Source organism: Stenella coeruleoalba (assembly GCF_951394435.1).
Source record: "Stenella coeruleoalba genome assembly, chromosome: 10".
Taxonomy (NCBI): Eukaryota; Metazoa; Chordata; class Mammalia; order Artiodactyla; family Delphinidae; genus Stenella; species Stenella coeruleoalba.
In genome coordinates this window covers 26273893-26517685 of record NC_137156.1, presented here as the reverse complement: position 1 = coordinate 26517685, position 243793 = coordinate 26273893, and the positions used below count along the sequence as shown (strand labels likewise).

At 43.4% G+C, this 243793-nt stretch overlaps 7 protein-coding genes, 1 long non-coding RNA gene and 1 pseudogene across 19 annotated transcripts in view; 2 read left to right on the top strand and 7 right to left on the bottom strand.

Annotated features, from left to right (window-relative positions):
• Nucleotides 1-510: 510 nt before the first annotated feature.
• On the bottom strand, nucleotides 511-64979 carry LOC307193028. The gene is made up of 3 exons (XR_013830207.1): nucleotides 62246-64979; nucleotides 3563-3625; nucleotides 511-2284 (listed from the first exon to the last, which is right to left on the bottom strand). It is a non-coding gene; the product is annotated as an uncharacterized lncRNA (long non-coding RNA).
• A 925-nt stretch (nucleotides 64980-65904) lies between these two features.
• On the top strand, nucleotides 65905-77166 carry TMEM14A (transmembrane protein 14A). Of its 6 annotated transcripts, none has more exons than XM_079932904.1 (6): nucleotides 65905-66978; nucleotides 69887-69973; nucleotides 71368-71452; nucleotides 73317-73418; nucleotides 74963-75050; nucleotides 76551-77166. In XM_079932904.1, exons 3-6 carry the CDS (start codon nucleotides 71383-71385, stop codon nucleotides 76588-76590), a joined length of 300 nt encoding a protein of 99 aa, XP_079789030.1. In that variant the 5' UTR covers nucleotides 65905-66978; nucleotides 69887-69973; nucleotides 71368-71382; the 3' UTR covers nucleotides 76591-77166. The 6 variants fall into 6 exon arrangements, with proteins under 6 accessions (XP_079789030.1, XP_079789031.1, XP_079789029.1 ...); XM_079932903.1 differs by lacking the exon at nucleotides 69887-69973 and adding an exon at nucleotides 69237-69381 and having other exon boundaries at nucleotides 65906-66978; XM_079932905.1 differs by lacking the exon at nucleotides 69887-69973 and having other exon boundaries at nucleotides 65905-66908.
• A 6717-nt stretch (nucleotides 77167-83883) lies between these two features.
• On the bottom strand, nucleotides 83884-95245 carry LOC307193145 (glutathione S-transferase A2). 2 transcript variants are annotated; one of them, XM_079934686.1, is made up of 7 exons: nucleotides 95118-95245; nucleotides 92528-92641; nucleotides 90394-90445; nucleotides 89270-89402; nucleotides 87462-87603; nucleotides 85142-85273; nucleotides 83884-84279 (listed from the first exon to the last, which is right to left on the bottom strand). In XM_079934686.1, the coding sequence occupies exons 2-7, from the start codon at nucleotides 92612-92614 to the stop codon at nucleotides 84154-84156; spliced, it is 672 nt and encodes a 223-aa protein (XP_079790812.1). In that variant the 5' UTR covers nucleotides 92615-92641; nucleotides 95118-95245; the 3' UTR covers nucleotides 83884-84153. The 2 variants fall into 2 exon arrangements, with proteins under 2 accessions (XP_079790812.1, XP_079790813.1); XM_079934687.1 differs by lacking the exons at nucleotides 90394-90445; nucleotides 95118-95245.
• Nucleotides 95246-96523: 1278 nt separating this feature from the next.
• On the bottom strand, nucleotides 96524-104356 carry LOC307192402 (glutathione S-transferase A2-like; annotated as a pseudogene). The gene is made up of 5 exons: nucleotides 104276-104356; nucleotides 101918-101969; nucleotides 100950-101082; nucleotides 98604-98745; nucleotides 96524-96577 (listed from the first exon to the last, which is right to left on the bottom strand). The product of its transcript is annotated as a glutathione S-transferase A2-like (transcript).
• Nucleotides 104357-115679: 11323 nt separating this feature from the next.
• Nucleotides 115680-146305, bottom strand: GSTA4 (glutathione S-transferase alpha 4). 3 transcript variants are annotated; one of them, XM_079934690.1, is made up of 8 exons: nucleotides 146224-146305; nucleotides 145152-145256; nucleotides 137995-138046; nucleotides 136386-136518; nucleotides 135362-135503; nucleotides 133405-133536; nucleotides 130142-130279; nucleotides 115680-115757 (listed from the first exon to the last, which is right to left on the bottom strand). In XM_079934690.1, exons 2-7 carry the CDS (start codon nucleotides 145239-145241, stop codon nucleotides 130157-130159), a joined length of 672 nt encoding a protein of 223 aa, XP_079790816.1. In that variant the 5' UTR covers nucleotides 145242-145256; nucleotides 146224-146305; the 3' UTR covers nucleotides 115680-115757; nucleotides 130142-130156. The 3 variants fall into 3 exon arrangements, with proteins under 3 accessions (XP_079790816.1, XP_079790815.1, XP_079790814.1); XM_079934689.1 differs by lacking the exon at nucleotides 115680-115757 and adding an exon at nucleotides 128116-128380; XM_079934688.1 differs by lacking the exon at nucleotides 115680-115757 and having other exon boundaries at nucleotides 128395-130279.
• Nucleotides 146306-149875: 3570 nt separating this feature from the next.
• CILK1 (ciliogenesis associated kinase 1) lies at nucleotides 149876-182955 on the bottom strand. Its single transcript, XM_079934897.1, has 13 exons — nucleotides 182821-182955; nucleotides 179416-179470; nucleotides 174849-174970; nucleotides 173782-173861; nucleotides 167263-167395; nucleotides 165613-165784; nucleotides 164352-164519; nucleotides 161793-162104; nucleotides 160229-160419; nucleotides 159967-160115; nucleotides 157770-157898; nucleotides 154376-154498; nucleotides 149876-153409 (listed from the first exon to the last, which is right to left on the bottom strand). The coding sequence occupies exons 1-13, from the start codon at nucleotides 182919-182921 to the stop codon at nucleotides 153255-153257; spliced, it is 1890 nt and encodes a 629-aa protein (XP_079791023.1). The 5' UTR covers nucleotides 182922-182955; the 3' UTR covers nucleotides 149876-153254.
• On the bottom strand, nucleotides 182951-200986 carry LOC307193250 (uncharacterized protein; the record flags this gene model as incomplete). Of its 2 annotated transcripts, none has more annotated exons than XM_079934898.1 (2): nucleotides 200679-200986; nucleotides 182951-183092 (listed from the first exon to the last, which is right to left on the bottom strand). In XM_079934898.1, exon 2 carries the CDS (start codon nucleotides 183068-183070, stop codon nucleotides 182951-182953), a length of 120 nt encoding a protein of 39 aa, XP_079791024.1. In that variant the 5' UTR covers nucleotides 183071-183092; nucleotides 200679-200986. The 2 variants fall into 2 exon arrangements, with proteins under 2 accessions (XP_079791024.1, XP_079791025.1); XM_079934899.1 differs by having other exon boundaries at nucleotides 182951-183089.
• Nucleotides 200987-203496: 2510 nt separating this feature from the next.
• On the top strand, nucleotides 203497-225456 carry FBXO9 (F-box protein 9). 2 transcript variants are annotated; one of them, XM_079935703.1, is made up of 13 exons: nucleotides 203497-204246; nucleotides 207234-207320; nucleotides 209724-209879; nucleotides 212040-212097; nucleotides 213527-213626; nucleotides 215862-215992; nucleotides 217013-217127; nucleotides 219655-219773; nucleotides 219971-220061; nucleotides 220677-220772; nucleotides 221225-221318; nucleotides 222878-223029; nucleotides 224877-225456. In XM_079935703.1, the coding sequence occupies exons 1-13, from the start codon at nucleotides 204244-204246 to the stop codon at nucleotides 224983-224985; spliced, it is 1311 nt and encodes a 436-aa protein (XP_079791829.1). In that variant the 5' UTR covers nucleotides 203497-204243; the 3' UTR covers nucleotides 224986-225456. The 2 variants fall into 2 exon arrangements, with proteins under 2 accessions (XP_079791829.1, XP_079791830.1); XM_079935704.1 differs by lacking the exons at nucleotides 203497-204246; nucleotides 207234-207320; nucleotides 209724-209879 and adding an exon at nucleotides 210037-211345.
• Nucleotides 225457-238311: 12855 nt separating this feature from the next.
• The window catches only part of GCM1 (glial cells missing transcription factor 1), a gene marked incomplete at both ends in the record, with an annotated part of 14173 nt that continues 8691 nt past the window's right edge, over nucleotides 238312-243793 (bottom strand). The window contains 4 exons of the mRNA XM_079934000.1: nucleotides 238312-239046; nucleotides 240450-240578; nucleotides 242210-242322; nucleotides 243358-243610. Of these exons, the coding sequence (XP_079790126.1) occupies nucleotides 238312-239046; nucleotides 240450-240578; nucleotides 242210-242322; nucleotides 243358-243610 (1230 nt within the window). The remainder of the gene's footprint in view (nucleotides 239047-240449; nucleotides 240579-242209; nucleotides 242323-243357; nucleotides 243611-243793) is intronic.

Sequence of the window (243793 nt, the reverse complement as noted above, 5' to 3'; positions counted from 1 at the left end):
AGCTCGAAAACAGGCAAATCCATCTGTGTTGCTAGAACTCGGGATAGTGGTTCCGCTGTTGGCGTTAGTGCCTGGGAGGGGCAGGAGGGCTTCGGGGTGCGAGTGATATACTCATTCTTTGTCTGGGTGCTGCTTACACAGATGGAGACACACTGAGATGTCCACTTAGGATCTATGACATGTCTGTATGTCTGTAATATTTCATTCAAAAGTTTCATTAAAAAACCCACAAAAACCAGGTCTTCCAAGATGGCCCACACTGTCTATGGAGTGTGTATCTCCCTAAATAAACCTTCGTTTGCTTTAAACACACACACACACACACACACACACACACACACACACACACACGCACGCACAAACCAGAATGTAATCTTATGAAGTAACTTGTAACAGCAAAACAGTGAATTCCTCTGTGCCAACCAAAAATAAGCCCTGAGGGTCAGTGCAGCACAACGCGCAGAGCGACACTGGCTCTGACCCCACTGCTGCTGTTCACCGCTGAAAGGGTCTTGGGAACCCAGCTCCCCACTTCTCACATCCTCCACTGCAGAACAAAGGGGTGGGATTCGATGAAATGCTCTCCCAGAGAAGACTCCTCTTCCTACCTGCTTCAGTGGAGATGGAATAGATTTAATGTTTGCTTTGCCTCACCTGTGATCTTGTAGAGGAAAGTTCTGCAGGCTTGGTGAGCCCACAGATCAGATTTCACAGTCAAGGCGTACACACGCCTGTGCTCACACACACACAGGCACACGTGGGAGTGTCGAGCCCCTCTCAGCAGCCTCTCGTCACCCATCGTCAGCCTTGACTTTCCCATTCGTCTCCATTCTCGCCTCACCTCCTCCCCCTTGATCTTAGTGTTATTTGTCTCCTAGGGCTGCCATACAAAGTACCACAGACCGGATGGTTTAGAACAACAGAAAATTGTCACTTCACAATTCTGGAGGCTAGGAGTTTAAGATCAAGGTGCTGGCAGGGCCACGCTCCCTCTGCAGCCACCGAAGGATCTTTTCTATGCCTCTCTCCTAGCTTCTGGTGGCCTCAGTGATCCTTGACTTGGGGATAATCACTCCGGTCCTCCATCTGCACGTGGCGTTCTCCCGTGACCTCACGTGGCCGTCCCTCTGTGCACGTCTGTGCTCAAATTTTCCCTTCTTATAAGGACACCAGGCATATTGATTAGGGCTCATCCTAATCAACTCATTTTAACTTGATGACCTCTGTCAAGACTCTATTTGCAAACATGGTCATATTCTGACGTACTAGGGGCTAGAACTTCCATACATATATTTTTTGAGAAGGACATAATTCAACTCATAACATCCAGTGATTAAAAGGCTTCAGGAAAACCTCAAGTAGCCCCCAACTCTATGCCCTGCCAGGAAAGAGTAAGGATTCCAGATGAAGACCAAACACCGAGAGACTTGAATTAATCTCGTGTTTGTATCATACTTCCCACGCCCAAAGCACTTCCATAATCAATATATCATTTGATTCCCCACAGTAAGAAAGGTAGAAATGCAGGCTCTGGGGCCAGACCGCCTGGGTTGGAATCTCAGCTCCATTTGTTACCAGCTGCTTGACCCTGGGCACGGGACCTCTTTGCCGTGGTCTCCTCGTCTGTCAAAGAGGGATGTGCCGAGAATCAAAAGAATTAACACGAGAAGCACTTACAACAGCGCCTGGCACACAATTCGCATGGATAAGCCTTAGCTACAGCAAGATCAGAACACCAGACTGCGTCATCCCCATCTTACAGATGAGGAAACTGAGGCACACAAGAGTGATTCTAGGCAGATCCAGAATGGAAACCCAGGCCTTGTGGGTTACAGCACAGACTCATTGGGTTATCTGGCCTGACTTGCTGTCCCTTTTAGGTAATAGTAACAACAACAACGACAGCTACCTTTCACTGAGCACTCAGTAATTGCCAGGCACTGTGCTAAGTGCTTTCCATCCAGCATCTTATTTAATCCTCGTGTGAGGTCTTGGGATCCCCATTTTAGAGCTGAATCACCCAGCTAGTGATGGAAAGCCAGGATTTGAGTGCAGGCCTCTGCAGCATCAGGGCCTGAGTTTTCGACCCTTTACGTACCATAACCTCTGGAAAGAAGATGACCACTGTAGTTGCTTGCTTTATAAACCAGGTGTTGCCAGGATGGATCAGGTGATATTTGTAAGCTCAGGAAGAAGCCATTCCTAACCATCCTTCATCCTAAGTGTCCCATGTGCTCCCACGGAAGGATTTGCAGATCTGACACCAGAGCTTAGGAAGCCAACCCTGGGAGAGGAGAGACGCCAGATGAGAGCGTTATAGCCAAGGCCAGGCCCGGGTGCCAGCGAGATTGTCTGATGCTGCTGAACAGGTAGAGGAGAACCCGATGCCAGAACCCAGAGGGAACTGCAGTGCCCGGGCACAAAGGCTTCGTGACACCTTTCATGTCTGTGAGGAGAGAGAAGAATGACACTTCACTTGGGTGCAGGTAGTCCTGGGGCAGCGGGGATGCTGCTCAGACGGCCACCTGGGAACACCTTCCTGGTTGGGGATGTCAGGCAGAGACCTAATGGAAGCAGCCCCATGGGGGCTTTGCCCAGGCTGGGCTGACACAATCCTGATGCACACACGTGGTTGTGTCTGGTGACGCAGACAGACACGACTGTTTGGGCTTTTGTCGTTTCTTCTTCTCCCTCTATCAGCAGCATTGCACTCAAAGTCCTTGATCCCAGTCGGCCTGATTAGGGTCGTCACGATCCCTGGGCCCTGCCTGTGCCTCCTGGGGCCCCCTGGTGGATGCACCAAGGTTAAAGGAACCAGTGGAGGCCGAAAATAGGGCAGCTGTGGTGTGCAGAGGGGAAGGCGGGGTCCAGTGGATTTTTTTCCAACAGAATTTACAGAGCGCTGGCCTGAATCTCTCTTGCCCCCCTGGGTGAATGAGTTACCGTGACAGCTCTGACCCTGGAATGGACTTTGAGGGGAGGGCAAAATAAAAGGTTGGCCGCCTCCTTCGATTTCCATTTGGAGCACTCCGCAACTCTCCAGGGCATTGAGAAGGCAACACACTTGGAGTTTTCCCAGAAGAATGTGGGCTGTGGCCTTAGCAAAAGGTGTTTACTCCCTTGGAGGTGGGATTTTTATTGCTAGTTTCAACATCAAGGAGGTGTGAACGTTACATACAAATCCTGACAATCAATACCATCTGAGGAAGGCCAGAAAGGGGTTGCACAGGTCACTGCTTCTCAAAGTTCAGAGGCACAGTTTGGAAACAGCTGGGACTCTCGTGAAAATGCAGATTCTCAACCAGTAGTTCTGGGGTGGGGCCCGGGAGTCTGTGTTTCTGACGTGTCCCTGAGGCTTGTCCTCTGGATTAAGAAATACTCCTGTACCGTCCTGGCATTCTCCTCCACACACACCACCCCCGCCAAAAACCTAAAATAAAACCGGGGAATTGCATTTCCTGGAAGTGTCTTACATGACCCCAAATAACTGGGAAAGGACTGCCGTACGGTATTTAGGGTTTTAACTGTCCCCTCTGCTCCCGCCCACCAAGAATGGTCTTACACTAGAGCAGGCCAGAGGGTAGCGCAAAGGATGAAGACGATTTCACGGACAGTCTCCGGCAATCTTAAAGAAAAAACAGAAACAACAGTATTAAAGCTACCAGATTTTGCTCTACAAATACATTTGCTCTACAAATACACTCTTAAAGGTGGCTTGGACTGATATATAAGCATAACAACAACTAGAAAACATGGTTAAAGGCAAATTTTATTCTCTGTGCTTTTCTGTATTTCCCAAATCTTCTACAAATGAACGTATGTTGCTTTCTTTTTTTTTTTTAAAGGCTACGCTTGAAACATTCTGGACTGTGGAAGTGCACAGGCCTTTTCCCTGGTACTGGGAACTAGAATGGAATCTTTAACATTCAAGAGCTGATACTGTCTAGACAGGTACATTCTGCAGATAACTGAACCTTTGGGGATGGAGGGAGGGCTAGGATCTTCTGGCGTTGAGGAGATCAAGCTGGCAAGGCAGGTGGGCGTTGAGCCACCATTTGGCATTGAAGGAGGGAGGGAGACAGCGCGTGGGGAGCACCCAGCCTCTGCCTCCTGAGGTCATGCTGACTGCTTGTGGCCCAAGGTCTGATTTATTTTAGTTTCTATGTCTGTGAGCAAGGCCAGTTTGCATAAATGATGGTCTGGCATTTTGATCCATGTTTACAAATCAATGAGCAGACTACCAAAATCAATGAACTGTGATCGTGCGCATTTTATAGATGAGAAAAGGCAGGTTGGGGTAGGGAGGTTGGAGAGGGTAGAATTAATCACGGAAATGGAAACTTCATAACTCAGTTTCCCTTCCAAGGCATTTCCTTTCCTTCAGGGATTCCCAATCTTTGGAAGAGATAGCGCACGTAACTGGATAAACACAGTCCTCTCCTTATCAGCAGGGTGCTTTGTACACAGTAGATACTCATTTTTAAAAAATACCCTAATGTTTCTTTCATAATGGTCTGAGCATAAAGCACAGAGCAATTTTAGGAAATTGCCATCTTTTCCCACTGGTAGCAACAAGCTTTGCAGAGAGGTTTGCATACGCAGTCACCAATACCTATTTGTTAAACAGAATAAAAGAATATTGAAGAGACAAGATTTAGGAGGTCTGAAAAAACAAAATGGATTGCTACGAAATGGGAAAAGAGCTGGCTCTAAAATGTAGCAATGTTCTCTTATGTTTACACATATAAGACGGCTTTATAGGTTTCACACATGTAATTTCTAATGTTTGAGAAAATAAAATTATAGGAGGGCTGCCTTCTCAGGTCCCTCAACCCTCTGTTCAGGAATGAAGACTGGCCTTCTGTTACCAACTTGGCCGATCTCTCTGCTGCTTTCTTGCCAGGCCTACTCAGATTTGAATACCCTTCATCCTGCAAAGGTCAATGTAAGTGACATTTGCTCTTTTGTCTCCAGAGGTCAATATAAGTGACATTTGCTCTTTTGTCTCCAGTCTTCATTCCTCTGGGTCCTTTGTTGACCTAGACCCACGACCCTGCCAATCAGTTGTCCCTTATTTTCATGGCTTCCTCTAGAAAAAGGAAAAACTCCTTTATAGGCAGGTATGAACAACTGGTAAGTTTAGAGTAGCCCAGAGAGGTTGCATTCCAGGCCAAACTCTGAGCAGACCAATTTGTCTCCTAAGGCTCTCCTTGACTATTTTTGATCCTCTGTTTTTAGTGTCAGGGTGTCTCTGGCCTCCAGAGCACATCTCTGAGGCTCTCTATTACCTCAGGGAAGGCTCCCGACCTGCTGACTCACCCTGACCCCCATACCTTTCCCCCTCTCACCATCCTATCTGAACTTACCCAACCTTGCCCCAGCCTTCAGCATCTTTGTCATAAGTTGACCAAATGTACCAACAGGCCCCTTAATAGTGAGAATTAAAGACAAGTGCATTTTTGAGATGATAGACCTTCAAATCACCCAATGTAAGCAACCCTGCCATTGGGTCCATGGGCCCCATAAAGATTGATGACAGATAAGTGAAGCTGGGGTCTACGTGATCTTCCCTCAATTGCACAGCACTTTCCTCTGGCCCTACGGACATCGGTGACTCACCAGGAGCGTCAGAGGACCAAATTGCTCCCTAAGCAAAGCAGATAAGAAGAAACACAAGGTGGTATTTGCTGGGGTGAATCATTGCCCTTTCAGCATGTTTGAACTGTCTACTTCTGATCCAAGGTCCCTGGATGAGCAAATTGATATATGACCAGTTAGATTCTCCCTGCAGTGGTTTCAGCACATGCCCAAAGCCTCTGTCATAATGCTGTGCACTCCCTGACCGCCTTGCTAATGGTAACTGGGCTCTGCACCATACGTACCAGGCTGGGAGAACCAGAAGACCAGATGTGGGCCCAGGTGCCCCTTTCCCCTGGCAAGAACCAGCCCCGAGTTCCCACAGTTTGCCATATCTTACCACTATCCTACATCAAGCTCCATAATTTATTATGGAAAGCACTCTGCAGTAGAGAAAAGCAGATGGGAAGACGCTCAGAAATCCCACTGCACCAGCAGCTAATGAGAACAGTTACTGTCATTTGCTGTCAGAGGCAGCATGAGCTGGAGTTCTCAGACCCAAGTCAAGCAAATAAGAACTTGAGAAGGAAACTCTTATAAGCAGAGGAGAAGTCTGCCACTGTTGTTACACCAGGCTGCGGTGGTATCTGGGTTGGAACTGCAAGACCCCCAGTTGAGAGTATAGGCTGGAGGCCTGGTCAGGAGTCTGAGCTATGGTGGGCCACACAGACCCTGGAACTTTCCAGGGGATCTTCCTCACCAACAGTCCCCCAGTGTGACACATTCTTTCTTTTCTTTTTTAATTAATTAATTTATGGCTGCATTGGGTCTTTGTTGCAGTCGCAGGCTTCTCATTGCGGTGGCTTCTCTCGTTGCGGAACACAGGCTCTAGGCATGCAGGCTTCAGTAGTTGTGGCACATGGGCTCAGTAGTTGTGGCTCGCGGGCTCTAGAGCGCAGGCTTAGTAGTTGTGGCACACGGGCTTAGTTGCTCCGCGGCATGTGGGATCTTCCCAGACCAGGGCTCGAACCCGTGTCCCCTGCATTGGCAGGCAGATTCTTAACCACTGCAGCACCAGGGAAGCCCCTGACACATTCTTAGCTCACTGTCAGTAATGGGTCTCTCACTAACTGAGGATGTTGGATTGGGGCAACTGGAGAAATATCAATACATTCCTGGTGTGTGTGTGTGTGTGTGTGTGTGTGTGTGTGTGTGTGTGTGTGTGTGTGTGTGTGTGTGTGTGTGTGTGTGTGTGTGTGTCTGTGTGTGTCTGTGTGTGTCTGTGTGTGTGTGTGTGTTGGGGATGGGGCTTACCACTTACTTTCTGATCGGAGAGCAAATGTGATTGAACCGAAAAAGGCTCTAGGTAAGGCAAGTTACAGGCAAACATAAACATTACCAGTTTACTTCTTAAATATTTATCAGCCTAAACTTTTTTTTAAATATTTATTTATTTATTTGGCTGTGCTGGGTCTTAGTTGCCTCATGTGGGATCTTTTAGTTGCGGCGTGTGGGCTCTTAGCTGCAGCACGTGGGATCTAGTTCCCTGACCAGGCATCACACCTGGGCCCCCTGCATCAGGAGCTCGGAGTCTCAACCACGGGACCACCAGAGAAGTCCCCAAACTTGCTTATCTGGAGAGGCCGTATATAACATAGCGGTGAAACTGACAGGCTCTGGCATCAGACAGATCTGAATGTGAATCCAGCTATACTCACTGTGTGGTCTTGGGCAAGTTACTTAACTTTTCTAGGTCTCAGTTCCCTTATCAGTAAGATGGAGATGATGATAACAAGGGTACCCTCCAAATAGAGTTATTCTGAGGGCTGAATGAGCTAATGCAGTCAAAGTGGTAGAACGGTACACTATTTAATAAATGTTCAATACATGTCAACTATAATCCTGGGAATGTGAAAGCTCATCATTTTTGGTAAAAGCCAAGTTTATTTAAGTCTAATTTATGTTCGATAATTGCCCCATTTGGTGTACATTTCTATGCGTTTTAACAAGCACATACAATCATGTAACCACCACCACAATCAAGATGCATCACCCCCAAAGTTCCTCTGTGCCCCTTTGCCATCACCTCCTCTCCCCACCCCTAACCCCAGGCAACCACTGATCTGTTTTCTGTCCCTATAGTTTTGCCTTTTCCTGAATGTCATATAAATGGAACCATACAGTATGTAGGAGAAAACTCATCATGTTTAAAGGTTGGCATATACTTGACATCCAATACATTTCTAAGTAGATTTAAAGAACCAAGATACAATTTTCATTCCAAATCAGATGATATGTTTCCCATTGACTTATAGAAGAGGTACAATTTTCTCAAATGCCTCCCGAGTAGTTCCTTTATGGGTAAGTGGGTTTTTCTCATACACTGTCTGTCAGTCATTAAGTCTGAGTCTTGAGTCTGGGGTTGGCAAGGAGATCTCAGGTATTCAGAAAGGGGAAGTACAAGTTCCCCTTCTTACCTGAATGGATAAAGGGAGGAGGAGAGAGTCATGTGAGGCAGGAAGTGAGTCACATGGCTCTCCATCTCTCCATTTTAGGGGAGGTTTGGGGAGCTGTGGAGAGGAATGCCAAGGGCAGGGGCATTTCATTTATTTGCTTCAATTCATGGCTTGGACACTGGGATGAGGTTGCCTTGCAACCTCCCTGCCCCAAACCTTGGAGGTAACCACTCCTCAGTAAGCCTGGTAGCACCACAACTATTTCAGTTCCCATGTGGCATGGAGGGGCCCCAGAAGTCCCCTTGTGGAGGGGAAGGAGAAGAAGCAGCTGAGTTAAGAGTGGCCCACTGTGACCAGGGGAGGTGACCCTAGAGCAGGGATCATGGGCTAATCCCCTGATCAGGGGCTGGACAGAGGACATGGCTTGGAGGATTTAACACCGACAAGAGGCTGCAGAAGCCAGGCATCCAGGAATCAGCCCCAAACCCTGGCCAAGAGGCCATATGTTGAGTGCATCTGCAGTCCACTTGGCTGTATGCAAAGGTCAGCAGGGAGGGGCGATGGGCAATGGTGGGGATCGAGCACCAGGGACACTTCTGGATTGTAGACCCCCTCTACCCTAGTCCCATGATGACTCAGTCAGCACATCCCTCCCTGCAATCCCATCTCGGGGAAACAAAGGTGAGGGCAACAAAATCGGAAAGCCTAAGCATTTTCCTTCAATTATTGTTTGAATTATTGCAGCAGACTAAGGTGAGTCAGTAGGCGAGAGCTTGAGAGGAAGTCAAAAGTTGTTTTCTCAGCTAACTTGAGCATAATGTGTATAAATCTCCAGCCCCGGTGCACTCCCATTACAACTTCACAGCCACTTTATCTTAATTTCTGATCTATTACCTCTTGACAGTAGCCTCTAAAACTGCAGCTTTAAGAATCATGGTCTCGCAACCATAGTCCAATAGTGCAACTCATTTCTCTGCAAATAATGATTTTTAAAAGTTTGTTACTCAGGGCTTCCCTGGTGGTGCAGTGGTTAAGAATCCACCTGCCAATGCAGGGGACATGGGTTCGAGCCCTGGTCCGGGAAGATCCCACATGCAGTGCAGCAACTAAGCCCGTGTGCCACAACTACTGAGCCTGCGCTCTAGAGCCCGCGAGCTACAACTACTGAAGCCCGCGGGCCTAGAGCCTGTGCTCTACAAGAGAAGCCACCGCAATGAGAAGCCCGCGCACCGCAACGAAGACTAGCCCCTGCTCGCCGCAACTAGAGAAAGCCCGCACGCAGCGACGCAGACCCAATGCAACCAAAAATAAATAAATAAATAAATAAAAAGTTTGTTACTCAAATAGGCAGTCTGTAACCTGTCTTTAAGTTCAGGATTTCACCATCCATATTTCTTCAATGAGCCCTCTCCTTTTCTCTCTGGATACACACAAAGGTACATCATGCCTTTAGATGCATTTCGGCATTTCACAAAGCAATATGAGTTTTTCATAATGAGCAACTGAAATGGGATTTGGCTGCTAGGAGATTAAGAAAATGATTATAAATAACGGGAAAAAAATGTCCTTTACTTGAGAGCAAATAAACTTCACTTTTTAAAGTTATTTATTTAATTTTATTTATTTTTGGCTGCATTCGGTCTTCGTCACCGCACGTGGGCTTTCTCTAGTTGCGGCGAGCAGGGGCTACTCTTCGTTGCGGTGCATGGGCTTATTGCTGTGGCTTCTCTTGTTGTGGAGCATGGGCTCTAGGCGCACGGGCTTCACTAGTTGCGGCATGCGGGCTCAGCAGTTGTGGTGCATGGGCTTAGTTGCTCCACAGTATGTGGGATCTTCCCAGACCAGGGCTCGAACCCATGTCCCCTGCATTGGCAGGTGGATTCTTTTTTGTTGTTTTAAAAAAAAATTTATTATTATTTTTTTTACATCTTTATTGGAGTATAATTGCTTTACAATGGTGTGGTAGTTTCTGCTTTATAACAAAGTGAATCAGTTATACATATACATATGTCCCCATATCTCTTCCCTCTTGCGTCTCCCTCCCTCCCACCCTCCCTATCCCACCCCTCTAGGTGGTCACAAAGCACCGAGCTGATCTCCCTGTGCTATGCGGCTGCTTCCCACTAGCTATCTACCTTACGTTTGGTAGTGTATATATGTCCATGCCACTCTCTTGCTTTGTCACAGCTTACCCTTCCCCCTCCCCATATCCTCAAGTCCATTCTCTACTAGGTCTGTGTCTTTATTCCTGTCTTATCCCTAGGTTCTTCATGACAGTTTTTCTTTTCTTAGATTCCATATATATGTGTTAGCATACGGTATTTGTCTTTCTCTTTCTGACTTACTTCACTCTGTATGACAGGCTCTAGGTCCATCCACCTCATTACAAATAGCTCAATTTCATTTCTTTTTATGGCTGAGTAATATTCCATTGTATAAATGTGCCACATCTTCTTTATCCATTCATCCGATGATGGACACTTAGGTTGTTTCCATCTCCGGTCTATTGTAAATAGAGCTGCAATGAACATTTTGGTACATGACTCTTTTTGAATTAGGTTTTCTCAGGGTATATGCCCAGTAGTGGGATTGCTGGGTCATATGGTAGTTCTATTTGTAGTTTTATAAGGAACCTCCATACTGTTCTCCATAGCGGCTGTACCAATTCACATTCCCACCAGCAGCGCAAGAGTGTTCCTTTTCTCCACACCCTCTCCAGCATTTATTGTTTGTAGATTTTTTGATGATGGCCATTCTGACTGGTGTGAGATGATATCTCATTGTAGTTTTGATTTGCATTTCTCTAATGATTAATGATGTTGAGCATTCTTTCATGTGTTTGTTGGCAGTCTGTATATCTTCTTTGGAGAAATGTCTATTTAGGTCTTCTGCCCATTTTTGGATTGGGTTGTTTGTTTTTTTGTTATTGAGCTGCATGAGCTGCTTATAAATTTTGGAGATTAATCCTTTGTCAGTTGCTTCATTTGCAAATATTTTCTCCCGTTCTGAGGGTTGTCTTTTGGTCTTGTTTATGGTTTCCTTTGCTGTGCAAAAGCTTTTAAGTTTCATTAGGTCTCATTTGTTTATTTTGGGTTTATTTCCATTTCTCTAGGAGGTGGGTCAAAAAGGATCTTGCTGTGATTTATGTCATAGAGTGTTCTGCCTATGTTTTCCTCTAAGAGTTTGATAGTGTCTGGCCTTACATTTAGGTCTTTAATCCATTTTGAGCTTATTTTTGTGTATGGTGTTAGGGAGTGATCTAATCTCATACTTTTACATGTAGCTGTCCAGTTTTCCCAGCACCACTTATTGAAGAGGCTGTCCTTTCTCCACTGTACATTCCTGCCTCCTTTATCAAAGATAAGGTGACCATATGTGCGTGGGTTTATCTCTGGGCTTTCTATCCTGTTCCATTGATCTATATTTCTGGCAGGTGGATTCTTAACCACTGTGCCACCACGGAAGCCCAAGGGCAAAGAAACTTTAAATGTTGCATGTTACAGTGCCACGGTGATCAAGTAATTAGTAGTTCCTATTGAAATAAGCTTAACCCAGGGAAACTCAATAGGCAATTATACTTTCCATGTGAAACTGAGCAGGAAAAAATATGAGATTTAAGAAGGTGGAAAAGGAACTTCTTTGTACACCTCTATTAAAATCAGATGTTGGAACCCAAATGCACTTTAAAGTATATCATTATTTTATTATTATTATTTATTTTTGCATCCTTTTATTACTTTGAAGCAAGGAAATCAATCTAGGGAAAAGGTGAGAGTTGGCATCTTGAAATGCAGTGGGAAATTATAAACTATGAGAGCTATTGATAAAGCTGGTGTTTATAGCTCCATCAAGGATTTTATATTATTTACATCTAGACTATATACACAATCAACGCCCACTAATCCATTCCAGGTAATTAGTGCTGTTTCCATTTTCAAAGTCACACAAGACTCTTCTTGCAGCCAAATACACATGAGACAGAGATGCTTTGAGAGGGTCACTTGGATCAAGATTTAAAATACAACCATTTACAATAAAGGCCTTCCAAGCCAGACTGTTCATTTTGACATAAATTGGATCCAAACTGGCATCACTGAGGATGTATTTCTGGTATTCATCTACAAACACAAATTCTCGTGAGTGATGTCAGATAGGATCTGGGCATATAAGATGTCCATTGACCTGGTGAATTTCTGATCATGAAAACTCTGGAAGAGTTTTCCCCCAAATCCCACCTTCAGATTCTGTAGCCGGGAGAAACAAACAGGAAACATTAGCAAACAAACAGGAAGAATTAGCAATTGTCTTTGACTTAGCACCTCAGTTCATTCCCCCAAGTCTGAAGTTCCCCTTTTTTTGGTGAGGTCTTCAGTTTCATACATTCATGTACTGATTTATTCATTTATTTGTCTTATTAGTTATTTACTGCTGTGTAACAAATTACGCCCCGAGACTTAGTAGCTTAAAACTACATGCATTTATGACCTCTTTATTTCTGAGGGTCAAGAGTCTGGCGTGGCTTAGCTGGGTCCTCTGCTTCAAGGTCTCCCCACAAGGCTGTAATCAAGGCGTCGGCCAGGGCTGGGAGTCTCCAGTCAGGAAGCATCCACTTCCAAGCTCATGTGGTTGTGGGGAGGATTCAGTTCCTTGCAGGATGTTGGACTGGACCTCAGCTCCTCCTGAGGCCTCCCTCAGTTCCTTGCGACATGACCATTTCCAACATGGCAGCTTGCTTCATCAAAGCATGTAAGCTGAGGAGGTAACTAGCAAGATGGAAGTTACACTCTTTTATGTCTCACTTTTATAATGGAAGTGAGATACCCTCAACATTGCCATATCCCATGGTCTAGAAGCAAGTTTCTCAAGGTAAGGAGAATACACAAGGCTGTGAGTACTAGCAGGTGGGGATATTTGGGGGCCATCTCGGAGGTTGCCAATCACATGTGTTAAGAATTTGTTGAGCCCCTCTTAGCTTCATGACCCTGTGCCAGGTGCCGGGGATATAGTGACGACCACCCTTCTCTCATCACAACTCACAACCTATCTGGGGGAAAGGGAACAGACATTCAATAGATTATTGCAATTGGTGATAAACACACTAAGTTAGAAATACAGGGAATAAAAGCTCCAATCCGGTCTAGGTTGAGGGAGGTAGGATGTCAGGCAGGGACATTTCAATGGAGACCTAAAGAAGGACTGGCCCAGGACAGAGAAGGGAGGAAGTTTACCAGGCAGAGGAAACAGCCTGTGCAAAGATCCTGAGGCAGGAAAGACTGTGTTGTATTTGAGGGAAGAGTGGCTGCAGTGTCGAGAGAACAGGAACAGCAAGAGAAGGAAGTGAGGCCTTGTCTGCTGTCTTAAGGATTCTGGCCCATGGCCAGTGACCTTCTCAAGGAGGCCCTTGAGAAGTGACCTGGAGACCCCTTTGGCCACTTTTCTCTTCCTGAGGTCTTCTCTCTACTGGCCTGCAGTCAGTCTTGAGGCTGTGACCATGCTCAGATGCACCTGAGTGCCTCATTCCTCTTTATCTTGTGATGATATCCTGCTGATATCATACCATATAGACCCAAAAGCTCTTCCTCCTCCCACCTATAGGATTTTTCTAGAGGTTTTGAAGCAAAACCAGATGTAGACCCCTAATATGTAAAACAGACAAAAGCAGAACCACTCAGATCACAGACAGTTACAGGAGGAGAAGGTGCCCTTGGGAACACCTTTCCCCACATTCCCACGAGGGTTCCCAAGACACCTCTCTGGGGCTCTAGGACTCTGACAATCCTAGCTGGAGAAACATGTCCCTCAGCCACAACTTTGCCAAATATTATTCCCAAGGACTCATTCTTTCAATAAACCTTTACTGAACCCTTACAGTGTATCAGGCATGAGGGAGGCACTGAGCATATGAAGGAAGGTGATTAAGACAGTCTCCTCCCTCCGTGAACTCACTAAGGAGGGATTCACGTGGGTGAATGACTCATCGCATTGCATTACATGTGATGTGCAATTACAGAGGGTAAGGCAGGGAACCACGGTGGCTCAAAGGGGACACACGCAGAAAAGACTTCAGGAGTAGATGAAGCTTGAGTGAAGAGGAGTTTGCAGGTGAACAAGAGGCCTGGCGATACCTGTCTCTGAGGATTTGCCCTTGAAATCACTCCCTTCCCCCTGTACCTCTCAGATCTCACCATCTAGATGGGGTATCCCCTCTCACTAGGCTAAAAGAAAAGCCCTAGGCTTGCAGTAGAAAGGCCTTGAGGGAGCTCCTATAACAACCATAGTGTAAGTTCATATTGGGTTTTAATTTTGCACAGCTCCTGGATTGAGATAGAAGTTGAGCAACTTTACATAGTTGAAGACCCCAAACTGTCTTTCCAAACTTCTCAGTAGAGGGACTGAGCAGGGAACACTGGGTATCCCACCTTAGAGCATTTCTTCCCAAACAAGGCCCTTTCAGAAGGGGCAGTGGACCTCCTGTCTGCTGTCAGAGTCTTAGACTGGGGTCACTCATCAGGTCGAGCATGTTCTGTTGGCTTCTGGGGTTCTCCCTGATGGGCCTTGACAGTCCAGAATTCTAGGGAGAGCTGCCTTCCATTTGCTAAGTAACTATGCAGAGATTTGACTAATAATTCCTAACAACAACTAAAAGCTCGTACCAGTCCTAAAACAGTAAATTCAGTAAATTTAAAGTCTTAAAATAGTAAAGGATGCGATATGCATTGCATATTGCATAGCCTCAGTATGCTGAGGCTATGTGATATCAGAACAACTGGTCATTCAAAGGAAGAGCCTTCAGGACCGGATGCTGGGCTGTGCAAGCCAGGCAGTCTGTTGTTTAATTGTTTTATCTCTGGTGACTCATACATCTTTAGCTTAGCCTCAGGCCAGGTTTGGGTAATAACAGCAAAAGAGTCCAGCTCAACTCTCTCCTCCTCCCAAGATCTTCCTTCCAACAGAAAAATAAGCTCTGTCTTTGTCCTACAAACTCAAACTACCTTTGGATTTTTCCACACATTGTAAGGTCCTAGCATATTCTCTTGGGCCACCTACACCTCTTATCTTGTTTTTATAATGTTGATTACAATTTTATACTGTTTTTCTTCTCAGGGGATGCCTTTGACTACCAGAGTAGATGGTAAGCTCCTTTCAGGCTCAGGGAATGCTTTCCCCATATTGGAAGTTATGGCTCTTTGCCATTTCCACTAGACTTAGCACAGTGTCAGGCAAGTAGGCACTCTATAAATATTTGTGTGTGAATGAATAACCATGGCCTGCCCTGTGTATTACGCAGCCAGTTTCCCTGACACGAGGGGACCCAGCTGGGGCATTTGTGAGAAAAGGAGGCAGTCTGGGAGGGCTGCAGGTGGTTCACAGCTGGCAGGCAACGCCCACAGACCCCTGGTCAAATACATGTGAAAATTAACATCTTTATGCCTCAAAAAAAAAAAAGAAAGAAAGAAAGAAAGAAAAAGAAACGCCCCTAATTGAACCTATATCGAGGGTGATTCCCATTTACTTAATCCCAGTTTGGACTACACATCACCAGGCTTCACTTGCACCCTTTCCTTTAGTTATAAGTTAGCTATTTTTACCACATTTCACTTCTTTACCCTAGAAAGCATTTCCTGAAAACAGCCCACCGGAGGATTCTGCTAAGAGCAGTGAGTGGTTTTATTTCCTTTTCCTTCCAACTTTTGCCATTTACTAAGATGGCAGGCAGTTAGAGTTTCATCTCCTTGAACCTTGGTGAAAAATTGAAGAGCAGGTAACACAACCAGAGTATGACGATGTGCTTATTTAAAGACGGAATTTGCTTTTTAGTGCAAGCAAGGAGACGGCATGGTCTCCACCCTGGATAACGTGCTTCTGTTCTGAGGACAGCCTCTCCTGGCTTTATGATTGTGGGTGACTCACTCAACCATCTGGCAACTTTCTTCCTGCCATTAAAGGTGAGAAGGAGAGTGAGGATATTACGAATGGCTTCTCAGGCCTAAGGATATTATGAGAATGTAGTGCTTTATGTCCATGCCTTCTAGAAAAAAGATCCACAAAAAGTGTGCATTTCTGGACTCACTTTTTCCATAAACTGGATCCTCTTCCCGTCTCCTCTATTTCTAGCAAAGGGACCATTTTCTACTTGACACCTTTCCAGAGGCAATCAGTCAAGTCTTATCAAGTCTTCCTTTCCAAAGCCTGTGCATTTGTCCTTTTTTATACACCTCATTCATTTACTTAGTGACAATTACTAAGCATCAGTGAAATCCAAACCATTGTATTGGTTGCAGTGGATAAAAATAAGACTAAGAAGTGGATAGAAATAAGAATTGGTTCTCGCCATTAAGAAGTTTACAAAGCTTCTGAAGCGTCACAGTTATTAAATATTTCTCAGGTATTTTCCTCACATGTGAGAAACTAAAGGTCCAATTTGAATCTCCTGCCTGAAATCTCATCTACTTTCTCTATCAAGCATTCCACTGGCCAAAATAAGATTCCTAAATAAACATTTTAATCATGTCATTTCATGGAGTTAAAACTTTCCCATAGCTCTTCACTGCTTACAGGATAAAGATCAAACTCTTAATTTAACTCAAGATCAAGAGCTTCTAAATTTGGAATTAACTTATTTTCTGATCTTTCTTCCCACAACTCCTCATTATAAATTTTCTGCTCAGACAAATTGGTCAGATTATTATGCTAAAATTCTATGTCCAGTCTATTTATTCATCTAGTCAAGAATGAATTGGATATCTTCTGTGTGGCAGTACTATGATAAAGGATGGTGTACAGTTTCTGCACTCAAAGAGCTTATTCTTTAGACAAGGATACAGCCAAATGAATTGACCATGACAATGACAGAAGGAACACTGGATGGAATTAAGCACTGGGTGTGACGGGAGCACAGAACCACGGCTAATCCAGCATTGCTGAAGTCAAGGAACATCACTCAGAGAAAATGACATCTAAAGTGAGCAGTTAGGCAAGAAGTTGAAGAAAGTGTGTACCAGACAGAAAACGCAGTGTGTTCAATGGCCTGGTGATGAGAACAGGTTGGGTTTGAGTAACTTAGAGAATGTGAATCAGAATGGAATATGAAACAAGTGTGTGGTGTGTGTGGTGTGTGTAGGGAAATTGCAAGAGAGGCTGAAGAGGGAAGCAAGCCCAGATCACTGGAGATCTCATCAATGAGGCTAACAGGTTTAGGCTGGATGGGTTTGAAGCAGCAGATTCATCTAGAGAATGCTGTACCCGAGTCCCACAAATCCGAAGTGGAGTGCTTGGGAGCGTTAAGTAAGGTCTTCCTTTCTAGGATTATTGTTCATGATCTTGTTAAGATGTTTGATCAATTTCCCTGCATTAGTCCTAAAAGTATGAGAAATCCAACTGAGTCAGTCTTTGAGAATCCAAGCTCTTATAGGGCCTTAAGAGAATAATATAGGAGATTTGCCTAAATGAATACAGAGACTAGTCTATCACCTGGTGGTATTTCCTATCAAACTCTTGCCATAAAGATAATAGCTATCGCTGGTTGAGTGCTCACTACAAACTCATACACTCACATGACATTGAGTGAGATACCTACTACTACATCCATTTTAGTGATGAGAAAAGTGACTCTGTTTAAGCAACTGGCTCGAGGTCTTAGGGTTGCTTGTAAATATTTGTTTATTATGAACAAAGAAAGCTGGAATTTGAACCCAGAACTAGAACAGGTAATTTTAAGGTCTGTTTAGTTGAAATTTACTCTGTATTAATCAAAGGTGTTTTAGGATATTTCCTCTCTGTCACCCTTCCTCATATGTCCAGGTGTATAGGCTGCTCTATGCTTTGCCTAGATTGGTAGGTATATAACAGATACACATGGCGTTGGATGAAGAAACAAGTAAAGGAAGGATGTACAGGGAAGAGGGTGAGGGGTGTTTTGGGGTGATTTGTACTGATGAGATACGGGTGAGTGGAATTTAAACCATGCAAAATGAGGAGGACTAATGCTTCCCCCACTGACTTCAACTCAGGCCCACACCTTATAGTAATAACCAGTTGGTTGGAGGGAAATTGCTTCTCTCCTATGGCCCATTTGGGAGGCGTGATGAATGGCTCCTTACATAAGGCTCCCTTGTATGGAAGAACACAAGTACACAGAACGGAGTCCTCCAAACACAGAGGCCCATGTCCAGGTTTTAAAAACCACCAACCAACCTGTACCCAGAAACAGCCGTTCATTTAGATGTGCAGGAACTGAACAACTTCAGAAATGTTCCAAGTCAAACCGCCCAGGGTAAAAAGCAAACAGCAGCAGCTTGCTTGCAGAGGTTTCCAGGAATCACCCTGCCCAATAAACAACGGCCCAGTCTGCTTGTTAACCAATTCCAGTCTGAGAAGATAACTCTGGGCCTCAACACTGTTTAACTATTTAACAATGGAAAAAACAATGAAAATGATCCAAGACCTTGAAAATAGGTTAGCAACTCAATGAGAAGTCAATATTTCAGTTGATATCCCGCTACTTACTATCTGCCCTAGGAAGCAAGTGCACAGATGCTTACCACAACATTGCTTGTGATTGGAAAAAACCCAGAAAACAACCTAAATATCCATTAATGGGAGAAGACCCTTTAATCATGGGTCATGATTAATGACCCATGTGTAGTCATGTTGTGGAATATCGTACAAAGAGGAAAAGGAAGTACTAATGGGTACTAATAAGTACTCAGGCGGCTAAGTCTCCTTGTCAGTTGAGTGGAAAAAGTAAATTGCAGGATAATATGGACAGTTTGACAACCTTTAAGTATTAAAAAAGAGAAGGTAAAACTAACTTTGAGTAATGCTATATCTTTTCTGAGAGTAAATGTATTGGAAAAAGTTCTGGAAAGATACATAGCAAATGGATGAGTGATCACTTCTGGAGAGGAGAACAGGATAGGGGGTGAGGGCAAAGTGGGGTCTTCAGTTTTATTTATAATTTTTTTTTTTTTTTTTTTTTTTTGTGGTACGCGGGCCTCTCACTGTTGTGGCCTCTCCCGTTGTGGAGCACAGGCTCCGGAGCGCAGGCTCAGCTGCCATGGCGCACGGGCCCAACCGCTCCGCGGCACGCGGGATCCTCCCAGACCGGGGCACGAACCCGTGTCCCCCGCATCGGCAGGCGGACTCTCAACCACTGCGCCAACAGGGAAGCCCTATAATGTTTTTATAAGCAGATATATTCATGCATTTGTTGTATAATTATAAATTAGTATTAATTATAAAATATAAGTTCACTTGAAAGACAACAGGCTTTAGGGTTACTGAGGATCTCACTTAGCTATCTGCCAAATTCATGTAGGAAAAAGAAAACAAAAAATTCTTAAGGAAATTTAGACTTCTCAAGGAAGAATTTCCACTGGTGTTATTGAGACTAAGAAACCATGTTTTCCACTAGTTGGTGTTTTGAGACTACAAAACAGATAACCAAATGAAACTGTTAAGACTTTCTTTCTGAAAACCTTTATTACTGGGACATACTTAATGAGTAAACTTAGAAGTAAGTAAGAACCAACCCCCCATAGAATAAAGTGAAATTGAGTAAATTATCCAGAGCTATGCTTAGTTTTCCAATATACGATTAATTATTGATTGGAGGACACTAATGCAAAAAATTATGTTCATAATAGCAGCAGCAGAGCATAAAGCATCCTAGAATACACAGGCATGATATGACCAAAACTTTATTAAGAAATATGTAAATGGAGAGGTAGATTATGTTGCTGGGTAAAAAAAAAAAAACAAACTGTTGGAAAGGATGAACAAATCCTTCTCAAATTAACTTACAAGATTAAGCCAATCCCATCAAAAAATCCCAATGGAATTTTGTTTTGTTGTTGGAATTTGAGGACATGGTTCTAAAATTCACTTGAAAGAACAGAATGATGAGAAAAATTAAGATTTTTCTTGTTCCACTACATATTAAAGTATAACACAGAATGTCAGTTTTTTAAATGTTGTGGTATTGTTGTAAGAAAAGAAGAATTAATACAACAGAATAGAACTTCTGTCCTGAAACAGTTCTATCAATATATGTATGTGAGATAAACATCACAATCCAATGACAAAAGGAAAGATTATTCAACAGATGATATATATTTTTAATTGGCTATATGAAAAGAATGATAAAGCCAAGCCTAATTCCAGAAATTTTGGCCTCAAAATTTCCATATAACCATAAGACATACAATTTTTATTTGAAAATGTAGATTAAGATATAATTGATATTTAGAGAGAAGGACATTCTAAACATAAACAAAAAAGAGGTCATAAGAGGAAAGATTATGTTTTGAGCATAGAAAAAAGTAAAACTCTTTTACGGGGCTTCTGAGTTACAATGATTAAGGAGGAATGGTGACTGCTGGAGCTTGCCCAGCCCCACAGCCTTGCTTCTGCATATCAAACCACCACCATCCAAATGAAATGAAGGCAGAACTGAAAAGCACTTCTTCAACATACGTGACAAAGAGATTCAGATGGAGTGATCTTTTTACAGCATAGGAGACCACCTCCCTCTTTTCAATCCTTCCAAGAACTCCATCTCATTCCAAGCAGAGACCAAAGTCTTCCAGCGGCCTCAAGGCTGTGCCACCTCTGTCTTCATCTCCTCCCACTCTTTCCCTCTATTTCTCACTCCAACCATACTGACCATCTTGTACCCTGAACCCACCAAGCACAGTCCCACTCCCTGGCCTTTGCTCTTGCTGTTCCCTTTGTCTAAGCCTCTCTCCCTCATTTTTTTCAGACCCCTATGTCACTTTAAAAATGGTTACCCCTCCTTGGGGGCTTGCTTTATTTTCTTCCATGGCACCAGTCCTCACTGACATTCCACATATTTACTTGTTCTTCTGTTTTCTGTCTACATGCCTCTTGAACATACCCTCTGTGAGGGCAGGTGTTGTGTCTACTTTGATCACGTCTCTATTTCCAGCATCTCGAACAGTATCTGCATATAGTACTCAGAATAAATATACTTATTAATTAGTACTTTTATTACAATCAACAGAGAACCATTTGAGCTACCTTAAGTTAAAATTGACTACGGGTGGGAAGGCAGCTAGACCTCAGTTACTAGAACCAGCATGAGAACATTTTCAGAATCTGAGACTGCTCTCTTTCTCTCTCTTCTGCTTCATACTTATGTTTCCCTGCAGGTCTCCATCTCTGTTTCCCAGAGCACATTGTGGTCAAAGAGCCCCCAGAAGCACCCAAGTTTTACCATAACTTGTCCAGCTACTTGGGGAGAAGATGACCTGACTCTCTTGGTTCTATTCCAACTCCCTGGGGAAGGCTGTGATTAACTTGGTTGGATTGATGTCTATCCCAGGACCAACTGACTGTGGCCAGGTGACCAACTGACTGAGGTGGGTCAGAAGTTCACGTGAAATCATGGCTTCCCTGTTGCAACCGTATGGGCAGAGGAGAGGGCAATTACTAACGAGATGTGTTATGCAGACAAGCTAACAGGTGTCTGCTACAATATAAAATTAACTCTTTCAGATCAATTATTTAAAATGCCACCCCCTAACTTAAAAATGAAAATGATACAAACATAATTTGCAAAAAAGGAAATACCACTGTCCAATACATTTTAAAGAGGATTTGACCTCATTTATAGCCCAAATTTAGTCTAAATTAGTATACTGCTGGGCAAAATATTTGTCACAATATGACAAAAGGTTAATGTTCTGAATATATAAAGAGTTCAATAACATTGAAAAATGAAAGATATTAACACTGCCTGGAAAAGGCAGGGGATATGAAAAAAACTATTCTTAAAAGGGAGAAAGCCTGGAAAGATACCCACATTCATGGATTGGAAGACTTAATAGTGTTAATGTGTTAGTACTATCCAAAAGCGATATATACATTTAATGCAATTCTATTAAAATTTCAATGGTGTGTTTTACAGAAATAGAAAAATCCATCCTAAAATTCATAGGGAATCTCAAGGGACCCCTAATAGCCAAAAAAATCTTGAAAAAAACAACAAAGTTGGAGGTCTTATATTTCATGAATTTAAAACTTATTACAAAGTTACAGTAATCAAAACAATATGGGAATGACATAAAGACAGATATGAAGACCAATGTAATAGAACAGAGAGCCCAGAAATAAACCCTCACATATATGGTCAAGGAATTTTTCACAAGGATGCCAAGACCCTTCGAAGAGGAAAGGACTGTCCTTTCAACATGGCTTTGGGAAAATTGGGAATCCACAGGCAAAATAATAAAGTTGGATGCTTACTTTACCCCATATACAAAAATCAACCCAAATGGATAAAAAACTTAAGTGTAAGACCTAAAACTATAAAACTCCTAGAAGAAAACAGGGGAAAACCTTCATGACTTTAGATATAGCAATGATTTCTTGGATATGACACTGAAAGCATAGGCAATAAGAGCAAAAATAGACAAATGGGATTACATCAAACTTAAAAACTTCCGCACATCAAAGGAAACAATTCTCATAACGAAAAAGCAACATACAAAATGGGAGAAGATATTTGCAAATTATGTATCTGATAAGGAGTTGATACCCAGTATATATAAAGAACTTCTACAACTCGACAACAAAAAAACAAATAACCCAATTAAAAAATAGCCAAAGGACTTGAATATACATTTCTTCAAAGATATACAAACAACCAACAAGCATATGAAAAGATGTTCAGCATCACTAATCAAAGAAATGCAAATCAAAACCATACCTCACACCCATTAGGATGGACACTATCAAAAAACCAGAAAATAACAAGTGTTAGTGAGAATGTGGAGAAATTGGAACATTTGTGCACTGTTGGTGGGAATGCGAAATGGTGGAGCTACTATGGACAGTAGTATGGAGGTACCTCAAAAAATTAAAAATAGAATTACTTTATGATCCAGCAATCCCATTACTGATAATATATCCAAAAGAATTACTTGCACACCAATGTTCATTACAGTATTATTCACAATAGCCAAGAGATGGAAGCAACCAAAGTGTTCATCAACAGGTGAATGGATAAACAAAATGTGGTATATACACACAATAGAATATTATTCAGCCAAAATAAAAAGGAAATCCTGTCACATGATAAAACATGGGTGAACCTTGAGGACATTATGCTAAATGAAATAAGCCTGCCACAAAAAAGACAAATACAGTATTATTCTATTTATATGAGGTATCTAAAATAGTCAAACTCACGGAATCAGAAAGTAGAATGGTGGTTGCCAGGAGCTAGGGGGAGGGGGAAATGGGAAGTTATTGTTCAATGGGTTTAGAGTTTCAGTTTCACAAGATTAAAAATTATAGAGATTTGCTGTCCAATAAGAATATATTTAACACTACTGAACTGTACACTTAAAAATGGTTAAGATGGTAAATTTTCTATGTCTTTTATGAAAAACAAAAACAGAAAACAAAAACCCAGGTGGATTTGTACATGCATTCAAGTTTGAGTTGCATTCTTCTACATTCTAAAAACCCTGAAATTGTACCTAGAGTTTCAAAGCTTTGATACCCTTAAAAATTATTTTATAGATGTGGTCTGGAGAATATAACAAAACAATGTTTGAACAAAGCAATGAATAAGATGGAAAGAGACAATGAATTACAACGTTCAAAAGTAGCATCCACCAAGAAGATTTAATGTTGATCTGCAGATACAATACAAATAAGACTTTCACTAATTGGCCAGAGTGGGAAATTATAATTGTTAAAAAAAATGTATTGATAATCAAAGAAATTTGTGATTCCTCTTTCAGGCATAATGACTCACTTAGTAAGATCAAACAAACAAACAAACATACTATTCCCATCAAGTTGTCAAATTTAAAACATAAATACAATGTAAAAAAACCATATTGAGAAATAATATACATACAGGAAAGGGCAAAATCTTGAATGTAATAGTCAATGAATTTTGACCCCTATGTGCAACACACACACACACACACACACACACACAGTGAAACCACACAAATCAAGATACAGACCACTTCCAAAACCGTGGCAGACTCTCTCATGCTCCCTTCCCACTCAATCCCTCTTGAGAATGTTTTGGAGCTGATACTCGGTACTTGTAATTATGTTGTGTGACACGCACTTCTGTACATCATTAATAGGAGTGTAATTAGTGGATGCTTTCTATAAGGCAATTTTATAATATTATCCAAAGTATTCATAATTCTTAAATTTCTTTACTAAGGAAGGAATTGAATTTCCTGGAGTCTATCCTAAGCAAATAATATGAGATTTAATAAAACATATACATATAAGGATGCTCATTACTGCAAAAATGTTTTCAATAAATTAGAAATTACAAAGATATAAGTCAAAGAGTACAAATTTTCAGCTAAAGAAGAATAAGTTCTGAGGATCTAATGTACAGCATAGTGACTACAGTTATTCATACAGTACTGTATACTTAAGATTGTTGAGAGTGGATCTTAAAGAAAACATTCTCCCTAAAAAAAAAATTTTAAAAGTTAACTATGTGAGGTGATGGATGTGTTAATTATTTTGATCTTGGTAATCATTCCAAGATGTAAATGTATATCAAAGCATCATGTTGTATAATTTAAATATATACAATTACATTTGTCAATTATTTCTCAATAAAGCCAGAGAAAAAATAAAGCACACACAAAAAACTAGAAATAGCCTAAGTAATCATCACAAGGGAATGGTTAGATATTAACATATATACTTGATGAAATAGTTTGCAATCATTAAAAATTAGGTTTTTAACAAATTTATTACATGAAAAAATACTCATAATCATTAGGTATTAATTAATAAGGATGAAATAAAATGGGAAATTCAACATGATACTAATTTTGAAAATAATAAAAAAAACTAGCTTGGTATTATCTCTAGCTGATAAACATATAGGAAATTTTTATTTTGTTCTTTTACTTCTTATATTTTCCAAATTTTTTATAATCACGATTATATACGTAGAGAATATATATAAAAAGATATATGTAGATATATAGATATATCTTATGATATCTATAATCAGAAAAAGTAAGTTAGGAAAGAAATATCATTGGTTCGGTTCCTTTGAGGATGAAATAACTGCAATTCCCATATAATTTACACTGGAGACATAAATAACAAAAACAACAAAGTACAGATAGATCAAAGTCAAATGCAGACATCTATGAAGAATCCCATGACACACCTTGTGTTACAGACAATTGACAAAGGCTCATCATTCCAATGTTTTGTCAAAAGGAAAAGACTGTGAAAGCTACATAAAATTCTGTGCTATTCCTACAATGGAAAGAAAGGCGGAAATAAAAGAAAAATCCCAAGTCTCTATAATGACTCATTTTCATCTTCTTTCCAGAGTTCACAAGAGATGTCAAAACCAATCCAATCTGGAAGCTTCTGGATGGGACCCAAAGTCCTCCTGACACCCACAGAACACAGATGACACAGAAGAAACAAACATCTGACCTGCTCTTTAGTAGTTTGGAAGTTCTTTACCAAAGAGCAAAATTTAAGGCCTGTATTCCCTGGTGGATCTGTAAATAACTCTCTCTCTCTGCTTTATTTTTACTGAAAGTTGGAGGGAAAATAAACTTGCCAAGGTTTGTGCAACACAATCCATATAGATGGAGCAAGAACATATTAGAGTTTTGATTTGTATTTACTTTCATGTCACCTTTTAAAAATTTCTATTCCCCCTGTGTACAGGCTACATCAGCACAGTGGTACATGAATGTACTTTTAAAATAAATATACATACACATATGGGATGCTCATGCTCACATTTTTAATGGTAGGGGTATGTGCAAAAAAAAGTTGGATTGGGATTTTTAAAAATCAGAGCAGATTCAGTTTATCACTCTCAGTTCTTATACAGGTAGTGTGCTTTATTTTTTTTTTTAATTTTAAAGACTTTATTTTTTAAAGCAGGTTTAAGTTCACAGCAAAATTAAGAGAAAAGTACAGAGATTTCTCACATACCTCTGTTCCCACACATGCACAGCCTCCCCATTATCAGCATCCCCCACCAGAGTGGCACATTTGTTATAACTGATGAACCTCTACTGACGCATCATTATCACCCAAAGTCCATAGTTTACACTAGGGTTCATTCTTGGTGTTGCACATTCTATGAGTTTGGACAAATGTCTAACCATATGTATCCAACATTATAGTATCATACAGAGAATTTTCACTACCCTAAAAATCTTCTATGCTCTGCCTATTCAGCCCTCCCTCCACCCTCCAACCCTGGCAACCACTTATCTTTTTACTGTCTCCATAGTTTTGCCTTTTCCAGAATGTCTTATAGTTGGAATCATACAGTATGTAGCCTTTGCAGATTTTCTTCTTTCACTTAGCAACATGCATTTAAGCTTTCTCCATGTTTTTTCATAGCTTGATAGTTTCTTTCTTTTTAATGATGAATAATATTTCATTGCCTGTATGTACCACAGTTTACAAATCCATTCATCTACTGAAGGACATCTTGGTTGCTTCCAAGTTTTGGCAATTATGAATAAAGCTGCCAAAAACATCTGTGTGCAGAATTTTGTTGAACAGAAGTTTTCAACTCCTTTGGGTAAATACCAAGGAGCATGATTGCTAGCTCATATGGTACAAGTATGTTTAGTTTTCTCAGAAACTGCCAATTGCCTTCCCAAGTGGCTGTATCATTTTACATTCCCACCAGCAGTGAATGAGAGTTCCTGATGCTCCACATCCTCACCAGCATTTGGTGGTGTCAGTGTTTTGAATCTGGCCATTCTGATAGATGTGAAGTGGTATCTCACTGTTATTTTAATTTACACTTCCCTGATGACATATGATGTGGAATATCTTTTTTTTTTTTTTTTTTTTTTTTTTTGCGGTACGCGGGCCTCTCACTGTGGCGGCCTCTCCCGCTGCGGAGCAGAGGCTCCGGATGCGCAGGCTCAGTGGCTATGGCTCACGGGCCCAGCCGCTCCGCGGCATGTGGGATCCTCCCGGACCAGGGCACGAACCCACGTCCCCTGCATCGGCAGGCAGACTCCCAACCACTGCGCCACCAGGGAAGCCCTGGAATATCTATTTATTTGCTTACTTGCCATTTGTGTATGTCCTTTGGTGAGGTGTCTGTTAAGGTCTTTGGTCCATTTTTTTATTTAAAAAATTTTTTAAATAAATAAATTTATTTTTATTTTTGGCTGTGTTAGGTCTTCGTTGCTGTGTGAGGGCTTTCTCTAGTTGCGGCAAGCAGGGGCTACTCTTCTTTGTGGTGTGCAGGCTTCTCATTGCGGTGGCTTCTCTTGTTGTGGCTCATGGGCTCTAGAGTGCAGGCTCAGTAGAGCTTAGTTGCTCTACTAAGGGCTTAGTTGCTCCACGGCATGTGGGATTTTCCTGGACCAGGGCTCGAACCCGTGTCCCCTGCATTGGCAGGCAGATTCTCAACCACTGTGCCACCAGGGAAGTCCCTCATGTTATTTATATTAATGCTAATTTTTTAAAAAAATCAACATATGGCATATTAAGATAAGTTTTATCTAAGCTTATTCTTCAGTTGTATTATTTCCTTGCCATTGTAATATACATGTAAAGAAATGAGCTGAAAAACAACTCACCTTGCATTGTAAATAAAGTTTAAAAATTAGACAAACGCTGTGGTTTTCTATGTTGTATTATAATTTTTAAAAATCCAAATGACTGATTTATCAGATGGATAAAATTGTATTAATGTCAAATCAAGAAGAAAAAGTCGGTAGTACTACTTTCTTATTTTTTTTCTGTAAAATATTTTCAGATATTTTTCAATATCTGGATAGATCATGAAAGAGCGGCATGGTTGTGAACATCACCCATCATTCATGTTGCAGTAGGAAAAAGACGAGAACCTTGGGCCTATATTTCAGTCCCATCTGAAGAGATCATCTCTACATCGGTATCCCAGAAATCCAGAGTGATCCTCAATCTCCAGGCAGTTCACGTGGACTGGACTTTCGGAAGTGCAGATGGTGTCAGGACCTGGAGGGACCCTGAGGCTGAGTGATGGGAAGGAGAGAGGTGTGGAGTCAGGAATAGATGACAGTCACAAGTAAGTCGATGTGTTGACTTGTTCCAGTTTCCCCAGAGATAGACTGACCATTTGTCAGGAAAGCATTTTAAGTCAACACCTCCAGCTATACACAGCTTAACTCAGCCACTGATGGGATCATAAGATGTAGGATTAAAGTGAGAGGTCACTTCATTCCCTTTAGATCTCATGGTGATTTTGTCAAGCCTAGAAGGCAGTGTGTGTCAGAAGGGTGACAATCAAGAGCCAAAAGGAAAAAACCAAAACTAAACCAAACAAACAAACCAACAACACAAAAACAAGCAACAAAGTCCTTCTAGTCTTTGTACTAGAGACGGTGAACAGATTGTTCCTCAGATCACTGAGAAATGGCCTTAAGTTTTAACAATCAGAATTTAGACATACCATAATTTTGGTACAGATGCGACAGAGAGCCCAGGGGATTAAAAATCTAGTGATAAATAGGGAAGTGGGTAAGATTTTCAGAGGAGAGAGTTAGTTAACATTGGAATGGGTTATATTGATGAAGATTGTTCAAAGGACATTTGTTCTCAGCAGACATTAAAACAGGATAGAATCTCACCCCACTTGGCCAATACAAATTAATTCTCAGGCCTCTTAAGATTTTGCAACTCTATCATTCTCTATAGGGTGTAATAAAAGTTTACTACCACATTTTTCCTATGGAATGTCATGAAACGGACATCCCTCAGAAGTGGATCATCCTGGTCAAAGTAAACCCCACTTCCTTATGCCTAACACAGCCACACATGGACATATAACATAAGACTTGTGATTTGGGGGGATAATCTTCAGGACATTAAACAATGATCCTTAACACTGGCTGCATATTATAACTATCTGAAGAGCTTTAAAAAAATTGATGCTGCAAAACTTTCAGTACACTGAAAACTATAAAACACCATTGAAAGAAATTACAGAAGAAGTAAATAAATGGAAACATTTCATGTTAATGGTTTTGATGGCTTAACACTGTTAAGATGGTAATACTCTTCAAATTTATATACAGAGTCAATGCAATTCCTATCAAAATCCAGTCTATTTTACAGCAAGTGGTAAGCTTATCCTAAAATTCATATGGAAATTCAGGGGACCCAAAATAGTCAAAACAATCTTGAAAAGGAACGATAAAGTTGTAGGACTCACACTTCTCAATTTCAAACTTACTACAAAGCTACAGAAATCAAGACTGTTGGGTACTGGCATAAGGTTAGACATATAAATCAATGGGATAGAACTGAGAGTCCAGAAATAAACCCACGTGTCTATAGTCGGCTGACAAGACTGCCAAGACATTCAGTGGGCAAAGAATAGTCTTTTCAACAAATGGTGATAGGACGTGTGATACTGTGATTCACATTAAGATATGTTTGGTCTTCATCCCCATTTCTGGCACAAAACTTGTGGATTGGTTATGATTTCAAATCCACTTGTTTATGACTCTAGTGAAGTCGTTTGATCTAAGGGTGACTTTGTTTATCTTGAGGAAGCTGTGCCAAGGTGATGTCATTGACGTCTGCTGTGGATCAGCATGCAGTAGTTCAGCTACTGAGAGGTGTCACTGAGGGGTCATGGATCAGAACATGTGGAAGAGTGGCTAACACGTGATGGACATTTACACTTTAAATACCGAGTATCTGTGAAGGTTTACCGAGAGGATTCAGTCTGTGCAAGGCTATTCTTTGCTGAACAAAATAGCTCTCCGAAGAGCTTAAGACACTGGCTCCTGCCATGGCCACTCCTGGTCAGCAGTGGTGTTAAACCATGCAGCAGTCTCAGGAAAAGAAGGGACATCTGTTCCTGCCTTGGCAAGGCTACTCCTCAGAGGACTGGTGCAAGTCGTGTAAGGGTCCCCGGAGCAGCCCACCTTACTGGCCAACACTGGCACCTTCACTCCACTAGCATTGAGCTCTAGCAACAAAAGGGACTTTCTGTTTGCGCTGGCAGCTGGATATCTGCTCTTGGGTGACTAAGCTGACTCTACTGAGCACCAGCTTGTAGAAAGGTACACCTCAACTAAATTTGGACTTACTTCTTTCACCTCCCCTCTGCCTGGAGCAGTACTGTAATTCATCTATCATTGGTTTGAAGTACGAAATCTCTTTATTGGCTTATTGAGACATTATCCTATATGCTATTGGCTTGTGAAATATTACTATTATAAATTATATTACTGCCTTGAACCTGTGTTAAACAAATTATTGGCAAAGACAATCTCAGTCTCTGAGAATAATTTGCTGGACAAAACAGAACTCCCAAAACACTGGGAATTTCCTAAGTGATGAGAGCCATAAAGGTTTTTTGTTATGTTAATGAGGAGACTTTTGGAAAGCACCTAAGGATGGTGGCTGTTGCCAGGAGAATCAACCCTGTGATTTGAATGTTGGAACTTTCAGTCCCACTCCCCTGAACTCCAGGGAGGTTGAATCGATTGTCCATAGCCAGTGATTTAATCCATCATGTCTAAGCAATGAAGCCTCCATAAAACCCCAAAAGGACAGGATTCAGAGAGTAGAGAAAAGATGGGGCCAAGATGGAGGAGTAGACAGACCATGAGCTCACCTGTTCTCACGAGCGCACCACAATCGCAACTATTTGCAGAACAACCATCAATGAAAATGACCAGAACCTACCAGAAAAGATCTTCTACAGCTAAAGACATAAAGAAGGAACCAAAACGAGATGGGTAGGAGAGGCATACTCATGGTATAATCAAGTCTTATACTCCCAGGTGGGTGACCCACAAACTGGAGAATAATTATATTACAGAGGCTGTCCCCCAGGAATGAGAGTTCTGAGCCCCATGTCGGGTTCCCCAGCCTGAAGGTCCTGCACTTGGAAGATGAGCCCCCAGTGTATTTGGCTTTAAAGGCCAGTGGGGCTTAATTTTGGGAGTCCCAAAGGACTGGGGGAAACAGAGACTTCATTCTTAAAGGGCACACACAAAATTTCACACTCTCCAGGACCCAGGGCAAAAGCAGTAATGTGATAGGAGCCTGGGCCAGACCTACCTGCTGGTATTGGAGAGTCTTCGGAGAGGCAGTAGGCGGCTGTGGCTCACCCTGGGGACATGGACACTGGCAGCAGCCATCTTGGGAGCTTCTTTTACAGCATGGACACTGGTGCTGGCAGGCGCCACTGTGAAATACTCATTAGCACCAAGACCTGGCCCCACCCAACTGCATGCAGGCATCAGTGCTGGGATGCCTCAGGCCAAACAACTAACTGGGAGGGGACACAGCCCACCCCACATCAGCATCCAGGCTGCCAAAGGCTTCTTGAGCCCACAGCAACCACTAGATATGCCTCTAGACATGGCCCTACCCACCAGGAAGCCTGCCCTAGCCCCTGGACCAGCTTCGCCCACCAGGAGGTAGACACAAGCCACAAGAAAACCACAGTCCCACAGCCTGCTGACCCAGACTGCCCATAGCAGGCCAGACCCTGCCCTGCCACCAGCTGGGCCATGGCCTCGAGCTTTGGGACACCCTGGACTCCACACCCAACTGTGTCAGGAATCAGCCCCCCACACCAGAGATCTGACACCAGCTCTGGGATCCCTGGGCCCTGCAGCCAGACTCCAGGACCTGGCTCTGCCTGCTAGTAGTCTGGCACTAATCCCAGGACCTGGCTTCACCCACCAGTGGGTGGGAAACTGTCCTGGAGTCTTCTAGACCCTGAATCCACCCACCAGTGAGCCAGCACTAGCCCCAGAGGTTCTGCAGTCAGCCACCTCATGACCTGGTCCCGCCACCCAGCAGCCAGCAGCATCTGCACAAGGCAGGGCCTAGTAACCAACCAGACTAGGGGCCAACCAAGCCTACCAGACCGCCCACATAGTCAGCCTGCCACAACAGACGGACCCACGCAGCCCTCCTAGGGGGAACGCTGAGAGCATATATCTTGGGAGACGAGAGAGGAATGCACTGCTAGGACACATAGGATGTCTCCTACAGAGGGCCACTTCTCCAAGGTTGGGAAACGTAACTAACCTACCAGATACATAAAAATGCAAACAGCAGCTTAGGCAAAACGAGGTGGCAGAGGAACATGTTCCAGACAAAGGAACAAGATAAAGCCTCAGAAGAACTAAGTGAAGTGGAGATAGGCAATCTACCAGAGAAACTGTTCGGGGTAATGATCATAAAGATGATCAAAGAACTTGGGAGGAGAATGGATGCACAAGCAAGAATTTAGAAGTTTTTAACAAAGAGTTAGAAAATATAAGAAAAGCCAGAGATGAAGAATACAATAACTGAAATGAAAAAACACACTAGAAGGAATCAGTAGTAGACTAAATGACACAGAGGAACAGATAAGTGAGTTGGAAGACAGAGTAGTGGAAATCACTGCCACTGAACAGAAAAAAGAAAAGAGAATGAAAAGAAACGAGGACAGTTTAAGAGACCTCTGGGACAACATCAAGGGCAGTAATATTTGCATTATAGGGGTCCCAGAAGGAGAAGAGAGAGAGGAAGGGACTGAGAACATATCTGAAGACATAATAGCTGAAAACTCCCCTAATCTGGGAAAGGAAACAGTCACCCAAGTCCAGGAAGCACAGAGAGTCCCATACAGGATTAACCCAAAGAGGAATACACCACAACACACTGTAATCAAAATGACAAAAATTAAAGATAAAGAGAGACTATCAAAAGCAGCAAGGGAAAAGCAACAAATAACATACAAGAGAACTCCCATAAGACTATCAGCTGATTTTTCAGCAGAAACTCTGCAGGCCAGAAGGGAATGGCACGATATATTTAAAGTGATGAAAGGGAAAAACCTACAATCAAGAATCTCTACTCAGCAAGGCTCTTGTTCAGATTTGATGGAGAGATCAAAAGCCTTACAGACAAGCAAAAACTAAAAGAATTCTCTAAACCAGCTTTACAACAAATGTTAAGAAACTTCTCTAGGCAAAAAAGAAGGCCACAACTAAATACAAGGAAATTATGAAATGGAAGAGCTCACTGGTAAAGGCAAACATGCAGACGGGGTAGGAAATAATCCATGCACAAAGCTAGTAGGAAGGTTAAAGGACAAAAGTAGTAAAATCATCTATATTCACAATAAGCAGGTAAGGGATAAAACAATTAGATGAAAAATATGATTATCAAACAGTAATTGTGAGGGGAGGAGAGTACAAATCAAATGCAGGGTTTTAAAAATGCATTTGAAATTAAAACAATCACCTATATATAGATAGATAGATAGATAGATAGATAGATAGATTACTCTATAAAAACTTCATGGTAACCACAAACCAAAAATCTATTAATAGATGTACACAAAAAAGAAAAAAAGAAATCCAAACATAACACTAAAGATAGTCATCAAATTACAAGAGAAGAGAACAAATGAAGAAGAAAGGAAAAAATATAGGTCTACAAAAACAACCCCCAAACAATTAACAAAATGGCAGTAAGAACATAGATACCAATAATCACCTAAATGTAAGTGAACTAAATGCTCCAATCGAAAGACACAGAGTGGCTGAATGGATACAAAAACAAGACCCGTATATATGCTGCCTACAGGGTACTCACTTCAGATCTAAAGACACACAGACTGAAAGTAAGGGGATGGAAAAAGGTATTCCATGAAAATGGAAATCAAAAGAAAGCCAGAGTAGCAATACTTATACCAGACAAAATGGAATTAAAAATAAAGACTGTTACAAGAGACCAAGAAGGACACTACATGATGATCAAGGGATCAATCCAGAGAGCAGGGAGGGTGGCACGCCTGGAGGGCACAGAATTTCCATGCCCTTTTCCACTTGTATCCTGCCCTAGGCATCTCTTCCATCTGGCTATTCCTGAATTATATCTGTTGACTGAAAAAAGAGTGCACAACTCAAGAGCTGTGAGTTCAGTTTTATTTGGGGCAAAATGAGGACTACAGCCGTGGAGACAGCTTCTCAGATGCCTCTGAGGAACTGCTCCAAAGAGGTAGGGATGGAGGTCAGTATATTCATGATTTGGTGAAGGGGGTACATGCCATCAAGCACAGATCTCGGTGAAAGGCTGCTGCTAGTAACAAGGAGCAGATGTCTCTGTTAGTGATTTTAGTGCTTTTCTTGATATGAGAAGATGCAAAAATTGGGTTCATAAAACTTTCTTCTGAAAATATCTAACTATCTAAAGGCCCGTTCTGCCAGTTTTTCCAGAGCAAAGAGTGCCTCATTTCTGATCTCCATCCTGAACTCCTTTCAGGGTGTGTTAAAGGTCAGTGACTACAGTGGCTAGTGATTTAATTCTTGTAGAACCAGATGGAGAGGACTTTTTTTTTCATTATCATATTCTTTTACAATAAACCAGTAACCTAGTAAGCAAATGTCCTCCTGAGTTCTGTGACCTTCTCCAGCAATTACTAGAACTCAAGCAGGCGTTGTGGGAATCTCTGATGTATAGCCAGAGCCCAGGTGATAATCCGGACATGCTATTAGCATCTGAAATTAGGGAGGGGGCGGTCTTAGGGGACTGAGCCCTTAACTTGTGGGTCTGATATTGAGTTGAATTGTAGGACACCCAGTTGGTGTCAGAGAATTGCTTGGTGACATAGGGGGAAAACTCACACACTGGAATTAGGTGCAGAATTGTAGTTGGTAATCAAAAGTAAGACCAGATTCAGAATTTTAAGATGATTGGACATCCACACACAGAAGAATGAAGTTGGACTCCTACCTCATTCCATATACAAAAATTAACCCCAGGACTTCCCTGGTGGCCCAGTGGTTAAGAATCCGCCTGCCAGTGCAGGGGACATGGGTTCAAGCCCTGGTCTGGGCAGATCCCCCATGCTGCGGAGCAACTAAGCCCCTGCACCACAACTACTGAGCCTGCGCTCTAGAGCCCACGAGCCACAACTACTGAAGCCCGCGCCTAGAGCCCATGCTCTGCAACAAGAGAAGCCACCGCAATGAGAAGCCCGCGCACCACAACGAAGAGTAGCCTCCGCTTGCCGCAACTAGAGAAAGCCCGTGCGCAGCAACGAAGACCCAACGCAGCCAAAAATAAATAAATAAAATAAATAAATAAATAAAAAATTAACCCGCAATACATCAGAGACATAAATGTAAGAGGTAAAACTATAAAAGAAAACATAGGTGTAAATCTTCATGATTTTGAACTGGGTAATGGTTTCTTAGATTTGATACCAAAAGCACAACCAATAAGGAAAAAGCAGATAAATTGGACTTCATCAAAATTAAAACTTTTGGGACTTCCCTGGCGGTCCAGTGGTTAAGACCCTGTGCTTCCAATGTAGGAGGCACGGTTTGATTCTTAGTCAGGGAACTAAGATCTCACATGCCGTGCAGCGCGGCCAGAAAATAAATAAATAAAAATAAAAACTTTTGTGCCTCAAAGAGCACTATAAAATGAAAAGCCAACCCACCTAAAACTGAGAGAAAATATTTGTATATCATATATCTGCAAATCATATATTAGACATTATATATCAATAAATCTATACTCTGGTATCAAGAATATATAAAGACTCTTACAACTCAACAATAAAAAGACATATAACTCAATAGAAAAGTGAATGAGAAATCTGGATAGACATTTCTCAGAAGAAGATATACAAATGCACAATAAACACATGAAAAGAAGTTTGACATTATTAGTCACAAGGGAAATGCAAATCAAAACCACAATAAGATACTACTTCTTCATACCCACTAGGAAACTATAATTGAAAACACAGATAATATCAAGTGTTACTGAGGAGAAAGTGGGGAAACGATTACCCTCATACACTGCTAGTGGGAATGTAAAATAATGCAGCCACTTTAGAAAACAGTTTGGCAGTTCTTCAAAAAGCTAAACATACTGTAACTATCTGACCCAGTAATTTGACTCCTAAATGTATACCCAAGAGAACTGAAAACATATATCCACACAAAAACTTGTACACGAATGCTCATAGCAGCAGTATTCATAATAGCCAAAATGGAAACAATCCAAATGTCCATCAACTGATGAATGGATAAACAAAAGGTGGTATAGCTATACAATAGAATATTATTCTGTCATAAAAAGGAATGATGTAGGGATTCATGCTACAGTTAAGTATGACCTTGAAAATATGATGCTAGGTGAAAAAAGTCAGTCACCAAAGGCCACATACTGTATGATTCTATTTTTATGAAATGTCCAGAATAGGCAAATCCACAGAGACAGAAAGTAAAGTAGTGGTTGCCAGGATTTAGGAGGAAGGAATGGGGAGTCAATAGGTACAAGTTTCTTCTGGGGGAGATGAAAATGTTCTGGAATTAGGGAGTAGTGATTGTTGCACAACTCTGTGAAGACATTAAGAACCACTCAGTTGCATACTTTGAGAGTGTGAATTTTATGGTATGTAAATTATATCTCAAAAAATTCTATGAAAAAATACTGATGACTAGTCTCTAGTCAGATCAATTAAATCCAAATATCTGGGCATGAGACCAGGGCATTTAAATTTTTAAAGGCACCCTGGTGATTCTGAAGCACCAGCGGTTTGTAATCCACTGCATTAAATAAACCATCAGTCTTTTTTTTTTTTTATTGTGAATTTGTTGGCAGAGATTAACAAGACTCTTTGAACTCATGGCTCTAGTGGTAATTTTGATGGGGACAGATGGTAGGAAAAGGTCTAGAGTAATCGTAGCTAAAATTTACCAGTGTCGGAATTCACCAGTGCTATCAACAAAGGGATATATTGTTTCAATTCATTATAATGTGTTTTTTAAAAAACAGTTTTCCCCAGTGCTAATCAGTTGGCTGTTCTTACATGTTCTCCCTGTTGCAATATCATAGATTTTTCAAAGGATGTAACATTACCCTTAATTACAGTGTCACTATAACAATATGTACAATCTGTAATGTCAGGGTTTTATTTTTTTAATCTACTCCTGCTTCTAAGTTCCCACTGGAATAGCTATGGTGACCCCTAGTTCTGAGGATTTCCCTTTGGACCCACTTTGGGATGCAGACTTCAGACCCTGGGGCTGTCCAAAGGGTGGGGTGCTTCAAGCAAGCACAGGCTGAACTATTTCACCTATCCTAACTGAAGGCAAGAACCACAATTGCCAAGTAGTTTTTAATTGTACTTTATCATTTGTTTAATATTGCCACTTAATTCCAAAAAGGAAGATGAAGTAATTTGATTGTCTAAGAAGGTAGATTTAGGCCCAAAATAGGCCTCATAAGCAAAGTATTCATTTTCCAGCATGGTTCCTTATGCAGAGAGATATGAGCCTAAAAAATCCACTTAACCTAAATATTATGTATCATTTTGTAAAATGTTTTCTACATAGTCTAATCCCGTGATGAGAAGCAGCAGGAACAAAGCCACGCAGAAGATGTAATGGCAAAGTTCTCTACTGGGAAACACCTTGTTTCTGCTAAGGTGCCAGAATTATACACACTTTTTTATTAGAAAAGTTTAGCACATTTAAGCAATAACCTGTCTGAAACATGTAAGTCTCTAAATAATGGCTTTCAAACTTTTAATCTCCTATTAATAAGCATAATAGATGGAATGCAAAACACTCTCCTGAAGCATATCAGAGTTATACAAAATAATTGTACCTATAACTTTGCTACTTTGCACTCCTTACAAGAAAGCATATCAATATTGAAGTAAGTAAAAGCAATGTTATTAATATTGAATCTAGACTTCTGTTCATTGTACTAGTCTTTGCTAATATTGAATTATACTAATTACATTAATATTTAATTTGGGGATAGATTCAATAGAAATGCAATTACGACAATCTATTGCGGGAGGTTTAATACTGGGGCAATATACTGAATCTACTGAATTTAGAATTTCCCTAATAATAACATCAATTTAGACAAGCTTCTTACTAGATACCTCTGACCTAGCCATGATGGAGAAACTGGTACCACACAGCCCTCTTACTATAAACAACCACAAAACTAGGTACAGTATATAAAATAGACACTGGACAATAGTCTGGGAGGACTGTAATTCCTGAAAGAAGGGAAACAAACAAGGTAAGTTACATATACACACAAAAAACTTGACTGATGAATTATCTCAAACATTTAAAGAGAAAATAATACTAATCCTACACAATCCTTTTTAGAAAATAGAGGAGGGGGGAACACTTACAAACTTGTTTTATGAGATCAGAGTTACTCTTATATCAAAACCAAAAAAGGACATTACAAAAAAACCCCCAAAAACTGCTGACCAATATTATCAAGAACATAGATTTAAAAGTCCTTAACAAAATTTTAGCAAATTGAGCCCAGTAACATGGAAAAAGAATAATTATCATGATCAAATGGGGTTTATTCTGGGAATGCAACACTAGTTTAACATTTGAATACAAATTGATGCAATAACAGAATAAAGAAGAAAAATCATGTGATCATCTCCATGGACGCAGGAAAAGTATTTGACAAAATATAACACTCATTCATGATAAAACCTCTCAGCAAACACAGAATAATAGGAAACTTTCTTAACCCAATAGAGGACATCTACAACTAGCAACATACTAGTGAAAGATTAAAACTTTTTCCCCTAAGATTAAGATCAGGACAAGTATTCTACTCTCACCACTCCTAGTAGAGGTCTTCAACAGTGTAATAAGACAAGAAAAAAAAGGCATAAAAGTATAAAGAAGCAGTAAAACTATCTTTGCAGATGACATCATCCTATACATAGAAAACCTTAGACAACTTAACAAAAGCTACTAGAACTATTAAGTGAATTTAGGAAAGTTTCAGAATACAAGATCAATATACAAAACTCGGTTGTATTTCTATATATTAGCTAATAAACATTTGAAAAATTAAGCTTAAAATAATGCCATTTAGAATAACATAAAAACCCCAAAGTCAGATATGTACTTAATAAAACATATGTAAGATATATACCATGAAAACTACAAAATATTGCTAAGAGAATCAAAGAAGACAAAAACAAATGGAGAGAAATATTTACTGTCTCTTGTTAAGATGTCAATTCCCCAAAAGTGACCTGAAGATTTGACACAACTGTAATCAGAATCCCAGAGGACTTTTTTCTGTAGAAATTAACAAATAGACTATAAAAATTTTATGGAAATTTTAAGGGTCTGAAAGAGATGAAGCAATTCTGAAAAAAAAAAGTTGGAGGATATACACTATTTCAAGATAGCTAAAATTCTATGGTAATCAGGACAGTGTGGTATTAGCATAAAGGCAGACAAACAGATCACTGGATCAGAACATTGTATAAGAGTAGAACCATATGTATTAATTTTTGACTAAGGTACTAAAGAAGCTCAATAAGGGAAAAAACTACTTCTATCAAATGGTGCTGAAACAACTGGCTATCTAGGGAAAAAAAAAATCAATTGCAACTCATACCTCACACCAAACACAAAAAATACATTGAGATGGATCATAGCTTTTAATATAAAAGCAGAAACCATAAAGCTTCTAGAAAAAAAACACAGGGGGTTATCTTTGCAAATATTTCTTTGTCAGGACCCGCAAAGCACTAATCATAAAAGAAACAAATTGAGAAAATTGACTTAATCGAAATTTAAAACTTCTGTTCATCAAAAGACCCTGTTAAGACACTGACGAGAGTTCCTTGGTGGCCTAGTGGTTAGGATTCTGGGCTTTCACTGCCATGGCCCGGGTTCAGTCCCTGGTCAGGGAACTGAAATCCCACAAGCCGTGCAGCGAGGCCAAAAAAAAAAAAAAAAAAAAAAAGGGCATTGGATAAGCAAACTATATGTGGGAGAAAATATTCACAACATACATATCTGACAAAGGACTTGTATCCAGGATATATGAACAACTCTTATGACTCAATGATTAAAAGATGAACAAACCAATTTTTTAAAAGTAGTCAAGAAGATTTCTACTTTCAGAAAGATGGAGTAGACATACTTTTCCCATACTCCTCCTGCTAAGTACAGCTAAAAATTCTGGACATTCTATATAAAGCAAAGATAAGAATACTCCGAAAGGTGGGGGAAAAGGCAGACCAGCTATAGACCTCAGGAACTGAGGAACAAGGTGGTAAGTTCCCTGGGTTTTCCTTTTGCCTCATATATCCCAGACTGGGTGCTGGAGAAGCCAGCAATCTGGAAATGCCAATGGCTGCGCACATGCACACACACAGATATACACACACACACACACACACACACACACACACACGCTCTAGAAAAGCCTGCTGGCTCTAGCCAAAGGACCAAAAGGGACAGCCTTGGGTCTGGTTCCAGCTGTTCAATCTTTTTTTGTATGCTGTGAGGAATAAATGACCCTTCTAGCCTAAACTTTAATGGGGTTTAACGAAGAGCCCTAATTCAACTTAAAACTATTTTTTTTCTGAGATCAAAACTCTACTTTCTTATCTCACGTTAATTCTGCTCCTTTCTTTAACTGTGTCAGTCATGCTTACCCCACTTTCTTCAATGCTTAGCCTGTATCCTATATTGCATCTCCTCAACATCAATTTTATTGAGCCATAATTTGCTTCAATATGCACCCATTTTAAATGCATAATCTGATAAGTTGTGATGCATGCATCTACCAAAGAAATTATAACTGCAATCAATATATAGAACATTTTCATCACCCTCAAAAGTTTCATCTTCCTTCTTGGCAGTCCATCTCTCAGCCCCAAGTGTTTTTTGGTCACTAAATTTGCATTTTCACTATAGTTTGTATTTATACTTTTGGGTCTGGCTTTTTTCACTCAGCATATGGTTTTGCATGTGTGTCGTATTTACCTGTAGTTTGTTCCTTTTTATTGTTGAGTAGTATTCTACTGTACAGATATACACCACATTTTGTTTATCCACTCACCAGATGAAAGACATTTGGGTTGTATCCTATTTGGGCCATTAGCGTGAATAAAATTGCAATGATCATTCATGGAAAAAGAAATGACATAGAAGTGTATTTATTGATAGGGAAAAATGTTCATGACCAATTGCTAAATGAAAAAAAAATAGGTTACAGAACAGTTTATATAATACGGACCCAATTTTGTAAAGAATATATTTGTGTAAATAAATAAATGTATAGAAAAAAGCCTCAAATATTAATGATGGTTATCTCTGGGTGTTGAGATTACATGATTTTTAAGTTAAAAAACCAATAAAGTGGGCAAAAGACTGTAACAGACACTTCACAAAGGAGGATCGGCCAATTAGCACATGAAAACCAATGCTTAGTCATCAAGGAAATGCAAATTACAGTCACCAGGTGATGCCACGACTGACAGCACCAAGTGTGGGCCAAGATGTAGAGCAACAGAAACTCATATGTTACTGGCGGGAAAGTAAAACTGTACAACCACTTTGAAAACTGGTCTGGCCGTTTCTCGTAAAGTTAAACATGCACCTACCCTATGACCCAGAAAATACACCTCTAGGTATTTACTCAGGAGAAATGAAAACATTGGATACAGAAAAGACTTGTGCATGAACATTCATAGCAGTTTTATTCCTAACACAGAATGTTCCAGTAAGAAAATTAGATTTCAAAAAATTTTACCTTTCTCTCTTTTCTTTTCCTAGCCCTGGCTTCAAAACTAGAATAGCACAAACTAGAAACAACTCAAATGTCCATTGGTAGGAGCATGAATAAACAAAACACGTCCTTCCATACAAACAAATACTATTCAGCAATAAAAAAAAAAAATAACAAAAGAAAATCATTTCTGATACACACAACATATGGATGGGCCTCAATATCGTTATGCTGAGTGAAAGAAGCCAGGTACAAAAAGATACATACTGATTCCATTTATATGAAGTTCTGAAATAGGCAAAACCAACCTGTGGCAAAAGAAATCAGGGGAGTGGTTGCCTGTGGAGTGTGGTGGGCTGGGAGGGGTTGACAGGGATGGGGCCTGAGGGGTATCTGGGGGGTTATGGCAGTATTCTGTATCGTGACGGGTATGGGTTACACAGACAGATGTGACTGCTGAAACTCAGAACTGTACACTTAAGACCTGTCATTTCCGGCTTCCCTGGTGGCGCAGTGGTTAAGAATCCACCTGCCAATGCAGGAGACACGGGTTCCAGCCCTGATCCAGGAAAATCCCACATGCCGTGGAGCAACTAAGCCCATGTGCCACAACTACTGAGCCTGAGCTCTAGAGCCCGTGAGCCACAACTACTGAGCCTGTGCGCCACAGCCACTGAAGCCCGCGCGCCTAGAGCCCGTGCTCCGCAACAAGAGAAGCCACCGCAATGAGAACCCCGCGCACCACAACGAAGAGTAGCCCTCGCTCACCGCAACTAGAGAAAGCCCGCGTGCAACAATGAAGACCAGATGCAGCCAAAAATAAGTAAATAAAATAAATAAATTTATAAAAAACAAAAAGAGCGGTCCTTTTTACTGTACATGAGTTATACTTCAATAAAAATGGGGAAAATTAAAAACAAAATAAATCTTTTTGTTAATGTAAATTTCAAACATACAAAACAGTAGAAAGTATACTTTTATGAGTACTCCATTATAATTGAGTAATGATTTGCTAACTTCTGTTACTGGCAATAAATTGCTTAGACACACACCACAACTAATTCCCCACTTGTTCATGAGCCAGGAATGACTGTGTGTTGACTTTCTAATAAAAGGCTTTTTCCTCCCTTGTCAGGTCTCACGGTTTGAGAAATTTTTAGAATTTTAGAAAGGTAGAATTTTCTAGCCTTCTCAGGGATTTCAATGGAATGTCAGAATTTGACCCATTGACACCTATTGAAAAAATGTGGTCATTTTCAAATACCAGAGAGGTTTCATTTTTTAGGTTTTTTTTTTTTAACTGGTCAAGATTGCCTTTAGGAGGAAACAACCAGGATTGATTGATTGATTTTAAAATAAGGTCAATATTTTTTCTATTTCACCAACTGAAGAACTACAATGGTAATTTATGCCGTACTTCTCTCCTTTCATATTTTAGAAGATGAATTAATGAAAGGAATGAGGTAGACTGGGGTTAGAAAGCTGTTTTTACCAATTAACAATATTTGTTATGTGATCTTGAATAAATTTCTTCATCTTTCTGACCCTCAGTCTCCTCAACAATAGGCCTAAGAATATGTACCTCAAAGTGTCATAATGAAGATTAAATATCATCTGAGAAAATGCCTGGACATCGGCCAGGAGCTCAGTAAATATTACTGCCTTCCCTTAACTCCTTAGCAGAGGACAACAGTGAAGAATGTTCCTTCCTCCATATTTCAGAGGTAGGTACACTCTGAAATCTGGACCTTCTTTGGGGAATTTATACAAGCCCAGTTTGAACTGTTTTACAGGTGAGGTGGCTATAGGTGGATCGAGGCAGGTGGGAGTGGGAGGGCTGTGCGATCCTCGCCTTTTATCTCCCTAGAACATCATAAACATTTTACAATAACTAATGATGAAAATATTGTCTGCAGTTTCTATTCTTCTCGATGAAAGTGTACTTGGAAAGCCATTTCTTCTTGTTGTTCTCCCTAGAAAGCATTGATCTGGGACCCAGCTGGTGTGTGGGAGGCCAGCTTTCCCATGAACTGGTGGTGGGGACACGTCAGCACAGGCTGCAGAGATGAGTCTCAGACCCTGAACGATGCTCCCCAGTGTGTGTCAGGGAGGGCAGGCGTGTAGAGGTCTCTCTACCCTTCCTTCCTTTTTGTTTAAAGACAAGATCCATTTCTGCCTTTGTCACCCCCTGCAGAACCACCAGATCTCTGAAGCCAAACCAGATCTCTGTAATAAATTACCTGAGAAAAGGGAAAAGGACAAAGTAACGTGTTTAGAAATCTGACTTTCTTCCTGGTGCATTCAGGGTTACCTGTTCCAAAAGGGCAGGGTTGCACTAAGGTGTGTGCTGGGGAGTTTGCAGCCTAACGTTCGTAGAAAAAGTTCAGTTGGTTCATTTAGGTCGTCATTTATAAATTTTTCATATTAAGGGTGAAATGTTTCCAAACCTGGGAAAATAGTGTTACAAAACAGCACTGGACATTTGTACTGCATGTACAAATAAGTCTATAGTTGACTAAACCTTAACAACAATTCTGCGAGGTTGGTAATGTATCACTCATTTTCTAAACAAGGAAACACAGGCTCAAAGAAGTTGTGTGTTTGCTTGGTGTCATACACGTGGTAAGGAAGAAAACGAGGCCTAGAACCCTGGCCTCCTGGCTCCAAATCTTTTCCCACTAGATGGTCCATGAATACTAGATGACAGTTTGAATTCTTTTGAGAGTAGTTATTATTGACTGGCCAGCAGAAAATTAGCCCAGACTAGACTATGAATCTGGGGATCCAGAGAGTGAGGGGAAAGTTGGAGACATAGGCAGCAGATGTGAGATGCTGCACACAAACACCACAGCAAGGGCTTCAGCGCTAGATGAGAGGAGCTTCTGATGGACTCTCTTGAATTGGATCCCCTTTCATATATTTATTTCCCTTCTGAGATTATACCTCTTTTCTGGGCTGAGAACAACCAATGCAGAGTGAAGAACAAAGAAAACAGAAACACATATCATTTCCAGAGAGTGTCAAAAGTATCATCAAAATGAGGGAGAAATTCATAAATGTACATATAATTTTTTTCGATTAAAAACAGTGTCCCACCAAGTAAAAGCTTGTTTGATTTTTTTTTTTTTTGGTCAGCCCAATGTATTTTTGTTAGCAATGTTGACCACTGAAATTATTTTTTTAGCACAGAATTTTCCAGTAAACCTCCCACATCAGTGTAAACTTCCTGTTCCTCTTCTTAGGCCCCTCATTACAGGCAGCAGGAGAGCTGATATTCAGCAGAAAATTAACTTGGCAGGGTGTGTGCTTAAAGGCATCAAGTTCTAAGGAAAGGAAGTTTTTCTTTTGTTTTGTTTTGCTTTGTTTTACAAAGCATTGCTTTTTACTTGTGGTGGGCCTTTTGAAGTTATGGATTTTATTTTTTGAAGATAGAGGCTTTTGGTTTAGCACAATTCTCAGTACCTGGAAAATATTCAGTGTGAGTTGTTGAACTGAGTGTTTAACATGTACTTCCCCTTGACCAAAGAGAAACTTTTAGGGGGTCTTTTTTTTTTTTTTTTTTTTTGCAGTACGCAGGCCTCTCACCGGGATGGCTCATGGGCCCAGCCGCTTCGCGGCATGCGGGATCCTCCCCGACCGGGGCACGAACCCATGTCCCCTGCATCGTTAGGTGGACTCTCAACCACTGCGCCACCAGGGAAGCCCAGGGGTCATTTTTTTTTTTATTGTAGACAAGCTTATAGGAACAGGCGATCTTTGGAAATTGGGGAAATTGATTCGTGAGGACTATGGTCCAAGAGCACACTTTTTAAAAAGAGGCCTTTGGGGCTTCCCTGGTGGCACAGTGGTTGAGAGTCCGCCTGCCGATGCAGGGGAGACGGGTTCGTGCCCCGGTCCGGGGAGATCCCACATGCTGCGGAGCAGCTGGGCCCGTGAGCCATGGCCGCTGAGCCTGCGCGTCCAGAGCCTGTGCTCCGCAGCGGGAGAGGCCACGGCAGTGAGAGGCCCGCGTACCGCAAAAAAAAAAAAAAAAAAAAAAAAAAGAGGGCTTTGACCCTTTATTAAGCACACAACAATCACAAACCTAAGGTCAACCTCCTCTTAAATTCGTGGTTATCAGGCTTGGCTGTATATTATAATTACCTGGGGTAGAATGAGTGCTAGGATTTTTAAAAACATACTGCTGCCAGGTCTCAGACCCAGTCTTATCCACTGTATAATGGGTCTAATCTACTGCCTGGGCTTCAGGCTTTAAAAAGCTTCCCAGGAGATTCTAATGGGCAGCCAAAGCTGAGCATCATTCTCTTACATGAAAACACATTTTTACTCAGTACCAATTAAGTACCAGGCACTGTGTGGGGCACTTGTTATCTTTTATTTTACTAACATGGAAATTGAGACTCACAGAGGTTGATTTGCTTACCATGATAGAGCAGTTAAGTGTTAAAGTTGGAAAGGAAAGAATAAAAGATCCTATGACCTTACACTCTTTTTTCCATTTACATCATAGTAGCTAAAAAATATGCTAGTGACTGCAGAAGCCAATGTCTGACCTTTGAAAATGTAGACATGAGTAAATGAAGACTAACTCATTGAAGATCAGGACAGTCCTCGGGATGCTATGTGAAGCCAGTTTTTAAATGTATATGGAAATAAAATCTGGGTGCCAAGCCTATTGGATAGATATTTCCTTCTAATGTTTGAAAAACATTCTATTTTTCAAAACCCAGCAATGTCTCCTACTGAATTGGAAATTGCAGATTGTTAGAAGGGCCCAATGTCAGCCCTTGCTGAGTTGGGCATCAGAGGTGTATTTAGCCATTGAGGAGCAGGACCTGGGTGGCCACCACAAAGAAAATCAGGGCTGAGCTGTCTACAGGATGGGACTCACAAAGGTGCCCTATAGCAGAGTCAGGCCACATTCATTGCCCCTGTTGTAAACTAGCTGGCTGTAGGCTGAGACTGTGTATCAGTTATGGACATCCAGACCGCTTAGAGACCCAGGGAGCAACTATTCCGTTAAGAAAAAGTAAACTAAGAAAAACAAGACTTCAACCAAACTCAACTCTAACTGTGGTGGAGAAGCTCAATGCCTGCCTGAAGGTGGCTTGTGGCTTTAATGTGTGTGTGTGCTATGTATTTTTTGGCTTGAATAACCTCTTATTCACAGTGCTATGCCTCAGGTGCCCCATTAATGCTTCCTTTTTCTTTCTAAATTTCCCTCCCTTCACGGTCTTTGCTCCATCCTTATAAACTCTTTGTCTGTTGGCTAAGAAACATTTGGAGTAAGCATGGATTGTGAACATTTTAGAGTCATGTCTAGAGCAGTGGGAACTATTTCAGAAAGAAAGAAAAATGTGAGACAAAGGCAGATGAGAAAAGGAAGTAGACACAAAGAATGAAACGGGCAGGTAGAGAAAGTGACAGGAAGGTACTTAAATAGACAGAGATAGAGAAGAACAGACAGTATAAGAAAGAATGAATGAGACAGAGACAGTCAGAATCCCAGCAAGAGAGGATGGAGAGAAACAGAGACAGGAGCTCAGAGAGAGCTAGACATATATATATAGAGAGAGAGGGAGACAGACAGATAGATAGACAGAGGCAGCCAGTCAGCAATAGAGAGAGAGAAACAGAGACAGGCAGCAGAGAAGGCCAAACAGGAGACAGAGGGGGTCAGGGGTGAAGGGAGAAAGAAAGAGAGACACATGTGCCGAGAGAGGAGGCTGGAGGACGGAGGGAGGCTGACGGGGAGAAGGCAGTGAACAGAGGGGTGGGGCCAGCAGATGTGTGGTGTGGATGGCACTCTCACAGAGAAACGAGAAGTTGGGCTGCTGTGCCAGGAGGGACAGCCTTTCCATCAGAGCTGTTGAAGGGGATGAGTTTAGTCATCCTAAATAGAAGAAGGATTCCTTCCTCCCCAAGCCCAACCCAGGCTCCATCTGGAGGGCGGTCTGATGAATGTGGCTTCTGACACCAGCACCCTGGGCCGTGGGAGGACCTCACAGAATACAGATGTGGGAACCGAGATCCTCGTGGTGGACGTGTGTGGCTTCCTGGCCAGCCCTTCTCCATTCACTCCGTTTTCAGTAACAACCTCCCATGTTCATGGGGAACCACCCCGCCCCACCTCCATCCCCTGTGGTTTTGTGGCATTGGCAGTGCCTCCCACCACCCCCACCCCAGGGATAGTGTACAACTCAGGCTTGGTGTCTGATCCAGAGCGTCAGCTTCCCCTGTGGTCAGTGACTGGCTCAGGGGTAGGCACATAACTCAAGGGAGGCGTATCAGAGCCAATCAGTCTCTTTTGGGGGTTTGTTTGGGCTCCAGGGTTTGCCCTCAGATCCAGACTTGAACCCTCGAGACGTGTTGGCTGCAGCTGGGGCTGCCATCCTGCCAACTTGCATAGTCTGAAGACGAAGCCAACACACAGAGCAGCAGAGAGTAAAATGAAGAACCACTGCATTCTTGTGGCCTCTTCTGAACACTGTCCAAGCTGTTTCTGAAGTCTGAACTATCTCTAGAGTTTTTATTTACAAAAGCCAATAGATAACCTTCTCTGACAGCATAAACCAGTTCGAGTTGGAGTTTCTGTCACTTGCAACCAAATCCTAATTGATATAATGTTTTGGGTTATATCACCACATTCTATAGACATGGAGTTTAAGTAACTTACCTAAGATTTTAGCTAGTTGCTGCCAGCACGTGAACTGAGGTTTCACCTACCTCTACACCCTTGAACTCACTCTTTCCTTCTCTCCCCCTCATTTGATTTTACAGTTAAGATATCAGGCCCATTTCAAACAAATGATTTTACTCTAGCGGCTGCACAAGTTCTGGAAATGCCGACCCTAGGCAAAATTGCCAAGCCCAGGCAATGCTTATCTTGGCTCAGCTATTTCCTTATTCTGTGATGTACTCCTCTCCCTTCCAGCCATGGTAAGCAGAATATGACAGGTATCACAGATACTTTTATATGAACTTACCCAGTAGAAGCTTTACCTTTTAAAAGAGACCCTGAAGGAATAAACTTCTAATGCAGGAATTCCAAATATTGTAGCATATGGTTAGAGGACATACTTGGAGTTGCTGAACCGTCTTAGAATTCTCTGAACTGTCAGTGAGCACTAGGTCCAACAGTCATTTCATAAGATTGTAAATGAAACCTTACTGAAGAATCCTGAAAACATCCCCCACGTAACACATTTAGAGCGGTGGCACTCAAGCTTCACTGCGCATTGGACTCACTGGAGAGCTTGTTAAAACAGACTGCTGGCCCCATCCCCAGAGCCTCAGCTACAGTGGGTCTGGGGCAGGGCCTGAGAATTTGCATTTCTAAAAAGTTCCCAACTGATGCCGATGCTGCAGTTCTGTCTGGGTGGCACCCCACTTTGAAGATCAGGTTTAGATTTAAAAATACACCTCTGAGAGAGCTTGGCCGGCTGACATGAAACCTCCACACTGCGCTGCCCTAGTCCTAGATTCTAGTAGACTAGGAGTAGATTACTTCCTTCCACCTCCCACCTCAACCCCCAGCAGAGATGCCGGCCAGAGCTGGAGGTGCAGCTTGGGCAATGGTGGAAGGGCCCCTGGTGCCCCACAGATGAGCCCACTTGTGAATCAGATGCAGGACTACAGCCAGGGGTCCAGGAGGGCTAGGATCTGTTGATGCTTGTGTGGTGGGAAAACATTTTTAAAATATGAATTCAGGGGTTTTTTTTCTTTCTGATAATTCCTATTACTCTAGGAACGTCCCCTACATACACCTCTCCCCCCACGCTAGAACACTTTTATTCTCACTGCACCAAGCAAGGGCTGAGGTAGTACAAGAAACAAGAAGCCTATTTCCAGCTTTTGTGTGTCTAATCACACAGGCCTGCCTGTTTGGCTGTGTGGCCAGTACCGCGCACAGGGCACCGCTCCCAAAAGGCCCTCGCACTTGGGTCTGATGCTCTGCGGTGGCTACCTTGAAATTCTTAATAGTTTTAGCTTTGAACCTGACTTGTAAAGCAGACCACAGGACACTGGAGCTTGTACCGGGGGCCTGGAGCCTCAGCTCTTGTGCATCCTGCCTCCACTGTGTCTGGCTTGGGATCCCTGAGGTACGCCCCCCCTACCCCCCGTACCCTGGTGCCACAGGCCCTGCCAGCCTCCCTTTGCCTGGGCCGTGCTCCGCTAGCTCTCTCCACAACTGGCGCGGGCCTGGGCGCGGTTGTGGGCACTGGGGGTGTCAGGGCCTGGTGCACCCACCCCATGGCATCTGGGGGTGGGATTCAAGGAATCTGCCTTTTGGCCTCAGGCTGAGGGTACCACAGACATCGTGGGGTGTGCAACTTGGTGAGGTCTCTTGCCCACCCATCCAGGACCAAGTATGTACATGTGTACCGGCGTGAAGGTGGCCATCCCTTGAGGATTGGCTGTCCGCTGTGGGCTGGCACTGTGGGCCCTTGGGAAGGGGATGTTGACTTCCCCAGCCCCAACCCAGCTCTGTGTTTTCATTTTGCATGGAGTCTGGCAAACGATGTAGCTGCCCCAAACACAGGCTTGAAATAGCCCACAGAGACCTCTACACCCCAGAATAGCAGAGATGAAAGGAAGTGCAAAGCTAGCCCCACGGAGGTTTTTGCTTTTCCCAGCACCACGTGGGAAAAGAAGACCCATCCTTTGCACTCAAAGTAGTAAGAAGTTGAGCTGACAGCAAGCTGGAACTGGGGGGGCCTTGGGTCAGGGATCACTTAGCAGTGACCAGAACAGTCCAAAGGCCAGGTAGGAGCAGGCATAATAGGGGGGAGGCCAGCATGGATAGATGGTGGCCCAGACTAGGTGGATATGTGCGTGTGTATAAAGCCCACTTTGACAGACTAAACTCCTGCCATCAGAGGAAATGGAGGTTTGAAGTAGAAAATAAGTTGGTTTACAGAAAAAAGAATATTAAATATCTACTTTCCTGAATTTATAAGTTGAGGTTCATACCTGATACACTTGCCCCCAAAAATGGGAAAAGGAGTTTATAGAGACGTGGGGTTAAGAATATACAAGAAGGGGAGGGATAAACTGGGAGATTGGGATTGACATATACACACTACTATATATAAAATAGATAACTAATAAGAACCTACTGTATAGCACAGGGAACTCTACTCAATACTCTGTAATGGCCTATATGGAAAAGAATCTAAAAAAAGAGTGGACATATGTATATGTATAACTGATTCACTTTGCTGTACATCTGAAACTAACATAACATTGTAAATCAACTATACTCCAATAAAAATTTTTATAAAAAATAATTTATTTTGAATATAAATAAATTTATTTAAGCTCATTAAAAAAAAAAAAAAGAAGAATGTGCAAGGAAAGGCATCCTCTTACAGACTGGGAGCTGAGAGCCCGGTCAGCCTGGCAAGGAACCACCATTCAGAGGGTCTAAGAAGGGAACTCTGGACACTACCCTCAAGAGACAAATCACCCAGGGTCAAGAAATATCAGGACCAAGGCTGGTCAGAGGAAGCCAACCTAAGAAGCAGTGTCGTGGCACACTTCGAAGCTTCCTTATAAGAGAGCTGTTTAAACTGTTCATTAAAATATTTTGTTCTGTCATGGATACATGTTCCTTTTGTACTTAATGTGGGAGAACACTTTCCTTAAAGCACCTTTGCTACAGTGGTTTAGGAATAAAACAATGTTGGTTGCTAGGGGCGCCATCCCCAGGTAAGGCAAGATCAGTACTCGATGAAAGTGAGCAGGAGATAAGTCAGAAAGACTGGAAGGAGGGAAGTGACCTCAGCCTGATATTTTAATGAAAAAAAAAATGGGATGTTTCTTTTTTCTTTTTGTTTCTAATTTTTCTGCAACAAACATGCTTTACTTGTGCAGTTTTTACAAGAGGGGAAAAATCTCTAAAACAAAAGAAAATTGGAGGGACACACAATACCTGCGGTGAAGACGTATTTATGATGCTAATCTGCCCTTCTCTGCATTCGGGAGGAGAGGAGAAATGAAGGAAGAAAAATCCTAAACATAGACTATCTGTCACATTCTCTTTCCATTAGCCAGATCCATATACAAATGAAAGAACAAACATTCCCAGGGAGCAACCGGAAAGTTGTGGCAGCGGGGAGGTCCCCCTAAGGGGGCCGGGTCTTCAGAGGAAGAAAGTCCACCTGCAGGAGCCCTCCTCAAGGAGTCAGCTTAGACTAAATGGCAGCCCATCTGGAGGATGCACCCCAGCAGGCTGCTGGGCTTTTGAGACTGCAGGGTGGGGGCAGGGAGTGGATTCTGTGGCCAGACCAGCCCCATGTCGATAAAAATTCTTATATAATCAAGTACGTTCCAGGTTGCAGCAAATTATACAAAACTCAGATAAAACCAAAACCACTGCATCCAAAGTGCACGGATAGTTCCCTGGAGCTCCCGGGAAGTGGATTTGACTTAGGAAGGGTTTTAACTTCTCCATTTGGTGCCAAACCTGCCATAAGAGAGAACTCCTGATATGGATGCAATTCATACCTGTGATAAATCAGGACAGAAAAAGCCATTCAAAAACCCAAAGCAGCCACACAGAACAAAAAGGAAGCAGAGAAAAGCAGACTCGGAGAGAAATGGCATTTGATCACTCAGAGCAGATTACTGATTTGTTCTTATGGAATCAGACGGAGTGAAAAAAGGGACTTCAGAAGGGGGTCAAGTCCTCAACTCACTTGAAAGAGTGTGCACCCTACTTGGCTGGGTGCCCTTCTCCACCGGTGTGGCCTCTATGTAAAGAGAACTGGGTCCTGGTTCTCAGAAGCTTGTGTTTCCTCTCTGTCAGGGATCCTGTTTAGCTCATGATGGGAATTTTGTCTTCAGCAGCATCAGTTTTCAAAATTCCTCACACGGGCACAAAATTAAAAGGGAAGCGGAGTCCCTTTGGGATGCTTTATCTCATGAATCATCCGTCCCTTCCTGACTCTCCTGGGAATCCCATCCACGGACAGAGGTCCCATTGACTCCTGTGGTCCCTGTCAAAGCCAACTTCAAGAATGGAAAAGATGAACCCTAGTCGATTTCATGTTGAACTCACCAGCTAAATTCTGTTGCCGGCAAGGGTCAGAGCAGCCTAGGATTAAAGAGACAGAAATAAAAGAGCCTGCTATTCAAGAACCTGGGGGTTTCTTGCATTGTGATTGTAAATGGATTCCAATAATTTATATGCAGATAGATGAATGGGCCATAGAGCTCTGCAGAGTTTTTTTAAACTTACCCTTCAGCCTGTTTAGGTGGTAATTAGACTGTAAACACGTGCAACTAAAGGAAGTACCTCATCAATTTCATTTTATTTTCTTTTAATCCTAGAACAGGTAAAAGAGTTTAAGAAAGTTCATTGAAACCTATGCAACCCAAACCCTTTCCAAAGAGGTAGCAACTTTGGTTTTTGAAATACTTATCTGATTTAAAGATTCAACAAGAAAAATTATTTTTTAAATAAACTCAGGCTAGATCTGTTCTGTATGCTTCACTCTCCCAGGAAGAGAAGAGAGAAGAATTGACCATGGAATGGTCATCAGAAATTTGTTCTTTGGAAACATGAGTATTTCTGTGTTATTTGTAAATAAATCATATGACTGATTTGTTCACTCGTTCATTCATCCGTTCACTTTGTTCATTCAATGAAAATCTGTTAAGTCTCTTCCATATGCCAGGCCCTGTGGTAGGCCCAGGTGAGTAAAATGAAATTAGATAGATTCTGGTTCTATGTCAGATGGGGTAGGCAGCCCTGTGTCTTCCACTGAATGCAGCTATAAAACCTGGACGGAATACACGGAGCAGGTATTTACAATGAAAAGTAAATAGTAGCAGGTGGATTGGAGACAAGACCAGAATTTGAAGTACCACTGTACTGGTGGTGAGTCTGACACTTTTTTCCCCTCTGGTATCCCCTGGCCTGGCCTCGCCTCAGGGCAGCCCCAGACCCAGAGGTGAACCTTGGCAAGGATGGAGAATGAAGGCTCCAGGAGACGCCGTCTAGTTCTGACACGAGGAGTGAGAAAGAGGTCTCCTGACATTCAGAGAGAATGGGGAAAATTCCCCATTTTTCTTTTTCCTTCTTTTTCTTTTCCTTAATCTCTCACACGACCTAGACTGTGATGGCCCACAGGTACCTAAAAACTCTGAGGGAGAGGAATCTTCCTCTCCAATCAGAAGAACTGGCCCAAGAGAATAGCACAAACGCCTGCTGCTTTTTTCTGTCTTCCCGCCATTTGGCCCTTGTAACGATGGATCTGATTCTCTTCTTGATGTTCAATTGCTCATAGCTCTCAAGCCTTACCACTCCCCCTTCCCTTTCTGCCACACATCTGGGCAGAACTGATAGAAAGCTCAGATACTCCCTTGTAACTAGCAGGCGGCTCAAACCATGGAGCTCCAGCTCCAGGAACTCACCCCAGCCTCACCCCCCAGCATCACGAACACCAAGCCGGCCTTCTTTCCTGGCTCTCTCAAGCCATTTTCAGACCAGCTTGGGAGCTCTCCCTGCTCTCTCCAGAATGTGAATAATAAACCTTTTCATGCCTTATTGTTGTATGTGTGGCATTATTGATCTTAATATCCAAACTAAAAAAAACCTGGGGATGGGGGTCTATCTCACTCTCACTGAGTGACCCCAACAGCTCCAGACATGGGCACAGTTAAGGGAAATGCATAGCAGATGAGGGTCAAAAAGGGACACTTCGGGGAACCAGAGAGCACCAGGGAGATCTCAAAAGATCTCAGAGAGGAGGCAGCTTGGGGTGCTGCTCAAGTTGTTTAAGAATTTGGGCTTATTCCCAAGCTGTGTATGTGTGAATCTGACTATGAAAAGTCTATGGGAGACTGAGAAATAAACCACTGGGAGAGATCACCGCCCACCGTCAGACTGGCCACTAGGTGGTGTACACACCAGATAGATCAGAAGAGCCCTGCAAAGGCTTTGAAAACAGAACTGATATTGCAAACACCTCCCACAGCAAGTTGGTCAGACTTTGAAGCCTGAAACCAATTAGGTTGATTGCCTGCTAAAACAGAAATGTCAACATTTTATAGGATTCAGACAAGACTCAGAGTCTCATACATAATTTCAAAGTGTCCAGGATTCAATCCAAAATTATTCAGCATACTAAGAACCAGGAAAATCTCAACTCTAATAAATACATACAATTGTTAAACTTCATAAACTGTACACAAAAAGTCAGATTTGCTGTATGTCAAAAAATTTTAAATTATTACAATTTTAATAATGTCCTTCACTTACAAGAAGCACACAACCTAGGGCAGGAAATAGAATAAAAAATTGATAATGACATAACCGTTAGTAACTGTGATGTTAGAGGTGGACAGGATACTGTAGATGCACAGAAGGATACCTAACCCAGTCTGGAGAGCAGGGCATCAGAAGATTGAGATCAGCTTCCTGGAAGCACAGATGCTTAAGTCTTAAAGAATAAGTAGGCAAAGAGGAGGTAGGTGAAGAAGTAGAAGGTATTCACACACAAGTAAGGGGCTACAGGAGCAAAGCAGGCACTGGGAACTATAAACAGTTCTGTTTTGTTGAGGTTCTAGCTGCCAAGTGGGAAGGGGCAGAAAAGAATCTTGGAATGACCAGGATCCAGCCATAGAAGGCTTCATCATATACTACATTTAACCCTCTAGGTCATCCTATCTAGAATCTGATCTTAGTTCTGTCAACATTAACACAATGGTCATAATGAAATCATGGCATCCCTCTAGGTTTTGGCTTCCTGTGGCAGAAACTATAGGTGTGCCACTGATACCTGTGTGGTCCTCTGTTTCCCAGCCTGCTTTGCAGTTGGGTTGGCTGTGGGATGGATGCATTCTGCCTAACGGATGCGAGTGGAAGTGATGAATGGAATACTCAGGGCTTGGATGTCTAAAGTAGCCAGGTGCCTTTCCTCAATCCTCTTCCCTTTTCCCATGGACCTTAGAGGCCATGTGTTGAAAGGACATGCAAGAAGATGGAAGGAACCTGGATCACTGAGTCATCACTTGAAGGAGATGCCTGACCAGGAGTTTGCACAAGGGAGCAATAAAGTTTTCTTATGTTAAGCCACTGAGATTTCATGGTTTATTAGTGCATCATAGTCTAGCCTATCTGACTAATACAGTTTCTCCCTCCATCTCTTTATCAAGAGCAAGATAGCTGCCTGCCAAAGTCTTTTCCAGCTCCATAAATCCAACTTTTAGATAAGTCTCTCCTCCAGTTATCTGGCTTCTTCCTGGTGCTTTGCCTATATTTCTTGGGATCAGTCCTACCTATACTCTTCCTTTCCAGGATATTCTGAATCTTGCGCTGGAGAAAGGTCATGATGCCAGAGACACTAGATTTAGATAGGTTCTCAAAGCTCACCTTGTATACCTTACTTTCTAGTGTCTGACTCGCCTCTCCAACACCCCTGCTATGTGGTGGTCCAGGGTCTTCTTGAAAATCTCTAGTAACTGGAAACACTCCTCCGACTATACAAAAGTTCTTCCTCCCCAAACATTCTAAATAAAGGGACACACTGACCATAATTCATAATCCCCATGGCCTGTGCTTAAATCCCCCTATTTTATTTTTCAAATGAATGAGTAGTAATTCCATTCAAATGAATGAGTTTTAATTCTGTTTGGGACATCTGAGCCTTTTCCTGACCTCTTCCCATCATGACAACAGTTCTTTTCTTCTTTATACAATGAACTATTTATTTGGTGGGAGTTGTATTGCCTCTGTGTGACAGTCCAGAAATTTCTCTTTTATCCATCAACTCCCTTATCCCCATGAGTAAAGAGCTTTCTTTGAAAGAAGCCTGTCTAGAATGTCAAGGACAAGATCTGATAAGCAATAGTAGTCTTGAAGTTCACATCTTTGGAAGTTTTAAGTTTATCTGTATGTCCATGGGGTTTCTCTGAAACCACATATATCTTTTAAAAGTCAACACACCTAAACAAGACAACAGAAGGAAACATCTTCATCTGGATGGAAAGTTTTAACATGAAAGCTTTTTGTAGTGAGGGACTCTGATGATTTGACCAAATGTCTGTTTAGTGCATAATGCTAGATAGTCCTTGAATAATGTCAAGCGCAACCCATAAAACAATGATAAATTAGACTGCATCAAAATTTAAAACTTTTGCTCTATGGAAAGACTCCACCAGAAGCATGAAAAGACAAGTTACAGATGGGAGAAAACATTTGCAAACCACAAATGTGACCAAGGACTAGCATCTAGAATATATAGAGAACTCTCAAACTCAAGAGTAAAAAATAAATACTCCAGCTAGAAAATGGGCAAAAGACATGAATAGACATTTCATCAAATGGTGGCAAATAAGCACATGAAAAGGTGTTTCATTAGCCCTTAGGGAAATATAAGTTAAAACCACAACGTGCTATCACTACACTAAAATATAAAAGACCGACAACACCAAATGCTGGCGAAGATGCAGAGAAATGGAATCACTCATACATTGCTGTTAGGAATGTAAAAATGGTTCAGCCCCTCTGGAAAAATAGTTCAGCACTTCCTTGAAAAACTAAACATGCACTAACCATATAACCCAACAATTCCACTCCTGGACATTTATCCCAGAGAAATGACAGTGCATGTTTACACAAAAGTATGTACATATTAATGTTTATAGCAGTTTATTCCTAATAGTCAAAACCTGAAAACAATCCAGATGGTTAAACAAACTGTGGTACATCCACACCCTGAAGCACTACTCAGCAATAAAAAGGAACTAAATATTGATACCTGCAACAGCCTGGCTGAATCTCCAGAGAATTATGCTGAGTGGAAAAAAAAGCTAATCCCCAAAGGTTACATATTGTATGATCACATGTATATCATATCCTTGAAATGACAAAATTATTGAAATAGAGAATAGATTAGTGGTTGCCAAGAGGTTAAGGAGGGGGCTGGAGTGGGTGGGGAGGTAGGTGTGGTTATAAAAGGCCAACAAGAGGGAAGGATCCTGGTAGTGATGGAAATGTTCCAGATCTTGCATGTATCAATGTCAATAAGGTGGTTGTGATATTGTATAACCGTTTTGGAAGATGTTACCATGGGGTAACATAAAGAGTATAAGGAATCTCTCTGTATGATTTCTTACAACCCATGTATATATAAAAAGCTTAACAAAACCATGCCTGGGTTGCAGCCCATACCTGGTAAATTACAATATCGGGAGATGGGAGCCAGGCATCAGTAGTTTTCAAAGATGCCCAGGTGATTCCAATGGGCAGTAAATTTGGGGACCACTGAATTAAGCATTTCAGAAGCCTCCAAGGAGACAATTTAAGATGAATGAAATAGAGTTTTCCTGAAGTTCTGTCTGTAGCGACATCTTTGCAAAAGGGAATGACACAGAAGCATCCTATTACATTTTGACCACAGCCCCAGTCAATTTCAGGGAGAAGCCCTGACCGTTTCTTATTCACCTGGCAGTCTCCTAGCCTTGAAGCTTCACAAATTGAAAAATTCAGCCTAAAAGCCAGCATTATTAACCACTTTGCTAATTGGAATAATTTACCAATTTTAAAAAATGTATTTCATAAATAGTTCAATTTCTTCCTAACCGTCTTCATCCCCCAAATCTTTATTAAATCCAGCCTGAAAAGATGAGTTATACAAATGCTGCTAGATGTTCCAGAACCTGCCCAAGGTGTTACAGGTGTGTGGTTGTTTTTAAATTAACTCTCCATCCACATCTGGTTTGAATTTCAGAAACTTTTAATATTCATTGCCTTTCTTTCCATGAAATTTGTTAGATATACCACTTAAACTTGCTCTAACAATTAGCCCCTTAGAATGAACTATAAGAAGAAAGGAGAGGGGCTTCCCTGGTGGCGCAGTGGTTGAGAGTCTGCCTGCCGATGCAGGGGACACGGGTTCGTGCCCCAGTCCGGGAAGATCCCGCATGCCGCGGAGTGGCTAGGCCTGTGAGCCATGGCCGCTGGGGCTGCGCGTCCGGAGCCTGTGCTCCGCAACAGGAGAGGCCACGCCACAGCAGTGAGGCCCGCGTACCGCAAAAAAAAAAAAAAAAGAAGAAAGGAGAGAGAAAGGGGCTGAATCTTTCTTTTCTTTAAATTTGGTCCCAATTTCACCTTTACAGTGAGTCCTGCTGCACTGCTGAGTGGATTTTCAGAATGTTTCTCCATTGCATGTTTCCAAGTATTATTATGCCCTGTCTCTTGGGACCTTTTCTTTTAAATTAAAAACATTGCTTAAACGCATGATCAGAGCAACATTAACGTAATGAGAAAAGGCAGCCTTATCACACAAGATAATCTGCTTTTCCTCAAAGATGCCAGTTTTATTGCATTAAGGGTCGTTTGCTCAAAGAGATCTGAAGAAGACACATGGATTAACTCTGTACATCAAGTCCTCTTTCTCACGTTTGATTTTTACACTACAAGTACAGTAGTGGCTCCATGGAGGCCGTCAGAATAGGAAAGATTGAGCTTTTTTTTTTTTTTTTTTAACACTGACAACACCAAATGCTGATGAGGATGTAGAGGAACAGGATTTTTTTTTTTTTGGCTGCACCAGGTCTTAATTGCAGCAGGCGGGTTCCTTACTTGTGGCATGCGAACTCTTAGTTGTGACATGAATGTGGGATCTAGTTCCCTGATCAGGGATCGAACTTGGGTCCCCTGCATTGGAAGGCGGATTCTTAACCACTACGCCACTAGGGAAGTCCCAAAATTGAGCTATCTTTAATTTTTTTTTTTTTTCCCGGTATGCGGGCCTCTCACTGTTGTGGCCTCTCCCGTTGCGGAGCACAGGCTCCGGACACGCAGGCTCAGCGGCCATGGCTCACGGGCCCAGCCGCTCCGCGGCATGTGGGATCCTCCTGAACCGGGGCACGAACCTGTGTCCCCTGCATCGGCAGGCGGACTCTCAACCACTGCGCCACCAGGGAAGCCCTAATATTTGGTTTTATTTTTTATTCTAAGAAATCTTTTGGGGAAGATGAAGTTAGACAAGTATGCTAGTGAATGAATGTAAATCCACTTTACCATTCTTTTCCTGCTAAGCAAAAGAGAAGAGTCAGGAGTCATCCTCATCCAAAACAGAGGCTCTTCTGGGTTCAAGCACACACAGACACAGAGCGTTAAACTCAGTTAAGGACAACCAATGGAAAGCAAGATGCACACAAAGATTACTCCTCACCCCATGATGGGAAGTTTCCCCGCAGCAACATCTGGCGACTGCACAGTCCAGATTTAAATAGAAGACTCAGAAGCAGGAAACCATACTCAGCCCAGCTCTTTATGAACACAGCTTGTTGCTAAACCAATTTATTCTGCTTCTAATTCACAAGTCTCTAGCCCCAACCAAACACCCTCCTTTGGTTCTCAGAAGGCATGGAGCCCTTTCCCCACCGAAGGGCCTTTGCTCAGGCCATTCCTGCTACCCACAATGCGGTTCCCCTGACTTCTTGCCTCTCAGACTTCAGGTTTCAATTATAATACCTCTTGCCATCCCCCTCGAGAGTCAGTCTCTAACTCTCAGAGTCCTATTCTAACTCAGACTCCTTTTCCATGGCTTGACATCTGTTGGGCTGTATCCCACAGGCCTGCAAGTCTTGTAGTTGTCCAGCCTCGGGACGGCAGAGCCCATTGACAGTGACAGAGACATCAATGGTTTATTGGACATGGGGAATCCTACAAAGGGTCCTGGAGAAACTCCCCACTGCGTCCAGAGGACAGGACATGGCAACAGTCTTTGCTACTCAGGGGAGAAGGAGGCTACCATTTACAGGGGGGATTGACATCAGGTGGGCTCAGTTACCAGGGACTAATTCAGCCCTATAATTAAGAGGATTGAATAGTTATGTGAGGGAAGCAGGGCCTGGTCAAGCAGGGGATGCACAGAGAGCAGGAGAACAGCCATCTTGAAGGGCCTGACCATATAACATGCAACAGTTTTGTGAAATTAATAAATGCTTTCTCTGAAAAATTAATAAATTAATAAATGCTTCCTCTAGCTAAAAGAGTAGATACCATACCATTCCTTAAGACAATTTTAGTGACTAGTAAAAATCGACTACATTTTTAATTAAACACACCCACCCATATGATAACCAAACACAAAAATTATAGTGATTAGCTCAAGCCATTCATGATCTGAGACCACCTTCTAATGATGACATGCAGATTACTCATTTAAGCAGGGGCCATGCTGAGTGACCTGTGACCCAGACCTAACCACTCTTGTTTCACAGTTGTTCCCTCCTCCAAATACTTCCACACATCTCTTCTCTGTCCCATTCACCCATTCAATAGGCATCTCTACTACCTTATGAATCTTACCAACCTCTTAAAGTAAATTTTAAACTCTTGGAGAGCAAGGACCACTTTTAATAATAATAGCAAACACTACTGAGTATTTCCTCTGTGCCAGTCATAATGTTTTGTGCTTTCCTCTCTTAATAAAATGTGCAGTGGAGCCATGATTGGAGCCCAGGCAGAATGATTGCAGAGCCTGCATGCACACTCTTTTCTATAACATGGATCTGACACTTCTCAGCTGTGTGCATGACCTTTGGCAAGTTGCCTCAGTTTCCTCCTCTGTAAAATGGGGATGACACAGTATCTACCCCGGAGGGTTATTGGGAGGATTAAATGCTCAGAAGGTGGCTGGCCCACAATACTCATTAAACGTTAGTTACTATCATTATTGTTTATAGTAAAGTGCCAAATTCCAGGAAACCTCTCAGTCCCAGTAGCACGGAAAGTCCCGTGTTCCTGGCAAAAGTTCAAAATGAGTCCAGATGGCAGGGCTAGGACAGGGAGTCAGCGGTACCCTGTTCACTCTCCACTGCCTGTCTCTTTTAGAGCCCACCTTAAAATTCCCCCTTAGGTCCTGTAATTGACCTTTTCTCCCCATCACAATATTTCAGGAAACTGTAATCCTTAGTCAACAGGTTGTAGTGCAGAAATTGTTACCTTTTCGGTACATTCTTTTTTTAAAATTAATTAATTTATTTTTGACCACGTTGGGTCTTTGTTGCTGCCCACAGGCTTTCTCTAGTTGTGGCGAGCGGGGGCTACTTTTTGTTGCGGTGCGGGGGCTTCTCATTGCGGTGGCTTCTCTTGTGGAGCACGGGCTCTAGGCGCGTGGGGTTCAGTAGTTGTGGCTCACAGGCTCAGTAGTTGTGGCTCACGGACTTAGCTCCTCCGTGGCACGTGGGATCTTTCCAGACCAGGGCTCGAACCTGTGTCCCCTGCATTGGCAGGTGGATTCTTAACTACTGCGCCACCAGGGAAGTCCCCCTACATCCTTTTAGTCAGACCACCGCCCTGTTTTCTAAGAGGAAACCATTTGGAGTTTGATAATAACTCTAACAAGGTTTAAAACGCCTCGCCTACCTGAATGAAACTAGAGCATCTAGTGCCCCCTGCTGCCGTTTGTAGGAAAGGCAACCAAATAAGAAAAGCTGGATTCTTTGACAGCGAACTTCTGCTTATCAAGGTCTAAAAAGAAATCGGTATAAATAGCCTATAACTGAAGTTAGATTCCCGTTTCACCTTTTCTTGAATTCACCCCCTTGAAACTCAGTTGTTTGCTTTGCCTCTGCCAAAAAATGACTCTTGCTTAATTATACTGAGAAAACTCATTTACCTTTGCTTTCCTTGAATTTGATTGTAGCTGCTTTGACTTGGGGATTTGTACTGGTTTTGTTTTACTCTTGGCTTGTTTTCATTTCCGTGAAGTCCGAGACCGGCGCGCGGGGCGAAGGCTGAGGCGTCAGCCGGCGGAGGTAGCCTCCGCAGGCTCCACGGCCCTCGGGAACCCTCTGAGGCGCCCCGGCTCCGCTGCCTTCGAAGACGCCAAACTTCCCAGGATTCTGAGAGGTCGCCGTCAGGGTCAACAGGACGCCGGCCCAGGGCTGAGTGTCAGGCAGGTTCAGCCAATGAGCGTGCGCTTTAGGAAAAGTGGGCCCGCCCCAGCGGACTTGGGCCTTATAAACGGTCGCTCCGAAACGCTCGCGTAAAGATGCTTGGGCCAGTTGTCGAGCGCGGGGCAGTTGCCCACCAGCGGTCTCCGCGGCGTCCTCGGCGGGGAGGGGACAAAAGGGTCTGACCTGCGCGTCCGAAGCAGGTGAGGGCGAGCAGCCCGTGGAGACGACGCGCCTGGCCGAGAACAGGCACGGGGCCGCCTCCAGAACCCGCCCCGAGAAGCCGGCAAGAGCGAGGAGGGAGCGGGTGGGGGCTGGGGAGCTGGCGGGAGTCGCTGGGTGGCTTTGGGCGCAGTTCCCAAAGCGCCTGGCCCAGAGGGTAGGTGGCCGGGAGCAAGGTGTGATCTCGGACTGGGTCTGAGCCAGGTCCGGCCGCGCCCTACCCAGGGCCTCCATCCTCCCCTCCCGCTGGGAACAGACTGGCTGTGTGACCGCAGTCTCTGCCCCAGGAAGGCCAAGTTCCTTGACAGCAACATCTGGGTACAGAGGAAGATAGAGATTGATGATAGCACTTTGATAGGAGGGTGTCTTCCAGTTGTGGCCTCCGCTGTGGCCAGGTTGCCCTTTCTTTCCCCTCGCAGCCTGGAGGGGCTGTGGAGTTGAGATCTCAGTAAGGAGGTGGTATAAATTTGTTAACGTCTTTCCAAGGTACAATCTTTCATACTTAGGATGCGTGGGAGTGGACTTTTGCTGCTGGATGGTGGCTTTATATGTAATCCTTCCAGTGAAAGCTTTGGGCGATCTCGCCCTACCTTAGCTCATGGATTTCTAGTAAGACATTCAAAGCTCATGGCTTCCTTGTTAAGACTTACTGTGGCCATGTGTTTCACCCGACCATTTCAGAAAATTGTACGTTGGTGGCATGAGCTGTGATACCAGCCTGGGGATTAACTGTTGTGCTTTGTATCAGAAGAGTGCTAGTTTAATTTTTTTTTTTTTTAAACACTGTGAGAACTGTGACCATGTTTTCTAAGAGGTCAGATAATGAAAATGAGAACGTTTGTACTACTAACGCAAGCATGATTCCCATCACCAAAAAAGAAGGCTAAACGACTGTGTTATTTTAACGACAAATGTAAGGACACATACAACTGGATCAGGGAAGTACATAACCCACACAGCATCCTGCACACTGTGTGGGAAAGAATTTGGGATTGGGCGTGGTGGAGAACGGGATGTGAAAGCGCATTTCGAGACAATCTCACAAGTCCAGAATGAGACAGGCAAGTGCCCCCAAACCACCCAAAGGTGGTGTCTTTTTGGGAAATGAAATCAGCATTCACCCAAAAGTAGCAGCTGGTGAATTAGCATGGGCGTCCTACACAGACAGACATGCCTTGTCCTATGGCTGCTTTGATTGTTCTATGAAGCTGAGTAAAGTCACTTTTCCTGATTCAGAGGTTGTGACCAAAATATTCTGTGGGCAAACAAAAGGAGAAATTTTGATAACAGATGTGTCGGTCCCTTACAGTGTACAGCTGATTTTGTCATCTCTCACCAACCATCATGCTTTCTATAGTATATCGGCTGCAAGCCATGCACCAAATCATGGCAACAAAAAAATGTTCTTTCTAGCTCTCAGGTACTTTTACTTGAAAAATGGAGTTTCAGATCGTCTTCTGGATTTCTATGAGGATTTTAATGAAACTGCCGAAATCATAAAACAAAAGGCTGTTGGTATTTTGCCCAAATACGAACTAGACTTCGCTCATCTATGTGCAGACTCGTCAGGTAGCACAAATGTAATCTTTTTGGTTGGTTTGGAGGCACTTGCCTGTCTCATTCTGGACTGATGAGCAGAGAGAGGCCTAAATGGTAAGTAATCGTGTGGGATCTGAAGAGAAGAATCGAGGACCTGAAACAGGCTTTGTTTGTTTGTTTGCTTAAAAATCAGTAAGTCCCTTGTGACTTTGGTTTTTATGAATCAATCTTCCAAAGCCAGGGTGCCCCTGGAAGAATGGATATAAACTGAGTTCTGAACATTTGAAAATGAGGACCAGGCTGAGGATCCCAGATCACTCACTGAGGCGCAGACGTCCTTGGAGGTCCTGCCTGGGCTCTCAGCCTTGCCTTCCCTTTATCCAAGTCCACCAAATACAACTTAGGAAACCCTGCATCACTAGAGACTGGGAGTTCTGCAAATCCAAGGAAGCCTGAAGATAGAAATCACAAGATCTGAGAACTTGGATGGGAAAAAGAAGTTTCTGTACTCACCAACGTCTAAGTAAAATTTAGCATTTCTTTCCATTAGGAAAATTGGCAGCAAACCACAGCAGTGCTAGAACCCGTGACTGTCATCCCCAGGAATCAGATGTTCATGTTACAGACACCTCAGAGTATTGTTTATGTGCACAACTACTTGGAAATTGTGGTAATTATTAAAACCCACTTCTAGATCTCATAATTTGATAATGAAGCACATCTCATATCACAGATGTAAACGTTTAATATTTTGATAACTTCATTTCAATAAAACTGGCTTCCTTGTCAATCCTACATACTTAATCCTGTACATTTGTCCAGACTGCCCAAGGGTTGATGGCACATTGGAAGTTAAGAATATGCTGTGGATCATGAGCAGACAGCTTTACAAAGAGGTGGAGGTGAATAGGCTTTACTGCACTCTCGTCTCGTGCTCTGTCTAACCTTCCCATTAGACAGAGTAGGTGTCAGCTGGAGGCATGTGAGTTGAGAGGACAGTGGCCCTTTTGCCTAAGAACCTTCCTGTTCCCGCATGTTGTTCACCTTGCTCTTTTCGATTTGGGTGAAAACGCCTTGAGTAGGAATACCATGAGGCTGTTTTCAGTCTCTAAGACCTCAGTGACAGGGGTGGAAGGGATCTCAGCATCTTATATATCCAGGCACTGGGGTCCAGGGGGAAGTTATTTACTTGGGGGGGGGGCTCATATTAGTTAAAGACACTGAGGCATCCCAAGAGGGTTTTTGGTTTTATTCAGGTTAGGGAAAGTGTCCTGGGAGTCTGTGGGGAGGGGGGGGGGAGAGAGAGAGAGAGAGAGACAGAGTGAGAGCATGCACCCGCAAAGGTGCCAGCATGCCCTGAGGTAAGGATGGGCAAAGAAGGGGATGAGAAGGAGAGCTGGGAGAACCTGGAGCCAAAGTTCAGGATACCACTTCCTCCATCCACATTCTGGCACCTGCCATCAACTCTCCTGTGAATCTCCCAGAACCCTATTTCCTTATGCCCACCTTAGACTTCTCATCTTAGATAGTCTCATTGCTTCCTTGAAGCACTTTTAAACACAAAGAATAGATTCAGCAAATTTCACAAGATATATATTCTTAAGATTTCTTTCTTTTTTAATTTTAAGAAATTCTATTATTCCCAGCCCCACGGCACCCCTAGAGCTGCTTGATAAGCCCTAGGTGACAGCCTTCTTCAAATCTCTGAAGAGCTATTATATAAGGAAGAGGGTTGGAGTTACTGTCAGTGGCCTGGAAGGCAAAACTGGAGTGAGATGAGAAGTTGTAGCCAGGATGCAGGATTCCAGATCAATTTAAGGTTCATCCCTGAGAACGTATTATTCTGGAACGAAAGATGATTTAAAGTGCCTTTCAATTCTGGCACTCTGTACCTTTCCCCTTCAGGTACTTAAGTCCAGCAAATCCTGGGCTTGAAGTATGAAACCGGGATCCTGGTCTCCCCACCACATCTAGATGCCTTCGTAGATGGTGCGGTGTAATAAAGGGTGCTCGGGCTTTGAAACCAGACAAACTCGGGCTCTAGCCTTTGCACCCTGTGGAGTTGAGTCTGTGGACAACGAAATCCCTTCGCCTCTCTGAACCTTACCTCCCTCCGCTGAAAATGGGGACAATCTGGTGGAGAGTATGTAAAACGCCTGGGTTGCTGGAGAGGTCCCACAAACGTCCCTTAAATATTGAAGGAACTTCTTCAACGGTTAAAAATCTTTCGCCATCTGGAATCCCTGGTACACCCAGGCCCACTCCTTGCGAATGCATGTTACTCCAGGTCCGTCCGGCAGGAGGCACCAGACCCGAGTCCCGGGATCAGGGCCAGGACCAAAAGCCGGGTCGCCGAAGCGAGTGGCCGGGTCCGGAGCGAGTGACCAGGTGTGGCCATCGCCTGGGATGCTACAGTACAGGTGCTGCAAGTGGTAGAGCCGACTAACCTCCACGGCGCCCGGCGGGCGTAGGCGGGACACGGCTAAGCTGCAGTGGAAGGAGTGCCGCGCATGCGCGCGCGAGGGGCGGGGGCGGTGCCTCCCGGAATCAGCGGCCCCACCCAGTACTGGGAGGTAACGCGCAGAGTAGAAGGCGCAGGCGGCGGGGTCAGCTTCCCTTCTCCAGGTACGAAGTTTTCCCGCACCTAGCTCCCGACTTTGCTCTTTTCAGCCGCGGAGACAGCTCGGGGCTGCAGGTGAGCTGTACATGTCGCAATCGAGACTTTCCTGCCCGTAATTTTCATGCATCGGTGCAGAAATAGGCAGTTAAAGACGCAGAGAACCTTGGGAGGATTTTGCAGGGGGTGGAGTCTGTTCTCCCGGGGAATCGCTTCTCTCCTCCTCCTGGGAATTGCTGGAGTTTCTTCCTTCCGCGGTCCTGAATCTCCCACCTGTTCTCCTTCCTACCTTCCTAGAGCTAAGGAGAGATGGGGAAGAGGGTGGGGCTCTTGGACCATCTAGAAATGCTTGGCAGGGTTTTAAACCTTCCCAGCACCATCCAGACTTCACTCGAAAATGTGTCTTTCGAGCCTCAAGGAGTTCAAAGGTAGGTAATTATTGATACTCAGCATGTGAAAATGCTTTTTATATAATAGCTTACGGGAAATCTGTTAGTGGTTTCCCCAAATTTTGGAGGGCTAAGGGCAAGGCAGGGCCCCTTCATCTGGTATTGTGCGTTGTGCAGTAAATCATTTTGCTGCATTGCACCCAAGATGCTTTCTGGCCTTTCCAAGGGCTGGGCATAGCGTTTGCGATGGGAACACGTGATGCTTCGTACCCACGCCCAACCCGCCCTTGTTAACGCAGCCTCTGGCTTTCCTGTGTGATTCTGAGCAGGACATACGGTCCTGCCACGGAAAAGGAGCACCAGAGCTGATTGCCTTTTGTTTGAATTTTCGCTGTAAGCACGAAACTTCTTACAAGGATTGAGAATAGATTTATTTTGCATCCTTAGAACAACACTCAGTTCACTAAGGCGATGAAGGGCTTTTTCCTGGCACTAGAGCTATACCGAGGGTAGGTCAGCTACGTAATGTCTTAAGGCAGAAGTTATTCCTTTGGTTCACTTACTCATTCACTCAGCAGGCGTTTACTAAGCACCTGCCTAAGTGCTCGGTAGTGGGCTTGGTGCTGTGAGGAAGACAAGATGAATTGAACCTGAGCTTAGTCCTCAAGGAGCTTGACTGGCCCAGAGGAGAGAGCAGCTCAAGGGAAGTAAGTCTACACCAGGTAGAAGGGATGGGGCCCCAAGAGAGGGTCAGAGGAAGAACTGGGGGACTTGGAGGAGGGAGAAGAACCAGCCTTCCACCCCAGGTGATTAACTTAAGGAGAGAATTAGGTCCCTCAATTACTACCTGATGAGGAGTGATCTCTCTCATAAGCTTCACATCTCTGTGGAAGGGTGCTTCCTGACTGTGTGTTGGGCATCTCAGACTGATTATGTTTAAGTTGGGCTCCATCATTCCAGGGCACCCCCCTCCTGCCCCCACCACACACCTGCTGCTGTTCCATTGTTCCCTGTCTCAGGGAACAGCATCAAGGCTCCCCTCTTCCTAGTGGTCCAAGCCAGAGGCTTATCCCCCCTGCTCCCTCCCCACACCTGGGCTTGTTGAGTCAACCTCCTGACCTCTCACATCTGTCCACCTCGCTCCACCCTCATTTCTCCAGGCCAGGCCACCATCATCCCTTGCTTGGCTTACTGCCTCCCAGCCTGTCTTCACCAGACTCCCTTTACAGGGCTTCCAGGGGTGATCTGGCCCTTGCTCACCAGCCCCCCGCACTTTCACACCCCTTGCACTTGTCTCCGTTTTGAAACCATGCCATGCTTTCTCATGCCACCAGACCTTTGCACATGTCTCCCTTCTGCCTAGGACATGTGCTTCCTTGCCACCCTCCTCCCTTGGTTTACTCCTGCCCTCCCCGTGACCTCAGCTGGGTCCCTGCTTCCTGGAGGAATTTTCCTTTAGGCTCCAAGCCTCAGTAGGTGCAGCTCCTGGTTGCGTTGCCTGTGCCTCTCCTCCTGAGGGCTCCCTCACGCAGCTGCCGCCTCCATGGTGCTGCACTGGAAGTCCTGGCATACCAGGACCGTGTCCATCAGTGGGGCTTTCCATCCCTTCCTGCTGCCTGCACACAGAAGACGCCCAAGAAAAAGTCGTTGATGGAATTTGGTATAAGTGCAGGTTGTACTATTATGGTTTGAGTCTATGAATGCCAGCATCATGAATCCACCCTACCTCAGTTGATTTCTCGCTGTGCTGAAATAGTATTGCCCTTGTTTATGTCAAGCTTAAAAATGTATATAAGTGTGAAAGAGAGGAATCATTATATGAGCAGTTGGTATTTGTTGGGTGTTCATTGTGTGCCAGGCACGGTTCTGAGTGCCTTATAGCATTAACTCATTTCATCACCACAACAGCTCTGTGTGGTAGATATTTTTATTATCCCTATTTTACAGATGGAGAAACTGAGGTACAGAGATTAAAGAACTTGCCTAACATCACATGCTACTGAAGTCCAAGCATGCATTGTGGAATGTGATGAGCTCTTTGAGAAAGACAGGAAGTAGGACTGGACGTGAGGCTCTCATAGAGCTGAAGATGGTAGGTCACCAGGTGGAAGACGGTGCAGCATGGGCTAAGCTCCGAGGCCAAGCAGAATTACTTAATCCAGAATTCAGAACTCTGAGGAACCTCAGGCTCACTTTCACATTCATTCTTTCAGCAGCTAACTCAGTTTTCAGAGGTACTGCTGGTTAGGAATGAGACTTCTCTGAGTCTGAAATCTTGGTTTTGCTGTGTGACCTCGGGGCTGCTACTTGCCTTCTCTGTGCTTCAGTCACCTCATCTGGAAAATGGGGATAATAATGGGGATAGTACTTACCTCGTAGGGTTGTGGTGATAATTAAATGGGTTGTTACATATAAGGCCTTAGGGTGGTGCCTGGCACATGGTGATGGCCCAGAAACATCATCCTCATTATTTGTTTATCCATCATTCAGTCAGCAAATGGTTTTTGAACACAGGTCCTTCCTTCCTATATGTTCAGTCCCACTGGACAACTTCTTGGGCATCGACAACTATCCTGTTTTAATTCTTTGTCCCACAGACATTGAGGATTTTCCATCATTGCCTCCTTTTCAGTGCCATCACCTCCTCCTGTGCCTTGGGCTCCCTCCCCAGACCCTTCCTCACAGTTAAGTGCTAGCTTACTCTCTGAGATCAACTCAAGACCCCTTTTCCATTCTTCTGGGTCAGTTTGTTACCAGTTGCTACAGAGAATTAAAGACCAGGTTAACCTGAATGGCAGCAGTGAGAAAATTGTGAAAATACAAAGAATTCTCATATACCATTCCTTGTAGATACAAAGAACTACTTTCTCCAGGGAGGAAATAGAGATGTAAAAAACTTAAGATGTGCAATCACCACCAGGAATCTTAGAATTTAAAAAGCTGCAAGAACCTTAGAGCTTATCTTGTCTATTTCCCTCACTTTGGGGGAGTTGTTCTTAGGGATGGGGGGTGGTCCAGGGCCCAGCAGCCGCTAGTGACCAGAACCCATGTCTCCAGCCTGTAGCTAGCACACTTTCTCCTACATCTTAGAGAATCCCAGGCAGGATTTCAGTGGAGCTTCTTAGAACTTCCAGCCCCTGGATGTTTCAGCTGCTGCTGTGATGCCTGCAGAATGTCATGGTCACTCAGTTAACTTCGTGCCAGGGCTGCATTGTACCCTTTAATGGTTTACCATGGACCAAGCATGGGCATCTCTGCCACCACAGGAGAGCTGTCTCATAACCAAGCTAGTGCAAAGCACATGTTGAAAGGGAATCTTTGGGGACTCCCTGGTGGTCCAGTGGTTTAGACTCCATCAGCGCTCCCAGTGCAGGGGGCACGGGTTTGATCCCTGGTCAGGGAACTAAGGTCTTGCGTGCCACATGGCTCAGCCAAAAAAAAAAAACAAAAACAGAAAGGAAATCTTTGTTTCAGTCAACAAGCAAACGTCCACATTACCCCTTTCCTGTTTTTCGATGTGAGGAGGAGGGGGGACAAATATCTGTACAAATACGAAAGAAAGAATTATAAGGTGGTGTTGCTGAGATCAGGGAATTTAGAGGAAGAAGAGCAGATGCTGCAGACCAGGTGGACGGTGCAGGTAGGAGTGGTTAAGGAGCTTGTGGGGCGGCTGACAAGGGGAGCAGGTTCAGAGGGAGATGGGGCGTAGAGGGCGGCTGGGGATGGAGGTGGGGGAGTGGGGGAACATTCCAGGCACGGGAGTGCAAAACGGAGATGGCAGACCCGGCTAACCAGAGCAGAAGTCCTCATGGGGAAGTGGAAGGGAGTACACAGCTGAGGGAACAGCAAGTCTTGAAGATAAGGAAGGAGAATCAGCCTCAGGTGTCGCCCTGAGCGTTCTTGAGAGTGATGAGGGTGGCGGGACTGAGTGCTGGGAGAAGTGAAGATCTAGCTGCCCTTTTCTTAGTAGGTTAGAGAAATTCATTTCTGTAACTCTCTGGAATGCATATCATTTTTATACACATTTGCTCCCCCAGAGTCTTATCTTGTAAAATATGTCTCTTCCACCTTGCTTTAGACTTGAACCTTGCCAATGGACCTGATTGGTTTTGGTTATGCAGCCCTGGTGACATTCGGAAGCATTTTGGGATATAAGCGGAGAGGTGAGCCCAAACCAGATTTTTCATCAAAGAGAGGCTGGTCATTGTGCTAGGATCATCTGAGGGTCTGTAAGCAGGACAAGAAGCTAATAAGTGACCTGGTGGGAGGTTGGTGGTTGTGCTAGGATTGTCTGAGGGTCTGTAAATAGGACGAGAAGCTAAGAAGCACGTGGTGGATGGGATTCTCGGAAGGATGGGGGTTCCATGGGGCTGGGTGGACAGAGCCTGTCATTCCAGAGCCTGGGCATCTGGGTCTCCCTTTACCTGTTAATATCAATTGCATAATTAATTGACTTACCCTCTTCAGGGCTACTCACTCATTGTCAAATGAGGTTTTTGGTTTGTTTATATACTCATAGTGTCAAAAAACTGAATTATGTTGATACTGTGTGTTGCAAAGGAAAATTACTTAGATATCATATCTGAAGTGGTTTCTTCATCTCTGTGCAAAGATGGAAAAAAAACCCCAGTTGATAAATTGAAGGATTTTCATGGAGAAAAATGAAAGATCAAGTTTTCTATTTTGCTTTGTTTTAAGGTAAAAGCGTTTGCAGTCATGGTGTCTCATATTTGCTTCTTATATTTTTAAGAAATTCATTAAATGAAGTTATATTTCGAAGAGTGTTACATTGGTGACCTTGGGGGACTCGAGTTTCAGGTCTATATGGTTATCAGGGTTACTTCCTTCGTTAGCGGTTTTTCAAAGGGTAAGAAAAGGGGAGAGAGAGAGAGAGAGAGAGAGAGAGTGAGTGTGAGTGTGTGTGTGTGTGCGTGCGTGTGCGTGCGTGTGTTGGGGCTGCTGGAGGGTGTGGGAGGAGAGGATTACTTCCGTTATCAGGCATCCTCCTTCACTTGTTGCCTGTAGAATTAGACTACAACCTAGTGCATGTGGCTTGTTCTGGATGGGTTGTGTGTTTTGGTGTGGGAGGTGCTGCGATCTGAATTTAAGGGTGGTTCTTAACCCTGCTGCAATCTGACTTTCCTGTAGCTGTTTAAAAAACAGAGATACCTTACAACTGAATCACTTTGCTGTACACCGGAAACTAACACAACCCTGTAAATCAACTATACTTCAATAAAAAAATAAAAATAAAAAATAAATTTAAATCTAAAAAAATACAAAAAACAAAAAACCCCAGAGATGCCTTGACCCTAGGGATTCCAATCCGATAAGATTCTAAATAGATTGAGTGCCCGGAAGTGGGGACTGTGTGTGTTGGTGACAGTGGCACTGGCACGTGCACCCTGCAGTGCTTGTGTCTGTTACAGTGCCCCAGGCAGCGCTGAGCAGGGCGGGCGCTGGGTGGGGGAGGGGGTGGATTGGTGGCTGGCTGGCTGCGTCAGTGACCAGGTTCTTCCTGTTACTCTGTGGTCACAGTCCATCCCTGAGTCCTGATGTGTTGAGGCTGGAAGGTTTGTTAATTATTCAGGACAGAACCATCGCTTGGTTTGAATAGGCCCCCCTTTCTATCTCCATGAGTTGAAAATATCATTTCATCTTATTTTTATCATCACAACCTCAGTAAAAAAATGGAGGCAAGGAGAACAGGGGGAATAAAAGAGGGGCGTAAACAAGTCAGGTAATTGTCCAAGACCATGCAGTCACTGTCAGAAGCAATACTACAGGCAGGCTTTATCACCATACCTACCCCTCCCATTGCTATGTACCTGGGGTTCCTCTTCCTCACATTTGGGGTTCACCATGAAACAGTCATGTCTTAGAAACTGTCCATGGATAGCCGATACCTAACTTGGCTTTGTCCAGTTACAGTGCCCAGGAAGAAATGCATTTTTCCACATGTGGAGTGATGAAGGTATACCTTTCATTTGGGGATTCTCTCTCTGAGCCCGTACTTTTTTTCACCAGGTGGTGTTCTGTCTTTGATTGCTGGTCTTTCCGTTGGATTTTTGGCTGGCTGTGGAGCTTACCGTGTCTCCAATGACAAGCGAGACGTAAAATTGTCCCTGTGTGAGTAAGGCGTTTTTCCCAGTTACGGAGAATCAAAGCTTGGGGATAATTTTTTGATACCTAGCCTCGGTGTACTGGAAGATACTGGTGATGTGGCAGGTGGGCATATGCATGTGCAGAGACAGAACACTGTTCTTATTCCTTTCTACACAGACCTGATCAAAAATAATGATGTTGCTGCCAGGCCTTCCAACTCAGAAGAATATTTCTATAAAACTTGTTACTAGAAAAATAAAATAAAATTAGAAAAAGCAAGGAATTATGTCTGGATTTTCTGCTAATGCTCCTAAATGCATATTAGCATAGTTTGTGTTACTGTGAAAATATCTAAAAAGAGACAGCCTTGCATTATTTTATTTAATTCACAAACAACTTTTAGGTCCCACTTTGCCTTAAGATTTAGAAAAGCAAGGCTGACTCTTTTAGCTTCTTCCCTTGTTGAGCTTATAGTAGGAGAATGTCCACAGGGAAAATGGAAAAAACTTGTGTGTGTTTAAAGTCCCAGGATGCTTGGCTTTCTTCTGTCTGGGTTGAAAGACAAATACAGGGAAGGTTTGGAAAACTACACCAAGGAAATGGTCTCTGTTTAACTTGATGATTATTCAAAGTGCCCTGGTGGGTGTGGAAGAAACTACAAAGGAAGACAAATTGTACCAGTTCTTTGTTTGAGGGAGAGGAAGAGATTAAGTGGGATTTTTCCCCCTTATTTTAAATAGGAGCAAGGGATATTTTTAATAATGACATTATGTCAGAAGATAAAAATATATCAGCAAAAAATATATATATATATACACACACACATATATGTATGTATATATATATAGGGCTTTTTATGCATATGCACTTAAATAGTTAATGTATGTTTATTGTCAGTCATGTTTTTTATATCAGCAAGTGATTTTTCCTTGAAAGTTCTTAAATTGTGACATCAGTGCCCTAATCTCTTCCATAAAACTGCTTCTCTCATCATGCTGGTTTAGCTTCTAAAGGCTGGTATAATGCTTCTGAATTTAATATTATTAGGCTGTTTTTATGTACTCTTCCGGCATCAGATTTCCAAAATGGAATGCTATAAAATAAAAACAGTCAGCCTTTTCTTAGGATTATTTTATTAATCAGGTCTTACTTTAAAGATTTACTTTAGAAACTGATTCTTTTCCTTCCATTCAGCTAACTAAACATTTTTTGGCTGTCTCTTGTGGGTCCAGGTATACTGCCTAGTGTTCCTAAGGAAACTTGAATAAGACACAGTCCTGACCTTCCCAGGAGTGTTCTATAAATAGAAATTAAGTTAGAAAAAGACCTTTTCTTTTGAAGGTATTTCAGGAATGGATTTTAACGTGCTTGTTTCCTCAGAAACTATTTTGATAAACTATTTTGTAAAGTGTTTTAATAGAGCACTTTATCTTTTCAAGAAAATAGCAACTCAGTACCAATACATAATAGTTGTTATATTAGAAAGCTGAAATGAAATCCATTTTTTCCCCAAGCAAGCACTGATAACATGTTTGAAACGCTGGTTCACGCACCGGTTTGGTTTTTAGTTACAGCTTTCTTCCTGGCCACCATAATGGGGGTGAGGTTTAAGAGATCCAAGAAAATCATGCCAGCTGGGCTGGTTGCAGGTTTAAGGTAAGAAAAACTTATTTTGATCTATTCTTTCCTCTGCCGTCATTTTGAAGTGCTGAATTTTTGGCAAAAGTCAGTTGTTTTAACTTAAAAGGTCAAAGTAATTTGTATTACAATCAGCATGATTATAAAACCTTAAAATATCATCCATTCAATCGTTGACATTTATATGCGAGTGAACATTTTTATCAAATACACTTAGCGTTGCTGTGCTATCTGATCACATGTACACAGTTACCTTTTTCAGAATAAAGAATTAAATTCAGACTCATTTTTTCTCAGGATTTACCTGTCTGAGACAGTAAAGGTATTCATTTAAATCTGATAATCTCTGTTAGAGAGTTGGACAAAGTGAAAGTCTGTCGCAGTTACTTTGAAATTGTAAGGGAGAAAACTTAATATTTTTTAAAAAGATAAATAGGGAGCTTCAAGTTTCTCTTAATCTCAGTAATTCTGCCCATGAGATTAAGCACATTACCAAGTAAAAATTTATACTTAACATTTTAAATTCTTTGGAAGCTGCCTTTATATGTTGACAGCTATCGACATGTTCATTTTCTTTGATGTACGTTTTCACTTTTTGGAATTTATTCCAAAGAAATAATGAGATGTATACAAAGACTGATGTTTATTGCAAGTTTATTTCTAGTGGAAAACATGATGAACTGAAAAATTAGAAACAGCTTGAAAATTCACCAGTAAGGAAATGGTTCAATAGGTGTTTTGTCCACTTAATGGAATATTGAGCAAGCATTACATGTCATGTTTTCAAAAACTGTTTAGTGTCATTAGAAAATATTGACATAATAGGAAATGAAAACAGAATAAACAAGCAAATATAGCGTGATCTCAGTTTTTTAAAAGTCTGGGTATATAAAAACAAGATAGGAAGTAATATTTCAAATTGTTAGTAATCTCTAGGTGGTAATGCAATGGGTAATTTTCTCCTTTCTATTTTTCAATAGAATTTTCTAGTGTGGCTGGATATAATGTTTATGATTTGAGAATGAAAGTGTGATTATAAAGGACTGCTTTCTAATGATAGCCCTGTTCTAATAATGATACTTGGTGGTGGAAGGGGTCAGAAGTAGGGTTTATAGGTCAAGAAGACAAGACCCTAAACATGGAAAGAAGCTGAGATTGTAACTATGACATCCCTAGATCACCCCTTGATTAGTTTTTCAAGTTGCTTGCCTTTACTAGTTTTTGAAAGTTTTGTGTTTCTTTCCAAACCTTTCTCTCATGAAGGTTCATCCCAGATTTTCAGAACAGTGAGTTCTGATTTTTCTCCTTCATTCAGTGAACACTTTTAATTCAGTCGCATCTGGAAGTTCAAGTACAGGGATCCAGGGATGGTGAGATCACCCCTGCCCCAGGGAGTAGAAGCAGGGCAGAACGCTGGGAGCCAGGGTTTAGTACCACATGGGTAAGGTGAACGCACAGCCCTTCCGTCTCACACCTCCTGAGTCACCCTCCCCTTGCCTATCTTTTGTTTTAATCTAGCCTCATGATGATCCTGAGACTTGTCTTACTGCTGCTCTGAGAATCCGCAGGAACTGAAAACTAAATTTGAGTCATTCTGCTGTAACGGGCAGAGCCTACTCTTTGTATTGAAAAGATAAATTCCAATATGGAATGTTCACCGTGGTCTTATTTTATGGTAGAAACTGCAAAAGAAACACTGTCACCTCTAATATGGACACTGGTTTGAGGGATTTTTTTTTTTTTAAACAAATGGTTTAACTGTTTTCTAATCGTCAGGTACTGGTTTCATTAAAGGTATTTAATAAATCGTGATACACTGTTTGATTTGCTGTGTCATGTGGTTTTGTGTGTTTTTTGGTTTGGGGTTTTTTTTTTGACAGTTCCAAATACTCATGTCTGAAATAAGCTTAAATTAAACTACAACCTACAGATGATGGAATGCCCTAAGTGGGCTTCACAGAATGCTAATGTATCTATTTGTCATTTGTGTTATATTTTAAATTATTTTTTTTCCATTTTAATTGTATTGCTACCAGTGTTTTTTCTTTCTTTAAAATACTTCATCCTTAGCACACTCTGTACCAACAGAATGTATTCAGTATTCAAATAAAAGAACTTCTGTTTTAAACCTGTTTCTCTCATTTTAGTGTCCTCTCTGTATACTCAGATCATCTTTAACATGTAAGTGTTCAGTTATTATTATTTTTTTTTTTTGCGGTACGCAGACCTCTCACTGCTGCGGCCTCTCCCGCTGCAGAGCACAGGCTCCGGACACTTAGGCTCAGCGGCCATGGCTCACGGGCCCAGCCGCTCCGCAGCATGTGGGATCTTCCCGGACCGGGGCACGAACCCGTGTCCCCTGCATTGGCAGGTGGACTCTCAACGACTGTGCCACCAGGGAAGCCCTAAATAACTGATATATTTTTAAAATAGAGAAAGAGGATGAGAGTGATGAAGCCAGGAAGATAGAAGAATAAGATTCTGACCAGCTTTCCTCCTGTGACAGGTGGCAAGATTTTAGGTTTTCAGATTTTTCTCTTTTTATCTACTTGCAGATCATCCTCCTTCCAGGACAAGCCTTGACTGGTGAAATGGGGTGAGATTAGGGGATGCTGAGGTTTTTCACTTTCCAAATTGCAGTCATCTCTGTATTTTAATGCTGGCATCTGTAGCCCAAAGACGTCAATCAAGAGGATTTTCAATGACTCATGGGGATTTAAAGCAAAAGTGCAGAGTTAGGAAAAGTGGGTCTTTTCACATTTTCCTTTTCTTCTGAAAATGAAAATGTTTTTTAGAAACATAACCCATGCTCATTTTGAAGAAGGTAAAATAGTATAGAAATTAGAAGCCCATCCCCACCTCCCCAAGATAGCCTTGAGAGGTTGATGGGGCATGATGGGGGAGACCTGGTGGAGTGATAGGCTCTGGACAGCTTGAGGTACCTGGGGAGGGGGGTCCCTGAAAGCAAGGAGGGCTGTGGGGAGGGTAGGGGGTGGCTTTGGGAGGACGAGGAGTGTCTTCATGGTATGAATGGGAGCTGATTTATTTTGTAGCCTGTTACCTGGCTCATTTTCTAAGCCAGCGCTTCCACACATTAAGAGCTCAGCGAAATAAATGAAGAAAAAAGGATCGATTGAGAATATCACCATTTGGAAACCAGAATGAAAAAAAGTGATCTAGGCCAATGGTTTTTCAGCCTTACATGATACCTGTTAGAACAATGTGAGGGGTTTAAAGCACATTCAGGTACACGAGTGTGCAAGCGCGCACACACACACACACACACACACACTCTGCCTGGGCCTAACCCCAGAGATTCTGATGTAATTGATCTCAAAGAGGACTCTTGATTCTACTGTGTAGCCAGTGTTGAGAACCGTTCATCAGGATGATGATGATGTCAATAGCTGCTAAAACTACGAATAGGGATCTCTGTAGTGGAAATATCGGGGTTGACTGCCCTAAATATTTAACATCACTAAATGTGGGACAATCAGACATGATGGTCCTCCTGGTGTGAAGCAATAGAAAGCATGCAGCAGTACCTATGAAGAATTCTTGCCAAAATAATTGACCTGGAATTCATTCAAACCTCTAGATACCAACTTACAGGAAACACAGGAAACAGAGAAGCACCTCAGGAATGTAATCAGCAAAATCAGCAGTATTTATAATGTGGAACTCAACAGGCTTGCTCTTCATAGAGTGGTCCCCAGACCAGCAACATACAGATCACCTGGGAGGTTGTAGCAACTCGAGCGCTACCCCAGAATCTGTATTTTAAGACCCCTGGGAATTTGTATGTACATTCAAGTTTAGAAGCACTGTTCTCCAGCTCAAGTGATTAATACATTTCAAATGACTCTCTACTTTTATATTTCTATAAGAAAATGTGTAAATTGCATGAAAATCAAAGAGGCGGGGGAGCCTATAGGTTAAAGAGATTTAAGAGAATGAATTCATTCTTCAAATGAATGCAATGTGTAGACCTTTTTTAGCTTCTCGTTCTAACATAGCAGTTATTCTTTTTAAATGTGATACAATCAGGAGTATTTGAACCATGACTGAACATTTATATAAGGAATTACTGTTAATTTTTTAAGTATAATAATATTATAGAATCTTTTCCCCAAAGGATCTTTATCTTTTAGAGACTCATGTCAAAGTATTTATGGATGAAATAATATGATACTGGGATTTACTTCAAATTAACCCAGGTGTGAGGGGGAGTGGGTAGAAATACAGATGAAACGTGAGTGACATTCTGTTGCTAATTGCTGTGGCTGGGTGATGGGTACATAGGGCTTTTTATACACTTCTTTCTATTTTTGTGAATGTATGAAATTTCCCATCATAAAAAATATTTTTAATTGCTCAGCAAAAACGGATGTTATTCGTAATGTATTAAAGCTTTAAAGGCCCTGGAGTGACTTCTGAATCATGAGACTTGGAACTGTGTTCACTCCAGCTTTAGGGATGAACGGGTGTGATCAGTGCTCCACCCAGATGAGCCTTCTGAATTCAGGTTTAATGATTTCAAGCCCTGCGGGCACTGTCTAAACACCTTTCAAATGTGCCTTTGAAGTCAAAAAATTAAAGGGCATAATCCATTGTTTAAAGTGTGTAAGAATAAAAGGAATTAAGTAGACCAGTAACTGCATGCCTTTATTTTTTTTTATCCTCAGCCTACATTCTAGAACTTTGTCTCCAATTGTCTTGGCATCATGCCTCCATTCCGTGTTGTCCATGGAAATTGGGTTTTAGTAATGTGAATTCTTGGGTAATTTAAGAGAAAGACTACGGATATTCCTTTCTATGAAAGTCAGTCTAGTAACCTGGTACACAGTTCATTTTCCTGTGTCCATCTAAGGGATATTGAATATATATTTTCTGGTTTATGGAAAGTCTTTATGTCCCGCTTATGACATAAAGTGAGGTTTGCTTTGTTCCATAAAGATGCTGTCCTAGAACACGCTGCTCTGATTTGGAAAGGTCTGTGCTTCAGTCTCCTTGCAGAAGGATCACTGGTACCAGGAACTAAATTGTTTCTGACAGTGGAATATAAGGCTTTGTAAAAAAATATATAAAATCCACCAATCAATCAGATAATATCTAGATAAGCAAACAAGTTAATTTATTTAAAATATATTGGAAAAAAATTAGGCAAAATCAATTCTCTAAGAAATTCCAATGACATATTATGTATCAATCTAATGTTTTTTTATTTACTTTTTAAAACTTTTTATTTTATATTGGAGTATCGCCGATTAACAATGTTGTGATAGTTTCAGGTGCACAGCAAAGCGACTCAGCCCTACATATACATGTATCCATTCTCCCCCAAGCTCCCCTCCCATCCAGGCTGCCACATAACATTGAGCAGAGTTCCCTGAGCTATACAGTAGGTTCTTGTTGGTTATCCATTTTAAATATAGCAGTGTGTAGATGTCAATCCCAAACTCCCTAACTATCCCTTAGCTAATGTTTTTAAATTCTCAAAGAATTTTAAAATATGGAACTTCGCAATTAAGTGCAATGCAGCCCAGCAGCATTTAGCACATGCTTTCTTCACGGATGTATGTGTGCATGGAGCATCTGTGTGAATGCGCAAGTACATTCTTTTTTAAAAAATTAATTTATTATTTATTTTTGGGTCTTTGTTGCTGTGCACAGGCTTTCTCTATTTGCGGCGAGTGAGGGCTACTCTTCATTGTGGTGCGCGGGCTTCTGATTGCAGTGGCTTCTCTTGCTGTGGAGCACAGGCTCTAGGTGCGCGGGCTTCAGCATTTATGGCACACGGGCTCAGTAGTTGTGGCTCGCGGGCTCCATAGTGCAGGCTCAGTAGTTGTGGCGCACGGGCTTAGTTGCTCCGCCACATGTGGGATCTTCCCGGACCAGGGCTCAAACCCGTGTTCCCTGCATTGGCAGCAGGTTCTTTAACCACTGCGCCACCAGGGAAGTCCACAAATACATTCTTGTACTGGAAGCTTTGTATCAAGAAAGCTTGGCATAAAAATATCCATTTGTTATTGTTAGCACTCTTTTCTACCTCAAAATCACAGAAGTTATTAGACCTGTCACAAGATCTTGTTATTTAAAATATTTATTTAAAAATGTAAAAAACAAACAAAAAATGGGCTTCCCTGGTGGCGCAGTGGTTGGGGGTCCACCTGCCGATGCAGGGGTCACGGGTTCGTGCCCCGGTCTGGAAGGATCCCACATGCCGCGGAGCGGCTGGGCCCGTGAGCCATGGCCGCTGAGCCTGTGCGTCCGGAGCCTGTGCTCCGCAACGGGAGAGGCCACAACAGTGAGAGGCCCGCGTACCGCAAAAAAAACAAAAACAGAAACAATATTAGAGGCAGTTATTCCCACTATTACAGGGCTGCTTTAGGTTTTGAAATGATTTGGTGAGGTTAAGCAGATAGCTCCCTGAGTATATTTAAATGATTCTATTAAAATGTTTTGATCCACACTTACCTTCTCAATGAGTTATACCAGCAAATAGTAAATAGTAGTCTTATTAGTTGGTCCCTGTCCTTTTTTTTTAAGAATTTTATTTTATGTTTTGGCCACACGGCTTGTGGGATCTTAGTTCCCCGACCAGGGACTGAACCCAGGCCCTCGGCAGTGAAAGTGCAGAGTCCTAACCACTGGACCGCCAGGGATTTCTCGACCCCTGTCCTTCTAATGTCATTTACAATTCATTTATTTTACAAGTTTTACAAATTATACCAGCATACTTATCCATGAAACCCCAGAAAGCTAATTTAGTTTAGTTTGGCAAATCCACACTCTGTGACTGGTTTTCAGTTTTCTCTCCATCCTTTTTTGGTGCAGAAGCAGATGAATTTTACTTCTTTAGTTCAAGCAATGCTTTCAAATAGCTATAGTGTGAAACTATACCTCCCAAAATACTGTATCATCTGGGCAAAATCTTATGGAAGAAAGCCAGACATTGGATTCCCATTTCACCTAGAATAAAATCCAAATTCCTTGACAGGACTGAAGGAGCGTGTCATCTGCCGTCTGCTGCCCCTTCTCATGCCACGTGGCACACCCGTTCTCCAGCAATGTCTCTTTTGGCTTGGTGCACCAAAGATACTGCTTTCCATGCTAAGGCTTTGAAAATTCTGGTTCCTCCGTCTGGACCCCTCTTTGCCCATCTTCTTGTATGTCTGGTTCTTTCTCACTTTTGTGTCTCACCCTATCTATCACCTCCCCAGAGTGACCTTCCCGTACCATCCATCTAAAGTGGAGCTCTCAGGGGATATATGTATATGTATAGCTGATTCACTTTGCTGTACAGCAGAAACTAACACAACATTGTAAAGCAACCATACTCCAATAAAAATTTAAAAAAAAATAAAGTACAGCTCTCATTGGGAAAAGGGTACAAACTTTCAGTTATAGGATAAATAAGGTCTGAGGATCTAAATGCATAACATGGTGACTCTAGTTGATAACACTATATTGTATTTAAAAAAAGTAAATATGTAAGGCGATGATGGATGTGTTAATTAATTTGATGGGGGCAATCCTTTCATGGTGTATATCAAACAGCACATGATACACTTTAAATATTGTACAATTCTATTTGTCAGTTATACTGCATTAAAGCAGGAAAAAATAGAGCAGAGCTCTCCCCTCGCCTCCCCCCACAGTTAGTCTCTGTTACAGACCCTATTTAATTTTCTTCATATCCCTATCATGCCGCTCTTGGGACTCATCCAGGTTGCCCTGCCACACGCTGCATTTCTGCCCAACGTCAGACTCTGGAGCCTTTTCAGAGCCTTCTTCACAAGCCTGAGCTCCAGAGAGGGGAGGGCTGTCACTGATAATACATTATTTATTTCATGAAAATTCTGACCTTTTGAAATGAAGCAGGATTGGATGGGATTAGTGTGACAGCATGTTGGTAAGAAAGGCGTGTGAATCACGAAACTAAGAAAAAGGGAGAGGGTTTCCCTGGTGGCGCAGTGGTTAAGAGTCTGCCTGCCAATGCAGGGGACACAGGTTCGAGCCCTGGTCCGGGAAGATCCCACATGCCGTGGAGCAACTAAGCCCGTGCGCCACAACTACTGGGCCTGTGCTCTGGAGCCCGCGGGCCACAACTACTGAGCCTGTGAGCCACAACTACTGAAGCCTGTGCGCCTAGAGCCCGAGCTCTGCAGCAGGAGAAGCCACCGCAATGAGAGGCCCGTGGACCGCAACAAGGAGTGGCCCCCGCTCTCAGCAACTAGAGGAGGTCCACGTGCATCAGCAAAGACCCAGTGCAGCCAAAAATTAAATAAATGAATAAATAAATAAATTTTTAAAAAAAGAAGCTAGGAAGAGGCAAGGAAGGATCGTCTCTAAAGCCTTCAGAGAGAGTATGACCCTGTCACACCTTGATTTCACACGAAGAGCCTACAGAACTGTGAGGGAATACATTTCCATTGTGTTAACCACTATACTTGTTGTCATTTGTTACAGCATCTGTAGGAGCATGATACACAAGGCCAGCATGATTCTGGATTAGAATTACCCATTTTGTTGTTTTTCTCACTAGTGTAACCTCCTTGAGGACAGGGACTATATCTGGCTTATTTATCCTTAGTTACTGAGCTCCTGGAGCACAGAATGTTCCATATTAGATATAAAATAAATATTAGTTCCATAACTGAATAGGAAAAAGGTTTGATTACCTGAAGGAAAAAGGTCCTCTGAAAAAAAAAGAGAAGAAAAGTTTTTAGGTTGTGGGTCAGAAAGGCAGCAAAATTCAAAAAAGACTATCTTTGTGTCACCAAGAATACCAGATGACAATTTCTACTTAACTCTTTTTGACTATGATAGTTGGTGTATGACAATTTTTTGAACAGATCAGAGCCCATGACACTTTCTCTCCCTTTATTTATGTTTAAGTCCCAGGCACATTCTAGGAGGAGATCATGATTTCGTATGTGATCAAAACAAAATGGATTGCTCTGCAACTAAATCTGCATTCTAATTAAATTAGCCCTTATACTTTGGAATATTTATTAGCTTCACAGTAGCCAGGATCTACATATAGGTAAAGCACTTCACTGTTGGAAAACTTCAATCTCCTGAAGTTTTCCCTGTGTTCTGGGCAGCCACGCCCGCTTTATTGCATCCTGAAAATCTTCTTTGCTTCTTCCAAATTTTTCTCATCCATGGGGGGCTTCCTCTGGCTGCCAGGCTGCAAAAACTTCTTCACGGCAGGGAGATTGCTGACTCTGGTTTTCAGGGCCTGCAACGCACAAGAGCACAGCTCAGAGTGCAGCCAAAGACCAGCCCCATCGTGAGCACAAACCAGGGACTCTGAGACCCTCCCAGAAAAGGGCCAGCCGAGGCCCCTCCATCAGCACCAGGATGAGGCTGGACACAGACACCTAGTGAGGCAGGAAGATAAAAGCATAATAACGTTTTCCCCAGAGATGTCTTAGTTTAAGACTTCACTCAGCTCAAGTCTTCCTCATGTTCTTCCTACACGTAAATTCTGCAGACGCACCCTGTCGTGCGATACGAGGAAGAGTAACGTGTCTCACACGACAACACAGATAAAGGCTCCAAGATATCAAGACAGGAAGGTATAGGGGAATTGGGCTGGAACTGAAGACAGAAAACATGAAAGGTAGACAATGGGGCCAGTAAGAACCAATCTGCCCTCGGACAGAGGGAGAGATGGGGAGAGAGAAATGAACTTGGAAGAGAAGGAACAGGAGCTGAGGGGAAGAAATGAGATGGTGGCAGACCTGCGCAGACAGACTCACGTAAAGAAAGAGGAGGACACACCTGGGAGGGAGGGAAGCAAAGGGGAAATGAAGAAAGAGACTGAAATGGAACCGGGGCAGAGAGAGGCGCTAAGTCCTGGGTCTCTCTCCTGGGAAAAGGCAAGTCATTCTCCTTGGGGCAGCGACCATCTCCAATGTCTTTGGCGTGACCAGATTCTTTCCATGCCCCAGACCAAGGCCTTGGAGTGAACTGTGGAGACCTGGGGGCAGTGAGGCCTGGACAGTGTCAGGGACCCTAGCATCACAGTCCCAGGGTCCAGAGAGCAGATGCCGAGGTGGGAGATGTGGGCTCCCCCCAAAGGCTGTGAGAGAGCTCACCTTCAGCAGAGGGAAGTTGGCCAAAAGGCTGGGGTCCAGCTCTTCCACGTAGTAGAGAAGTTCAACCAGGTGGATGTCAGCCCTGCTCAGCTTGTTGCCCACAAGATAGTCTTGTCCATGACCCTTCAACACCTGGCGAATGGAGGGGTCAGATCAGGAACACAGGCCCGGGCAGGCTGGGCCCAATGCTCTTCCTCTGTCTCCCCTGCCCCACTTCCCCCTCTGTGCCTCACTGGGTGGGTGTGGACCTTCAGACCTTCTGCTGCCCCTGGATCAGTGAGACGGGCCAGGTGGGTCCCTGCTGTTCCCTCCTCAACCTCAGCGGAAGCCAGGACACCATTTTCTTTTCCTGTTCCCACCTCGCTGTGGCTGCCTTACTTGCTTCCACTATATACACCGTGTTTCTGTTGACCTCACACCCTAAAGCGTGCAGCTCTGAACTTCATGATGCGGCCTTTCATCCATCTCTCTCTCTCCCCTCCCCCACCTTGGGCAGTGATTCCACCTTCATGACAGCTTTCTACCACCCTAAGCAAATTATTGCAGAGTCTGTATTTCTTCTCTCCTCTTGTCTGCTCTCCTCATTTCCTGGTCTCTCCCTCTGGAACCTGAAATAAACCTGGGTCAACCTGAATTCCCATCTCCCTGACAAAATCGACTCTGACTCCTATTCCACCTGTCTCTGTCAATAACACTGTGGAATATATTATAATTTGCATGCTGGACTGTCTAGGGGTGATTGCACTTAATGTTTGCAACTTACTTTGAAACACCCCCCAAAATAATATGTTTGATCAGAGGAGAAAAGGATAGGGAGATACATGATGAAGCAAACATAATAACAAAATACTAATTTTTGATTCTAGGTGGTGGGTATGTATGAGTTGATTGTACATCTCTTTCAACTTTTCTATGGTTGAATTTTTCATAATAAAATATTGGAAAAAATATATGATGCTTACTTAAAATATTGCAACAATATGAAAATCATAGAGGCAAAAACACACATATCACCACCAAGTAAAGATAATAACATTTTGGCAAATATCCTACCAGACTATGTATGAACATAGAAGTATAGCTAAAAATTAAAGAACATAGTAAGACATCAAATGCTATTTTGTAATATACATTTTTCATTGATGTTATCATGGGGGTCTTTGATTTCAAAACACAGATGTACTTAAACTGCAATGACTATAGGGGTTTCCACCATGTGGATGTGCCTAAACTTTGAGCACCATAAAGCCAGAAGAATGTAGTTTCTGATTACTATTATTCACTCCTTAACTAGGACCTGACACATAAGCAATGAATTAATACTTGTGAAATGAAAGAATGATTTAAACTTTATAAAGATGAGGGTGTTGGTTAAGCTTTTTATTTTTATGTTAGCCTTCTGCATCTCTTACGATCATTTTTTTTTCAGTTCATGATTCTTGTTTAGCATGATTTCAGGTAGTTTGGATCTTGAGGTGTTCTCTTACCTTCAAAGAGAAACATTAACTAAGATATATACTACATATAATGATGGAACATTATTTTCCTGGTTTTGTATGATTTTCTTCAAAAGTCTGAGAGCCATGTCCCCAAACTTTGTAGATTATTTTTCCCTGAACAACTTTTCTTCTGATTCTTCCTCTCCACCACTCTGCCCCCATCTCTGTTTAGATACATCCCATCCATCCCCCAAACAGTACCACATTCTCCTGATGGGTAGGGTCTCGTATCTCCCTACACATGGTACCAGAATATTTTCTGATGCATCGCTGTCATTGTGCTCCTCTTGGATCAAAGCCCCTGCACTGTGTTCTGCAGGATCCATGTACTCCAGGCTCTAGTGTGGCTCTCAGAGTTTCCATAGTCCAAGCTCTAAGTATAAGAATTCCAGATTGGGTCTGAGTAAATCAAAATTTTGCTGATGGGCTTCCCTGGTGGTGCAGTGGTTGAGAGTCCACCTGCCGATGCAGGGGACATGGGTTTGTGCCCCGGTCCGGGAAGACCCCACATGCCGCAGAGCGGCTGGGCCCGTGAGCCATGGCCACTGAGCCTGCGCTCCACAACGGGAGAGGCCACAACAGTGAGAGGCCCGCGTACCGCCAAAAAAAAAAAAAAAAAATTGCTGAAAAATTATAACTTGGGTAAAACTTGGGTACAATTCTTCCTCATAGTCAATTTTTATAAAATGCCCTAGAGTCAGGGTGCTACATTAGTATTCAGAAAGGCTCACAGAGGTGAAGGTCAATGCCCCTGCAATGCCAAGCACTATTTTTCTTTGTTCTTTGATCTCAGTGCCAAAAACGCTGAACAGTCCACTCACTTTTTCAAATGCAGGAAGATAACGGTTTGTTATACTCTCTTTGATCTGGCTCGTCTTGGCATCTTTCTGATCAGGTGGGCACAGTGGCAAATGCATGATCATTTCACCCAGATCTGCCACACCCTCTGCATACATATCAATCCTGAAAGACAAAATGACCAAATTGTCAAATGTCTCCTGTGTTAGATTTTACAGTTTAGAATGGGTAAGGATGGGGCGTCAGGAGGTGGCAGAGTAAATCACCCCCACTGGGTGCATTTTTCTATGTCAGTCATTTAGTTATGATTTTTCTTAAATTTAACATTTCATTCTAGAGCAAGCCATCGAGGAAGATATATGTCTAATATTTTTGTTATATACATGACCAAATGTAGGGACAGAGCATATCAGTGACCTGTCCAGAGTCACAGGCATGAGAGAAACGGGTGGAATCACTGCAGGTAACCACTGAGACCATGCCTAGGGTTTGCCGTCTCTGCTGTGGTGTGTTCTGTGCACAGTTAGTGTGATGAATTAGTAACACCTCAGTCATGTCCAGAGAGAGTCCTGGCACCACGGACCTAGCCATGTCCCTCTCCCTGTCCCATCCTGTTACACTACCAGGACCCTTTAGATGCCCAGCCAGCACTTCCTCCAGTTATTTCCCATAGAATATGGTTCCACAACCCTCTTCACATATTGTTGCCCAACTCTAGCCTTGTTTGCATTTCTCAAGACTCCACCCAAAATATCCCCCGAAATCGTGCGTTTCTTCATTTTGTTCCTACAGTATATATTCCAGGTAATTTTGCTGTTTTTCTTCCAAACATGGTTTCCTACAATAGTCTTTTTAAATGAAAGCTTTATTGAAATATAATTCCCATACCAGAATGTCACCCTTTTCAAGTGTAAAATTGTGTGATTTTTCTTTGTAAAGTCACAGCATCCTGTACCATCATCATACTCTAATTCCAAAATATTTTCATCACTTGCAAAAGAGACGCTCAGTGTTTTTTCAGGCATTCCATGTTCTTCCCTCCCTCCAGCTTCTGGCAAACACTAAACTGCTTTTGGTTTTACGGATAGCAATGTTCTGCACATGCCAAACAAATGGAATCATACAGTATGCATCTTTTGTGTCTGGTTTCTTTCTGTAAGAGAATGTTTTCAAGGTTCACCCATGTTGTGACACGGATCAGGACTCCATTCCTTTTCATGGCCAAATAGCATTCCACTGTACGGATGCGCCTGCCTTTGTTCATCCATTCATGGACATTTTGTTGTTTCCACTTTTTGAATATTACGAACAATAGTGCTATGAACTTTTGCGTACAAGTTTTAGTGTGGTTGTATTTTTAATATTTTTAATTCTCTTGAGTATATTCCTAGTAGTGGATTGCTGAGTTGTATGGTAACTCTATGTTTAACTTTTTGAGTAACTGCCACATTCCATGATTCAATCATGGGGTCCCATCACAACACAGAGGAGACCCCCCCAAATATGGCTGTATTGAATAAACCTGCCTGCTACAAACTGATATTAAAATGTTCCAGATAACCCTGGCATCATGGGCTCCGTCTCTGCAAACCCTTGTCAAGTGGCCAGTCCATATAAAGGGCTGATAAATTAGGTTCCTGGTTATCATTCTTATAATTTCTGAAACTGGAGAATCACCTTGTCTAGATACTTACCTTCTGAGGTTTTATCCTCTAGACACTCAGACAGTTTGTCCCTTGTTTCGATCCCTGTGAACACATCCTGCTCACTCAGGGAAGGACCTAGATTGTTCTTATTAATCATTAATGAAAGAACAGAAAAAATACCGTACAGGGCTCTCTCTTTCATGTCTTTCCCATAGAGGTTGTATTTGGTGGCAATGTAGCTGAGAATGGCTCTGGTCTGCACCAGCTTCATCCCATCAATTTCAACCATGGGCACTTGCTGGAACATCAAACTCCCTTCTTTTGAAAGAAGAAAAGAAATAGAGTGAAATGTTGGATGAATCATACTGTTAAGGTAAACTGAAACATTTTATGTATCAAAATTTTTGTTGAAATGACTGAAGACATAAAAGGAAACAAAAATTTTACCTGGTAAAATTTCCATGGAAATACCTTTTAGCTTCCTGTAATCCTTTTGCTTATCAATTTGCCTTTTTCTTTTCAATCTATTATTTCAGTTAACTTTTTATTTCCCATTCAGAGCATGGTATGTCCCTTTATTTTATGTGTTTGATTTGTCTTCATGGATTTTTAAGAAGAATGTAGGAGAAGTTCCACCAGCCAGTTGCCAAGTCAAAAGGGAAATTCTCAAAGTAAGTCTCATGGGGTTCATGGCATTAAGGCCAGTTCTAAGAGAGACTTCTACATAGAGTGTTTTGTACGCCCTTCAAATCCCACCACTGGATGGTGTGCAGGACAGGCCTGTTTTCCCAACTCCACCGATGCTGGTCCTTGCTCTTTATCTCCCTCCTCACACGTTCACCTGGACTTTGAACTAATTCAACACCACCTGGTTATTTTAGTCTGCAATATTGCTATGATATTACCATGTCAAACCTGTCAGAGAAAAGAATTCACGGCAACTGCTGGGCCTGTTTCTCCCCTCTTCTTTCTAATGCATTTGTTTTCCTTGGGTGGGAGGGCTGTGTGGCATCCTGGACTGATACAGTCACTCGCGGTGCAGAAAGGCAGGGAGTGCACAGAGAGGGCATTCACAGGGCACCGCCCGGGCCGGCTCCTTTAGCAAGTACTCAGAGTTCCAGCCCTTCCTAGTCCTGAGTGAGCTGCAAGACCTGCTCAAGAAGCCCCATCCCTTACCTTTAACCATGCTTCTCCCTCTCCACTGACCCCACTCCCACCATGCACACACATGGCATTGCTGGGGTTCAAACCTCAACTTATGACTTGTACTCGATCCTCCCATCAGAGGAATTTAGTTTCTTGGTCTTACCATTTCTTAACTTATCCAAGTCTCCTGGAGTTTTTATAAATATCTCTTCAAACTGGAAAGCAGAAACAGTCAATGAGTTTTTGTTATTTCACTCCATAACATTATTGAGCTTGAATGACCAATGTCGGGTGCATACTATGGAGAAGCTAAGATTTCCGAGTTTGGCAGGGTACACAGAGGACGATGCTCATGGCCATTTGGAAATCTGGATTAGAGCCACCAAGATAAAAGCACGGGTTGCAGCACGTAATTGCTTATTTTGCAGCTTCAATTCACCTCCACACCGTCTCCACCTCTGTCAATCATTAGGTTGTGATTTGGAAGGGGGAAATCACTGGAGGGAAGGGACTGAGAAGTCCCTCTAGTTATGGAGTTTTAATATCTCTGGAAAGCCCTTCTCTCCTTGTGAAATCAGAACAAGGTATTGAGTGTCCCCCAGCACGCAGTACCCCTGGGGCCACTGACCCCCAAGATGCTGCCACCAGGGGCCTCTGCTGTATATTACCTCCCTCCATTCAACTTTATATTTTGAAAAGGGGTCTTGATGGTGAAAAGTTTGGGAACTGGGGGTTTCTAAGTTGCTAAACAGTTTATTGTGGCTCTACATGATCCCATAGGGTCAGACTATACAGAGAGTGAGGTGTGTGGGCAACAATTTATAAAGCACCCAGTTCCAGATAACATAGGGGGTGGTGGGTGGTCAGTGTGGGAGGGTGGCCGAGGTAGGATGGAACTTGCTGGTGGGCTGTTGCTTGTGAGACCGACGGAGATGGGGTTGTGAGGATCTGCCTCTGGGCCCAGAGAACCCAGAAGTCCTGACCAAGAGCCTCTGGTAAGCCTTGTCTCACACCCTCCTCAGTCAGGCTGGGCTGGACAAGAGGAGGCCTGGGATGCTCTCAGCATCTCCCCCTACTTCACCTTCTGTTGGTGAACTCATCCTGCCCAGGGGCTCTGAACACAGGGGCTTAGGTAAACATGCTGTTAGGAGGCTAAGAGAGCACACTAGAGGTTCCCTTTGCAGGATGCCACCTCACCTGAAACCCTCCTTTACTGCTTGCTCTCCCCTCAGGGACCAAGTCTCCAGCGTCTGTCCATGACTCCCTCCCCAGGAAACCCGCACAGAGTTGCTGTGTCCCTCTGACCTGGGCTGAGAAGTGCTTTTCTCAGAGACACCTCTAGAGGGAAGCACTCAACAGAGTCCCACACTTGCTCCTGAGAATATGTCATTTTAACACTTTAAAGTGCTTGTGTGTCCTCCTAGATGCTCCCACCCCTCCTTTAATCACCCACTTACTTGTCTGCATCCTCACTAGACTGTAAGCTGCCTGAGGGCAGGGACTGTGTCTGTCTAGTTCACCCCTGTATCTCCAGGACCTGGCAGGGAACCTAGCATTTCAAGGTGCCCAACAAATTCATTGCTGAGTGAATACATTAAATCTAACAGAGAGTTTGTTACAATCCGCCCCTCTCTGTATTTCTGGTTTATGTTTTAACTTTAATTACATTTATTTTCTAATATGTATATTTTTGTCTTTTTGTTATGGACATTTGTAGCATACAGAAAAATGAACAGCAAATTATCATAATCCTCCTTGTACCCATCAACCAGCTTCAATAATTATCAGCTCAACCCAGCTGTGAGTTATCTATATGCCTACCCCCTCTCCCCTTCGTAATAATTTGAAAGAAATCCCAGATACCTTATATTTCAACTTTAAATAGTTCAGTGTATATTTCTAAAACATTAAAACTATTAAAAATAACCACAATACATTATAGCACCTAACATATTTACAAAGTTTACTAAATATCAACTGATATTTAATGTTCATGTTTTTGACAGCTGTATAAATGTGATAAATAATATTTTATAATTTTAAAAATCAAAATCCAAATTAGGCCCACACGATGTGATTAGTTTCTTAAATTTACTCTGTTTATTCTCTCTAATAAGAAGACATTTTAATAACATATTAGGACAAGTCTGTTTATCTCTTAAATAACTGACAGATTTGTTTTAATGCAGAACTCTTAACAGGTCATTTAGTATGAAAAGTCCCCTAGCTTATGTAAGAAAAGTACTTTGATACAGTTAATTTAGATTCAACTTCAGATGAACAAACTCAGGACCTACCTCTACTCCAGCTGCAGCCAGGAGCCACCGGATGGCCTCCATTCTGCCCCGTCCATTGAAGTAGTGAAGCTTGGGTTTCCCCGCCATGATGGCAGTCTCCTGGTTTCTCTAAACCTTAATGGATGAATGAATGAATGAGTAAATGAATGAACAAAGAATAAAACCACAGAAGCAAGATGTACTTTATGATATATGACTGAACAGCACCAACAATGCTGAAGAAGTATTGGCCTCCTTTGTCGCAGAGTCGGAAGAGTCCCTGGCATGTCTGCCTTGGCCCAAATTCCCACCCCCGATAGCCAACTGTGGGAAACTGCACCAAACCATTGTCCAGTCTCCATTGGGTAAAATCTGATTGTCTTGGCAGGCTAAGAGGTGAGTCTGTGGTGAGGATGCATGGCTGGGGGTTTGGGAGCAGAACAACTAGAGAACTAGTATTTATTAAAAACCTCCTAATGGGCTTCCCTGGTGGCGCAGTGGTTGAGAGTCCGCCTGCTGATGCAGGGGACACGGGTTCGTGCCCCGGTCCGGGAAGATCCCACATGCCGCGGAGCAGCTGGGCCCGTGAGCCATGGCCGCTGAGCCTGCGCGTCCGGAGCCTGTGCTCCGCAACAGGAGAGGCCACAACAGTGAGAGGCCTGTGTACCGCAAAAAAAAAAAAAAAAAATATATATATATATATAGTTATATATATAGTTATATAGTTATATCTATTAGTGAGGATGGTTGAGAAAACTAGATAAGGTACAAAAAATTCATAATAGGGACCAGGAAATCCAATTTCCCTCCTGCTCTCATTTCCTGAGAGACAGGCGAGTCTCTGAGCACACCGGATAGCCCACGCGTCTTCTTTCTTCTGTCTGTATCTGTCTGTCTATCTACATCTATCTATCTATCTACCTACCTACCTCTTGACCCATAGCTCCAGTAGGAATGAGACTTTATACATAACCAGACTTTTTTCAGCCAAGTTATACAATGGCTCCCTTTTTATTTGGCTTGTGTGAAAGATGAGTGATGTTCACTGATTAGTTAACCTGGAATGCAGGAAGTTTCTGGCGAAGATTCAGTGCAGTCTGGCACAGCACTGAACACAGCCTTTCGAAACCCCAGGACCGCAGCTAACCCCTGGTTCTGCCCCTGAACCATGCACCCCACCTGCCTTTCCCCTCAGGCCTGGCCCCAGCCCCACTCACTCCCTGATCTGGACAACTCCGGAATCTGCTGGTCCCCCAGCCCCTTTGCATGCGTTCCAGCCATGGCAGTGGGTTCCACCCACTGCTTTTTAGAGCAGGAGCTCAGGGTCTCACTGTCAACACTTGATGGAAAAGATCCCTTGTCTCCTACCTCCTGTTTCTTCCCTGGAAATGCAGACATTTCTCTGATCCTTCTTGAACACCTTGTTTCTGGTTGACGTATAAACGTATTTCCTTCTCTTAACAAGTTTCCTTCAAACTTCCTCAACTAAGACTCATTGGGCAGTTTCCTGTGCTAAGAAATGATGGCTGCTGGGGAACACGACAGGAGCCTGATGTGGTGGCTGCCCTAAAGGGGTTTAAATCTAGTCAGAAAAACAGGTTTGTAGACAACTGACAGCGCATAAAGGGCCCATCAGTGACTTCACTTTATTGGTTCTACCCAAGAACCATGATTCTCTTAGCCAAGCAGGGCAGAGCAAGGGGAACGGCTGTAGGCTGAGAAAGCAGAGGTTGCTGCCCACCTGCCCAGGTGGCCTCAGCTCCACTGCATCTCAGCCTCCAAGTTAATGACTCTACCCCACGCGTCATGGGATCCAAATGCTGCTGTCTGTAGCATCTTGCAAAGTGCTTCTCGTTATTGCTGTATCCATATCTTCTCTTTTCAGTCTCAGATACTATAATTCTCCCGTGAATTCATCCTGCCCTGGACAGCTCTAGGACTTCCACGGGATCTCACTGAACCTCTCCTGTCTAAGGCCTTTGTTTTTTCCCTCCAACATTAATACTTATAACAGTGCATTGTTCACGCCTATATTCCAATTTGAATGACTTGTACCTTCTAGCCAGGTGGATTTCTATATTTTTTAAAAGCTAATTCTCTGCTCCCGTATTATCTAGTTTTCCCATCAAGACTTCCTTTGGAGGTTTGCCATGAGTTGCTTAAATCCCAGAGAGAGAAGGGGAATTGCCACAGCCCACTCTAATTTTCTGTTGACATTCAGACTTATTCCCATTTTAATGAATCTTAATTTTGATTTTTCACAGCCCACACAGTATTACAGCATCACAATTTGCACTTGTTGTGAACTGACTACTTCTACAGAGAAAGTTACCCCAGCATAAACACCTACACTCTCTCACACACCGGTCATATTCTCCGATTGTCTAAAATGCTATCATTCTTTTTTCTCCTCATATCATTAATTTTTCTCAGATCTAAATTCTCATGCCTAGGTTTCTAAATTCTTCATTTTTACATTTCTGTAACGATGTATCCAACAGCAATGGACTAAAATTCTCCCCTAAGCACAGCAAGAAGGCACGATGTGAGTATAAAACAGTTTTTCTTGTGCTATGAGCACACTATACAGATGTATAAAATCAGTACGTACCTTATGAAAGTCTGTCTCCCACTTGGCTCAGCACCTCAAAGCCAAGTCCACATGTGTTTATAAGCTGTTGTTACAGTTGACTGAACTCCTCTCTGAAGCAGGGAGAGTCGGGTTAGGGAAAAGCCCCTCCCACAGCATTCAGGGCCACTGGTTCCATGCTAGATTTAAAAAAAGAAAAATGATGAGTCATTCCCTTATCATGATACAACTGGTTAATATCTTTTCAAGGTCGGCAATTAAATACAAAATTTCAGATTGATTGGACCCTTTCTGCCAGTGAGTGAAATATTGAAGTATGGCTTTTTTTTCCTTCAGTTTTTTTTTTAACTTTTTTTTTCTTTTTTAATTGAAGTTAATTTACAATGTTGTATTGGTTTCAGGTGTACAGCAAAGTGATTCAGTTATACATATTTACATATATATACATATATATATTCTTTCTCAGATTCTTTTCCCTTATAAGTCACTACAAAATATTGAGAAGAATTCCCTGTGTTATACAGTACATCCTTGTTGGTTATCTATTTTATATATAGTAGTGTGTATATGTTACTCCCAAACTCCTAATTTATCCCTCCCCAACATTTCCCCTTTGGTAACCATAAGTTTTTTTTTTTTCTAGGTCTGTGGATCTATTTCTGTTTTGTAAATAAGTTCATTTGTATCCTTTTTTTTTTTTTAGATTCCACATATAAGCAATATATTATCATATGACATTTGTCTTTCTCTGTCTGACTTACTTCACTTAATATGATAATCTCTGGGTCCATCCATGTTGTTGCAAATGGCATTATTTCATTTTTTTTTACATAATAAATTTTATTTATTTATTTATTTATTTTATTGGGGTATAGATGTTTTACAATGCTGTGTTACTTCCTACTGTGCAGCGAAGTGGAGTTCCCTGTGCCCTGCAGCAGGTTCTCATTAGTTACCTATTTTATATATATTAGTGTATATATGTCAATCCCAATCTCCCAATTCATCCCACCCTCCCTTTCCCCCCTTTGGTGTCCACAAGTTTGTTCTCTACATCTGTGTCTCTATTTCTGCCTTGCAAACAGGTTCATCTGTACCATTTTTCTAGATTCCACATATATGCGTTAATATATGATATTTGTTTTTCTCTTTCTGACCTACTTCACTCTGTATGACAGTCTATAGGTCCATCCATGTCTCTACAAATGGCCCCACCTTGTTCATTTTTATGGCCGAGTAATATTCTGTTGTGTATATGTACCACACCTTCTTTATCCATTCATCTGTTGATGGACATTTAGGTTGCTACCATGTCTTCGCTTTTTTAAATAGTGTTGCCATAAACGTGACATGTTTTGTTTTGGTTTTCTGCTGTGTTGGGTCTTCGTCGCTGCAGGCGGGCTTTCTCTAGTTGTGGTGAGTGGGGGCTACTTGGGCTTTTCATTGAGGAGGCTTCTCAATAAAGAAGGCTTCTGCTCCCCCTGAATCAGTAAGACAGGCCAAGTGGGTTCCTGGTGTTCCCTCCTCATCCTCCGTGGAAGCCCGGCCACCATTTCCTTGTCCTGGGCCCACCTCACTCTGGCTGACTTACTTGCTTCTTCCCCTGGGCCAAGGGCTTAGCACTGTCTGCACAGTGTTTCTGTTGCCCCACACCCTAAAGTGTGCAGCCCTGGGCTTCATGACATGGCCCTTCATATCTCTCTCATCTTTCTCCCTTGGGCGGTGACTCCAACTTCTTGACAGTCTTCTTCAACCCTGAGAAAACCATTTCAGAGTCTACATTTCTCCTCTTTTCTGCTTCCTGGTTTCCTGGTCTCTCTCTCTGGGACCTGAAATAAACCTGGATCAACTTGAACTCCCGTCTCCCTGACTCCTAACTTGCACTCCATGCTTGCGCTCCTAACTTGCAGCATGGTACGATCCACATGCTGTAATGTCTGGGAATGAACTTCCCTGATGACTTAAAGTCACTTTGAAATCTATCCAAAATAATACATTTGATTGACAGAACAAGAATGGAGAGATAATGACATAGGATAATGGAAAACAAAGCTTTTTGGTATCCACGTGGTGGGTTCATATGAGTTCATTGTATACATCTTTAAACTTTTCTGCATGTATGAAACTTTTTATAATAATATGTTAGGGAAATATGTGATATTTATTAAAATATTCCACTAATCTGGAAATCATAAAGTACAAAGAGAAAAAACACACACAGCACCACCAACTAAAGATAATAACGTTTTAGCAAATACACTTTCAGCTTATGTATAAATATAGAAGTATGGACAAATGGATAATTATTTGGAAAAGAATATAATAACATCAAAATGTATTCTGTAATAGGGAATTCCCTGGTAGTTCAGTGGTTAGGACTCCATGCTTCCACTGCAGGGGGCACGGGTTCGATCCCTGGTTGGGGAACTAAGATCCTGCAAGCCGCGCAGTACAGCCAAACAAACAAACAATCAACGTATTTTGCAATATATAATCTTTACTTATGTTGTCATGGGGCCCTTTGTTTTCAAAGTATAGCTGTACTCAAACTGCAATCACTGAAGAGCTTATCACCATGTGAAGGTTCCATAAACCCTCAGCACCACGAGGGCCAGGAGGGTGTGCTCTGTGATTACTGTTAAATTCTTCACTCCTTGAATATCATGGCTGGACATGCAAGCAATGAATTAGCATTTGCTGAATAAATGAAAGAATGACCCTATGCTTTATAAAGATGTGGGTGTTGGTGTTAATCTTTTTATTTATATGGAAGTCTCCTGAATCTCTTTAAGTCATTTTTTTTGGTTCATGATTTTTGTTTCACATGATTTCAGGTAGTTTTGATCTTGAAATGTTCTCCTCTTACCTTCAAAGAGAAACATTAACTAAGATATATACTAGGTATAATGATGGAACATCATTTCCTTGGTTTTGTATGATTTTCTTCAAAATTCTGAGAGCCATGTCCTCAAAATTTGTAGATTATTTTTTCCTGAACAGCTTTTCCTCTGTCTCTTCCTCCCCACCCCACTGCCCCCATCTCTATTTAGAAACATCTCATTCATCCCTGAAACAGTACCACATTCTTCTGAAGGGCAGCTGGTCTCATGTCCCCCTACACATGCTACCAGAATATTTTCTGATGCATTGCTGTCATTGTGCTCCTCTTGGATCAAAGCCCCTGCACTGTGTTCTGCAGGATCCATCTACTCCAGGCTCCAGTGTGGCTCTCAGCCCAAGCTCTAAGTACAACCACGAAATTCAATCAAGTAGAGAATTCCAGACTGGGTCTAAGTAAATCAAAATTTTGCTGAAAAATTAGAACTTGGGTAAAACTGGTACAATTCTTCCTCATAGTCGATTTTTATAAAATACCTTGAGAATCAGGATGTTACATTAGTATTCAGAAATACTCACAGAGGTGAAGGTCAATGCCCCTGCAATGCCAGGCACTATTTTTCTTGGTCCTCTGATCTCAGTGCCAAAAACACTAAACAGTCCACTTACTTTTTCAAATGCAGGGAGGTAACGGTTTGTCGTTCTTTCTCGGATCAGCGTCATCTTGACAACCTTTTGATCAGGTGGGTTCACTGGCAAAAGCATGATCATCTCACCCAAATCTGTCACACCTTCTGAATACATATCAATCCTGAAAAACAAAATGACCAAAGTGTCAAATGTCTCCTGCCTTAGATTTTATAGTTTAAGAATGGATAAGAGTGGGACATCAGGAGGTGATAAAAGGAGGTGATACACCTCCACTGGGTGCATTTTTCTATGTCAGTCATTCAGTTATGAGTTTTACTAATTTTAACATTTCATTCTAGAACAAAGCCATTAAGGTAGACATATGTCTAATATTTTGGTTATACACAAATCAAATATGGGGACAAAGCACACCGGTGACCCATCCAGAGTCAGAGGCAAGAGAGAAATGGGTGAATCACTACAGGTAACCACTGAGACCACACATAGGGTTTGCCATGTCTGTTGTGGTGTGTTCTGTGCACAGTGTGTTGCATTAGTACCACCTCAGTCATGTCCAGAGAGAGTCCTGGCACCACGGTCCCAGTCACATCCCTCTCCCTGTCCCATCCTGTTACACCACCAGGACCATTTAGATGCCCAATATCAGTAGTTCCTCCAAATATTTCCCACAGAACATGACTCCACAACCGTCTCCACATACGGTTGCCTGGCTCTGGCCTTGTTTGCGTTTCTCAAGACTCCACCCAAAATATATTGTCAGGGGACTTCCCTGGCGGTTCAGTGGTAAAGAATCCGCCTCACAATGCAGAGGGCGCGGTTTGATCCGTGGTCAGGGAACTAAGATCCCACATGTGGAGGGGCAACTAAGCCCTAGCGCCACAACTAGAGAGCCTGCATACCACAAACTACAGAGCGCACCACTTTGGAACCTGTGCGCCACAACTAGAGAGAGAAAACCTGCACGTCACAACGTAAGATCCTGTGTGGCACAACTAAGACCTGATGCAGCCAAAAAATAAAATAAAATAAATAAATAAGTAATAAGTAAATCTTTAAAAAAAAAAACAAAATATATTGTGAAATAGTGCAATTCTTCACACAGTTTCAACAATGTATATTCCGGGTGATTTTTTGTTTTTGTTCCAAACAGGGCTTCCTATAGGAGTTTTTTAAAGTAAAACTTTATTGAAATATATTCACATGGTATCATTTTCATCCTTTAAATTATACTATCATCCTGAAACCATCACCACATTCTAATTCCAGAACATTATTTTTATCATTTTATCCAAAAGGAAATCCAGTACCCTTGACAGTCACTCTCCAATTCCTCCACATTCCAGCCCCAGGTAACCACTCAACTACTTTCTATTTCTATGGATTTGAACATCTGGACATTTCATACATTTGGAATCATACAGTATGTGGCCTTTTGTGTCCAGTGTTTTTCATTTAGTACTTTTCAAAGTTCATTCATGTTGTCTCATGTATTGGTGCTTTACTCTTGTTCATGGCTAAAAATATTCCATTGTATGGATGTACCATCCTTTGTTCATCAATTCGTCAGTTGTTGGACATTTTGTTTGCTTCCACTTTTTGAATATTATGAACAACATTGCTGTGCACTTTTGTGTACAAGTTTTAGTGTGGATGTATTTTTGACTCTCCTGGGTATATACTTAGAAGTGGGATTGCTGAGTCATATGGTAACTATATGTTTAACTTTCTGAGTAACTGTTCACAGTTCATTACATGATTTTAGTATCAGTCATGTGGCCCCATCACAACAGAGAACAAATTTCCCTCAAATATGCTTGTATTGAATAAATCTGGCTGCTTCAGACTTACAGCAAAATGTTGCAGATAACCCTGGCATCTAGAGGACCAGCCTTTGTTTACTCTGTCAAGTGGCCAGTCCATATAAAGGACTGATAAATTAGGTTCCTGGTCATCATTCTAAAATTTCTGAAACTTAAGAATCAATTCCTTTAGATCCTTCCCTTTCCAGTCTTTATCCTCTAGACACGCAAACACTTTGTCCCTTGTCTCTAGCTGTTGGTGGGTGTCCAGCCTGAGCTCCTGAGGTCATGGTTCCAGCATCCTCCTGGCTTTATAGTTCACCTGTGTTTGGAAACCTCTGTCACTGTACTATATCCATGGACCACATCCTCTTTCATAAGCTCTTGATTCCACTCCAAGTTCCACTCTTCCCTCATCCTCATAGGTCTCTGCTGTACTCAGTTATACCCACTAAGGTCTATACGGCTGTCGGTCATGATCCGTGAGAGCACATCCTGATCACTCAGGGAAGGACCTAGATCGTTCCTATTAATCATTGATGAAAGAACAGAAAAAGTACCGTACGGGGCTCTCTCTTTCATGTCTTTCCCATAGAGGTCGTATTTGGTGGCAATGTAGCTGAGAATGGCTCTGGTCTGCACCAGCTTCATCCCATCAATTTCAACCACGGGCACTTGCTGGAACATCAAACTGCCTTCTTTTGAAAGAAGAAAAGAAATACAGTGAAGTATTTGATGAATTACACCCTTCTAGGATGAAAAGATGTTGAAATAACCGCAGATATAAAATGAAACACTAAAATGATCTGGAACGCTTAAGCAGGATGGCATTTGGTTTTAGCTTGCTATAGTCCTTCTTTTTCCTATTAATCTGCCTTTTACTTTTGAACTTATTATTTCATTTCTCTTTTTATTTCCCATTCAGATACATGGGAGGTTCCTTTTAATTCTGTGTCAATTTGTCTTCACGGATATTTTCGAAAGAAGTTGGAAGAAGCTGTAGTAGGTTGCCATTTCAAATGGGAAGTTCTCAAGTAAGTCTCACATCATATAAGGCAGGTTTTGAGAGATTTCTATGTGGAGGACCCTTTCCCTGCTCACCAATTCCGCAATACTGCTAGGATGTTACCTTGTCAAACTTGCCAGAGAAAAGAATTCAAAGCAACTGCTGGGCCTGTTTCTCCCCTCTTCTTTCTAATGCATTTGTTTTCCTTGGGTGGGAGGGCTGTGTGGCATCCTGGACTGATACAGTCACTCACGGTGCAGAAAGGCAGGGAGTGCACAGAGAGGGCATTCACAGGGCACCGCCCGGGCCGGCTCCTTTAGCAAATACTCAGAGTTCCAGCCCTTCCTAGTCCTGAGTGAGCTGCAAGACCTGCTCAAGAAGCCCCATCCCTTACCTTTAACCATGCTTCTCCCTCTCCACTGACCCCACTCCCACCATGCACACACATGGCATTGCTGCGGTTGAAACCTCAACTTATGACTTGTACTCGATCCTCCCATCAGAGGAATTTAGTTTCTTGGTCTTACCATTTCTTAACTTATCCAAGTCTTCTGAAGTTTCCATAAATATCTCTTCAAACTGGAAAGCAGAAATAGTGACTTTTATGATTTCATTCCACAGCATTACTGAGCATGCATTCCACAGCATTTTTGTTATTTCATTCCACAGCTTGGCCTCTGTCTGGTGCAGACTATGGAGACTGTAGGATTTCTGAGTTTGGCAGGATGATCACACAGAAGACGGTGATCATGGCCACCTGGAAATCTGGATTAGAGCCACCAAGATAAAAGCACGGGTTGCAGCACGTAACTGCTTATTTTGCAAGTTCAATTCACCTCCACCCTGCCTCCACCTCTGTCAGTGATTAGGTAGTGATTTGGGAGGGGGATATCACTGGCGGGAAGGGACTGGGAAGTTCTTCTAGTTATGGAGTTTTAATATCTCTGGAAAGACTTTCTCTCCCTGTGAGATCAGGACAGGGTATTGGGTGTCCCCCAGCACGCAGTACCCATGGGGCCACTGACCCCCAAGATGCTGCCACCAGGGGCCTCTGCTGTATATTACCTCCCTCCGTTCAACTTTATATTTTGAAAAGGGGTCTTGATGGTGAAAAGTTTGGGAACTGGGGGTTTCTAACTTGCTAAACAGTTTATTGTGGCTCTACATGATCCCATAGGGTCAGACTATACGGAGAGTGAGGTGTGTGGGCAACAATTTATAAAGCACCCAGTTCTAGATAACATAGGGGGTGGTGGGTGGTCAGTGTGGGAGGGTGGCCGAGGTAGGATGGGACTTGCTGGTGTGATGTTCCTTGTGAGACCGACGGAGATGGGGTTGTGAGGATCTGCCTCTGGGCCCAGAGAACCCAGAAGTCCCGACCAAGAGCCTCTGGTAAGCCTTGTCTCACACCCTCCTCAGTCAGGCTGGGCTGGACAAGAGGAGGCCTGGGATCCTCTCAAAATCCCCCCCTACTTCAGCCTCCTGTGCTGAACTCATCCTGCCTGGGGGCTCTGAACACATCCTTGAACCCCAAAGCTGGACCACAACGAAAACTGTGGTTGCTGATTTATAGAAATTAAACAACCTAAACTGGCACTGTTTGCATTTTTATGTACTTGTTTCTTCATGAACTTGATAACGGACAAGGCTAACGTCCTGTGCATTCGTGAAGCAATCGACAAAGTGTAATCCCGAGGCTTAGGTAAACATGCTGTTGGGAGGCGAAGAGCACACTGGAGGTTCCCTTTGCAGGACAACACCTCATCTGAAACCCTCCTTTACCGCTTGCTCTCCCCTGAGGGACCAGATCTCTGGAGTCTGTCCATGACTCCCTCCCCCAGGAAACCGGCACAGAGTTGCTGTGTCCTTCTGACCTGAGTTAAGATGTGCTTTTCTCAGGGACACCTCTAGAGGGAAGCACTCAACAGAGTCCCACATGTGCTCCAGGGAATATGGCATTTTAACACTGTAAAATGCTTGGGTGTCCTCCTAGATGCTCCCACCCCTCCTTTAATCCCCCACTTCCTTGTCTGCATCCTCACTAGAGTGTAAGCTGCCTGAGGGCAAGGACTGTGTCTGTCTCATTCATTTCTGTATCCCCAGAACTTAGTACAGAGCCTGGTACTAAAGGTGCCCTCCCCCCAAATCATTGCTGAGTGAATGTATTAAATCTTTAACAGATGGTTTGTTACAGCCGGCTCATTCCCATATTTGTGATTATATCAACTTTAACTACATTTATTTTCTAATATTATATACATTCATCCTTTTATTGTGGAAATTTCTAGCATGTACAAAAATAAAAGTACAGTGGTTCTCATATCCTTCCTACATCTTTAATAATTATCAACTCAAGCCAATCTTGTGTCATCTATATGCCCATCCACCCTCCCCTTCTTGTAAAAATGGAAGATCCTAGATAGCATATCATTTCATCCTTATATACTTGATGCATATTTCTAAAATGTAAGAACTATTTTGAACATAAACACAATAATAAACCTAAAATCACACCTAAAATGTTAACAATAGTTCTTTAATAACTAATGCTCAATCAACCATCAAGTTTCCACTTGTTGTATGTGTCACAAATAATATTTACAGTTTGTTGAAATGAAATCCAAATAAGGTTCACGCAATTGGATTAGTTGATGTTTCTTTTGTTTCCTTTAAAATTGAAAAAAAAATTGTTTTCCTGCTCTTCCATGGGCAGGATTATTTACATATTCATTTGGTCAAATCAGTCCATTTCTTTTTTAATGTGCAACTATTTTTATGTAATGAAAAATCATCCCCAGCTCCTCAAGTGTGGAAGTCTCCTAGCTTATACAAGAAAAGCACTTTGATAGTCAATTTAGATCCAAGTTAGGAGGACCTGTCTCCACTCCAGCTGCAGCCAGGAGCCACCGGATGGCCACCATCCTGCCTCATGCGTTGACATAGTGAAGCTTGGGCTTTCCTGCCATGATAGCAGTCCCTCAGTTACCGTGAAGCTGGATGAATCAGACCACAGAAGCAAACTGCACTTTATAACGTATGTTCGAACAGAAGGGGTAGTGTCTGCCTTCATGGCGGCATTGGAGGGGTCCCACATGGTTCTTCCTTGGACCAAATTCTCACCTATCAGTGGGCATGATTTTGAAATTGCACCAAACCAAGTCTCAGATTGCATCTGTCCTCACTCTGAGGACATAAACAGAGAAACTTTGTTCTTACACAGCTGTCACCTTAGGCCTGTGAGGGGCTTTGAAACCAGAAAACTTCACTTACAGAGAGGAGCAGGGAGCAGTGTCAGTCTTTGGCTGCCATTATGCACTTGTTCAAAAACATTAACTGGGGCTGAATCCTGCCTTGACTGTCCCCAAACCCTTCTAAATTCTCTCCACAGAAGAGGAAGCTCATTCCTTTTTTTCTATTGGAATTCTATATTTTTTCACTGCTGGGTGACTTTTATTTTACCATCTAGAGAAAGAGATGTTAGTACATTACCTTTATAGTATATGGAAAGGAACTAACATATGTTTAGTGTCTACCACAGAGTGGGCATTTCTCATTTTTATCCTCATTTCATCTTCATAAAAATTAGTTGAGGTAAATTCTGTTATTATTCTAAGTTTACAGTTGAGGATTTTGATGTCTCTAGAGGTTAAGCGACTAGCCGAAAACAAGTGGGGAACCTATTCAAATGCACTTTTATTTGACACCTATGTCTTGGAACGTCTCCATACCAGTGTTTGCCAACTATGGGTTGTGGCCCATTGTGGACTGTGAAATCAACACAACGGGTTCTAATTACCATTTTTCAGTTGCAATATAATAATAAATACCGAGATGTATCATACATAGTAAGGCTAAGTACTTTTTGCTAAAACTTTCCTTTTAGTTACAGTTATGTTGTGTGTGAGTGAGCGTCTGTAACAGAGAAGACCAAGCCTGGCCCAGGCTAGAAATGCAAACCCATGGGTCAAAATATCTGTGTTAACAAAAATTGGGCAAGCTGGAAACTGTTAGGTGAGCCAACATAGGTTGTGAAAGAATTCACAGAAATATTAGCAAGGAGAGAAAAGAGAGTTTTTATTTACTTTCCAAGGGAGGAAAGGGGCCAGGCACATAGAGTGGCATCGGCACCGAAGGGTGGGAGTTTGAGTCTTTTATTGGGCTTCAAAGGGCAAGGTGCAGGAAAAGGGGGCGGGTTTATGTCTATTCTCGTCCAGCAGTACCCAGGCTGGCTGTGTCTCTACAGGATGTGGATTTTCAGAGAATAGACTTGCAGTCTTCAGTAATTTTCCAGTTCTCGGGTGTCTGAAAGAGATTTATAGTGGCCCTTGATAGGCACTACTCTATTGTGAACAATGTTAGATGGGTTTATAGAAACCAAAACCCAAAACCAGGGACTTCCCTGGCTGTCCAGTGGTTAAGACTTCACCTTCCAATGCAGGGGGTGCAGGTTCGATCCCTGTTCGGGGAGCTAAGATCCCACATGCCTGCCGGCCAAAAACCCAAAACATAAAACAGAAGCAATATTGTAACAAATTCAATAAAGGCTTTAAAAATGGTCCACATAAAAAAATATATTAAAAAATAAAACAAAACAAAGTCTTGACTGAGGAAAAGCAAGCAGACATAATTTTTTTTTTTTTTTTGCGGTACGCGGGCCTCTCACTGTTGTGGCCTCTCCTGTTGCGGAGCACAGGCTCCGGACGCGCAGGCTCAGAGGCCATGGCTCACGGGCCCAGCCGCTCCGCGGCGTGTGGGATCTTCCCGGACCGGGGCACGAAGCCGTGTCCCCTGCATCGGCAGGCGGACTCTCAACCACTGCGCCACCAGGGAAGCCCCAGACGTAATATTTTAATCCAAGCTCCTCTCATTATTTTGAAATATTGCTTCCTTAACTGTAACCCAGACCCCTAAGCTTCGTCTGCAACGTTAAGGGCTGGTGCTGGGACTCTCTACTAATTTTACCTTAAAATCAAATTAAACTGTAGAAGCAACACACTTCATAAAACTGGTACTTCTTTAACTTTTTGATTATTCAGATATTATCAAATATATATATATGGCTTGTACAAATACTTAATAAAAATAAAAATTAAATATATACATCAATTTCAGCTATTTTTTTCCCATTTGGGAAAAAATACCACTGAAAAATTCAATTTCCTCTCTCACTGAGTTGCCAACAGGGATAGAATGGGCTTTCTTGCCTCTGCTAACCTCTAGTGGTGTCAGCAACTGTGGTTAAAAAGAACAGAAAAAGCAGGTGGAAATGGAAGGGGAAAAAAAAGACACGCTCCTTGTGGAATGCATGGAAATCCCAAACACGTTTTAGTTAGAAATGCAATTTAGACCACTGACACGAAAACTCATTGATTGGTGGTGGTTAAATACCGTTTCCTCTCAAACAAAAGGTTGCCATAGTTGCAAAAATAACAACCATGTCATTACCACATTTTACCTGGGAAGCAACTAGAGTAAAGAATCTCAACCTAAATTTGCAACCCAGGAACTGCCTAAATCAGAGCTGAATTCAGGGCAGACCAGTAACAGATGTTATGTGGAGGCAGCCCAGGTTTGTATCGTTAAGTGCAGTTCACATCCCGTTCTCTGGAGTTGTTACTGGAGAAGGGTATGGACCCATGTACAACAGTTATGAAGAGGTAATCAAGGCCGCCAGGGAGGTGGAGCGGAGATGCATTTTGTTCCAGGCACTATCTATATGGCGTTGCGAGGACCAATACCCTCATTCTGCAGGGAAGGAGACAGAGGCTCAGAAAGATAAAACTGGCTTCGTCACCAATCTGGCAGAGCCAGACGCCAGGTCTTTCTGATGCCAGTTTCACCATATGCCTCTCACCCTCGGTGGAAGAAAGGAAGCAAGCCATGAACTGGGGTTTGAAACATGTACCAAAGCCACCACCACTGGGAGCACGTGAGGGTCTCAAATATAAGGCAGCAGAGATAGAGCCGGGAGGTGGACTGGGCAGCCCAGGACTTTGACTCCTGAGTAGATAAAATATAGGACACAGGCAACACTTCGGACATACTTGTACCAAAGAACGATTTGTTGCTTATCTGAAATGCAAATTTAACTGGCATCTTGGACTTTTATTGGCTAAATCTACAACCCTACTCCTGGGTACCTTTTGTGTCTGGTTAGTTTGAGTCGGAGGCAGGGTTTTGGAATTGTCCTTAATAAGCAAATGCTTGATGATTCCTATGGTATAGACAGCAAACAGGGGATGAAAGAAGACAGAACATTCTCACACCTGGTGAGGGTCACATTCTACATGGGGAGCCGAGACTGTGTTTGTTTGGAAAGATGAGTAAGAATACAGGCCGTGTCTAAAACGTCAGTGGGCACATAGATACATGAGATCTCGTTAGGATGCAGATTCTGATTCAGCAGGTCTGGGGCCAGGCCTGAGACTCTGCCTTTCAGCTCCTAGGGGCCCTCCACGCCGCTGGTCTGGGGCCGCGCTTGAGGGATAAGCGTGTACCATGTGAGTAGTTCAGACCCGAGTGCTCTCCAGACGGAGCCGTCCACGCCACGATGGGTGGGAGACACTGGGGCCCGCGGCTGAAATCTCAAGAATCGGGGTTTCAGACACATCGTTCTGCCTTGATTACAGTCAGGCTGTTGGTCTTAATCTTTCGCTTTGGGCAAAAGACACACAAGGCACTGTTCAGCCAGAATTGTTGACCTCGGGGTGTTATCTCTTTTCTATCAGCGATTTCTGCAGTGTTCTGACACGTGGGGCAGAACATTTATTTTCCGGCAGATACCTGTGTTAAAGGATGCAGACATCTCATTTCATCTTTCTGTCACTAGAGTAAAGCACCCCCTTCCCCACAATCCCACTTTTCAATGCTTAATTCTTTTTGAATTACAGGGAGCAGGCCTGAACTGTGGGCCCAGACCTAGAGAGACTCCTACGGGGCAAACCCCAACTGCAGGAGGGCCTGGCAGGCATTTGGGAGCAGACAGGCTTCCCTGCCCTGGACCAGCCACCGTGCTGCCACCAGACGTGTCTCTGTTGTGGATTTCTAGCCCTCCTAGCTCATACTGGCCGACTTGGAGGCAGCTGTCATCTTCAGGGTCATCAGCACAAATCTCTACACCCCGTTGCAGGTTTGGAAGGAGAGAAAAACAGATTTACGGAGGAGGGTCTGCTATGCGCCAAGCATCGAGCCTAAATCCACCATTGGATTCACAAACTCGCCTGGTTTTTAATTTTTGTTAAATTCATTTCACGTGTGTGAATAAACCTCTGTCTTTAGAGTTTATAGACAAACTGGACACTGCAAGGGTATCTTTTTGCTCTTCTTGATGTAGATTCCCTGATTAAACAGAAGATGATTTTGGAAATTGTTCAGGTAGGGGGTAATCCTTCACATGAAAAAGGCTTTGTAATTCCATTCCCCAGGAGAGACTAGGGCTGCCCCTCCCTTTTGGCGGATCATAGAGAGAGGTCTGAGGATGGGCAACCGCAGCAGGAAAGAGGCAGCACTGTCTTGTAATAAGGAAGAACAAACCTGACTCCGTATTAGATCTGGTCCTTCTCCTGTGCTTAGTCATGCTGGCTCTGCACCTTTTGGAAAAGAAGGTTGCCTGTGGGCTGAAATACACAGAGTAGCCCGTTCTCAAGACTCTGACCTTTGAAAGTATGGCACTTTTCCATTCATACAGAGATAAAAAGTTACAGAACAGAGAACAATATTTGTCTTGTTGGAGATGTACAAGAACACTGTGACCAGAGCTACATGGACAGCTGCAAGAACAAAGGCTTCGCATCCCTGCTGGGGATTGACCAGCACCAAGAAGTCTGCAGCCACCAGCCACACCTCTCCCCTTTTGTTATAAAAGAAGTCTGAATTCTAACTCAGGTAAGATGGTTCTTTGGGACACTAGTCCACCAGCTTCTGGTCTGCTGGCTTTCTGAATAAAGTCTCTATTCCTTGTCCCAACACCTCATCTCTTGATTTATTGGCCTGTTGTGTAGCGAGCAGTATGAGCTTGGACTCAGTAACAGTAACACCACCACCACTACCAGGGAAGTGAAAGTGAATCACCCACCCCCCTCTTCCCACCCTGGGCCACCAGTCTAGAGGACCTGCTTATTAGAACCCTCACCAGAGGCTAGGCCAAACAAGGAGGTCCCTGCAGGGCTGGACTCAATGCCATCAGAGGTCATGCTGGGAAACGAGATGGAATGCTCTCTCCCCAACAATTTCTGGATCTTTTTAAAGCCTTGTGTTTTATAATCATTTTTTATTAACTTCGGAAGAAGAAGGCGCCTTGGCCCTGGCAGGAGCAAGCCTGGCTTCTTCCCCTCATCCGGGTCCTGGCTCTGGGAATCTCAGTCCTCAGGCTTCTCAGGGCCTCAATTTCCTCACCTGTGCAAACTCAAATGATCATATGCCTCTTGGAATGTTGTTGAAAGGATTAAATCATAAATAGATATAGAGCACCTGGAAGAGAGCCTGGTCCATAGAATATGCCTGGTAAATGTTACTTTTTTCTCATGACCTTTGTCTAAAGCAATCTCTAATCTCAATGTGATGTAGTTACAGCACGAGGGACCCTTGATCCCTGATATATCCATACCTATTTCCTGATACCTGAAATTCCTTTTTGAAGGGACAAAGCTTTCACTACAGTTAAATACGAGGCATAAAGGACAAACTGTAGAGAGAGGTTACATAAATCTGAGAACTAATTGTGAAGGGGAAGAGGGCTGTGGTTAGAGAATCCAGAAAGAACAGGATCCCAGATACTGGTGATGGTTGCACTACAGTGGAAATGTGTTTTGTGCCACTGAAATGTACACTTAAAGATGGTTAAAACAGTAAATTTTAAGTCATGCATATTTTACCACAATACAACACACATAAGAGACATATATACAAACCAGAGATATCTGTTATTTTACAAGAAGAAAATAATTTCCAGGAGGACCAGAATGCTCCTGACACACCAACACACCCTTAACCCTGGAGAAAAATCTACAAGGGAAGCTGTGATGGACTTAGAGAATGAACTTATGGTTACGGGGTGGGGCAGGGGAGGGTGGAGGGAAGGGATAATTAGGGAGTTCGGGATTGACATGTACACACTGCTATTAAAAACAGATAACCAGCAAGGACCTACTGTAGGAACTCTGCTCAATGCTATGTGGCAGCCCGGATGGGAGGGGAGTTATGGGGAGAATGGTTACATGTATATGTATGGCTGAGTCGCTTTGCAGGTGCACAGCATTGTTAATTGGCTATACTCCAATATAAAATTTTAAAAGTTAAAAAAAAAGAGAGAGAAGCTGTGATGAACACAGAAGCAATGCTAGGAAAGCGGGGTGATGTTGAAAGCTGACTTGACTCATGCAACAATTAACTCAGGAGCCACCATCAGTGCCCCCAGGGCAACTTCCCAACCTTTCACAAACTGGCAGAGAGAAGAAATGGCAATACTTGTAAGCCCTGGGGGCAAGCTACCAGACTACTCCAGCTGCAACCCATCCAGGACACACAGGTGGGAAAGATCCGCCTTAGGCGGCCCAGAATATTCATGTTCAAGTACTAGAAAAGTCTGCAAATTCCTGCCCTTTGGGGGAACTGCCAGTTGAATTAAATCCTATTTTCTTGAGATCATACCTCAAAGCCCTTAACTGATTTAGGGTCTTCTGAGATTTCCCCAGCAGGAACAGCGATCAACCTGAACAGGAAAAATTTGGGGGTGAAGGTAGTGTTCTAAAGCTTGAGTGAGATGCTGCTGGCACAACTATCTAAATTTACTAAACATTATTGAACACTTTATATCAATTATCCCTCAGTGATGCTGCTTCAAACGTAGCAACGTGGCATTTGTATAAAGAAAACCAAAAAAACACTGAGTTGTAAAGGTAAGATTTGTCCCCTTTATTATTGTTTGTTTTACTTCAGTAAAAAGTTTTATCCAAAAAACAATGCACCAAGTTCTAATAGTGTAATAATCTGAAAGAAAAAAGTCCACCCTTGCAAGATTTGGGGAGGATCCAATAGATATTGGATGGGAATGGGCTTGGGGCAAAAAAATGAAATACACTAATCATAGCATTATAATGGCTGCTGAAGGCTATGAATAGAAACACCAGGTCCAAGTTTGCTGGGAAAGATCTACTGTAAGCAGCTTTTGGCAAGAAAGAGCTCTTTGCAGGAAAGAGCTCTCTGCAGGAGGCCCCTTTTGTCTTGACACTAACCTTACACTAGGCACCCTCATGTTCTACTCATCTCCTGCCCTTGCACACCTTTCAAATTTTTGATCACACAATACCTTGCCTAACCTGTTGGTTCTTTCTGTAGATTAAGGAAGTAGAAATGAAGAAAGAGTAATTAACAGATGACCAGATCTCTTCTCTAGCTTCCCTTTCAGTAGTCTTGCGAACAAACTGTGTGAACAAGAAAACATCTAAAAAAAAATCTTGAGAAGTCGACAAGGCTGCACACAAGCCTGCACACAGTGGGGGATGGCGACAACTCCGACCCCCCATCTCAATGATTAACTGAGATTACTTCCCTTTTAACCTTTAAAAACTTTCATGGCCAAGCAGAATACTTGGAGGTGGTTTGGGGGGGACGTTGAGTCTACCATCTCCCCAGGTTGCTGGCATTCTGATTTTTTTTAAAACATATATTTATTTATCTAGGCTGCGCCGGGTCTCAGTTGTGGCATGAGGGGTCTTTCAGTTGCAGCACGTGGGCTTCTTAGTTGCGGCACGTGAACTCCTAGTTGTGGCATGCATGCGGGATCCAGATCCCTGAGCAGGGATGGAACCCGGGCCCCCTGCATTGGGAGCGCAGAGTCTTACCCACTGGACCACCAGGGAAGTCCCTGGCATTCTGATTAAAGCAACTTTCCTTTCTACCAACATCTGCCTCTCTCAGGTAATGATTTTTGCGTGGCGAGCAGCGGACTTGATTCAGTAACACTATTTCTTACCTATCTTCAGTCTCCCAAACTGAACACTAGGCCACTGACAAATACATTGAGAAGACCATGGGTCCCAACTTCGGGATCCAAGTTCTGGTTGAGCCACTCGTTAGCTTGTGATCTTAGACAAATGTGGCTCCTCCCTCTAGTTTGTCCCATCCCTAAAACCAGGATGCAATCCATGCTGGCCGCACACCACAGTGGGAGCTTAGCCTGTGGGGTAAGGGGCCTGCTGAGCCTCACCTTCCTTCTCTGTAAACTGGGGAGCTGTGGACCTGTGGGGTTCTGTCTGCCCAGCACCTCTCCTTTTTCTCCGGGTAACACCAGCTCCACTCCTCTGAGGAAGCTCTCTTGCCCCCTCCACCTGGTTCCGCTGTGGTGGTAGCAGCGCCCCAGGACCACCCTGGTCAAGGGTAAGCCAACCACAGAACAAGGAAGAGACTGAGGCCAGCACGCAATGAGATGTGGGCAGTCCTGGTGGTCTGAAGTCCCTGAATTCACACTTGCTCTTTCAAACATATGTGCAAATAAACTCCTTCCTTCTTTAAAAGCAGTAACCACAACTCGCAAACCACCCTCCACTCCCCCACCCCAAAAATAAAAAACGGAAACCAAAAGCCAACCCCTCTCTCCCAGTTTTTCTTCGGGCTGGTGACCAAGTGGGAGCGACCATCTCGGACTTGTTCTTAACTTTCCTCTCCCTGGCCCTGTGCCGAGAAGCTCATACAGCAAACACGTGATTCGATGTCCAGGGTAGAGTTCAAAAGGATGATTAAATATCAACATCAAGTTAGGAGGGGCCATTATGGGGCCCCTGCCTAGGTTTTAATTCTTTGTATGCTGAGGCCCAAACAAACAAACAAAAATAGGCTTTAACTGAAATAGGGGAGATTCATAGTCACCTAGAAGAAAAATTCTCATTTGTCAGAGTTCCAAACTCCCGAAATGGGAGAGCAAGGCTGGTACCAGGAGCACCATCCCAGCATCTCCTGGAAGAGAGGACCAGGACTCACAAGGCCCCGCCCCCCATCTCAGTGGGCAGTTTGAGCTGACAGCCTTCACTTGCCCTTCTCTTTCCGTCCAAAGCTGCCTCCCCGGTGTCGGAAGAGGAAAAGTGGGACCTTGAATGTTGCTGGGGGCCATTGGGATCTCTGAGGCTCACTTCCTTGGGCACCCAGAGTTACTAGCTTGTGTAGCAGGTCCTGGGCCCAAAGAGAACCCTATAGGGAAGGACGAAGCGATTAGGACTCTTATAGTAAAGACAGCAAGTTGCACTTAATGGGATTATCGGGCAATGAAAACTGCTGGGGCTTTAGGGAGCTGTGCCTTTGTCAGTGCCTTTGGGGTGCGTGCCAGGCTGGGGTCAGACCTAGGGCTTGTGTTCAAAACCCATGAAGCAGAACAAGGCAAATCTGGCTTAGAGCTTTGGGAACTCAACCACGAGGTGCTCGGCTTCTCAAGGGAGGCGCTGGGGCAAGGAGTGAGGGAGGATCCAGGAAGTGGTTGTTTTTGAAAATAATCCAAGGAGGAAAGGATTTTATCTGTCACTGTAAAAGCTTCCAAACTGTTTGAACTGTTTATCAAGACCATGCGATGATACTGAAAAGAAACTGGTTTATAGTGTTGAATCATCTCCAAACAATTTTTTTCTTTTTCCACTTAATTTCTATCAGGTCAGACTCTTGGCTTTGGTGAAAGTCAGAGGAAAAAGTCATCCCACACAGAGTGGGCCGGGTTTCCTCTGAGACACCATCCCTCTCTCTCCACCATCTTTTGGCCATGGCTGTGCAGGTGGGGGATGAGATGGGGCTGTTTGCTAAATGCAATCCCCAGGCTGGGCTTTGACTGACTGGAGCTCAGGCCTTACTGGGCAAGAGGTGCTGACTGGCCAGGGTTGTCATAACTGATGATCAGTCCATCCGTCCTCTGAATGGGGAGGAGGAATTGATGGGACAGGGTGTAGCATAAGGAAGGTCACGTCCCACGGTGGTCCTGAAGAAGCAGCATGAAGTCTGGTGGGTCATTAAGTCATTTCACAAGTAAGGCCATGAACCTGGATATATGCTCAGAAACTGATCCAGTGCGTAGCCTGGGCGGGACGTACCAGCAGCAGCTTAGAGTGGTAAAGTTGTGTACCCCAAGCCATTGGCAGGGGCTCTGCTCCAGACCAGAGACCCCCCAGGAGGAGCCACAGCTGGGCCTGGAACATCACCCTGAATAGCTCTCCATCCCTCGCCAAACAGAGCCCTGACGGGGGCCAAGTTCCTAATTTCACGGCTTTAGAACATAATAGTTACCCTTAAAGGATGTATATCAAGGCTAGGGAATCTTTGGGTCAATTTGTGTAAATATTCTTCAGTTATATCTAATCTCAGTGTTACTTGGAATTGTTCGACCAAAGCAAAACCTAGCCTCAGGTGTCTCTGTTAAGTGGAATAAGGTTGTCTTAACTGTCCAAGTTTTTTTCAGGGTTGCAAAATGATGTTTCCCAGACGCTCTCTGTCTCCCATGCTTCCTCTTCGGATTTACTGGTGTCAGCCATTATCTTACTCCTGATTTGTCATTTGCCACTTTTTTTCTACCCCAAATACTCAGCATCAATGTGGATGTCGGAGAGATCCTGCCGCCTGAAATCTCTCCTCACTCTTCCCTCTATGGTCCTGGTCTTGATGCAGACAGCAAGAACAGTGTCCTCTGTAGGCCACTGCCGGAAATATATCAGCCTCCTCTACACAGAACAGTGATTTCGTAATCACTGTAACCATCAACCACAGTTGACGAGCTTAAAAAAATTTTCACACATCAGAATATTTTTCTTTAATAAATTTATTTATTTTTATTTGGCTGCATTGGGTCTTTGTTGCTGCGCGCAGGCTTCCTCTAGTTGCGCTGAGCAGGGTCTACTCTTGGTTGCGGTGCATGGGCTTCTCACTGCAGTGGCTCCTCTTGTTGCAGAGCCCGGGCTCTAGAGCACAGGCTCAGGAGTTGTGGCGCACGGGCTTAGCTGCTCTGCGGCATGTGGGATCTCCCCGGGCCAGGGATCGAACCCATGTCCCCTGTGTTGGCAGGCGGATTCTTAACCACTGTGCCACCAGGGAAGCCCCAAAATGGTTTTATATTGCATTTAATTGGCATTTGCTGCAGATGGCAATATGGTTTTGTTCTTTTCAGACACTTTACTCCTAGAATCTACACTTTACTCCTAGAATCTACAGTTGCTTGGTGACATAAGCCGATGCTGCCATTGGTTTATTAATTTGCCATTATAAGCCTGCTGCCTTTAGAACTGCAAAATGTTCCTGACAACTGCAACATAGTGGCTATCCGGGCGGCAGCTTCTTCTGACTCCCAGGCTGCAGGAACTTCTTAATTGTAGGGATGTTGCTGATTCTTGTTTTAAATGCCTGAAATGTGAAACAGTAAAATCAGGGTCTCAAGAGTAGTCACAACCTTTAAGAAAAACCAAAACTTTGTCATGAGAGGGCGAAGCTGAGATTGTCAGCTTGTGAGGCCCAGAGTGTTGACTCCAAGTTAATCCTCAATACACATTTCCTGGGTATTCCTGAGAAGGGTAATACAATTGCTGGCCTGCTTAGCATTAGTGAAATTTTCTTACTGAAGAATCATTGAGGGACTTCCCTGGTGGTGCAGTGGTTAAGAATCTGCCTGCCAAGGCAGGGGACACTAGTTTGATCCCTGGTCCAGGAAGATCCCACATGCTGCGGAGCAGCTAAGCCCGTGTGCCACATCTACTGAGCCTGTGCTCTAGAGCCCACGAGCTGCAACTACTGAGCCCGCGTGCTGCAACTACTGAAGCCCGTGCACCTAGAGCTTGTGCTCTGCAACAGGAGAAGCCACTGCCAGGAGAAGCCCGTGTACTGCAACAAAGAGTAGCCCCTGCTCACCACAACTAAAGAAATCCCGTGCTCAGCAACGAAGCTCCAATGCAGCCAAAATAAATAAATACATTTAAAAAAGAAAAATTGACACCAGTAGGTAATGCATATTAATAACTCTAGAAATTCATATTTCTTGAAGTATCAATTCCTGTTCTAGGAATTTATTATAAGGGAATAAGTATGGGTATGAAATAACTATAAGAATGTTACCACAATGAAAAACTAGAAATAACCTATGTTTCTAGGAAAATATAACTGATTATATAAATTATGTTACCTCCCTGCAAGAAATATAAGTCAGCAACTTAAAATGATATTATATATATATAAAAGGAAGGAGGAAGATCCCTGTATTGACAGAGAATGCAATGCATTGCATCGTTTAGTTAAAAAAAAAAAAGCCCAGGGCAGAACATAATATACACTATTTTCTGTCTTGTATGAGAAAGTGGGAGGAGGGGAGATAGGTATATATTTATATTTTCTTATATCTGCATAAATAGGAACCCTGGAAGGGAACACAGGAAACCAATAAAAAAGATTATGGGGGTGGGAAGGTGGGAGGCAGTGGTGAGAATGAGATTCCATAATTAATGCCCTTTTTATATTAGTTCTGATTTTTCAAAAAGATGTGACTCTATTGCTTAATGAAAATAAAAGAAAATAAAATGATATTGCAGAAGAATATTGACATGTAAATAAACACATACATGTGTTGACATGTAAAAAAATGTTAAAAGCAGGCCACAGAACAATATTTAGTATGATGCCATTTGGGAGGAAAATGTAAAATAAGACGTCAGGAAGTCTAAGGCAGAAACATTTGACTGGTAGGATTATTGTTCTTTTTTTTCTTTCTTTTCTCCTTTTGGTTTATATGAATGCCTTATGTATTTCTTTTTTAATAATTAAAAAATGCTATTCTTAAACTACAAAACCTATGGTCACCTATTAGAGAAAATGTTTGTAAGGAACTGGAATAGAAGCCAGGTAAAGTCTGGCAGTGGAAGGAATCATAGAGAGAGGTCTGAGGATGGGCGACACATCAGGAAAGAGGCAGTGCTGTCTTGTAATAAGGAGGAACAAATCTGACTCCATATTAGATCTGGTCCTTTTCCTGTGCTTAGTCATGCTGGCTTTGCACCTTTTGTAAAAGAATGTTGCCTGTGACCTGAAATATACAGGATAGCCTATTTTCAGGGCTCTAACCTTTAAGAGTCCATTCATATAGAGATAAAGAGTTGCAGAACAGAGAATAACATTTGTCTTGTTGAAGGTTTACAGGAACATTGTGACCTGACCTACTGGACAGCTGCAAGAACAAAGGATTCCTACACCAGAAAGTTTGCAGCAACTGACCATGCCCCTCCCTCACCTTCCCTTTAAAAGTGCTTTGCTGAAACCCTTTGAGGAGTTCAGGGTTTGGGTGCACAAGCCACCCATCTCCTTGAATGGCCCTGCAATAAACCTTTTTTTGCTCCAAACTCCCACATTTTGCTTTGTTTGGCCTCACGGTGCATTGGGCACATGAACTTGTGTTTGGTAATACTCTGAGCAGAGGCTCTGAGCAACCGAGGGGCTTCATGGGGACCCCTGGCATCAGGGGGACTTAACGGGGCAGAATGGTCTGGTAGGAGCTGGGGAGGAAAACAACACAAGCAGACCTGTCAGCCTTGCTTCTTCAGTAAAAACACACTCAAAGCACTACAAGAAATGGAAAGCACTAAATGTTTATGCTAGAAATCAAAATAATCTATTCTTTCTCCCTCCATAAGGTTTTACTTCCTAAAAATCCTATCTGAACAGAAATCTCATGTCCTTTCATCACCCTTGGTTTACTCCAATTCTGTTTGGTTGGAGCTTCCATAATTACACTTTGTTTGGGGATCCTGATTAAAATTTCGGTCCAAACGCAGTACAGCTCTAACAGAGCTTCCGTTTTTTCAGATTTCACTCTATTCTCATCAGCAGTAGGAAACGTTACAGTCCTGGATCCTGGAGGTGGAGGAGGGGACTTGCTGCGCTGTGCACCCCCCTCCCCCAGTTCTCGTCCGCCCCTCCCCCACTGCCTCCTGGGCTGAGGGGATTGGAGGGTCCTGGGAGGCGGGGACTTGGGGGGGCCATCTTAGATGTCAGCCCTACCCCGCCCTTCTCCCCGCCGTAGGATCCGAGCGCGCAGCTGTCACCGACCCGGAGCCTGTGCCACACCCGCCTCGGCCAAATAGATCCCTGCAGCCTACCTTTTCAAAGACAGGGAAATGCCGGGTTTTAGCTTTCTTCACTATTAAAGCTGGGTTTTCCTCTTTTTCCTCTGGGGGTTAGAACGCAGCCAGCGCCACCATCATAAGTTTCAGGATGCCATGGGCATACATGTAGATCCCGACAAGACAGGGGGACTCTCAGTCGGAGAGGAACCTTTGAGTATGGGGTTTCCTGATTCGCCACTTTTTTTGGTGCAATTAGATATTGGGGAAATGACTTTTTTTTTTAATTGAGGTAGTTGATTTACAATGTTGTGCTAGTTTCTGGTGATTCCGTTATACATACATACATGTATTTGGGAATCTTATGTGACTCTTTGTGCTCACCGTTTTCCCCCACTTACTTCTGCTCACCCCTCGCACATTCTCAAGGCACGTAGGAGGTTGAAGGATGTAACTCGGGAATCCAGAATGGGATTCCAAGGGACAGGATCATTCCCCTCCCCGCCACCACCTCCAAGCCTTCCCTGGTGCCCAAGGTAGCCCCCAAAGCCCAGGGTTACAATGAAGGAGACCCCACTTTAGATAAACAGGACTGTAATCTGCAATCCTACCTTCCTGCCCAAAAGAAGGAGACTTTTTTTCTGGTCGTTAATAACCAGCCACTACTTCGTGTAAAAGTCTCAGCAAATGTCTGTGTGCCCCATTGATGGCTGTCTCTAGCCAGCCAGCTGCCCTTCCTCACCTCTTAGCCTGGGCTCCACAATATTCTGAATTGGGCTCCCAGGTGAACGATGGAGTCTCAGCAGGACTGCAGTCCCCACCCCAAACCTGCCCAGGAGGAACTAGAATAGCAGAGACAGAGGAGGGGCCCAATATCTTTTACAGTCTCACACCCTAGCCAAGAGCCAACTGTTCCCCGGGATTCAGCACTGCAAGACCCTAAGGAGACGGCCAGCTCCTGGGAGGCAGGGATCTTGGCATGGTTCCTCCACCTGCTACAGAAGCAACCCCATGTTACCCCCGACACACAGTGGCTTTTACCTCAGTGTGCCACTTTGAGACAAGCTTCTTCATTTGTTGAGATCTCTGTGTTGGATCTGTCATTCTTTCTTTCAACATCAAACATTCATGGAGCTCCTTCTCTGGCTACAGTTGTAGGTTTGGACGCTCCAAGCATACAAAGATAAATAAGATGCAGTTCCTGTCATCGAAAACCTTACAAACCTTCTATCTGGTGATGGGAATATCCACACTACCAAGAGGTAAGTCAGAATGAAATAAGTGTTTAATAAAAGCATAATATAGTATTACAGCAATAGGTATGTATTACAGAATAGATATATATAAATATGTTTGGTTATTTCAGCCCCTCCCTTCCCTGCCCCATGGCATAATAGGTTAAGGGCCTAAACCAAGTCCTTTAGTCCTTTTTCCTTGACCTCTAATGAATTTAAACAAAGATTAGGATAAACCACAGCTTGGTAATACAGAGGACCAAGTTTATGCTTCAAAAAGTAAACCCAATTCTCACTGTTAAAAAAAGTACATTGTCAAAGCTTAAAAGAACAGGTGCAACGGAAATATTCATTCTGCCCCTGGGAAACAAAGAGCCGGGAACAAAGGAGTTTTTTCTGGATTTCACCCAAAAGGCAAACACTCTGAGAACACAGCTGCTAGAAGAACCAGAACCCAGGGGGTCAAGCTGAGTCTAAACTCACGCCCACCTCTTCAACTCTGCTTTTTGTACTGACCTTGACAGACAGGTTTGTCCTGAATTAAACACACCTGGTTCTCCAAGTAGGCTCCGCGCATGAAACTTTAGACCTTGGAAAATGAGACCCCACCTCTGAAGGCTGTCGAACTTCACCTGGGTGCAGCTTTACCTGAGATGAGCAGGGGTATGCACGGCCCCGCCCAGAGCCCCAGGTGCCCAAGGCAAGGTGGACAGAAAGCAGCCCTAATGGCATGAAAACCTTTGGAGTGTGGGAGTGTGGTCCTTGGGTAACAAACATGCCCTAAATCTTTTTTTTTTTCTTTTCCTTTTTTTTTTTGTGACCATAAAGTAAGCAATGATTTATTTGATAAAAAATAGAAAGCATAAGCCACAACTTTAAAAAATGCACTTATCAGTATTTAAAACTTTGCTCCTTAAAAGGCATTTTTAAGAAAAAGAAAAGGCAAGCCAAATATTGGGAGAAATTATTTGTAAAGCATATCTGATAAAGGGACTCATCCAGAATATATGAAGAACTCTTATATATCAATAATAAAAACAAAAATCAACAATTAAAACAGTGGGCCAAAAAAAAAAAAAAACAAACCAGTGGGCAAAAATTTGAGCAGATAAAATAAAAAATTTTAAATATCTTTTAGAAAATGTGGAAGAACATGTATCTGAGTTAGGCTCTGGGTAGCAGGAAAATCAAAGACCTACATCCAAATTTCAGCTCTCCCTCTCATTTGAGCAAGTTTTTTTAACCTCTCTCAGCCTCAGTTTCCTCATAGTTCCTAATTCATCTGTTTAGTGATGGAAATGTGATGTGTGCAAATTGCTGAACATAGTAAGGAATCAAAAAATGGCACGCGCGCGCACACACACACACACAAACACACACTCACATATCTGTATCTCCAGATTGCAGCAATAGTCACATGTGAGAAAAAAGTCAATTTTGCTTCAAAAAGGAGCGGAAGGCATTCTCTAGAAGTGTGATTTTGGACCAGCAGCACCAGCTGTACCTGGGAACTTGTTAGAAATGTAGAATCTCAGTCCCTGGGCCAGATCTACTGAATCAGAGTCTGCATTTTTCACAAGCTCCCCAGGTGATTCACTTGTACACAGGCAGATCTCAGAGAAATTGTGGGTTCAGTTCCAGACCACAGCCATAAAGCGAATACTGCAATAAAGCGAGTCACTTGACATTTTTTTGGTTTCCCAGTGCCTGTAAAAGTTATGTTCATACTATACTGTAGTCTATTAAGTGTGAAATAGCATTATGTCTAAAAAAACAATGTACATATATTAATTAGAAAACACTATTGCTAAAAAAAAATTCTGGCCATCACCTGAACCTTCAGCAAGTCATAATCTTCTTGCAGTAGTAACGTCAAAGATCACTGATCACCATAACAAATAGAACAATAATGAAAAGTTTCGAAATACCCCAAGAATTACCAAAATGCAGCACAGAGACACAAAGGGAGCAAATGCTGATTGGAAAAATGATGCTGAGAAACTTGCTTGAAGCAGTGTTGTCTCAAAACATCCATTTGTAAACAGCGCAGTATATGCGGAGCACAGTAAAACAAGGTGTGCCTGTAACTAAAATCGAGTTTGAGAAACCAGGTCTAGAGTGAGAACCCAACTAAACTACACCTGGGGCTCAGTGTGTGGCCCCAGGTCCTCCCAGGGTCTGCTGGGCAGGCACGAAGTGCAGAATCTGATGTTTAAAAAGCAGGCTGATGGACTTCCCTGGTGGTGCGGTGGTTAAGAATCCGCCTGCCAATGTAGGGGACACGGGTTCGAGCCCTGGTCCGGGAAGATCCCACATGCCGCGGAGCAACTGGGCCCACGTGCCACAACTACGGAAGCCTGTGCAACCTAGAGCCCATGCTCGGCAACAAGAGAAGCCACCGCAATAAGAAGCCCGCGCACTGCAACGAAGAGTAGTCCCTACTCACCACAACTACAGACAGCCCTCGCACAGCAACGAAGACCCAACACAGCCAAAAAATAAAAAAATAAAATAAAATAACTAAAAAAAAAAAAGCAGGCTGAGCAAATTGTGATGTGCAGGAGTGTATGAGGCTAAGAACAGAGAAAGGGAAGGGGAGAGGAATGAGGGAGAATTATAAGTACGTTTCCGATGTTGGATCATTTATATTGACCCCCTTTAAAAGAAGAATTCCTAAGATGCGAGGCCTCCTCCAATCCCCAGGTTTAACCAAGTACCAGGTGTGTAGGTTCCAGCCTTGGGCAGGTCTGGAAGAGATGTCAGTTTCCTCAACTCTAAAATGAGGAGTTGGTTCAGAATTAGATCATCTTCGTCTCCTCCAGTTTTAACAATCTTTCTGGTCTTATTTCTCTTCCCTTGTATTCATTCGCCCTGTGCTCCTATCTGCTGAACACACACGTTGGGAAATCAGCCAGTCTTCTGGGGTGAAATTCTACTGATAATGTTAACAGTCATTCTGGATAATTTAGGCAAAACAATGCACATTTTTCTTAATTTCAGTTAGGTAAAAAGCAGGCTTTTATTGAATTTTCTAGATAACGGAAGTTTTAAGGGATTAACTTAAGAAGTTGCCAGTTTTAGCAGATGCTTGGGGCCAAAATACAAGACGCCAATTCTTCTTCTTTTTTTTTTATTGGAGTCAAATTGCTTTACAATGTTGTGCAAGATGCCAATTCTAAATCTATTATCACTAGAAATATCCTTGACATTTACTCTGGCTTCTCCAATGGATAAGAACTGCCTAGCTTCGTAACAACCAGCAAGATCAAAATCCGTCACCAAGACAAAAAATTCTCCGAGAGAATCCTGTATTCCCCACAGAATTTAAATATGCCAGTTTGGAAAGATGTAGCATTATTCTAGCTTTAAGTGTATAATGTTTCAGAGAAAGAATATGTTAAAGTTGAAAGAACAATATTAACAGCACAACCAAGACTTTCAGTATAGCTTTAACATTACAGCTCATTTTTTAAAAATTAATTTTTAGTGGAATATTGTTGCTTTACATTGTTGTGTTAGTTTCTACTGTACAGCAAAATGAATCAGCTATACCTATACATATATCCCCTCTTTTTTTGATTTCTTTCCCATTTAAGTCACTACAGAACACTGAGTAGAGTTCCCTGTGCTATACAGTAGGTTCTCGTTAGTTATATATCTTATACATAGTATCAATAGTGTATATATGTCAATCCCAATCTCCCAATTCCTCCCACCCCCACCTTTCCCCCTTGGTATCCATATAATTGTTCACTAGGTCTGTGTCTCTATTTCGGCTCTGCAAATAAGATCATCTCTACCATTTTTCTAGATTCCACATATATGCATTAACATACAATATTTATTTTTCTCTTTCTTATTTCACTCTGTTATGACAGTCTCTAGGTCCATCCACATCTCTACAGATGACCCATTTTCGTTCCTTTTTACGGCTGAGTAATATTCCAGCGTATATATGTACCACATCTTCTTTATCCATTCCTCTGTTGATGGACACTTAGGTTGCTTCCATGTCCTGACTATTGTAAATAGTGCTGCAATGAACATTGGGGTGCATGTGTCTTTTTGAATTATGGTTTTCTCTGCTTATATGCCCAGTAGTGGGATTGCTGGGTCGTATGGTAGTTCTATTTTTAGTTTTTTAAGGACCCTCCATACTGTTCTCCATAGTGGCTGTATCAATTTACATGCCCACCAACAATGCATGAGGGTTCCCCTTTCTCCACACCCTCTCCAGCATTTATTGTTTGTAGGTTTTTTGATGATGGCCATTCTGACCAGTGTGAGGTGATACCTCATTGTAGTTTTGATTTGTATTTCTCTAATAATTAGTGATGTTGAGCAGCTTTACATGTGTGTGTTGGCCATCTGCATGTCTTCTTTGGAGAATGTCTATTTAGGTCTTCTGCCCATTTTTGATTGGGTTTTTTTTTGTTGTTGTTTGTTTGTTTTATATATAACAAACCCACAGCAAACATTATTCTCAATGGTGAAAAACTGAAAGCATTTCCTCTAGGATCAGGAAAAAGACAAGGATGTCCACTCTCACCACTATTATTCAACACAGTTTTGGAAGTCCTAGCCATCGCAATCAGAGAAGAAAAAGAAATAGAAGGAATCCAAATTGGAAAAGAAGAGGTAAAACTGTCACTGTTTGCAGATGACATGATACTATACATAGAAAATCCTAAAGATGCCACCAGAAAACTACTAGAGCTAATCAATGAATTTGGTAAAGTCACAGGATACAAAATTAATACACAGATATCTCTTGCATTCCTATACACTAACAACGAAAGATCAGAAAGAGAAATTAAGGAAACACTCCCATTTAGCATTGCAACAAAAAGAATAAAACACCTAGGAATAAACCTACATAAGGAGGCAAAAGGCCTGTATGCAGAAAACTATAAGATACTGATGAAAGGCCACATTTAATTGATTATGAATGATTTCTCTTCTATTTTTCTATTTATGACATATTAGCAAAATACTTATTTGGTTGGATTTGACATATTAATTAGTTGGATTTGACATGCTACCAAAGGGAAAGTATCCTACAGGGAACTAGCCCCCCGGGAAAAAGAGCTCAAGTGTTTACATGGCATTTTTAAGACACAAACAACTGAACCCTATTCCAGGGTGGGGAGGGAGTAGGGGTTACTTACGTAATAGGATGGTTAGGGAGGTAGTTCTGTTCCAAGCTCACATGCTAATAAGCCTCTTCTGTGGAGAGCCCTATATTTCAGTTATAGAAATGAAATTTCCTTTCCGTTAGGGTCTAATGGATTGATTCATATTGACATCTCCCCAAGGCTAACAAACTTACTTAAATGAAAAATACAGCTGAGCCGAGAAGGAGACGTCACCCCAGGTTGCTTGGAGAATAAACAAAGTGAACCACTACATGGCCCACTGCTGTTTCAAGACTGGAGCAAGTCCTAGAAAAATCTGTGCCTGGACTTGACTTAGATACTCCTGCTTTCAAGTTGGTGCCATCCCCTGGGGAGGCAGGATCCCAGAGGAAGACCCCAGTGTCACATCATTTGGATGGAATCTTCCAAGCATCCGACGAAGGCAGGAGGTTGAGTTTACCCGTTAGGCACCTGGCACAGAGTGGGTGATGCCTGTGTTCTTTCCAACTGTGTCCAAAAACATGAGATTTGGCAGAGGAGGAAAAAAATGTAATGGCTCAAGAATTAATAAATGCTTAAGTTCTACCAAGCGTGTTATCAACTGAAGCACCACATACTTAGTTCTGAAATTACATTTAACGTGCGACACGGTGTGGGGGGCACTTTAACGTATGATATTATGCACATTTCATGCACAAGCAATGAAAGTCTTCAAAGGCTTTGTCTAGATGTACATTTGCATCTCGTTTTCATTTATGTATCGACTCGAAAGAAAAAAATATCTCTGCCTTTTATTTGATATAGACAAGTTTAGAAATAATAGTCATTAAGTTAACCATAAAGTTAAAACAACCGCTAACTACAAGTTGCAAATTTGGCCATAAAAACTATCCAACCAAGGCCAAAAAGAGTGGATAAGAACATCACCACTAACCTTAGCTTTTCCTGGCTCTTGTCTTGGGGTGCTGTGTGTGGATTAAGTGAGGGTTTATAACCCTTTCCATTCTAATTGAAATCTCCACCCCCTCAAGGGATTGGCCAATGAGCATTCCAGTTTGTACACACCTCTGGGGCTTCACTTTACATCCCTTGTTTGGGTATTTGATAGAGCATCAGGATACTCAAGTAAGAAGAAAGTAAGATTCCACTAGCTCATTCAACAAATATTTACTAAGTACCACTCTGTGCCAGGTACCGTTTTAGGCCCTGGGTCTACAATGGTAGGCATGACAGACCCAGTGTCATCGGTGGTGCTTACATTCTAGTTGGGGAAGATAGGCAGTCTAAATATATAAACAAATAAATGCAGTGTATTCAAAATAATAATGGTAACAATATATCACATGATTATAGCTTATGAATAAATGAGATCTACGACAATAGTGTTATAAGTGGTAGGAGGGAGGAATTGGGAATATAGTTATAAGGTACCCACACTACCCGTGAAGTGGTATAGTGTTATTTCAAAGTGGTCTTAGTGTAGTTGCATAAACATATTGGAAACTTTAGAACAACCACTAAAACTTAAAAACAAAAAAAAAACAACTATAATTGACATGCTAAGAGAGGAGAGAAAATGGGATCATATAAAATGCTCAATTAAAACCAGAGAAGCACTGCAAAGTGAAGGAGCTGTTACCGTGGAGGATTCCTGGACTGAATGTCAATATTATGACAGAGTGTGAGTGTGTTTCGTGTTTGGTAATTGCAATCATTGTTGCTTTTGTTGTGGCCATCCATTTACAATGCTTGGTGTCAGTTTATTTCTCTCTTGTAAAAATAAAATACAGTGTGTGTGAAAATAAATAAATAAATAATAATAAAATAAAATAAAACCAGAGAAGGCAGAAAAAGAGTGGAAGACAAAAAAAAGGTGGGGGAGAAACAAAGAACCAGGGCAACAAGTAGAAAACGGCCACAAACATGGTAGAGATTAATGCAACTACATCGATAATCATTTTAAATGTGAATGTCTTAAATACACCAATTTTAAGACAGAGGCTATTGTGAGTGGCTTAAGACTCAATTCTGTGTTTTCCATAAGAAACCCACTTTAAATATAAAGACACAGATTGATTAAACAGAGAAGATTGCCGGGGGGTGTCGAGTGCTCTGAAGAAAATAAAATAGGGTGGTGAAAAAGAGGTATGGAGTGTGTGGGGTGAGCTACAGAGTTCGTGATCAGAGGGTTCCCTTAGGTGGGGATGTTGGCGCTAATAGAGCAAGAAGCCCACCATGGAATCTTCTGGAAAGAGGGAACAGGAGCAGGTATGAGAGCTGGGGCTGGCGGCTGTTTGCCGCAGACACTGCCCCCTAGAATTCACCTTCTGCTGACCCGTCCCCAGGAGCCTGGCACCTCCATGCATCGCCCCGCCCCCCAGGCACCTGGTCCAGAGCGTCAGGCGTTCCCTCGGGCACCCAGTCCGCCAAAGCCCCTCTGAGTGGCTTAGGCTGGGTCCCAGGCTCATTAGGCGCTGCAGGTCCTCCTCTGTCAGACACCAGAGCCCCACACCCGTCCAGCTCCCCCTTTTGTCCCAGACACTGGAGGACCCACGAAGGCGTGCACTTTTACCCCGTTGGCTCAGCTGCTGTGGTGTCTAGCCGGTGAGCCTCGTGGGTGCCCTCTGCTCCGGCTCCCGGCCTCACGGGTCCTACCTAGTTCACTCCTGAACGCTCAACACACTGACGTCTTTGAGGACAACCATCTGCTGCCTGACCGCCTGCTCTTTCACTGGAGTCTGGTGGCTCGTGAAGATGGGAGGGTGGAGGGTGTTGAGACTAAAGGGTCTGGACCCAAAAGCTGGGGGACTCTACCTGTGCAGGATGGGGAAGGGGATTGTTTCCAACGTGGGAAGTGAACTGCGCAATTTAAGGTCACGTGACCGTGAGCAGAAAGACGTGGGAACCTGTCTTCAGAGGAAGCAGCTTGGCCTGTCCTATTTATTTTCTCTAATCCTCCAATTCAGTGCAGAAGCCAACTTCCTCCCTGGTTGTTTTCTCAAAGAGCCAGCCTTGAGGGCCCTCTTGTGTCTAAGAGAATTAAAACTCCCAAAGCACTGTTTGCACTACGGCTTACAGTCTACACAGCAGGCCCTTGAGTAATAGTATCAGGCAGTGGCCCTGGGTAGCAAAATCCCGCCCAAATGGTCTTAGCTCAAATTTCCTGTCGTCCCATAAAACTCAATGATAGAGACCCCTCGGTGTAATCACGTCAATGTCTGGTTCCCACGTGTAAATTAATCTCCAAATGAGTGTAAAGCATTTCCCCTCCCTGAAGAGTTGGAAGGAGTAATCCAAAAGCCCGCCCTCGCTCAGAAACCAACTGCAGGTTCAGGGAGTGTCCCCCAAACACCCTCAGGTCTGGTAATCTGCTGGAAGTACTCGCAGAACTCACAGAAAACGGTCCTACTCACAGCTTCGGTTTATTACACGGAGAGGATACAGATAGAAATCGGCCCAGGGAAGAGATGCACAGGGCAGAGTCCAGGAATGTTCCAGGCTCGGAGCGCTCAGAGGTCTTCATTCTGCAGAGTCATGGACAGCGCTAACTCCTCCTGACAAGCATATGTGACAACAGAATTCTGTCACTGGGGAAGCCCACCCGCGTCTGAGTCCAGAAATTTACAGGAGCGCCATCGTGTGGGCATGACTGACCGCCCACGTGGCTGATCTGTCTCCAGCCCCTCCAGAGTGGAGCTGACCCCACATGACCCGGAGCCCCTGCCCAACATCATATTGTTGGTGTGGCTCAAAGCCTACACCCGAAATCATATAGTTGTTATCTGGCTGGCCCAGGGCCCCCGGCAAACAGAGATACTCCTATTGGGCATGTCTCTGGATAGTAAAATCCCACCAAAACGGTAGGAGAGGTTCCAAGGCTTAGAGATCACCTCCCAGAAGCCAAGGCCAGACCTGTCTCTGGGGAAGGTGAGACTCTTTACTGCATCCCCATCCCCATTTTCTTCTTTTTGTTCTCTTGCTCCCAGGAGGCTGGCGGAAACATCAGCCGGGACCACCAGTGCTCCTCAGGCCCGCCCGGTGGTGCACCTGCTGCCCTGCCTCTGCTCCTTTAGTAGTTCTAAATATTAGAGCGACGACAGAGTGCTTGCATTGTGAAAATGTGAAGACAGAGAACAATCTTCACGTCTGTGTTGCATTTTCCTCTAATAAAACCCTGAGGGGCTTGCATTGACTGGGACAGGCATTAAGGATCACCTCGCAACTGTCTGTTTTTCACATCTGGGCAAAAATCCCTCCTGTAGTAAGGAATGAGTGTGTCCACTTAATGAGACGCGGATCAAACACTTGCCTTTTTCCCGTTTTTAAATTCCTACTTATTAGACACTCTTAAAGCGGCAATTCTTTCTTTTCTAAAATTACTTCTGCTGTTGACACATCTATCTTGCCTACTGCGTGGTGAATTTTTTCTAAAGCAAAATATTCTGATCTAGGCCTCTGATCTAAGGTTTTGTCTCCTGGCACCATGCTTGGCACATAACAGGTGCTCAATTAATATTTGAGATGTAAGTCAACACATGTTTAAAGCAGTATTAATAAGCCATACTTTTAGTTCTGAAATGCAAAAAATTAGAAGCCTCCAAATAACCATTTGGGTAGTAAGAGGACAAAAGTTAAATATATTTATATTTTCTTATATTTGTGTCAAATATAACTGGAAGGATTATACAAATGATAATGATGTTTGCCTGTAGGGAGCAGAACCAAAGAAAACTGGGGGGACAGGGCTGAAAAGAACACTTCCAACTGTATAGCCTTTTATACTTTTTTGATATTTGAACCATGTGAATGTATTCCAAACGATTTAATTTAAAAATTCTAGCAGCAGGGCAATGAATTATAAATCCTTTATTTTGGCAAATATCAATGGCATTCATTACTACCATGGATCTATTATTATTATAGCTCAGAGGAGAGTTACTATCTAGTGAATTCCATTGTTATTAGACACTGAAAACAGGAAGAGACTGGAGGGGGTTGAGAATGGGATAAGGAGAGGAGAAAAGAAGCTCAGGGGACAACATGAAGTCCTACCCATCCTTGTTCCCAGAAAATGAGTAGACAGAGCAGATCTAACTTAAATGCCAGCCCCTCCAAAAAGGTGTTCAGAAGAGGTCCCGTAACAATCACTCACTGGACAAAAAAGGTTGATGTTTCTAAAAGAGATCTCCTTGAAATGAAAGACCAACTTAGGAACAATATACACAGCACCACGACAGAGCTGGATCACGGCAGCCTGGCTTCAATTAAGACACAACTGTGGACACAGCGATTTCTGGGGGACAGCGCTCACTCACGGCCGTGCTGCTGTCCTACGGCATGAAGATGTTGTACACGGTTCTCACGTAGATGTCATCCGGGGGAGGCTTCCTCTTGCTGCCAGGTTCAAGGAATTTCTTAATTGTAGGGATATTACTTATTTTCACTGTGAACTCCTGCAAAGGGAAAACGCAAAAGTTCAAGGCTAAAAGCAAAGGTATTCATTTCTACGAAAATAGGGCGGTGCAAAATGGCCCATCAGTTTGGGGTTAGTAGATGCAAACTATTACATATAGAATGGATAAACAATAAGTCCCTACCGTACAGCACAGGGAACTATATTCAATATCCTGGGATAAACCACAATAGTAAAGAATATAAAAAAGAATGTAATAGATATGTGTATAACTGAGTCATTTTGCTGTACAGCAGAAATTAACACTGTAAATCAACTATGCTTCAACAAAAAAGTAAACAAAAAAAAAAAACCCAAAATGGTCCATCAGAATACATTCAATAAATATTTGCTATAGAGATCCAAATAGAACTGTCATCCAGCACCTGTTTAGGGTCTGATCTCTTGGTATGATCATTTATAATCTCTGCCAACAGTGGCTGGAATCTAGGCCAGGCTCTATACAAATCTCACAGTTCATACCAAGATGTGAACTCTTTTCAGAGACAGAAAAATAAAAAAGATACTTAGGATAGGAGTATACTTGCTTACATGAAAAAAGGAAGGACGAAAAAGACATAGGAAGTACCTTAAATGTATTGATCTCAGAAAAAATGCATTTAAATAAAAGTCACTTAAATAAAATTGTTTTAAAAATTCATCAGCTAGTACAAGTTACATTTTAGGATTCAGCTGCCTTGACAGTTTTACTCCTATTAACAAATGAATCCTCTTTCTGGCTGTGTGTGAAAGATGGCCAGTTGCATTTTTTTGTAGCCAAGGGCTCAGTTATCAGATACCAGATATTCACGTTAACTGTAATGGAAGAAAAAAAATCTTATTTTTCATTCATAGAGTCAAATCTTACCAATTTTCAGTAATTAAGAAGAAAAATCCACTTGATCTGGTGAAAATTCTGAACTATACAAAGAACTGTATATCCATCATATATAAGTATTCTAACAAAATCTTTCAAAATAAAGAGGTCACTTATTTAAAAAGCTACTATTTATTAAATGTCTACTATGTACAAAGCACAGCCTTAATTAAGCAGGCATACAAACATTCATACATATATCACTAATATTAACAAAAACTCTAATAATTATGTCAATTAATTCTATGTAAATATGACAATCTTCTTTTCTTATTACTTATTTGAACTATTTGTATTATGGTATTTGTATTATTTGTGTTATTACCAATAATTAGAAGCTTTTTCCAAAGGATTTATCGTTTCAAGATTTACCTGGGGCTTACACATGTCATGTATAATAAAAATTTTGTGACTTTTGACTTTTTTTTCCCCCTTTAATCAATGCAAGAGTGACCCTTTAATTTAATCAGATCTGGTGTTAGATTTTGAAGTCCTTTAATATTGATACTTGACCTGTTCAAGTATTAAATTTGTTTACACAGAAGTACCTGGGATTTAAAAACAAATTGTTAGCATCATGGATGGAAAATATCCACAGGTCCTTGGGTCATTTCAGGGATCTATTGGTATTAAAGTCAAACTTTAAAACGCCCATCTCGGGCTTCCCTGGTGGCGCAGTGGTTGAGAGTCCGCCTGCCAATTCAGGGGACACAGGTTCGTGCCCCGGTCCCGGAAGATCCCACATGCCGTGGAGCGGCTGGGCCCGTGAGCCATGGCCGCTGAGCCTGTGCGTCCGGAACCTGTGCTCCGCGACGGAAGAGGCCACAGCAGTAAGAGACCCGCGTACCGCAAAAAAAAAAAAAAAAAAAAAAAAAAGAAGCCCATCTCTGTGCCTGCAGGAAGAAAGGAACAGAGAGCTAAACTATATAATGGCTATTTGCCTTGTTGAAGATTTCTGTTCTCATTTTCTGGGTCTATGTATTTAACTAGTGGTTGCTGTCCTCATTAGTATGTCCAAATGATGTTCACTACACTTGGGAAAAAATTTTTTTTAAAGTATATGTGTTACTACTCTTTGGAGATTTAGCGTGTGTCTCTCTTGGCTTTTGATAACTTGGTCAAAGATGTGTCCATCTGGTCTTTATAGGGGGTTGGCAACCTTTCTCTATAAAGGACCAGTTAGTAAATATTCTAGGCTTTGCAGGCCGTATGGTCTGTATCAGAACGACTCACCTCTGCTGTGGTAGCACAGAAGCAGCCTTAGACAACGCATAAGTGAATGGGCCTGGCTTTGTGCCAATGAAATGTATTTACGGACACTGAAATTCGAACTTCACATAATTTCATGTGTCAGGAAGTATCACTATTCTTTTGATAGTTTTTCAACCATTTAAAAATGTAAAGACCACTCTTAGCTCAAGAGTGATACAAAAACACGTGGCAGGCCTGATTTGGCCCAAGGGGCCAACCCACCAGCACAGAAGAAAGCCCATTGCATTTGGAGATAAAAGGCTAAGATTCTAGACAAAGTTGAGATACCCATTAACGAGGCCATCAGGCTGCTGACGTCTTTACCCTGGGTCTCTATTTCTTCATATGTATTCAATATATTGAAGGCATTGGATGAAACTTGCTTTTTAAAGCCCTTTTCTGCTTCTAAATTCTATGATCGATCCTGCAAGAATAACACCGAAACATAAACTGAGTCACGCACAAAAGTCTGTCCTTGGAATCTGAGGAAGAAGAATGGTGAGAATTCTCTGGGGTGATGTTTAGGGTGCCTCTTATTAGCTCTCAGAATTCAGACTCCAAAATTTCCAATTTGAGACCATGTTATTTCTGAGAAAGGGAGCCACACCCTGATGACGAGGCTGTTTTTGACGGTGACTCTCGGGTCCTCCCGTCAGCACATACAGCACAAGCAGATGAGCAGCCCCTGGTCCCTACAACTACGTCTACAGCAGGTCCCTACTGGCAAACTGTGTATGGAGTTTGTTGCAAGAGTGTTAGTCATGCAACAATACCGAGGGACAACTTCTTTCACACGTAAACGATCTTTCAGCTCTAAGGGTCTGGGAACCAGAAAACTAATTTCAAGTCTGCACCTTCGTTTCATTTTACTAACTAGAACCTAAAAGAATTACACACACACATGCGCACACACACACATACACAGCCTACCAAACAACAGATATCGAAGGAAGGCCTCAGAGTTCTGGGCCAATCTTCTCAAACGTTGTTTTATGTACCTGGAGGTGAGGAAAGGCAGACAGGATATTAGGAATTTTCTCTTCTAGAGCCAAAATGGTCTGGAGTAGAATTATGTCTGCAAGGCTCAGCTGATTACCAACAAGAAACCTTTGTCCATGACCCCGTAAAACCTGCAGGGTATAAACATTTTACATTGGTTATAATACTTGAGATGGAGAAAATGATGAAGCTGTGGAATCAGTGCCGTATCTGAGAAGGGCTGAAACTACAACCTTGTCCTTTTATCCTTTTACGAATAACATCAACTAAGAAGAAGTTCCCCATATGAGAGGGACAGAGCAAAAAAGGTGCAGAAATGAAAGCATCCTTAAGTATCTGCTTCACATCAGAACGAGACCCTAAAAAAGGGAAGGACTAGTAATTCTAGATTTAGCATCCAGGGCTTTAAAAGGATACCTCTATCCCATAAATGTATCTACAGAAAAGAATCAGCCCTGATGCATTCAGGGGGAGTGATGTAAGACGTAAGCCACTGGTCCTGTCCAAGGAGTCTGATCTCATTTGCCAGTTCTGTGTTTCTGTGTGTCAGGACTCACAGTCATAAACTAGACATGACAGTAAAAAAGCAGGCTTCCTTTCACATCTTCTAAGACAGGGAACATTGAAAGAATGAGAGTTCATCCTGACTCCCATTTTGAGAGTAACACAGGTGCAGAGATTCATAGGCATAGACGGTGATCGGGAAGGGGCAAGGGACAGTGGTAGAACAGGGAAGATGCCCTTTGCGGATGCCCATGAGTGTGAGTATGTGTTTACGTGTGTGTGACAAGGACCCTAATATGACTCCAAATCAAACAGAGTTACTGGAGCCAGACAGGGAGAGGACGAAGAGTCCAGAGTTGCAGTCCTGGCTCCTGACTTAGGCATGTCACCCAGTCTCTCTGTGATTCTATTTCATTACGGGTAAAAAGAAGGTGACAATTATTTAGCTCATATGTTCGGTGGAGCCCTGACACAGTCTGGGCCACAGGGACAGAGGAACTGGCAGTGACCCTTCTCCAAGGCACCTGTTCCTCCCTCGTCCCAGCACATTTCTGCATCATCGTATTTTACATTCACAAACTGCCTATGGGCAAGATGCCACGAAACCAGGCTTCCCTGGTGGCACAGTGGTTGAGAGTCGGCCTGCCGATGCAGAGGACACGGGTTCGTGCCCCGGTCCGGGAAGATCCCATATGCCGCGGAGCGTCTGGGCCCGTGAGCCATGGCCGCTGAGCCTGCGCGTCCGGAGCCTGTTGCTATGCAACGGGAGAGGCCACAACAGTGAGAGACCCGCGAACCGCAAAAAAAAAAAAAACAAAGAAAAAAACAAAGAAAAAAACTAAACAAAAAAAAGAGGCTACGAAACCAAGGACAGAAACACTCAGAAAATATCTCTCCTCCTTCTTACATCTAATTCCACATCAATGGCCAGAGGAAGTCTGCCAATTCCAGATTTTCACATTCTCTTGGTTTTTAACTAAAGCATTTAAAATAGTCCCTCTGAGTTGAGAAAAAGAGAGGAGGAGTTTGAAGCTCAGAAAAACAGATACGGTAATGAGACAAGAAATAACAAAAGAGAAAACAAAAAGAGCACAGGGAAGAGAAATAGAACAGCAATGGTTCTTCTCTTTATACCAAACTATCAGGTAGGATGACGAAAGAATGAATGAAGTAGGTGGTTTCTTCTCTTCTGTATCGTGCACGAGGTGGCACCTGGCTAATGTAAGCAGTGACAACGCACACATGGGTGAGCCCATCTTTTCCCCAGAAAACATGGAAGACTCTGGAAGAGTCTGGGAGGCTCCAAGACATCCTGGCTTTGTGCCGATGGCACCTGTGAGCCCTCAGGAGTCCAGGAGGTTGGTCTAGCAGGGCTCAGCTTTACTCCGCCTGAGTAGAAAGGGGTGTTTGTGGTCTGGTGATGCCGTGTTCACAGGCTTCACTGCCACCTACCTTTTCGAACACAGGAAAGTATCTGATTATGGCCTTCTGGGCCATGTTCACCACTTCCTTTTGCTGATCATCTGGTTTGAGGAAAGGATGCATGATAATCAGTTCCAGAAGATCCAGGGTCCCCTCCACATACATGTCAATCCTTCAAAACACAAAAGAACGTTTTCTCAGTCACCCCTCTCTTTGAACTCATTGGCTTCCACAACTAAGCATCTAGAGTGTTTTTCTCTTAAGGCTCTGGCAACTTAAGCACCAAGAAGCATTCATCTCCACCTGTCCCTTTAGAGCCAAGATGCAAAGTCAATTCTAGCTGCGATTCAGAAAAATCTTTCAGAAAAACCTGTCACGCATCTCAAAGCACGAGAGCCACGAATGTCCTCTCTCCTGGCCCCTACTCTGCCGCCCCCACTCCAGCACCCGGGCTTGGGGCGGGTGGAGCTTCACATTTGTAAAAATAGTGGGTATTATTTATAGGATGCTTGGTGTGTACCAGGCACGGTGCTAAACACTCTCTATCCGATATTTCATTGAATCCTATGGCATTATGAGGAATATGCTGTTATTATCCCCACCACACTGGAAACTCATCAGGACACTGGAGCGTAACGCTTTGCCCTGGGTCATGATCCAGGAGGTACAGGGACCAGGCTCTGAGTTCAAATTATCATCCAGTGCACAGTATCCTGGGCCTTGAATGTCACAGCAGCTTTCTATTCCTAATACTCAGCGATAATACATTTGCAAGAAAGGTATAAAAAAAAAAAACTATCAAAGCATTTAAACGTGTTGAAACCTACACCACACCCCAGAAACAGGCTCTAATATCTGAACTCAATTCCTTTCTCTCATTTTACTCAGACTCTCTGTACTGATTTTCTAACTGGTCTTGACCTTTCTGGGGCTTTGTTCCCTGTTCCCACTAACGATACAGGACATGAAGTGGACGGGTGTGCTGTAGAGGACGACTAATCAGTTAAGCATCGGTAAGTGGACAAGTGAGAACACGCCAGAGGGGCCACAGTACAGGGTTCTCTCCTTGAGATCTTTGCCGAAGAGGTGGTGCTTGTCTGCTATATAGTGGAGGATGCTCCGGGTCTGCACTAGCTTCATCCCATCAATTTCAACCATTGGCACTTGTTGGAACAGCAGGTGGTTACCTGGGAATGGAAGCCCAGAGTTAGAAGTGATCTCTTCCCTGCACCCCCATCAAAACATGCTCTGCTGAATGAAAGGGACAGTGGGATCCCAGCCTTAGTGTAAAGCTCCCCCCACTTCATTCAGGGGTGCAGACTTAGCCATAAAACAAGCCCGAAAACTAGCATTGATCCAAATCTTCCCTTTTGACTTTCACCCCAGGAAAAACACCTAGCTCCAGTGACAAAGGGTAGGGGAGACGTAGTGAAGACGTTGTTTTAGAGGTGCGCTGGCCAATACAGTAGCCAGTAAGCAGCGTGTGTATAGTTAAACCTAAATTTAAGTTAATCAATTTTTTGGTGTGTGGCTGCAATGGACAGCTTACAGGATCTTAGTTCCCTGACCAGGGATTGAACCTGGGCCCACAACAGTGAAAGCCCAGAATCCTAACCACTAGGCCACCAGGGAACTCTAAATTAATCAAACTTTTGAAAAATTTAAAACTCACTTTGTTAGTCGCCCTGGACACATTACAAGTGCTCAAAAGCCACATGTGGCTGGTGGCTCCTGCGCTGGCCATTGTAGAACAGAACATTCCCGTCGCTCTAGAATGTTCTATGACTGCACTGCTTTGACAATCTGATCATGAAACCCAAGTCACCAGCTGATACTCATGTACAGGCGTCCACTACCACAGTCCACCTACCACCGAGTACGCTGTCACTGGTCAAAAAGTAACCCACTGCTTTCTTCAAGAAGCCTGTCTCAAACACTTTCCCCACACCAAATGTCGGGGAGAGTTGCAAGTATAGCATACGGCCCAGCCCTGGGGGGGCTCAAGGCTTGGGGGCGCATGCGGGTCGAGGGGAGATATGTACTCAGCACAGGCCTAGTGACGCCAGGCAGTGTCACTCATGACGGGGGCGTCACAGCCCTGCAGAGCTGGTCCCTCTCCGAGGAGCCTTGAGTTGGGCCTCAGGATCCTGCTGATGGCCGGGAGGGAGGATGCTTACAGGGGCCTGGGTGTGGAGGGGGAGGTGTGACCAGGAGTTAAAAGGGGGCCTTTCACTGATGTCACACCTGTTTGTACTTATTTCAGAAAGCAGCCCAGTGTAAATGGTGACTTTTACCTGCGTACTTCAAGCAGGTGCAGATGCCTCAGGTAATTCAGAGGAGGTGGAAAATGAGGAGGGAGGGGATGAGGGAGAGGAAGAAAGGGGGGGAAAGGTAGAGGAGGGCGGGGGAGGAGAGAGAGATGGAGAAGGGCTGCCCACTGGGACAGAGGGAGGAACTGGCTCCTTCCCTTTCGCCAGCTTTTATAGAACTACTGAATACGAAGAGACTTCCTGGCAATTTCGGCTACTGTTTCCTCTTGCTTGTCTGGTTTTAGGATACTGGTCTGGATTCTTAGTGCAGCAGTATCTTTGCCTTTCCACGTAAATATGGGTTCTTAGAAAAGAAAATCAGCATTACCGACAGCAATACATTTTGATACTCACCATCCTGCAACTTCTGCAACTGTTCTTTTGTTTCTAAAAAGTCTTCATCAAACTAAATTCAAAAAGACACCCCCCCAAAAAAAAGAAGCGAAATGTCATTCCAGGTTCAGGACTGAAAATACCAAGTTAAACTGCCTCAGAAGCAGAGAGAAAGAGCATACTCAGTACCCACATCTTGTTTCTAAATATCACTGGACTCCCAGAAGCAAAGGTTGACTCTGTTATGTCAGAAAGTGAGGACGTACTCAAAGACTAACGGGTATGTCAAAAGCAAAGGCATGCAGGACCCTACCCGAGGGATTCTCTAGCCACATCTGGGACAATTTAAATATCGAAAAGAGTGATATCAGTTATGGATTAGAACACAACAAAAAAATCCCTGTGTCCATAAATGACGATTCTAAAAAAAAAAAGGGAGAAGAAAAGCTCTCTTTTACAGAATTAGCACTAATTAATGTAGAATTATTCCTAATTAATGATAAAATTAGAAAATCACCAATTTTCACCCTATAATGTAATAACTGATTCTGACAAGGATCATAATGGATGCTGAAATCATTGGGTCATGGGGCATAGAATATTCACACAATCTCAAAGTGTCACCCCACAAGTTCCTTATTATGACAAAGAAAAAACACCTCTGCAGATCTGGAGATCCCACCATCCAACTAACCAAGTGGTCAAACTCAGCTCCCCACTGGGGGACATCCTGAGACATCACGTGCTCCCTGCTGTGACACAGTGAGGACACTGCACCACTGCAGAAAGAGCTCACCAACCGATTTCACTTGGATCAAACTGCAAGGTGAAAATGGGGCATATCCAGGATGTGGGACACTCTGTAACATAAATGGCCTGTTTTGTTTCTAAGCTCCTCCAGGATGTGCAAGGTTTGGAAACTGGTCTGGGGAACTTTCTGCCTCTGCTGTTCCCACTCTGTGGTCCTCACCACTTGTCTGGCTCCCGTTTCCTAGCCATCTATCCTCTTCCCGACCAAAAGCATGAATTCTGCTCTCAAGGGCAAACCTTTATTTAAAAGGGAATCGACTTTAGCCAGGTAGCCCTCTTCTGATAATTCTTTATGTCATTTGGCCTCCAAGTCACATAACTGATCCCTTACGTCTGTTGGCAGAAATTCATGCAAGAGAGTCAATTCCTCCTTCACACATTCCTTTTCTGTTAAGTGAAGGGTAGGGAAGAAATGAACAAAATGCAGGCTCTGTTCTATTGATAGATGAAAAGAGACTAGAGAAATAACCACCAAATATCTGAATCTTGATTAGATCTTGGATGAGGGAGGGGCAGTTATAACTGCTAAATAGTTAAATAACAGTTACATAGACTTTTGGGGGACGAGAGGGAACTTCTGAATATGAATTGTATATTAGATGTTGTAAAGTTAGTGTTAACTTTCTTAGTTGTGACAATGATATTGCAGTTATTAGGACAATTATTTCTTTCTTTCTTAACAGGGAGATACATGCTGATGTCTGTAACTTACTTTCAAGTGATTAAGAATAAATAAAGCATGAGAAAACCAAAATTCAAAAAGAGTCATGTACCAAAATGTTCATTGCAGCTCTATTTACAATAGCCCGGAGATGGAAACAACCTAAGTGGCCATCATCGGATGAATGGATAAAGAAGATGTGGCACATATATACAATGGAATATTACTCAGCCATAAAAAGAAACGAAATTGAGCTATTTGTAATGAGGTGGATAGACCTAGAGTCTGTCATACAGAGTGAAGTAAGTCAGAAAGAGAAAGACAAATACCGTATGCTAACACATATATATGGAATTTAAGAAAAAAAAATGTCATGAAGAACCTAGGGGTAAATCAGGAATAAAGACGCAGACCTCCTAGAGAACGGACTTGAGGTTATGGGGAGGGGGAAGGGTGAGCTGTGACAGGGCGAGAGAGAGTCATGGGCATATACACACTAACAAACGTAAGGTAGATAGCTAGTGGGAAGCAGCCGCATGGCACAGGGATATTGGCTTGGTGCTTTGTGACAGCCTGGAGGGGTGGGATAGGGAGGGTGGGAGGGAGGGAGACGCAAGAGGGAAGACATATGGGAACATATGTTTATGTATGACTGATTCACTTTGTTATAAAGCAGAAACTAACACACCATTGTAAAGCAATTATACCCCAATAAAGATGTTAAAAAAAAAAAGAATAAATAAAGCAGAGAGAGAAGAGGGAAGGAAGCAAACATGGCAAAATGTTAACAACGGGTCAATTTAGCTAGAAGGTGTCCATTGTACTATTACAACTTTTCTGTAGGTTTTCAAGTTTTCAAACTAAAAGGCTGGGTGGGGCGGGGAAAAACACTGAAAAGTTTCTTTTCTTGTGATAGATAAAACTCGTGCTAATGTACTGATGCCCTTCACATGCCCACTGAGTCCCCAGATGGTTCCCCACCAGCATCTCTCCCTGCGCTGCCCCATCATCCCAGGAGGGGCAGAGCTGACAGCATAGACATGGCCATTCTCTCTTCCACCTCAACGGGCATCAGGATGTGTAGGCATGGCTTCTCCTACTCCCAGCGTCCTCCCGTGTGAGGAGGGGGCCTCAGTGTCCCTAGAGGCACTCCATCTGTGGCCCAGGAAGCAGTAACTTCAGGGCAAGAATGTTCTGGGCATTTGTCCAAATGCCCAGCTGGTCAGGTGTGATGTTGGTGGTGTTCCCTCTGCACCACGGCTCTCACACTTTTATGACCACAATCATTTATAAAGCACATGGGAAAGCGTGTGTGTGTGTCTCTAGGCTCATCCCTCAGAGATTCACATCCAGTAGTTGGGAGAGACCAGAAATGTACATTTTAAAAAAACGAGTCCTTCCAAGCAACATGGATGGACCTAGAGATTAACATACTAAGCAAAGTAAGTCAGACAGAGAAAGACAAATATCATATCATATCACTTATATGTGGAATCTAAAAAAAAATGACACAAATGAACTTATTTACAAAACAGAAACGGACTCATACACATAGAAAACAAACTTATGGCTACCGGGGGGAAAGGGGGTGGGGGAGGGATAAATTAGGAGTTTGGGATTAACAGATACACACTACTATATATAAAATAGATAAACAAAAGTACCTACTGTACAGCACAGGGAACTATATTCAATATCTTGTTATAAGCTATAATGGAAAATAATGTGCAAGATATCTATAACTGGACCACTTTGCTGTACACCCGAAATCAACTATACTTTAATTTAAAAAAACTTTTTTTTTAATTCCTTCCAAATTGTTCCGATTCTGGTTTTTGACTTCTGGGAACACGTAGCAAAATGCATGCTCTCTCTCACTAGAGAAGCTCTCTTCAGTCAAACTTTATAAAACTTGGTCTGTAAGAAGAATCTAGCACCGGAACAGGAGATTAGAGGGTAGGAGAGGGAGGAAGGGAAAAAGTCCCCAGGCAGAGCTTGGGGGAGCTGGCGACTGTCTGGCTGCTGCTCCGGGCTGTAAGGACAGACAGACAGCGTGTGGCTTCCATCCACGCCATCAGCCGTCTCTGTGCCCTGATGGGGTGCCGTTCCCGCTGGGATCCCTGGAGAAGCGCCCGTGTCCACACCACGCGCTCCCTCTTCGCACGCCCCCTTCTTCTAAGTGAACTGCCTAGAAGTCCTGAACGAGGAGCTTGTGGCCTTCACATCTTCTCTTTTACTGTTCATCCCCCTCTCCACAAGGAGGATCAGACCAGGTTCGGGGTGGGGGGGGTGGTCTTTGGGCACACGAAGCTCCAAGCAGCCGAGAAGCAGCATCCGGCACGGAGCAAGGTCTGAGGACTCGAACCGCGCGTGAGATGGAAGACGCCGACGCCCTGAATTAGGCCAGGCTGTCTCTCGGCAGGTGCGAGGTACCTAGTTACTGGGATGCGTGTGCTTTACACATCAGCTTCTAACCGACATCGTGACCCTGGGAATCATGAACCCACCCAGCGGCTGCCAGCCTGGCCCTCCTGTTTCAGATCTGTCTGAGCACAAATGTAGCTGAAAATGTCACTGGGCACAGAAAGGAAAGGGACCCCTGGTACCACCTTTTGGGAATTGTTCCTGCAAACCACGTGGTCAGCCCTCGTGAAGGAGGCCAGCCTAGCTCCCTCCACCCTGGTCAGAGGAGTGGGCTTGAGACCCACGCTGGGCTAATTACTGTACCCAACCTGCCTGCCTGGTTGAGGGTAGGTAGATCACATGACCCATGTTCCTTTTTGTTTTTCTTACTTAGGGTTGGGTTTCTATGACTGTAGCCAAGAATGCTGACTCACAGCAGAGCAGGAGGGGCAGAATGAAGCTAGGGAAGAGGAGCTTTGACAAGGGATTCTAGTACATACTCATATAAGACACCCTCTTCAAAACCTATTAGATAATTGCAAACTCAGAAGCATACAGGGGTTAGACAGGTGACAGGTGATCAAAGGACCAAGAATTGTTCCGCTTTCCTCTTAACACAATTAGAAAATATGTCCTGAGACAATAGGGAATGATGGGGACTGTGCAGGCTAGAAAGGTCCATCTCTAGGGACCGTCCCTACTCAGAAGCAGCAGCTGCTGCCCTATGGAAATGAGGCCCCAGGATCATCAGATCTTCCAACTTCTCAAGAGAAGTCAGAAATCAGAATTTGTATATAAAAATGATATCGATTAATTTAGAAAACTGTAAAAACACTGTGTGGTGAGTTATAACGATAGGTAAGGAAACCAAAACCAAACCAAACCAACCATAAGAAACAAAACCCCAAACCCATCAACCCTCATTTGTCACCTCTGGAGGCTGCTAGGGTAACGACTCATTATTCTGAAAATTGATAAAAGTGGCAGAATCAAGCATCTATCCTGCTTTTCTTATTTGAACTGTACTTCGAGGTAATTAAGTAATCAGTGAACAATTACTCTTTACAAGAGTATCACAGTTAGTAAATTTAGGTGAAATGATAGAAATAGAAAAATCACCATTTTGTAACCTCTAACAATGGTGATGATCAAGGCTGCAAACGACACTTGAAAGGGTGATGGAGGAAACTTCATAGTGTGTGGAACAGGCTAAGGTCACAGAAACACACTGATCAAACTCAGCAACGCTGAAAATGAGACAGGCAGACGTCATGCACCCCGGATGTCGCACAAGAGAAATATGATCGCAGTATCCCCTCTGCCGCAGTCTGGCAGGAAAAAAAAAAATAGAGATAGAAAGAAAAAAAGGAGCCTGGAGTTGATCAGACTTCTGGATCCAACTAGTAGTTTACAGGAAATATAGAGAACAGAACATGTTAAAATGAGAGTAAAGCCGCCAAATCCAGAATGAGGGGCATTCTAAACGCAGTTTCTTCCACAAATGGCACCAGAAACAAATGCAGACACTTGGCACCCAGATCTTGGCTGCTAATACCATTTTCTAATAAAAGGGACCAGGGCTCTTTGGAGAAGTACTAGGGCTAGGGCAAGGAAAATACAAGATTAGCCTGGAGCATCTTGGAGTGTCAGAAAGTGAGAAAATGTTGAAGGAAAAAGAAAAAGTAAAAAGGGCTACATGGAAAGGACACAAGAGCCAACCTGAAAGAGCTTCAGTGGCCAAAGCTGGAACTATGTGAGCAACAAAAGAAAGTATTATTGAATTTTAATCGAAAGGATAAAATAAATATACTTAAATTCATGCTGATATAAACAAATGATGGAATAAATAAATAAATGGGGGTGGGACAAATCTTCCTTACATAAGAATTCTAAATGCAGATACCAGGAGGTAGAGCTTAATTCCCATCCTTGGGAGTGTGGGCTGAATTTAATGATTCTCTTCCAAAGAACAGAGGGAAAATTAGTTGATGAATGAAGGAGCCAAGTGACCAGGCTTAACTGCACCAGTGACGACTCATGATGTCCTGTAACCCCTCATATGATGTAATAAGGACACTTCACTCCGTGGTTTTCTTTCCTCAAACTCGGTCTAATCATGAGAAAAACATCAGACAAACCCAAAATGTGGAGGATTCTACAAAAAACCTGACCAATACTTTTCAAGACCGTCAAGGTGGTGAAATAAAGGAAAGACTAAGAAACTGTCACAGATGGAGGAAAGCGAAGGAAACATGATGACTAAATACAGTGTTGGATCCTGGAACAGTAAAAGGACATTAGTGGAAAAACCAATCAGATTTGAATAAAGTCTGTAGTTTGTTATGCACCAATGTTAATTTCTTGGTTTTGATGTGGTTAAGATGTTTTCATTAAGGGAGACAGAGACAGTTACATGGGAACACTCTGCACTATCTTTAGAACTTTTCTATTAATCTGAAATTATTTCAAAATGCAAAGTTTATTTTTTTTAAATGCAGAGGAAATGTTACAGATTTTTTTAAATACTGAAAGAAATGTAATCAAATGCAATGTGTGGACCTGATTTAGATCCAGACTGAAACAAGGCCTGTTTGACAATCAGATTGTTAGCTGATAATAAGGAACTGTTGTTAATTTTGTTGGGTGCAATAATGCTATTGTGGTTATGTTTTAAAATGCTCATCTTTTAGAGAGCAAAACTGAAGTACTCACAGATGAAACGTAAAATATTCCAACAAAGCAAGCAGAGGGGAGGAGATAGGTGAAACAAGATTAGCATAAAGCTGATGGTTGTTGAAGCTGAGTGACAGGTACATGGATCTCATGGCAATGTCCTATCTTTGCTCGTATTTGAAAATTTCCATAAACAAGAAGCTACAAGAACAGAACAAAAACAAGACCAAAACCACTGTGGGCCAAAACATACAGGAAGGAATGCAGACAGGATAGGAAGGCTGCCAGTCTGAAGCCACTGGAATAAATACGAAATTCACCTAGAGATTCTATATCCACAAAAGTTCTGGCTGTTAACTGGCAAATTGCAGGTTCGTTCCCTTTCTCCTCATTAATAAATATCTACTGGTGGTAGATCAGAAGCCAATGATTAAAGCTGAAAGTTAAATACAATTTCATCAACTACACTCCATTTATAAAAAGAAAAAGTCTTGAGGGGAAGGACTCTTCTGACTCACTGAAGCAGATCTGTAATATTAGTGGGAGAGGACAGGGCTCCGCCATTGACGTTTCCCTCAAGTCTCAACGTTGTAGGACAAATCTGTGCAGAAACAGCATATAGGTAGGGTACCTCGACTCCAGCGGCAGCTAAAACCCATCGCACGGATTCCATGCGGCCTCGTCCATTTGGATAGTGGAGTTTGGGCTTCGTAGCCATCATGGCCTTTCAGGTTTTCTGAAAAACAAACGCAGCAGCTCCTCGCAAAAGAACAGCCTCAATTTCGAGTCCTCAGCCCAGAGCTCAGGCGCTAAATGAATATTCAGGATTTGGCACAGAAAACTGTTTGGGGGGTTTTGTGGTGGTTGGAAGGGAAGGGATTTTGTTTTCGTTTTTTTAATTGCGTTTTCCCTCACTCAATAAAAACAGACCACCATTTTAAAACTTAAAAAAAACAAAACACTTGGCTTTCATACCGTTTCATATCGTTACGATTTATTACTCTGGATCTTGGGAAGCTGGGGCCATTTGCTGTAAAGACATCTATCTGTACTAGCAGCACGGGACTTCACAGAATCAGAACATCATATACTTTGACCTTGAAAATTTGTGATTTCCCAAATTCGGCCTTTACAGTCCAGACGCCAAGGGCCGCGGAGGAGACGTACACACCCCTGGAACCTCTGCAAAAATTCACTTTCACACGCGTCAGATTTGAGCCTCACAGCAACAGGGAGGTGGGGAGGCCGAGGATTACTACTGTCCGCAAGATTTGCGTCGGTGGGCAGGCCCGCGGTGGCGGTCCCGGATCCTGCACGCCCCCGCCCCGCCCGGACACGGGCCCCCAGCCCCGGGTGCGCCCAGGCCACCGATCGGCGGCCGAGATAGGCTCCCAGCGCTCCGCGTGGCCGCTCAGCCCGTGCGGCCCGCCCCGGGGACCATCCGACCCTGCCTTCCACCCAGGGTTGCCGACTCCACAGAGCGGGTTAATCATGATACGCACACCGAGCCAAAAAAGACCCCACCCCAGCCCAGGGGCCCCCGTCTGCCCAGATGGGGGCGGGGGCGCAAAGGACCGGGGCAGGAAGACAGGAATAGGATGAATGCGGGGTGGTTCCGGGATGGAGAGAGAGTGAGAAGCTCGGAGCCAGGAGAAACAAGACGAGGGGAAAGGGCAGGTGGGGGCGGCAGAAGGGAGACAGACCTGGGTCCGCTCGGAGTGACCAGAACCGCACAAAGCGCCCAGCAAGCGGTCTGCAGCCAGGGGACGCGTGGGCCGCCCGAGGCGCTCTCGGTGGGCGAGGCTCCGGAGGATTTCACCAATAGACACGGCACTATTTAGCATGCCCCTCCCACCTGCAAGGCATGCTGGATAATGTGAAAACAACCCCAAATTAAGCCCGTTTTAGCACCAATTTTAGCAATTTTAGGGATTAAGTGATCATTTAAGTGTTAGTTAGATTAAGACTTTAAAGTGACTTTTAGAGCTCCGACTAGACAAACAAGTAGGCCTATGCAAAAAGTTAAAAATCTCTTCAGGTTTATATACCGCATGCTCTACTGTGTTCTTTCGGATGTGAGGGCGATCTGGCTGCGACATCTGTCACCCCATTGATCGCCAGGGTTGATTCGGCTGATCTGGCTGGCTAGGCGGGTGTCCCCTTCCTCCCTCACCGCTCCATGTGCGTCCCTCCCGAAGCTGCGCGCTCGGTCGAAGAGGACGACCTTCCCCGATAGAGGAGGACCGTTCTTCGGTCAAGGGTATACGAGTAGCTGCGCTCCCCTGCTAGAACCTCCAAACAAGCTCTCAAGGTCCATTTGTAGGAGAACGTAGGGTAGTCAAGCTTCCAAGACTCCAGACACATCCAAATGAGGCGCTGCACGTGGCAGTCTGCCTTTCTTTTGACAATGTTCTTAAAAAAGGATCAAGTAATTCATACAAAAGAGGTATTTTTGAAAAGTAAGCGAAGTTTTATATATAGCTATGTAACACAACTCATTTTTGAAATGTAAGCAAAAGTTCCATATATAGCTATGTAACAACTCATTATTAAATGTGTGATTATATAATTTATATATAAAATATATATTCATTTATATATATATTATATACACATATATTTTCTATATAATATATATTTTATATATATTATATATATTTATATATACATATATTTTTTTCTCCTCTCCCTCCTTCTTTCTTCCTTGACCCAGTGAATCGTCTTGAGCTTCTCCTTCATTTTGTACACTTTCGACAAAACTGCTTTAAGCCACAGGTTAAACATAGCACCTTCTTGGATGGAAGGAAGTAGGGGCCTTGGGGTAGAGGTATCAATGGGGCTAAAAAAGTAATTTGGCTGGTAGATAAGTTAGAACTTTAAAATATTTTAAAACCGTCAAGGTTAGTATAGAAAAATTCACATGAATTTTAAAGTTAAAAATATATGCCTCCAAAAGGCCTTCAGAACTCTCTCTTGCTTCTAGAGGCAGCTTCTGCTATTTCTCAGGCTATAGATGTTGTTGATTATTGTTTTCACCCAGGAGGGGTTTTTGAGGGTACCTGGCTTGAGAAGCCTGTGCTGCTGATCAATTACAGCAAATAACAAGATCAGATTTTATTTTCCATAGATTTCTCTGGCAGAAACGTGGAGGATGAATTGGGACTGTGTGGGGTGGGGAAAGAGAGACCTGTTAAATGTCCGTGTGAATTATAGTAGCATCAAAAATTTGAAGAAGATGGGTAAGAAAAGGTGAAATATTAGTGAGGTGGAAAGGAGAAAGAGAAAAGGTCGAGAATGATGCCCCCCCCAAACACACACACACACACACACACACACACACACTTCCTTTTCCACCTTCCTTGTTTATTTTTCATAACATTTATTGTCATCTAACATACTATATTTTTAATTTATTTTGTTATCTGTCTGAAATTTTGATAGAATGTATATTCCAAGAGGTTAGGGGTTTTCATATTTTTTACAATATACTTTTGTATATCCTGCTCTTAGAATAATGGTTAGCACAGAGAAGGCGTTCAGAGAACACTTGTTGAAAGACTGAATGAATGAATGAATGAATGGACAATACCTTGGTTCTAGCTCCATAAAGGTTTGGGGGAAATAATCATGAGTAGGTTTGTCTTTCATTCCTGCGAGCCGTACAACTGGAAATGTCCACTAGACAGTTGAAGAGGCCGGTGGGAGGTTGGGGTGAGCAGATGTAAGCTGTTATATTCAGAATGGATAAACAACAAGGTCCTACTGTGTAGCACAGAGAACTGTATTCAATGTCCTGTGATAAACCATAATGGAAAAGAATACTAAAGAAAGAATTATATATATGTACAACTGAAGAACTTTGCTGTATAGCAGAAATTAACACATTGTGAATGAACTATATTTCCATAAAAAAATAAAAATAAAATAAAAAAGAGGCCAGTGACAACTCAGAAGAGAGGACTGAGATGGATTAACTTGGCAGCAAAAGGGTGAGTTTATCCAGAGAAAATATGTAAAGTAAGAAGAAAAAACAAGAACAGCTGGGCACACCAAGAGTCAGGAAAGTCACTTTCAAATACGAAAAGCAACATGTGTTCAATTTCATTTTTCTAACTCTGACCTAACACAGAGATTACTCAAGTTGACATAGGTAGGAAGCCATATATATTTCTTTTTTTTTAAAAGTGAAAGGAGGTTTATTCAGAGAAATACACACTCCACAGACAGTGTGGGCCATCTTGGAAGGTGAGACAGGCAGAAGTCATATTTTCCAAACCTGCTGAAGGTGGTCATACTTTATCAATTTTTTCAACCCACCTTTCTACAAAGATTCGCTTTCATTGAACTAGGTAGGACAAGCATTATTATAAACGTTATTGAGCAGCCAAACCTTTATCTCCATTTTCTTATTTCTAATTGGTTGAGCCATATCAAATTGTTGGTATTTTACTAATTTTTTCTAACTTACAAAAATGGACACTTCATACGTCCAACCTAATAAATTAGGGGTCATATCATCCTAGTGATCTTGTTTACCCGAAAGAGAAACTAAGGCAGTGTCATAAGACTCTCATTAAACAAGCTTGTGGAGAAATTAAAAACTCCTGTTATTTTAATTCTATTCTACAACAGGTATGCTTAGGTCATTCTGCTCCTTGGAAGCCCCTGAAATCATTCTATTCTTGGAGACCCTTGGAGTTGCTCTCAGCCTGGGACAGTCTTACTCATGGTGTCTTTCTACCTACCTGATATATATCAATATATTCAGAGGCCCTGGGAACTCATCTCAGTCTTTGACCCTTCCCCCATCCAGGTCCGGGGATGTTCTGATGGCGAAGGGCACATCACCTACGGATTCACCGATACAAGGTTAATTGGTAAATCACGTTCCCTCAAAATTCTTTTAAGGTTTCAAAGAATGTTTGGGAGAAGAATTTCCTGTGGAATTCTGTATGGAATTCATGAAGTTATGAGTTTCTTTTGAAGGTTTATATTGTACATGTGAGTGTACTATGAAAGCTAGAAAAACGCAAGGTAGGTATTAATCATGATGAAATCAGCAACAAGAAATTGTTTTGACCTGCTTTTTTTTTTTCAATATTCCTACTCACCTAACTTGCTAAAAGCTAGATTTAAAAAGCCTCCACACTGCAAGATAATGCTTCCTACTGCTAGTCTAAGTGTATGCTTTCAATTTCACAGCAGTAACACTATATTAAGCGTTAAGGAGAAGTTACAGAATATCAAAATTCCAAATTAGGAAATAGTAATGTTACTGTTTGATGGGAGAACATACAAACAAAAACAGAACACTCAAATCAATTTTTCTTAAACTGTAACTTTATTTGGAGCAGAATTTTCCTTAAGTAAAGTTAACGTTTTTAAACACCTTAGGACAAACTATTCAAAAAAGGAACATTTTATTTCAGAAGGGGTTTGAGTAAGTGGTTTTCTGTCCTCCTACCTTCCCATCATATGAATATTTGCTTTATAATTAAATATATTCTTAGTTACTCCCTTGTAATCAAACCAGGAGACTAAATTGCTGTCAGCATCGAAATATCCACATCAGAAGACTGTTCAGGTCATTTTAAATTCACATTAGCACAGTGACTATAAGAAACTGATAATACAGATTAACGTGATATTTGCCCCCAGTTTGTCTTCTATGGGTTTCCATGAGAAGGTCCTCACAATAAATTATATAAAATACAGTACTTTGGTTGGAAATTGTAAAAAATAATTCTAAAAATTAACCACATATATTAAACAAACAAGTTGCTACAGTATGCTTTAAATGATATAAAATAATTAGTATGTCAAACATTTTCTTATAAACACATTGCTTTGGATCATACATTGAGCTGAAACATACAGCCCGCATTCTTTTTCTCTCCTAAATGGCCCAGAACAATGGCTTGATGCCACCTGGTGAAAAAACATGGCGCCTGTGAACTCCAACAGTACTGGTAATTCGTACTTAAGAACAAAACGATTCTTGCGTTACGTGGGTTGCCTTGACTGTATTCAACTTTTGATGACTCCAGATGATGACATAGCGTCAGTTTATTAGACGTATATAGTCCTTTAGGCAAGAGATGTGTCTAAAAAATTGCTTAAAAATCAGTTTTCTTCCTATTTAAATCATACATGAGCTGGGTGAGGGCTTAGTAATTAATGGCAGCTTATTGTCAAATTAACAATCACACCAAGAGTAGCTTTTATGCCCATGCAACTTTCCCTGCAGTTCACACACACACCCTTTGGCATACCACTGTCACTGAAACTTTGGGCACTGTACCATTTCCTGACGTCCCAGAAAGCTTTCTGCCTGGAAATGAGGTACAGACGTGGATAGGTACAGTTAAACTCATCATTCTTCTTGGTGTCTTGCAGTAGATTTTGTAAGTCTATAGTAACTAAAAATATAGGCAACAGGTAGCATTTCATTTTCACTTAACAAAATAATGGTGACTATTTGCTTCTATAGTAAACAGCTTGTATGCTCAATTTATCCTTTACCCGTTTCAGGGTGGGGGGAAAAGAGAACTTTATAGGATTTTGCTAGTTCTTTAGAATTGACATTGTTTTTTCAGCCTTCTAGTTTGCTCAATGCAGCGTCAGCTACTTGACTTGCAAATGAATAAACATGTTTTGCTTCCCAAGGGAAGTTGTTTGCTGATAAACAAATGAAAGCGGAAGAAGAAGAAAAGTGAAATATTTTCTGAATTTGGGCCCTACAAACGTAATAGAAAAACAATTTTATAATGTGTAATAACCAGGTAACTGGGTTTTTCAATTAAAAAAAAAATGTAATGACCTTAACATAAGCTAGAGGGCCAAGAATATGGTATTCACAATCCATCTGGTTCTCTAGGGGGTATTTACAATTTAAAACCAGCTTTCCAGCAAGCTGGGTAAGCTTTCAGATTAATTTACTTTTTATACATAATACAGAAAGGGGAAATAAATATTAACCTCATAGTAAAGGACTCATCTCTGAAAACACATTTTCTGCTGCTTGAGATAATGAGAATATAATACAGAAATGAATTCAGCTTCAAGTTGTGCTTACATATACATCTTTATTTCCTGAAGCTTTGCTGCCAGTTTGTTAACAGGAAAATATTACCTCTCAAATCCACATCCATCGTGTGCTTTTCTCATGCCCCCAGCGATCATGGTGCTTGGTCAGGTATATTTTTGAGCCAGACCCTCCAAAGCACAAATTACTCCCTGATGTTAGGTGAGGGCCCCTTGGGAACCAGCCTGATTTGTTCAAGCTACAACATATTATGAATACGTCAAAGCAAAAATTTACCAACTTATTAGGCTGAACCATATCAAGGTGCCGATATTCATTTTAACCGACAAAAATGACAATTTCATTGGCTCAACTTGCTATATCCTGGAACCAAATGACAGTGACTTGAGCCCTGCGAGAAGGTGAGTCAATATACTCAGGAGACTATGTCGCGTTTACAGACGGTGACCTTCTCTCTTGCCTTTCAGGCGACCATGAGTGGAGGCGAGTGTGCCCACAGAGGTGGATCAGAGTGGACGTTCTGTCTTTTTCTGTCTCCAAACTAGCTTTGTCATTTTCAAAATTGCTGTAAACATTCCTCTCAATGGAACAGCCTCTGCCCACCATATAGAGTTCTCACTGTTGAAAGAAACTACACAAGGGTTAAGAGTTCTTTGAATGTGGCACGTGACAGACACTGACATCATGGTAGCTGTGACTTCCCAGACCAGTGGGACCTCTGCCATCTATCTTTCCTGCTCCCCAGATTGCCATGAAAACCGAGCTAAACGCAACATTCTGAGGGTTAGGATAATAAAAAATCTTCTGCTGCTTTGAAACTTAGCTTTTGGATCATGTATCTTGGCAGGGATATAGTTTAAGTGACCGTGTTAACCTTTATGTGGAGAACATTTTGGCTTGAAAAGCTTCCTTTTTGTGGGTACTTATACAAGTTGATTTCAAAAATGGAAGAAAATAGAATATCATGGCATAGCTTGGTTTCAGCTGGATATCTCCAACCACCAAAAAGGGTGTTATAAACATTTCTAAAAATATTTACTTAGAGTTCTTTCATCTGGGGAGTAAAAAGAAAACAAAGTGAATTATGTAATAGTACTTTTAGAACAGCACAGCGGTATCAAAAAGTCAAACCAATAACATGGTATTGAGAACGGCAGATGGTCAGTTTTCTGGTGCTGAGGTCAGTCCAAAAAAGCCTAAAGTACCGAATATGCCACATTTAAAATTTAACCACTTCACAAATATCTGCACACACTGAGGGAAAAACCCTTTATCGTGTAGCCTTAAATTGCACCCCTGTTGCAATACTGCATCATTATTATTCTATTTTTAAAAATCTGTATAAAATATTATCTGGAACCCCAAAGGAAAATCAATTAATCTTTAAAAACTTCCTTACAAAGTTGACTGTATAAAATGCTAAAACATAATCCATATATACAAAATGCTGCTGTTTAAGAAAATAATGGGACCCAGTTTTAGAATAAAATAACTTTGTACAAAAAAGGTACTGCATTCAAATCAATATTAAAAAAAAACAAACTTTAAAAATGAATATTGAAATGTCTCAGTTCAGAAGAATAACTATAAACTGTTTGCTTTTCCACCATCTGAAAGTCTCTTGCAGGTAGAACACCAGCTGGCTGAGGGAGAGTGTCCTGCTGTCCCCTACAAAGGGCTTCGTGACAGTCATCGCCGAGATGCATACTTAGCAGCCCAGTCCGTCCGGCCGTGCACGGGCTGGGCAGCCGGAGGCCGGGGCAGCGACCCGGGAGTGCTTCTAGGTTGGGTGTGGAAGAAAGGTCGCCCAGGATGAGGTCTCACAGCCTTCAGGGAAGAATAACCTGCAATAAAAGAAAAAGGTGGGTCTGACTGATACGGGACCCATGCAAACAAAGTGCAGCAAAGAGCATCTTGGTGACAAAAATATTAGCAAAGGAGAGTTGAAGAGCAGCCGCCTCTTCAGGGTCCTCCCTCCCAGTTAAGGACAACCCCATTCTATAGTGGTCAGGCCAGAATTACTGGTGTCATCCCTGACCCTTCTCTTTTTCTCAGATCCCACTTGTAATTTTCAGCAAATCCTATTGGCTCTACCTTCCAAACCTACCCAAAACCTGGCCCAGGTCAACCATCACCACCGGCCCAGGCCAGCCTCATTCCTCACCTGGATAATCGTGACAGCCTCCTGGTTGGTTTCCCTACTTCCACCCTGCTCGCCCTTTCAGTCTAGTGACAACAGGGCTTGAGTGAGCCTGGAGATAGAAGTCAGATCCCCTCACTGCCCAGCTCAGAACCCTCCAGGGGCTTCCATGTGGCTCAGAGTCATGACGACGTGCTTACAGTGACCTGTGGGGGGCGCCCCCCATCACCTCTCTGACCTCCTCCTCCTGCTACCCTCCTCTTGTTCACACCATTCCTGCACTCCGCCTCCCTGCTGTTCCTTGCATCTACCAGGCCCATCCTACCTGGAGGCCCAGGCACTAAGAGCCTGCATTATAGGGCTTTCTTGCTCACCTCCTGTAGATCTTTACCCGATGGTTCCTTTGCAGTGAGGTCTTCTTTGGCTGCCCTGTGTAAAATGCATCTGCATCCCACACTCCCTACTCCCTGCTTTAGTTTCCCCTTAGCACTTTAGGAGCATCTTATTTGGTCTACTTATTGTCCGTAGAGTACAAGTTCCAGGAGGACAGGGAGTTTTGTGTCTCCTTCACTCGTGGACCCTAGGCCTACAAGGTCCAGCACAAAGCAGCTGTTTGATAACTGTTTGTTGAATCGATTCATGAATAATAATAATCTGAAATAGAACTTACCAGGGGAAGGGTCAGGTATAGGTGCCACGTGGACCCTCTGCACAGTAGAACCGATTTCTTTTTTCAGAAAGGAAGGGATATAGTTTCCAGCCAGTCCACTAGAACTTGTTGAGGTGGAACCAACTGATTTGCAAAAGGAAAAGCTTGTTACTGCCAAGACATGCACAGGACACCAATGGGGGTAAAGGACAGTGGGGCAGGACAATAGAGAACCAGGTTTTGACTTTCAGGGGAAAAGAATTAGGATAAAAACAGTGAATTCCGAGCAGAGCATTCCACCACACTACGCTGCTGGAAACGCTGGGGGATGGGGCGAGAGTGTGCAAGACGGTGCTGACCCTGTAGCCGGTACCCACAGGGAGGCTGGTAGGTTGGTTTGCTTAAAAAAAAGGGGAAATTTGGAATTTTCTGTTTGTCATAATAAGTTTAAGCTGTTCTGGAATTTTCTTTTTCTGCTCCATAATATACAAGAGTTAGCCTTCCATGTCAGTATATACAAATTCCAGAATATGGTTAAACCATAGCTCATTTAACCATTCTCTGATTGATCAGCATACAGGTTATGTTAATTATTTAGCTATTATAAGTAATTCTATGCTAAGTATTCTTGTCGAGAACCAGAAAATTAATCCTTATTAAAATATATTAAATACGTTCACTTTTTATGTCATTTCTGTCTTGAGACAGTTTTAAGGGCAGGAACTGGGTGCTATTCATCTTAGTGTTCCAGGCGGTTCATGGACAGCCTTACATATAGCAAGTAATGAATACGTATCAGATGGGTATCTATACCCATGTGTATCTATAATCAAGGTGCACACGGAATAATGAAGAATGTTATACAAATGGAAGTTATATCCATTCGGAAGAGCTCATGAGGGGGAGAGCTGCTCTCTGTCTTCACAACACAGAGCATTCTTGGCAATTGCTCAAGGCAGAGCGGGAGCAAGGGTCTGAGCTCATGTGTGAGGAGCTGTGCTGGTCAGCCGGAGCACATTTTGCAATTTTGGTGACTAGACAGATAAGAAGAAAAATGGGAAGAGAATTTGAACAAGGAAATCACAGAAGGAAAAAGACGTAGAGTCAGTAAACACAAGAGAAGATGCTCAACCCTCATTAGTCAATGGGGCATGCGGGTTGAAGCCACAGTAAGATGCCATTGCACACCCTCAGATGAGCACCCGTTGACAATCTCAACAGTACCAAGAGGCATCAAGGGCAGAGCACAACTCCCACACCCTGCTGGACTGCAGCTGGGCAAAGTCCAAGATGAACACAGCCTTTAAGCTAACACATTTACGTCATACCCAGAAACCTCACACGTGCACACCACCTATAGGGGGCATCAATATTCACTCCGGTGCTCTAACTGTGAGAACTGTCAACAACTTCCATGTTGGTCAAGAAGAGAAGGAATGAATAAATTATGTTCTAAGTGTCCATCAACAGATGAATGGATAAAGAAGACGTGGTATAGATATACAATGGAATACTACTCAGCCATAAGAAAGAACAAAATTTTGCCATTTGCAGCAATATGGATGGACTTGGAGGTCATTATACTAAGTGAAATAAGTCAGATAAAGACAAATACTGTATGATATAACTTATATGTGGAATCTAAAACATATTAAAAAGAAACAAAACTGAGTTATTTGTAGTGAGGTGGATGGACTTAGAGTCTGTCATACAGAGTGAAGTACGTCAGAAAGAGAAAAACAAATACCATATGCTAACACATATATATGGAATTAAAAAAAAACGGTTATGAAGAATCTAGGGGAAGGGCAGGAATAAAGATGCAGACGTAGAGAATGGACTTGAGGACATGTGGAGGGGGAAGGGTAAGCTGGGATGAAGTGAAAGAGTGGCATGGACTTATACACACTACCAAATGTAAAATAGATAGCTAGTGGGAAGCAGCCGCATAGCACAGGGAGATCAGCTCGGTGCTCTGTGACCACCTAGAGGGGTGGGATAGGGAGGGTGGGAGGGAGACGCAAGAGGGAGGGGATATGGGGATATATGTATACGTATAGCTGATTCACTTTGTTATAAAGCAGAAACTAACACACCATTGTAAAGCAATTATACTCCAATAAAGATGTTTAAAAAAAATATTAACAAACTAATGAATATAACAAAAGAAAAGCAGACAGATATAGAGAACTAGTGGTTGCCAGTGAGGAGAGGGAAGGGAGGAGGGGCAGTATACGGGTAGGAGATTAAGAGGTATAAGCTATTAGGTATAAAATAAGCTACTATGGATATATTGCACAGCACGGGTAATATAGCTAATATTTTATAATAACTATAAGTGGAGCATAACCTTTAAAGATTGTGAATCACTATAGTGCACACCTGTAGCTTATATAATATTGAACAGCAGCTATACTTGAATTAAAAAAATTATATTCTAGTATGAATAATAAATCGTGGTATCATACACTTATATATATTGTATATGTAATACTATACATAATGTGATAGATACTCTATGGATGTATAATTGCTGCATACGTAATATAATTATTGAAATGAGTGGAGATCCAGGATTATATGCATATAAATTTTAAAACATGCAAAACCATACTAGGTATTTCTTGTATACTAAAAACAAAGCATGGGGCTTTCCTGGTGGCACAGTGGTTGAGAGTCCGCCTGCCGATGCAGGGGACACGGGTTCGTGCCCCGGTCCGGGAAGATCCCACATGCTGCGGAGCGGCTGGGCCCGTGAGCCATGGCCGCTGAGCCTGTGCGTCCGGAGCCTGTGCTCCGCGACGGGAGAGGCCACAACTGTGAGAGGCCCGCGTACCACAAAAAAAAAAATACATGAACACGCAATGGACAAAGGCAGAGAGAAGAGGAGCCCAGATGTTTACTTGGCATGTGGAAGGCGAAGCAGCCCACAGCAGGGGAAGCTGTCTACTGGGCACGGGGTGTGTCTTCCTGGAGGACTTCTGAAATTCATCTATTATAAAAAGAGTAGGCAGGGGCTTCCAAACCGTCCACCTTCCAACCAGAAGGGGTTCTGATGCCCCGGGCTAAGGCTGGGCCATCAGACAGAAGGGAGAAGCCAGAGCAAGGCAGACCCAGTGAAGCGTGGCCCTGGAGGTCGCCCACCACAGAGCAGGGCCTCGGAATCCAGACCCATAAGCCTGTTTTTCCCTTGCACCAGGGAAGACTGCTCTCGTCCCCTGCTACTCTTGACGGCGGAGCCGGAGGGAACTGGCGGAGTCCCCAAGGCCTGCTGCCAGGTGAGAGAGGGCAGCACGGGCCTGGAAAAGAGGCCCAGGGTTTTCACGCCAGAGAGGCCCTCGCGGTTCCACGGCTTGTCACCCTGCCACATCCAGAGAATCTTCTTATCATTTAGGGGTTAATCATCATTACTCACCTGAATTTATTTTGCTGACCACTGATACCATCCCTGAAGATTTTCCAGACAAACCAGAACTAGACCATGGATTAGATGGAATAAAATCCTTTCCTGGATTCGGGAGTATGCCGTTTCTTATATTTATTCCTAATAGGGAAGAAATGTTTTTCAAATGCAAAATTTATATTTAATCTTGCATCACATGTCAGAGATGAAACGAATGCAGAATCCAATTTGTCAAAGACTTCCCGTGTTTCAACAATCAAAGCAAAAACTGACCATGATGATGTCATCAGATAGGTGGCAGAGGAAAGATGCCATCTTCGGGGTGAGTGTGCTGTCTCACTGGTGGGTGGCCTGACAGACCTCAACTTCTACCAACAGATCTGTCCACGTCTGATGTCTTGACCACCTGGTGCAGTCCTGGGCTTCTGGGTCCCTTGGCCTTCCTACTCATCTGCCTTCGCAGACCACTGCCTTTCCGTCAGCTGCCCAAGTTCTTCTCTTGTCCCTCCACACCCCCAAGCCCAGCTCCGCAGCCCTCTGCTCTCCTCTTTCTGAATTCTGAAATTCCATCCTCTCAACCTGACATGGACTATGGGAGGTGACTCTGGTCTGTACCAATGACCCTCACCGACTCCCTCACGCCCAAGGCTGCCTTGACCTCAACTGCAAGCAAACCACTGCCCCCCCCGGACCACCCACTTCCCACTCCTACCAGGCCTTGCAGGTAGCTTTCAGAACAGAAAACCTCAATTCATCCTTTACCCTTCTTCATCCCCTAGAGCCCAAAAGAAATAACTCTCTCTGCCTGTGCTCACTGCAGCTGGAGTCTTTGCCCCCCCCATACCCTGTCATCTGGGAAGTGGCAGGCCAGTCTCCTAAGGCCACAGTGCCAAGCCCGATGAGGTCTGGCAGTATTTAGGAGGCCTGTTCCCAGTCAAGAGTGGGGAACCAGTGCATCAGCAGGGCCTCCATTCCCCGCCCTAGGTCTCCACCCTGGGTCTGAGCACCACTGTCCCCACCTGGACAACAGCGACAGCTTGTGGGCCCCTCACCCATGCAGCACACAGATGTCAAAAAAAGCACGTCAGTCCACCAGCTATGACCCTTCAAGAGTTTCCAGTGGCTCATGAAATAAAATCCAAATTTCTTATAAGACACCCAAAGATGCCTCACGCGTCTAACACCTCATCCTCTCTGACGGGGCTCGGGCCATATGCTGGCCTCTCTCAAGCCAAGCCCTTTCCTGCCTGCAGGCCTCTGTACTGGCTGTTCCCTCTGCTCAGCATGTCTCTGTGCACGTGGAGTTCTTTCCCAATCGCTGGGGCCCAGGTCGGAGTCGCTTGCTCAGAGAGGCCTTCCCCGACCACTCTGTCTAAAGTACTGCCTCTGCCCCCATTTCATCACCCTTAACGCCAGTTGTCACCATCTGTGGCTATGGTGTGTCCATTTATTTAGGGACTGTCTCCCACCACTAGAAAATACGAGGGTGAGGATACTGTCTACAGGCTGCTGGCTAAAGTCACTGCATAGCCTGTGATGTGAATGGAGGCCCTAGAGGGGGGCAGCCTAGTGGCCCCTCCTGGCTATTGTGTCCACCAGATTCTCAGTGCCCAGCATGGGACGCTGTGCAATACGGATTTACTGATGGAATGAATTTGAGAATGAACGGTTGGCTAACACTGTACGCTTAGAATACGGAGAATGCGAAGAGAGGTCTGGGTACCCTCCAACTACAATGTTTTCACTTAACCCCTGTGGTACAGCCACATGGGGTGACTAAGCTCCCATCTGCTTTCCTGAGAAAACACACAGGGCTGGTAGTTTCTGGAGAGACCTTGGGCAAGCTGCCTGGTTCCTCCTGGTTACTCCTTCCCTGGGGACTGGACCCGGTTTCCTCTACCAAATTTCTTATCTTAGGCAACTACAGAAGATAAGAATGTGAAGCCTGGGAATTCCCTGATGGTCCAGTGGTTAGGACTCCGCACTTCCACTGGTCAGGGAACTAAGATCCCGCATGCCATGTGGCCAAAAAAAAAAAGAAAGAAAGAATGTGAAGCCTGGGCTTCAGCTAGTATTTCTATGGTGGTCCCACCAGTTCGGAAGAGAAGCCCCAAGCACTTGCAATCCAAAACAGGATCTTTGTGAACACGTGACTCCAGGGACACGATTTCTTATCAGCGATCAGAGCAGAGGCAGGAATGTTTATTACCAGGCAGGTACCGGGAGTGCTTCAGGTAGTGCTGCTTGGCCGCCGACCTCAAGGTGGGCGTGTCGCACCGGGGATAGGATGTCTGGGTTGGGGCACTATTTCCGGTGCCCACGGGCTCTGAGGGCTTCAGGTCCAGAACACTCTCAAATCTGAGTGGGGAGAAGATGGTTTCGGTCAGCACGAGCTGGGCAGCTCATCGGACGTAAAGATGACCTCACAGACCCCAGGTGCAGTCCGTGCACAGACAGGAGCCCACACTTGCCTGCACAGAGTCTCATCGCTCTGTCTCTTCTTGTTTTTCAGGTCAATCCTGGTGAACGATGGGCTGAAATCCGAGTCATCTAAGTCAGCCCAGCCATCAGAATCCTTTGCTAACCTGGAAACGAGACCCCACCTTCTCCTACTCTTTGGCTTGATCTCACCATTTTTGTGCTCCAGGCCAGTGAGAATTCTCTGTGTATACAAGGAGAGGGGGGAAAAAAGCAATACTTGGCATTAACGGAGCTCACCCACGAGTAATCCCCATTCTGAACTTTCTCGGTTATGTAAAGCAGGGTTCTGGGGCGTTTCCTTCCCCAATATGCAATATACTGTTTATTGGAAAGGACAACGGTGGAAAACACAGTCCCGGACCTGTGTCATTCATCCTGCACAGATTACATCAGTTTTCATTCAATGGGGACGCTAAGCTGTGTAAGATAAGGATTTAAAAAAAGAAATTTAAGGTACTTCTCACGTATGAGGAAAGTGGCTGGATGCTGAAACAGGGCTCATCTCTGAAAGAGTTAGTGTGATTGACACTGTCCTAAATAGAATGTAAGAGAATATAGCTAAAGTGTCAGTCACCTGCTCTTTTATAGAAAACAATGCAATTAATGCCTTCTTTGCCTTCTCAGTAGACCTGGATCCTAGTTAACTGCAGAATTAGCTACAGTAAGAAATTGCCAAACACCCACTGCTGCTGCAGGGGGGCGGGGGCAAAGGGGACAGTCTGGAGACACCATCCCTGTAACCTCATGCTGCCCTAGTCGGGAGCCGGCACTCACTGAGTGAATGCTAGTCGACAGATAAAGTATTATTTTTGCATAAAGGTGTTAGAAGATCAGACTCTCAGACAGCACTATAAGGCTAACGGAAACCAGACTCCCGTGTCAGATTATTATCTTATTGACTAACACTCACTGTTTCCTTTGGAACAGCAAGAGGAAAAGGAAGAGCTGGGCTCCATCAACAGCCTGGCATTACCAGCGTCGACTGAGGGCACCGATAGGAATAATGATCTACAAATATTAGTGGGGCACTTGATGATTTTCAAAACATCTTCACAAGCAGCAGGACCTCTGATCCCCATGAACAGCCCTGTCTGGTGGGCAAGACAGGCATTAGGATCCTCCTTTTCCAGATTAGGACACTGAGTCCACAGGGATCGATAATAACAATGACTAGCGCTCTCATTATCCACCCCTGTTTCACAGATGAGGGAGCGAGGAGCACAGAGGCCAGGTACCCTGCACAGGGTCACAAAGCTATGAAACAGCAGAGCCGAGATGCGAGACCCTAGTGGTCTGGGGCCGCGTCCAGCCTTTGGCCACCACCCCACGGCCAGGCCCCCAGGCGCGGCACTGTAATTCACAGGCAGAGCCAGAACTTGAACTTAGACCTTTAACTCCAAAGCCAAGGCTCTTTTCACAATTCCATGATATTGCAAAGACAGATCTATGATAATTAGACCTTATCTGCTGAAAAAGAAAATATTTCACTCAGTAAGTAGGGTCAGAGGAGGGACAGGCCAGACACAGGGCTCTCGAGCGAATCTTCCTGCTTACTGCCTGGGGATGCTTGGCGTGGAGGGATGGCAAGAGCAAAGGGCTTGGCTTGTCCTCTGGGAGGTGATCCGTCCTGGAAGCCTCGGCTTTGTAGGGGTATGTGAGATGCTGAGGGGGCTGGCTGGCTTGCTGCTGTCTCAAAGAAATGCGCGTGTGTGGCTTGGTTGGGGGCTGGGCAGGAGGGACCGGCTTTATGTGAGGCGGTGGGGCTGCCTTTTCCAGACCGTCCTTCTGTGGTCTTCCTGAATCCTGAAGGCTCTGTGTGGTGCTGCCCAGGGGGTGCCCAACCTGGAAGTAAGGATATCGAAGCGCCTGGAACGACACATAAGGCTGTTTTAGGAGAAGAATCTGGCCAGGAAGGTTGACACCATTCAGGGTTGCTGGCTAGATGTCACGAAACCGGTTTACTATAGTTGCTTAGCCCAAACCAATTATAAAACAGCAACCTGAATCTGTAACACCCTTTGTGAATTTCCTTATCTAAAATAGTGTAAAATGTACGGACTGGTTGCCACACTCAAATTACTTGGGTAAAGCATCCAGGTTCACTGCTATGCCCTTTGCTACTTCTGCCAGTATCCTGGCTTTGTAACTTATTTGCTGTGTGTCTTAAACATAATATTTCACCGTGCTAAGCACATTTCTTCAGTCCATAGAAAGAAAAAAAATAAAATGGAGAGAGCCAAGTATAACGATCCAGGAGGACTCTGAAAAATCAAATATAAAATAAGCAGGTACAGATAAACAACAAGGATTTACTGTATAGCACAGGGAACTACCTCCAATATCTTGTAATAATCTGTAATGGAAAAGAAATGTATATGAAACTATCACTTTGCTGTACACCTGAAATTAACACAATATTGTCAATCAACTATACTTCAACTAAAAAAAAAAATAAAATAAGCAGGTGCATCTGCTTGAACACCAGAAACGCCAAGAGTGTAATGCATGCTACAGTTAAACCTTGCCCATCAAGATAATCACGCTCTCTGGATCGCCGAGGGATAAATCTTAAAGTGCTGGGTTTGCAATTCTTTCTGAAATATTCCCTAGTCTTTTTGAGTGGAAGTCATTGAATACAACATAACCTTTCTCGATCAATCTGGGACATAGCTATAAACACCTGTAACGATAGTAAGTGTAGATACAGAGGCAAATAACATGGATATGTGGTCCTGGACCCTGATATCTAACGCGGAAAGTCTTCTCTGTAGTCCCAGGTATTTTTGCAAGTCTCAACTGACTTGGGGGTATTTTTAGCTTTTCTGATACTATGCTTAAAAGTACACATTCCTCTCTTGGTTCCTGGGTTCCTTACAGAATCTTTTTCTTTTCATCTCTAAAAAACTTTACATTGTAAAAAACTGGGTTCATCAGAAAGCTTCCTTCCTGCCCTGAAACCATTTGTTTCTCCAACCTTCTTGAGCCACCCAGGGTCTTGGCTGTTTCTTCTTTGAGCCACTGGACAGCTGCTTTTCTCCCATTCCTTAATCCCCCCAGCCGTCAGCTCTCAGCTCTCACAAATTCTAACGTCATGTCGGCCCTATCTTCAAGTGCCCCTGTCACTGTCGCTCAGCCAAATCACTGACTCTGATTAGAACTGGTCACCTTTTTGATTCTCTGAGCAGTGGGATTATCAATGGGACAAGCTGAGAAGGGGCCAGGTACGACTACCACAAAAAGAAGCTGGCAGGAGGCCTGGCGGTGTTTGAAGCCCATGGCACTGTGTGTCTCTTTTGGGTGTACTTTATAATCTAAGTCAAAGTGGCCTTGGGGGAGGGCGGATTGGGAAAACAGGAGGTATGGAATTGGGAAAACAGAAGATGTGTCATCCACGTGACAGAACTGCCATTGATAGATAGTACACTATCTGTACTAGTTACTGGTAGAGGTATTAAGGCAAATCACTTAAGCTTTCTTTTCTTTTTTTTTTTTTTTTTGCAAATCGCTTATACTTCCTGAGATTCAGTTTTCTCATTTATAGAATGAAAACAGTTAACACCTATCTCATGGAGACTTCACAGCGTTAAAATCACATAAAAACATACTAAAGCATGTGCAAACTATAAAGTGCTATAAAATGCTAATTACATTTATTATCCTAGCGCTCTCTCTCTCTCTCTCTCTCTGTCATCTGTAAAATGAGTGATTTGGATCTTACAAGATATTTTCACTTTGAAACTGCCTTTCAACAACCAGTACTGCCTTATAAACAAACTGCTACATCATCTTAACTCATAGAGAATATATTTGAAAACATCTGCCAAAGACAGGTGGATATATGTTTATTTTCATTTTCACGTATACGGTGATATATGACGTGAATTGTACGGCAATCTTCAAGGCAATATATTGTTTACACCTTAACTACTTGAGACACAGACAGTTTCAAACTATTTTAAGTTCTTATACCTTATATAGTTCACCATTAGTGGTATTCAATACTAGTTTTCACACGTAATGCCTAATAAAATACTTCCCATGAGATTTATAGGAATTATTCACAGTTAGACATGAACTTCGAGAGAAACGCATCCGAAGAAAATGGAAGGAAACCTGACTAGCTGTTGGCCGTTTCTTGGGATCCCACTGCAGCATGTCTCTCAGGAGATGAACTGCTTCGCTGCTGGCATTTGGAATCAGGGTCTTCAAGTTATTGGGCACACAGTGGGGCCAGCGGAAGTTCATAGCACTCGACAGTTGGTAGCCTTCAGGCCAGTCAGTCTGAAAGAAGGAAAAGGTAGAAAATCTCGCTCAGCCAATTGCTGTGATCGGACTTTATAATCTGGCGTGTATGACGTGTCACTGCCACGTCCATACTAACTATGGTGGCGGTGGCACTGTGGGTACTGAAATGCACAGAGCCAGGAGGGGTGCAAGTGGCGGATAAGGGATTAGAGTTAGGGGGCTGGGCAGTAGATATTTTTAGGAGGGGAGGACAGTACCAGAGCTGTTCTTTAGGGGAATAAGTCTGGCCACAGACTGGAAGAAACGCTGGAGGGAAAAGACTTGAAGGCAGAAAGACTGGGGAGGTGCCCCCCTCCCCAGACACAGGCAGGGCTTCAGTCTGAGATACCGGCTGGAGATAGCAGGATCTATGGGCCAGCTGCTTGGATAAAGGGAAAGGGGAGCAAGGGAGAGAGGAAGAAGGTAAAACTGAAACTCAGCCTCAAGGCTAGGCTCTGGGATGTGATGGGACCACAGGCAGAAGTGGGGAATGAGCGAAGGAGGCTGGTTGGGGGCGAAACAAAAAGCAGTCTGGGGCTCCCCTCGTGGCGCAGTGGTTGAGAGTCCGCCTGCCGATGCAGGGGACGCGGGTTCGTGCCCCGGTCTGGGAGGATCCCGCATGCTGCGGAGTGGCTGGGCCCGTGAGCCATGGTCGCTGAGCCTGCGCGTCCGGAGCCTGTGCTCCGCAACGGGAGAGGCCACAGCAGTGAGAGGCCCGCGTAAGCAGTCTGGGTCAGACGTGCTGAGTTGGAGGTAAGGGTGAGGGTGTCAGGGAAACATCCCAGAGGAAGATGTAAATTTGTGACCAGAGTTATAAAGGAAAGGGGGAGGGCTACAGATCACATTAGGAGACGTCTGCACGGATAAGAGTTGTAGCCACGAGAACGCAGAAGCTCTGCAAGCGAGCGGAGAGGACGCGGGCAGAAAAGCAGAGGAAGCCAGGACGTCTTCCACTGCAGGGTAGGAGAAGGGCGTGGAGGACTACCCAGGGCGAGGAAGATCCAGAACGAGCCGGTGCTGCCCAGGGCGGGGGGCAGGGAACACAGGAAGCTGCAGCTTTGTCCCACAGGCCTTTGTCCCACCTCATTACCTTTTTGGGTGTCCCCAGCACTTGGCAGATTTTGAAGATTGTGTCGATCTCACTGGCCCCGGGGAAGAGTGGCCGGAGGGTGTACACCTCTGCCATGATGCAGCCCACGGCCCAGATGTCGATGGGGGAGCTATAGTTTGTGGACCGCAGGAGCACCTCCGGGGCCCGGTACCTGCAAGACCAAGGAGAAGCTAGTTCCATACCCGCCGGTCAGAAGCAAACTAAATACACACTCAGCTCCTCAGAGCGTTTCTGTATTTCTGTTTTCTGTCTAGTTCAGGGCGGTGCACGGACTCATCAAGCAACAGCTGTAGCTGCAGCGTAAAGCTGGACTCCTCCGCTTCACAGCGTTTTCTATGGAGCATTTCTTGACAGGCCTCTGCTCTATAGCATTTTCGAGCAATATAGACAGTGAGAGAGAAGAGGAAAAGAGCGAGTGAGAGAGGACGGAAAAGGAGCAAGAGAGAATATAGAGCTAGTGGTCTGTAGGCTCTTCTTGGTCATGGCCAACTGCTTAAATCAAATTCTTAGGGCCTGAAAGTTTTAATAACACCAACTGGCTGATTTTCAGACAGGTCTTTGGAGAATCTTTCACACAACTCTTTTAGGAAAAGGTCTTCTGGAAGCTCTATATACAGAATATTATTTAGATTATGGAAAAGCACAAGGGACTTCCTTTTTAAAAAAGTTTTTTATTGAAGTATATTCGATTTACAGTGTGTGTTAGTGTCTGTTGTACAACAAAGTGATTCAGATACATATATTCTTTTTCAGATTCTTTTCCATTATAGTTTATTACAAGATATTGAATATAGTTCCCTGTTGGACTTCCTTCTAAAATTGTTTACAACACAAGCTTTTTAAAAAAAAAATAAATTTATTTATTTTTATTTTATTTATTTTTGGTTGCGTTGGGTCTTTGTTACCATGCATGGGTTTTCTCTAGTTGCGGTGAGCAGGGGCTACTCTTTGTTGTGGTGTGTGGGCGTCTCACTGCGGTGGCTTCTCTTGTTGCGGAGCACGGGCTCTAGGCGTGCGGCCTTCAGTAGTTGTGGCTCAGGGCTCTAGAGCACAGGCTCAGTAGTTGTGGCACACGGGCTTGGTTGCTCCACAGCATGTGGGATCTTCCCGGGTCAGGGCTCAAACCCGTGTCCCCTGCACTGGCAGGCAGATTTTTAACCACTGTGCCACCAGGGAAGCCCCTATAATACAAGCTTTTAGGCTTGTACAATGCCAACATTCCTACACATATGTGTTTCAAATGGTGTTCTTAGTGGAAAATTAGTATTTGTGACAATAATATTATCCTCAGTATAATCACATGGTCTTTAAATGGTCTTTAAAAATAAGAAATGCAGGGCTTCCCTGGTGGCGCAGTGGTTGAGAATCCGCCTGCCGATTGAGGGGACGCGAGTTCGTGCCCCGGTCCAGGAAGATCCCACCTGCCGCGGAGCGGCTGGGCCCATGAGCCATGGCCACCGAGCCTGCGCGGACGGAGCCTGTGCTCCGCAACGGGAGAGGCCACAGCAGTGAGAGGCCCGCGTATCGCAAAAAAAAAAAATAAGAAATGCAAACACTAATATTATCCTCAGTATAATGGTATATTTTTAAAGAAGTGCAATTAAATCCTTTGAGGAAGATGGTACTCACCATCTGGTAGATACATAGTCCGTGTATGGAGGTCTTGATCGGATTTCTCGGGCCAATCCAAAGTCTGCAATTTTCACGAGTTCGGGTCCCATACAGAGGAGGTTCTCCGGCTTTAAGTCCCGATGGAAGAAGCCTGCGGAGGTGGTGGAGAAGGAATTCAGAGGCAAGATCGTGCCTGCATTACTCTTTGCAGCTGTATTGCTCTTTTCATGACACTGATAGTCTGGTATGACACTGAAGGCTCTGTACATTCATCCCAAGGGTAATGCAGAGCCCTTTGGACCATTCATTTCCCCTTGACAAATACAAAAATGTCGAATCATTCAAAAGTTGATCTTCATAATTTTTTTCCAAGAGAGCAGACTTCTTTTAAAATATCAAAACTCCATTATGGGCTGAGATAACTTGGCAAAAAGAAATTGTCACTCAAAGAAAAATATATCATGCCTGCCTTGCCCCAGTCAGCCAGAAAGAATTTGAGGTTAAAACCATTTCAAAAGACAAGTCTTATGGCTACTGAGAGTTTACATCACAGCAAAAACACAATCACATTTTTTGTTTAAGAAACAAGGGATTTATGAATAGGACCTACTCGTATATGAGATTCTGGTGTGTGTTGCAACAAACGTTTAAATGTCAAATACTGATGACTTTGCCCAGTAAAGAAGCACAGGGGTGCATCTGCAATTCGCATTGTGAAAGGCGGAGATAACTCACGGGATGGGAAGCCTGTCTCAGCTACCGCAGGGCTTTGGGGGTACATGTAGGAGAGACTCAAACACCCACTGATCAGTATCACATGCCTCTGAAGACCCCAAACCTTCCTCTTGCAGAGAGTACCACTGACAGACATCATTCTACCTGAGTCTAAGTCTCAATGGGTCATCAAAACCGGAAATACAGCTGTGTCAGTGCTGCCGGTGGGGTTACTGGTTACCTGCCACCGTCACCAATGTTGTGAAGCTGGATTCTACGAGCGCATTTACGGGAGGAAGGAAGAGCTCTCACTGAAGACGCCGGCTATTCCTCACCCACCTCTGTGCCGATGTGCTCAAGGCTGCATCTCTAACGTGCCTGCTCAATCCTCTCCAGACCTGTGTCTCTGATGGGACAGCAGCTGATGTCACTGTCACCCTTGCACTGACCTGTCCCAAACCACTCTTCTCCTCTCCCAAATTCTCTCTCCTTCTTGAACGTTTGATATGACATCCAGGTAGCTTGTAGTTATGCTGGATCCATCTGTCCCCAGACAGTAATGGAGCTGTGTCACATTTTCCATCAAAATACCTCCTATCTGTCCTTTCTGCCCTTTCTCTGACTTAAAAATGCAAGCAGTTATGAGAATGGGATCTTTTGCCAGTGCATCCAGCAAGGCTCCCGTGGCCCCTAAAACATATGACCTGCGAGACCGATGGTCTCTCTTCCTAAACACTCAGAGCATCAAAAGCATGGAGAAAAGAGATGGCAGACATCATTTTCTTACTGAACAGATGGGAAAAGTGAGTCATGGGGGTAGCGGGGGATGAATTGGTCACAATCCTACCAAGAAGTGTGTCAGAGCTCTTGCCCTATCCGGCTCTGTTCTGTCCCTGTCGATCCAGACAGCCAAATCTTGACTTGTGGTGCTGGGCCTCTCAAGTCCACATTCACCCTGTCTCTCCTCTTAGACTCCCTTTTTCTCCTCTAGTTGGGCTACACTGTTGTTTCCAAACATAAGTGGCATTTCTCTGATAATGAAATGTCCTCCACCCCCAGGCCCCACTGCAACTCCCCCTGCCACCATCTATATAACACCCACTCAACAAACCTGCATCTTCTCCCTGTTCAGTTCATCCTATCACATCAACTATACTCAGATACAAGCATCATTCTTGGACTCCAGACCTCGGACCTTGCTTCCACCCAGGTCACGCTCCAGTACACACTGACCACCTCCTCCCATCGGTCAAGCTTTATCCTTTCCCTGCTAACTCATCTTTAATCCTACTTCCACGGAGAACATGGGCACTAATGAAATGAGGAGAGAGAAGATTCTGGTTCCCCATTTATCCCTCTAAGCAGCTTTCCTTTCTATGGATCATACTTCAGGCCCAAAATAAACTATCAGAGGGAAAATGGCTAGGAAAAAAAGTTGAACTGCAAACAGACTCTTTAACAGTGACTGATGAAAACTGTATTTGTCAGTTGACATATGTCACCTGTTATACTGTATTCAAGGATAAGCCTTTATAACTAGGAAGCATTTGTGAATATGTCTGTAGAATATCTGGCCCTCTGTTCTTTTCATTACTGAATAATAGCAATAATTATTATCAGCCTTATACCCATGAGTTCTATTCCTTGGTAATTTAAGGTATAAGACCCTCTTGTCGTGTACCTTTACTTTTCATCTCTATTTTAACGAAGCATCACGATTTTATCACTATGAGAGGAAACGCTGCACAGTGGTTAAGTGTGTAGACCGATCAGGTTGCCTGATTTCAAATCTGGCTGGAAAATCACTTAACCTCTCTGTGCTTCACTTTCCTCCTCTGTAAAATGGGGAAATAACAGCATCTACCTCATGGGGTTGTTTTGCAGGATTCAGCGTGTTAATATTTGTAGAGCTTTCAGTGCAGCGCTTGGCACATCTGCACCTTGCAAGAGCTTGTCACTGTTAGTAGTACGAATCCTCTCATTTTATCTTCCCCACAACCTGGCAAGGGGGACAGGCAGACACGGCTCCATTTGTTGCAGATAAGAATTAAGGCTCGCGAGGCCGGTGACTGCCCACCCCCCCTCACCCCCCCCCGGGGCCCCCCCCGCCTGTGAGGAGGTGGCACTAAGTTCTGATCTGACTCCTGGCTGGGCACGTGTTCTGCTGATGTGTGCACTCAGGCTTGTAACAATGAGCCCACGTCACCCTCTGAGCTTCTGATTCACAGTGGAAACCCTTATTGCTGGGTTATTCAGAGATCAGGCAACGGCAAAGTGCTGTTAACACAGAATCTTCCTGTTCGAAACTGTTTGGCTTTCAGAACACAGGAACAGACCTCCAATTTAATTTCAGGGTACCCCATGCCAGTCGAATAACAGAGGGATTTTCTCTTTCATCCTGGCAGAAAATGCGTTGTGCTTCGTTTTTTTATTAACAACCCTTGGGCAAGAAAAACATCAAGCCACAAAGAAGGCTTTCTCCCCTCCACATTCTGTTCATGAGGAATCTGATAGGAATATAGGGAAATAACCAGAGAATACTTAAACATTATGAATTTCTGTAGCACAACTTCCTGCTAGGGAAGTTGTAATTTCACAGGTATTACTGAATTTAAACCCACAGTGCTTTTATCAATAAGGCCAGGAGGACAGCAACACATAGAAAGGCCAAGGGCTGACTCAAGGTCACGCACAGCAAGACAGTGGTGAAACACGGTAGCAGAGAACCACCTCTTGGGGCCAAACATTGTCCTCTAAGCCACCTAAGGCATTCTGGATTTCCTGCATGGATGTCTGTAAGGGCAGGGCAAGGATGAAACACGGTTTGCATTAATTATTTAATTCCTGCAAAGTATATCTGCTTTGGCATTGCTCGATCAGCACCAAGTGGAGCTGAGTTTTCATTCCCTGTGGGGGGAAGCAGTCACTGACATGAACCATGGCCATGGCAACCACCTGCAGCTCTGTTCTCTGCTCCCAAAGGAGTCCACTCCCAGGGACAGAATGCACCTTCTCACTGTGAGAACCAGACAACAGAGAAGAGCCTGAAACTCACAAGACAAATCTGCAAAGTGCTTTTGATTATTTCTTTTCCGTGACTGGAGGAAAAGAACAACATAAAGCTCCAAAGTTATGTCAACACCGTATGAAAACCATTCAAAGCTTTCAAAAATCATTTATCAATGAAAATGAGATAGAACCTGCAAAGTGAATATCCACCCCACCTCCAACTACTATCACCACTTTCTTCACTTCTTGTTCTCTGTTCTCTGTGAGAAGACACAGGTTTTTCTAGAGAAGTGTAGCAAACGGGCACAGATACGGGAGCTAATCTCCGCTCTACTGCTTTAATGCAGTGGGGTCTTTGGCAGGTCTTTAAACCTCTCTGAACCTCAGTTTCCTCTTCTTTGAAAGGAATAGATACCATCTGTCGTCTCTACCTGAGAAACTGGCAAGGAAACAAATAAGGTAACGGATGAAATAATATTAAGCTCAGACTGGGACTGGCACTTAGCTGGGGGAGAGTGTCCACAAGAATCTTAGGGAGAAGCATGGTGCTGGGGTTAGAAAAGCGAAGGAGGTCTGACCGTCCTAAACTGAGCTTTCCCTTCCACCATTTCTGAACACAATCGGAGTATGTAAGGTGTGCAAGGAAGACTGACAGTGCAGAGTTTCAAAGAGGTGTTTTGACACAATAATTTAGGGATGCTAAATTACTGGATACGAATATGTACTCTGTGTGTGTGTGCATACATGTGCATTTGTGGGTATTGGGGGGAGAGTGTATGTGTAGGTGCACATGTGCATGTGTCCACGCAGATGTGTGCGTGTGTATGCCCAAGTATGGGTGCGTGTGTGTGCGTGCGCATCTGCGTTGATTTGATGGGATTTGGTAGAGACCTGGATAAAAGGATACAAGTTCTTTCTGGCAACAACTATCTGAGTCTCACAAAAAGCAACAAAAAGGAAAGGAAGAGAAAGCCAACACGTGTCAACTTTCTTATAGATCCACCATGCCGTTCCCAGTACTGAGCAAAGAGCCCCAGTAACTGAGACACTATGACGGGTCCCTATGTGAAAACTTCTGGTTGGCCTTTCTCTTTGGAGAATCCCTTTGATTTCTCACCATTTCTTTTTCCTGGGCTCTCAGATCTAGTAAGTGCCTCTTCTCCTCCTACTTGTCCCTAAAGACACCATACCAGAAGTTTTCAGCATTTTGCAGACTCATACCATCCCTTGGGAAATTCTTGTGGCAAAAGTGCTCCTTCTACCCGTGTCAGTGGAATCAGAGATACCTTTTACGGAAAACTTTTTACTAGAATTGGTTCATGGGCTTGCATATCACTCTCGAATTATTCAGCACATGCCCGCAGCTTCCAAGAACTTGTACAGACAGCCTCTGTTTGGCCTCTACATGTGATGGTTGCTTAGGGGTCACAGAGCAGGCTGGGAAGGGTCCCAGACGTACCAAGCAGCACAGTGTCTTTTCCCCTCACTGCCAATTTGCGTCAAATCTGAACTGACTGTATCATCAAAGGGCTTCCGCCCAGTTTCCTTATTGGGTAATGAAACTCATTTGTTGGTGCAATATTTGCAATGGCAATGATACCCTTAGACTGGGAGGGAACAGATTTCTGTCTGTGCAAGATCAGCTTGCCATCTGTCTGTATGTCAAAGCAACCTCAAATGGCCTTCTGAGGGACTCCTGGCTCCCCTGGTGGACACGTCCATCCCGAGGCTCTGCGTTCATGAGAACATACCGACCCAACCCAAGTTGGGTCTGTGGCCAGTTAGTAACCCAAACTAGTAATGCCTCAGGACTTGCTGGAAATATAACCTCAAATGCATTGCTACTCAATACTGTTCAAAAGTTCAGCTAAGAACAATAGTGATGGAGGATTTCCTGAAGGGTATGTGACCATCCACACCTCTGGATGCCTTAAATCTCTCCCTGGACTCACCAGACCATCCCCAGAGTGGATCATACTGGGCCCCAGTAGGACCATTTTCTCTGATCAGGTGATGTAATTGGCCTATATTGAGGAAGATGACCTGAAACTGTCCCATGTAACTTGTCACCGTGTTTACCATAAAGTCATGTTACATAAGGATCCATGACAGAAACCTCTCTGGTATCAGTACCAAGAAAAGTTCTGCTTCTCTTGGGCAACTGAACTGTTTTTACCTTGGAGGAACCATGTAGGTTGTAATTGGTTGTGTTTCACGTTCTGCATTGTCTGACAGCAAACTCAGGCTCACATCTGTAGCCTGCTTCTTCTACTTAAGTAAAACTTGCTGACATGTATTTTGTCGATTGACCTCACCCCGGCTATGTCCGTGCCTTGTTTTGCCTTTTTCTTTGCTTATTTTAAGTGTATTTTATTTTCCTGGATTGCACAGATCTTGTTAGACCACTTTGCACCCTTCTGAACAAGCTGAAATTGAAATACATTAAAAAAATGAAAAGCCACAGCAAAGCAGTGTTAGTTAGTAGGTTAAACATCATATGTGAAGCTTCTATGAATTCTAATCGTAGGTTCCTGATTAATACACCAGTTAATGGTCAGGAATAACTCTTAGATCTGTAACTAACAAGCTTCATGTTAAAGCCTAATGAATAAGAACACACAGACATGATAAATAATGAGGGAAATTCAGAAATCAAGCTACAGAAGATAACATATTCCAAAATCCATTGTCAGCCTCTCAACTCTTCAATTTTTTCTGAGAGTCAATTACAAAAGACACTGATGCTTCCTACATCTTCTACCTGATGACAGCATTTCACTGCTATTCCAAAGCACAATACTCCAAATCACCTACCGTGTTTGTGAATAAATGCAAGTCCTTGCAATATCTGATACATGATATTTCTTATAGCAGATTCAGGAAACAACTTATTTCTGTATAGGGCAGAGGAAAAAAAGTTATAAGTCTAGATTTATGAAATTTGTTAATGAAAACAAAGCCCGTTTTCATGCTCTTTTCGTTATACAGTAAGAATTTAAGAAAACACTTGCTGACATGCTAATTTGACTAGATCCTCTGATAATAAAGATCAAAGAAAAACAACTGCTTATCCATGTAAGAGAGCCTACCTTATAAGCACCAAATCAGTTATGTTACAAAAAAGAAACGATCAAACATTTAATAACAAACAAATTCCCTCCAAGGTATCATATAAAAGTCTCCTCTCTCCATAATATAATTAAAGCTTAAAAATTTTTGATGGGGAAAATCTGAGGTCTTTCAGATGAAGGGCTCATGAGATGCAGTGGATAGTGACATTTTCCCTGGTTGGGCAAACCACACAGCTTCTCTGCTGTTATTGACAACGGAAACGATACTTGTTCACTGAAATCACTCAGAAGGATGCTCAGAATGGCATTCAACTGCCACCAGGAAAATGTGCCCAAGAGGTTCTACATGGTTTACTTGTCAAGTCCAAAATGACCATCAGAGGTAAGTTTTTTAAATTAGTTTCTTTGTCTTCCCAGCATGCGAGCCCTGTGCACCGTAGCAAGAAAGGCACTGAAAGGAACCTGGAAGTTCCGATGGATGGCTCAGAATGAATGAAGCTGCTACACCCCTCACTTGTGGTCACTCTGCCCATACAGTCCTGTTGGGAAGGAGAGCTGCAGAGTATCTGTTAAATCTCTGAGCCTGTTAGGGTGAATAACCCATTAAGACATTCAAGACGGCAGCACTGAAAGCAGCTTCTCTGCCGTTATCACAGGGCCTCCAAAGCAGGAATGCAGATGGGGCCCCTCATCTCATGGGCAGCTTTAAACAGCCAAGGCCAAGCAGCATGACCACAATAAACAAAAGCAGAAAGAAAACACATCCACTTTGCAACATTTATTTCTAAGATCATGATGACCACACTGTACCTTTCTTTAATGAGTTGGTAAAGATTTTCCTTCATGTACTCAAAGATAAAATAAAGATGATCATTTTCCCTGATAACTTCTTTTAATTTTACTACATTGGCATGGTTGAGCTTCTTTAAAGACTGAAAGGCGAAGAAGAAAAACAAAAAATTAGAGCAAGTCTGTTGTTGAAAAAAGTAATTCCACATATACTTAGGGAGAAACACCTAATTCCAGAACCACAGAGTACCACAATTCATTTGTTATTGACAACGTGTTAATAAATGGTATTTCTCTGAAGTTGGTACTAACTTTATGTAGAAAAACTATTTCAATTAACTGACTAGGAGGTAAGAACTTGACCATAACTGGAACTCCTGGCTGCCCCCAGGACCAGGCAGTGGGCCAGGGCTATTTTAGGTGCACTCCCTCCAGGTGATGGAATTCATGCCATGAAAGTGGCCAGAGGGGAATCCACTGAGGCTTTGATTGATCTGATACTGAAGAGGCAGCTGCTGGGAGCTGAGATCACCAGGCAGCAGTCTGCAGACACTCTGAACAGGAAATTGCTCAGACAGAGGCTGGCAGCCTGATTCTCCCAACTTTCTTCTGACACGTGTGTGTCCATGGGACGCATAGCGCTCCTTACAAGGTGAGTGTTAAAGGAGGAGAAGAAGGAGGCGAGAAGGAGGAGAAATCTCATTGGAAAGATCCTGAGGTGAGATGGGAGAGACACCTCTGCTTCCAAGAACAGCAAAGGTAAAAAAGTCAAGTGGGGGACGAGGAACAGAGGGTGGCTCAGAAAATGGTAAGTGACCCTCTGATTATTCCCCATGCGCATGTACGGTTTTCCTCCTCCTGGAACATACACGTGAGTGCAGCCATGCGCAAGCTATTTTCTGTTTGCATCACTAGCTCTGTCCACGGTGAACAAATACACTTTCATGTTGGTGAGCAGTAATCCAGTTCATGTGTGACAGCTGGACACCCAACTGTGGGTTTGCTCACCAGGTGATCAGAATTTGATAGACCGTCTCCTTCAAGAATGCCTCAAGGGGTCATCGTGGCAGGGGGTTGAGCCCTTTCATTCAAAAAGCCTCTTCCTCATAGAGACGTGAGTCCGATAATAATAAATTGTAAAGCCCTCTTTATCTTTGAATTTCCTTCAAATGAACATTCCTTCTATAAAACAAACAGAATGTCTGAAGATGAAAGTGTTAACATGAGTGTCCAAATCTGGAAGGACACTCAGTAACGACGCACCCAAGGGATCAGAGCTGGGGAATGTGCAATATGACCAAGTTACTTCAAGCAGCTGGGAAGAGAGAGGAAATATGGCCAGTGAATGAGAACAAAATAAGACTCTTCTGGAACCTCTTCCCTGAAAGACAAGCTTTTGCCAAGCGCCTCTCTGGCAGGAAATACTCAGCTGTTTTGGCCAAATGGCCAAATCCTTCCAGAATGACCCAACAGGCTGATTACTTTTTCTAGCTGGGTTGGATTTCTGGTTCTCCATGAGTAGCAAGCATTGCCTAACTTGTAAGCATTCACCAGACTCTCATGGACTGCAGGCGTCTTTCCTGCTTGTTTGCTTAAAATGCACCACCAGCAATGGCTGAGGTGTCCAGTGGATGAGCAGCAGAATGAACAGGGCAGATTCATTCAGAGGAAAATGAAGTCGTTTTCAAAGCTTTGCAAGAAGAGAATTCTAGGCAAGGAGGAGGATACCGTCTGCCGCAAGTGTGTTTTGAGCATGAATTACTGGCCCAAGTCTAACAGTGGCTCCAGCTCTCGTTTCTCAGTGAGGCTCAGGGGCAAGTTAAAGTCTATATCAGTTTAATAGAAAAAGAATTAATTTAAAACATGAATTAATTTTGTGGAGGACTTCATGTGATTCATTTTCAAGAGGTATATTTCCAGAAAGAAGGCATCTTGTGTTGGCTTGGGAAAGGCTTCCAAAAAGATGTAGAGGCAGGACAGTCGTATCAGGCAGAGAGGGAGCATATCAGGGGGATGCTTCAAGGAGGAGGAATCTGAAAGCTCTGAGTGGTCGGTGAGCGTCTCATACACGAGACTTGAAGGAAGAATCAGGCTTGGACAAACTCGGTGGGAGGGCAAGGGCACGTCAGGAGGGAGCCCCTCAGAGACTGGGTGTGGGAGCAAGTGGCCACCCAGTGTCGGAGGGATGAGAACTGCCCGGATGCCAGGTGGACGCCCACTGAAGTCTTCTGACAGACCCTGAGCTTGAGACCAAGCTCCGCTGCCTAGAGCTGTGTTTCCCTCCAGCAAATTACGGAATCTCTGGGCCTCAGCTGTGCCCACCGGGAAATTCAAGATACTAAGACTTTCCTCATCAGGTGGTTGTGGGGATGAAATAAGACAGAGCACGTAAGGTGCTGCCTGGCCCATAACAGCTGCTCAGTAAATGGTAGATGGTGTGTGAGTGAACAGCTGAGTGCTAGGGAGATGAGAGGTGTGGAGAGTGGGGAGCACAGGCCACTGCAATGAGCTATGGTTTCTGAGTGCAGGGGTAGATGATCATTAACACAAGAGGGAGAAAATATAAGCACTGAGGGAGGCAGACATTCTAGAAAATTCAGACGCTGGTGTCCACTAAGCAGGTGGATATATGGGACTGAAGCAGGGGTCAGCAAACTTTTCTGTCAAGGGACAGAGAGTAAATATTTTGGGCTTTCTAGGTCATATGGTCCCTGCTGCAACTACTTAGCTTTGTCAGTGTAGTGTGAAATCAGCCACAGATAATATATAAACAAATGGACATGGCTGCGTTCCAACATTTTTTTTTTTTTTTACAAAAACAGGCAGTGGGCTATTTACTGACCCCTGGTCTAAATGCATAAGAAAGATAAAAGATGTGATGGGGCTGCTGAAGCAAGGGGAAATGAATAAAATCACCCAGGAGGAGAAGCCAGAGCAAAGGAGAAAATTGCTGAGAAGAGAATGTGAGGAATTATCCATACTTAAAGGGTGAAATCATAGAACCACTGGTGAAAGGCAAGAAGAGGTAGAAGAGGTGGGTCAAAGCAGAGTCACAGAGACCTGGGAAAGGAGAGGAGGAAGTGGTCCACAGACAAGAAAATGTCTGACAAAATGATCCTGGACTTTTTTTTTTTTAATCTTTTGGCCACGCCGCACAGCATGTGGGATCTTATTTCTCCGACTAGGGATTGAACCTGCGCCCCCTGTGCTGGCGGCGCAGAGTCTTAACCACTGGACCACCAGGGAAGTCCCAATGATCCTGGACTCGACAGCTGGTGGCTTTTAGGAGAGCAACTTCCGTAAAGTTGCAGAGGTGAATGCCTGATTCAGTTAAGTGGAAAGTCAGTGGTGGGGGGAAGTGACAGCGGAGGGGGTGCTCTGGTAGGTAAGGTCAGGAAGAGGAAGGGGTGGGAGCTCCAGGGGAGGGAGGGCTGAGCCTGGTTAGACAGAACGGTGGGCCCATTGATAGACTGAAGACAAGGAGCCAGTGGAAAGGAGTTTAAAGATATGGGAAGGTTTATAATAGCCAAAGGTGTCCCAGTGTCCATCGATGGATGAATGGATAAACAATATATAGTAGATCCATACAATGGAACGTTAATCAGCCTTAAAAAGGAAGGAAATCCTGACACATGGATGAATTTAGAAGACATTCTGCTAAGTGAATTAAGCCAGTCACAAAAATGACAGATACTGTATGATTGCGCTTATATGAGGTACCTAGTGCAGTCGACAGATAGAATGTAGAATGGTGCTGTCCAGGGGCTGGGAGGAGGGATTCACGGGGAATTATTGTTTAATGGACATAGAGTTTCAGTTTTGCAAGATAAAAAGAGTCCTGGAGATGGGCCATTCTGATGGGTGTACAACATTATGTATGTACTTAATGCCACTGAGCTGTACCATTTTTAGGTCAAATACGCAATTCCGTATCTATTTTTAGGTCAAATACGCAATTCTGTATCTCTTTTGAGTCCTTTGGGTTCTAGCACAGGACACCTTTATCGCTGTTCTAACAATCTGGACTATTTCTCTGATTATCTGCCTGGCAACCTGCCACTTTCCTTTGAGTTGTTGTTAACCTTAATGCGTAGGCATTGTTCGCAGAAAATGTGCAGAGGAGCCTTCTCCAGAGATGGCTACAAAATGTCATTGTTACCTATGTTCAACTTCTGGGTGGTATGACAGATTTTCTGCTGTTGTTCTGTTTGCTATGTAAACAAAACTGTGCAAAGCTTTAAAAAAAATGGTCAGAAGGTAAGTACTATGTATATTTCATCACCATTTGAAAGAAAAGAGACGCTAGTGAGAAACCAGTGAACGTTGAATAAATCTGTGGTTTAGTTAACAGCACTATTACCAAGGTTTAAAAAGAAGTACACGCACACACACCAAAAAACTAAAAAAAAGTGCACACACAGAAATAGCACAGCAATCTTCTCAGCTGTCAGCTGCATTACGTTATCATCTGCCTCCTTTTTCAACATCAGTGAAACAATTCAAACTGTATCAACTATAAATCTATGCGTGTATAAAGCTATTTTCATCAACCATACCATAAATTATCCCTTTGTGTATTAATAAATACCTTGACCTCCCGAAGGTTCATGCATTCCTCCCAGGAATAAAACTTTCTTTTCATTCTAAAAGAGAAGAAAGAAACAAATAGCACGTTTATTCCCAGTAACTGGCTATGCTTTATCTTAAAAAAAAATGTTTTTGTTCTGAACCTAATGAACAGTGCTTAAAGTGGGTTCCAATTTCTACCAGATACTATACTATCCAAAACAGCATTTTATTTAAAAACCTAGCAGTGCACTCAATCCTCCAGCACAAAATTTCCCAGCAGAGTTAGCACGAGGGCATTGCAAAGAGGCCTGGACTGCTGTCTTGCTCTGTCACTAATTAGCTAACCCTGCCCTGGAGGAAAACCCCCCCAGGCTTATTTTATCTGGACCAGAGCTGTCCAATCGAACTTTCTGTATTGGTGGAAATGTTCTGTACTGTCCAGTACGGTAGACACAGGTGACTACTGAGCACCTGGCGTGAGGCTAGGGCAACACAGAAACCGAATTGTTAATTTAAATTTTAAATTTAAATGATATATGATTACTTGCCACCATGTTGGACGGCACAGGGATGGACACTCCGGTACAGGGGGTGGCAAACTATGGCCCACGGGCCAATTCCACCCGACCATCTGATTTTATACAGCCCATGGGACAAGAATGCATTTATACTTTCAAGTGGTTGGGAAAAACAAAGCAAAAGAAAATAATAATTGTGACATGTGAAAATGATCTGAAATTCCAGTTTCAGTTTCCATAAATGAAGTTTTGCTGGAACACAATCACACTCATTTGCTTCCATATGATACGTGGCTGCTTTCCCACTACAACAGCAGAGCTGGGTTATGACAGAGACCACATGGCGTGCAAAGCCTAAAACATTTACTGTCTGGCCCTTTGCAGGAAACGTGTGCCAACCCCTGGTCCAGAGCCTGAGGGGAGAGACAGACAGCCTGGTGAGCTGGCCAGAAATCTAAGGGTTCTCTCTTTCATGGCCCTTCAACCACATCGTCTCATTTGAATCTTATAGCAGCACCATGAGATAGATGGGATGGGTGGAAACTAAGAAACAGAGAAGTTATGCCATCTCACCAGGGTCTCATTGCTGGCTAGTAACAGATCAACTCTCATCTCTCCCCCTCACTCTGAGAGTCTGTCCCAATGTCACACTGTCTCCCAGCTGAGTGACCATTTCCTTTATTCATGCCCCAGATATATTTTAGCCCCTGCTACACGTGGCAGAGGCCCAGGCACTGGAGATACAATGATGGGCAAGACATTGCTCATGGAACCGACCTCGGAGCAGGAAGGCAGGTCATCCATTGACTTCTGTGCTGAGTGCCATGCAGGGAAGGGACAGGGCACCATGAAAGTGGACCCCGACATGACCTAATCTTGTCTAGGGTATCAGGAAACAGCCTTCCAGTGAAGTGGTATTTCAACCAAGACCTGAAGGACCAGGAGAATTTGGCCTGGTCGGAGGCATGCGGTAGTGAGTAGCATGGGAAGACAGAGGGCAGAAAGGTATCTGGTGAGTTCAAGAAGCCAAAAGGCCAGTGTGGCCAGGACAAAGCAGGCAAGGGAGTAGTGGGAGGAAACGCAGCCAAAGAAAACAGGCAGGGGCCGAGTGAAGCAGCAAGTTGTAAAATTGGGGGCTTGACCCTAAAACTGATAGGAAGACATTAAAAGCTCTTCCTTTGGGATCCCTGAAAGCAGAGCCTGAGGCAAGGACTTGGATGCAGGGAGTTGATTTGGGAGGTGATTCCAGGAACCCAGGGCAAGGAGCAGGGAACCTGAGAACAGAGAGGGGGGAAACCCATGAAAGGACACATTACAGAGCTGACACTGCAGTGGGCAATGGGGGCTCAGTCCTGCTGGGGACCTTCTGTGGACCAAGCAGGAGCACCTTGGTTGAGTCTCCCACGTGCACCTGAGGTGGGATACTGGTGGCAGGCACATCACTGCACACCCCAGCATGCTGAAGTCAGGTGGGACAAGGGGACATGATGGGGCAGCAAAGAAGGTTTGGTACAATTGATTTTAGACAATTAGACTCACGTGTTTAATATAATCCCTTCAGGCTGGAATGGACAGGGGTAAGAATGGAAGCCAGGAACCCTAGAGAGGAAAGTATTCTAGAGGCAGAAGAGGTAAATGATAATGAGTTGAATGGGAGGTTAGCAGTGGGGAATTGGAGAAGTAGGTGGATCAGATAAATATCTGGTAGTTAGAGTCTATAGGACCAGACGACCAGTGCTGGGGCACAGGGAGGGGTTTCGGGGGACTCCCAGGCTTTGCGGGGATGGAAATGTGTCATTTTTCAAGATAGGCATTATATGCTGGATGTAAGTTCAGTTTTGGGTATGATGAGTGTGAAGTGTCTTCAGGGCATCCAAATGGAGATGTTGAGAAGGCAACTGGATATAGATGGGTGTGGCAGGCAGACTCTAGAATGGTCCCCAAAGCCCCCCATCTCCTGGTATTCACAAACTGGCATAACCCCCCTTCTTTTAATGACTTGCTTCTAACCAATAGAATACAGCAGTTTGAGAGGATACCCCTTCTGTGATTAGTTCACAAATGCAATAAGATGTCACTTCCATCTTGGTTGAAGAGTCTCATTGACTTCTTGATTTCCATGTCTTGATGGAGCAAGTTGCCATGTTGTGAGCTGCTCTTTGGAGAGGCCCACATGGCAAGGGACTGAGGGCAGCCTCCAGCCAAGAGCCAGCAGAGGACTAAGGTCCTCAGTCCAACAACCCCCAAGGTACTGAATGCTGCCCACAGTCATGTGAGTGAGCTTGGAAGTGGGTCCTTCCCCAGTCCAGCCTTCAGATGAGATCCCAGCACCAGCTAGCAGCTTGACTGCAGCCTCATGAGAGACCCCAAAGCAGAGAACTCAGCTAAGCCAGGCCCAGACTCCTGACCCACAGAAACTGTGAGATAGTTGTCTTAAACCACAATTTTGGGGGGTAAACTGTTATGAGGCAACAGATAGCTAATACAATGGGTCTGGACTCGGATTGCAAAGGGCGAGTGGGGTGGGGGGAGCAAAACCGTAGTCACCAGACTATCACACGTGTAAAGGATCCAAAATAACATTTCATTTCTCAGTTTCAGTTTCCTTTCCTATAAAGTATTTCTTAATCTGCTTGTTACTACCTCCCCATATGAGAAGATCCTTGGAACAAGTACTAGAGCTGTATGCCAAGTAGTGTGTCTAACTTGGGGATGTGTTGAAGACTCTAACACGAGCATCCCAGAGTTCACAGTCATCTAACCCACAGCGATCAGTGTCTGAGATTCTTCTCCATGCCTCCCCTGTAGAAACTTTTCACAGATGAAGAATGGAGAGCATAGAGTTAAAACTATGTTGACGATGTGTCACTGAGGACGGATTCGTGAGCATGAAGGATAAAACTTACTTTTTAATAGCAATCAGTTCCCCAGACTCGATGCTTCTTCCCAGCAGGACGGAACCATAGGTTCCATCCCCGAGTTGCTTGATGGTTGTGTATCTATTCATGGTGTGCCCGCTCAGGCCGGACACTCATCTCAGGGCCAAGGCGGGTCAGTCCTGCAGCCGCAGCAGACCTCCCCAGAGTGTAACCAGATTTTTCTATGGCAGCACCAGCACAAGGTATTCAATAGAACGTGACTGTCTCCCAAATACATATTTTCAAAGATGAGTCTTCTGCTGTAGAGAAAAATGAAAGACAAGGATAAATGTTCATGTACATTCTATGTCTGTCTAAATCAGGGGCCAGCTGTAACGCCCAGTCTGCCACCTGTTGTTTTGTAAATAAAGTTTTATTGGAACACAGTCATGCCCACTCACTTGCATACTGTCTGCAGCTGCTTTCACGCTACACAGCAGAGTAGGTGTGACACAGACTGTATGGCCCACAAAGCCTAAGGGCTATATTATTGTACCCTTTACAAAAAAAAAAAAAGTCTGTTAACCTCTGGTCTAAATAATGCTCTTTTCCAATGTTTTATAAAATGAGACACAGCGGTCTTGGAAAGTGATTTTATCACTGACTCAGAAATGAATCAGCTGCAATTTGATGCCTTTCTGCTGACTAACCACTGTAGGCAAACACGACATGATAACTACGGTCGATGGAAATTGCTGAGCTACAAGAATCCATGCTAAATATACTGTGTTCTGTGTAATTCAGCTACAATTAACAACGTAAACGTACAAAGGCCAAGAAATGCTTAAATTAAGGTTCTCCTGATATAGAACTTACATGTGCTCCATGAACTGTTTGTGGCTAGGCAACAACAGTATTTTATTAATATTATTTTTATTACTAGATATTCAGAAACTAAGCAAAGAACTAGTAATTTTTTAAGGCCTGCATGTAGGGTGTGTCTCTTTTAAAGTCCTTCAGTTGTGTTCTTTAAAAAGATAAGTCATGGGACTTCCCTGGTGGAGCAGTGGTTAAGAATCTGCCTGCCAATGCAGGGAACACGGATTCGAGCCCCGGTCCGGGAAGATCCCACATGCCGCCGAGCAACTAAGCCCGTGCGCCACAACTACCGAGCCCGCGAGCCACAACTACTGAAGCCCACGCGCCTAGAGCCCATGCTCCACAACAAGAAAAGCCACCACAATGAGAAGCCCACATATGTGAGGAAAAGTAGCCCCTGCTCGCTGCAACTAGAGAAAGCCCGCACGCAGCAACGAAGACCCAATGCAGCCCAAAACAAATAAATTTATAAAGAAAAAGATAAGTCATTGATTTTTCATTTATGAAATTGAGTGTCATTCAGTCTGCCTATAATGAAGAAAATGTAGTACATAACTTAAGTGATTGCAATGCCTTTAGGCAAACATTAAAAAATGTAAATGCTTAAATAAGAACACTAAAGACATTAAAAAAATACATCTGTCAAAGTAATAATCTGAAAAATCAAAAGATCAGAAAAGAATGATAGAATAAGTGACATTCTGCATCTAAATCCAGTCAATGCAGCTTCTCCTTCCAGAAGAATTCCAGTCAATAAATGTAGAAGGAAAGAGGGAAATAAGAAATTCGCTATTAGGCAAACATCACAATTTATTGCAGACAAGATTCGCCGATGGATGCAAATATTGGTCGATGAACGTTTGAGGAGAAACAGGCTATCCGCATAGTTTCAAAGTATCTTTGGGAATTCCCTGGCCGCCCTTTCACTTACCAGGCCCAGTTTCTTCGATCCCTCATTGGGGAACTAAGATACAAGCCAAATGGAGCAGCCAAAAAAACAAAGTATCTTTAAGACATTCATTAATGTCAAAGGGAAAGATGGTAACTCTATAGGCAGAAATCTAACAGAAACCTCCTTACCCAAGCGATCAAGTTCAACATCAACATGACTAAGACATACGACACCATGTACCCTGTATATGATGCTCTGAGGAGGGCACACCGTCACCTCTGCGGTGTTCCATCAAGCAGAACCTCAATCCACTCATGAGAAGACGTCAAACTCAAAATGAGGGACATGCTACAAAAAACTGACCGATACTCTTCAAAAGTGTCAAGATCATAAAAGGCAAGGACAGAATGAGGAACTGTCACAGATTGGAGGCAAAGAAGGAGACATGACAACTAAACACAATGTGAGAACCTGAATAAGATCCCAGAACAGATAAAAGACATTAGTGGAACAGTTGGTGAAATTTGAATAAGGTCATAGTTTAGTTAACAGCTCTGTGCCCGTGCTAACTTCCTGAGTTTGATCATTGTCCTATGGTTATAGAAGATGTTAATATTAGGGTAAGCTGGGTGAAGAATCGCTAAGAACTGTCTGTACTATTTTTGTAACATTTCTGAAAGTCTAAAATTAGTTCAAAATTAAGAAGTAATTCTAGTCTATGTTTTTGTGAAGGCTTTGCATGACCTTGGGAAACCTTAAGAACAGTAAAGGTGGGCTTCCCTGGTGGCGCAGTGGTTGAGAGTCCGCCTGCCGATGCAGAAGACACGGGTTCGTGCCCCGGTCCGGGAAGATCCCACATGCCGCGGAGCGGCTGGGCCCGTGAGCCATGGCCGCTGAGCCTGTGCGTCCGGAGCCTGTGCTCCGCAACGGGAGAGGCCACGACAGTGAGAGGCCCACGTACCGCGGAAAAAAAAAAAGAAAAAAAAAAAGAACTGTAAAGGTTATTCCTGATTTCACCATATTCTACCATATAACTGGAAAACCTTTTAGAGATCAAGCCTACCTGCTTCTCTCCCACTCATTCCCATTTCCCCCACAGAACCATTTTAAGGCCCCTGGTTTGAAGAGCATTTTCCTTCTTTTGAAGCTCTACAGGATCAGACAACTTACAACTTCCTTCAGCAGCTCTTTACAGTGATAGATTCCATTGCTGATTAATAAATATTTATAAAGCACTTCCTGTGTGACAGACCCTATGTTAATATCTGGGGATACAAAGACCAATAAAATACGGTCCTTTTTTTTTTTTTTTAAAGATCTTAGAGTCTCATGGCAGAGGATGAGAGTGGGTGGATGCATACTCATGAATATGCACTAAGATATTTCATGTACATTGAGGGTACAGGATGTGGGGAGGGGTTAAGGAGAAAGCCCCCGGCTTCTAGCTTGGTTGAGTCCACTTGGGCTCAGGAGAGCAGTAAGAAGAGTCTTCATAAAAGACTGAGTCTTGAAGGAAAAAGAAAAGTAGGTGTTTTGTAATGTAGGGGATTCTAGCATTCCAAGGAGCAGAAAAGAAGGCACAGGGGCTTGAATCTGGGGTGGAGAGGAAGGTGGGAGCTTGGAACTGGAAAGAGTTAACCCCAGAAGTTTGCTTGTTGAGAGCCTCAAATGACATTTCAAAAAACATAAGGCTTTGACTGGATCCTATACTAAAGGAGAAGAAAACACTATAAAGGTCATTAATGGAAACAATTAGGATATGGATGCTAGATTAAAGTATTGTATCTGTATTAAATTTACTAAAGTTGATGCCTGTCCTGTGGTTGTGAAACAGCATAGTCTTATTCTAAGAAAATACACCCTGAAGGATTTGTAAGCAAAGGGCCATAATATATGCAATTTATTCTCAAGTGGTAAAACAAAACTTCTCTGTGTGTGTGTGTGTGTGTGTGTGTGTGTGTGTGTGTGTGTGTGTGTGGAGAGAGAGACAGAGAGAGAGAGAGAGAACAAACACACAATGGGGTAAAATGTTAACACAAGGTAAATTGGGGAAAAGGTGTATGGGTCTTCTTTGTACTGTTCTTGCAACTCTGTATGTTTGAATTATTCTAGACTAAAAGTCTAAAAAAATTCTCAAAATGGTAGAGGAAGGAAATCTTTAAAAAGATAATACATATCTTAAGCATTAAACATTTTAATGTAGATTTACTTAATAAAACCTAATATGAACTTGCTCATAAGACAGAACACATCATACATCATGGCTCCTCCACTTCACGATTTGTGCATTGTGGACTGTTTTGGATTCAAGGTGTGTCTCAGCATAACATAGAAAGAGCATTTGGGCCACAACATAAGCAATTTTGGGCTCTGTTTGTTTCCCCTCTTTTTCTTTCTAATATTTATCTCCATCTATTTTTGATATGACATATGATTTCTGCATCATTCATAATTTCATTTTCCAACAAATTAAAATTCCCAAATCATTGTTGTATGTCATCTTCCTTAAAAAAAAAAAATCACTGGAACTTTGATCTGTCAAAAATCAGCTAACTCATAAATTATATGCTTTATTTATTTATTTTTTTAAAGTAGGCTTTGACCTAGAGACAATGGGAAGTCAATTAAGGTGTTTTTTAAAATAAAGTTATTTAGTTATTTGTTTGTTTGTTTGTTTGTTTATTTGGCTGTGTTGGGTCTTCATTTCTGTGCGAGGGCTTTCTCTAGTTGCGGCGAGCGGGGACCAGTCTTCATCGCGGTGCGCAGGCCTCTCACTGTCGCGGCCTCTCTTGTTGCGGAGCACAGGCTCCAGATGCGCAGGCTCAGTAGGTGTGGCTCACGGGCCCAGTTGCTCCGCGGCATGTGGGATCTTCCCAGACTAGGGCTCGAACCCATGTCCCCTGCATTGGCAGGCAGATCCTCAACCACTGCGCCACCAGGGTTTTTTTTTAACAAGAAAATAACATGATCAGATTTGCATTTTGTAATCCAGTTAGAGTATTTTTCTTAACGTCCAACCGAAACCTGCCTATTCTAATTTAAGCTAATTTCCTCAAGCTTTGTTTTTTTTGTGTGTGAATATAAAGAAACTATCTCACGAAAATGTGATGTACATCAAATTAGTAATCAAATGTGTATCTCTCAACCTCCTCTTGCTGTAATTACACAACCTTTCCTCATAGGACCTGTTTTCCACTCCTTTAATTATCTTTGGCATTCATCTCTGAAACCTCACACATTTCTCCATGTCTTTGATGAACTGTGGCAACCAAAACTTAATAACGATCTACATTCCAGTAGCCTGTGGGCTCTCCCCCACTTTTTTTCAATGGCATTATATATAATAATAATAATTCATATCTATCAATTATTAACCATAGAAGCCTTTCTCTGATAGTTAGTTCCTCATCTACTAAAACTGCATAATTGGGACAATGTCTTCATAGATGATCACTGAGGAAAAGCTATCTTGAAAAAATGAAGAACTTTACTGAAATCATGGTAGAGTGGGTCATTCATTCAGTATACAGTCACCCTACGATTCCTCCTTGTTACTGTCTGTCACATTATCATAGAACAAAGTTCAATTTCTCTGGCAAGATTTGACCCTCACCAACACGTGGCGGTTGCTTTTCAATTTTATTTCAGGTAATTACATACCGACTGTAAAATGGATCAGACTAGAGTCTCTCTCTTCAGGCACTGAAGTCAGGTTGACAATTTTATTCAAACTTTACCAAGAGGCCAAGCACTATGCAAAGCTTCTGGGGCACATTATGGGTAAGAGAAGGGTCCTTCCTTTAAATAACTCCTAATCAACACAAACATGGAAAACGTAGGAAACACTATAAGCCCATGGTAGAGAGAACAACAAACTCTTGGGAGGAGGGAGGGATCAGACACCCGCTCAGAGAAGAGGTAATATTGAGGTTTGAAGAATGAGCAAAGTTTTATTACACAGAAAAGGGAGAGAAAGGAATTCCAGATGGAGGAAACTCTGCAAAAGGTTGGTGGGTATAAGAGCTTGGCATGTTCACGAGAGCTTACGGTTCCTACACTGGGTGAACGACAGAATCACCTGGGGAAATTTTAACAAATACTGATGCCTGGGCCCCACCTCTAAGAGTCAGGTCGAGGTTGGGGACTGAGTTTTGATAATTTAGAAAGCCCTCCAGGGACTGTAATGTGCAACCCCACTGTGAAGTACAGGGCTAGGACATAAAAGCCACGGAGGGCAGTAAGGAAGTGCAGGGAATGGCTAGAAACTTAGGGTGGGACCCAGCTTGAGGGCGTACATCTGTCATGCAGGAGTTTGGTTTTTACCCTGCCACACGGGAGCTCTCTGGGGCTTTTAAGCAGGGAAATGACATGAGGGAGACCACCCACCCCGGACTATTCAAACTGATGTTAGAATAGAGAGACTAGACGGAGGGTACTGCAATAGTCAGGTGAAATATGTGGAAGGACTGAACAAAGGCACCAGACAGGATGAATGTTATAGAGAGTAGGAGACACAATGGGTTCTGTTTTCTAAGGTGCTGAATTTGAGATATGTACAAAACCTCTCACTGGAGATGCTCTAAGGTTGCTTTATTTTTTTCCCCCCCAAGGATAGTGCATTATTGGAGTTCTTATTAGGAGGACAGCATTTAGACAATGCTAATACCACGCACAGCTCTGGGGTACTCACAGAACACTACATGGATGGTGTCTACTGGAGTTTTGCAACATGGCAGCTGCGGATCCGGAACAAGGGACATGACAGTCTCAACATACACCTGAATTACTGTTCAACTCTGGGTGACAAACTTCAAGAAAGATATTCAAGAACATAATAAGGGGCCTAAATGAAAGCACGAGAAGAGTAGTTGAAGAAACAGAGAATACATGAAGAAAAAGGGACTTAGGAAGCCGTGGTGATTGCTTCAAGGGTCCAAAGGAGTATCAGAGAGGAGGCTTAGTTACACCATATACAGATCTAGAGAGCAGAACCATGACAACTATCTGAGCTTTCTGTTCTCTAGTGAATTATTTCCTAAACTAAAAACAAGGAAGTGGTATTATTCAAACTAGCATTAGACAAAAAGTAGCATTCAACCCATAGTCAACTCTGAGCATATCCTAGCAGGAAGTGGTTACTGACTTTTGAGATCAGTATTGTTCAGTTGTTCACCATTTTCGCGGTGGCCTGAATATGATGACTCATGTTATACTCTGAAAGGAAAGGACAAAAACTCACTGCTGCTCTGGGAAAACAGCAGGGTGATGGACAACGCACTAGGAAAAAGAAGGGCGATGTGACAGATGCCATTGCTGATCTACCCCACAGCAATGTTCCTCTTGCTGCTTAGTTTATAGAGCTCTGATTTTATTCACGATTCAGTACAATCAGGGACGGCAGCCACCTACTACAGCCCCAGGGCATGAACAGTGCTCAGTTGAAGCCAAGCCAGACAATTCTATTGTACTTCCTTCCCACTGAATACCGTTTAGGAGCGGGACTACGGCTCTGACAACCAGACGGAAAGGAAAGTGAGCTGGGGAGGGAAGAGAAGGGCCTCTGGGAGGGAATCTACTCTTTGATAGAGACAGCTGACAAAGAGGCTGCCCCGTGTTTCTGCCTTGAACATGGTTGTATAAAGCTGTAATATTCAGAGCTGAGACGGTCTTCTGGTGATTATGAGACGTCAGCTCTAAAGATGAGAATCCCAACTGCTGAGGATGGATTAAGAGAAAGAAGCTGAATCCTGGATGACATCACTGGGCTGCTGCACGATCCCTGAAAATATCTGCTTTAGGTTTCTTGTTATATGACCTAATCCAAAGTCTTTGTTGCTGAAGCCACCATCCGATATTCTGTCAAGGACAACTGAAAGCATTACTCTGGAACACACACAGTGACCAGGGAATGGCCCTTGGGGTAAGTTTCTGGCAGGGCACAGATGGCCAGAGTGCTACAGTTGTGCAAGCAAGAAGTCACCATGTGGACCACTAGCCAAAAATCTCAAGGAAGGCTTAGGGCCACTGATCCCTAAGTAATGGCTAATTTCTCTCGTCAAGGACATGTCAGTTACTGATCCATGCCTCACTGGCAAAAACCAATTAAAAAATTTTTTCCTTACTAACAGTATTAGTTTTCCACAGCTGCTGTTCACGAATTACCATAAACTTGGTAGCTTAAAACAGCAGAAATGTATTCTCTCACGTTTCTGGAGGCCAGAGTCCAGAACCAGTATCACTGGGTCGAGATCAAGGTATTGGCACCTCCTCCAGAGGTACTGGCTCACTTCCTCCTTGTCTCTTCCAGCCTCTGGTGGCTGTTGGTGTTCCTTGGCTCGTGGCCACATCACTCCAGTCTCTGCCTCTGTGGTCACACTGACTCCTCTCTGTGTCAAATCTCCCTCTGCTTCTCACTTATGAGGACTAGTGTTTCCATTTAGGGCCCACTAAACCTATCTCCATTTAGAGATAGGTAGGTTTATCTCCCCATCTCAGATTTCTTAATTTAATCACATCTACAAAGTCTATTTTGCCAAATAAGGAAAAATTCACAGGTTCCAGGGACTAGAACCTGATATCTTCAGGGGATAGACACCACCATCCAATGAAACCTCCCAAAGACTCCCACAGTCATCTGAGCTATGGCAGCTGTGGTTTCTAGTCATACAAAGTTGAGTGTCTTAGGAATGAAATCAAGAATCTAATGCTTAGTTACCCAATGAACAAAGGCAGTCCTTTTTGAACGATAGAGAGTATTTCTCTTTAACTCTACAAAGCAGACAAGACTTCACAATTCTGGCTGAAATCTCAGCAGATGACATTAGCATTTGGAGATTCCACCCTGTGTGGACCGGGGGTTGCAAACAGGCAGCCTGAGGATGGAATTCACAGATATGCTTTGAGTTTATATTTAAAAATGGGAACTTTCATATAAATATCGAGATTTGGGGTAGCTCCAGAAAAACTGAAGCGCTAATAACACAAGGTCCTTTGTCCTCCATGGGAATAAAAGCTAGACGAGCATGGTCACTGGCCTTTTAGGCCAAGCGTGAGCCCTCTATCCCGCCACTGTCCCCAACCTCCCTGTGTCCCTAAAATGAATGTTGTGTCAGTTGCTAATTTTTTTTTCTTAGTTGCCATTTATTTTTGCACCTTCACGGCCACTTGTTTTACTAGAAGAAAAATATTTCACTATTCCTCTGCGTATATCAAAAGTAACAAAGGAAAAAGCCTGGGAAAAAACCTCATTCGAAGAAAAACTGGAGGGAAAGAAAAACTGTTGTTCTCTTTTTAAAAGAGAAGAGCAACTCCTTACTGTCTAACAAGCACATAACCAGCTTCCCTGATTCTTTTACATTTTCTCCTCTGCCCCTGAGAGCATCTGAATTCACAGTCCCTGGTATAGACGGTCACTACTGCCTGTGAAGTGAATGGGGTGTAACAGCCCATCCATTAACTTGGGGAATCAGCTAACATGTTAATGGGCAGTACTTCTAAATACCACTCAGACTCCAAGAATGATCTTGGATAATCACTCACTATAACCAATCCACATGTAGCTTACTAATATATCAAATAAGCCAAAAAGGTAATAATAATAATAATTTCAGAACTTACTATGTATACCGTACTGTTATAAGTGCTTTGCATATATTAATCCATTCAGTCCTCACATCGGCACCAGGTAGGTACTATCATTATTACCCCTATTTTACAGATAAGGAATCTGAGACACCAGCTACTTGTTCAAGGTTATGCAATTAATAAGTGTTGGCAGTGAGATAGGAACCTGGGCCGACTGCACCAAACTTAAGGGAGAGATTGCAAAAGATCCAAAGGTTATGAAATCTTTTGAGGATCTGAGAACGAGAGGAATTAAAAGAACTACTTTGTAGCTCAAAGTCCAAATATGGAAACCAGTGATGTGGCCATGCTCTAGTTGGCCTCATTCTACAATCGAACTTCAGTGGACCGAGCGGGGACCTTGCCAGCAGCCACTGCCTACAGGGGAGGCAAGTGACTGCGGACAAAGAGGAACTGAGTCCCAGTTTCCACTTGGCACAGAGCACCTGTGACTCGGAGCATCTCCTGGTCCTCGGGTTAATTTCTGTGAGGTGAGGGCACGGGACTTAATGAAGCAAGGTGGTTTCCTGCTCCGTTATTCTGTGGTTCTGTGACTCTCTGGGTCAGGAATCAAGCTGGCATTTGTCTAAGAAAAAAACCAGATCAACGTTTCCACCTTTCCCATCACCTGCACAAAAGCTAGCAAAGAGCAGACAGTGCCCCAGAGGGACCCTGCGTGCTATACATCATCTCTCTTCCAGAGCAGGATAAGTGTCTCACTGTCTCAGCCAGACCCCAAAGCTCAGAATCTACTCCTTTTCCTCCCTCCGAGTCCAGCTCAAACATCACCTTTCCAGGACCTCCTGTCCCAACCTGCACAGACACAGCCAACGGCTCTCTCCCCAAGAGGCCACAGTGCCCTGTCCCCACCTCCTCAGTGGTCAATGACACGCAGGCCTGTCCCGGACAGTCACCATGCTTCTTTCATCTCTGCTCTCCTACCTCATGCTCCGCCTACGCTAGTAGGTACTCATGGTTTGAATGGTCAAAACATGAATTTTAGTCTTTGCTGTGTATCTTCTGTGCCACCCTTGGTAAGTATCTCGAAACAGAATTCTTCTATTTCTTCCTGTGCAAAGTCATGGTACTCAGATTGTTTGCCCTGAGCAGAAATGTTCTGAAGTTCTGAAATGGGAGAATAGTAAATACTGCAGAAAGGCTAAAGCCGGCAGGCTGCCTGGGCCCTCCCACCATGCTGCTGGAATTACTGGGTCTCAAAGAATCACAGAAAGGTCCCCACAGTGTCGTCAGATCAGGCCTTCGGCTTCTGGGTTAGGCTGTACCCAACTCACAGAGCAGCACAGCTGTATTTCGCTTTCAAAGCGTTCCAGACAAACTTTGAAATGAATGCTATGGTTTTTCTGGCTAGGTGACATTGGGGAAACCTTCCTGCGGTCTGTCCCAATTCCCTCCCCTCGGCTCCGTCCTCAGTAGGGCAGATCATCTGCTCACGGCCGGGGTCTCATTCCCAACCTGGGAAACCAACCAGGCACAGGGTGGTCCACTCTTTAGTTTGAAAACTTAAGAGTCATTGAATAAATGCCACAATTACTCATTTTTTAAGATAGGAGACAGAAAATTGTACGCAAAAGTGGGCATCTCTGGGAGTCGTGGTTTACCAGCACCACTTCCACCATTCGGACCTGTGTGAAGAGCTTTTCTCCCTGAGCCTTGATCGTTTTCCACTGAAAAGATGCCATTGCTTTCACCTGTCCTCATCGGAAAACTAGATCATGTGCAAAATCACTCAATGGCCCTTCTCCTGGCACTTGTGAGTTCCATTTTACCTTAACTGGCATGAATTCTAGGTTCGAACATTTCATAACTTTACAAGAGTAAAGTTAATATTGTTACATTTCTTTTAAAAAGGTACTAAAAATAGTACATCTGTATTTCTAATTTTTCTCTCTGGGACCTAATTCTTCTGCCCACATACATTTTAGCAAGAATGTCCTTTAAATATTTTGCCTCTTGGACCAGTGCTTTTTTCTGCTTTGGGGACAGCAGCTACAAGGCCCAAAGAGCCTCCTTTATTGTGGAACGTGCTTTGCCTTTCCTGTGACAAGGAGCACATTAAAGATGCTTCTGGCTACTGCCTTAATTGGAAGGATGGGAGAAGAGGATCCGTTACCTGGGCTGCCCTCTTCTACTCCCCAGAGACTGTTTCATGCCCTGACCTCCCTCACATCCTTCAACCCCAGCTTCTGAAAGGAGAATTCATGCACCAAGTCCTAAATCCCAGGAGAAGGGTCTACCACTTCCCATCACTTCTCCCACAAAGGGCGCTGTGCCCCGAACCTAAAGTCAAGTCTTCCATTGCTTGTAGATTAGTTCTAAACGAGGACCCATCATTCTATGTGGTCTGTGGGCTGTGAAGAACTGAAGGGAAAGGAAATATTGAAGACCCAGAGGAAGAATAACTTTCCTCTGACTCGTGGGAAACTGCGGATGAGTTGGGGTGACAGTCCCCCAGCCCCAGTTGCTCACCTGATTGCCACCCTCTGTTCTAAGGGTGGGCAAGGGAGGGCGAGGTGAAGATGAGGGAGTGAATCAGAACATGTCACACATTCAAGCGCTACTCAAATATCACAGCACGTTTAACTCAGGGCCGATCTCATGCAGCGTAAGATGCTTCACCACCATGTGTAACAACAAACAAATCAATAAAACATATCGAGGACATAAAGGCTTAACATAAAAATAAAATAGAGCAGGTGTCAGCAAATGTTTTCTGTGAAGGGCCGGTAAATACGTTAGGCTGTGAGGGTGACAGGGTTCTGGCATAGCTATTCAAATCCTCTGCTGTAGCACAAAAGCAGCCACAGATGACACGGAAACAAATGGGCACGGCTGCATCCCGGTACAAGTCTATTTACAAAAACAGGCAGCCGGCAGGACATGCCTGCAGGGCATGATGTGTGGACCCCTGAAACACAGGAAATGCTGCATAGAGGCAGAGCACTTTAGCCCTTTCCACATAATCCTCATGTACCTGTGGGTCACAGGGTTACATATACGTGTATCCTGAGAATATAAGCTTTCTGCGGGCAGAAGTTTTGTTATGTTCACAACTGTATTCCCAGCAACCAGACAAGGACCTGGCACCCGGTCGGCCCAAATAGGTGCTCCAAATAAAGATGAGTTGAATGAATAAATTAATGAATGAGTAACTTATGGGTTTATAAAGGGTCGCTTTGTTAATTTTCCTATACCATCAACCCCACCCCTACTGCCATCCCTCATAGATTCTCTGCAAAACTGAACAGCTCTATGGAGAAGAGGGCACAAAAATTATGAATCCTTCTAAAAGCTTTTATAACAACTTAGGAAAACATTTGCTTTTTAACAGCTAAGCTGACAGGTAGGAGGATATGGGGAGGGGGAAGGGTAAGCTGTGACAAAGCGAGAGAGAGGCATGGACATATATACACTACCAAACGTAAGGTAGATAGCTAGTGGGAAGCAGCCGCATAGCACAGGGAGATCAGCTCGGTGCTTTGTGACCGCCTGGAGGGGTGGGATAGGGAGGGTGGGAGGGAGGGAGATGCAAGCAGGAAGAGATATGGGAACATATGTGTATGTATAACTGACTCACCTTGTTATAAAGCAGAAACTAACACACCATTGTAAAGCAATTATACTCCAATAAAGATGTAATAAATAAATAAATATTTACTATTAAAAAAAAAAGGTAGGCATATATAACCTACTTTTTTCTCACTCGGTTTCGTCTGAGTTAAATCAATCATCAGTAAATTCATTTTCAAAGCACAGGCAGTGTCCGAGAGGCCAGAACCATTAACTATTGTCTTCTCGGAACTACAAACTCATGCAGATAGTAACTTTCATGACATTGTGAAACATGTAGTTGGACATTACACCACTACTCCTTTATCTTCTTGGTTCTGGGCCATTATCTTTTATATTAACCACGAGAGCAGTCACATGTTATCAGCACTTTATCATAGACCACACTACACCTATAGAAAGATAAAAAATGACTCACCTTGAGCTTTCCTCACAAATACGTGGCTCTCACAAGCCCTTGGCCGTCACTGTACACTTATCAAGTGGCTACTAAGAGCATGGTGGAAATAACACTATTGTGTTATTTTATTTTAAAAACAGTATTTTTTAAATACAAAAAACTGAGGATGACAAACAAAATCTAGGAAAAATGGAAAGTAAGGTAATATATAACCTAATGCTAATTAGCATAGATTGAATGCTCAGTTTAATAGGACCTAAGCTGAACACGGGCATAGTATAATATTGAGGAAAGCTGACTATAGAATCAGATTTTTTTCCCTATAAGGGACCTGAAAGATCACCCCCCAACACCCTCACTTTACAGCTGAGATGCTGTGGCCCAACGGACAGAATTCTTGATACCTTCAGGGCAGCAGAGTTTTAAATATGTGAATATAAGAGATGTTTTCATAGTCGATTAAAGATGTAACAAATGCTCCCACTTCCCCTTCCTCAAAAAGTACATGAAGGTATTGCTAATCCTGAAACTACATAGAAAAAAAAAAAGTGGCAGCTCTCCAGAGACGTGCTTTCTTCAAACTCTGAGACAGCTTCAGAAGTCAGTGCTCCCAGGATTTGACGCCAGCTGCACAGGTGAGTCCAAACCCAGGCACTTCTTTCTACGGAGGTTTCGACTTTCAAAGCACAGTGAGCCAGGCACTTAAAGTGCAAGGACGCTTCCGTTTCCTTGAAAGGAATCAAGAAAGGAAGCTCTCCGCTTGGATTGTTGAGCAGTAGGATTTTCCGAGCATCAGACAGCACGTCACGAGGAGCAGAGAGAGTGAGCGTGAATTCCACATCAACCTTGGTTACCATCTCGAGGGGACCCTCCACTGCTTCTTCTACTTCTCTGGCTACAAGTAAAGATGCCTCTGATTTCTTCCTTCCATAACTTAGCATTTTAATGCAATCTGCCCCAGGAATTGATTTACTTCAGCAAATTGTTTTTACCAGGTAATTTTCTTGAACACACAGGTGTACTAATAGGGAAGTTCAAACTGTTTCAAGGAGAGCACAGCCACAACCTAGGACACGGTTACACTGTAGATATGCGTGTAAGTCATCTGGCGCACGTCTCTGCACGTTCTCCCGGTCACCTACAGCAACCACAAACACCGAGGCCCACAGATAGGAGGTTTCTGATGCTCTAGTTACAGGCCTTTCTCAGAAGGCCATGGTCAAGCAAGAGAGCCGATGAGACAATTTACAGTTTAGACACTATTCACAGGCTGACAGATCAACATACACAGAAAGGTCACTGTGCCCAGAATTCTGCCAAGAAATTGCTAGGCAACACGTCCTACCATAAATACATACACTCACACATACCCTCACAAGCAGAAAAACAGAAGTGCTGCGTACAACTCCAACTCAGCAAGATCCTGCAAAATGAAACGGAGGAGCTTGCCGCAAAGAAGCAGTGAAAAAAGAAAATTTAAAGGCAGTCGTGTTCCTGGCAAGGTTCAGACGGAAAAACAGCAACAGATCCCAGAAGCAGAGCTGTCACCAGGAATAAGCTAAGCTCAAGCTGTTTTAAGTAAGGGCAGGATAACACTTACTAAGGATGCTGCGTGGCTGCCATCCCCTGGGCCTCCAGACCCAGCCATGACTTGACTCCACGTCAGCTGACAAACATCTACCAAATATTTGCTACGTGTTCAGGGCTCTCCCAGTCACTGGAGGGATGTGCAGATTTTTGTCAGGTGTGTTCCAGGTGCTGTTCAGGCACCAAGACCATCTCCACACCACAGCCAGGTGGGGAGGCATTTCCCCTATTTTACACGCGAGGACTAATGCTTGGAGAATCCATAAGGCCACATGAGTACCGAGGAGTGAGGCCCCGACCTCAATTCTGCCTGACTTCAAAGCCCACAACCCCACATGACCATGCAGAGAATATGGCTCCTGCCCTAAAGAGGCTTAAAATAACCTAAACCAATGAGAGATCAATATAAGCCCTCGGGCTTCCGTGGTGGCGCAGTGGTTAAGAATCCACCTGCCGATGCAGGGATCAGGCTCGAGCCCTGGGCCGGGAAGACCCCACATGCCGCGGAGCAACTAAGCCCGTGCGCCACAGCTACTGATCCTGTGCTCTAGAGCCCGCGAGCCACAACTACTGAAGCCCACGCACCTAGAGCCCCTGCTCCGCAACAAGAGAAGCCACCGCAATGAGAAGCCCGCGCACCACAACGAAGGGTAGCCCCGGCTTGTCCGCAACTAGAGAAAGCCGCATGCAGTAACAAAGACCTAACTCAGCCAAAAACAAGCAAACAAACAACAACAAAAAAAGAAAAACCAAGCCCTCAGTGCTAGTGTCAAAGTCAAACTTAAAAGAAACAAGTATCTGGAGACTTGCAAGAGAGAGAAGAGAAATGAATAGTTAGAGAAGATGTTATAGAAGAAGTGAGGACTTAGCTTCCTTGTCTGAGGAAGGGTAAGATTTGCACAGGAGATGGGGGAGAGGGGTGAGGGTTTCTAGGACTGCGATCTGAGCAGGAACCATCCTGGCCTCCTTAGTAGAGCAGGCTCGAAAGAAGACCACACCCATAGAGTGCGAAGATGTATGCTGAACTGAAAATAGAATTTAGATAGGAGGCGTGAGGCCTGATTATGAAAGGCCTTAAAAATCAGGCAAATTGTTTTAGACTTGAGATAGTTGAGAAGGGAGAGGACCTGAGGGTTGCAAGGCAAGGAGAGTCGTGAGGAACTGATAGTTTTAAAAGACTAGATGGACAAGAAGATGAAGAAACCAGAAGGTGTGTCTCATTCATTCATTCATCCATTCCATCTATCCATCCACTCATTCAGCAAACATTCAATGAGGACTTACTAAGAGCCAGCTGCGGGGCTAGCTCAGAGGCTGCCCCAGTCTGCAGGAGAGGAGGCGTGAGCCTCTGGATTAGAATATGGAGGGAGGGCGCTATATAAATCACATGTCAAAGGTCTTCATGACTCATCGATAGCAAGGATGAAGGAAATGAAGGAAAAGACTGTTGAAGAGAATTCCAAAAGGTTCAAGACTGACAGGATTTCCACCATTACTGGGAACCTCAAAAAACAATGAGATGAAAACAATGAAAGTAGAAAAAGAGCTTTGATGATGTGAAACAGTCAACAAATAAAACCCCCAAAGCCTGGTTTCTTTATCCTGGTAGCCTGTTTACACACAGTCTGTAGGTAAGAAACTTCAGTGAGAAAAAAGCATTTCTTTGTGACTAAATGCTGAGTTCCCTTGGCTAGGACAGACCTCTGCCCACTCAGACAAGCTCCATCAGCCCTCCAACACATCCTTCCATCATCTGAAACTAAACTGGTCTCACTTAGAAACGTGGTTGTCCACTCTTGCCCTGCCACCAGTTTTGACTCTGGAGAAGGGGACAAGGTAAAGTGGACAGGCAGGGTCACTGTAAGGGCTGGGCCTTAGGGAAGCAAGCAGTGGTACAGGGTATCATTTTAAATAAAGGATCCCACCACTGCTCTTATTTCTACACCCAAATAGACAGGAAGGCCAAATTCTTTACCAAATTGCAGTGCTTTGTTCAGAAACTATTTCAAATGTGCATATTTATGAATACATTAACTCTTAGCACAGCTAACATATGGTTGAGGCACAAATTCCTCTTAATAATTTATATGTTAGCTACACAAATTTAAAGCTCATTTTAATTTTATATTCAGCAATAGTACAGTTCACTTTGGGGGCACATCCTGAAAGCCCACTCACTGGAAAATGTGAGAAAGGAAAACTGTACTTATCAAACTGCTACAAAGAGTGCTCCAAGCAAAAATAGAAAACAAGTGCCAATACCTTAGAGAAGTCTAGCTCTGGATGCAAAATGCAGGGTGATATTTTCTCAGTATAATTCAGCTTTAGCAAAAGCAGCTCTTTATTTAGTTATAAGTGGAAACGAATACTCTTTTCTGCAGAATAAGGCATTCAACTACTTTCTAATTTAAAAGTAAAAGCCCTCAATGCTAGTGTCAAAGTCAAACTTTCAAAGGTGCATTAGAAAAGAAACAGCGGTTCTGTAAAGTCCTTCAGCATGCCTCTCATAACGTCTACTCTGATTAGTAAGAAAGAAATCAGAGCAGAAAGAAACCCAGTGAAAAATGGTTGCACATAAATGTGTGAGGATTTCTTGCTCAGACCTCTTGCGGGACAGCCAAAGGCCTAGTCAGGAAAATTCCGAAAGCAAGTCCTCCATATCCTACCAATGGGGCTTCAAATCGGGCCGGGATCTTTCCCTTCTTTAACGCCAAAAGGTAAACACACACCAAAATCTTCCAGACTCCGAGGAAGCGGGAGTTTTTCTGCCAAGAGGGAGAGACCCACAGGACCGCGGAGAGAAACTACAGCCCGAGAGCCTCTCCCTCGCCCTCCGATCCTTCGCGGGGCCACGGCACTGGGGGCCCTCGCAGCTCCGGTCCATCACCCCGAGTGACAGATCACCCGGCAGAAGCCCCTAATCCGCACCCCACTTACCGGCGCCGCGAGCACAGGCGGGGGCCCGCGCCTGCGGGGAGCGTGGCTTCTCGGAGGGCGGGCGCCGAACTGGCCCGGGAGCGGGAGCAGGGCGACCCGCGCTAGGACGGGCCGAGGGGTCCGCGGAGGGACGCCCGGGGGCGCCGCCGAGGGGCGCGGGCCGCGCCGCGCATGGTGAGCGGCTGGGCACCCGGCCGCTCTCCAGCCTCCGGCAGGAAAACAAACAAAAGGCAGGGAGGCTTCTGGTGGGGACGACCGGCCTCTTTCCCTGGGAAAAGTTACCCTGCAGCTCCCCTCGCAGGCCCCGCGCGTCCCTGCACCGCGGCCGGGCCGCCGGGGGGCGCCGAGCCGCGCGTTCCGCTCTCCACCCGGGGCCTGCTGGAGCCCAGGGTCCCTGAGGCCCCCGCCGACCGCCAACGGGCCCTCCAGCTCCACACGCTCGCCTTACTGCAGATCGACTGCCTCGGGCATCAGAATGGAGAAGTGCAGGCTGAGGATGCACGTTCGGAGGACATCTCATTACAGGTGATAGAGGTGAACACACTTTCCTGGCTTTAAAAAACGTAACTGCAGTGCCACCGAAAGTGGTTGAAGATGGCAAATCGCGTCATATCTATTTTACCATAATAAAAAATATTTAAAATAAAAACCAGACTGCCTGTTAGCATCCATTTGAACTTCAAGAGTTTCTATATTGTGAGCAACTTTAGTTTGGAAGACTGGATTGTTAGGTGGGGAACAGACTAGATAATGGTCTACAGAATCGTCCTCTGTGTGTTGACTAGTTCTACGAAGTCTAACACTTAACACTTTTTAAACACTGTCACTTGTGTCGTTAGTTATATTGCGGAGGTAAATCATCCTATCAGGATTGGCCCTGAACCACTTTGAAAAAAGAAATTGCTTCGAGGTCCTCGATTTAAATTCACATAACTGCCCCAAGCCGAGGGTGCTTTAGTTGGAGGCATCAGAATCGCCGGGATAGCTTGTGAAAACAGATTGCTGGGCCCTCTCCCCAGAATTTTGGTGCTGATGCTACTGGTCAGGCAAACCACACTGTCCTAAGCAACAGTTTTAATTAATAAAACAGTAATCCTTTCACACATTGTGGATCTTTCTCTGAGTTTAAATTCCCCAGCTCATATCAATTTTCTCTCACTATCTTTGTTTTTGAATTCTAATAACCGAGAAGATTGTTTTTTCTAGGAAGAATCTAGGCAAAAGGCCTGAATCCCTCTTTCTTCTTGCTTCTGTTGAAGAAACCTACAAGATACAGGACAAACTTCCTTAGACTTCCTGTCTCAAATGGGAAAGGGTCATCTGGCCACTTGGCAAACGTATAACATTTATCTACCTTCATGTTTACCTATATAACACCCAAACCATATGGCAAATGAAAATTGAACGTCATTGTCAATGAAAAGATAGGGAGACAGGAGGCAGCCTGACAAATCATATACTACTCCCAGAAAAAGTGATTTTTAAAGTATTTAAAATGATCAGTTTTAGTCAAATTCAGTTGTCCAAGCAACTGGCAAATGGCCTGTCTTGATCTACCTTTAACAAGGGTCCATTGGGCTAGTAAGTGGCTTAGGTCCATAGTCCTAGCCTCGGGAAAATTATAACCACGTATTACATAATATGATGAGATAATACAACACTGTAAAGAAGCCTAGTGGATACAGTGGATACTGACCTAAAATTGAAAATTAGTAGCTATGAAACATAACAGCGTTTTAATAAAATAGGTGCTCAATTTATTGATAAAAATACGTATTATTTTATTAAACTTTTTTGTTTATTTACTAGAATAATAGAAATCATCTGTGCTAACTAAGCATTCAACAAGTTTAATGAAATAGACTCGTTCTGAAAATATTTCAATACCCCATTCCTCATTTGCAAAACTGATCTTTTGTATTCATTAGTCACATATAACATTTTCTTCTATTATAAATCCATACATCTAATCTTTCTCCCGATTTAAATTTCAAAATACAATTTAAAAGAGGTCACTGGGAGGAAAATCATCCTTAACAGACCTAAGCCCTAGTCTCTTTTAAAAACTGAAAACTAGTAAATTTTTAGTCCCCGTTAAACAAGAATGTACTTTTTATAGGTAGCTGACTTAGGATGCAAATGAAAAACCCATCGGAAGGGTGGATTCTAATATTACAAGACAGCAGTTGGGGCTTCCTTATTGTAGCTCACCATTCTGCACCCCTCCCATTTTTTTTCGCCTCTATTTTCTGAAGAAGAATGTACTGCATTACTAAGATCTAAATAAACACAATAAAAGAAAATAATGGATAAGAGATTTAAACTATTGTGAACTCGTGAGAACCACGAGTAGGATCTTGGAAACCTGATGACTATTAGTACCCCACACCTAGTAGAAACTTTAGAAACTACATAAATGTTTGCTGAATGAAGGTAAGAAGCCCCAAGACTAGGTTTACACAGAGTAGAGAGCATGCAAAATTCAGTATTTAAAACAATGTAAAGTGTGGGAAAATAATACACTGCCTGACAAACAAGAGTGCCTTCTGCGGAAATGAAATCAGGTGTTTGGGCTGTAAGAAGTGGGGTCCGGACGGCAAGTTAGGGCTGGTGCTCTACGCGGAACGGCGGACCGCAAATCCCAGGGCGCTGCGGAATCCGTCTCCGCAGGACTCGGGGTTCGGAGCCGTAGAGCCGCAACGTCCTCCCGCGTTGCATGATGGGATCTGTAGTGAGACGGGCGTTGGGGGGGGGGGCTGTTTTCTCTCCTGCCGCTACTCTCCTGAGCGCCTCTTTTCTCAACCTCCAGGACCGTGTCTTTAAAAAGTTTAGTCGTTATAACAGCCTGTGACGATAGTGGAATTTAACTGTCTCCCTGCAATCCCGGAGTGGGACTCTAACCACAGTCGCCGAGGATGGTGTAGTGACCGTCCCGGGCACCCAATTCGATGCCTTCGGGCCGCTTGCCTTAGGGTCTCAACTCTAAATTTGAGTTAAGTCCTGTTCAAGTTTGCGTAAGTTCACTGAGCCGAATACTAGGCTGAGTTTGGCCTTCGGCACCCCGGGCTGACCTCACCCGGGCTGTCCCTCGCGCACACAGAAAGCGCACGTCCCTAGCCCTCCACAGGGAAGTGCGCGGGCAGCGGAGCAGAGCAGCCCACGCGGGCGGCGGCGGGTCAGCACTGCGCATGCTCGCTGCGCCGGCGCAGGTTTCCGCGGCAGGGGTGCATCTACGCTGCGGCGTCCGGGGTCTCCAGCAGGGTCGAGGCTCCGGTGCGCGCACAGTCCTCGGCTTCGGCGGGCCCCAGGCGTCCCTGCGCTCCGCGAGTCCCCGGCCGCCGCCCCAGCGCGCCGCGATCTGGCCCTCTGCCCTGCGAAAATGGCTGCCGTACGCCGGGCCCGCAGTTACTGCCGCTGCCTGGTGCGCTTCTCCGACCGAGAACTCTGCTAAGTCCCGTTGCAGCAGACGGCAGGAGTAGACACCGGACTCCCGGGGCACCTCCTCGCGGGGGCGGTGCCGAGGGGCGCCGAGAGCCCCTCGGCCGCGGCCGGCTGGCCCGCCAGCATGGTAAAGCGCCGAGGAGCTCGGGCGGGCGGCGGGCGGGACGGCCCGGGCCTGCGGGGAGCCCCGGGGGACGTGGAGAGGGTGAACCTGCGAGGGTTGGGGGCTGCACGGCTACCACCGTACTGGGGCCCTGGCCTGAGGGTGGCGGACAGTGTTAGTCCTGCCCGCTCCCCGGGGTTCCTTCCTGCCGAGCCCCCTAGCTGGGTCTCCAGGTGAGCAGAGCGGGTTTGCTGGACGGCCGAGAATAACGCCTCTCGGCCTGCTGAGGGCATTGAACCGATCTCGTCCCTTTAATAAAAGCGAGCGTAGATTGAGGTGAGCCGTCGCAACATCTGAAAACGGGAGGGAGCCTTGGCAAGTGGAGACACTTGTTGATCGCCGCCCCCCGCCCCTCCAAAACAAAAAGCCTGCCCATGGAGCCGCCGTTCTGACCCCTTAAGGAGTCCTGGGTTTAGGAGACGCCCGCCCCAGGACGCGGCAGTTTTTGGGGCAGGGTTTTGGCTGGCGGTCCTGGTGGCTTGGGGTTGGAGGGATTTTGTCTCATTTCACAGCAGTGAGGGCCCAAGCAGCGTCAGTGCGGTCCAAATGGAGGAACTGAGCAAAGCTCCAGAAATTGACAAAGCAGATTCCATGGGGCTATTGCGTGTTGGCCTATGTAGTCTCTGCCCCATGCTGCTTTGCTTTGGCTTCAAATAAATTGTCGTTCCGAGAAACTAATCTCTGGCTAAAGTTGAGTGATTCAAGAGTGAAATGATCCCAAACTCATTAGCTTATAGTAGACACCCAAGTGTTTATTTAATACACGAATGGTTGAATGAACTTATTTTATGAAGTCAATTTGGTGAATAGAAAAACACTAATTGACTATGCTTTTAAACTTTCAGAAATAGTTCTCTGACCAGGATTAAGCACTTAACTTTCTGTATTTCATTAGTCCCATGTGTAAAACAGTAAAAGGATGAACACATGAGCTACTCTAGTGAAAGGTGATGTTAGGTCCAACTCAGTTATGAAAAACAAAGGGAAAATTTCTGGATGACAGCCAAAGACCTACTTATTTCAAGTGGTATTTGAGTTGAAGAGCATATGGTAAAACCCCAAATTTGATGGTTCTTGTTATTGTCACCATACTGTCAAAATCAAAGTCTTAGTGGATGAGAGCTCTATTAACACAGCCCAGGGGAGAAGATGCTGTCTGTATTATAGGCTTCCTGTCTCCTTACCTCATCCTTGAGATACGCATTATATATCCTCATGGCATTTTATTTGTTAATTCATTTTTTGGAGCACTTACTATCAGCCTGGCATAGTGCCAGACCTCAGATCTTGATGCCAATGCACTGATTTCTAGCGAAAGAGACGAAATCTCAATACAAGTCTTAAGTGCTGTGATACCAGCACAAGTGTAATGGGAAAACCAAAGAGGCAAGTGAAAGGATCAGAATTTGTTTCCTCCTGGGATAATCCCTGAGCTGAATCATGAAGGATGAGTAGCAAGTAGCCAAGTGGAAGAGGATGCAGGCATTCCAGATGCAGAGAGCAAAGCAGCGTGTGCCAAAGCGCAGGGCTGGAGAGAGCAGGGGGAGCTCTTGAAGTCACTTTGGTGGGGCTGTTGGGCTAGAGGTAGAGGCTGAATTACTGAGATACCCCAGGGACCAAGGTCCCCTTCCATTAGCTGTCCTTAGAGTTTATAGTAATAAAGCAGACCCTTATTTGAGAAGAGAGAGAAATACACTTGTTAGATCTATAAACTCAAACCCTTTTATTGTGTAATTTCCCATTACTGATGATCTGAGTAGGAAAAGCTCTCAGCTTAAAGAGACTTAAAAAAATGTATTTGACAGTGCGTTGATGCTCAGATTTTCCAGTTTTCTGGAAGTTCATCCGAGGCTCAGCCTTTCTCTTTTATTTCTCCACTGATTTAGCCTTTCCAGGGTGCCAAGCACTTTACCACGTACTGACTAGTTCACATCTCACAGGCACCTCTGTTGTAAGTCTGGTTGCCAGAGATAAGATAGGGAGCCAGGCTTGTTTGTGTCGTGCTATGAAGTAGTGCAAGTATATCTGGTTGCTGTGCTCAAAGCTAGGTGTTAATACAGACATTTTAGTCCTGGGAACAAATTACAACCCCAATTGGCAATTGTAAAACTTACCGTGTTTGGAATGAGTGAAGTTAAATAGATTTTATTATTTTTATTTCTAACTAACCTTCAAAGTCACTTCCCTGATTGCCACATTTCTTTATAGGACTGAACACTTGAAGTGTTGAGCAAGTCTTATTTGCTAACAAGTGTGTTAGGTTATAGACCACACCTAGGCAACATTTCGTTTTCACTGGAACATAGGATCCAGTTTTATTTAGCAAACATTTATGGAGAATAAAAGGATAAAATGGACAGAAACTGACCTGAGGCTTCTGTTAAGTCCCAAGCCGTGCACAGTAGTTCCAGCCCAGCTTTATTCCACTTTAAGTCAATCCAATATATGAAAATCTGGATTTATAAAAAAAAAAAAAAATGGAAGGAGCTTCTTTACAAAAACCTTCACTCTTACATGTCTTTGATTTGAGTGAGCTTTTCTAGTACATTTAAAATATTATTAGACTAAAGTCATTCACACATTAATAACATTCCAGTTTGTGTAAAGAAGGGACAACCATATATGGGCTCTATATGGTCTTAAGAGATCCATGAAACAAAAACTATTTGAACTCTATACCACCAACTGTTATTTTCTGAAGCAAAGTTGTTCTTTTTAACCACCTACCAAAACATTTTAAGCTGGAGCCCAGTGAAGTTGTTTATTCTACAGTATTAAAAAATTAAAGTGGCAGACTTTTCTGACTGGAATCATTTAACTTACCTGTGAAGAAGATATTTAGAGAGAGGCAGCTGTGTGTTTCACTGGGCAGGTAGCTGAATAGGAGATGTAGGTTACCAGGGAAACCGTGTTTGCTTATTCCTGAGCGTCGTTTGCTTTCCCCCACTCAGGCAGAAGCTGAGGAAGATTGTCATTCCGACGCTGTCAGGGCAGGAGATGAGGATGAAAACGAACGCCCTGCTGAGACAGATTTGCAGGCATGTTTCTTCCTTTGTGCATTTCGTTCTTACTCTGTTGCTTTCCATACATAAGCAGGAGTTGGTCATAATTATGAAGATTCATAGGTTCTTATTTGCATTGAATGTAGCTGTATCTTCATACCGGTTTTTAGAATAGTTAAGTTATGACTATGTTATAGATTTGTTTTTCTGTAAAAAGGAATATCAGTAATTGCTGCTGTGTAATTCAATATGTGGGTTTAAAGTGTTCAAACCAAGGCATAAGCATGACTAAAACCCATCACCTTAAAGAAAAAGATTGACAGATTTGACCTCCTAAAAGTTTAAAACCCATATATAGCAAAAGACCTCCTAAATCAAAAGAAATAATTAACTGGAAAAACTATTTACCATCTAGGGGAAGAGGATTAATATCTCTGATACAGATGTAACATCCTTATAAAAGTAGTAACAACATAGGATAGAAAGATAGGAATGGATAACTAATGGAAAAAATTAATATAAATATTTATGAAACATTAGAAGAGATAATCAGCCTCACTAATAATTTTTTAAAAATACAAATTAAGGGCTTCCCTGGTGGCGCAGTGGTTGAGCGTCCGCCTGACGATGCAGGGGACGCGGGTTCGTGCCCTGGTCCAGGAAGATCCCACATGCCGCGGAGCGGCTGGGCCCGTGAGCCGTGGCCGCTGAGCCTGCGCGTCCAGAGCCTGTGCTCCGCAGTGGGAGAGGCCACAACAGTGAGAGGCCCGCGTACCACAAAAAAAAACAAAAACAGAAACAACAAATTAAAGCAGCAAAGAATTTTTTTTTAAAAAAAGATCAGATTAGTGAATAATGCCTATTGCTGTCCAGGCTCTGAGAACACTCACGCAGTATACATGAAAGCATAAGTTGCTACAGCTTTTTTGCAGGGAAGATTAGCAATATGGATCAAAATGAAAAACATACATTCCCTTTGAACCAGCAATCCTACTTCTGGGAAATTAATCCTAAGGAAATAATAGGGGAAGTGAGTACATATACACATACAAAAATGTTTATTGTAGCATTGTTTATATGGAAGAATGGAGTACAACCTAAATATCCATCACTTGTGTTAAGTAATGATGCATCCATACAGTGAAATATTCTGCAGCCGTTTGAAAGGATAGGGTAGAGCTTTGTGCATCGAAATAGAAAACTATTCATTGTAGTTAGTTAAGTGCTTCTTACTGAATTTGTAATCTTTAGAATACTTGTGCGTTTGGAGTGCACCATCTAGTAGGCGTTAAGAGTGCTGCTAGGACTTCCCTGGCGGTCCAGTGGTTAAGACTCCGCGCTTCCAATGCAGGGGGCTCGGGTTCGATCCCTGGTCAGGGAACTAAGATCCCACATGCTTAAGTCAGAGGTATATGTGTTACATTCGTAATAGGAAGGTGGGAGTCAAAGCAGTGTGCAGAATGTAGAGAAAAATTATTAAAAGCTTTCATGTTTTAAATCTGTACTCTTTTTTTAAAAAGCCAGCACTAATATATACAATCCAATTACCAATGTCCTTTGGGGGGAAGGGCATCCCAGGTTGGGTTCCCAGAAAGCAGACTCCGAGGTGGGTGTAAGAGGTTTATTAAGCAGTGCTCTTGGAGTCAGCACCTGTGCCAGGGAGGCAGGGAGGGAAGCCTGAGGGGGTTGGGGGAGCTGGACTGCCCTGCAGTCTCAGTGGACCAGCTCAGTTAATCCTGCGGAAGTTCCGAGGACTTCCTCAGAGCGGGGGAAGAATGACCTTTCAGAGCGGGGTCTTTGATCACTCTCGTTGATCAGTCGTTGGGTGGGGAGCACTTGGGAAGGGGTGTGGTCTCCCTGAGGCCCTACTTCAGGGCGAGGGCTGAGGGCTGTTCTTCTGTGGCACTCCCAGCAGTTCCTAATGGGGGGGTCTGGGCAGCACAGCAGAGCCCGCCACAGAGGGGGTTTCACTTTTTCTATGTTTAGATTCTTTTTAATGATATGTGTTAGAAAAAATAATTACTTTTAAAAAAGAGAAAGGTTATTAAAAGAAAGACTTGGGGCTCGCATACAGGATTTTGAGGTGATGTATTCCAAGGGAAGAAATGTTTGAAAGCATCTAAGTTCAGTCCCTAAGTGATGGCTTACATTTTCGATTCCAATTAAAATTTGATTTTCTCATACCATTAGATTTCTCCTGTATAGAGAATCTTATTTTAGGCAAAATTTCACAATTTCTTCAAAGTCTTAAGCAAAAAATTATCTTGGAGGATAACAGGTATTTAATGGTAGTATTCAGTAATTTAATAATTTAAAGACAGTGTTTTCTTATCTTAGCATATGTGTATGTGTGGACATCGGTGTTGGACCTATTGACAGATTGTTCCAGAGTTGAGCTCCTCTTCCTTGGGGGGTCCTGAAACATTCTTCTTCCCTCAGGCACAACTCCAGAGGTTCCGAGCTCAGTGGATGTTTGAACTTGCCCCAGGTGGAGGCTCGAGCAGTTTAGAATCTCGACCTTGGAGAGCAACGAGAGGCTCTTCACAGAGAGCAGCAGACACCAGAGGAAAGCAGGAGCTGGCAAAAGAAGAAAAGTTAAGTGTTAGGGGCGTTGTACTTGGAAAGATGGTGACAAGTGTGCCAGGGTGTCCATCCCTCACCACTTTTTGTAGGCCTTTGGATGACACATTACTCCTTCTTTCCTGCAGGTATACAGTCTTGCCGGAACTCTTTGGTAATATACACCCCTGAGATTCACCTGGTCTAAAAGACAGATGCCTCTGAATCTGTTTAACAGAAGCCCGAAAGGGGAAAAAATTGGTTTAAATGTTAACACCTTCCCAAAGGTCATAATGCAATATTTTGTTATATTTTGAGTTGAACAGATTTATAGTGATGCAGTAATTACTTCCTTATCCTGGAAAATTTTGAATGCTTTCTAATGGTTCACCTCTTTCCTAGTGCTTGTTCACACAAAGTACACTCAACCCACCATTTCAGTTTTCACAACAGTTGTCCCTCTGTGTCCGGGGATGCTCACCTTCCTTGTATGAAACGGTGTAGCATTTGCGTGTAACCACGCACATCCTCCAGTATACTTTAAATCATCTCTAGATTACTTGTAATACCTAGTACAATGTAAATGCTCTGTAAATAGTTGTAAGTGCAGTGTAAATGCTGAGTAAATAGTTACCATTGCGCAGCAAATTCAAGTCTTGCTTTTCAGAACTTTGTGGAACTCTTTTCAGATATTTTTGATCTGCAGTTGGTTGAATCCGAGGATGCAGAGAGAGGGATGTGGAGGGCTGACTGTATCCTGTTACTCCACAGGGGTTGTCATCTTCATACCATCAGACCCAAGTTTTTCTTTACAAAAATTTGCCGTTTAATAATCGACATTACCATGATAACTAAAAACTTTCATATTTGTTTTGTTTCATTTTAATTTTGAAATAATCACAGATTCATAGCACACGGGAGTCCTGTGCACCCTTCCCATCCTCCCTTGACGGTGACACCTTCCGTAGCTAGACTTCTAGGAAGTAGACCTTGGTACAGTCCACAGAGCTTATTCAGGTTTCCAAGCACTTCACTGTCTGTATGTGTATAAATAGTTCTCTGCAATTAGCTGTGTAGCTTCATGTAACCATCACCACAATCAAGATACAGAACTGTTTTGTCACCACAGGGCTCCCTCTTGCTACCTTGATAGTTATACGCTCTCTTGCCCACCTCCTCCCCAGCCATTCCTAACCACTGGCAGCCCCTATGCTGGCCTCCATTTCTATAATTTTGATATTCAAAAAGTGTTGTTTAATTCCTTTGAGGTCTGTCCCAGTTGTTGTATGTGTCAGTAGTTTGTTGCTTTTTACCGCTTAGTCGTGTTGCATGGTGTTCACGTACCCCACTTTGTTTGACCACTCACCTGCCGAGGGACATTTGGGTTTTTTCCAGTTTGGGGCTATTATTACTAGAACTGCTATGAATATTCATATGCAGGTTTTTGCATGAACATGAGTTTTCGTCCCTCTGGCCTAAGAGTGCAATTGCTAAGTTGTATGGTAAGTGCATCTTTGATTAAAAGAAACTGCAAACTGTTTTCCAGAGCGTCTGCACCATTTTCCCTCCAGCAGTGTATGATTGATCCAGTGTCTTCACATCCCCATCACCATTTAGAGTTGTCATTACTTTTTTTTTTTTTTGCGGTCCGCGGGCCTCTCACTGCTGTGGCCTCTTCCGTTGCGGAGCACAGGCTCCGGACGCGCAGGCTCAGCGGCCATGGCTCACGGGCCCAGCCGCTCCGCGGCATGTGGGATCCTCCCGGACCAGGGCACGAACCCGTGTCCCCTGCATCGGCAGGCGGACTCTCAACCACTGCGCCACCAGGGAAGCCCTTTTCATCCTCTTAACAGGAAATTTCACAGAGCAGAAGTTTTAATTTTGATGAGGTTTAATTTATCAGTTTTTCCTTTTATAGATTGTGCTTTTGGTGTCAAGTATAAGAACTCCTCGCCCAAGTCTCCCAGATTTTCTTTCTTTTTTTTCTAAAAGTTTTTAAAGTTTCACTTTTAAGTCCTTGATCCATTTTCGAGTCACTTTTTATGTAAGCTATGAAGTTGAGTTTGACATTCATTGTTTTGCCTGTGGATGTCTAACTGCTGTAGCACCATTTGTTGAAAAGGCTATCCTTCTACCACCCACGCTCACTTTTAGTACAGATTTTCAGAAATTGTTTTTCACTGTTTATTTTTATAGGCTCGAGAACTCTTCCTAAAAGCAGTAGAAGAAGAACAAAATGGAGCTCTCTATGAAGGTAAAAACTCAGGTCCCAGGATCATCTTGTCTTGACAGTTTTGAATAAGAACTCTTTGCTATTCACCAATTTTTTAAAAAATAAGAATATATTTATACAGAACATCAGTCTCTATATTTGATATTGATTTTTAAAAAATAAAAATTGTATTTTTATATAACCTGTCTCTCTCCAAAAAATATTGCTGAGAAACATCTCATATTGGTAGGATTAGTCAAATAACCTTTTTCTACATTTGGGGTTTAGTATTTATTCTTCATTATTAAAGTCTTAAAAATACTGTTGCTTATTGAAAAATAGCAGGATATGCCGTTGAAAAAATAGGATATGCGCCTTTTGTAGGTGAACGTTATTTCAGAGGAGGAGACTATGAAGGGTAGATGGAGGAACATGTACATGCTTTCTAAATTCTAATGTACATTTTAGAGAAGGAATACTCTTCAGCCTTATTGTCTCTTTTATTAGGCCAGTAGAAATGTGTAAGTAAACCAAGTGGTGGGGCTGTTTACCAGATTAGGTTTGTAATTAGGCTTTCATTTCCTGATAGAAAAGCTGTTAATTGGGGCATGGAAAAAAATGCTAGCACTTGAGTGGTTCGAAAATGCCCCCCAAATAACATTTTCAAAATTACTGCATTTATTTGCAAGTTTCTTCTAGGGGTATTTTCACTCTGAGATATGAAAAGGGCCCAAATGGTGGTATCCTGCCACAGTCTTGATTAGCCTGTGAGGTTCCTGTGTCCGCGTAGTTTACAGTCACTCACCCAGAGCAGCAGAACACGGCAGAGTGGACTGAACTGAGTGGGCTTCATCTGTGGGGAAAGAACTAGTCAGCTTCTGCAGCCCCAAGTTCTGTGGTATGTCTCTGTGGGAGAGACTGCTCAGTGTTCTAGTTCTAAACCTCCTGGCCAGCAGATGGATTTAAAACAGGTTTTATAGGTTACTTAGCTAAATAAGAGGCAGCTGGACTAAAGGAAGTTGGATTTGAAGAATAAATTCCAGTAAATTCCAGAAAACCCTTCTCCTTATTCTACTCAGGAGGAAACGTTTTATTTTCTGCATCCTAGGAAGAAGTTTGCTTAAAGGTGTTTTTGTTGGGGCTGCAGCAGTGGCATTTTCAAAGCACAGAGAAAGACAGCCACATATAAGATCATTTCTGACAATATGTGAGAGGCAGAGGGAAAAGATGGGCTAAAAGATAAGAGTAAAATGCAACATCTTAAGTTTCTGTAACGTGAGAGCTTTAGAAAAAGATTATTTCTGACTAGTAGGGTTTGGAAATAAGTTTGCTGACTGCGACTGTTGCATGTAGAAAAAGGGAATTTGGCTGTTTGTAAAGAAAGTTACCAAATTAAACCACAGTTAGGGTAATCAAAGGAAATGACAAAAATGTGTGGTCATAGCTAATTTAGCTTTATTTTTTCTTTTAGCCATCAAGTTTTATCGTAGGGCTATGCAACTTGTACCTGATATAGAGTTCAAGATTACTTATACCCGGTCTCCAGATGGTGATGGCGTTGGAAACAGCTAGTGCGTACATAATTTGATAGACAGTAATATATAGAGTTTGTTAAAGTTAAGCGTCTTTGCCCTGTTGACTCTTAACATGATAATGATAAGAAGACGGTGCTAATTCTGTTGTTATATAGTCTTTAATGTAAAGACTTGTGTATAAAGTTGTAGAAATTTTTTAATTAGGGAAATTTTAAGAGTAAAATATAGAAATGCATATTTTAAACAGGTGTAACAAAAATTAGGTGATGAAAGAGTTTTTTTTAAAAATAAAAGCAGTGATTACTGAAAGGAGTAAATTAAAGGACACATTTCAACTTTCTGAAACGTATAAAGTCAAAACTATTAAAACGTGATCAGGGCAAGCCTGAAAAATGTTAATGGTTGAAATTGGGTACATAGTGTTTTATTACACTAGTCTTTCTCCTTTTCTATCCGTTTGAAATAATACATTTTTTAAAAGGCTTTTTATTAGGAAAATGCTGGACTCTAACCAGACTTTGTTGTAGATAGAATACTGTTAAGACTGTAACATTTGTTTAAAAACACGGGCAAGACATAAGCGCTCCTAAAAAAAACCAAAGAAACTGTGTTTCATTGTACAGATGCCATTGGCATCACAGTCATGGAGTAGCATTGACTGTTTATATGGACAGAGACCAAGAGAATATATTTTTAAGCGAATACTTTTGAAGCTGTGTGTAAAACAATTATAAAATTGTATTGGCTTAACCCCTCTCTCTCCCAAAGCTTATAGTAAAAGGGAAGGGAGTCTGTCCCCACAAAAGGATGTCAGGTTTAAAATGAGCAGTACATAGAAAAATAGAATTTTGGTGATGAGATATTATATTAGTTCTGCCATGAAACAATTAAGAGGTTACCTTTATCGATAACTTAGCGCTGATCGCCAGTGCTGTTTAACTGCTTATGGTATTAACACTTAAGCTTTGGCTAAGCCGTATTAAAAAAATCCTGATGAAGTCAGCATTTATTGTCTGTTTGGGGCTAATAATATTGTTCACTAAATTAGATTTAATAACGTGAGGTAGTTCATACTCAAAAGGACTCATTGGGGCTTTTTCTAAACCTTCTTTGAATTTGGGTAGAGTCCTTCAGACCCAGCTCTGAGCCAGTTTGATAGACGCCAAGGGCTGTTGAGAAAGGTTGTATTAAAACATTAAAGGAACATTTCTTTCTCTCCCGTCCTGTTACACAAACCCAGATGCTATGAAAGTTCTTTAAGGGTACAGTTTATTTTCTTAACAGACTTAACAGGCCCTAAAAGCCTCTGCTATTTTTTTTGCCTTCTGTAAAAAGCTGGTAGCATAGCCCTGCAGTCCATCTAGCCTCAGCCGCATGTGCCCTTTGTTGTCTTATAATAAGCCCTTCCTGGTTTTCTAACTGCATCCTCATCCAACCTTTTTGTAAGTCTGACCATTTTTAAGGTTACTGTTAGCAAAAATGGAAAGCTGTATATTTTTCTAGAACTCTAGCTATGTATTTGTTCATACTGATAAATTATTTGTGGACCCAGCTTTTTAAAATTACATATTTTCCTCTCTAAAGGTAGGGTGATAAGGCACATACGTTAGAAAACCCTTGGTAAGTAAGCACCTCAGATAACATTTGTATGTTTTATTTTTATCCAGTTACAATGGATTGTGGTCACTTAAAAGGATATATTTACATAAGATTTTTAAAAATCATTTGAAAGTATCTTTTTACTAATTCATGAAATCTCTATTTGCCATAAAACTAATTAATTAAATCTCAACACCTGTATCCAAAAATTTAAATTCTTTCTCTGTGGGAATTAAAATTGCTGAAGCTTTTTTCTTCAAAAAGTTGGTATGGTACTCCTTTGCAAGGCAGGGTAACCATTTATCATATTAAAAAAAAAAGTAGTGAGGGGCTTCCCTGGTGGCGCAGTGGTTGAGAGTCCGCCTGCCGATGCAGGGGACGAGGGTTCGTGCCCCGGTCCGGGAAGATCCCACATGCCGCGGAGCGGCTGGGCCCGTGAGCCATGGCCACTGAGCCTGCGCGTCCGGAGCCTGTGCTCCGCAACGGGAGAGGCCACAACAGTGAGAGGCCCGCGTACAGCAAAAAAAAAAAAAAAAAAAAAAAAGTAGTAAGAAGTTTGCTTTTGGATGACTTTTTCTAAAGCAGATTTTGAAAGTACTGTGGAAAATCATTTTCTAAGCTGTGTTGTGTAGACTGTGGCACTGCGTTCACTCACCTCCCTTATTTTCTCAGCATCGAAGATACCGATGATGACAGCAAGATGGCAGACCTCCTGTCCTACTTCCAGCAGCAGCTCACGTTTCAGGAGTCTGTGCTCAAACTGTGTCAGCCCGAACTTGAGAGCAGTCAGACTCACATATCAGGTGTGACTTCGTGGTCGTTATAACTCAGTGAGAAATACTTTTCCTTAGATTTACGTTTTCCAAACTTACAAGGTCAGATAGCTTGTCAGACAGTTGCTCTAGTTCAAAGTATGGTGGGAGATCTAATTATAATTAATTTGTGCATACTGATAAGCTTTTCAAGATCCGAAGTAGAGTGGAGTTTGTAGCACAGTTGTTAAAGGGTGCCATTCTTGGGCTTCCCTGGTGGCGCAGTGGTTGAGAGTCCGCCTGCCGATGCAGGGGACGCGGGTTCGTGCCCCGGTCCGGGAAGATCCCACGTGCCGCGGGGCGGCTGGGCCCGTGAGCCATGGCCGCTGAGCCTGCGCATCCGGAGCCTGTGCTCCGCAACGGGAGAGGCCATAGCAGTGAGAGGCCCGCGTACTGCAAAAAAAAAAAAAAAAAAAAAAAGGGTGCCGTTCTTTTTTCAGTGATGCTCTGCGAGGGTAAATGTGTGAGTTGGGGCGGCCCTCAGGAAACCGGAGGAACAATGGCACCATCAGGCACTTCAGCCAGGTTGGACGGTAGTCCTGAGATGGGCTGAATGTTTAAAAATTGATGGGGTTTTTTCTTTTCATATGTTAAATGTTGTTTACTTAGCTATGGGACTTTCCAGAGGAGGACAACTGAAAATTTCCAAGGAGATGGAAGTCATTTTTTAATGTTAACAAATGCATACGCACGCATACATACTAGACTATTTTTCTAACATATCCATTTTTATGTATCTTGATGATGAAATGATCTTCCAAGGGAAAGGGGTACTTTATAAAAATACTTTTGGATCTGTTCAATACTGAAAAAACAAAGATATTTTGTGTCTTGATGTTAGGAACCATTATTACTTCTGGGTAGTTAAATATACTTGTGCTGTAGCTCTGAGCAGTACTGAAGGTGCGGTTTATAAAATTTAAGGAATACATAAAGATATCTGCAGGGAGAACGTGACAGCAGAGTGATGTATAGGAAGGAGAGTCACTGAGAGAATAGTTTCCTTTGCAGCGCTGCCGATGGAGGTCCTGATGTACATCTTCCGATGGGTGGTGTCGAGCGACCTGGACCTCAGATCGTTAGAGCAGTTGTCACAGGTGTGCAGAGGATTCTATATCTGTGCCAGGTACTTACTGTTTTTTTTTTTTAAGCAACTCTGTCAGTGGTGAAAAACATATCAACAAAGTGAAAAGACAACCAATGGACTGGGAAAAAATATTTGCAAACCATATATCTGATAAGAGGCTGATATCCAAAATGTATAAAGAACTCATACAACTCAATTGCAAAAAACCCCAAATCTAATTAAAAAATGGGCAAAGGACCTGAATAGATGTTTTCCCAAAGAAGATGTACAAATGGCTAACAGGTACATGAAAAGTTGCTCAACATCATTAGTCATTAGGGAAATGCAAATCAAAACCACAGTGAGATATTAGCTCATGCCTGTTTGAATGGCCATCATCAAAAAGACGAGATAAATGTGGATGTAGAGGAAAGGAAACCCTTTCACACTGTTGGTGGGATTATGAATTGGTATAGCTACTACGGAAAACAGTATGGAGGTTCTTCAAAAAATTAAAAATAGATCTACCATATGATCCAGCAGTTCCACTTCTGAATATATATCCAAAGGAAACAAAAACACTAACTCTGAAACATATCTGCACCCCATGTTCATAGAAGCATTATTTACAATAGCCAAGACATGGAAGCAACCTAAGTGTCCGTGGATGGATGAATGGATAAAGAACATGTGGTATATATAAACAATGGAATATTATTGAGCCATGAAAAATGCAGAAATCCTACCATTTGTGACAACATGGATGGACTCTAAAGGCATTATGTTAGGTGAAATAAGTCAGAGAAAGACAAATGCTGCATGATCTTACTTACATGTGGCATCTGCATAGAAAAGGAGAATAGACTTGTGGTTACCAGAGGTGGGGGAGGGAAGAAGGTGGTCAAAAGGTACAAATAAGTACTAGGGATGTAATGTGCAACATGGTGACTATGGTTACCATCGCCATATGATAGAGAGTTGTTAAGAGAGTAGACCCTAGGAGTTCTCATCACAGGAGACCTTTTCTTCTTATTGTATCTGTATGAGATGATGGATGTTCACTAAACCTATTGTGGCTTATTTCACAATAGATGTAAATCAGACCATTGTGCTGTACACCTTAAATTTTTACAGTGATGTGTGTCAAATATTTTTCAGTAAAATTGGGAAAAGAGCTATACTTTTAAAATCTGGTTATGTGAAGAATAATCATAGTTTAGAGTAACTTTATTTAAGACAGGTAATCCTTTATGAATGTCTTATATAAAAATAAATACTTTATCCTTAGCATCTAGAACTTTTTTTATAACTTTATGTAGTTCTTAAAATTCAGATGCCTTGTTTTTAAATAACCTAATTTCATTTGGAGTCTTGTGTTTTGGGTAAAACATTTGAATTACTTCAAAGCCTTTGGGTTTTTTTTTGGTGATTCTGTGTGCATTTCTGTTTAACAAGTACCTATCAAGCACCTAGTGGATTGACCCAGCCTTTTGAAATTGGGGTCTCTAGCACTGTTATTCCATTAATTTTCCTTTTAATTACACATGAGAAAACAAAAAGGGAATTAAGAAAATAAATTTTCAGGGGTAGGATAATATTTGGTTATAAAAGTATTTGTTAAAAGAAAAAAATTTAAATACGTTGCAATGTAAATTTGGGCGGTTTATCTCTTTTTGCAGTCTGGCTTCAATATAAGTAATTCCTACGTCTTTAAAACGGAATGTTTTCAGTTAAAGATAGCGTTAAAGATGGCGTTAAAATTATTTTGAGTTGTATTAGAACCATGTCAGTTGCGTCGCTTTTTGCAGTAATCCCATGACAAAGTCTTGTTAGGGTTAGGGTTGGTGCTGTCTTCGTAACTGACCTCCAGTCTGACTGTTTCGCTGTTTCTCCGAGTACCATTCTGGCTCAGCCACCATTAGGCCTGGTCTGGATTATGGCATTGGCATCTTGTGTGGTCTCTGGGCTTCCGCTCTTACATACCGGGAGCACATTCTCCGTAGACCACCAGTCACCTTTTAAAAGCATCAGTCATGCTCAGAACCCTCCAGTGGCCTCCACTTCACTCAAAGGGCCACTCCCGCCTGTAGACCACTACGTCACCTGCCCCTGCCCGCCTCTTCACGCACGTAGTCTGCATTTCACCCAGTCACTCTGCTGCAGCCGCATGATCCTTCTCGCTCCTTGTTGAACGTGCTGGCCACACTCCAGCCCTTGGGCCTTGCATGCTGTGGCTTCTGCCAGGATACCCTTCCTCGTCACCGTAGACACCTGCCCAGAAACAAATAGTCTCTGTTTCCCCACCACCATCGTCCTGGTCCTTTTACTCTGCTTTGTTTCTTTTTGTACTGAGCACACTACCTAAAACTTTTCTCTCGTTTTCTTCTCTTTTGTTTGCTTTCCCTGTAAAAGAGCAGGGCCTTTGCCCTGTCCGTCAGTCTGTCCCCAGTGCCCAGGACAGTGCCTGGCCGGCACTCAACCAATATTGCTGAATAGAAGATGGCTGGTGGCAGGAATGTTTCTCATGTCTGAGTGCGGATAGGGACTCACCTGTTATATGTACTGATGTTGTGCTTTTATTACCTAGAGATCCTGAAATATGGCGTTTGGCATGCTTGAAAGTTTGGGGCAGAAGCTGTATTAAACTTGTTGCATATACATCCTGGAGAGAGATGTTTTTAGAAAGGCCACGTGTTCGGTTTGATGGTAAGTTGAACTGTTTAGAGCAATGGTGACCTGTTGTGCTGATTTTGAGAAATACACAGTCTTAATTTTCTATAACAGAGCAGAGTACTATAAGTATATTTAAAGGAAGCCACAATAAAAACAAAACTGGGAACATGTTACATGGTTGTAAAAGTTTTTTATTATGTTCTTTTTAAAAAACCTGTTTCTTTTTATAGGAGTGTATATCAGTAAAACCACGTATATTCGTCAAGGGGAACAGTCTCTTGATGGTTTCTATAGAGCCTGGCACCAAGTGGAATATTACAGGTACAACTGTAGTAAACTGAGTGAGTGAAAAATTCTCTCTCTCCAAGTATTGGTTCGTTAGTTATTGGACATCTGTTCTTTGTGGCTTTTGCATTTATCCACAAAATGGCCCTCAGTATTTTCATCCGGTGTTATAACAGGAACTGCACTCAAAGAACCAGTAGGTTAAGATAAATCAGTTAATTCCTCCTGGGCTCTAAACCTAAGAATCACTATGAAGTCACTTTAGAGCTCCTCCGTGTCTTCTGCCTTGTCAGGTAGCTTGTGCTGTTACTCAGGCTTATTGTTCACCAGATACTAGTGTCACTGAGAAACGAGTAAGCTATGGTAACTGCCCTGTAATAGCATTGGGCCTCGCTTTCGTTTGACATTAGTTAGTGCTTTGGGGAAAAACACACAAATGCTTTGGTTCTCTTCTGCTGGCCTCACAGGTCATGTTTGTGTCAATGATGTTTTGCCACTTCTTTGGCCCACGGTATTTCCATTCTGGATGGATGACATTTCCATTCCGGATGCGCAGGCTCAGCGGCCATGAGTAAATAGGTTTCGGTACCAGTAAATAAGGATGTGTTTTCTATTTGCATGTGGTGTTTTGGTGTTTTCCTTGTTCCACAGGTACATAAGGTTCTTCCCAGATGGCCACGTGATGATGCTGACCACCCCTGAGGAGCCCCAGTCCATTGTTCCGCGTTTAAGAACCAGGAATACCAGGTAGTGTCTTTCTGTAGTTTTCTATCCAGTCTAAATTTTAGGTGGTAACTTGCAGATTATGTAACTTAATACTGGATTAAAGAAGCAGTCATCTGGGGCACTTGTGAAAAGTACCAATCGTGGGAATTCCCTGGCAGTCCATTGGTTAGGACTTAGCAGTTTCACTGCTGAGGGCCCAGGTTCAATCCCTGGTTGGGGAACTAGGACCCCACAAGCTGTATGCAGCATGGCCAAAAGAAAAAAAAAACTCAACTGATCCCTGGGCCTCTCCTCAGAGATGTCCCTTCCGTAGGTCTGGGGCCTCGGAGACTAGGCTTACTCACATCCTAGCTGATTGCCCTCAGGCAAGTTGAATAAACACTTCTAACTAACCCATTACCTTCTCGATTACTTAAATAAATACACATTACGGATTAATAGATTTAAAGTGTTGGGTTTTTTTTAATTTTTAGAACTGATGCAATTCTACTGGGTCATTATCGCTTGTCACAAGATATAGACAATCAGACGAAAGTATTTGCTGTGATAACTAAGAAGAAAGAAGAAGTGAGTATGCAAGGTGGAATTGGCAGTTTTCCTTTTAATTTTCTTACCCTGCTCATTCAAGCATTCTTGATTAGAAAGGTTAAAAAATACCGTTTTGTAATTTATACAGTATGGGTGTTGACTTACAGCATATCTCTGAGGAGAGCTGGAGGGTTTCTAAAACACAGTTATTTTTTATTGGATCAACTTATTTGTTCTTCTCCAAGTTTCCTCTTCTGGTCCGGGTTTCTTACGCATGAAAACGTAAAGCCAAAGTAACTATTAGTTATTCCTGTGAAATAACTAGTACAGTTATATATGACTATGTTTTTGCTTTTCTCCTTTTGAATCCTAGGAGATTTTCTTCCTAAATGGACTCATAGAGATAATTCTTTCACAAGGATATTTTTAGAATTTCAGTTTGTACTGGAAATAAGCTGAAGTGAGATAATTTCCTTCTTCCTTTTCTTACAAAAGGAAAAAAAAATGCCAAGTAAATACGATGGCTGAATTATTACATTCCAGAGTATTTTAAATTCTCTTAACAGATTAAGGGGCTAATTTTTTCCACAGCTTTTCCCCATGTGCCTTTTTTCAGTCCTGGCTGAAAACGCTAATGTGTACTCAAGAAGTCAGTTGTGAGGTAGTTAGAATAAATACTTGCCTGGTGCTTTTATAGTTAATATAGCTCTTGAATGAAGTTTCTCTTGTGTTAAACTCCCCCTCCCTCCCACCCCCAGCACCATGTATGGGAATAGTTAGGGCGGGTTTCATCTGTGAGTCCTGTGGCCCTCCGCTGTGGCTTCTCTGGCTCCCTCTGGCTCCCGGAATCGGGGGGCAACAGCCTGAGGGGCAGAGTTGCTTGCTGTCACTGTGACCTTGGCCGTGAGTTTACTGAGGTCAGAGCTGGGGAGTCGTGAGGCCCTAGCTGTTTAGATTTTATCTAATAAGAGAGTTTAGGGACTCCCATGCTGATGACCAGTTTTCTCTGCAGAATATGACTCAGTGAAGCCGTGCATAGTGGCGACATTCTGGTGTTTTTAGCAGTACTTACAGAAGTGTGATTCCAGTGAACCTTGTCACATCTATTTCTCCGTTGACTATTTTACTGTTATTGCAAAGGATCAGTTATACTCAGTGTTTTTTCTGCAGCCTTCACCAGCTTATCACTTGCCCTCTTTAAAAATTCCCAAGTGTTTCCGAGTAGAAGGAAATACTAGGCTTAGAGATGGGAGACAGGAACTTTAGTTCGCATCTCTGACACTGGCCCTGGGCTGCCCGCCCTGGGTCCTCATCCTGTCGGCCATCACACGGCAGCGATGCGGTCGCACGTCACACCTGGGGACGTTGAGATGACTGACTGAGATGGTGATGATGGAGGGAAGAGCCTTCTGCGTTTAGAGTCCTTCGTGTATTTCCAGGCACTCGTACACATTCTCAGTCGATAACCAAAATAGCTGTTTACTATGTGCAGATAGTGTGTAACTTAACATGCTTCTGGGGTGTAGCACCATCCATCTCTCTGTCTCTGTCGTGAAGTGAGGCCTCACTGTTGCTCATGCACCTCTCTTCTTTTACAGAAACCACTTGACTATAAATACAGATACTTTCGCCGTGTCCCTGTACAAGAAGCCGATCAGAATTTTCACGTGGGGCTTCAGCTGTGTTCCAGTGGCCACCAGAGGTTCAACAAACTCATCTGGATACATCATTCGTGTCATATTACTTACAAGTAGGCGAATGCAGTAAAAATCCCAAGGTTACAGACTAGACATGTCCTTCCTGTTCAGTTGAGGGACTCAGATAGGGTTTGATTCCTCAGAGTGAACGTTCGATTACAAAGCAAAACCACAGCATAATAATCCTGCAGACGAAGGAAACGGCCAACTGGAAAAAACCTAAAAGTGGACCGGGAAGTGGAGCGTTCCGAGCTCCTGCCCACTGCCCATGGTGGTGCGAGTGGGCACCGACCCCGTGGGGTTGAGAGCAGCTTCCGTGCGTGGGTGGTGCCTGGTCACTAAGCTGTCCGTGCGTGACTTCATTCGTTGGCTTACTCAAGGCAGTTGTAAAGCACCGAGACCTTTTTTCTTCTCCCATGTTTCAGTCTGATCATTTTTCACCTTATTTCCATTTGGTTTATCCCCAGCGATTATACCCAGATTTAAAATAAGTTGTAGTTAGGAAAGTAAGTCTGCTGAAAAGATTTCGTGTGTTCCAAAGCCAAATCTATTAGTGGTTCCTGTTTAAAGTTCTTTGTCCTATGAGTTAGGATTTGCTTGTATGAAATAATTAATGAACAGATGAGAATGTGTGAGAAAGGAACAGCGCAGAAATGAGTAAAGTAAAAAAAAGGAATTAGGAAAGTGAAATGTCAGTTCACGTGGATACAGATCTTAGCTGTTGTTAGGTTTGAAAGAACACCGGTGTGTGCCCGAGGGTCTGCATCCAGTTGAAATCAGAATTCTGAGAGGCAGGTTGTGAGGTCAGCTTCCATTAGCCTCCTTCACAACCTTGACTGCGTTGTTGAAAACTTCCTCTGTCACGTTTCCATCTTACAAATAACTTCCCACTCATCTGGGAGGTCCTGACAGCTGAGAAAGAGCATTTTTCTCTCTTCTCATCCTTACCTCCTGGTCCTGCTATCTTCTTTTTGCTTCTCTGAGTAATTTGTGAAGTGGAATCTTTTTTTTTTTTCTTTTCAAAGAAAGAAACCAAACCCAGAAGTAGAACAAAGCAAATGAAAAGCATCACATCTTAAGAGCAAAAAGTGACGTCATTTGTAACTGCTAATGATCACGTTGACGTCCTTATAATAATATCTATAAAGTCACTTGAATTTTATGTTTTTGTTTATTTCTCCTTTTTTGTTTTTAGGAGAAAATTAAAAGCTGTGGTAATGTAACTCGTCACCTGCTTCCCCAGTAATTCAGCACAATTACTGTAATTGTGCTGTTGATCATGCAAATATGAACTCATTAAATTCTCTTCTAGGATTATAATTCTTTCTAAAATACATTTTAGCAAGAGCTTTACAAAGTCTATAGCCTTTGACTTAGAAATTCTACTCTTAGGGATCTGTTTTGTTCATATTCAAAAATATCACAACATCATTTTTAATTGCCAAATATTGAAACAGCCTACATCTCCAGCAAAAGGAGAATTTAGTAAATGTGGTATAAGCAGACAGTGGAATATTATGCAGCCACAAAAATGGCTTCTGAAGAGTATTTAAGGACGTGAGGAAATGCTTATGTCATAATGTTTTAAAAAGGCAGGATGACAAGTAGAGTATGATCTCAGCAGTAAAGTTTGATAGCAAGGTTGAAGTGCCTGGAAGAAATGCTTCATGAGGCCGTATCTGGGTGATGGGGTGATGAGTGATTTTTCTTTACATTTTTCTAAATTTTTCAAATTTTCTATAATACACTATATTATTTAGAATTGACTGAGATGAATTAAATTTATAACAGGCTAAAGCCTAAAATAAACTCCTCCCCCCCACCACCACCCCAAAAAAGGCAAGGATTTCAAATGAGTTGATATCTCCTGGTAACGAGTGATTCTGTGCTTTCTTTCCAGATCAACTGGAGAGACTGCGGTCACAGCTTTCGAGATCGACAAGATGTACACGCCCCTGCTGTTTGCCAGGGTGAGAAGCTACACTGCCTTCTCCGAGAGGCCCCTGTAGCCCTCACGTCCACCCCTGCCGCGATGCATGGATAAAAGTATATAGAGAAACAGAGCACCTAAGTTATAAATGTACATATATTATATATATATGGAATTGGAACTTATTTTACATTGTTGGAGTTCTTTCAAGAAGAGTATAAATTGATTATTTTTTTTATGTAAAGAGAGAGTTGATTCTTGGGGAGTTTGTTTTGAAATTATTATAAGTTACAGTACATTTACGTTGTGAAAAACCACATGGGATTTAAATCGTGCCCTTTTCAAGCAGATTTCTGAGCAGATTCTGTCGCATAGGTCGTCTTCTGACTGATCAGCCCAGTATTTAAATGCGTCAGGGGAGCACCCCACGGGATCAGCATTTATTTCACGTGTGACGTAGTGTCTCTCACTAAAGGCTCGAAATGTGAACACCTGTTCTGGATTTGTTTGAAACTTTGACCAATAAAGATCATAAATAAATGTTTCTTTCAAGAAAATGTATTTGGACAGCCTTTTTAAAATGTCAGAATGATAAAACAATCCTAAGGTAGCCAGTGAAGGCTTACGAATGAATGAGCGCCTCTTTCGTCTTGGTCTTCATACACAGCCACAGACTATAGTATCTGTACACTGACCCTACCCAGGCCCCCTACAGATACGTGACATTAGGTGAGAAAGGGTGACTCCCTCGGGGCCAGAACTCGTCAACAAGCTCAGCCAATCTTCTTTGTTCCTAAAAGAGCAGGAGTGGATCATATAAACCCAGGCCTAACTCTCTCCAGAACCAAAGTTGGGAGAGGGCCAGCCGCCAAGGGAACTGTACGTTACTGCCCCGGCGGCAACGCTATGGGTAATTTCAGAGTTTGCGTTTGGCACATCTCTACCAGATTCAGGTTCGGTTTTGGTGATTCAAATACAGCTAGAGTCGAGTACCTGTGTACTTTCAGAAGAAAACACCTGCAGCCAGGATTGCTTTCAAGTTCATAGTGACAGTAAAAGATGCTTCGGGGACTCAGCTGGTGGCGCAGTGGTTAAGAATCCACCTGCCAATGCGGGGGACACAGGTTCGATCCCTGGTCCGGGAAGATCCCACATGCCCCGGAGCAGCTAAGCCCGTGCGCCACAGCTACTGAAGTCGGCGTGCCTAGAGCCCGTTAGCCACAACTACTGCAGCCCGTGCGCCTAGAGCCCGTGCTCCGCAACGAGAAGGCACCGTGGTGAGAAGCACACACACTGCAACGAAGAGTAGCCCCCACTCACCGCAACTAGAGAAAGCCCGCGTGCAGCAACGAAGACCCGACGCAGCCGAGAAAAAAAAGATGCTTCGTAAGTTCCCACAGTTCAATGTGGGGCAGGCCTTTTAAAAAGCTAATATATGTTATGTTAAAGATGAAAACCGGACTTCCCTGGCGGTCCAGTGGTTAAGACTTCACGCTTCCAATGCAGGGGGTGCAGGTTCAAACCCTGGTCAGGGAACTAAGATCCTACGTGATGCGTGGTGCAGCCAAAAAAGATGAAAACCCCCCATCCGGTGTGTGTTTAGGAAGAAAAAGTTCCATTTAGTTTGGCTTTTTGCAGCAATCTGAGAAATGAGAAATGTGGGCATGTCACAGGAAAGTGTAAGCCGGTGGATGCCGTGTGCCACGCTCAACCTCGCTGGGATGGGTGAGCCAAGACCGGAGCTAATTAACTCCCACTTAATCTTAGGCTCAGCACCTCTGTGACACATTCCTTGATTCCACCAGCAAGTGTCCCTTTGCTGCGTTTTCAAAACACCCCACGTTCCCGCCATCCCAGCAGGTATCACACTTCTAATTTTTGTACATGTCAGTGTCCCTCGATAAAACTGGGTTCTTTTAGGACAGGGGCTCTTTCTCTTCAATTCCTGATCCCAAAGCACCTCTGTGCTGTGAACATTAACCCCTAGGAAGCAGCAGACATTCCACGGGTCTTTCAACACTACCTTTATTTATTTATTTTTATTTTTTAAATTAGAGTATCGTTGATTTACAATGTTGTTAGTTTCCGCCGTACAGCAAAGTGAATCGGCCATATGTATATACATATATGCATTCTCTTCTAGACTCCACTCCCATATAGGTCATCACAGAGCACCGAATAGTGCTCCTGTGCTATGCAGTAGGTTCTCATTAGTTATCTTTTATATATAGTAGTCAACATTGTTTCTTCTCTCAAATGAATGAACTATGCTTTTGCCACTAGGTGACGCTCTTGTCCCACTCTTTTAAAGTTTGCCTCTTTTTCTCGTCAGTGTGAGGGAGGGAGCTGGTTTTCACACTCGCAGGAAAATGGGGCGTTCCACGGCCCTCTGATTGGCCTTCAAAGCTGCACGTGATAGGAACTAATACAAGGTGTGTATCCAAAATGAGATGCCACCCTGACCACAGAGCCCTGACTCCCGCCTGCTGAACTCCTCAATTACCAGCCAAGGAAGCCCGGTCTTCTTGGCCAGTGTTTATCTGGCCGGCTTGTCTCGGCTGCAGGAGGAAACTGAATATCCTGTTTGGAATGAACAGAAAAGGGCTCCTGGGATGAGTCAACTGGGGTCGGGTTAGGAGGTAGACAAGATGGAAAGGGGAACAAGAGAGACCGACCTTTCCCCTTTTGACACACACGCGGCCTGATTTATTATAACTATTGCATACTTTGGGAGGCCCCGAGCCCTACTTCCCAGTCTTCTGCCCAGTACAGATATTTGCTGCATCACCCCTAAATCCACTCGAATCTTCCATATCTGCACCTTCTGCCTGTGACTCCAATAGACATTTAGTCGTGGAATTGAGATTCATAAAAGCTTGCAAGACTGATCCAAGATTTGACTGACAGCAGATGCTGAGTGTGTGTGCGCGCAGCAGATTGAGGGGGAAGAGTGGAAATTTCATCAGCACAGGCTTCTTTCTGACAACTTGGATTTCTGTGCAGACTAACTTTTCCTTGAACACTGGAAATACACTCAACCCAATATATTGTGCGCAGGCCAAAGGGGCAGTAAGTTGAAACCTGCTATGGAAGCAAAGTGACTGTATAGTCAGGTTATTGTCAAAATCAGGACACTTTTTAGGGGAAAGAGGAGTATGTTTTGTAATTACACTGAGACAACCAGCATAACACGAGACTGTCCTGGGCAAGTGGAGATGGATGGTCACTACATACCAGGCATTGCCAAGGCCCTACAACCAGCTTTTCATCAGATTTCACTTGAATGAGGTTATTTGTTCGATCTATTTTTCTTCCTCTTGACAGGAAAGAAGAAAATGCCTTTGGTTTCCTAGTGTGTGAAGTGACTGCTTTGGGCCCTGCTAATTTCCCTCGGAACGTCACCAAGTCTGCACTTGGCTGATGGAGACTTTGGTGCGAGGCATCACCGACAGCATGAAAAAGTGCTGATTTCTACTCTTCGTTAGTTTCTACTTTTCTCATGTATGTTCTTGATTCATTCTCACATCTGTGGCTGGGATTCTGTTCAGAATCCCAGGTACCTGAGGACAGTTGCCAAGAGACGTCTTCTTTTTGCCTTATGACTTTCATTCCCTCCAAGTGTGGGGCTAGAAGCCAAGTTTCCTGCCTCGTGCCCTCTTTGTTCTCATCTGTGGACACCTACTCTGCGTGATCATCTAGAGGAGTGGGTTTATTTGGAGCACTGTGACATGGTGTGGTTCAAAGACCATCAACTGGATCAAAGGACCTGCGCTCAGAGCGCCTAGCACAGAGCCTGATGAATCGTAGGTGCTCGGTAAATGTGAGCCAACACCCAGTCAGACCGTCCTCATCAGTGCAGGGCCGGGGAGCAGTGGCGGGGCGGCCTCTGTGGCCTTCTCGACTAGCAACGTATCAGAGGAGGAGTTCCTTGCCTGGGGCTCCCAAGTCAAGCCTCCAGTAATAGGCGCTTGTACCGTTCGGAGCAAGTGGTAGCTACAAACATTGGGGCTTCTCTAGATTGAGGGTCTTTAGGCTAAGCATCCTTCAGACCTAAGCGTGATTCCTTTGAGTCCCTGGAATCTGAATAGGAAGGAAAGATTCTTGTTCCTCCAGATGTGAAGGAGTAAGGTTTTCCCCTAACTCAGAACTTGAAGGGAGAAGTAAGGAAATTGCGTAAAAGGGTAGAAACACGCTGGACTTTGGAGCTGGATAGCTGTGGGTTTGAACATCCACCCTTACCAGCACTTATTATCGTAGTCAAATTCACTTAAACACCTGGAGCCTTATTTGTAAACTAGGCATAATGGTAACTAGCTGCAGGTTTGCCATGACAGCAAAATACTACATATCTTAAGCCCTGGCACAAAATAGGCTTTTATAAATGGAAACTATTATCGCCTAGGATTATCTAACAGAACAGTAACACTCAGGTAGGTGGGGGAAATAGCTCTATGACTGGGAGCCCCCAGAAAGAAGATCCTAACATCATAAATCTTGAAAGAGAAAAAAGCCCTAAGACTATACCTGTGACCTATCTCAACTGGGCAGTTTATATCAGAAATCCTCGTGTCCTGGGGCAAGTCAGATTATGTCAAATCTATGACTGGACTTGATCGATTGGTAGGGATTGCCTGAAGTGCAGTTGAGAAAGATTCTGATGCTGAGTCTGAACTCAGGGAGGCATGCCAGAATTGATTGATTAATGATGCCTGCCCTGGGTGCAGGACTGGGGCGGCACATAATTACCCTCTGTTCCTCACTGACCAATGCATAAGACTGCTCTTAACACAGGCAAAGGTCTGGACATCTAGAGCAGCGGTCAGGCTTTGGGTAGCTCAGGGGAAATAAATGGAAGGCAGTGATGCTCTAAAGGCTGATATAAAAGGAAAGGTGTGGAAGATCATGGGAAATCCTTGATAGTATGTTGGACAAATTTCAATGACTTCCTAAATCTAACCAGGAGCAGCCCAAAAGGGGTAGCCAGAAGTGCCTGAGAAATTACCTGAACGAGTTAAGAGAAAATTACACGTTTAGTGTCCATGACTATACCAGCTGGCATCACGCAATGCTGCACGGCCCTCCTCTCTGTGGTAGGGTCCGCAGGGGGCCACAAATGAGTCACAGTGGGCCAGGCGGGTAGACAGTTGCTAGCGGGTCCCTGTGTGGCTTGCCTGAAAGGGAATCAGCTACTAGGCTCCTGTTGACTGTCTCCTTGAAGCCAGATCTTCCCATGTTTAAAGAGAAGCTGGTTTGTGTGTGAAACGTCCATATTTTAAAAATTTGGATCAAATTAAAAAGACACACACGTGCTCTACAGGCCAAACAAAAGCCATCTGCAGGATGAATGAAATCAGCCAGTGTTTGACCTCCAGGGTCCAGGCTAAATCCAAAATCATGAGCTTTGCACTCTAGGCTCGGAATGACCAGACCATGACCTACCTTTCCAGTGGTCCTTCCTGCTCATGCCTTCAGCTAGCCACGAGTGGTTCTGGTTCCCAGGACACCTGAGGCACCTCCCTGCCCCTGCATCTTTGCTCTGCTGGCTCTGGAATTCCTTTTCTCCCAGCTCCTCCAGCTCTACCTTGAAAGTTCTACTCCTCTTTCTGGAAGTCTTCCCTGATGTGCCCCCAGCCAACGAATAATTAAATAATTACAAACAATCTACTCCCGGCTGGACACTCTCAAAGTGTTATATTTCATCTCTTTGTTTTAATTTCTATTATTCTGACATGCCCTACCCATCAGAAGGCTTAGGAGAAAAGTGTTTTTTAATTAATTAATTAAAAGAAGAAAAAGATCGGGGCCATAAAAAGAGCACATCTTGCAGGGTCACTAAGAGCCCAAAGCAAGCTGCCTAGCCCACATCTCGTCTATGTCCTGATGATGGGCTTGGCCCAAGAAACCGGAAGCCAAAGAGAGAGACAGCTTCAGGTTTCTGCTTATAGGACAATTACTCAGCCATGCAGACTATGTCAGGCTTTGATGGCTTCTGCGAAATGCCAAGCATTTCTAAGGAAGCTATCATTAAAGTCAGCCTTTTGATCTCTATTCATCCAAAGCACGTTTCCACATCCCCGCCAAGAATTCTTCACATTAGCCCAGAGTGCTGTGTCTCCATCCTACGGTTAAGCCCTGGCAGCTTTTGCTACCACAGCACCAATGAAATGCAGCAGGAGAAGCCACGGTGACTCTGATGAAGCAGTCTGCTGGAGACAGCATGGCAACCAATGCACAAAGGCGCGTGTGTTCGTGTGGGAACCTTGGGGACGCCGTGGAGTATTGTGGAGGTGGGGTGGCTTTGCCAGGCCCTCATGGTGGCGCCTCAGTGAGTGTCACTGGATATTGTGGGTGCCCAGCTGCAGCCCTGAGTCCTCTCAGCACTGAGTGACAGGTGTAACTCAGATGTGACTTAAGCTCACCTGCTTGGGTGTCAGGGACGGTCAATCATGCTAGCAGTTTGCCCTGAATTCTACCTTGCCTGCTGTGTGCCACATCCCCAGAACTTATTTGTACACTTTGACCAACATCTCCCAGTTCCCCACCCCCTTGAAGGCTCATTCTCTTAACTAACCCTTACTCTGCACTGTCTCCTGGGTGTCCTTCTGAGTTACTTAACATCTCGGAGTTCAGTTTTCTTGTTTGTGGAACAAAGACAATCACACTTTCTACATCATTGTTTTGAGGATTAAATAAGGTAGTGTATAGATTGGCACAACTTCTGGCACATTCTATGCTCTCAATAGAAAGTCTCAGGGCAGTCCCATCAACAGAAGAATCGATAAAGATGATGTGAGAGATCACACGCACACACACACACACACACACACACACACAGTGGAATACTACTCAGCCATAAAAAAGAAGGAAATTTTGCCATTGGCAGCAACCTGGATGGAGTTGGAGGGCAGTATGCTAAGTGAAATAAGTCAGAGAAAGACAAATACTGTATGACATCACTTATACGTGGAATCTAAAAAATACAACAAACCAGTGAATACAACAAAAAAGAAGCAGCCTCACAGATCTAGAGAACAAACTAGTAGTTACCAGTGGGGGGGGGAAGGGCACTACAGGGGTGAGGGAGTGGGAGGTACAAACTATTGGGTGTAAGATAGACTGAAGGATGTATCGACATGGAGAATGCAGCCAATACTTTGTAATAACTATAAATGGAGTGTAACATTTAAAATTGTATAAAAAAAATTATTTTTTAAAGTCTCAGCGTATTTAACCTTCTCTCCCAGCCTTCATGAACAGCTTTCAGCATCTCAGGATGGAGTCTCAACAGCTCATAGACTTGAGTTCCTCAAAGGATGTTTTCCATTTGCCTTATAACCAGAACAAAACCAAATGGTTCCAAGAAGTGGGAGAAGTCCAGTCCGTGGAAGGTCTGTTGAGGACATATGAAGAGCCTGAACAGACAGGGAACTAGGCACAAGCTCTTTCCTCTCTCAGGGTAAAGAGGACAGTGTTCTGTGCCATTGTTTGCACAAGGAGAAAATTGCTGGTATGAGGTCACACAAAAGGAACTTGAAGGAATGAGAACTCCCAGGCTGTACATCTCAGCCTGCGTCAGCCCAAAGAACCCTGTGTCTCCTGATTAGTGCCGACTCTTGTATTTTATTTTGTACCAAAAGGAACACAAGTTCTCTGTGACAGTTAGATAAACAACCCCAAGGCTTAACAGAGGATGCTTAGATTTCCAAAATAATTTTTTTCTTAGCAAGGCCAAGGAAGCTAGAAAAAGAAACAAGTCAGGTATGTTTCTTCTCTCCTGATGAAGAAAAAAAAACTGCTCTGGAGGAATCCTCCAGATATTTGCAGGATGAGAGGATAAACCACTGAAATCACCCTGGGCCAAAAGCCTCCTGTTCTCATAGGACAATGCTCCCATTTTGTTTTGTTTTTGTTTTTGTGGTTTTCTGCGGTGCGTGGGCCCTTCACTGTTGTGGCCTCTCCCGTTGCGGAGCACAGGCTCCGGATGCGCAGGCTCAGCGGCCATGGCTCACGGGCCCAGCCGCTCCGCAGCATGTGGGATCTTCCTGGACCGGGGCACGAACCCGTGTCCCCTGCATCGGAAGGCGGACTCTCAACCACTGCGCCACCAGGGAAGCCAATGCTCCCATTTTAAGGGAGGGATTCTGGTCAGAAAATGGAGAATGATTCTTTCTATTTGGAACAGAATGAGAATTGGGGAGTTGGTTCTGGTTTTAAAATTCATTCCATCCTCTTTTCCTCAGTCACCACGTGCAATTATTTATCCTCCATTCCATCTCCCCCAACCCTCCCCTCACCCACTCTTTTTTTTTTATTGAAGTACAGTTGGCTTACAGTGTTGTGTCAGTCGCTGCTGTACAGCAGAGTGACAGCCACACACACACATATATTCTTCTTTAAACATTCTTTTCCATTACGGTTCATTCCAGGAGATTAGATGTCGCTCCCTGTGCTATACAGTAGGACCTTGTTGTTTATCCATTCTAAATGTAATAGTTTGCACCTACCGCACCCAAACACCTAGTCCAACCCTCTCCCTGCCCCCATCCCCCTTGACAAGCACAAGTCTCATCTCTACGTCTCCCTCACCCACTCCTGAAGCCTCCCCATCTCACTCATGCTGTGAGCTTGGGGGCATCCAGCTGGCCACCAAGACAGTCAGCTTCCAACCAAGTCCTAATGTCCAGGCCCAGTTTAACTTTGACCCCTACTGGTAGGGCTGGTGGACAAGAGGCAGCGATGGCTGTTAAGGCACCATCTGGAGTCAAGGCCACTTAGAGGCGGGCAACACCTAAACAAAATGCCGTCAGCTAAAAGAATTAAAGTGGAGTGTGGGGAAAGGGCTCGGGAGTGGGGAGGGATGGGTAGAGATGGCTGTTATCCGTCAAAAGTCTGGTGGTGCTATCTGATGTTTCAAGCTATGTACATGTTCTTGCTTTGATAAATATCAAGACTGTCGTTTTCTAGAGAAAAGGGTTTAGGAGGGCAGAGTGCCTAACTTAGTAGATGTGAAATGTTTGAAATACCCAGAAAGCCTTGGACCAAATAGAAACTAAAGTTCCCACCCACGCAGTGGCTGTTCCTTGACACTTTCTTGAGGTGCAGCGGGAGCCTCCCAGACCCAGGAGACTCCTCCACGCCCATGGCTTCATCCCACAGCCTGCTCCACCCTAAGCCTGTCCTTTCCTTTTTTGGCCTTTTGAATATTCAACAGAGCCTAATTTAAAGGTCTTTCTTTGTAATCGCTGTGGCTGCCAGACGGTCCCTAATCTAAAAAGTACTTTGGATTCTGTCCAAAAGTTTGAAATCCCACGTATTGTGGTCAGTGCAAATGTTAGGTTGTTTTGACAACTGCATCTTAAGGATAAGGACTAGCATTTTCAGGGTCCTTCGCTTGGCTTTCTGACTTACACAGACTTGGATGCCTGGCTGTATGTAAGGCTTTTAATATTTTTCAACTGAAGATCTAATATTTTTTCCTTGTCCTCAGGGAACAGTAAGGCATCCTTGAAATGACCTGAATTCAAAGCACTTGATGAAATTACTATGCTGATTATGCTCTGAAGGAAAGAATTTCTCTTCTCTGCAAAGATACAAACACATGCTGGATAAGCTCTTGTTTGGGAAGCTGTAAAGGAGATTCATGTCTGTTCAGATATTTGCACAAGTGACCTTTAAACTTTGTTCAAACCCTCAGATCCAATGGTTATAGGTCCCTAATCGGTTGTTTATACTCAAGGACCATGCAGGGTGGGGAGACGCAAACTCCTGGGGCACTCCGAGGGGAGGTGAATTACATCAGACACTTTTTATCAGACAAAATTCCTAGAATTTTGAGCCCAAATGTTTAGCAAGCAGAGACACCTGTCTTAGAGCATGGAGGAAAGGCATTTCAGGTGCAAATAAATAAATTTAATGCATCAATGAAAATAACAAAGTACAGCTATACACAACAATATGATGATTCTTCTGGACACAATGTTGAGCAGAAAAAGCAGATATGAGTGAATTTGCACTTGATGGTGGCCAGACTGCTGTGTTTTTGTGAGCATTTACTGAGCTTAGGCTATGACCGTGCACTCTTTTGTATGTACACTATAGTTCAATACGTTTTTAACAGTACACCATGTGACTCCATTTGTTAGGTTCTCCCCAAAAAGCCAAAATCAAACTACTGTTGAGTAATACATATAAAGGTAGTAAAAGTATAAACAGCCACCTTAGCAATCACCTTCGGGATGCAGGAAGGGGCTTGTGATCGGGAGAGGGTGGGACTGAGGGCTGCAGTTAGGGGACCTTCTTTACCACATCTTCTGTACCCATCCATCTGTTGATGGACATTCAGGTTGTTGCCATGTTTCGGCTATTGTGAACAGTGCTGCAATGAACATAGGGTGAATGTACCTTTTTGAATTACAGTTTTGTCCTGGTATATTCCCAGGAGTGGCATTGCTGGATCATATGGTAATTCTATTTTTAGTTTTCTGAGGAACCTCCATACCGTTTTCCACACTGACTGTACCAGTTTACATTCCCACCAACAGTGTAGGAGGGTTCCCTTTTCTCCACACCCTCTCCAGCATTTATTGTTTGTAGACTTTTTCATGATGGACATTCTGACCCATGTGAGGTGATACTGGGGACCTTCTGAAATGCAAGCTCTAGATCTTGGCCTGGATGGTGGTTATACAAGCATTTGCTTTGTAACTCTGCTAAACTGAATATATAAATTTATATACTTAGACAAAATAATTTACTAGATTCAAATCAATCTAAATTTTTATCAGTAGGGGACTAAATTAATTATAATATAGTCACTTAATGTATTACAAACCATTAAAAATGAGGTAGCTGTGGTCCTTTATCTTTATAAGGATCTGATGTCCAAATTGTGTCCGAAAATGACAAAAGTCATGTTAGAAATGAATCTAGTATGATACCACTTACATATATAGCAGTCCCCCTCTTATCCATGGTTTTGTTTTCTGTGCTTTCAATTACCTGTGGTCAACTGCAGTCTGAAATATTAAATGGAAACTTCCAGAAATAAGCAATTCCTAAGTTTTAAATTGCGCACTGAGTCGCGTGATGAACTCTTGCTCCGTCTGGCTCCTTCCCACCCAGTACAAGAATCATCCCTCTGTCCAAGGCCTCCACACTCTATATGCTCCCCAACAGTCACCTGATGGCCGTCTCAGTTATCAGATCAACTGTTGCAGTATCACAGTCCTGTGTTCAAGTAACCCTTATTTTACTTGATAATGGTCCCAAAGTGCAAGAGTAATGATGCTGGCAATTCAGATATTCTTACTGAACGTAATTTACAAATTAAACTTTGCCATCAGTATGTATGTATATATAGGAAAAAACATAGCATATATAGGGTTCAGTACTATCCATGGTTTCAGGCATCCACTGGTCTTGGAAGGCACCCCCCCAACGGATAAGTGGGGGACTACTGGATGCAGAAAATATCTCTAATCTTTGGAAAACAGACAAGAAACTAGTCGATGATGCCTTAAGACGGAGACTAGGAACCAATTTTGTATCATGTGCATTTGTCACCATTCAAATAGAAAAGAGCATTTATTTTAAAATGTTTGCTGATTGTACGGTTCTTTCCAGATTCTATGTCTAGGCTCACCTTTTTGTAAAGTACTTCAGCAAAAAAGAGATACTGGCATTCACATACAGCTGCCTGACCATGGCCATGTTCATTACACAAGGACTCTTCCAATCAAACATTTCTCAAGCACATATTTTGAGCCTGGTGCTGTTAGGCACTGTAAAAATAAAGGTAAATGGGACGAAACTGGAGCTCTCATGGAGGACAGTGAGGAGGAAGAAGAAGGAAAGGAGACCATTTGGTGCCACTGGAAAGTCTCTTCATGCAGCTGTTCAATTCTGCCGCTCTTTGTGTTCAGGAAATGCGGTTGGGTCATAGCCCGTGTCTTGACGAGTCTTAGAACTCAACTAGAGGACACATGTTTCATAAACCAACCCCACAAGTTTCATACTAGACAAAGTACTATTACTTCAGTGGTAGCATCTTCGTCTTTCTGTTCCTCTGAAACTCTTTCACTCTCTCCGTTCCTTCATTCTGTTTCCAAGAAGGCGTAGATGAGATCCTGGGCCTTTCACGTCTGCTCTGTTTGAGATGATTCCAAGGACATTGAAAATGCAACAGATAATGCAGTTGAGGTGCCGAGAACCCCAAATATTGTGGAGAAAAAAAATAGCCGAGGACATTTCCTGCCACAGATGGGACAAATTTTCAATTCTCCCTGAGGAGTACTCTAGCACTCCTGAAAACTGTCCTAGTACTCTAGCACTCCTGAGGAGTACTCTAGTACTCCCAAGGAGTATTCCAATATTCTAGTACTCCTGAGGAGTACTCTAGTACTTCTAGTACCCCTATAGTACTAGAAAGGAGGAGGACAGGCCAACAGATCACTTGTGTGAAGAGAGAAGTCTTGCCTTCTGCTCGTTGTCATGATTCTGATTTATCTGTGGTTACCTTTTGAAAACCATTTCCTAAAGAAATTCTTTCAGCCATTTCCCAAAACAGCTTTTTAAGTGGCTAGAAAAGATTTCGGTCATTTTTCTCCCCCGCTTTTACTGAGATATAATTTTATTGAGATATCACTGACATATAACCTTGCATAAGTTTAAGGTGTACAACATAATGGCCTGATATATGTATATAGTGCAAAATGTTTACCACAAGTGGTTGATATCCATCGCCACACAGTTATATTTTTTTCCTTGTAATGAGAACTTTTAAGATCCATTCTCTTCTTAACTTTCAAATATACAATACGGTGTTGTTAACCATAGTCACCACGCTGTACATTACATCTCCAGAACTTATTTATCTAAAACTGGAAGTTTCTACCTTTTGATCACTTTCACCCAGTTCTCCCACCCATCACCCTCCACCTCTGGCAACCACAAATCTGATCTCTATTTCTATGAATTCGGGTTTTTAAATTTTCCACGTGTAAGCGAGTTCATACAGTATTTGTCTTTCCTTCTCTGATTTATTTCACTTAGCATAATGCCCTCAAGGTCCATCCATGTTGTTGTAAATGACGTGATTCCTGTTTTTTTATGGCTCAATAGTATTTCATTGTGTGTATATATACACACCACGTTGTCTTTATCCATTCATCTGTCTTAGGTTGTTTCCATGTCTTGGCTATTGTAAATAATGCTGCAATGAACATGGTGGCGCAGATAACTCTTCGGGATAGTGATTTCATTTCCTTCAGATATATACCTAGAAGTGGGATTGCTGGCTCATATGGTAGTTCTACTTTTAATTTTTTGAGGAACCTCCATACTGTTTGCCGCAGAGGCTGCACGAAATGACATTTCCACCAGCAGTGCACAAGTCTCCCGATTTGGATCATCTTAAAGGACAGAGGTTTAGAAGCATTTCGTTGTTGCAGTGATCCAAACCCATGTACCTCATTTCTTCGTCAAAATCCCATTTGCTGCTCTTGCCAGGCAGAGAATATTGATGATGGGGCTGAGAGGTGTAGGTGAGGAGAAAGGGGTCTTCCTGAGGTGAATGGCAAGTGGTGGAAGGGTGGTAGCTGTTAAAATCCACATGCACCTTCTCTTCGTAAAGTTCACCCCCTTGATTTGGCCAGAAGGGGTGACAGCTAGTTTTGGGTGCTGGTGGTTCCATGGGAATCTGCTGGAGAAAGGGTTCTGAAGAGCTCTGGGAAGGGGAGAAGTCGTAAGGCCAGCTGGTCAGAGGAAAAGGGTAACTGGGACAACTGTTGTCATTGGAAGGATTTCTCCCCAAAGCAACATTTTTATTCCATGTTTGCAGATCACTGTAATCAGAGAAGACTCCAGAGACAGGAGGCTGAAGTAGGTCCTGGCTGCTGGAGACCCGACTATTGGATAAATTGCATTTCTCGTAAAGCTGAGTGGGGCCCAAGGTGGGAGTGGGCTCTCTGGGGTCAGAGGTTCTCCCCAGACCATAACTCTCAGAGAAGGACGAGCCATCATTCAGTACCTTCGGCTGGGGAGCGTTACCTATTAAATGTCCACTGTAACTACCAGGCAATTGGACACCTTCCTGGAAAGACCAAGTTAAACTTTCCCAACTTTGTGTTTCACCTGGAAGAGGCTGGAAAGGAAAGAGAAAACTCATGTTAATAAGTTAAACTGACCTAACTACCCCAGGCACCCACGAGTGACCCTGCACAAATAAGTGCTCTGCAAATTTTCTTCATTCCTTGCATACTTGAAGCACAAACACACGCAGGGCTTTGCACAAGCACCCAAGGCCTGGAAGAACTAAAGGCTGCTGCCATTTCTGTTTGGAATCTGACCAACCAGGAAGGGCCGAATTGCCCTTTACTCAGACAGGAGTGTGTTTAAAATGTTTCCCCGCAAACGCAAGTCTGATATCCTAACTGACTCTGTGAGAAACTTGTAAGGGGCTACTTAAGAAAAATCAAACTTTATCTTCAAAGCTTTACCTTATCCTCAGTATAACTCTCAGGGGAACCACATTTCCCTCCTTGACGTTTCTATTTTTTAGTGCTGTGTGGATTCCATGAGACCAGGGCTTATTTCTTTTCTCAAGAGACTTTGAACTCATTTTGTTAAATTGTAGATCTCTGGAATACGAGGTGGTCGACTTATTTTTACCAATGGAGAAAGTAAATTGTCCTCCAGTTAATCGCAAGGGAAGAATCTGGTTGAGAATTAAGTTATCCTCTTATTTATGTAAAGCTATCGACCAATGGGGTTGGAAAGACTGTGACCAGGTAGGGTGAGTGGGAGGAAATACCCTTCAACTTCTCCCAGGGCTGGGAGATGGGATAAGACCAGTCATTGGGATTCAGGGGCTCCTATTTCCCTACAAAAGACTCAAATTACAATTTGTTTTCTTAAGGTACTTTAGAGCCTCCAGGGATGGACTGGCTTCATTTCTGTCCTCCTGAAATGTGGAACATTGGACAGTAGAAAAAGTATAGGAATTAGTAACACTATTAAGCAGACAAACCCACAAACCTACAGAATGACACCCATAAAGCCATGAGCGTCACATCACAGTTTGACTGCGGGAAGAAGCCTCCAGCCCCACATCCCTGGATGAGCACTGCTTTCAGAAGCTGCCTGGTTATTTCACCTTGGTGGAGTGCGCTGAGGAAATCATCTGCTTTAGGGAAGAATGAAAAAGCACGAGGCTCATGTTTTGTGCAGATCATTTCATTTTGGTTCTATCAGAAATACAGAGAGCCAAACATAGGTTAAGTAGTAATTCGAGTCTCTTTTTAATTGTAGTAGGGAAGACGATTCTGAAATGCTATGGACTTTACAGTTGAGGGCGTGCTACGAAGATGGTAGAAATGAAGAGGAAACCCGCAGATTCAGTTTCTTTGGCAGAGGCTGACTCACAGGTGAGCCTGAAGGTATGTGATTTTCGGCTTCATTCGAAGGTAAGGGACAGGGAAATCTACTGCCGCCACCACAGGGGTGGCAAGTCGTCGCACGTTTTGAAGCTGCATGGGGCAAGGTTACCTTTATCTGCGGGCCCTGCTTCATCTTCGAGGAGACAGAGGACGACGCGGAGTGCGCTTTCTTCATTGCTCTTCTGGCCTCGGCTTCCAGTTTGGTTTCTGGCTTTGGATGGTCATGCTCTCCCTTGGACTTAGAGGAGACGAAGCAGTGAAATAAATAACTAGATGCGCTTCACGGTGCGTAAAGCTTTATCCTGCGCCCTGCCATTGGACTGGGTATTGCTGCAGTTGACTACTAAGACAAGATTGGAGCAAGCTTTTTTTTGTTTTAATTAATTTTTATTGGAGTATAGCGGCTTTACAATGTTGTGTTAGTTTCTACTGTACAGCAAAGTGTATCAGCTATATGTATATATATATATCCCCACTTTTCTGGATTTCCTTCCCATTGAGGTCACTGCAGGGCATTGAGTAGATTTCCCTGTGCTATACAATAGGTTCTAATTAGTTATCTACTTTATACATAGTATCAATAGTATAAAAAATAGTGTATATATGTCAATATATATGGGAGATATGTATATGGAGGTATATATATCTCCCAATTCATCCCAGCACCCGCCCTTTCCCCCTCGGTGGAGCATCCTTTTAAGATGCTCCCAAGCCCCCCAGGCACGCTCCTGCTTGCCCACCTGCCTTTGCTGATGATGCTCCCTCCTTGCGTGGTGTCTCTCCCCAGCCTGGCCAAGTCACATTCATAGTGATGACAAGTAATGCTGATTACATAATTCTCCCTGAACCTTCGGCGCAAGGCTGTGAGGGCTATACCATTATCATCCTTCTCAGGAGGCATGGAGGGGTTATACCACCTGGGAAACCTCCCCTAGTACGTGCGGGAGCTAGGATTCAAAGTGTGCCAGAGCCAGCCAGGCTGAAAGCCAACTGTTGGCCATTCAGGAATTCGTGAGCTGGTTGTAAAAACAGCTTGACACTTTGCTGTACACCTGAAACTAACACAACATTGTAAATCAACTATACTCCAATAAAATTAAAATTAAAAAATATATATTTGATGAAGAAACCGAATTAACAAAGAGGAAAGAAGGGAAAGAAAATTTCAGCTCATCTTGCACACTTCTACCAAAGAAATCTTTCCAGAGAACCTCTGTCAAGCTTAATATCTTCTATTCTCTTTTACCTTCAATATTAATTTTTAATGTACTTTGCCATGAAACTCCATGTTCAATCTTATGATCGTATAAGTAGTATGAAAGAATATATAGTAAAATAATTAGCTTTTTCAAACAAACAAAAAAAAAAAACCGGCTTGATATCAGCCATGATGGGAATTGTTATATCCCAGAAACTGGCAAACCCTACACATCAGAATATTTTCTTTTCAGAGACAGTTTTAGCACGGACTCAAACCCAGGCAGTCCAACTCTCAGAGGCCACTGTTTCTACCACCTCCCCCATGAGGACTTCTTAACACATTTTACAGAAAACTGGGGCTTAGGGGCATAAAGCAATGTGTCCACGTTTACAGAGCCGGGTCTGTGGAAGGCCAGTGCTTGCCTAAGCAGATTACCGACCGCAGCATCCCCTTCGGAGCCTGAGGCAGGGGCAGCCACCCCTGTCCTGGCCTCCAGCCCCTGACTCCTGTCTCAAGGTTTGGGGTACAGACGTTTGCTCGCCCAGAGGGTCCCCCAGGAAGGGTGCAGGCTCCCCTCCACCTGTGCATTTCCTGGAGGAAACTCCTGCTGGTGCTCTGTGAAGAGTTCCTGAATTAAAGAGAAATGGAATCTCTAACTCAAATCCAACCTGGAAAAATATGAAGCGTCCGTCGTGCCTCCAGAAGTTAGTGACAGGAAAGCCCCCGTGGCCTCGGCAGGGAACGAGCTTCAGGGGCCCATCGCAGTTGGGACAGTGTTTCCCTACAAAGGAGCAGAGGAAGGCGACTTAGGAAGGTGACCTAAGTCTGTGCGGCCCTGCCAATTTCAGATTCCTGGATGGCAGAGAATCCACCTGGGTACAGTTTTATAGGCTTTCGTACACTGGCCATGACCCCTGAGCCTAGGAGGCCAGACCACCAAAGCAGCGCAGGTCACTTTCACATGTGGTAGAGGAAGCAGTTGCCTACAGAGCGGGATATTTTACAGGACAGGGGAGAGCTCCTTTGAGCAAAAAAAAAAAAAAAAAAAAAAAAAAAAAAATCCCTCCCTCCTTATTTACTGATACTTGAAATTCTTTGTAGAGAAGCAGAAAAAAATTCTTTCACTTCACAATTAGAACTAAGGGTCAAGGAGCAAAACCACATGACGGAGAGAACGCAGCTACTAAATTTTCACTGAAGTGTAAATGACTGATACCAGATCCTGCCCTGAGAGCAAGTTCTGAAAACAAATTACAAGGAAAGAACCTGAAGTAACTTGAGGTCTGAAGCGGGCAAGGCACAGGGAATGCCAAATGCATCTATTTCACAATCTGATGAATATGATAAAAAACAAAATGAAGAATTATCTCAGCATGTGATTATGCATGAACCTAAATGGCATGGAATTGAGTCTAACCTCAGAGTCAGTCCCGGCTTCCACTCTAGATCAAAGCACTCATTGAGATCATTTTGGGGACCCCATTCCCCAAGATGTGAGGTGGCGAGCGTGATACACAGCTTTCTCTTAAACTTTAGGTGGGTGTGCTGGTGAATTAACGTTAGTTCCCTAAGTGATGTGTCTTCCTTTTAACAGAGGCCCCGAGTCAGGCGTCTTAACCCGAGGGAGGTTAATGGTGGGTGCCCTGGGCGTGGCAGATCTTTGGCACGGATACGGGAGCCCAGGGAGCTGGCTGACTTTCCTTAAGATAACCTAAAGGACCGGCCTTGGTCTCCACCACCCTCCAGTGCGAAGGATGGGCCCTTGGGAGGTGCGGGGACGGACGTCGTGGCCCCTCGGGGCAGGAGCCCCACTCACTCTGCTGCTTCTGCCGGGCCTTGTCGCAGATGGCAGGCCTCAGGTAGACCTTGCGGCCCTCAGCGACGAGGCAGTCGCGGCTGCAGACCACCACGCCCAGGCAGGACTTCTTGAGGATGCGGGAGTTGTGATTGTTGGTGTTGCGCATGGCCCAGCTGCTCATGTGCCGCTGCGCATTCCTGTCCTCCGAGCTGTAGATGTGCTTCTCGTAGGCATCTGGCCATTCCTGGAACCAGTCCGTCTTTTTCACATTCTGATGAAAACACAAAGAATATGATTATAGTTTCAGCTGGAAAACAGCACTGTGCTTAAAGCTGCTTTTGGCGCTCGAGAGCTGGGCACGAGACCTTTAGCAAAGACCAAACTGGATTTCACTCCGCCGTGAGGGTCTGAGCACACGCAGCACAGCCGCGAGCACGTGATTCCTGGGTCCACC

Coding starts and splice junctions, on each gene's coding strand:
- TMEM14A (XM_079932901.1), top strand. CDS start 72,051: ATGAAGTTATATTTCGAAGAGTGTTACATTGGTGACCTTGGGGGACTC. Junction 72,157..73,316: donor CGTTAGCGGTTTTTCAAAGG/GTAAGAAAAGGG, acceptor TTTTTTCACCAG/GTGGTGTTCTGTCTTTGATT. Junction 75,051..76,550: donor GGGCTGGTTGCAGGTTTAAG/GTAAGAAAAACT, acceptor GTTTTAATCTAG/CCTCATGATGATCCTGAGAC.
- LOC307193145 (XM_079934686.1), bottom strand. CDS start 92,614: ATGGCGGGGAAACCCAAGCTTCACTACTTCAATGGACGGGGCAGAATG. Junction 87,604..89,269: donor GACATGAAAGAGAGAGCCCT/GTACGGTATTTT, acceptor TTTGTCTTTCAG/GATTGATATGTATGCAGAGG. Junction 84,280..85,141: donor CCAACTTCCCTCTGCTGAAG/GTGAGCTCTCTC, acceptor TGTGCGTTGCAG/GCCCTGAAAACCAGAGTCAG.
- GSTA4 (XM_079934690.1), bottom strand. CDS start 145,241: ATGATGGCTACGAAGCCCAAACTCCACTATCCAAATGGACGAGGCCGC. Junction 138,047..145,151: donor TAGCTGCCGCTGGAGTCGAG/GTACCCTACCTA, acceptor TTTTGAATTTAG/TTTGATGAAGACTTTTTAGA. Junction 136,519..137,994: donor GTTGCAGAAGTTGCAGGATG/GTGAGTATCAAA, acceptor TTCCATTCCCAG/GTAACCACCTGCTGTTCCAA.
- CILK1 (XM_079934897.1), bottom strand. CDS start 182,921: ATGAATAGATACACAACCATCAAGCAACTCGGGGATGGAACCTATGGT. Junction 165,785..167,262: donor GACTATGTATCTACCAGATG/GTGAGTACCATC, acceptor TTGGTCTTGCAG/GTACCGGGCCCCGGAGGTGC. Junction 153,410..154,375: donor TATACCTGACCCTTCCCCTG/GTAAGTTCTATT, acceptor CTTTTATTGCAG/GTTATTCTTCCCTGAAGGCT.
- FBXO9 (XM_079935703.1), top strand. Junction 209,880..212,039: donor AGCTGGCAAAAGAAGAAAAG/TTAAGTGTTAGG, acceptor TTATTTTTATAG/GCTCGAGAACTCTTCCTAAA. Junction 220,773..221,224: donor TTAAGAACCAGGAATACCAG/GTAGTGTCTTTC, acceptor TTTAATTTTTAG/AACTGATGCAATTCTACTGG.